General features: G+C 40.5%; 5 protein-coding genes and 1 long non-coding RNA gene across 27 annotated transcripts in view; 4 read left to right on the top strand and 2 right to left on the bottom strand.

The window, feature by feature from the left end:
* Positions 1 to 22,528: 22,528 nt before the first annotated feature.
* On the bottom strand, positions 22,529 to 28,975 carry THAP1 (THAP domain containing 1). 4 transcript variants are annotated; one of them, XM_060136758.1, is made up of 4 exons: positions 26,268 to 26,367; positions 24,935 to 25,253; positions 23,601 to 23,796; positions 22,529 to 23,059 (listed from the first exon to the last, which is right to left on the bottom strand). In XM_060136758.1, the coding sequence occupies exons 2-4, from the start codon at positions 24,958 to 24,960 to the stop codon at positions 22,685 to 22,687; spliced, it is 597 nt and encodes a 198-aa protein (XP_059992741.1). In that variant the 5' UTR covers positions 24,961 to 25,253; positions 26,268 to 26,367; the 3' UTR covers positions 22,529 to 22,684. The 4 variants fall into 4 exon arrangements, with proteins under 4 accessions (XP_059992741.1, XP_059992740.1, XP_059992739.1 ...); XM_060136757.1 differs by lacking the exons at positions 24,935 to 25,253; positions 26,268 to 26,367 and adding an exon at positions 27,143 to 28,975; XM_060136756.1 differs by lacking the exon at positions 24,935 to 25,253 and having other exon boundaries at positions 26,268 to 26,950.
* A 2,573-nt stretch (positions 28,976 to 31,548) lies between these two features.
* Positions 31,549 to 61,530, bottom strand: RNF170 (ring finger protein 170). 9 transcript variants are annotated; one of them, XM_060136760.1, is made up of 8 exons: positions 61,359 to 61,498; positions 58,021 to 58,150; positions 55,769 to 55,912; positions 46,632 to 46,710; positions 44,905 to 45,013; positions 41,280 to 41,353; positions 38,133 to 38,243; positions 31,549 to 34,367 (listed from the first exon to the last, which is right to left on the bottom strand). In XM_060136760.1, the coding sequence occupies exons 3-8, from the start codon at positions 55,903 to 55,905 to the stop codon at positions 34,098 to 34,100; spliced, it is 780 nt and encodes a 259-aa protein (XP_059992743.1). In that variant the 5' UTR covers positions 55,906 to 55,912; positions 58,021 to 58,150; positions 61,359 to 61,498; the 3' UTR covers positions 31,549 to 34,097. The 9 variants fall into 9 exon arrangements, with proteins under 9 accessions (XP_059992743.1, XP_059992744.1, XP_059992747.1 ...); XM_060136761.1 differs by having other exon boundaries at positions 46,632 to 46,707; XM_060136764.1 differs by having other exon boundaries at positions 55,843 to 55,912.
* LOC132512823 (uncharacterized) lies at positions 36,730 to 54,946 on the top strand. Its single transcript, XR_009538345.1, has 3 exons — positions 36,730 to 36,963; positions 44,449 to 44,648; positions 54,653 to 54,946. It is a non-coding gene; the product is annotated as an uncharacterized LOC132512823 (long non-coding RNA).
* Positions 61,531 to 61,733: 203 nt separating the features above from the next.
* HOOK3 (hook microtubule tethering protein 3) lies at positions 61,734 to 190,774 on the top strand. Of its 5 annotated transcripts, XM_060136288.1 has the most exons (25): positions 61,734 to 61,932; positions 70,528 to 70,613; positions 90,656 to 90,728; positions 93,622 to 93,672; positions 95,249 to 95,381; positions 98,671 to 98,738; positions 105,807 to 105,869; positions 107,140 to 107,223; positions 113,766 to 113,929; positions 118,203 to 118,343; positions 120,053 to 120,254; positions 124,571 to 124,681; positions 125,439 to 125,526; positions 131,759 to 131,828; positions 135,146 to 135,286; positions 139,640 to 139,727; positions 144,384 to 144,418; positions 148,635 to 148,717; positions 149,806 to 149,906; positions 151,153 to 151,257; positions 152,085 to 152,156; positions 154,773 to 154,909; positions 166,080 to 166,279; positions 188,614 to 188,906; positions 190,092 to 190,344. In XM_060136288.1, the coding sequence occupies exons 1-23, from the start codon at positions 61,876 to 61,878 to the stop codon at positions 166,138 to 166,140; spliced, it is 2,214 nt and encodes a 737-aa protein (XP_059992271.1). In that variant the 5' UTR covers positions 61,734 to 61,875; the 3' UTR covers positions 166,141 to 166,279; positions 188,614 to 188,906; positions 190,092 to 190,344. The 5 variants fall into 5 exon arrangements, with proteins under 5 accessions (XP_059992271.1, XP_059992270.1, XP_059992269.1 ...); XM_060136287.1 differs by lacking the exons at positions 166,080 to 166,279; positions 190,092 to 190,344 and adding an exon at positions 190,725 to 190,774; XM_060136286.1 differs by lacking the exon at positions 166,080 to 166,279.
* A 1,119-nt stretch (positions 190,775 to 191,893) lies between these two features.
* Positions 191,894 to 222,159, top strand: FNTA (farnesyltransferase, CAAX box, alpha). Of its 2 annotated transcripts, XM_060136244.1 has the most exons (9): positions 191,894 to 192,099; positions 194,085 to 194,170; positions 202,012 to 202,126; positions 211,834 to 211,938; positions 216,382 to 216,508; positions 218,120 to 218,268; positions 220,093 to 220,155; positions 221,071 to 221,242; positions 221,524 to 222,159. In XM_060136244.1, the coding sequence occupies exons 1-9, from the start codon at positions 191,924 to 191,926 to the stop codon at positions 221,644 to 221,646; spliced, it is 1,116 nt and encodes a 371-aa protein (XP_059992227.1). In that variant the 5' UTR covers positions 191,894 to 191,923; the 3' UTR covers positions 221,647 to 222,159. The 2 variants fall into 2 exon arrangements, with proteins under 2 accessions (XP_059992227.1, XP_059992229.1); XM_060136246.1 differs by lacking the exon at positions 211,834 to 211,938.
* Positions 222,160 to 228,370: 6,211 nt separating this feature from the next.
* Positions 228,371 to 233,403, top strand: part of POMK (protein O-mannose kinase) — an 18,665-nt gene continuing 13,632 nt past the window's right edge. The window contains exons 1-3 of one of the 6 annotated variants that reach the window (XM_060136480.1): positions 228,371 to 228,438; positions 230,530 to 230,623; positions 231,459 to 231,613. The gene's annotated coding sequence lies outside the window, so the exon portion shown is untranslated. Of the gene's footprint in view, positions 228,439 to 228,474; positions 228,610 to 228,920; positions 229,422 to 230,529; positions 230,624 to 230,706; positions 230,832 to 231,458; positions 231,614 to 233,403 lie in introns of those variants that run through there. The other 5 variants (XM_060136479.1, XM_060136478.1, XM_060136482.1 and 2 more) reach the window with 5 other exon arrangements.

Here is a 233,403-nt window from a genome sequence, read left to right as displayed (position 1 = left end):
GGGTGAGAGGCATTTTTCCAGCCCACAACATCTGACCAGAAGTCTGTCTCCTGTGACTCTCTAAGGAAAGACCCCCGCCGCCAGAAGACTTCCCCTTCATCTCAACGGTCAGAACCAAGTCATCCACCCAATCCTAAATCAATCACAGGCAAGGAGCATGGAACTGACTAGTGACTTAAAGCCTAACCATCGGGGTGGAGTGGGTGTTTGAGATCAACCACAGTGTTCACCCTCAGGAACCTTAATTAAGGCGTGGAAACGCCAACTCCAAACCACTTACCCGAACCAGAAGACAACCTCTTAAAGGCTGTGGTCATGTTTGATAGCTCCATCTTTAGCAGTGAGTCTGGGTGTTTATTTGACTGAGGGAATGATCTAGTACATAAATACAGCGTATGAAGATTATATTTGTGCACAAACCAGTGAGATAGTAAAGGCAAGATGATTATAAAGGTGATCCACCCAGACAAGACCTGGAATCACAGAGGGAGGAAAGCTTTAGAGCCTGTGCTTACACTGCCTGAATCCTGCTGGGCTAGCCAGTGACCCTTTCCTTCTGTGTAAAGAGGCATTTTAAATGTCAAGGAGCTACAGGACAGGCTTATGATAGCTCTCAAGCTGAATACTAAATCAAATTACTTCAAGGACTCCAATCCTAAGGTCATATATACATAACAGTGGCCAAAATAGACGAGATTGAAAAGTTTGAGCTATTTTGTTTACCATGGCATTCATACATTCATATATATATATGGCACTCATTTGAAAACCCCCAGTTCTATTTTGCAAGACATTTAGAGAACCTCTAACAAATTTAATCAAGTGAATTTTTTGTCTGAAATTAAAATTTGTCCTAAACATAAGCTTTTTTAATATGAAATTTTAAGAGAAAGTCCATTTATTAAACAGAGAATAGAAGGCATGGTCATATTGCCTTATAAAATAAACAAGCAAAAAACATGGAAGGGCAGAGTTTCTGAATTGCCTGCTACAAAAACCTCGTAGTTTAGGAAAGAATATAAGAGAATAAAGAGGCTCCTTTTTTTCATAAGAAAAGTGCACAATGGGTTACATTTAAATTGCACACAAATAAGTAGTGCAAACACTTTAGTACTTTTTTTCACACATGTCCTTTATCTTGATGCTAAGATGTACTTTCTTGCAACATCACAGTTTTTATGTGCAATGCACTTGTGAAAAAAATAATAAATTTCTAAATATGATGCCCATCTCCAGCAAACCCATGAGTTTATGACCTCCTCATGAAGGAACTGACTCAAAGTTTCACAGAAGAAAAGGATGTTGGAAATCTTCTAAGCTTTTGAAGTTAATGGGTGATCTGAGAAAAGAAGAAAACTATATTACTTGTCTCTCTGATTTAAAAAAAATATAATAAAGTTCTTTTAAAATAAATAAATAAATGTATTTATTTTTGGCTGCGTTGGGTCTTCGTTGCTGCGCATGGGCTTTCTCTAGCTGCGGTGAGGGGGGCTGCTCTTCGTTGCGGTGTGCGGGCTTCTCAATGTGGTGGCTTCTCATGTTGCGGAGCAGGGGCTTTAGGTGCGAGGGCTTCAGTAGTTGTGGCTCTTGGGCTCTAGAGTGCAGGCTCAGTAGTTGTGGCGCACGAGCTTAGTTGCTCGCGGCATGTGGGATCTTCCCAGACCACGGCTCGAACCCATGTCCCCTGCATTGGCAGGCAGATTCTTAACCACTGCGCCACCAGGGAAGTCTCAAGTTCTTTTTTTTTAAGGCAACAAAACTGGAGACGATTGAAAACCCTGGTCTGCTATTCTTCAGCTGTTCCTACTGTTGCTAATAGAGAGACAGGGAGATAGGGCAGCGTGTACAGAACCCAGCTTCCCACCACCTGCCGCATCCCACAGGGTTCGTGAGGGAAACGTAGGGCAGTAGGGAGAAAATATTTTAAAAAGCAAGCAAATATTTACTATTTTATTTTATTATTTTTTAATTTAATTTTTATTTTCTATTGGAGTATAGTTGATTTACAGTGTTGTGTTAGTTTCAGGTGTACAGCAAAGTGGTTCAGTTATACATATACATATATCCATTCTTTTTCAGATTCTTTTCCCATACAGGTTATTACAGAATATTGAGTAGAGTTCCCTGTGTGATACAGTAGGTCCTTGTTGATTATCTATTTTATATATAGTAGTGTGTATATGTTAATCCCAAACTCCTAATTTATCTCTCCCCCACCCCTCTTCCCCTTTGGTTACCGTAAATTTGTTTTCTATGTCTGCGAGTCTGTTTCTGTTTTGTAAATAATTTCATTTGTATCATTTTTTTTAGATTCCACATATAAGTGATATCATGTGATATTTGCCTTTCTCTGTCTGACTTATTTCACTTAGTAGGAACATCTCTAGGTCCATCCATGTGCTGCAAATGGCATTATTTCATTCTTGTTACGGCTGATTTAAAATATTTACTGTTTTAAAATATTCACTATTTTTAAAAGCAAGTAAAAATATTCACTATTTTTAAGCCTGTGGCTCTAGGCAAGGACTGCCACTCAAGCACCTTTAGAGCCAAATAAGTAACAGCCAAGACTAAAAGGGCGGGGGGACTTGACCTGTACTTGCCCCTCCAGGCTGCCCGATGCCCTGCTCAGCCCCTGCCCCTTGGGCCACATGGAATGATGTTGCCAGAATTTCTGATTTTTTAAGAGAAATGCAAAATTTCATTTCTACGGGATCACTCTCGATTTTTAATTTGGACAAAGCTATTTTGCTGGTGGCCTCACAAAATATACCTGCTGGCCAGAATCAGACCATAACCCTCATTTTTCTAACTCTGCTCTGGGGGAAAACGGTGTCTGCTAAGGAGAGGATTGCTGTGTCACTCAAGAAAACGCAGCTGGATCTTGTTGCTAAGCTAGGTTACACTGCCTAGTTGCTCTACGTAACAAATAAGATAAATGTTTGATTTCTGTGGAATTTCAGGGCCAAAAAACTTTTTAAAGACCGGAGAAAACTCTTGGGAGTGAGTAGGAAAGCAGATTTCAGCAATATGGCTGGTGGTCTGCACCTTAGGAGAGGAAGATGGTGAGAAACTCACAGTGATTTATTCTGCGTGAGTATGTATGGTGTGTGTATGTGGTGTGTGTCGTGTGTGTGTGTGGTGTGCAAGTGCTGCAATAACCCTCTGTTATCATGAACTTTCTGTGCAACTCCATTTCAGCAAAGCATTGCGGTAGTTACACTAGGGAAGTAAAAGCCAGAGTTGCCTCCTCGGAAAGTTAAATAAGTTTTGAAAGAAAGTGTTATTATTAGGGACGATAAATACCAGAATGCAAATGTATACAAAAAGGGAAAACAAAGGTTTCAGTTAATTCATTTTAATTTGGAGAGTGACATGTGATCACAGGCACTTAAAGGAGGCATTATTCCTCTTTCAGACGCTGCAAATACCAAGCTTTCCCTGCCACCTACTGGCTGTTGGATGCAATTTTTAAAAAAATCTGGGAACTTCCTTAGTGGTCCAGTGGGTAAGACTCCACACTCCCAATGCAGGGGGCCGTGTGCATGCCACAACTAAGAAGTCTTCGTGCCACAACTAAAAAAAAAGATCCCGCATGCTGCAACTAAAGATCCCGCATGCTGCAGTGAAGATCCCGAGTGCCGCAACTAAGACCTGGCACAGCCTAAATAAATATATTTTAAAACAACTTTGAATAAGATAAAGTATCAAGAACACCACCACAAACATTAATGTGCCAGCTTTAGCAGCAAAGTATTATCAATAAAGCGTGAGGGCTTCCCTGGTGGCGCAGTGGTTGAGAGTCCGCCTGCCGATGCAGGGGACACAGGTTCGTGCCCCGGTTCGGGAAGATCCCACATGTCGCGGAGCGGCTGGGCCTGTGAGCCATGGCCGCTGGGCCTGCGCGTCCAGAGCCTGTGCTCCGCAACGGGAGAGGCCACAGCAGTGAGACGGCTGCGTACAGCAAAAGAAAATGAATAAATAAATAAAGTGTGAAATCTCCTGACTGCATCTCCCTCCTCTTCAGAAATACCCATTATCTTGAATTATATTTGTATCATCCTAACACACTTCTTTATAATTTTCCTACGTATATATGTATCTCTAAGTAATGCTGGTGTTTTGCATATTTTTGAGGTGCGTATCTCTAAGTAATGCTGGTGTTTTGCATATTTTTGAGGTGCACATAAACGATATCATTCTGTATGGTATCTTGTATGAAATCCTCTGCAGTTTGCTTTTTAAACCTGCGTTACATTTATGAGATTCTTCCTCGTCAACCAGTGAAGTCATTTTCACAGCTATGCAGACTTCTATTTAATGGACATGTCATAATTTATTTGCCCATACTCCTTTTGGTGGGTCTTTAGATAGCTTCCAATTTTTTACTACGGCAAACATTCCTTCTCTGACCATTCTAGAATATGTCGCCATGTGTAAATGTTGAGTTTCTTAGATAAAGGTATTGTAATTGTCTTGCCATAATCCTTACACATCTTTTCTTTCTTGTCATTGCCAAATTGTTCCTCAGAACGATTCTATCAATGTATGCTCTGACCAGCAATGTATAATGGTTCCCACTGCTCCCCAACCTCATCCACACTTGACATTGTCAGATTTCTGAATGTTTGCAGTTATGATGGGTGTGCAGTGATACATCTAGAGGGCTTCATTTCATTCCCTTGATGGACTTTTGCATTGAATATATGAACCATCTTGGGGAGAACCCTTGCTATGGAATTTTTCTATTGGCAAATATGTTTTGTTTAGGTCATCTTGAATAGGGGTTTATAATCTTCTCCATAAAGATCTTGCATTTCTTTTATTAGATTCAAGATATTTCATATTTTTAGACTACTATAAATGTGTAGTTTTGAAGTGAGACTTCCTAACTCACCATTTTTGGTATTAGGATGGGTATATTAATGCAACTCATTTTTTATATTGATTTTATGTCCAGTAACTCTGTTAAATTATTTCATTAACGGCAAAGACTTTATTTGTAGATTCTTTTGAATTTTCTATAAAGGCAATTGTATTTTCTAAGAATTTCGATTTTTTTTTTTTTCCTCTCAAATTCTTATTCCTCTTAACAATTTTTCTGCTCCTACTACACTGTCCTGGGATGTAGCACAGCATTGAATGGGAATGGTGAAAACCACCACCTTTGTTACAGCCCTTGATCTTACCGGGAAGTACTCTTCAGTCCTCGTTTTCTAAGAGTTTGCTTTTTTTAAAAAAATCATGTGTGTTAAAATGTATCTTTTTGAGACTTCCCTGGTGGCACAGTAGTTAAGAATCCGCCTGCCAATTCAGAGGACACAGGTTCGAGCCCTGGTCCGGGAAGATCCCACATGCCGCAGAGAAACTAAGCCTGTGTGCCACAACTACTGAGCCTGTGCTCTAGAGCCTGCAGCCACAACTACTGAAGCCCACGCGCTTAGAGCCTGTGCTTTGCAACAAGAGAAGCCACCGCAATGAGAAGCCCGCGCACCACAATGAAGAGTAGCCCCCGCTCGCCACAACTAGAGAAAGCCCACGCACAGCAACGAAGACCCAACACAGCCAAAAATAAATAAATAAAATAAAATAAATAAATTTATTAAAAAATTTATCTTTTTTGGCCCTGCACATATTGATAATTCTATTTGGTTTGTCTCTTGTATTCTGTTAATCTAGTGAATTACATTAATAGATTTTTTTTCCCCCAGACTTCAACCATTCTTGCATTTGAGGGATAAACATAACTTGAATTTATTTCAGAGTGAGCTCAGCCTGTAATTTTCCTTCTTACACTCTTTTGTCTACTTCTGTTATAGTGGTCACATAAAATGAATTGGGGCATATTCTCATTATCTGTTCTCTGCCACAAAAACTAAAGATTTAGTAGGAATATTTGTTCCTGAATTCTGAGGGGGCAGTGAGAACATGTAAGTAATACTTCATTTCACTTTACAAATGTATAGTATACTAAATTAAATATTAGAGAAGCCTATGAAAAAAGAGAAAGGGCTTCCTTGTATGCCCATGAGGAAATAGAACATTAGGGAACCAGTCTGATTTGTCCAAGGATTAACACTGATTACATGAACCTGGTTTCTTATAGAAAATTGCTTCTGAGCTAGCAGTTTCCATGAGAAGGATTTTTCTTCAAAAGCTGTTAGGTTTAACATATTAGAAGTTTTGTTTCTTTACTTTCTGGGAATTCTGGAAGCACTATATTTATGAAAGTGCTTAATTAGTCTCTATAAACCAACCAGAATGGAGCTCCTGTTTTGACACTGTCATCTAATTTCTGCATGCCTTCCAGAGATAAGAAAATATTTCATACACATAAAGAAAAGCAAAGCCTTTTCTCAATTACAGCCACACAAACACCCGGAGAACTTACAGCTTCAATTTTACAGCATCAGTCCCTAATCAAAAGTGAACAACAACAAAACCCTCACCAGTTCAAATAAGAAGATAACCTCCTAATTAATTTGGACTCACAAATAGATTAAAAAAATAAACAAAAGCAGATTATCTGTTATCTCTCACCCAACAGAGCCTAGACCCCCACCATCTCAACAGAGATCACCAAATATGTGGACCGTAAAATCAGGTTCCCAAGCACTGCCAAACACAGTTCCCAAAATTACTGCCACCAGTGGGGAGCAATTTGCTGGCCACAAACAAACCATAGTCCCATATATTGGGTTGGCCAAAAAGTTCATTCAGGTTTTCCATGACACCAAACCCGAATGAACTTTTTGGCCAACCCAACACATAGGGTGTTCTCTCGCCACTCATCGATGCTGACTTAGCAGTCCATTACATGCCAGTCCTTGGACCCAGTAATGGAAAAAGAGCCCAAGCCAGGAAAGGAGTAACAGACGACCAAGAACCAGAAACAAAATCAAAAACACGGAATCAGAAGAAAAAAGAAAGAGAAAGAATCAGAAAGTCAATGAAAGGAAAGTTCTGTTTCCACTTGGGATTCATTCTGGTAGCCAAGAAAAGATGTGTCTGGGGTTAAACAGCCCATGAGGCCTATTTCTTGGGCAACACAGTTTAGGCTCAGACAGGTGGGTCCACGTGGACATCCTGGTGGGGCCTCCAAATTGTCAAAGTATAATTTTTTTTTAATTAAAAGCATGACATCACACAAATAGAAAGTGAGCATATGTCAAAGATTTATTTAACTCCACGAGGGAGCCGGCAGAGCCTGTGAAAGACTGATGTATAGGTACTGACTACAGATGCTGGAATACGGAGGCTGGATTGGATGCAAAACAGGCTTATGTTTGTACAGGCAATAAAACTGCAACCTTCGAGGTGATCTCTTCTACCAGACAGAAATCTCATTCAGCCCTACAGGTAAGAGTCTTAGCCCGAATTGTTACAGAAAGTGGACCCCAGCTGCTTGCCGCTCTAAAGCCAATACTGGAGAGGCAAAGTTGGTGGAAAGGAAAGTTTGCTTTTTTCAGGGGGCAGGCAACCAGGGGGGAGGGAGAACTTATGCCCAAAGGCCAACTCCCCCCCGGCCGATCAGAGGGCAAGAGCTTTGAAAGGGGAGTTTCAGGGATGTACAGGAGGAGGGAAGGGGCTACGTGTAGAAACAGCACAGTCAACTCTGACAGTCATCTTGAAATTGGTCCTGCACTGGTCTGATCAGCGTCATCTTGACTAAGTACAATTAATCTTCAGTTCCAGGGTCAGTTTATTCCCACTTCTTTGAGACCAGTTCTTGGAATTTTGCAAGATGGAGTAGCTTATGTCATGGCTACAGCCTGGTCATCGTGTCGTTAACTTCTTCCACCTACTGGAGGTTTCAGTATCTACAAAACAGCTCACAGGATACGGCTCAGAATATTCTGTATAGCTCTTGAAGAGGAACTAAAGGTCCTTGAATTTACTTAATGACTAAATTATTATTATTTTGTCAAGTTTGACCACTTTCCTTTGCTTCTGCATTTTCTCACTTCTCTGATTAAATGTATTCCTTTTTTTTTTTTTTTTTTTTTTGGCCGTGTGGCATGTGGGATCCCAGTTCCCAGACCAGAAATAGAACACTGGCCCCCTGCATTAGAAGCACAGAGTCTTAACAACTGGACCACCAGGGAAGTCCCTAAACTTATTCTTTGACTAAAACTTTTCTATAGACAAAAGGCAGGCGGAGGACATAGGAGAGAAGGTCCATAGGGTCCTGCTCCGTTTCACAATCAGTAGTAAATAGTAAATCAAACAAAGTTACAGTTCCTTAGAGAATTATATAGTCTTTGGTGGGCCTATTAGGTAACGCTCTATTAGGACACTGGAGGGACTTGCAGTCATTCTTTGCCTCATTTCCTTGTTTTGGATATTCTTTCTTTTCTTTAAAATTTTTTTTCCTTCCAGTTTTATTGACATAATAGGCATACTGCACTATGTAAGTTTAAGATGTACAGCACAATGGTTTGACTTACATACGTCATTAAATGATGATCACAGTAAGTTTAGTGAACACCCATCATCTTTTTTTTTTTTTTTGCGATACACAGGCCTCTCACTGTTGTGGCCTCTCCCGTTGCGGAGCACAGGCTCCGGACGCACAGGCTCAGCGGCCATGGCTCACGGGCCCAGCCACTCCGCGGCATGAGGGATCTTCCCGGACCGGGGCACGAACCTATGTCCCCTGCATCGGCAGGCGGACTCTCAACCACTGCGCCACCAGGGAAGCCCCATCATCTTATATAGATACAAAATAAAAGAAAAAGAAAAAAATATTTCTTCCTTGTGGTGAGAACACAACTGAATGCCTATTGTGTGCTGAAAACCTACCAGTGGACTGAGGGAAGGGAGTGGACCCTTGCTCTCAAGGACCATGCAGTCCAGCAGAGAGAGACAGCCATGGTAACAACTAAGTTCACTACTGTATTATAGGTACTATGGTAAAAGGTCTCCTGAGTAGCAGGGAGGGTGTAGTCAGGTCTACTGGAACCAGAGGCATTTATTTCCCAGGTGCTGGGGAGAATAGACCATTCCAGGGAGGAGGAGAGTCATCAAAAGCAAGAAGTTTTTAAAAGCCAGTCATTTGACTTGTCATAACCACTGATTATGGCCTTTAATTACATACCGTCCTGAACTGTCACTTAGCTGCTTTGTGCAATAGCGACATTTCATGCAATAGCAACATTTCATGCTTGGAGTGGGGAAATGCCAGGCAGAGAAAGTGTAAGACAAAAAAAAAAAAAAGTAAGAGGCGGGCTTCCCTGGTGGCGTAGTGGTTGAGAGTCCGCCTGCCGATGCAGGGGACACGGGTTCATGCCCCGGTCCGGGAAGATCCCACATGCGGTGGAGCGGCTGGGCCCGTGAGCCATGGCCGCTGAGCCTGCGTGTCTGGAGCCTGTGCGTAAGAGGCAGTGTGGGCAGTGATGGGATTTGTGAAAATCAGGAAAATTGACATTTGGGACCTGGTTTCCAATCCCAGTGCAACCACCTGTTGCTAGGAGACCTTGGGTAAGTTAATAATCCCCCTCTGTGATTCCTTTGTGCAAAACGGTCCAGAGTCCACCCATCACCAGCACCTGGAGGTTGCAGTGTTCCTTTGGAAGCTCACAGGCAGGAAGGCAGCAGAGTCCAAAGTTCCTGCATTTTTGTCATCCTGCAGGTCAGTGGCCGGTTGGGCTGAGACAGCTGGCAGCACTGTGGAAGCACCAATAGGCCTCCAGTCCCATAATTACTCTTCAGCTATGTGTGTGTGGGAGAAGGGGGGGTGGGTCAAAGGGGACACTGAGGTGAAGCCATAACTGTGGGAACTTCCTAGAGGAGGGAATGGCCTTTTGGAATGAGGGACCTCCAGAGGCCAACCTGTCAGACCTGTGTTCTAAAATTACCCCTGCGGGCTTTTTATTTTTTTTGCGGTACGCGGGCCTCTCACTTTTGTGGCCTCTCCCGTTGCAGAGCACAGGCTCCGGACGCGCAGGCCCAGTGGCCATGGCCCACGGGCCCAGCCGCTCCGCGGTACACGGGATCCTCCCGGACCGGGGCACGAACTCGCGCCACCTGCATCGGCAGGTGGATTCCCAACCACTGCGCCACCAGGGAAGCCCCCCCTGCAGGCTTTTAATTTATGACGGTGATCAAGCGCCAGGACAGAGGGTCAAAACCACTGAAAGAAGGATTCATTACATTTCCCAAGAGAACGGGACACCATGCCATGCAAGGCAACAGGGGGAAATCCGGGTCTGATCAGGTGGCAGCAGACAGGAGGAGGGTTAGGGTTAGGCTCAGGGTTAAGCAGAGGCCACAGCCTTTACTGGGATGTCCTTGAGAAAGGCAAGACAGGGCACAGTATTCACTTAGGATTGGCTAGCTTGAATTATTCCAGTGGCTTGGGCTACAGGGGTGGTCTCCAGTCATCCCGTTCCCGGCCCTGGGTGATTCAGGGCAGGGGAAATGTTCTCAGTGTGTATGAGAGCAGAGAAGGGGATGGGTAGGGTGGGCTTTGGATCTGCCAGTCTGTGCAGGAAAGACGTGTTCCAGGCCAGCTGTCCCCACCCCCAGGAATTAGCTGGCCCTGGTGCTGGTGGGAGGGTGTTCCTGGACTGTGCTTAGTCCTCTACGATACTGTAGCGTTAATATTAACCCATCTCACAAGGATACAGTGAGACTTAGGTGTAATAGCAGACACTTCATAAAATGACAGCTGTGTGACCTGTTTCACCAGCCTGGGCTTCAATAATCCACATCACTTTTTATGTTATTGTAGTAAAATACACATAACAAAATGTACCAACTTAACCATTTTTAAGTGTGCGGATCAGTGGTACCAAGTACATTCCCATAACCATCCATCACCAGAACTCTTTTTATCTTGTAAATCTGAAACTTTATACCTATTAAACAACTCCCCATGCTCCTGTCCCCACCAGCCCCTGCCAACCATCATTCTACTTTCTGTCTCTATGAATCTGACTACTCTAGTGAAATTGTACTGTATTTGTCTTTTTGTGACTGGTTTATTTCACTTACATAATGCTGTGAAGATTCATCCATGTTGTAGCATGTGTCAGAATTTCCTTCCTTTTTAAGGCTGAATAATATTCCATGGTATGTAGAGACCACATCTTGTTTATCCATTCATCCATTGATGGACACTTGGGTTGCTTCCACCTCTTGGCTATTGTGAATAATGCTGCTATAAACATGGGTGTACAAATATCTCTTCAGGACTCTGTTGTGAATTCTTTTGGTTGTATACCCAGAAGTGGAGTTGCTGGATCTTTTGGTAGTTGTATTTTTAATTGTTTGAGGAACCATCATACTGTTTTCCACAGCAGCTGCACCATTTGACATTCCCAACAGTGCACAAGGGTTGCAATTTCTCTACATCCTTGCCAACACTTGTTGTTTTCTGTTTTTTGATAATAGCCATCCTAATGGGTATCTCGTGGCTTTCGTATGCATTTCCCTAACAATTAGTGATGGTGCACACCTTCTCCTGTGCTTATTGGATCCTTGTATATCATCTTTGGAGAAAGGTCTATACAAGTCCTTCGACCATTTTTAAATCAGGTGGTTTCAGACTAAGACATTTTAAAAAAATATTTATTTATTTATTTGGCTGCACTGAGTCTTAGTTGCTGCACGTGGGGTCTTCGTTGTGGCATGCAGGATCTTTAGTTGTGGCATGTGGGATCTAGTTCCCTGACCAGGGATGGAACCAGGCCCCCTGCTTTGGGAGCGCAGAGTCTTAGCCACTGGACCACCAGGTGAGTCCCTTTTTAAAAAAAAAAAATATATGGTCGCTCCTTGGTATATTTTTTTAAGAATTTTTTTTGATGTGGACAATTTTTAAAGTCTTTTATTGAATTTGTTACAATATTGCTTCTGTTTTCACATTCTTTGGCTGAGAGGCATGTGAGATCTTAGCTCCCCGACTAGGGATTGAACCCACACCTCCTGCACTGGAAGGCGAAGTCTTAAACACTGGACCACCAGGGAAGTCCCTGAGATATTTTAATTAATAAGATGAAACATGAAATTTGGTAGGTAAAATTTTGTACTTGTATTTATAAATGGAAGGAAGGCTTTTTTTTTTTTTTAATGTTACCTAAGAAGAACAGAGCAAGATGGAAGACACAGGCTCAGAAGGTAGAATTTCTAAATATAGGGCACATTTCACATAGGACTTCAGAGACTGACACTAGAATCCAGTTTCCTGAGTCTTGATCTAGCACAATGGCCACTAAACTAGTTCTCAAACCAGTGTTTTCTCACGACGATGCTCTTTCTTTCAGTCAAGGTCTGACACACAAACAGACTAGTCCATGCTTATGTAAAATTTCCACATTTTCTAAGAATTTACTTTCATTTATTTTATTTTGGCTGCCCCGCATGGCATGTGAGATCTTACTTCCCCGACCAGGGATTGAACTCGAGCCCCTGCAGTGGAAGCGTGGAGTCTTAACCACTGGACTGCCAGGGAAGTCCTCATTTATTTTATTTTTAAGCAACCACAAACCACTTTTCTTTGGGAATAATGATTATAGAAAAGGAGTTGTGGTACAAAAATGTCTTTTTTTCTGCAAATGAATGAAATTCTTATAGGATATGCAAGAAATTATTTACAGTGATCTCGGGGAGTATAGAGAGTATGTCAAAAGGTATCATTTGAATTTTGTACCACCTGCACGTACTATTTATTGAAAAGATTTTAAATTTTCTTTTCAATTAAGATAAAAAAACAGAGACCAATATTTAAGCAACTTACAACTTAAGACAAAATTTTAAGGTAGCGTAGATGTTAAAATCTGACTTTGTCATCCATATACCTTGTGTTTTAGCCTCTAACGCATATTTATTGGTGAATGAAGATCATTGACATTTTCTAGAAATAATTTAAAAACTTTGACTAAATCTGGTGACATGGAAGATAGGGAAGGGCTATTCTTTGTCCCAGGTTTTGTGAGTGTTCATTTGATTAGGAATGAGGCAAACTCACTCTTCTTTCATAGCTGTCAGCCTGTTCCCCAGAGACATTACAAGCAAGTTCAACTGCCTACAACTTGCAGTGCAGACCTTGGGAGACTTCCCTGAGGAAACAGTATAGAAGAAAAAGTCCAGTTCTGTGTCCTCAGATGCATGATTCATTTGCTAGCAGTTTTTAGCTGAAAGGGCCTCGTCAGAAGCTCTGGTAGAAAATTACACCAAGAAATAATGAGTGTTTGGAGATGGGGTTCATAGATGTTACTTAATTTTGCTCAGATACTCATAAGCTTCCCACAGGTCCTGAAATTTGTGCAAGTAAGTACCTGAGGTCATCTCCAATGTGCTTCTAATATTTAAAATACTTCCTCATGGGAGGCTGGAATTCAGCATGTTCAAAATGTGTAACCATTTTGTTTTCTTAAGAATCTGGAACCCTAGTCAGGCCATGATTTTTCAAATTGTTCACTTTTGTAAAGAATATAGTAACCTGTTTAATAGGTCTGGTTTTCTTCACCATATTCTTCTATTATCTAGAGTTAGGACTAATTTTTTACTTCTTAGGGAGGCAGTGTAACATGATGGTTGAGGGTGCAGGTTTTGGGGTCAGGCTGCCAGAGTTCAAATCCTACGTCAGTGGTCCCAGCTACAACAGGAAGATAGTAATAGTAGCTCTCCGACTCATTGAGGTGTCCTGAGGATCAAATGGCATGAACTGTTTGGCAAGGTTTTAATGTACATTAACCACTAGTAAATCAGCTATTTGTTGTTATTTTTCTCCTTTTGTTTTTGGCACCTCGGGTGTACGACGTTAATCAGAATGCTTGGTTCACAACCCACTATCTTTATTGGCCTGTGTATGGTACTGTTTTCTTCATTTTATTTAATTTGCATTTATTTTTGTATATTAACTTTATTTAATACGATAGCAGACACACACTAACCCACTCAGTTTTAGAACTAGAATATTGCTAATAACTTGCATCTAGTTAAAGGCTCTTATCTTGTCCTATTCTTTAGCCTTCTCCCCTCCCAGAGATAACCACAATCTTGAAGCAATATTGTAACAAATTCAATAAAGACTTTTAAAACAATACATTAAAAAAAATAAGATTTGCACGTTATTTTGCTACAATGATTTATCCATGTTATTTCATGAGCTCTAAATCATTTATTTTCAATGTTGTATAATGGTCTATCATGTGACTAAACCACAATTTATCTATTCTATCAATGGGAATTGGGACTGTTTCCTTTTTTCTTTTTTTCTTTGACACTGTTTCTATGTACATGTCTCTGGTGCATTTGTGCAAGAATTTCTCTTGTGCATATAAATATAATGGATGTGCTAATTTATATACACCTGAATATTAAACTTTACAGGATAATACCAAAGTGTTTCCCAAAATGGGTGTACCAATTTACATTCTCACTAGCAATATATAAAATATCACATTGGTCTATATTCTCTCCAACACTTGGTATTGTCAGACTTCTTCATTTTTAATCATCAAATAGGTATGAAATTATATCTCATTATGGTTTCTGTTTCCATTTCTCTAATTATTGATGGCATTGAACATTTCCTTATATGTTTATTAGCTAACTGTGTTTCCACTTCTGTGAAATTCCTGTTCATATCTTTAGCAGGCAGCCAAACTGGCATTTAATTGTTGTTGATCAGTCTCCTAAAGTTTGTCCATTGTGTTGATTTTTTCATAGAACCAACTTTTGGCTTCTTTGATTTTCTTTATTGTTTTTCTATTCTCTCATTAATTTCCTCTTTAATGTTTATTATTTCCTTATTTCTGCATGTTTTAGGTTCATTTTGATCTTTTGTCTTCCCAGTGTCTTAAAGTTAGGTTACTGATTTGAGTGAGCTCTTTCTTCTTTTTTAAAATTCAGACTATAAATTTCCCTCTAAGCACTGTTTTAACTGCATCCCATAAGTTTTGGTATTTTGTGTGTTCATTTTTATCTATCTCAAAGTATTCTCTAATTTCTCTGGTGATTGCTCCTTTGATCCATTGGTTGTTTAAGAGTGTCTCATACTTTTCACATTCTTGTGAGTTTATCAAATTTATTTCCATTATTGATTTCTGATTTAATTCCACTGTGATCAGAGAAAACACACTGTACAATTTCAATACTTTAAAACCTCTTTAGACTTTTTAAAAGCCCAGCATATGATCTATCCCGGAAATGGTCTATGTGATTTAAAAAGAATATGTTTTCTACTGTAGTTGGGTACAGTGTTTTATAGATGTCTTCTAGGTCTAGTTAGTTTATATTGTTGTTAAAGTCTTCCATACTCTTGTTGATCTTTCTACTTAGTTCTATTAATTATTGAAGGTAGGATATTAAAGTCTTCAATTATTAGCATTGAATTGATATTTCTCCTTAATTTCTATTAGTTTTAACTTCATGTATTTTGGGGCTCTGTTGTTAGATGCATATATGTTTATAATGGTTATATCTTCCTGATGGATTGACCCTTTTATCCTTATGAAGTATTCCTCTATATTCAGTAATTTTTTTTTTCTTTTAAAGTCTATTTTGTCTGATGTCAGCAATGCCACTTCAGCTCTGTTTTGGTTACTCTTTGCCTGGTATGTCATTTCTACCCTTTTATTTTCAACCTTTTTTATATTTAATGTAAAGTGTGTCTCCTATAGACAGCATATAGCTGGAGCTTCTTTTTCTTTTTTTCTTTTTTTTTTTTTTGTGGTACACGGGCCTCTCACTGCTGTGGCCTCTCCCATTGAGGAGCACAGGCTCCGGACGCGCAGGCTCAGCGGCCATGGCTCACGGGCCCAGCCGCTCCATGGCATGTGGGATCTTTCCGGACTGGGGCATGAACCCGTGTCCCCTGCATCGGCAGGCGGACTCTCAACCACTGCGCCACCAGGGAAGCCCCCACTGTGCCACCAGGGAAGCCCTGGAGCTTATTTTTCTTATCCACTCTGATAATCTCTGCCTTTTGATTGGATTGTTTAATCCATTCACATTAAATGCTATTATTGATATAGCTGGATTTGTGTCTAGCATTTTGCTTTTTGTTTTCTACATGTCTCATGTCTTATTTCTCTCTTGTCTCCTTCTGGGGCTCCCACCATGCATGTGCTGCTGTATTAATTGTTGTTTCAAAGGTCTCTTAGCCTTGTTCACTTTTCTTTAATCATTTTTCTCTCTTCTTCGGACTTGATCATTTCAATTGTCCTAGCTTCATGTTTGCTGAATCTTTCTTTTGTCTGCTTAAATCTGCCTTTGAACCCCTCTAGTGAATTTTTCATTTCTCTTATTGTACTTTTCAGCTACAGAGTTTATATCTGGTTTCTTTAAATGTTTTCTACCTATTGATATTTCCATTTTGCTCATACATACTTTTCTTGATTTCTCCATATCTTCCTTTCTAGTTCTTAAGCATCTTTAAGACAGTTGTAAAGTCTTTGTCTAGTAGGTTTGGTTTCTTGTCTTTCTCAGGGACAGTTCCGTAGGTTTACTTTTTCCTTTGATTGGGCCATACTTGCCTATTTTTTGGAATGCTTTATGATTTTTTTGGACGTTTGGATCTAATGATGTGGTAACGAGATTCTACCTCCTCCTCAGGGTTTACTGGTTTTTCCTGGGTTTGGGGTTTTTCTGGTTTTGTTTTGTTTGCTTGTTATATTTTTATTGTTTTAGGCTGTCTCCTAAGGATCTGCCAAGGATCAACATGAAGTGTAAACTTAAGATCATCTCAGGCCTTTTCTGAGCCTGAGCCTTTCCCTGGGTATGCATGGCGACTTTCTGCTTTCCTTGTATGTGCAGTTGCTTTTGAGTGCCCTAGTCTTTAATGCCTGGTTCCGAAAATGGGAGAAAAAAATGAAGTGGGGAGGAGAAGGTGCCAGTTCTTTAAATCCTTTGAAGTCACTTTAGCCAGAGGCGGAGCAGCTTGCAGTAGTGAGGGGCATGTGCCGATGGCTGCCCACCTCTGTGTCTGTACCTTTGTGATCAGAAGGAGCAATCAGCAAACAGAACACAGACTTCTGATATTGGAGTAAAGGACCTGATTGCCCACCATGGCTCTCACAAGCTGTGTGCAAGGTCTCCTGCAACTCCTCCACTGCCTGCATGGGCTGGAGGTGTGAGATGGGTAGTTGTCACTAAGCTAAGAGCTGGAATTGACCAAAATTAACCACTGTTTACCATCCAAGCCTTCCCCTGGAAGTTACAGGCCTTTCATAGATTCCGGAGTTCCAATTACTCATATCAGATAGACTTTGCCAGTACTATTGTTGCTTTGGTTGGGAGACAGATTCTTGGTGCTTCCTACTCTACCAGCTTCCCAGAAACCTCTTTCTTCACTTTCATTTTTGAAAGATAGTTTTGTAACATTACATAGTTACATAATTACATTCTTGGTTAACAGGTTTTTTCTTCAGCACTTTGTCATCCCACTGCTTCCTGGCCTTTATTTTTTCTAATGAGAATTTAGCTGTTAATTGTATTGGTGTTCCTTTGTATATAAATAGTCACTTTTCTCTTGCTGCTTTCTAATTTTTCTCTTTATCTTTGCTTTTGATCATTTTTACTATGACGTGTATGGGTGTGGATCTCTGTGTTTATCCTATTTGGTAATTGTTGAGCTTCCTGTGTGAGTAGCGTTTTTCCTCAAATTTGGGAAGTTTTCAGCCATTATTTCTTCAAATATTTTTTTCTGTTCCTCTCTCTGTCTCTTTCTCTCCCTCCCTTCCCCACTCCTTCCCTCCCTCCTCAGCTTCTCTCTCTCCTCTTCTTCTTCTTCTGGGACCCCCATCATGCATATATTGGTGTGTCCAATGGTATACTATATTTCTCTGATGCTTTATTCATTTTTCTTCATTCTTTTTTCTCATTATTCAGCTTGCATCATCTCTACTTACCTTCAAGTTCACTGAGTTTCTTCTGCCAGTTCAAACCACTATCAAGTTTCTCTAGTGAATTTTTCATTTTGGTTATTGTACTTTACAATTCCAGAATATCCATTTGGTTCCTTTTTATTTGTATCTCTTTATCGATATTTTCTTTTCGATGAGATATTGTCATTATATCTTCCGTTACTTCTTTAAGTATGGTTTCCATTGGTTCCTTGAACAGATTTGCAATGGCTGTTTTGAAGTCTTTGTTAATTCTGACGCCTGGGCTCTCTCACAGACAGTTTCTATTGCCTACTCTGTCACTTGTGTATGAGTTATGTTTTCCTGTTTCTTTGCATGTCTCATAACATTTTGTTAAAAACTGGGCATTTTATATATTGTGGGATTTCTGAACACTGATTCCAATTACTCTCCACCCCCACCTCTGGCTTGCTGTGATTGTTTTCTTTTTTATTTAATCACTTGGCTGGACTAATTTAGTGAGGTTTATTTTCCCTTCAGTGTGATGTCTCTGGTTTCATTCCTTAGAAGGTGCAGCCTTGGGCATGCACTCAGTCACTTGGGGTGACAGGTTTTAACAGATCTTTCTTTCTTTTCTTACCTGCCTCTTTCCCTGGTTCTCTCTGGTAAGTTAGCTTGTTCTCTCTTGTACAATTTAGCTTGTTGCTCTTGTGGAGCTACCACCCTCCTCTTAATTGCTAACCACGTGGTTCTCCATTGTTCTTGAGAGCGCCTTAGGCGTGAACTTCCACTACACACTTGCAAATAAAATAATTTCCTTTGGGGAGAGCTTCAGAGTTCTCTGTCCTTATAGCCTGCCGCAGCCCCGAGGAAAAAACCTCAGACACCTTCTGGGGCTGGCAGTGGGGCCCATGGCCTGCTTCTCTAGCACTCATATGCCTGCATTATGAGCAGAGCTCAGCTTGTACTGTAGCCTCTGGTCCCCTTGACTTGCCCCTGCTGGCATGGAAACTTCACCCTTTGAGCATATTAGGGAGAAGGTGATCAGGGTCCCAGTATTCTTGGCCTGCTGCACCTGAGATAGAGCCTCCATCCTATAGTGGGAGCTGAGTGGAGGAAGGGAGTCCTGACCTCTTGGCTGCACTCACCTGGAGTTTAGCCTTTGCAACACAAAGGTGGGGGGCCTGAGAAATACTGGCAGCCTCCCCTCGCTGGGAGATACATACTATAGCCCATGGTTGGGAACTGGGAGGAGAAGAAACATATATGCCACACAGTCTTAACTTTCTTATGAGATTTAGATGTTCCTGAATGTTCATCTGCTGTATGCCCTTAGGACAACATGCACAGATTTTAAATGTTTTTTTCTTTTTTTTCACCACCTACAGTAGTTACGGTGTGGATGAGTTCAGAGCTTCTCGTGTAGTCATTCCAGAAGCTGTTTACCTACTTATTGTTAATCCTGTACAGTTTGTCTCACCAAAAATAGTTTAAAACAATGAAAGTTTATTCATATCCCTTATGACGTTTAAAAAATGAAACTTTTATAATCTCTAAACCCAAACTATGAATTTGGAAAGAATAAAAATTCTGAAGATTTTGAGTTTTAAAAAATATGTATCATTCAGAAAAAAAATCTCAGTAAAACCACATCCAAGGTAAAAAAAAAAAATGTATCCAGACATGGAATTGTAAGAGAATATTACTTCAAGCAAACTATTGTTATTTTAAGGCCAAATTTATAATTGCTTTTTTGCTTGTGTGTATATCAGTTTGCTTGGATATTTTTCTTTCACATCAAGGATTGCATTTTAATACACAACTATATAAAACCGTAATGTCCAGGAACACCGGTTACCATCAGCCAAGAGCAATGCTCTTCACTCACTGCTTATCCAATTCACAGGGTCCCCAATATCAGGAAGAGTAATAACCAAAGAAGCAAATCTGTTCTCTTTTTCCTTTAAATGCTACTCATAGTTGGCTGTCTTCTTAAAATTCTGGAGCACAGCTCCAGAATTTCTTTTTATAGATCACATGGACTTTTAGATATGTCACTTATGACTGACTTTATAAAAGCCATAGGTTGTGGGTATGTGTATGTGTGCATAATTTTTTAAATAACTAAAGATGATCAGAGAATATTACTTCAACCTAAAAACAAAAAACCCGCATCAAGTGAAACTTTCAACTGCCTTCACCATTATGGTTATACTTCTAAGAAAGGGATTACACAAATTATAGTTAAAAGAAAAAATCTCCTCATGTATTTGAATTTCCAAGCAAAAATTTTTGCTAATAACTTTAGACACCAATATTTCTTTACTGTAATGACAGAATTATTTTTAGTACACATAACAGGTACACAACTAATAAACATTAGATTATTTTACAAAATTTTGAAACTTCTTTAATTTGGAATTTGATAGTTCAAACTATGCAGTAGTTTAAAGCAAAGTTTATAGTTGCATTATAAACAAGTATTTTAAAAACTGGTAACAAATTCTACTCTATTCCAGAAACCCATTTTAAAGAATCTAAACAGAATTGCTTAAATGTAAATGGCATACAGAGAACAGATGTCCAGTTGTCAGGAGTATTTCACAAAGGGATTCTGCAGGGTTTGGAGGTTCAGCAAGTGTTCAGGTCCATTCTAATTCTAAAATTCTACAGTTTTCCTAGCAGTTCTATTAAGAAACAGTTATTTCTTCTATTATTGCCAAATTATATCATTCATAGATGGAAACTTTAGGATGTCACTATCGGTGCTTAGAATAAATGTCATCTTTTATACTATGGTGAAACTCACAAGGGTCTCCTCCCCACTTGTTCCAGACTGAGACCTTGTCCCTGCTGTTTCAGACTAAGTTTCACTATGATTGAAGAGGACCTATTTTAGCCTAAATGTTCTCCTTCTCTTGGCAATGTCATAAACGATACAATAGACAAAATGAATTTTAACAAAATGAATTTTTAAAACATTTCAACAAATGTTCCTTTCATATTCAGAAATAAACGCCTGTACCTCAAACTCCCTATGTTAAACATAATAAATGATTTAAATGCAAACAGTTGGTATACATGCTGCTTGCTCAGTTCTCTCCAAATAGGGATTTATGTCTCATGAAAAAAAAAGTAGCTTCAGGTTAAATCATAATGCTAAGACACTAAGTAATTATGATGATCTCTTTTACAATTCAATGTTGGATTCTTGGTTCTGAGGACATGGACGCACACACACACAGATTTTTTTTACGTAGATGACAATTTAGATTTAAGATATACACTTTGCAAAATATTTACCCACATATTCTCCAGGAATCGTTAAGAGAGATGAAATGTAAAAACAACTACTTAGAGATTTTGTGGCTTCTAAAAACAGTGATGAGACTCACGAATAACTAGAAAAAAATCCTGATTCCTTAGAGTTAGTTCTAAGTGTTATCAGATGATATAATTTCAAGTAATCATAATTTTCTATTTTTGAAATACTGGTTCATAAAAAATCGAATCTCCATGAATCAAAGTAGTGGCATGGCAGTGAATTACACTGAAAATCAGGTCTACAAAAGACACTCTTGGACATCATCACTGAGTATCTTTAATACAGCCTTCAAAGGTCTGTGCAGCACTTTGAAATATGAAATAATTACAGTTGGAGCAGTTACTCTAAATCTCAGTAGGTAATTCCTACAGCAGTACTTGTTTACTCAGAACTGTTTTCATTTCAAATATATGTAAACTTTCTCACAAAGTCAGAACACAACTCACAGTTTGAACAGAAACCTCAGTATTTGAGTCTCGGCATTAAGTAAAATAAACATTACCTAGCAGGATGCTTTCGAATGCAAATCACTCCTTAAGGTAAATGGGATGTAATTTCTAACTTGTGGTAAAAGTGAAGAAATCGTTTTTTTATGTGAAGGCTTGACCAAAATCAATTAGTCAAGTGCAAGATTTTCACCTTATGGAACAAGTCAAACTCTACCCACACAACACATCTGGCAGAGATCTGGATGCAGGTACACCTACAGTTGGGGACTGGATGTCCCTTAGCTCGGCGCAGTGAGAGAAAAAGGCAAGCCGTGGATCAGCCCCCATTGGTCATTGGTCATTACCTCACTGATAACAATGCCTACTTTGCTTACTGGAGAGTGTATCTTGCAGTGGAGACACACTTCTAATTCTAGAATGCCAGACAGTGGGGGGAAAAGAAGGGTCCACTTTTTAAAAATCCATTCTTTAAAGTCTTTTAGCCATTTTGATTAGGTATGGAATGACTCATTTTCTGCTCTAAAGACAACCAATCTTTTTTTTTTAAGTATTGACTTGCCAATTTATCTTTGATAAATGATTAAGAAAGATAAATGAATCTGCTGACTTTACAAATAAGAATATGTGAATAAGAATATATATATATATATATATATATTCTGAGAAGTTATTGTCCCATGCTTCTGATTTAAAATGTGACTAAGTTCTCTCTCTCTAAATGAATAAAGTGTTCATTTAAAATTTTAAACTTTAAACTTAAATCATCCTTACTGCACTGTTATCATTCTCTTTACTTTTTATTTTCATATCATTTCTATAAATACTCAAATTAAGAAACAAAAATCCCCAATCTTGAAACCAACTTACAATGAAGTTAGTTTATAACTTTTAAAATATTTTGTTAAAATGTAAAAACCCTGAAATTACAAACAAAACATTTACAATTTTACAGTATATATCTAATTTATTCTTTTAAAAAAATATTCTGAATTGTTTTTATACAAGTGACCAAGTGTAGTTTTTTTCAAATGAAACTCCTCTACAGGCTAGAAGAGGGTAGGTGGTATTGCCCCACTGAACACCAACACAAATTTCACTCTTCATGCTGGGACTTCAACTATTTCAAAATAGTCATTTGGTAGAATCACATAACCCCTCTCGGAGACGTCGTCTTTCTCCTTCTGGAAGTGCACGACCTCCTTTAGCTTCTCCAGCTGCCGCTCCTGTCTTCTGCACCGCTGCTGTGCGGTCTTGAGCTTCTTTCTGAGCTTCTCTACTTGCTGTTCGAGCTGGTGAATCCTCTTCCTCTGGTGCATGGTGTCCTCCACAGTGTAGTTGTGGTCACAGAAAACGGAGAGGTTATCAGGGGTCTGAAGAGGAGGCATGAGTAACCCGATAGCAGCATCAACCTGGGAAACCGGGGGTGTTGAAGGAGGTCGGGGAAGCTGTTCTTGGGGCTCTGGAAGATCTTCCTTCTAAAACAAAGATGCAGAGCACGTTTCAGTTTCATGACGAAACAGTTCACAAGAACTCATCTGTGGAATTTAAGAATACTAGACTCATTTCTGTCTCCTCGGTATAGAAACATTCTAAAATGAGAAAACAGTTCAAGTTTTAATTGTACTTTTCTTTCTGAAGTAGAAATGGGATGCAAGTAACACAGAATGATTATTAAGATTTAATTAAATATTAAGCACTTAAAACTGAGGGGAAAAATACTTTGAAACTGAACTATCACTGACAAAGAAAAATCAAACCTTATCAACATGTAAGTAGGACTACAGAGTGATCTCAAAGTAAGTTATGAAGCTAGACTGAGTTTCTTAGTGTGAGGATATTTAACTTTAATAAACTGCACTTTGTATTTTTTAAAAGTATTTCACTGTGAACAGTGGTTATTTACAAGTGATGGGTTCCAGGCAACATTTATTTTCTTAACACTACTCTGGATTTTCCACAGTGAACACATTAATTTTATAAACAGAAAACCACCCAGTATTTTAAAACACTTATTACCTTGTCATGTGGTTCAGTACAAAGAAATATTGTGGGGACAGCATCCTCTTTCAGTAACTTGTTGTTGCACTCCCTCTTAAAGCAGTCCGGAGTAAAGTGTTCTGAGCAAATGCTGCTGTACTTGGTGGGCTTAAAGTTTTTCCTTCTGACAGCTGCCTCCCATTTTTTACAAAGACTGGGTCGAGTAAGAGGAAACCTAAGAAGACGACATAATTCAGTTTTCCAACCTTATTCAAAAAAAAAAGGCACACCCAGACTTTCCTGCTTAGAAAAGAACTAGCTTACATCGGTGTTAACACACCAAGGAGGCATTTGATTAAAAAACCAGCCCTGCCAATCTTTTTTTTTTGACAGTGTTTAGTTGTGTCCTTATTACCTTAGTTTGTTGAGAATGTACTTGTTTTGACATAGAAAACAGACTTGTGGTTGCCAAGGGTGGGAGAGGGGGAGGTATGGAGTGGGAGTTGGGGATTAGCAGATTCGAACTATTACATATAGAGAATGCATAAGCAACAAGGGCCTACTGTATAGCACAGGGAACTATATTCAATATCCGGAGATAAACCATAATGGAAAAGAATACGAAGAAGAATGTATACATATGCATAACTGAATCACTTTGCTGAACAGCAGAAATTAACACATTATAAATCAACTAGACTTGAATCAAGTAAATTTTTTAAAAATGTACTTCTTTTAAAATCCTATAACTAAAGTGACCACCACTAATGTGGAATATAAGTCATCCCTCCCAGCATGGTATCTTTGTTCTTCTTAAAAAGCAATATTTCTTACAGGAATCTGATTGATCACATAACAGCTATAAGAATGTCAGATACAATGACATATACAATCTAAACAGGACAGGCTGATTAAGAATTTACATTATAAAAAATATTCTTATTAAAAGGTAGCCATGTGGATAGATGCACGCAGGTGGCAGAGTTAAGTGATGGGAGGCTGGGGTCGAGGCCCACATGCAGCGATATTGTAAATAACCTTCACTAACAGATACAGGGATTCCACACACATCTAAACACACAAGGGTAAATCGTATAGGTCCACTATCTGTTTATCTCAGTTTTTAATGCTTAACTTTTATACTGAAGACACTAAAAGTTTCAGGTAAAAATACAGGCTATAGAGTGAATTTGTATTAATTATTTTTTCACCAGTGATTTTCTGCATATTATAAAACAAAATTGCACATTTATAACTATGTACTGAGAAAAAGAAGCTTTTGATTCTCAGAATCAGTATGACAAATATGAATTAATCAAATTAGTTAAATCATAGTGAGAAAGAAATAGAGAAAAGTATTCATTTCGAATTACCTCTTAATCAACTGAAATATGTCCATTAGGCCCAGATAAAGGGAGCTAGGAAGAGCTTAAACTTATTGTGATTTTATTCTTCCAGGTCAAGGATTTAGTGAGCTGGGGGATTGGAAAGAAGCCAAAAAAGGGTGCTTTGCATCTGTGTTCGACAGTTCCTCTTCCAAGTGAGGTACGCCTGAGCCTGACTCTGCTGTGATCAGGAAGCTCTAACCCACCGTTGCGGCAGTCCCTTTTCTTTGCCCAGCATAGCTGTTCCCACTGCCATCAGGTAGAAAGTGAGAAAAGGACTCCTAGAAGGTTCCTGCTGGAAGTGCCTCTAGAAGTACAAACATGGTAGCAATCACTGATAAAACTCAGCACTCAGGGCCTCCAGACTCAAGGACTACAATGCAGGTTCTTTCTGAGGTCAAGATCTTTCCCATTTACTTCCCCAAACTGTTCTTTTAGATAAGGGCTTAGAGGCAGGTTAGCCCTTCTTTCGATTTAACAGCCAGCAGAAACTCAGTATTTCTGATGTGTGAATGTCATCCTTAACCAGTCTGCAGTGCCAGTGAAGGGTCTTCCCTATGTTTAGATTCCCTCTGCCATATCATTAGAAATGGGGAGGTGGGAACTGAATGCCTTTGATCACATCACCATCTCCAGACCTACTCCTTCACTTTGGAAGTCCTGGAGGTCAATTCATCAGCTTTCAGAAATTCTAATAAATCAAGAGGTAATAGAAGGACATACTGAACCGAATCCTGGAAGTGTTAAGTGTTCTATCCCCTTCTCGGAAGGGGAAACATCAATACTCAAGATCTCTTTAAAGGGACTTGCTTGGTGACACAGTGGATAAGAAGAATCCGCCTGCCAATGAGGGGGACACGGGCTAGAGCCCTGGTCCGGGAAGATCCCACATGCTGCGGAGCAACTAAGCCCGTGAGCCACAACTACTGAGCCCGTGTGCCACAACTACTGAGCCCCCGCGCCAGGCTCCGCAACAAGAAAAGCCACCGCAATGAGAAGTCCACGCATGGCAACGAAGAGCAGCACCCGCTTGCCGCAACTAGAGAAAGCCCGTGTGCAGCAACAAAGCCCCAACGCAGCCAAAAATAAAAAATTATTTTTTTAATTAAAATCTTAAAAAAAAAGTTCTCTCTATGCTCTAGACACTCTTATTTCTGTTCCTCTCATATTCTATCAAACCTATAAAATGCGCCCACATTCCCTGTTAAAAAGGTCCCCACCCCCAAACTGAATATTTGCTTTTGCTTTTGTAATTACTTAGCTATAAATAATTTGTATGATTTACCACTAACTCTCATTTCTTTAGCTATTATCCACTTACAGTCGTAAGTTACGGCCACATTTTCTTAACGTAGTAAAACTTGTGAACACTGAATTTGGCTGAATGAAAATGGCACCGTGCAGACATCGAACGATCACTATCATTCCGTTCTGCGGTTTTCTTCTCAAGAGAAGACCGTCCCTCCTCGGACTCCGGCCGCGGCACCTCCCGGATGAAGCAGCCCCGAGGGCGGTGGGCCGCGTTCCCTCCGAGAGTGCTCTTCCCCACGCACGATACCCTGCTACTGCCCACGCTGCCGCTGTGCGCGAAACACAGCTCTTCATCTTGGCAGTACCTGAACCCTTCTGGGAAACTCACTGGTCCTTGAACGTTGGGTCCTAGAAACTGGGTCCAAAACATCCTCCCGGACGCCTGGCCAAGTCAGTCCTAACGGCTGTGACGCTGGACCGCCCCACGCCCCCTCCAGCAGGCAGGGAAACGCGGGCCTTCTCCGTCGCTGCTGCTGCTTCAGCCTCCCTTCTAAAGACTCATTACCACCTGCCTACTCCGCGACCCGGGTGATGAAACCAGCTGCCTCCGGGTCTGGAGACCTCACGACCCGCCGGGTCTCCAGGCATCGCCCTTGGGCCCCGAACCTGCCACCCCGAGCGGCGCGCGAGCCTAAGCGCGAGGACAGGCCGGCGCGGCTACGCGCGCCGAGAACACCACCCGGGGCGGGGCGCCGGCGGCTACTCCGGGGACGAGCCCACCGCTCCTGGCCCGGAGCGCCGACGGCGCCCCGCCCCTAGCTCCGCCCCTCGCCCCGCCCCTCTCACAGGTCTCGCGCGGACACGCGCCTGGCTCCGCCCCCGAGCACGGCCGCGCGCCCCCGGCCCCACTAGGGGCCGAGCCCACGAGGCGCGCAGAGTACTTACTTGTGGAAAGAAACGGGCTTATCCTTGTCGTATCGGTTCTTGCAGCCGTAGGCGGAACAGGACTGCACCATCCTCCCGGTCCTCAGTTACTTAACTTCTGCCGCCCCAGCAGGCAGTTGAGGCTGCTATCGATGTAGCCGCGCTCGGCTTTGACACCTTCACTGCTTCTGTAGTTTTGGTCAGCAGTTAGAGTGATGAGAGCCTTATTCGGAGTGACTCATGTGCTCGTTTTGTTGTTTGCATTAGCAGAAGGACCACAGCCATCGCCCGTCTCCCATCTCCAAAATGGCGGAGGCAGCTTCAACCTCACCTCTCGCGATGAGTTCGTCCTACTGTCTCTGATTAGCCCTGAGGTCAGAGGTAACGTTCCCTGGGACGAAGGCCATTGGCTGAGGCCCGGCGTGTCGCGAGGCGAGCTCGGCCTTGCGCAAGTGGGCGGGGCCTCCGAGCTTCCGGAAGGAAGAAGGAACTGCCTGGGGGGAGGGGAGGGGGAGTGGGCGGGAGCCCAGGGCCGGTTCCGCCCCTACGGTGCTTCGCTGGGTTACTTATCCCGGACGGTGTAGGGTGGAGAGCTAGACGGTCTGTTGGGTCCGCTGGGCTAAAGTAGGGCAGGTGTAAACCTGAGGGCGTTGGGCAGTTGCGCTCTTTTCTCTGAAAGCGCGGCCACAGATGGCGTGATTCCTAGAACTAGGTGGACTCCTCCTCTCCCAGCCCGCTGGCCTCCATCGCCTTACCTGCCTCTTCAGGTATCGCGAGGCTCTGAGGAGCCCAGGCCCCGGCGCCTAGCAGCGAGGGCGGACGCCCGCACGCAGCCGGCGGGCCGAGGCTGTTGGCTGCTGTAGCGATCTCAGTTAGCCCGTCCCCAGGTGCTGCGTCGGGAATCGCCGACAGCTGACGCGCCTTTCAGTCGGAGGGAGGTTTTGCCTCTTCCGTGGGTGCCGGTAATCTCGTGGCTCGTGATGAAGTGAGCAAGACTAGTATAGCCCCCGTGTTCATAGCGCTTATGTTCTACTGAGGGGAAGGCGTACAATAAAAAATATAAAAGAATCGCACTGTGCGAAGATGCCCGAATACGTTAGAACGCTGGAAGGGTGAATGAGGGCGGAGGAGAGGTCACTGCCTACTGTCTGAGAAGGGGGCCGTTGAATCTGAGAACCAGAGGAAGGGAAAAACATGTAGCGGTGTAAAGAAGGAAGGTGGGCAGGCTGGGGAGAGCGTTCCTGGCCCAAGGAATGTGTGCTACGACCCTGAGGCAGGAAGGAGTTTTGTCTTTTCTGGGAGCTGAATGGAGGCTGTGTGGTCGAGCCCATGAGCCAGGGAAGGAGGGCATGAAGTGAGGCTGAAGAGCAGCAAGTTGTTGGTCTGGATGTTAGCGCAGTGGGAAGCCGCTCAGCCATTTAAGCATTTTGAAAAAGTCATTCTGGCTGTTCAAGGAAGAGTTTATCAGTGAGGGGCAACAGCGAAACTGAGCCGACCAACTAAGGGGCTGTTTCAGGCAAGCAAGAGGTTGGCAGCTTTGGACTGAGGTGGTGGCAGCAGAGACATGTGTAAGGGGCAGAAGCACCAGAGCTTGCTGATGGATGAAAACGAGAATGAGGAGGAAAAGGATCAAGATATCGGGGGTGACTTGAGCGTGAGTTTCTGGCTGGAGCAACTTAAGATAAATGGACGGTGGTGCCTTTTACTGAGATGCTGACGGCCTTAAAAAAAAAAAATTAAAAAAAAAAAACTATGTCCCCCAACAGGATAGAGGCCTGGGAGGGGAGGGAGTGATTCCGGAAGCTTTGGGGTTGTAGGACTGAGGAATGTCAGACGTGAAAGAAAGTATAAATAGTTCTGAGGTTGGGAATGCAGGCTACTAAAGAAGCGTGGAAGCTCCCCAGCCAGTCCAGGGTGCCCTTTTGAGGCTTGTGATCCAGTCATTTCAGTCGTTTGGTTGGATTTCCCTCAGCCAAGTTCTGTTCTCCCCTCCCCTTCTATCTTCTAGCTCTCCATAATTTGGAAATGAAATAAACATTTTTATTATGTGTTGACTATCATCCTAATGTTTCCTTACTTGAAAATGGTAAATTTACTGGTAAGGTGAATTGAATGTAATTAAAATACATATATTACTGAACTGAACTAAAGGTTGTATTTTTCTTTGTAAAAAAACAGTCCCCCGAACTAAATTTTCACAGTGTGGTCTGCAAATCAATTTATTTGCTTAATAGAAAAATAATTTTCAGTACCTCTAAACTAACCTGCACCCATCATTGGCTTCTCCTTTGCCCATTTCTTAACATTTCCTAAGGCTGGAATAACTGTTCCTTACTTGTCAAGGGGTGACTTCAAGGAAGCATTTTTACTTTTCAAAGATGATTGTCTGCTTTTTAAAAATGTTGATGGAAGCAACCCAAACGTCCATTAATAGTTGAGTAAGTTGTGGTACAGTCATACAGTGGAATACTATATAGCAATTAAAATAAAGCAGTCCCACAACCTGGATGATTCTTAACAAACATAATGTTGAAGAAGTCAGACACAAAAGAAATACACTATATGATTCTGTTTTTTGTAGAGTGAAAAAACAAAAGTAGGTAAAACTAAAGTCAGAAGAGGCTACTTTTGGGGAGAGAGGCAATGAAGGGGGGCTTATGGGATGGTGGTGGTAATGCATCTTTTGACCAAAGTGATGGTTAAACAGTGTGTTCACTTTATGATAATTCATCATCTGACCTCTATAAGATGTTTGGTATTTGTTCTACTTTAATAAAATAGCTTATTAAGCAAACAAGGGCCACACAAGATAGGCAAAACTGCCATTTTTTTTACAGAATGAGAGAGATGTTTATATACTCTTATGATCTCTTCATCTGACCACTTCAGTAAATATTGAAAGTGAATATATGCGTAGCTTTATATGACCATTTAAGGGAAAGGGAATAAATAGGGATGAACTGAAGGATAGTTAGAAGTTTGATGTTCTTCAGAGTCTTCAGAGGCTGGGAGCTAATTCATTTACTAATAGAACACTTTTTAGGGAAAAAGGAAAATTTAACCCTTGACCTTAAAAGGGTAGGTTTTGTCTCAGTTTTTCTAGCAGGGTACACTTTGTCTTCTTGCTTGATAAACTGAAGAAAAATACACCACTTTTTTGATGTTGGAGAAGACTAAGGCCTAAAGATGCCTTAAACTCACTGATCTCTAACAGTTTAGATTTTAGTTTCTATCCAACTATGCTGCTTTTTCTATAAACAGTTTTTATTTTAAAATACCCTCACATTCATTCTCTCTGGGCCTCATTATCTTCACCTGTAGAGTTAGGCTGTAGGACTGAGGAATTTCTAATTTGGAATCCATGAATGGTCAGCTCTTTGAATCCCCTGAAAATGAATCAAAACTATATGTATGTGTATATATGCATTTTTCTGGGGGAGCTATCCATAGGTTTTATCTGATTTTCACAGAGAAAACACAAAAACTAGTCAGTTTCTAAGGTCCCTTACAGCTGTTAACATTCTAGGATTCGTGAAACAAAGATTAATTTCCATGTAGATGTTAACTATAGGTTTCCTCTAAGACCGATTAGCAGGGTGAGTGTTTTGATCTGAATTATTAGATATTTTTGAGTAGTTATTTTTAAATTTTGTGTTTTAAAATTAATTAAAATCTAAACTGTTAGATGTAGTGAAGTTTAAAACATCTTTATTTAGCCCATAGCCCTCTCCTATGTCACATACTACATTCCCCTTAAAAGGCCACTAGTCTGGAAGAAAAAGGACAGTGTTCAGACATGCTCAGTGTTGTCTAACGGGTGTGTACTCCCCTCATGCCCCGTTCTGGACATGGGACAAGTCAGAGGAGGCAGTGGGTGGAGGGGACAGTGACTGATAACACCTGAGGTTTGCTTGCAGTCAGGAACTCGATGCTTCAAACAAATACTGATGCTGTGAAGATGGTCTGGTTCTGACTGAACAGCAAAAGCTCTACGATTGTCTTTATCTCTGTGACAGGATCGCCTCCTGTCAGCAGCCCTTAAAGCCTACCAACCTGGTCTTGGGAAACTCTTTAAGCCTTAGGGCCTTAAAACCTTGAGTGCCCTTTTCCTATCCCTCAAACTCAGAAAAGAACATTTCAGTTATCAACTATACAGTTTCAGTAAAATACACACTCAAAAGAAATAGGGGTGGGGAATCAGGGTGCAAGGGTACTGATTCCAATCTCACCCTTATTGTCCAGAATTAATATAGATTGCCCACATTAAATAATTTTTCTCAAAAACATTTCTACATTTAAAATTTTAAAATTAATTAGAAATGTGATGAGGTGAAAAAGAAAGCCACTGCAACCATTGTATTGAATGCTATTTCAGGAGTTTCGAATTTTAAAGCAGTGTCAAAGAAACCAGACAATAACAGCTACTCTTTAATTTTAGATATGTTGCTTTTATTCAAAAGAGTCACTGCTTGACAAACTCTTAAATCACAAGGTTTGAACCAAACTGTCAGTCCTCTGAAACAGCTCTGTGAGGTAGGTATCCGCACAGCCACAGGGACCAGCACAGTCCTTTCTTCCCGTGTTACTTTCAGTGCTGAGAACTATAGCAGCTGGAACCACTGTTCTAGTGGACAGTTAGAACAACTGTTTCTTCTGTCTCCCTCCCCACAGAGCTGCCCAAGTTATCATCTGCTCCTGGGGCTGGACCATCTGTTTTTTGAAAGTTACAATATTGTTGTTTACGAAAATCCAAACTGTTGCTTTGATTTATATGCTCTAACTCTGAATCACAGAAGTATTACTATGATGTTTAAAAATTTAAAACACTGATTGACTCTACTTGCTTTAAATACTCTCGGATCCCTTCTACATTTATTATCACTGATCAATAAAGATGACATAATAAACAGGTCTAAACTTCTGAGAAGACAGCATATTCCCTTTTCAACTTAGTAAGACTTCCTACAGTGTTTTTGTATGTTACAAAAGTTGGTACAATACGCCTCTACCAGGAAAGTCTTAGAAGGAATTCCAAATATTACAATAAAAGTACTGTAAGTGTGACACTTGAAGCAGAACACATGCACAGAAAATTAAAACCTTTCAAAAATGGCTTTGCTGTAGCCCCACACCAAATTTATAATTGGTAGGCAACGCGTTTCGAGACTGATAAAGGGTGGTGTAAAGAACTCCTACTCATTAGCTTCTCAAGTTAGTGACTGCAGCTGAAACGTTTTCCTATGAAGTGTGCCACTCTATGAGAAGTTTGATTTGGACATGGTGAATCAGGATTCGTGGAGTCTTGATATGTAATCTTTCTAAACCTTTGTTCTTAGGAGAACCCAAGCTGTTCTACTCCAGTATATTCCAAAAGTCTTCCAAAGGATCCCAGTTTCTCCCCATGTAGGAGTCCTAGGAGTCTAATACCAGTTCGGTCACTTATCTGTGCATGGCTTCAGACAAAAAAAAGCCCTTTCATCTACGTCAGGGATTTCATCTATGAAAAGGAAGGTAATGCCCTGTCTTCTTCACCTAACTCTCTTGAGGATTAAATGAACGGTATGCAAGAAATCGCTTTAATTACAATGTGCTATACTTAAGGATTTTGTTTTTCTCTGTGACAAGCAGCAGCTTTGTCTTAGGCCCAAATTACAAGACACTACTGATGTATCATTCAGCATCTCATCAGTTGATGGCCTCTGATTCACCTGGAAGACTGACAGTGAGGCTCACTGATACATGAGTGGACAGGATGACTAGCAGTGGCTGCCAGGCGCAGAGCTGACACTGCCTGAGCCCTGGGGATCAGTGACTACCCTGCTGTCCAGGTCACTCAAGGGCAGTGCCAGCTGAGGGAGTTAAGATTTCGTAATACTTGCGGTTTTGATTCTTCTCAAACAGAAAACTGCATAAAAGAGCGTTAAGTACTTATGCTGTAGTCATCCAAAAACCAAGATAACGTTCCTGCTGAATCATCTCATTCTGCACAAGGCCTGATGAATCTGGGCTATATTCTGTCATCTAGGGACAGTATTACAAAAGTGTTCTGACAAGAGAAAACTAACCAAATCTGTACATTCTGTTGCTATAGCTCACCAGTAATTTCTCTTGTCAAATTTAGTGTTCCTAGTACCCTCCTCAGGTCTTTGATGCTCACAGCTACAGAGAACCACCTTCCTCAGGAATGTACCAAACTGTTATGTGTCTGCAGTATCACCCAGGTTCCTGAAACAAAAATTCCCTTTACAAGTAACTTTTATATACTGTTCCTATAAAAGGACCAAACTCTTACTGAAATGCCATAACTGAGAATATCAAGAGTGCTGGCTGGAGTCCAATGTCTCACAACTTGTTAATTCTCCTGTCACTTAAGGAAGTGTTCTGTAAACCAGAATGTAAAATCAAATTAACAAAGTTCAAGTTTCTTCTTTCCCCTTCAGCTGGTAGCAAAGAATTATATCAGAATGGAAAAGCAGAACTGCTCCAAATGAACAAAACCTAGCTACTCAAAGAAACACTGATTTTTCCCCAATATTGTACAATATTTTATTGTAACCAAAATACTTAGGTGAGTCTCACAGCAATATATTATCATGTGGGTACTCACCGAGAAGGATGAATTGGATAAACTGTACATTTGACAACACCTTACTATACATCCAGTTAACCTGAATAGTTTGGTGGGGGAGAAGATATAGAAGCATCCCATTTTATATAATTCCATATTTTTCCACAACTTTATAGACAACACAGAATGAAGATACAGTTGTAAATCACTATAATTCTAACCTTACTATTGGGACCTGCAACATGTAAAAATTCCAGTCATATATTGCTAGGCATTTGCAAATGACAATCAAATGTTTGTCATACAGTGGTTTTAAACTTGTAAGATAATATTCAAATGCTTTAAACTGCCATGGTCCTTTTGTTTGATTTTACACATTGGCTCAAATATTTTAGTGCACTCATTATCTCATCTGTTGAGTCTCTGTGTTACTACTTCTCGGTACATAATAGAGATGTAGATGAGCAACAAAAATACGACAAAGAAATCATCGAGAAAGCCTAGAATTCCAAACAGGGCTTCAGGCACAAAATCTAGAGGCGATATAAGGTAGAAAAAAGCCCCCATTAAACAAAGTATTATCCTGATACGGAACATCCAGAAAAGGCCTCCGACCGAAAACACCTCCCTGAATGCATGCCTCAGTAAAGTGGGTAGGTCCATAATTCTTTCCATAATCTGGTAGGGGAAGAACAAATACTGTGATTTGGTATCTAGTGTGTTAGACTTAAAAATAATATAATTTTCTTACAATGTGCAGACAAACTCAGTTAACATGAATGAAGGAGTTTCATGTATTCACTGAACACCATACTTTCTAGTTACACATTTTATTTAAAAATAGTTCTTTGATTACTAGGTTCTTATAAAATAGGTCTTATTGCAGATAATTGAAAAGTAACTAAAATATCAACAAATTTGAAACACAGGATATAGTAATACAAAACTCAAGTTATTTCTAATCTGAGTTAGTAAAATAAACCAACAAAGAACCCAGTGTACTGAACTAGGCTGAGGCTTGAGCTCAAGTCTCAGCGTTAAAGTTGGACACACCAATTAGCCAAGTGATCTTGGGGAAAGTTGTTTAACCTACTAGAGATAAGTCAACAACTAACTGAGTATGTGCCACAAGGACTATTAAGAACTAGAAGAGATATTGTTATAAAAGACCTTGATAAATTGCCAGACAATATATAAGTATATACATATATAGAATATATAAGTATATACAGACACATCAACTTTGATGGCTTTGACCATCTAAGAATAGCAATGAAACTGATGTCCTTCTTAGGATGTTTATTCTGCTTAGCTTGAGTTTAAGTGAATTTTTTTTTTCCTTCGGTACGCAGGCCTCTCACCGCTGTGGCCTCTTCCGTTGCAGAGCACAGGCTCCGGATGCGCAGGCCCAGTGGCCATGGCCCACGGGCCCAGCTGCTCTGTGGCATGTGGGATCTTCCCGGACCGGGGCACGAACCCGTGTCCCCTGCATTGGCAGGCGGACTCTCAACCACTGCGCCACCAGGGAAGCCCTAAGTGAATTATTAATTGCCACAAAAATTTTTGAAATGCCAGGCCTTACCCTTTCTGGAAATGATTATGGTTTCTGAATATATACAGACTAATAATTAGATTATATTTACTTTGTAAATATACTAAAACCCACTGAATTGTATACTTTAAACAGGGGTACTATATGGTGTGTAAATTACATCTAAATAAAGTTTTTTTTTTTTAAAAAAAGACAGTACCAGTATCTATTTGTATGACCTTGAGCAAGTCAGTTTCGTCTCTGACTGGAAACTTCTCACTTCCTCTGCATAGCTCTTAGCTGACTGCATGACCATAAGGCCGCGTGTAGTAATGAGGCACCGTGACGACTCCTGAACCTAACTTCTTTGAGGTCTTACTTCTCAGGGGTTGGGAGATGCAAGAGAAACTGGCCAGAGGAAGTAAATCACTTCCTGTGGTCATTCCAGTGCCAGTTCAGCTGTTTTTAACAATCTGTATAAATATCACAAATCCAACTCTAAGTATGTATTTTGTCCAACAAATGCCGAATAAGTCGAGAGGGAGATGGAGACGAAAATGGGAAGAACTGAGCAAGCAATGAGAAAACGGTTTTAAAAACCCCACCAGACAAAGAAAATCTTGTAACTCCTTTTGGAAAACGGATCACAAAAGAACAAAAATGGTCTTTTTAGAATCACTCCTCATGCTGATTTTCTGTTCTCTGTGGAAGAAACTAATACTTAAAGCAAAACAGCTATACAGCTTTCACAAGGTCTATGGTAAATTACTTAAGATATTCTAATGACCAGCCAGTATGTCTTTTGAATACTGTTCTGTCCTTTATCAGGGCTATTTTGTTCAGTTCTCATATGGTGTTGTTTATACAAAATCTGTAGTGATTAGACAAGAAATATGGCATGGGTTATTAAGAAATGTTTGTGTACTAATCACAATCTGACTCTAACTCTGAGGTAGAATATCAAAGTAAAATCTAAATGTCTTTATTATATTGTAATTTCATCACATACCAAGCTTTCTTATTCATGAAGTATATATCTGACGCACACAAAATAACTGAGCAATGGTATGCTTCACACGTTAAAATACGAATGAACATCTTAAAATGATTTTTTTAAGTTCAGTGGTAGTTCTTGAATTTGAAACTGATTTTCAAAGAATCGTCCTAAGATGCCCCTGGAGGATACATAAGAAAACTGCCGGATCAGAAACAGCAGAAGAGGCTCCCAAAGAGCCACGGAGGGCAACAGGGACCAGGTCGAGCTTTTCTTGTCACTAAAAGTTTTGCCTGTCACCATCCACAGCAGGCGAGACTGTATGCCTTTAAATGTACCTGACGTCCCAGAATGAGGAACAGCATGTACGAGGGAGCACAAGTCTACGCAGTTGTGTAATACAGAAGCATTTTAACAGCTTATATTCTTGGCTGGGAGGAGGAGTATCATTTCTATCTTAAGGATAACCATAAATTCTACAAGCATTAAGGCCTACTGTATTCCAGACACTGAGACCATAGTAGTGACTAAATATACACGGTCCTTGCCCTCATGAAGCTTTCCGTCTCCTGAGAGAACGGTAATGAACAAGGTCGGAGGGCAATGAGAGAGACTGCCCTGGTTGATTGGGGACGGCCTCTCCGAGGGAGATATACTAGGGCCAACCTGAAGGATGAGGAAGTCAGCCAGGAGGCGAGCAGCGGGACAAGCATTCCCAGCAGAGGAAATGGCACGAGTGAGGCACGAAGGTGGGAAGGCCAGGAGCGCGTTCTGAGAGCCGCATCCCGAGGGAGGGGAGGGGGAACCAGGCCATGCAGGGCCTTGAAAGCCACAGCCAGGAGATGGGACATTAGTCCAGAAATTCAGAAGTTTCAAAACACAAGAGCATCGTGGTCTTACTTATGTTTTCAAAATATTACTTGGGCTGCTGTGCAGAGGAAAAGGTCCGAGTGAAGAGGCCACTGCAGTTGTCCTAAGCAAGAGATGGTGGTGGCCTGGCCTAGTCTGATGGCTACAGACACAGGACTTGTTATGAGGCAGAAATGACAGCATCCCCAGAAAGAGAGAAAAGACAAGTTAGGACTTCTTTACAGATCAGAGAAGGGGAATGAGGGAGAAGAGGACATCAGCACTGAGCTGAGTAAGGCTGAGGTAAGGAGGGATTGGGTCAGTGTTGTGCATGTTACATCTCGTGTCCGAGACGCCAGGAACGCGCCAGTGGGATGTATCCTGAGCAAGTGGACGTCAGAGCCTAGAGCGTGGAGCAGAGTCTGGGCTTCCAGTACGAATTTGTACTGAGTGTGTTCTGGGTTTTCAAGTACATATTTAGTCATACACTTCTAGAATTCTTTGTTAAATTTTGAGAAATTTTGAGAAAACTGGGATGAGTCAGTAAAGTGTGGGTTTTTAATCTATCAAATGCCTTTTTGGGGAGGAGGGGCAACTGTAGAATTAATGTGCTCTTTAAAAATAGAATGCTTTTGAATACCTGACATACAAAACCCCCAACACTTAGGGTTACTTAAGGGAACAAATTCAAATGGGGCCAGGGTAAAATAGAGTAAAACACAAGGTAAAACTCCCTCCAGAAGTTCTCAGTTGTAAGTTTCCTGGAAGACAAACCCTATTTTAGAATAACGTAGGAGTCAATAATTTTACCTTTCCCTCCAATGTTTTTCTATTGCTTTTTTTTGCTGGTATCACTTTCATAAAGAGTTTAATAATGCCATTTTTTAAAAGATAGAAAACTGTAGTCCTTGGGAAAGCTGTAACTCAGTGAATGACAGCAACAATGAAAAGTAAAGACTTCACGTAACACACACAGATTTTTCACATTGACTATTTGTTGGTAAATCTCACTTTACAAAAGCGAAGTATCATCACACTCTAACTTTGCACCCGCTACAACATTACTTACAGATCTGGGCTGCCCTGAGAATCTCCGGTTATAATCATTAATATCTTGATGCAATGATACAGCATCCTGAGACTGGTCATTTTCACCAAATACTGTTAGCAGTAAAGTTACCTGTAGATTTACAAAAAAAAAAGAATTGTTACACCTTTCTGCAGCATTAATTTTTTTTCATTTTGTGTTATTATTCAATAGAATGAGAAAAGCTTCTGAATTTAGATTTCGCTCGTTTCTTTTAACAAAGGCGACACAGGGGAGAAAAGTAAGCTACTGTTTCCTTACAATAAAATCCATTCAAAATGTTATTTGAACTCCTGTAAAATAAAATGGGCACTGGTTTAAGTACTTTTCAATCCACACCAGGGATCAAGTTAGTAGTTCGCTGTTTGGGCTAACAGACATTTGAGGATATAAGAATGATGAGAAAATATTCAGGAGCAAAGTGACATATCACTTTGAGAGAGGAAAATTAGGGCTTTCTTTTTTGATTAAAATCATGATTCCTTATCCTCTCTGGTATCTGAATGATCTTTGAATGCTACCAGCATCACACAGAGCTGAAGTTATTGCAGGAACCAGCTCTCAAGCACCCATCTCTACTACAATCAAAAAGGTAATTCTTGATACTGTTATATAACATAATACATTTAATCCTGATTCCTCCATGGCGGAGCTAAGGAGGATACACAAATGTTCCTGGACTATACTCGGGTAATCTGAAGATGACGGTACTTCGAAAAACAAGTATATTTAAAAATATAACACCTCCTATAGAAATGGCCACTGTACAAAGAGATAAATATGGGAAGGAGCCGTGATAGATTTGGGTTTAAATCATCTCACTGTTGTTTTGACCCTCAGCTCAGCTGTAAAACCAGGACCCCACTGTTCAGGTGCTTCCCAAACAGCCAAACACAGGAGTGCCTAAGAGCAGCAGGTGGTAGGAACAGCAGGTACAGCCATCTCTTCACAAATTTGTTAATAAAGATGAATTCTTTCACTAAATGTTAACTGACCACGAACATGGGCCAGGCACTGCGCTAAGTGCTAGACGTACAAAAAAAGGACAACGTGGCCTTGCGCCTTGGTGATCACAATCCCCAGGATAGAAGGGGAGGGAGACATGTTCAACAGCCCGTTATAAGGCACTGGGGTAGGCGTTATAGTGATGCTGGAGAGGAAGGACTTCCTCTGGGATGTCCAGAAAGCTTGACACTTGCACTCACCCTAGGGACGTGGTAGGACCGCTGGTGTGTCAGTGTGCGCGCCCAGGGGAGACGTGGTGACCATGTCCCAGCCACAGGCAGCAGCCTGCACACTGTTCCCAGTGAAGCAGGCGGTGGGGCAGGTAGATGAACTGCAGTGGGAACGCACTGCAGTTAGGGAACCCACAAGTTTATCTCCACCTTTCTCACCTCTAGCCAATTTATGTGTGGTCCAAAGGATACCACCTGCTAATGTGCATATGCCCTATGAAAAGCCACAGGTAGTGCCAGAAAGAGGGGCAGGTGGTGGAACTAATTGTTTATGGCAAGACCTTCGGCCTGGTCTCCGTGTTGCTGGCAGAGAGCTAAAGATGAGAGGTGGCACTGGCAAATAAGCTTCAGGGCCAACTGCCTTGTGTCACACATCAAATCAGCCGGAGAGGTGGTACCAAAAAATGATCTTCCTCCTAACCATGTGGTAAAAAGTGTGAAAGAGGCAGAATCTGGGGATGTATCGATAGAAGCAAGAAGGAAAGAAGAGAAAGCCTTGAACCTTCCTCTCTCCAACCAAAAAAGGCAGCAGTGGGGGAAGTGGATAAGCGAGAACAATGGCTGAAAGGTACACACACGTGTGTGCATTTCTGTGTATGTGTATATGTATTTAACAGTGCACACTATATGGTTTTATTTATATACAGTCCCCAAATTAGGCAAAACTGAACAGTAATCTTTAGAGGAGCATGCTAAAGTAATAAAACTGTAAAGAAAATCAAGGAAATGCTTATCCTAACAGTCAAATAGTAGCTACCTCTAGGAGAGGAAGGAAGGGGGGGAGATTTGGAAGGGGTCCCGAGGAGGCTTCTGGGGCTGTGGCCAGTTTCTGTTTCTTCATCTGAGTGGTGGCTACTCAGGTGTTGCTTTGTGACAAGTCAGCGAGCTGTACCTCTTTATTTTGTGTGCTTTCCTGTACGTCTGTTATATTTTACAAAGAATTTTTCAACAACTGTTGTGCCTTCTCTAATCTTATTTTACTTTGTGGTCCCTGTGGGTTTACGCCTTTCCTGTTTTGGTGGGGTTGCCAGAGGGAGCAAAAGTAAATGCGTGCACTCAATTCAGCATCCTGACTTGGAAGCTCTCCATCCTGGTCGGGACGTCCGTTTGCACTGGAAGACTTCCCAAGGAGAGGCTGTCTGTGTACCTGATCATGAGTCATTATCAGACAGGCATATATTTTAAATGAAAAGAATAATATAAAGGAAATTCTGAAAAGTGAATAGAACATCCCATTTGGCTATATTTATTAACTTAAAAACTACAAATATCAGTTTCTCAGATTTTTCAAACGAAACAAAATTTTGTTTCTCCAGTTTGTCGAAGAAATTGAGCCGTTTGATAGCGTACTGACACTTCAGTCTCCGACACGCGTGTGTAAAACCTCACTGCGTCCCTCGGAGGCAGCATCTGTACTGATGTAACAGGCTAATCTGCTCTGGGGGATGCGACGTGGCCACGGCTCCACAAGAGACATTTTTCAAAGGCATTGTTCGTCATTTAAAGCTGTCTGGACCCTCACCACAGATGGGCAGGTTAAAAAGAAAGTACAACTGAAAAATTATTTTTTTCAAAAGAAGTCTATGCAGAGCATATTTGCTTAAGCCTGATTGCCAGTTCAGTTGTTCCCTTGCTGGTGTTACAACAAAGACTTATTAGGATTTGGGGAAGGGTTCATGTACCAGCTGTTTTTCACTATGACTGAAGGGATATCAAAGGTATTTTTTGAGGTGTCTTAAAGACATTAAAAAAAATAATGGAGAAACATCAGAGAAGCTTTGGATAAATGAAGTTCTGCTAAAAACATAAAAATAATTCAAGAGTTAGATACAGAAACTATAAAAATTTACAAAATGAGCTAGTATAAATGATGTTTTCTGGGCACAAACATTACCGTTTGTCTACAGATTGGACAACTGATTGCCCCAAGCCATGAACCGTATCGCCAGTACGCCACAATGCAGGTACCTAATGGGAAGAAAACATTAATATTGATGTTGTTAAGTCCATATATCCTGGGAAAGTTTCATATATTTGAAATATTTTAACAGCATCACCTATTTTAAAATGTTTTTTACTTTATCCAACCAAGTCTTAAGGCAAATTCAAATCTAATAACAATTCCCAGCCACTGAGAAATATTTTAATTTAAACTACCTGTTAAGATACAAGCATTTTTACAATCAAAAGCAAGCATGCATTAACTGCTTCAATGCTATGAGGCTTAATAGAAAATACTGCATTTCCTATGTGAATAAATAAAACAGTAATTAATTGAACATTACTGTACATATGACAACCAACAAATCACACTATAAATTTTCTGTTGCAAATTTGATATATATGTTACAGAAACACAACTTCCATTTTTTTAAAAGTTTAGAAAACCAAGTCACTTAAGTGTCAATAATAGTAATCAGGTAGTATGCACAAAGGAGCCAAAGGATACAAAGATTTCACGCTTCCTGCCCTAACAAAGTTCATAATCCAGTTAAGTAACTGAATCAACTTTTGTACTGGATGGATTTGATTTTTCTTCTTGAAGGCATTGATGAGCAGTGAAACAGGTAAACACAGCCTAGAGAGAGGATTTACAGACCTGAAAAAGTGGTGGTAGGTGCACTAAGTGTATAGGCACTGAAGTTCAGACCAGTAACAAATGAAGAAGGAGTATTTTTAAATACTGGCTGATATTTAAGGAGCCAATTCAGTTTCTTCTCTGCAGGCCCCCATTTCTCGGATCATCCAGGTTCCACTGTGAATCTGAACTAACTGCTTCCTGGCTCCTTCAATCAAATTAAGGGGACCAAGGTAACATACTTATATGACTCAGAAGGTAGTTACATCTTGAAGTGTGTAATATTAAATTTCAGTACAAAAGGTGTACAGAATTTGAACCCAACTTTGTAGGGGTGGTAAGATTAGACAGGCAGAAGACAGGAGCGAGGACACTCTGGGTTTTGCGATGGCAGGAACAAATCCCAGAGGCAGAAATAATGGTACATGAGGCCACTGGTGAGCAGGCCACTGGCTGAAGCCAAGGCCGCCCAACCTGACCATTAGTGACTGTGGGGAAAAACTGGTTCGATGATTTAAAGACAAGTTTAAAAATCTAAACCATCTGTATCTGATATCTTTTCCTGCTCTCAGGGTGCTGTGTTAATTCGATAATATTTACTAAATACTTTGAGCGGTCTAATTTCATACAGAAACCATATGAAAGCCAAACTGATCATAAATATGTTAGTATTATTACCATCTGTAATGATGCCTTAGATTTAGCTACTACCTTTTCACCCAAAAGTCCACTGTGTTTTGACATATGTTAATTTATTTAATTCCATAACTTTTTCCACAGATTGGAGTATAGGTGTCCTTGGTTTGCAAATTATGTAGTGGCCACTTGCCTGCACTGGAAAACTATGGTCCAGCAAATCAAACACTTCAGTTCATACACATCTGCTGTGATGTGCCTGATGCTTTCCCTTAACCAGGATGGCGGGAGAGATGACTCAATGACTTGAATCCGGGGCACAATCTCTCTAGATCTGTCTATTTGTAAAATGAGAATAAGACCTCATAAGACTGCCGGGGAATTACATAAAGTAATGTGGGTTACAAATGCAAGTTAGGTGAAGTCTGTTGCTGCTGTTATTCTTGACTTGCTGTAAAGGAACAGAACTGTAGTTCCACACATGGAGCTAAGCTGAAATGCTCTTCATATACATGGTATCAGTATCCTTGAACTACTGTTCAAAGAAACACATTTCTATTTATTAAGAAGCTGAATAACTAGTTTTTTTTAACCTTTGAAGCTACAGACAGTAAATAAAAGTGTCCCGACAAGAAGAGCAGGATATCGGAAGGAATCTACCCTATTACCCCAGACCCAGAGGTAAAACCAAGAGCACAGCACAGCCATCTTTCAACTGACCAGGTTATCCACACAGTGCATCACCTAAGCCTGGGCTGGCAAATAGACTTCGCCCAGCCTGCCAGACCTCACTGATTCCCAACCCCTGCCTTGGGTGCTGTGCTAGGGGACGGCCGAGGCACAGCCAGACCCAGAGCAAGTCCACAATCGATAAGGAACGTCGGCCAGAGGTTTGAGGGGGAACGTCTGCTTTCTCTGATGGCCATTTAATCCCCTGCCCCAGCACCTGATCTTTCATTATTTGGCTGCTCACTAGCACTTCCAACAGATAATTAAGGATAGACACTGAAATAGTGCTTTGTAATTTGTTAGTTACTTAGACAAAAACCTGAGGGAAGAGGTTGAAATTCATGGATGAGGCAATGATGGGATTGGTCAGTACTGACTAAATGGGCACAAGGTATAGAAAACCCTGCATAGCATGGAATGGATTCCAGATACTTTATTTCACCCCCAACAGCATGAACAGTAACACTGTATACCTTGGAATTCTGACTCTTAGACAAAAGATACAAAGGGGAGAAAGCAAAGTACAAATCACTGTATGCTACATGTTAAATCAGTACAGTTTGGGAGCAATTAGCACCCTATCTTGCATACAGCTGTTTGAAGGGAAAGAAATACTACCAATAAAAAATAGGTCTAATGATGAGATAAACCTTAAGGAGAGAGTAGTTGTATAAACCACCATTCACATAGTATTGGGTTGGCCAAAAAATTCGTTTGGGTTTTTGGTAACATCTTATGGGAAACCCCGAACGAACTTTTTGGCCAGCCCAACAGAACTGCACACAGGCTGTGAAGTCAGACCCGGGTTTAAAACCTAGCTCTGTCCGTCTGCAGCTGGGCTGCCGTTTGTAAAATTTCTTAGCACTGCTGAGCCTCGGGGTTCCTCACCTGTGAGCTGGGATGAGATGGAGTATGTTGCGTCCAGCACACAGCAGGCCCTTAATAACCAACTCCTGCCAATCTCACGTGACCACAGCCAGCAGTGGCTATGCGGTATGTCCCATCACTCTCTGTGACTCTTCCTGGAAGGTCAGGAGATGCCCAGGGGTGGACAGCACCCCTTCCTGACACTAAGTTAGTGCGACATCAACGTCCCTTCTCGTCCCTCTACGTGTTCTAGGGTTCCCAAGCCTCTGGAAGTCCCGGAGGAAGAGAGGTAAGAACTTCTGCACCAACTCAGAGTGAAAAAGAGGTGGCAGAGCCAAGGGAAGGTCTCGGGCAAGGTCCTTGGGAGAAGAACCCTGCCGCCTTGGGAAGGAGGAGTAAAAAATGAAACCACCAGAAAGCGATGAAAATGAGGAATTCAGTGACTCCCTCATGGTACAGATATCCTTAACTCACTATTCAAAGAAACACATTTCTGTTTATTGGGGGGTTGAATAACTGGTCTTTTTAATCTTTGAACTACGGACACTAAATAAAAGTGGCTGACAGCAAGAGCAGGATCTCAGAAGCAATCTGCCCCACTCACAAAATACAAAACGTGACAGAGAGAAAATCAGGAATCCGGCTTGTGCACACACACGGGTCTTGGTCTAAATAGTCACTTTCACCAAGAACAGCATTGTTTGCTTACCACAAAAGAGATGTCCACAGTTTGTTTCAACAGGGAGGGAAGCTTGATGTAAACAGATCGGACAGTACATGTCAGTGTAGAACTGCTGTCGGGCAGCAGCAGGTGCATCCTGGTGAGAAGACAAGTGCATATTGAGCCACGACACACACAGTCTTTTCAAAATTCATCTTCATGCTAAAGATACTTGACAATACAGTCAGGACTGTGCAATCCTCAAATTTTAGATGTGCACTAGTTAAGGTCTTACAAGTTTGAGAAACTTATGAGGCTCCAGTGTTGTTCTGCCTAAACTGCATGGTCTCTACCTTCCTTCCTGAACACAGTCTAAAGATAAAGATAAAAAGATATATCTAAAGATAAAAAGCCGATTAACTCAGGAGTTACTCTATTAGAAAGAGTAAGTTATTCTGGGTAACACAGGCTGAGCTCATGCATTCATTAGCTGAACAATAAGAAATGTCAAACTACTCCCCAGGTGTTAGCTTTCTTCTATCTTTAACATCTGTTTCATTCATACATTCCTGATAGTCGTTACATGTCTGAAGATTATGAGATAGTTGTATGTGAAATCACTTTGTAAATTATAAAACATCAGGCCAGCATGAATTATTGATAACAAGAGCTCTGGAACACAGTACCACTAATATGCTTAAACCATTTTTGCATCAGTGAATTTAAGTTCTATGAAGCAAGAATTCTTGTCTGTTTAGTTCACAAATGAATTCTCAATGCCCAGAACAATGTCTGACATATGGTAGATGTTCAATAAATATTTGGTGAATGGATAAATCATAAAAACCCTCTTTGGAATTAAAATTTGACTGGTGGGTAGACAATCAATTTTTAATTTTTTTTTTGATATTAGGTATCTCAGCATGAAGGTATACAATGTCCTACTTAATCCAGCTTTCATAAAATATATTACATTTCTGGTTCTTAGGGAATCCATATGGTTAAAAGCAAAGAAGAGGCAGAGGAGAAAAGTTTTCTTCTTTGCCTAAGTAGTTTTAACAACTTTGATCACTGAAGAAAAAGAAAAGGAAAAAAAGCCATCCCTTATAGTCGTTTCTTTGAAGGTCTTAGGGGAATATACTTTATTTATTTATTTTTTTAAATCTATTTATTTATTTTTGGCTGCATTGGGTCTTCGTCGCTGCGCGTGGGCTTTCTTTAGTTGCTGCGAGCGGGGGCTACTCTTCATTGCGGTGCACGGGCTTCTCATTGTGGTGGCTTCTCTTGTTGCGGAGCACCGGCTCTAGGTGCGCGGGCTTCAGTAGTTGTGGCACATGGCTTAGTTGCTCCGCAGCATGTGGGATACTCCTAGACCAGGGCTCGAACCCGTGTCCCCCGTGTTGGCAGGCAGATTCCTAACCACTGCACCATCAGGGAAGCCCGGGAATATATTTTAGAAAGAGTAGTTTTTCCACTACATTTCATTAAAGCCAATTAGACAGTAATTATTTCCTCACAAGTAAATAATAGGAAAACTGTTGTCTTTTAAAGCAAGTTAAAACTAAATTCATGAAAACATCTTAATTAGATTAAGACTAGTCATTTGCTTAATCTGAAAATGTACAATCAATAGAATAATAAAGGTAACTCCAAGCAGGAAAGAAGCACATGCTTCCAAAAAGGAATTTATTGATACATCATCGCAATTTCTTATGCAAGGGGAGTGATAACATGTACTCCTCATACAAATGCACAGATTTATATCACAACAGTACCTGTTCTGTTTGAAGTTGTTCCCGAAGCACCCGTACTAGCTCTTGGTTTTCTGGGTGAATGTTTTGATGTGCATTTCTGCTGAATAAATTATAATACGGTTTTAATATAAAATATTGTTAGATGAATCCATTTTCCTTATGGGTCTAATTTTTGACCTAGACTACTAGCAACATAAGAAATGTAAATGATGGCCTACAACTGTACTCCAACTGTAGGACTGGACATTCTAGGCTATTCTGAGATCACTGATTATCGGCTCATTTCAGGTTTAACTGGCAAATGATGAAATCCAGAGGCCTAGTACCTTGGGGATTGAATGTAATTTCAGACTTACATATAATATAACACGTTTATTTCTTTTGTAAGATTTCTTGTATTATTATGTATTTGAACACTTTTCCATATCTAATTAGGTCCTTCTCCCAACTTTTCACCTATGAGGTGAGAGGGACAGAGAAAAACAAAACCTAAAATGTATAATGTAGAAAAGCCCAAACCTATGATACCACTAATCTCTTAACATTAACAATTAAAATGAAGAATCAAAGGCAGGAAGTTAGAGGTCCATATAAAAGGATGGGATGCCTGAAGTGAGGACTGAAAACTAGAAGCAGTGGTTAGGTTGGTAGGGTCAGGGGTGAAGATTTACATCTGAATCAGTTTAGTTTCATTTGGCTATAGAAGTTTTTTCTAAACCTAAATCTCTTTAACAGCAATATTTTAAGTCTACTCAGTGTCGGTGTTATTAATCTATAGAAGAGCCTTTACTCTCTAGCTGACCCAATATAGCACAGCAATAAGAATTCTAAATCAATATTCTAATGGGATAAGGAAAATTAAAGAAATCCATCCCAGGGTTATTTAATTTTTAGTAAAAAATTTAAATTTTAGAAAAGAAAGCCGAAAAAATATAACCATTAGTTCAGAGACGACATAAAAACAATTTAAAGTCAAATATCTAATCAGAAGCTCAACATAAATGTAATGAAACTACTCGAATTCTGTTTAAACACCTTAAATTTTGGTGGATTATTTATTTTAAAATGTTACATTCTTATGACTGAATAAATGAATCAGTGAAAGAAAGCTACTCTACGGGAAAAACAACCTATCAAGGAACAGCCCAGGAACCAGCCTATTTACACACCAGGAAACACCCAGCTAACTGGAAATTCTCAGCTCTTTGACAATGAAAAACCATTCCCTTTTCACTGGAAAAAAACAGTCATGGTTTTCTGAGGATTGATGTAAACCATGTGACTGGAAGGTCTTTCTTTTGGTCTCTTTCCATAAAAGAGAAGATATAAAATTCTTAAATCTGATAGTAGAATATTAGAAAAGTCAAAGTATAGCCAAAGAACAAGAACAAACAGCCCAAGATGCTAAACATGGCCTGTAGCTCAGGTAGCTAATTGTGACTGGCAACTTTGAGTACAGAACCAAAAATCTAGAAATCTAATCAAGATAGATTGAAAGCTAGATTAGAAGATCAGGAACATACTGTTATAGAGAAAACCTCAGGCCTCAAATGGCATCACCTGTGCTAAAGCCTATGCCACCAAACCGAGACTTCACACCTGGCCCAACTGCAGCTCCCACCTTCCCCAGGAATGGGATCTGAATTGGTCAATCTGGGGTTTCCTGGTCAGTACCAAGGAGGTAGCCTGCATGATAAGACCCCTGCCATTTCCTTCCCCCAGAAGAAGAAGCCTTCGCCTGAAATAATCCTAACTTTTCTTTTGCTAATAACTTCCTTGCCCCACCCTCCTTCTGCCTATAAAAACCTTCTATTTCATACAACTCCCGGAAATATCTCTCTACTTGCTGGATGGGGTGCTGCCTGATTCATGAATAGCTTAGTAAAGCCAATTAGATCTTCAAATTTACTTGGTTTAATTTTTGTTCTTTAACAATATGATCACCTTAGCTATGAGAAAATGATGGCATTTGACACTAAGCGGGTCTAAAGTGAGATGCCAAGGAAAACAGTGGCTCTGCTATGAAACAGAAGTACATGTGTTGTTAGTGTATTTATCAACGATTTATGGTCCTTCTAAGTTCTCTGAAAAGAGAAACCAAAACTGGTTCAAACCAGTTAAGTTATATGTAGCCCTGGAAAAGAGCCAGGAACCTCTGATATGAGGAAAGCAATAATACCCAAAGCGTGGGTCAGGAAAGGAAGTTTAAATCAAAGTTTACAAATATGCAAGCATGTGGTTCATAGGTTAACCTGCCTACCAGACCCTTTTGACTGGCTTCTGGTATGTCAACACATGGTAGCTATTATTAATGGCTTAAGAAGGAAGACCAAATAGAAAAGATTTAAAAAGAAATTAATTATAACTACAAAACATTGCTGAAAGATATTAAAGAAGACACAAATAAATGGAAAGACATCCCATGTTCATAGATTGGAAGACAACATAGTTAGGATGTCAATACTATCCAAAGTGATTATCTTCAGATTCAGTGCAACCCCTAGCAAAATCCCAACAGCATTCTTTGCAGAAATAGAAAAACCCATCCTAAAATTTATATGGTATCTCAAGGGACTCTAAATAGCCAAGATAATCTTGAAAGATAAGAACAAAGTTGTAAGACACTTCCTGATTTCAAAACTTGCCACAAAGTTATAGTATAAACAATGTGGTGCTGGTAATAAGGACAAACGTATAAAACCAATGGAACAGACCATAGAGACCAGAAATAAACTTTCACATATATGGTCAATTGTTTTTTTAAAAATATTTATTTACTTATTTATTTGGCTGCACCAGGTCTTGGTTGCGGCAGGCAGGGTCCTTAGTTATGGCATGCAAACTCCCAGTTGCGGCATGCATGTGGGATCTAGTTCCCTGACCAGGGAGCGAACCCAGGCCCCCTGCATCGGGAGCACAGAGTCCCAACCACTGCGCACCAGGGAAGTCCCTGGTCAATTGGTTTTTGACAAGGATGCCAAGACCCTTCCGTGGAGTAAGGACAGTCTTTTCAACAAATGGTGCGGGAAAAACTGGATATCCATATGCAAATATAATGAAGTCAGACCCTTACCTCATACCATATACAAAAATTAACTTAAAATGGATAGAAGACCTAAACTTAAGAGCTACAACTATAAAAATCTTAGAAAAAAACACAGAGGGAAATCTCTGTGACCTTGGATTTGGCAATGATTTCTTAACCATGACACCAAAACACAGGCAACAAATGAAAAAATAGATAAATTGGACTTCATCAAAATTTAAAAATTCTGTGCATCAAAGGACACTATCAAGAGTATAAAAAGACAACCAACAGAATGAAATAAAATATTTATAAATCATATATTTGATAGGTGATTAAGATAGAATATAGAAATAACTCAAACACAAAAAAGCAAACAACCTAATTCGAATATGCACGAAGGACTTGAATAGACATTTCTCTAAAGAAGTCATACAGATGGCCAATAAGCACATGAAATGATGTTCAACATCATTAGTCATCAGTGAAATGCAAATGAAAACCACAGTGTGATACCCCTTCACACCCAGTAGGATGACTATCAAAAAAACACAAAGTAGCAACTGTTGGCCAGGATGTAGAGAAATTAGAACCATTGTGCATTGCTGGTGGGAATGTAAAACAGAGCAGCTGCTGTGAAAAACAGACTGAAGGTTCCTCAAAAAGTTACACACAGAATTACCACATGATCATGCAATTCCAGTTGAAAGCAAGGACTCAGATTCTTGTACTCCAACGTTCACAGAGCACCATTCAAAATAGCCAAAAGGTGGGAACAACCTAAATATCCATCAACAGATGAATAAACAAAACGTGGTATATACATACAATGGAATATATATATATTTTTACATCTTTATTGGGGTATAATTGCTTTACAATGGTGTGTTAGTTTTTGCTTTATAACAAAGTGAATCAGTTATACATATACATATGTTCCCATATCTCTTCCCTCTTGCGTCTCCCTCCCTCCCACCCTCCCTATCCCACCCCTCCAGGAGGTCACAGAGCATGGAGCTGATCTCCCTGTGCTATGCGGCTGCTTCCCACTAGCTATCTACCTTACGTTTGGTAGTGTATATACGTCCATGCCACTCTCTCACTTTGTCACAGCTTACCCTTCCCCCTCTCCATATCCTCAAGTCCATTCTCTAGTAGGTCTGTGTCTTTATTCCTGTCTTACCCCTAGGTTCTTCATGACATTTTTTTTTCTTAAATTCCATATATATGTGTTAGCATACGGTATTTGTCTTTCTCTTTCTGACTTACTTCACTCTGTATGACAGACTCTAGGTCTATCCACCTCATTACAAATAGCTCAATTTCGTCATACAATGGAATATTATTCAGCCATAAAAAGGAATGAAATTCTGGTAGATGATACAGCATGGATGAACCTTGCATGCATTACTAAATGAAAATGCCAGAATGCTAAATGAAATAAGCCAGACACAAATGGACAAACACGGTCTAATTCCACTTTATGAGGTACCTAGAATAGCCTAATTTCTCGAGGCAGAAGGTGGAATAAAGGTTACCAGGAGCAGGGGGAGGAGAAATAAGGAGTTATTATTTAACTGGTAGAGTTTCTGTTTCGGATGATGAGAAAGTTCTGGAAATAAACAGTGGTGATGGTTACACAACATTGTGAGTGTTCTTAATGCCAATGAATTGTACACTTAAAGTGATAACTTTTATGTTATGGATATGTTACCACAATAGAAACAAAGGATGAATTATAATGACTACAGACATCAAGGAAATTACAGAAAAGAGACAAAAAGTTCCTTTGTTTGAATCTTCTAGTACGCATGTTACCCCTCCCCTAACTCATTAATTGAATACTTCAGCTAAAGTAGCAGGATGACAATTGCCAACTGAATTTGAATCTGAACAGCTGGACAGCAACTTAAACTGACCTCCCATCCAATCATATGACAGATTCAAGACAACATCCACGTAATGGGGAGCACCTTATATCATTTGAAAAGTTGTATCTTAGGTTAAGCCAAAATCTCATCATTTAGCTCCACCTATTGGCCCGGTATGAGATAATAGAAAATATATATTAATAGATATTGGTCTCTGCCCCTGGTTCCTGGCACAGAGCTCCAGAAACACTTGCAAATTCCTAAGTGATAAGAGTACTAGGAGCACCTTGTATTCTAAGATTTGGTCTTTGACCTGGCCCCTCACACAGAGTTCCTGAAGGCCTTGTAAATTCCTCGGTGACAGGAGTGTCTTTTGCTCTAATGAGGTGACTCTGGGTGGGCTCCTGGATGAGGGCTGCTCCCCGGAAGGACAAAGTCCTGATTAGAAGCTTGGAATGTTCAGCATCCGCCACCCCTGCCCCAATTCTCCAGAGAGAGGAGGGGCCAGAAACAGAGTGAATAATCGATGACGCCTACGTGAGGGAGCCTCCGTGAGATCCCAGCAGTGCGGTCCTGAGAGCTTCAGGTGGGTGAACACGTCCACACCAGGAAGGTGGCGCACCCCAACTCCACGGGGACAGAGGCTCCGGCGCTCAGGACCCCCCGGACCTCGCCCTATGCATCTCTTCATCTGGCTGTGCATCTGTATCCCTTATCACACCCTTTAATAAACTGGTAAACCTAACTGCTTCCCTGAGTTCTGTGACCTGCCCTAGCAAATTAATCAAACTTGAGGAGGGGGTCACGAGAACCTCCGATTTCTTGTGGGTAACCTGAGGACAGAAATCAGACAGAAGCTGGGGGTGACTTGGGGACCGACTTACTTGCCGTTGGCATATGAAGTGTGGTAGCGAGCAGGCTTGTGGGACTGAGCCCTTAACCTGTGGAGCTGACACCATCTCCAGGCAGACAGTATCAGAACTGAGTTAAATTGTGGGACACCCAGCTGCTGTCATGGAGAATTGCCTGGAGGGGAAAAGCCCACACACATTTGGTGACCAGAAGTGAAGAGTTCTGTGTAAATATAAAGGAGACACAGGAGAGAAACGGTAGGGAAGAACTGGGTCCTTCACTACATAAGAAGGAAAAATCTGTAGGTTTTGTCCTTTACACCCTAGTTCTCTCCATGAAGCTACACAGAATTAACCTAATTCTTCTTCAACAAAACAAGCTCTCATCGTATTTAAAGCTTTTGCATCCTACAGTCTTTTCCCCTAAGCTGGATAGCCCCAGTTCTTTCAGGCATTTTTATATGATTTGTTTCCATAGCTTTACCCATTTTGATAACCTCCCCTGAATGTTTTCCAATTTAAAATTCTTGACCCAAACTGAATATGATCTGTATGTGACCTTTATCTGATTATTCTGATTAATACACCTTGATGCTGTTAAGTTTTTGGCATCTACAACATACAATTGCCTTATTAATAGAAACTTCTATTTTGGGCTTCACATCACTACAGTCTGTGAGGAAAAATATTTTATTTACAAGTAATAATTATCCATAGTAGAGAAATTAGAAAAACAAGTAAAGGAAAAGAAAAATATTTTTAAATAAAATTAATTTTATAAAAATACTTTTTTTAAACAAAATGGGCTACTTGACCTATGGTTTTGTCATGTGCCTTTTACTTAATTCTCACTCAACAATTTATCATGGATACTTTCAAATGACAATAAATTCATATCTGCATCCCATTCTTAATAGGTAAAGAGCAGATTTTTTTTTTTTGGTATTTGCCTAGTCATGACCCATTTTTAAAACAGCTTGATTGAGGTGTAATTAATCACCACCGTCAATTTTAGAACATTTTCATCACCTCAAAAAGAACCCTGTACCCTTTAGCTATTGCCCCCATATCTCCAACTCCAGTTCTACACAACCACTAATCTACTTTCTATCTCTATGGATTTTCCGATTGTGGACATAAGAACAGACTCAAATATATGGCCTTTTGTGTCTGGCTTATTTCACTTAGCACAATGTTTTCAAGTTTCCTCCATAAGGTAGCATGTGTGCATCAGTATGTCATTCCTTTTTAAAGCTGAATAATATTCCATTGCATGGATATACCACCTTTTGTTTACCCATTCATCTATTGATGGAGCCATTCATCTGTTTCCACCTTTTGGCTATTATGAATAATCCTGCTGTAAACATTCCTGTACAAGTTCTTATGTGGAGATATGCTTTCATTTCTCATGGGTATATATACTTAGGAATAAAATTGCTAGCATATATGGTAACACTATGTTTACTCATTTGAGGAACCCATAGTTTTCCAAAGTGGCTGCACCATTTTAACTCCCCTACCAGTAGTGTATGAGGGTTCCAATTTCTCCATATCCTCAACAATTGTTATTATTTGACTTTTTGGACCTAGCCATCCCAGTGGGTATGAAGCTGTATCTCACTGTGGTTTTGATTTGCATTTCCCTGAATGACTAAGAATGTCAGGCATCTATTCACATACTTATGGGCCATTTGTATATCTCTGGAGGAATGTCTATTCTGGTCCTTCGCCCATTTTTTAATTGGGTTACTTATCTTTTTATTATTGAGTTTTGGGTTCTCTACATATTCAGATATAAGGGCCTGATCAGATATATGACTTGAAATGTTTTCTCCCATTCAGTGAAATGACTTTTCACTGTCTTGATGAAGTTCTTTGAAGCAAAAAAAGTTGTTACTTTTGATGAATTCCAATTTGTCTATTCTTTCTTTTGTTGATCATGCTTTTGGCATCATATCTAAGAATCTTCATGATTTACTCCTATGTTTTCTTATAAGAGTTTTATAATTTTGCCCTTACATTTAAATCTTTGATCCATTTTGAGTTAATTTTTGCATATGATGTAGTATGGGTCCAACTTTATTCTTTTGCATGTGGCTATCCAGTTGTCTCAACATCATTTGTTGAAATCTTTCCCCACTGAAAGGTCTTGGCACCATTGTCAAAAACCAGCTGACCACAGATGTACGGGATGACCCATTTTTAAATCTTGATTCTGTTGTACCAATACATTAGCCATCCATCCCAACTGACAATTTAACAAACATGCTTCTTTTGTCTTCTTCATCCCAGTTGCTAACAGAAATGAGAAGAACAGGCTCAGAAGCAGAGCCCTGCAACAATCCAGTGTCCTTCTTTTTTGGCTTACACTAAAACATTAGTCAGCACTCCTGGGAATGATCTGTCAACCAGTTATAAACTCACTTAAATCTGCTGTCATCTGGTCATCATTTCCCCACTATGTCCACAAGGGCATCACCAGGTACCATGTAAAATACTCTACTGAAATCAAGATAATGTCACCCTAATAAGAAACTAACCATGCAGAGGTAAAAGAGAATGCTCATATTCTGTTTAATAATACTTTCTATAATTTTTATAAGAAACTAACAGATCTGTACTTTTTGGAATTACTGTAATCCCTTTTCTACTTTATACTTTTGTCATTTCTGTTTTCAACACTATATACAAAATTTTATTTATCTCCATGTGTTAATACTTAAATTTCTACTTTATTACCCTATCTCTGTTTATTGGTACATAGACGTCTAAGACCTTTAAACAGTACTCCTGATTCTATAACAGTAATTCTATAACGGTAATTTATAGAATTCTATAACAGTAATTCTATAACAGTAATAACTCCTTTAATCCTCTCAACAACCCTATGTTCTAAGTGTTTCACATTTATTAATTCACTTAATCCTACATAACAGCAATTTTAATTCTAATCTTAATCCCTCCATACTGTCCAAGATTTTTTTGTCCCAGTTTTTTTCATTTAAACACTGAAAATATATTTGCACCTATTATATCACCTATAAGTTGATGAATTCAATTATGAAAATTACATTTTAAAACTGTGATACTCCAACAGAAAATATTAACATTTTATTCAAAATATGGGTGATAAATCTAAATTTTTTTGACTAGACAGTTGATGACGGGAAAAATACACAGTAGCATTCAGAGCCTAGTGGAAAATAAAATACCTTCGTAAATATATACAATCACTGAACTCATTACTTGCTTTTTTTTTTTTTTTGGTTAGTTTCTGCTTTATAACAAAGTGAATCAGCTTTATTACTTGCTTTTAATATTAAGTATTAAACATTACTAGAAGCAGTCAGAAAGTCAGTGGCCCTTGGAAATATGTATTATTTAAGTTCTTTTGTCCTTTAGTCTCACCTGAAAAGTGCATATACCAGGGTAGCAATCAAAGCGAAACTGACCACAACTGCCACAAGTACTTGGTCACTTACTCCTTCTATGACTGAATCATCATCCAGTTTCAAACTGTGAACTTCACCTTGATATTTGGCCATTCCAGGTCTAAAAGAAAAAGAGATAAGATGAAAATTAAAAACGACACAGTGAAAATGAAATATATTAATAAAAACGATATAAATGTAGCTGACTTCTGATATATGTATTTTTTTGTAGCACCCACTTGAGGTAGGTTGCATTAAGTACATCTCCAGTGGGGAATGCCCCATTAATGAGTTCTTTAAAATCATTAAAGAAGAAAAGACATTTCTCATGCCCAATTGCTCCTTTCTTATTCCTGAATACCAAATAAATTCTCCACATAGATCACATCCCTCTTCTCCCTCATGGCACTGAATGTGCGTCATGGAATGTACCATGTACGGATACGGAAGGAAATATATTGTCTTCTTCTGTAAATATTCCTGTATTACCTGGCATACTGCCCTGTACACAGAAGGACCTAATAAATACATGTTTAAATAGGAGTGACTTACCTTACCTATGGTGTTAGTAATTTGAAAAGTAAAAGACATGGAGGCTATAGAACATTTATAGCTATACTGAGACTACTTGAATTAATGAAAATTCTGTTGCTTGGAAAACGATTAGCCTCACTTGGAACTAAGCTCAGTTTATGGTTCAGAATTCTGGGAACTGCCTGGAATATGGAATCACCCTGAGGCTGCATTTCCTTATGAAGAGAAAAGGGAGGATATGAAACTCTCCCTCCCATACACTAAACTAGAGGAAAATGGTAATACCCAATTTCTATAGATATGAGGGGAGATGGTCCAACCACATCAGAGTCCAAATATCACAGGTTATTCCTACTTTTTTCTGATGGCAAACACTAAAGTTACTTAAAATCTTGTAAGACACCTAAAGGGAAATAAAGGCAATAAAATTCAATTAAATATACATGACTAATCATAATTAACCTGTATTTATGTAATGTCCTGCACTGAAAACAGTTTTATTCAATATCATCATTAATCAGGTGAGTTTCTGTTAAAAGGTAACTTTGAGTGTGAAAGTCTAACACCTTTGAAAAGAACCTGAACTGGCTGCTAGTAAGAAAATTGCCTCTCATGGAAGAAACTTAAGCAAACAAACAGATCAAAGGTGGCTTTCATCAGCTTTACACATGGTAATGGCCTGATGTATCAGGAACTTTCTAATGACAGGTTTCAAGTATCCTTCATGAAAGCACACACCAGAAACCCAGAGAAGGAGCTCTAACCTCAGTATCTTATTCAAAAGAAGAGTCAAATGAACTGCCAAATGAAACTGAAGAAAAAAGCCTCAAGTAATCTTGGGGTGGGCCATGTAGTCAATCTAGATCTTTATGTTGTCAGGTTTCCTCTTTTTAAATTGAAGATGCCGTGGCTGTCAGGAGTCCTGTCAGTGAGAACTACTTGCATCTGCTCAGAGATCAGCAAAATGTTATCCTGTGTGGAGAGTCCCAGCCTCCAATTACTGAATCCAGTTCGGAGGATCTTCTCCTAGCTGTACATTTAGGGAGTTCACTACTTTGTACTATTTCTTTTTTTAATGGGTTACATTTGTTTCACTACTTTGTACTATTTCTTTTTTTAATGGGTTACATTTGTTTCTATGTCCTTCCAAGTGTAATCAGTGATCATGTGACTAAATTCTACTCTATACATTTTATATATATATATATATATATATACTCATATCACTGAATCACTTTGCTGTACACCTGAAACACAATATTGTAAATCAACTATAGTTCAATAAAAAAATAAAATAATCAAAATTATATATATATATATTCTACTGTATAAAGACATACTTCTACCAATTACACCCTTCAGACGCTGCTTCATTCACATATCCAAGAACTCAGAGATCCAGGATACTTTAAGTATTGCAGGACCATGTAATGTTATTTGCATCATTTTATAGCAAAAGTTCCCAAAGTTGTTGAAATGAAGAGTTACTTTTTATTGCCACAAATTCTAGTGTCACTGAAGGACACTAGAATTGAAGGACACTGAAGAACTGAAGGACACTGAAGGCTGAGAGAGGGTAGGAAGGGAGGAGACTGCTGGTAAGTCTCAGAGAGGAACAGAAAGGTCAGCTGCACTTCCCTGCCACGTGGAAATCCCAGCCCTCACATGGATAACTACTAATGGTGTCTGACCAACCTGTCGGGGCTTCAGTAGTTAACTTCCGCCAGTAGTTTTTCTTATCACAGGAGTCCAAAAAGGAACTGCAGGTGCTGCTGGCTCAAAAATGAGGTATTATGCCACCACCTCAGTTTGGAAAGAAGCCAATCTAAGAATACAGGGGATAAACAATAAAAAGAAATAAAATTTTCTACTTGAGGAGTTGACCTTATACCCCAATCTTGAAAATGAATTCCAATGTCAACCTGAACTTCAGTCCTCCAACGTCTGCTCATCTGGAACAAATCAATGCTGCTGATTTGGACCAAGGGCACAGGCTCTCAGCACAAGCCCAAGCCCCGCTGCATGGCATGCAGGCCCCGGAGTTTACCTCCAATTCTGCTACCACAACTGGGACCCCGCTTAATCTCTTAGGACCCCTCATTTTCTGCAAAATATGAAAGCTGGATCTGAAGATTTCTTAAGTTCCCTCCACCACTACATTTCTCTGATTCAGAGCTTTCTGGAATTGAAAAAAAAAAAAAGGCAGGAAAGCTAAATAACCAAAGGTTAAAATGGTTACAAGTGGGGAGCAGGCCTGGGAGAGCCAGATCCTCACCTTTCCCAGGATACAGTTCTATAGTCTGAATTCTTTTCAAGAACGTATTACTTTAGCAATAAAAATAGAAGCCAGTGTCTGCTTCCTTCCTTCAGAGATGAAAATTAGACTTCAGTGCTCACATATTTAAGACGTCTCTCCCCAGTACCATTCTTGCAGAGCACCCTAGACCCTCCCAGTTTCCTGATGGTGCCCTCTGCAGACCTCAGTGACTGGCACAGGGAGGCGCCTGCGCTGGCTACCTCTTACCCCGCTGAGCAGCACAGGGGATTTTACATGTTGCAGGGGCCTTGCACTAAATGCTGCTCACTTGAAACCCCAAAGCAAGGTTATTGAATTTATAAAACATGGCATCTAATCTATTTCGTAGGGTCCTATCAAATGAAAACAAGTTAGTAGTACTCTGTTGTTAACTATTTGAGATTTACAGAAACAAAACACCATAGATCTTGGAAACGGTGTTGATAATTGATAGAAAAATTGATAATTGAGGGAAGGGGGAGTGATTTCCAGCACTGGCTTTGTATATGCTTAGCTGGCTAAGTCTTACTGAGTAGCTTAATACATTGAAGAAGCATAAGCTTTGCAGTCAGACAACTGTGTACTTGTGCAAAATCTGGGTCTCAGCTTCCTCATGTGTAAAATACATAAAATTAACTTGAACTATATCAAGCAACCACTTTTTTTGGCAAAAAACACACAAAAACACTCTAGTTTTGTGGAGTTCATGATAACAAAGGTAGAGCACTTACATATTGCTTGGTACATCATACAGGCTCTCAATTAACGGAAGCTATAATATTTTGATTACTATTATTAACAACCCTCAAGGAATCTGCAGAACCATGATAAGACGTGGCCATGCCTTCCTTACAGCTACACTAAGTAGCATCTCAAGCTGGCTTTGATCTAAGCTCTAAGTATGTATTCCCTGGGAAACTGGATAAACTTGGCACACTACGGTGAAGGACACTCCCCTGTTTACTTGAATGTGATAAACAGCTGTAGATGAGAATTAGCCTCCAACTAACTGGAGTAAGGAGACAGCTAAGACAAGTGCCACTCACCTCTCTTTGGTCTTTTCCAAAGCTTTCAGGAAAAATGAATCAAAACAACACAGACAAATAAGGGAAATATAGGAAATTCCGTAACTTCAAAGGAGAAACTCCATGTCTTTTTACCCAAACTCATGTAAAAACATGATGGCCACATGGCTTCTGCAGACACACACATTCAAGAAGTTTTTAATATAATTTCCTTCATGGAGGGTAACTGGAGCTACGGAATGAAATCTCAAGAACACTGCACATCATGCACAAATGCATTGTGGGTGAGCCATCAAACCTGAGAAGGGAGGCTGAGGTCAACTGTGTCAAAGTCCTAAAAACCAGAGCAGCTGGCGTGAAGGTGCTCACCCATTACAGGCCTTCCAACAAGGCTCCACATCCAAAGACAGGTTACACGGGCATCAGGCTGACTTGATGACTTTACATGCCTAACAAGGGTAATGTTCACTTAAAGTGCCAGGGATCCTTACAGAGATAACCTAGCTTGGAATGTAGAAACTCTGGTTTGACAAAGGTCCAGAGGCACCAAACGAAGGCAGGTGAGGTACATTTTATCACTTCTAAAGGTTTCTCTGCCCTTGGTGTAGGGAATAATGTTTAAAAGACCACTGAGAAGACTTCTGGTAAGATCTTCTACATTCACACAATGAAAAATCTGTTAACTGGGACTCTGAAAAGCATCATGAAAAACTCAATGCTGTCTTGGCAGTTCTGATAGCTCAATGACAAAACCTAGTCTTAACAGGGAAAGGGGGCTCCAGGAACTGCAAACCACAGAAAGGTGTGTCCCGGTAAGTTAACTTTGTTGCACCCCACATACAAGTTTGGCATCATCTGGTAAAGTGACGCACAACCTATAACTCAACAATCCCAGGACTCCAAGGCATATCGCTAAAGAAACTTACACGTTGATACTAGTCTCCAGGGGTATGAATCTTATAGCATTGTTCTTAGTTAGCTCCAAACTGGAACAGCAAAATGCCCATCAACAGTAGCATGGATATACTGTTATATTCATACAGTGGAGTCCTAGACAGCACTGAAAATTACCTATGGATCTACACAAACTTACTATGAATGCAAAGCTATAAAATAACAGTGATTCCACTGACTGAAGCTCAACAACAGCAAAGAAAAACTGTGTTGTTTAGGCATGCATACGTAGGTGGTAAAGAGATAAGGAAAAGCAAGAAAGTGAACATCATAAAAGTCAGTCTAGGGAGGGAACGATGCTCAGAAAGGAACATGAGGTGCTGGAGGAACTCCTGAGGTACGGGCAGTTCTCTTTGTTTTTACCTGCCTGTTTTATTCCTAATTACTCTCTAGGCATGTCCGTTGTGTGCACTTTTCTGCACATGCTGTATCGCCTAACGATTCATCGGTAACCCTGCAGAGGTTCACCCACTGGAACGGGGGCAGCTCGAGGCCGGTCCCCCTGGCCACTGCGGAAGGAAGGACAGGCCCGGGGAACCGTCGCGGTCCCCCGGGCTGGCTGGCGCCGCACACCCACCCCCGCCTCCCGGGGCTGCGAGGTCCGCGCGGCCCGAGCAGGAGCGGCGGGCTGCCCTCGGCGACCCGAGCCCGCCACGTCGGCCTCACAGCGCCGGCGCCCGGGGCCGCCCGGTTCCCCGCGGAAGGCGCCCCGCCGTCCCGCCCAGGCCGGGGCCCCGCCGGCGCTCGGCCGCGCGTACCTCTGCACCGTGGAGGACACCTCGCCAGCTCCCGGTGACCGAGGGCACAGATTGTTTCCGGGGCTGCCCGCCACCCTCACGGGCGACCACTGGCTGCCTCCTCCGGGCCGGGCGCGCGGGCACGGCGCACGCGCACTGCCGCGCTTCCGTGAGGGCGCGGCGGGGACCAGCCGGCGGGGAGCGCGCGGGGGCGACACGCAGCGGGCGGCGGGCGCGGCCGTGCGCAGTGCTGGGCTACTGCGGCTCGGGCCGGGCTGGGGTCTCGGCGGGAGCGGGGTTGCGGGGCTGCGGGGCTGCAGGTCCGCGGGCGGGGCGGGCGGACGGGCGCGCGCGCGGTGCCGCGCGGTCCCGACGGGCCGGAGGAGGAGGGGCGCCGGTGACGCTGCGGGTGCCGCTGCCAGCTCCGGACGGAGTCGGCGGCCGGGCGGAGGACGGGCAGGCCGACCCTCGGACGCAGCCCCGGGCCGAGCCGCGGGCTTCCTGGCGAGGCAGGGCGGCCGCGAGCCCGGGCGGGAAGATGTTCAACGTGGAGTCCCTGGAGCGGGTGGAGCTGTGCGAGAGCCTCCTCACTTGGGTAGGTGGCGACGCGGTCCGGAGGCCCCCTCCCCCAGGCCGCCGTCCTGGGATCTCCCCGCGCCCCGGGCGGGCGCCGAGGGCGCCGGTGCCGTCACATCCGGGGCCCGGGGCGGGGGCCGGGACGCCGGTGCGGGCTGAGTCCACGGCGGGAGGCCCGGCCGGGTCCGAGGGAAACTCGCGGGGCCCGCGGGGCCGGGCGGAGGCCGAGGACGGGTGCGGGCGGCGCTGTCACCAGGCGGCTCCCCGCGCCTCCGGGGGGCGGGGGGGGCACCCGAGACCCCGGCCCGACGCTGCCGCCTTTGTTGTCCCGCTCGCCGGGACAGCGCAGCCCTGGAGGGCGAGCGGCGCGGGGCGCGGGGGGGAGAGGGCTTGCCGGGAGGGCGGAGGGTAGGAGAAGGACCCGCAGCCCCGTCTCCGCGATAGGAGAGGAGAAAGTGAGCGGCGTGGAGGTGCCTAGGGAAGGTGTTCGAGGTGAAAATAAGTCTGGAAGGTGTAGTGGGACTCGACATTTGGGGGGCAACGTTATGCCATTCTAATTTTAAATTATCAAATGCTTACTAAGATTCTCACATGTGCACGTAAATATGTGTTCCGTTCTAATGCCAACAGTCGTGCCTTTAGCAGCCTCTTGTACAGGTGGACGTACATCCAAGCTTGTGTGTTTCCCTAAGTGCGGTGTCAGTTCCAGGGTTGTGCCTGTGTGTGTATCTATCTACAGGATAAACCTGGTGCTTCTTTGGGGAGCTTTCCTTTTACTCATTGCTAAAACGTTAAATACCACTTTTAGAATGCAGCATTAATCTATTTAGGGAGGTGACTACAGCATTTGTATTAATGTGCAAGGTAAGACACAGATGCCAAACAGATTCAGTTTAGCGGTGCCTTGGGCGATAAGCTTAGATCCCTGGAGTACAGACATCACTGCCCTGTGTGGGGACATTTGGGTGGAATGCTTAGAGGGCCAGTGTCCTAGGCTGGTTGGAACAAACATAATGAAAATAGTCTTGAGATTTTCACAATTTGGCTTATGACACAAATCAAATTATGTTTTCTGAAACGGAATATGTACAAGGGTAGATAGAGCTTGATCTATTCAGTAACTTTTGTATTAGGGCATTCTTGGCATTTCAAATCGTTTGCAATAATATATAGTTAACATACAGCTTACAACTGTAATGGGTTCCGACTTAAGTGGGGAAATGGGTTCCCCTGCTGCATTTTAGAGAAGAGAAGAAACAGATAAGCTGCATAATGTGGCCAAAGTTTGACTAGGTAGGGGAGAGATAAAGGAAAGAATTACCACATTCTTTGATACTGTGGAAGGAATGGATTTGGCAGAGGTTGTAAACAGAAGATTGAGGATCTGAAGATATGCATTTTTGAGTCTGTACCTCCTTCAGTGCTAGAAAAAAAAGGCAAGAGGGCAAAGATGAGGAAACATTGAATCTGAAGTAGGGTTACATTGTTTAAAGTCTAGAAAGACGAGTCACGGAAACAAAGAGGTGTGTTTGAAGGGCATCTGCCAGAAGTTGGTGGTCAGTGCAGTTATTTGGGTGAGAAATGCTAATAAAAATACAGAGGAAGAATCACAGAGAGAAGTTTGAAGGGGTACTAACAGAAGCACACTATGGCCACATCTATTTAAAATCTGGTAAAATGTTAAGAAAATAGAGATAATCCAGGTTATCAGCTATAGAGAGAGATCAAGGAGTCTGGTTTTGTAGAAAAAAAGGCTTTTTGAAATTTCACTGGAAGGCTCATCCAGGAAAATTTCTGGGGAAGAGATTATCAATGACAAAACTGGAGGGCAGAGTTCAAACAAAGGTATACAATTCTAAAATTTGGAAACATTTTAAAACGTTGTACATTGAAATGTTTCAAAATAAAGTTGAGGTTAAACGCTGGGTTTGTTCTTTTAGTTATAAAAAGCAGAATATCCCCTGTGCTCAGAACACAGGGGCGCCCCGCGAGGCCCCGGGTCCGCGAGGCCCCGGCTGGGTCCGCGAGGCCCCAGCCTGGCGCGCGCAGGACCTCGTGCCCAGAGGTTTCGACGCCCCATGCACCGTCCCACACCCCGATGCCAACAGTCGCCTCAGTGCCGTAAGCTTCGCGTCTACAGACTTCGGGGCCGCCCAGAAGCCAAAGCCCGTCGAAGGTCTGACCCCGCTGACCCGCGAGCATGGGCAGCAACCTGAGCATGTATCTGGGCACGGCCAAGGCCACGCAGCCAGCCCATGCCCGGAAGCGCCAGTCCCCATGGTTCCCATGGACCGGGCCTGCCCGCGGCACCTGCCTCCCGATGGGCCGGGCCGGGCGCCCAATCCTGTGCTACCGCCGCCGCCGCCAGGATCACGGGCTCTGGTTCCGCAGCAGGCGGCCGCTCCCCGCCGCCCTGCGCAACTGGAAGTACTACCCGGTCCGCGGGTCCTCGGTGCCCCAGGGCTGGAGGCGCCTTCCCAGCGGGCCGCCCCTCCGCACCTCCTCGGGGCTGGGGTTTTCCGGCCATGGCAACGGTTTCACGATGAGGTCCCAGTGGAACGCCCGCCTCTCCTGCCACACAGGAGACAGAGCCTGGTGGACATCCGTACCGCCCCTGTTGAAAGCCTAAGCAGCTTGTCCACGTGTCCGCCCAGCCAGGAGTCCCCGGACCCCTGTGCCAAGGAGGCCGCGCTGAGGCCCCTCAGCCGATGCGAGGAAGGACAAAGGCGGCTCGACGGGCCTCTCAGGTCTGAGAGCCCCGAGCCCAGGCTGTCGGCCTTCCGGCCCGTGATGAGGAATGGAGTGGTCCCTGTCTTTGTGCCCAGGCCGGGGCCTCTGAGAAGAAGCATCTGCTCCGGGTGCAAGCGCCTCCGAGAAGAGGACACTGAGCCCCGGCCTGACAGCAGCCCTGCCTGAGCCTTCCCTGCCTGCCGCCCACCCTGCTGTGAGGCCCCCCCACCCCGCACCCGCCCAGGGCACAGTCACAGAGCCTCGCTGGAGAGATGGGGGCGGATCAGCACTCCCGGGCCTGGGCCTCCTGTAGCCTGACGTCCCCCTTGAGTCCTGAGAGCCAAGGCCACCTCCTCCTGACACTCAAACCCACATTTCTTTTACCCAGCTGACCCCTGCCCTACCCCTGCCAGAGTCACTGGCACGGGCCGCCAGGCCAGCTCCCTGCACTCCAGCCAGGAGCTGCCAAGCCCCAGAGCCACCTCTCCTACCTGCAGAGCCCGCCCCGAGGAAGCACCGCTGACGTCCAGGCCTGCACTCTCTCCTGCCCACCCACCCTTGCTGCCTTTGCCCCTGAGAAGACCCTTCTCGGAGGACCCTTCTCAGGAAGGCGTGCTTCTCCCCTATTGCCCACTTCATACGGTTTAAAGGTTGTTCTTATTTTAAATAATACTAAAATATCTTCATTATCCTTAAAAAAAAAAAGTTTCTCAGAATACTACTTCCATCCAAATCACTGTTCAAGAATACATGTTTTTTAATACTTAAAAAAGAAAAGCAGAATAAATGTTCATGTGGAACGTGTCTGTGGTAGCTGAAAATGTGCATTCACTGTAGTAGCTCCCCTCATAGCTGAAGGCCAGATGAATGCTGAACACAATTCCAAAACCAAAAGTAAGGGGGGAAAATGTATCCTATACATTCCTAAGAAAGGACCCCCATTTAGAATAATTTGTTTTGCATAAAGTTCTAGCCAACTTGGTTGTGCAGTTACTTTGCACACAGCAAGTGAGAAGGTAACTGCCACATTCAGCAAAATGCAGGCAGCTGTCAGTGACAGAGAAGACCGGAGAGGTGAAGGTTTAGCCTGGGCAGTCTTTGAGCTGACAGCCTTGTATACATCAAGAGCCTCCACATTCAGTTACTGAAGATCATAATTATGATCCTGAATACCAAATAAAAGTTTATTTTCACTACACAGCATTTAGTTTGAGATCAGAGGTATATAGTACATATTAGAAGTTCTTCCACCAGAAATGGTTAAAATAACAACGCAGGCACTTAGAGGGATGCCTATTAGCCACCTATGCAGAATTCATTTCTGTGGAACATCTCAGTGTCCCAAATGCTGGATAACTTGCTATTGTATCAGAAAGGTTACTAGCCCAAGAACCAAATGTTCCCCATCTTTGTTGAAAGAGGAATGCTTGTTAAGAGACAAAGTATCATCCTACCAAGGGAAAATGGTTTAAGCTTAAATTCCGAATCAAAGTTTATGCAGTAAGAAAGTTCAGCAGGATGTGCTGGAAAGTTTCCACTCTTAACCTCTCTACCCACCCTCTGAGTCAAAATGTACTCTTACCTGTTAGGAAAAATCTGCCCTAGGGCTTCCCTGGTGGCGCAGTGGTTGAGAGTCAGCCTGCCGATGCAGGGGACACAGGTTTGTGCCCCGGTCCGGGAAGATCCCACATGCCGCAGAGCGGCTGGTCCCGTGAGCCATGGCCGCTGAGCCTCCGGACGCAAAAATCTGCCCTACCTATTACACCTGTCAAGCCTAATTTCTTGAATGGTACGTGGAAAGATTGCTCTTTCCTAGGTTTAAGAGACTGAAAAACCAGAAAGAATCTGGAATGCCACCAACTAATGGCAAGAAGCTAAGTGGAGCAAGAATCATGACCACACAGGTTCAGTACATTTCTTCTGGGAAACCCAGCAACATTAACATATCCTTGTAACTTTCATATTTAACAGCCTGTAAAATGGCATGTTGGCATTTACAATTAGGGAGAGTATAATTTTTGGGGTGGTATCTCCCCCATTCCATTCTCTCTGTCCTTCCTAACTCTTAGGTCCTCTAATGGAGGAATAAAGGAATCAGATATACAAAAGCATGTATATTTTTTAAAGCTTTAATTTTTTTTTCCAACTGAGGGCCAATATGACATGTTAGTTAAGAGTATAGGTTCTGAAATTTGACCACCTGGGTTCAAATCCTGACTTTGCTTCCTACTAACTGTGGGTAGCTTTGGACAAGAAACTTCACCTATGTTTTGATTGCATTCAATTTAACACTAAGAAATGTTTCCTATGCATTAGTATTGATCAGCATAATTGGAGGGCTTGTTAAAATGCTGACTGCTAGGCCCCAGTTCCTGAGTCTGTAATTCAGTAGGGCTGAGCTAGGGCCTGGTAGTCTTCATTTCCAACAGGTTTCCAGGTGGCGCTCTTAGTGGCCTGAGGCCTACACTTTGAGAACCACTGCTCCAGAGCAAGGTTTGTTAACCTTAGCATTACTGACATTCTGGGCTGGATCATTTTTGTTCTGGGCACTGCTCTGTCATCCTGGTCTCTACCTACTAGATGCCAATAGCACCCACTTAGTTGTTACAACTAAAAATGTCTCATAGGGAGCAAAATTGCCCCTGGTTGAGAATCACTACTCTAGAGGTAGTAATTCCAGATGATCTCATGCATTACCCTTCTCATGCTTTTGTGGGGGAAGGTGAGGTGGAAGTTGGATGGTGTTAATAGAGCTCCTTGGAATTAAAAGAGAGGTTATGACCCTTCCAGCAGCGTGTCACGCCCTAATGTGGTTAAGTGCAATTATCTTTAAATTTTACTCTACTTATTGGGCTTCCCTGGTGGCGCAGTGGTTGAGAATCTGCCTGCCAATGCAGGGGACACGGGTTCGAGCCCTGGTCCGGAAAGATCCCACATGCCGCGGAGCAGCTAAGCCCATGCGCCACACAACTCCTGAGCCCACACTCTAGAGCCTGTGAGCCACAACTACTGAGCCTGCACTCTGGAGCCCGCATGCTACAACTACTGAAGCCTGCACGCCTAGAGCCCGTGCTCTGCAACAAGAGAAGCCACCGCAATGAGAAGCCCGCGCACCGCAACAGAGTAGCCCCTGCGTGCAGCAACGAAGACCCAAACACAGCCAAAAATAAATAAATAAAATAAGTACATTAAAAAAATTTTTTTTTTTACTGCTGTCCTGAAACACCCTGTAGATTTTAACTCAGAATTTATGAGAACTGGTAGGTGAGAGATTTTTTTAAAAATTAAAATACACATACCATAAAGTTCTTTTAAAAGTGCACAATTCAGTGCTTTGTAGTATGATCGCAGGTTGTGCAACCATCACCACTGTCTAATTCCAAGAACATTTTTATCGCCTCAAAAGGAAACTCCACAGAGAGAGTTTCTCTGGGATCTGCTTTACCTTTATCTCAAAGCAGAGGTGGACATCCTCTAGCCTTCATGAGCGACTATTTACCTCAAGAGCCAATTCAGAGAAAATAATTGTTTGGAAGCCACATTTAAAACATCAAAATGAAAATAGTTTTAAGTCCCAAGAGAGAAACAGATGGAGTCTTGCAAGTAAATTACTTGCATTATTGAATTACCTGCTTTATTGAGCTTTTCCTTATGCTTGGCCAGAGGCAGTTTTCTGATCTTTCATCCTTTACATTTGGTAGTGGGTTTGGATCAGAACCCTTTGGATCAGAGGGTTCCAAATGCCAAACCAGTGCCCCGCCACATAGCATTATTTGATGAACTTGTTAAAAATAGACTCCCAGTCTTCTTCAACTTCCCACATGATTCGGGTGTACACCCAGGTCTGGGAACTGCTGCTTAAGACTTTTACAAATACATAATGTCCATTTATTTTCTCTTTAAGCAACACACCCCTCCATAAGGTATTTTTCCCAATTTCTAGATTGAAAAACTGACATGAAATGAGGTAAAGTGGCATATGCAAGGTCACACAGCCAGCAGATTAGGAGCAAAGCTGGGGATGGAGTTAGTTTACATGCAGAGTGTGTTCAGTGAGGGCTGTTCTGGGCCAGGTTGGTGATCAAGAGATGAGTGAGGTGTGGCCCTCACCTGTGGTCTTTTTCATTCTAAGCCTACAAGAAAGAGATGAATTCAGCAACTGTAAAATGAAAGTGGGTGCTTATTTCTTTTCAAACTACATTGTTATTGACGAGGCGACTGGAGAGAGTGTGGAGTGAAATTCAGTATCATTTCCTACAGATGATGTTTATCTGGTCCATTTATTCAGTTACTAACGATATATTGAACCTCTGCATGTATAAGGTTAGTGTCAGGGGGTAGCCTGCAAGGGCCCTCTTTTCATTACCTCTCCCAAGTAGACACCTAAGTAGAAACCACCTGCTATGTGATCTTTAAGACCATTTCCTTAGTTTCCGCCGCCATAACCATCTCAACCCACAAGACTGTCAAAAATATGAAGAAGCTGCTGACAGCACTTGTTAATAGTTCTTTTTTTAAAGATTTGATAGATGACACAGCACAGAGAAGTGGACGCTCACCAACTGTTAGTAAATTGCTACAGCACTTATTCAGGGCAGTTTGGCAATATTTATCAAAAACCTTAAAACGTTCATACACTTTGATCCAGCAAATTTACCTCTAGGAATATAACCCTGTAAGTAAAAATGTATTGAAGGCAGATGGTCCCCTGACCATTATTTGCCGGGTTTCCATTGTCATTACCTAGTTTGACCTCATGTGTTAACATACAAACCTATTAACATAGGTCTCCATGCCTATTCCCTGCAAGCCTTTCTTCATACTGCAGCTGCTGTGATCCTTATACGATGCAGATCTCATGGCCTCACCCTCCTGCTTAGAATCCTTTGCTTTCTCTCCTTGCTCTGAGGATGAAGTCCTAACGTGACTTGAGAGGTTTTGCACAACGATGCTTCTTTCTTTAACCCTGTCTTTCCCCGTTCTACTCTCTTCCCTGTTTTATCTCTTCTTCTGATTCCCATACTCCTCCATTTTACAACCTATAAACTGCAGAGCATGGCTTGCGTCTATCTATTCTCAGTGATTTATTGCCTTCTAAGTCCTGGTTGTGCTACTGAGTAGAATCATTGCTGGCTCAGCTGTATTATTATCTTGCTCAGAAATAATTTCTACTAATTCTCAGCTATGTTACGTTAGTTCTGATTCATAATACATTGAAAATCAAACTGAACTGAATATCTAACCTAACTGTGTGATTTCTACATCCGTATAAAGATATTTTGGTTCTGAGTAAAAGAAATCTCAGCTTGGCCAGGCACAAAGAAGAAATGTATCTCACATAATAGGAGGCCTCAAGATTTTTAGTTTAGTGGCTCACTTTTGACCTCAAGGACCCCGTTCTTTCTGTTCCTCTTCTCTGCCATCCACTGCATTGGCCTCATCCTAACGGTCAACAAGATGACTGCTCGTGGCAGTTGAAGCAACCAGCATGTTTATTCACACCAAGGGGAGGTTGGCTTTTCTTTCCCGGAAGCCCAAGTAAGCCTCTGTTTGCATCTGTTTGGTCCAAATTGTCTTTGCCTGTGCACCCATGAGCCAGTCACTGGCAGAGGCGATGATGGTACTGTGACTTTCTTAGATGATTATCTGTGAGGAGGGTGAATGCGGGGAAGCCGCCCAGTGTCCACCACCTTCTCTCTTTTACCACAAGGAAAAAGTTGCAATAGCAAGCTGCGGGAAACTTCCCGTGAGGGAACACATTTCACAGTGTTCTGCTTTTTAAAACGTATTCAACTCCCAAGATGAGGTAGAAGAAGTCTAAGAATTCTTCTATATGGTTAACCATGGAATCTTTTTTTCCTTTTTTTTAATTTCCTTTTTCCAGATCCAGACATTTAACGTGGATGCACCATGCCAGACCGTGGAAGATTTAACGAATGGGGTTGTGATGGCCCAGGTTCTCCAAAAGATGTAAGAATAAATTGCTTTATCTTTTTGTATCTTATTATACCTGGATATTTATTAGATTGAAAACATGGACAAAAAAATACAGTGCTCGCATGAAACACGTGTTGCGCGGAGACCGCGAACTGAGCAGCACAGGTGGTTCCGGCAGCCTGTGCTTGTTTAGGCACAGGTGGACCGGCTGCAGGGGTAGTTAGGGCTGCAATTGCTGCAGTACTCCGACGGTTTCAGCAGAATTCTTTCTTCCTGTGGTTTTCAGTGTAAGCTTGGCAGACATTTTCCTGTTAGCGTCCAGATTTTGCCATCATAGAAGGATCTGAGAGGTTTACTCTGTCTTTAGGGTTCTGCTCAGACGTTGTCTTACCAGCGGGGCCCTCCCTGCCCACCCCTAGAAAATAAGCGATAGCCATGCCCTGTGCTCGGTTTCCCTTTTAACCTTCCGTATGCTTCTCAGAAGTAGGTAACACCATATCGTATACCATGTATTTTGCTTGCTTGTTACCTGCTGCTTCCCCCCACACCCGTCTGCAGACAGACAGACAGACAGACAGACAGACAGACACACACACACACACACACACACACACACACAGTGTAAGCTCCACCTAGAGGCAGGGTGAAAACATAATAGTTGTAAAATTGATATTGTATGGCTGTCTTCAACTTTTGACCTAGGAATTTTTCAAACAGAGGATTACCTGTGAATTTAAGATGTCAGTAAGTTTGATGTGATTTGGGGGATACTTCTGTCTTTTGAAGCCCTGAGCCCTTGTCAGCCTGAGACACTAAAGAACTTACATGGGACTTGCTGAGATTTCCTGCAGCTCTTTCGAGAATCAGTATCATTGCTAAAGGATTCTTGCCGTTGCTCCCCTTGCAGTGAGCTGTGTAGAGCTGCCCATCTCGAAGCTTCTCAAATGCCTGCATTTCAGAGAATCTACCTGCCTTTCACACTGGCGGTTCATGCTTGAAAACTATAGCTTGCTGTACCTATCTTCTGCACCTTACATCTCTCCAGACATACAGGCATGCAGACTTTCTGAGAGCTCAAGAAGGCTAACTTGAAACTGACCATCCCGGGTTCTAGCACAGAGAAGAGCGGTCTTGTGATTTTCGTGGACACTTTTGAGTGGTGCCCTAATAACGTTTAGCTTTTGAATGGTCTAGAACAGCGGTCCCCAGCCGTTTTGGCACCAGGGACCAGTTTCATGGAAGACAATTTTACCATGGATGGTGGGGGAGTGGTGATTCAGGCGGTAACGCGAGCGATGTGGGGGATGGTTCAGGCGGTAATGCGAGTGATGGGGAGGTTGGTTCCGGCCGTAACGCGGGTGATGGGGAGGTTGGTTCCGGCCGTAACGTGAGCGATGGGGAGGTTGGTTCCGGCGGTAATGCGGGTGATGGGGAGGTTGGTTCAGGCGGTAATGCGGGTGATGGGGAGCGATGGGGAGCGGCAGATGCAGCTTCGCTCACTCGCTTGCCACTCACCTCCTGCTGGTAGTGGTCCACAGCCAGGGGGTTGGGGACCCCTGGTCTAGAGAGTTTCAGTGCAGTTCTTAATAAAAATTATTTGTGGGCAAGTGGGCCTAGCTACGTGAACTTTCCAGGTATGTGTCATTAAATGAATTTTTTGCTTGTTAGTTTGGGTAGGATTTCTATTGTAGAAACCAGAAGAAAGACTGTATGAATATATTATTTTACCAAATCAGGATCATAACATGCATTATGTTCTGCAGAGTGGTTACTCTCATTTACGAAAGTCTTGTGGGCATATTTCTCATCAATATTTAGTTTTTTACATTTTTTTCCCAAAACGCATTCCTTTTTTCATTTTGTTGTGGTATAATTTAGACCGAAAAGCATACTAAAAGAAGTGATTAATTTGTGTGTAGTATGTATATATTGTATGTATATGCACACATGTATACACACATCCATGTAACCACCACCCAGACTGAACTATATAACATTTTGAGCCCCCAAATGGTCCCCCTCATGCCCCTCCCTAATCAATACCCCTGCCTCAAAAATAGCCATGGTTCTGATTTCTACACCATCCTTCTTATAAGTGGAATCACCCAGTTTATACTCTTTTGTGTTTGACTTCTTTCACTCAACATAATGTCTGTGTGATTCATTCATGTTGTTTATATTGTCTATTTAAATAATTGTATAATAACAGCTTCACAGAAGCTTCCTCCTTTGTCAGTTTGATGTTTATTGAACGGCTACTCTGCATCCAGCACTGGTGATGCAAGGATGAGCCACAGTCCACAGGGTAATTGTGTTCAGAGAGTTTATAACCTGGGGAAAAGCAGATGTTAAATGACCAAGGAAACAAAACTGCTAGTATAACAAGCACTACAGAGAAATGGTGAAAATATCTAAGTTAGCAGTTGTCTCCCCAGGGCTAGCATTCAGAAGAGTCCAAACCAGAGATATCAATTTGGGTGTTTCTTAATTGAAGCCATGAGTGTGGATTAAATCACTCAGGGAAGAGTATAGGGTAAGAAGAAAACAGTGTGTAGCCTGAGCCTTGAAGAACTCTGACATTTAGTTGTTGGTTAGAACATCTACCAGCAGAGGGACCAGAGAGGCACAGGGAAAGCCAGTAGAGTGTGGGTGCTGAGAGAAATAGCAGATCTCTTCATTTAAGCCCATAAATGGGCTTACAGTATGTTTTATTTTTTGAGGGAGAGGGTGTGGCTTCTTTCATGCAACATAAAATTTTGAGATTTATTCATGTTGTTGCCTGTCTTAATATAGTCCATGCACATTCCATTGTATGGATATACCACAGTCCATCCATCCGTCGGCTGCTGAGGAACTCCTGGGTTATTGTAGTTTGGGGCTGTTACAGATAGAGCTGCTGTGAACATCAGTGTCTACATCTTTGTATGGACACATGCTGCCATTTCTCTGGGGTGAAGTTCCAACTCGGGGTGAAATGGCTGCAACATGTGGCAGGTGTAAGTTTAATATTTAAGAAACTACCAAACTGCTTCCAAAGCGGATGTACCATTTATGTTTTTACAAGCAGCGTGTCAGTGTTCCAATTGCACCATGGCCTCACCAGCACTTGCTGGGGTTGCTCTTTTTAATTATAACCATTCTAGTGGCCGTCTAGTGGTGCTCATTGTAGATTTTATTTGTATTTCTATAATGACTAGTGATGTCGGGAATCTTTTCTTGTATTTCTTGTATTTATATACATTTACTGTATATATATATGCATACATATATATATCTTCTTTGGTGAATTGTTTGCTGTAATCTTTTTTTGTCTGTTTTTAATTTCTGGGTGTGCAAGCCCAGTGCCCCACCATGACTCTGGGATCTGGGACATCCCTGGGACTATGGGGCCCTCTGAGGGGCGGCTGGCCAGACCGTGTCCACACGCTGGTGGCCACATGCTCACGTCCGCACACTTCCCCACCCACGGGCACTGGGTCAAGCCAATGAGGCACAGGTGGGGTTAGGAGTTTGTGGCCACACCTGCCTTTGAATCTTGGCTGTCCCTTAATAGATGCTTGACCTTGGGCCCATAACCTTCCTGTACCTCAGTTCTCTTATCTGTAAGTTGGGGAAACTACCTATATGTTTAGAGTACCTGGAGCGTAGTGAGCTTACAAGAAATTTTAGCTGTTGGTATTATTTCAGTTAGCTAAAGGCATCATTATACACTGTTATCAGTGTATTCTTTCATTTATCAATATAGGAATTTTGAAAATTTTTATGTTTACTTACATTTTATTGAAGTATACTTGATTTACAATGTGTTAATTTCTGCTGTACAGCAAAGTGATTCAGTTATACATATATATTCTTTTTCATATTCTTTTCCATTATGGTTTATCACAGGATATTGAATATCATTCCTTGTGCTATACAGTAGGCCCTTGTTGTTTATATACTTAGTAGTTTGTCTCTGCTAATATCAATCTCCTAATTTATCCCCCCCTCACCTCCTTTCCCCTTTGGTAACCATAAATTTGTTTTCTACATCTATGAGTCTGTTTCTTTTTTGTAAATAAGTTCATTTGTATCATATTTTAGATTCCACTTATAAGTGACGTCATATGGTATTTGTCTTTCTCTGACTTAATTCACTTAGTATGACAGTCTCTATGTCCATCCGTGTTACTGCAAATGACATTATTTCATTCTTTCTTACGGCTGAATAATATCCCATTGTATGTATGTACCACATCATCTTTATCCATTCATCTGTTGATGGACATTTAGGTTGCTTTCATGTCTTGGCTATTGTGAATAGTGCTGCTGTGAGCATTGGAGTGCATGTATCTTTTCCAATTAGAGTTTTCTACAGATACATGCCCAGGAGTAGGATTGCTGGATCATATGGTAGTTCTATTGATATTTTTAGAATACTGTTCTCTATGGTGGCTGCACCAGCTTATACCAACAGTGTAGGAGAGTTCCCTTTCTCCACAACCTCTCCTGTTTGCTGTAATCTTTTGCCTATTATTTATTTATTTTTATTAGAATATAGTTGCTTTACAATATTATGTTAGTTTATACTGTACAGCAAAGTAAATCAGCTATATGTATACATATATCCCCTCTTTTTTGGATTTCCTTCTCATTTAGGTCACCACAGAGCATTGAATAGAGTTCCCTGTGCTATACAGTAGGTTCTCATTAGTTATCTGTTTTATACATAGTATCAGTAGTGTATATATGTCAATCCCAGTCTACCAATTCATCCCACCGCCCCCCTTTCCCCCTTGGTATCCAAACATACATCTGTGTCTCTATTTCTGCTTTGTAAATAAGATCCTCTATACCAATTTTTTCAGATTCCACATATATGTTTTGATATATGATATTTGTTTTTCTCTTTCTGACTTACTTCACTCTGTATGACAGTCTCTAGGTCCACCCATGTCTCTATAAATGACCCAATTTTGTTCCTTTTTATGGCTGAGTAATATTCTATTATATTTATATATCACATCTTCTTTATCCATTCCTCTGTTGATGGACATTTAGGTTGTTTCCATGTCCTGGCTGTTGTAAACAGTGCTTCAGTGAACATTGAAGTACATGTGTCTTTTTGAATTATGGTTTTCTTTGGATATATGCCCAGTAGTGGGATTGCTGGGTCACATGGTAGTTCTATTCTTAGTTTTTTAAGGAATCTCCATACTGTTCTCCACAGTGGCTGTATCAATTTACATTCCCACCAACAATGCATGAGGGTTCCCTTTTCTCCACACCCTCTCCATCGTTTACTGTTTGTAGATTTTTTGATGATGGCCATTCTGAGGTGTGAGGTGATACCTCATTGTAGTTCTGATTTTGCATTTCTCTAATAATTAGTGATGTTGAGCAACTTCTCATGTATTTGTGGGCCATCTGTATGTCTTCTTTGGAGAAATGTCTGTTTAGGCTTTCCGCCCATTTTTTGATTGGGTTGTTTGTTTTTTTGATATTTAGCTGCATAAGCTGTTCGTATATTTTGGAGATTAATCCTTTGTCAGTTGCTTCAGATGCAAATATTTTCTCCCATTCTGAGTGTTGTCTTTTCGTCTTGTTTATGGTTTCCTTTGCTGGGCAAAACATTTTAAGTTTAATTAGGTCCCATTTGTTTATTTCTGTTTTTATTCTCATTACTCTAGGAGGTGGGTCAAAAAACATCTTGCTGTGATATGTGTCGAAGTGTTCTGCTTATGTTTTCCTCTAAGAGTTTTATAGTGTCTGGCCTTACATTTAGGTCTTTAATCCATTTTGAGTTTATTTTTGTGTATGGTGTTAGGGGGTGTTCTAATTTCATTCTTTTACATGTAGCTGTCCAGTTTTCCCAGCACCACTTATTGAAGAGGCTGTCTTTGCTCCATTGTATATTCTGGCCTCCTTTGTCATAGATTAGGTGACCATACGTGTGTGGGTTTTTCTCTGGGCTTTCTATCCTGTTCCATTGATCTATGTTTCTGTTTTTGTGCCAGTACCATACTATCTTGATTACTCTAGCTTTGTAGTATAGTCTGAAGTCAGGGAGCCAGATTCTTCCAGCTCCATTTTTGTTTCTCAAGATTGCTTTTGCTATTCGAGGTCTTTTGTGTTTCCATACAAACTGTAAAATTTTTTGTTCTAGTTCTGTGAAAAATGCCATTGGTAATTTGATAGGGATTGCATTGAATATGTAGATTGCTTTGGGTAGTATAGTCATTTTCACAATATTGATTCTTCCAATCCAAGAACATGGTATATCTCTCCATCCGTTTGTGTCATCTCTGATTTCTTTCATCAGTATCTTATAGTTTTCTGCGTACAGGTCTTTTGCCTCGTTAGATAGGTTTATTCGTAGGTCTTTTATTCTTTTTGTTGCAGTGGTAAATGGGATTGTTTCCTTAATTTCTTTTTCTCATCTTTCATTGTTAGTGTATAGGAATACAAGAGATTACCGTATATTAATTTTGTATCCTGCAACTTTACTAAATTCATTGATTAGTTCTAGTAGTTTTCTGGTGGCATCTTTAGGATTTTCTATGTATAGTATCATGTGATCCGCAAACAGTGACAGTTTTACTTCTTTGCCAATTTGGATTCCTTTTATTTCTTTTTCTTCTCTGATTGCCATGGCTAAGACTTCCAAAGCTATGTTAAATAATAGTGGCAAGCATGGGCACCCTTGTCTTGTTCCTGATCTTAGTGGAAATGGTTTCAGTTTTTCACCATTGAGGATGATATTGGCTGTGTGTTTGTTGTATATGGACTTTATTATATTGAGGTAGGTTCCCTCTATGTCCACTTTCTGGAGAGTTTTTATCATAAATGGGTGCTGAATTTTGTCGAAAGCTTTTTCTGCATGATTGTATGGTTTTTATTCTTCAACTTGTTAATATGGTGTATCACATTGACTGATTTGCGTATATTGAAGAATCCTTGCATTCCTGGGGTAAATCCCACTTGATCATGGTGTATGATCTTTTTAATGTGTTGTTGGATTCTGTTTGCTAGTATTTTGTTGAGGATTTTTGCGCCTATGTTCATCAGTGATATTGGCCTGTAATTTTCTTTTTTTGTGATATCTTTGTCTGGTTTTGGTATCAGGGTGATGGTGGCCTCGAAGTTTGGGAATGTTCCTCCCTTTGTAATTTTTTGGAAGAGTTTGAGAAGGATCTGTGTTAGGTGTTCTCTAAATATTTGATAGAATTCACCTGTGAAGCCATCTGGTCCTGGAATTTTGCTTGTTGGAAAATTTTTAATCACAGTTTCAATTTCATTACTTGTGGTTGGTCTGTTCATATTTTCTAATTCTTCCTGGTTCAGTCTTGGAAGCTTGTACTTTTCTAAGAGTTTGTCCATTTCTTCCAGGTTGTCCATTTTATTGGCATATAGTTGCTTGTAGTAGTCTCATGATCCTTTGTATTTCTGCAGTGTCAGTTATAACTTCTCCTTTTTCACTTCTAATTTTATTGATTTGAGTCCTCTACCTTTTTTTCTTGATGAGTCTGGCTAAAGGTTTATCAATTTTGTTTATCTTCTCAAAGAACAAGCTTTTAGTTTTATTGATCTTTGCTAGTGTTTTTTTGTTTCTCTTTCATTTATTGCTGCTCTGATCTTTATGATTTCTTTCCTTCTACTGACTTTGGGTTTTGTTTGTTCTTCTTTCTCTGGTTCCTTTAGGTGTAAGATTAGATTGTTTTTTTGAGATTTTTCTTGTTTCTTGAGGTGAGATTGAATTACTATAAACTTCCCTCTTAGAATTGCTTTTGCTGCATCCCATAGGTTTTGGGTCATTGTGTTTTCATTGTCATTTGTTTCTAGTTAGTTTCTTTTTTCTTCTTTGATTTCTTCAGTGATTTCTTGGTTATTTAGTAGCATATTGTTTAGCCTCCATGTGTTTGTGTTTTGTACAGTTTTTTTCCTGTAATTGATTTCTAATATCATAATGTTGTCGGAAAAAATGCTTGATACGATTTCAGTTTTCTTAAATTTACCAAGGCTTGGTTTGTGACCCAAGATGTGATTTATCCTGGAAAATGTTCTGTGTGCAGTTGAGGAGAAAGTGTATTCTGCTGGTTTCGGATGGAATGTCCTATAGATATTAATTAAGTCTATTGGTCTAATGTGTCATTTAAGGCTTGTGTTTCCTTATTAATTTTCTGTCTGGATGATCTATCTGTTGGTGTAAGTGGGGTGTTAAAGTCCCCCACTATTACGGTGTTACTGTCGATTTCCCCTTTTATGGCTATTAGCATTTGCCTTATGTATTGAGGTGCTCCTCTGTTGGGTGTATAAATGTTTACAATTGTTATATCTTCTTTTTGGATTGATCCCTTGATCATTATGTAGTGTCCTTCATTGTGTTTTGTGGGTTTTTCCTATTTTTTAATTGAATTGTTTTCATCTTATTAAATTTAGAGTTCTTTATATATTCTAAATACAAGTTCTTTCTCAGATGTATGTTTTAAAATATTTTCTCCCAGCCTGTGGCTTCCCTTTTTATTTTCTTAATAGTGTCTTTGCAGAGCAAATATTTTTAAAGTTTTAATTATTATATCCTTATTATTTAATATATTTTTTTAAGTTCACATGTTTGTTTTTTTTAAATTGTATTAAGAAACCTTTACCAAACTCAGGGTCTCTAAGATTTTCTCCTCTGTTTTCCTCCAGAAGTATTATAGTTTTAATGCTTATATTTAGGTCTATGACGCATTCTCAGTTACTACTTTTTGTGTATGATATAAGGGTCTCTTTTTTTTTGCACTGTTTATTGCAAAGGTTCCTTTCCCATATTTTCAGGATTTTGATTATGTTGAACTGTAATGACTGGACAGACAACATCCATGGATGATTAGATTCTTGTTCATTGAAGTAATTTTTAATAATAGATCAGGCACTGAAAACACTTAAGATGTAGTTTATCCTTTTACATCTATATATCAACAAATACAAAATGAAAACATTTTCTTGAGGGGGCCCTTAAGTTTTTAGGGAGCTGTGACTTAATATTATCAAAACTCAAATTTATAGAATTTTCTTTCCTATTTTCTACTTCTTGGTTTGAAGAAAATTAACATTAGCCTTTGTAAAGATTTTTACAAAGCAGCACCCACTTTGGAGAGCACAGCATGTTCTATGTGAGACAACAAGAACTTGAATTGGCTGTTTATGCTGTAAAACCTGTGATTCTTGGTGAACCTATGGTACATCTGCCAGAGAACAATCACTGCTTTGCACTGATCAATTTCGGGCCTGAAAGAATCCTCTTCTCCCGTAACAGCACTGCCTCTGCAGGCTTCTAAGTAAGGCTGTTTCTTCTTCATGTACCACTTGGCTCAGCATGGTGCCTCCTCAGTGCTGCTTCCAGACCGTTCCCCTCACATCTTCCCTAACATCCCCCAATTTTGAGTCTTATGACATCATCCCTCTCGTTTCTCAGCAGCTTTGGATCCAGGCATCCTGCTGCTCTTTCCAGTACCACCCTTGCTGAAATTCCTGGGGACTTGGATATGGTCCTTCAGACCGTTGCCTGTCAACTCCTTGACTCATCTACTTTGGTCTCATCCTCTACCCGGTTTCAGCCACTCAATCTCGAGGTCATACCACATGGCTTATCATCACCAGTAATCTGCGACCCTCTGTGGTCTCGGTTTGCTCTCTCCCGCTGTCTGACCACTGCCTCCTGTCTTTCCATCTCACTCTCTCTGGCCGCACATCTCCAGCCATCCTTCCGTTCTCGAGGGCAGGTGGGGTCTCAACACTGTCCTTCACCTTCCCCTCTTTCTTTCCTCTTATTCAGCTGAAATTCCGTGGTCAGTCATAATCACTCCCTGTGTACATTTTTAGCTTCTCTGCCCCTTTTTTATTTCTTTGTACATTTTTAGCTAAACCACAACTTGGTTAAATCTAATATCCCACCAGTTCTGCGTCTCACCTATGCGGCTGAACCGAGCTGGAAAAGACACAGACTTGCTGGTGCGTCTCATTTTACATTTCCCAGTGTGAACCCCTGGTCATCTGGTACTTCCCCAGCCCTCTCACTACCCCTCTTCCGGGTGACCGTCTCCCACTGTCCTTTCTGCAGACCTTCAGCACCACTTCCCCACTCTCTCCTCTGATTACCTTCCAAGGTAAGGGACCGCCTACTTCTGAGAAAGTTGAAACACATACAAGAGAATCTCTGTTGACTCCCCGACTGCGTTTGCCCCCACCGGCATCAGTGTGGCCACCTCGCTGCCCGTTACCGCCTTCGAGCTGTGCTGGGGGCAGTCCTGTCGTAAAGTCAGCGGCTGCATGTTGTCTGTTGGGTCCCTTTGCCTCTCACCTACTCAAGATCTTTGCTTTACCAGTTCTCCCCTCTTTGCTGCACCCACGGCTTCGCCTGCTCTGCAGGGTCATATCCACTAGCAGGGAAGCAGGCTTATTTGTCTTTAAACAGACTTCTCAGGATCCCACTCCTGTCAGCCACTGCTCCCGTTCTCCTGCCTGTGCAGCGTCTGTCTCAGAGTTCTCCTCCACCCCTGCCCCCCTTAAACCCACTTCCGTCACGGTTTCCCCACCATCATGTTAGAACTGCACTTGTTGCTGATGCTAATGCCCATTCTCAGTCCTTGTCTGGACTGGCAGCGGCGTTCAAAGGACAGATGCTCATCTGCTTATTACTTCCTTCTGACACTTAGTAAGATTTGACCTCCAGGATACTGTGACCTTCCAGGTTTCTCTCCTGTCTCATTGGATGATCTGCATTTCCTGTGCTGGTTTCGCTCTCCTGTGCTCCCTCCTAAGGACTCAGAGCTTAAGGACTCAGGCCTGGCCCCTCTTCTCTTTTGTTTGCGTTCACCCCCTCAGTGATTTCGCCTAGTCTCTTAGCCTTAAATAGCATCCCTATCCTAAGGACGCTCAGATTTTTATCTCCAGCATGAACCTCTCCTCTGACGTCCAGACTTGTCTGATTGTCTACTTAGCATCTCCATTTGGGTCTAAAAGACATCTCAGAGTCATCGTATCTAGAACTAAACCCTGTCTTCTGCTCAGACCCACTCAGTCAAAGTCTTCTCATTTCAGTTGTTGGCATTTCTGGCCTTGAGCTGCTCAGACCTTGAAACCTCTCTTTCTTTTTCTCCACATCCTGCATCCAACCCATCAGGAAACACTGAAGGCTACACTTTTAAAATATAGCTAAATCCAGCCTTTAGATCTAACTTCCAGATTACAGAGAAATACAGAGGACAGAGGAATAGGTTAAACTGAGTCACAAGGAAAGGATCAGGAAAATCCAGAAAGTGGGATATTTCACAGGACAGTTGACCTGGTCTCTTCAGCAAGTGAATGTCAAGAGAAGAAAGGAATGGGGTGGATTCTTCTAGATCACAGAGTCCAGAGAGAAAGACACTGACCAAACGCATCACGTGGTTCTTCTGGAAGACCTGCCGCGTGCAGAGCGTGGATGCCCCGGAGGACGTCATGCTACGTGAGAAAGCCAGTCCCAGGGGGCAGACTGCACCACTCCACTGCTGGGAGGTGTCTGAAGTGGTCAGACTCATGGAAGCAGAGTGAAGTGGTGGCTGCCAGGGGCTGGGATTTGGGGGAAATGGGAGTTGCTGTTCAACAGGTATAAAGTTTCAGTTGCATGAGATGCATAAGCCCTTAAGGCCTGCTGTGCAGCGCTGTGCTTGTGGTTAATAGCACTGTACACTGTACTGTGGTTAATAGCACTGTACTCCGTACAATGTCTCTTGAGAGGGCAGAGCTCATGTTAAGTGTTCTTACCACAGTTTCAAAAACAAAAACAAATGCAATGCATGAAGCTTGGATCTTGTGTGAACAAAGAAATTTCAAGGATGTAATGGAGGAAATTTGAATATAGATTGAGTATTAGGTGGTATTCTGGGAGTGTTTCTTTGTTATGTTAGGTATAGTATCAGAACCATGGTTAGTAAGGCACAGGAAAGTGCCTTACTTATTACAGATGTATAGTGGAATTTTTAGGAGTAAAAAAGTTTTATGATAAAAATTATTACCTTTACTGCTACCATATTGGTCTGGCTGCCGTCATCTCTTGCCCATATCATGTTGGTAACTTCCTGACTAGTGTCGGTGTTTCTGTAGTTGCCTGCCCCAGAGTCATGTGAACCCAGCAGCCACAGTGAGGTTTTCTGCTTAGAGCCCTGCACTGGTGCCCCATTTCACTCAGGGTAAAAGCCAAAGGACTCACAGTGATGTATCAGAGCCCAAGTGACCTGAGCCCTTGGTACCACTCAGACCGCATTCCATTTTTTTTTTAACATCTTTATTGGAGTATAATTGCTTTACAATGGTGTGTCAGTTTCTGCTTTGTAACAAAGTGAATCAGTTATACACATACGTATGTTCCCATATCTCTTCCCTCTTGAACTCTGACCTCATTTGCTGGCGTTCTTTCCCACAGCAGCGCCCTGCTCGTCCTCACACGCCTTCTGCTGGGGGCATCGTGCGTGGCCCGTCCCTCTGCCTCGGATGTTTATCAGTCAGATGTCCACATGCTGCCCTTCCTCACCAGCTGCCAGTCCCCACTGAGAGCTGTCTGCCTCTCCACCTAGCCCACCCTGACCACCTGTTCAGTATCGCCGCCGCCCTTACCTCCCAGAGCCCCTTGTCCTGCTCTAGAGTAGGTGTTCTGTAAATGCTAGCTAAATGAATGAATATGGAATTATGAACTTGGAAATGAAAAGAAAGCAACTTTTATCTTCTTTTATCCTTTATCTCCAAGAAGAGTTCACCACTCTGTCATTTTCCATCAACAGTTTCCCTGATGCCAACTCGATGTTCTGACACCAGCTTCCTGAGGTAGCTCAGACCCCACAAGTTAAGGTCACAGTCCTTTGATTCTGACACTCGGGGCAGACTCGGCAGTTAAGGCCCCAGTCCCACAAGACTGTCCCCGCTGCGACGCCAGGTAGATATGGATGGGGTCCTTGGGGCACCCACACTTCTGCCCAGTCAACTGCAAATGCAGGAGTTCCCATGAACCCCCTCAGGTTTGATATTTGCGAGAATGACACAAAACTCAGGGAAGCTCTATACTTATGATTACATTTTTATTGTACAGGATCCAACTCAGGAACAGCCAAATGAAGGACATGCACAGGCACGTGTGGGGTAGAGGCAGCGCAGAGCTCTGGGATCCCGCAAGCCCACTGCCTTCCCAGCACAGTGATGTGCTCACCCACCCCGAAGTTCTGAACCCTGTTGTTTAGCGTTTTATTGGGGGGTTTCACTAAAGAGACATGAGTGAAGTCGTTAGCCATGTATTTGAACTCCGCCACCAGTCCCTTCCTGGAGGTCAGGGGGTGGGGCTGAAAATTCCTCTGGGACCAGCCCTCGTCCTGAAGCTGTCTGCGGGTCACACAGTGAATCACCCTGTTAGCATAAGCTCCGGTGTGGCTGGAAAGAGCTCATGATGAGTTATAAAAGACACCCCATCACTCAGGAAATTCTCAGGGTTTTAGGAGCTCAGCGCCAGGGTCCAGGGACAGAGGGCAAATATATTTTTTATTCTGCCACAACTGCATATTGATTGAAAGAGCAAGATCAGAAGTAGTTGTGCCTCTAAGTGCCATTAAGTTTTATTTTCAGAGTTCAAGAAAGAGGGAAAAAGAAAGTAGATGAGACCAAAAGAGGTAAAATGAAGGCCAAGCTGCGGACAGCGGTGGAATGCCTCTTTTTATTTATGGGACCTGATTGCCTGCCCTTGGTTTAGAGCCTGTGCCTCTGCGCCTCTGTTGCTCTTTCTAACACTGCAGGGGCTAAAGCATAATTTGCTTTATTTTTGTTGTCATCAAGGATGCGAAATATAAATGTCATAGCCAACTCTTCAATATCCATTTAGTGGCAGGGGACCAAAATGATTGTTTTAGGTAATGAAAAGATGATTAGAAAATAGACCTAAGAGGGACTTCCCTGGCAGTCCGGTGGTTAAGACTCCGAGCTTCCGTTGCAGGGGGCACGGGTTTGATCCCTGGTCAGGGAACTAAGATCCTGCATGCTGCACAGCGCGGCCAAAAGAAAAAGGAAAATAGACCTAAGAATTAACGTATCTATTTTTAAAAATAGTAACATTTGCTAATAAAAATGTCATATTAAGAAATTGAGTCAAAATACAGTGTTTGTTTCGGACCCCATCTTAATTTGGGGGACTTCAATAAGAATATTATGGTACTTAAATAATTTAAGCAGTAGAAATAAAATTTAATTTTTTGGTTTCTGTGGAAGCAGTTGACTGCAGGATGACAGTGTATTCCTGGAATTATGTTACGGATTAAAATTAATGGGCTTTTCCTTTAGCTTAAGCTATGACTGGTGCATAAGTTACAGCCGAATACATGTGTTACTGGGAAAGTCGAGGAAATGGCTTCATATGTTTTGTGGCTGGTTTGTGTCATTTCCTTAACAGGAGTCAGGACATAGTAAGACGCTAAAGATGGTTTCTGGCTCATGAAGAACATTCCCAGTAAGATTATCCCTTGTCATTTACGTATCTGTGCAGAACTATAATCTGTTAATATGTTGGAGAAAATCACCTTTATGCTGTTTGATCCTAGCCTGAGAACGTTTATTAAGGGGTACTTAGAAAACATTGCTGAAATTGTAAACTACTTAGCGAAAGAGAGTTATGGCTAGATGCCTGCATATTTGAGTCAAGTTCATGACTAGGAAAAGTATTGAATGGAAGAATGCTGTGGACTACTATTCTTTTTTTTTTTAATTGAAGTATAGTTGATTTACAGTGTTGTGTTAATTACTGCTGTACAGCAAAGTGATCCAGTTATACATATATATATACTTTCTTTAAAATATTCTTTTCCATTATGGTTCATTAGGTGATATTGAATATAGTTCACTATGCTATACAGTAGCACCTTGTTGTCGATCCATTCTATGTATAAAAGCTTACATCTGCTAATCCCAACCTCCCACTCCATCCCTCCCCTAACCCCCTCCCCCTTGGCAACCACCAGTCAGTTCTCTATGTCTGTGGGTCTGTTCTGTTTCATAGATAGGTTAATTTGTGTCATAGTTTAGATTTGTGGACTACTATTCTTGCTGTGTTCCACCCAAGTAGCAGATTGGAAACTTATTAAATAAAAGTGCCATCACCTTCCAAATGTATTTCAGTGCACAGGTATCAATGAGAACTGCTGTGCGTCAGACGTGAAGTGCTGGGCAGACAGTGGTGAATGAGACAGACACCTGCCCCTGTTGACCATAGAACATCTTGAACGATGTGGGTCTTTGTTCTCTGTGACTAGACGGCTGAGCAGGAAGGAGAGAATTAGCCACAGGACCTTGGTGGTGTTTGCTAGGACCAGTTTCGTGTTGAACTCTGCTGATCTCTTGTAACAAAAGCGACAGTACCATCAACTCTGCCACTTAACGGTGTGATTGAACTTGGGGAAATTACTTAACTTCTGAGTCTGATATTGCTCAGCGTACCATGGGGACAGCGATACCTTCCTGGCAGTGTCACTGTGAATGCAGAGTGCCTGGCTCCATGGTTGGCAGGTTACTGGTGCTGAGTACCTGGTGGTAATGGCTGTCTTTTGTCGTCTTCCCGTCCAGCTCAGGCACATTCTGAGGCTTTGATGTGGTCATCTTTTAGGCAAGAAGCAAACTGTATCATAGTGATTGGTTTGAAATACTTTATTCAGATTTTTCTGAGTTCTTTGATTCATAAGAAGTGTTGCTCTAAGTTGTAAATGAAGTATCCCATAATCTTGGAGTTCTCAGAGTATATAATTTTAGACATTTTAATTTTTTTTAAATAAATTTATTATTTTATTTTTGGCTGCATTGGGTCTTCGTTGCTGCGCGCAGGCTTTCTCTAGTTGCGGCGAGCGGGGGACTACTCTTCATTGCGGTGCACGGGCTTCTCATTGCGGTGGCTTCTCTTACTGCGGAGCACAGGCTGTAGGCGTGCAGGCTTCAGTAGTTGTGGCATGTGGGCTCAGTAGTTGTAGCTCGCGGGTTGTAGAGCACAGGCTCAGTAGTTGTGACGCACAGGGTTGCTTATTTGCTCCGCGGCATGTGGAATCTTCCCGGACCAGGGCTTGAACCCATGTCCCCTGCATTGGCAGGCAGATTCTTAACCACTGCGCCACCAGGGAAGCCCTCTTAGACATTTTAAAGCATTCTTTTTTATAAGTTAAGGGGTTTCCTGTTGAAATATAAGTATCTTTTAGCTGTGTGGCCCTGAATTTCCACTTAGCTAGTAAGTTCAGTGCCTTTGGCTTTGGGTAATCATCACCCATTTAGCACCAGACTCACAGATTGCCCTACTTATGATTGTCATTTTTGATTGGAAAGACTATTACTTGATTGGCAATGATTATGATTTTTAGATTACAGTTTTTTTGATTATTAAAAATATGGAATATTTTTTACTTTCTGAGCTATTTTTATAACAATTCTTTAATATCTCAGTAGAATTCACTTAAGTTGTTTTTCTTTGCATTATCTATTTTCACAAGAGGTTTTAAGCAAAGAGGACACTTTTGGGGGGTTCTCTGCCCAGTTTACAGGAGTCCCTTTCTCTGAAACCTGAAGTTGTGGGTGTCCTACTTGTGGCTCTCCATCCTTTTGGTCACATACAATCGGACTAGGGATGAAAAACAGCCTCTAGCTGTATTATTTGGAGTTTCCTGGGAATTTAGAATTGGGATTGAGTGATGGCTGGTCTTCAAAACTATCTTCTTGAACTGGCATGGTGAAGACTTGGAGTGTGTGTGTGGCTCTCTTCAGCGTTGTGTGGAGAAACAGAAAAAGTTGGTCTTCAGAGAGAAAACAAATAGATGGGCAGAAGCAAAGGTGAAAGTCAGAAGGGGAGTACTGTCTGGATTCTTAACAGCTTTCCAGATCCTTATTTCACTACTCAAGGAGGCCCAGCTATCTTTATGTACCATAACATACATCAGTGGTCTTCCAGTAAGTTCCCTTTTTTTGCACAATTTTGCTCAAATTAGTTTCTCTGACTTAACAACAAAAGAACCTTGACTAAAGAAGCTAGATGAAGCTTAAAACAAAAATAGATGGGTATGAGTATCTACATGCAGAAGGAGGAAGTTAGACCCTTTACGTACACTATGCACATGGATCATAACTTCGATTTAAAACTAAAGCTGTGAGAATCTTAGAAGAAAACATAGAAGTAAATCTTCCTGACCTTGGATTAGGCAAAACGTTCTTAGATATAATACCAACAGCAAAAGATAGATAAATTGAACGTTATCAAAAATTAAAAACCATTGTGCTGCAAATTATGCCATCAAGAAAGTGAAAAGAAAACTCACAGAATGTGCGAAATTATTTACACATCTTATATCTGATAAGGGGCTTTTACCCTGAATACTAAAAACAAAAAAAAAACAAACCAAAAAAAAAAACACCTCTCACAACTCAATAATAAAAAGACAATTCAGTTGTTTAACAGGAAAGACTCTGAATAGACTTGTCCATAGAGGATATACAGGTGGCCAATAAGCACATGAAAAGATGCTCAACGTTGTTAGTCATTAAGGAAGTGCAAATCAAAACACAGTGAGAGGGACTTCCCTGGTGGCACAGTGGTTAAGAATCTGCCTGCCAACACAAGGGACACGGGTTCAAGCCCTGGTCTGGGAAGATCCCACATGCCACGGAGCAACTAAGCCCGTGCACCACAACTGCTGAGCCCGTGCGCCACAACTACTGAAGCCCGCATGCCTAGAGCCCGTGCTCCGCAACAAGAGCAGCCACTGCAATGAGAGGCCCACTCGCTGCAACTAGAGAAAGCCCGCACGCAGCAACGAAGACCCAACACAGCCAAAAATTAAAAAAATAATAAAAATAAATGAATTATAAAATTTTTTTTTTAAAAAACACAGTGAGATAATATAATACTTCACACCCACTAGGATGAGCATAACTTTTTAGAGAGATAATAACAAATGTTGACAGGCTGTGGAAAAATTGGAACTAACGTGTTGCTAGCAGGAATGTAAAATGGTACAGCTGCTTTGGAAAACAGTTTGGTCACACTTCAGATGTTAAACAGAGTTATTATGGGACCGAGCAATTCCACTCCTAGGAACATACCCACATGAAGCATGTATATCAGCTGATGAATAGATAAACAAAATGTAGTGTATCCATAAATGGAATGTTTTTGAGCCATAAAAAGGAATGAAGTGGTGACACGTCCTACAACATGGATGAACCTTAAAAGTGTGCTGAGTGAAAGAAGCCAGACACAAAAGACCCCACACAGTGTATAATTTCATTTATATGAAATGTACAAAATAGGCAAGCCCATGAAAACAGAAAGTAGATTAGTAATTTCTAGGGGCTGGAGAGAGGGAAATAGGAGTGACAGCCAGTGGATACAGGATTTCTTTGGGGAAGGTGGAAAGGTTCTAAAATTAGATTGTGGTGATGTGAATGTACTAAAATCCATTGCATTGTGTATTTCAAATGGGTGAGTTGTATGGTATGTGAATTATATCTCAATTTTTAAAAATTTAAGAGTAGAGAAATAGACAATAAAGTTAACATGTTAACTTGGATACAGGCTTCAAAAATAATCCTAATAGATTTCTACAGAGAAAACTTAGCTGTAACTTTTTTCGTAAATACTTATGCCTTGGGACTTCCCTGTTGGCGCAGTGGTTAAGAATCCACCAGCCAATGCAGGGGACACGGGTTCAATCCCTGGCCCGGGAGGATCCCACATGCCACAGAGCAACTAAGCCTGTGCACCATAATCACTGAGCCTGTGCTCTAAAACCCGCAAGCCACAACTACTGAGCCCGCAAGCCACAACTACTGAAGCCTACACACCTAGATCCCGTGCTCTGCAACAAGAGAAGACACTGCAGTGAGAAGCCTGTGCACTGCAACGAAGATTAGCCCCTCTCGCTGCAACTAGAGAAAGCCTGCGCGCAGCAACGAGGACCCAACACAGCCATTAATTAATTAATCAATCAAGCAATTAATTTAAAAAATTCTACCAAAAAATTCTTACGCCTAAATATGTATATTTTTCTTAATAATAAATTTTTTAAATTCTACATAGCAGGTTACTTTATTTAAAGATAATTTGACCAAAATTTAGTAGCGGTTGTATTTATCAGTCTGAGTGACAGTGTAAGTTGAAATGTAGATTTTTTTTCCCCTAACATATTTCCCTTGTTGCCATTATGTTTTCTGAGTGAACGGAGGTTGTCGTGTAATGAAAAGATCTTTGGATTTGGCACTTGCTGGAGCAGGACAGAGGTGTTCAGTCTGTGGTCTTGAACAAATAATTTAATTTTTTAGAGCATCGATTTCAGGAACTTTAAAGCGACTATCATACCAGGATAAAACCTTTTTTTTTTTTCTTTCTCATGTTTATAGAAGTTTTGGAGGTTTTCCTAAGAAAAATAAGCATAAGTATATTCAGCGTCTATCCTTGTTTCAGTTTCTTTGTCCACACCAGTGTTATCTTAGATTTAGGGCTTCTGCAAACAGAAATGGTATCCAACTTTGTCTAATGTCTAGTATTACATAAACAGGTTCTCTGTTTATATTATTTAAAGAAACTGAAATTTTAATAACATTATTGGTGACCTTTGAAGTAGTAGGTGATGGAAGTCATTGAAATATTAACTGAAAAGCTTATTTTAACCTTCTTCCTAATATACGTCTTTTGCCTTTATAAAACAATTGTCATTGATTTTGACTGTTTTTAGATATTAGCATGGTATCTACTAATTATGTTAATTCCAGATTAGTGTATAATTTGAAAAACATGTATTACTTGTATGTTATCACTTTTCACCTTTTAGCTTGCTTTTGATAAAATTATGCTTTTTAATGAGTGATAACAGTTGATTTTAGAGATTTCTACTGTAATTGCATTCGATCTCATGTACATGTATTATTTTGTGGCTCATGTGTGTCAAATACCTTTTTTTGTTGCAGTTAAGTGATAATACAGGATGGGTTTCAATTGTGTGTGTGTGTTTGGTTTTGTTTTAGCTTAAAAGCTACATGATATTAACATGCTAGCTTTTTCTTATTTGCAGAGATCCTGCATATTTTGATGAAAATTGGCTAAACAGAATTAAAACTGAAGTAGGAGATAATTGGAGGCTAAAGGTATTTTCTTTTTATTTTCCTATTTGTTAATTAACCTTTTACTTGGATGTATATAATACTTGTTGACTTTTGCTCTGATGTGTCTAGTGAGCTTTAGAAACTTAGATAGCCTTTGGTGAAATAATCTAGAATTGAAGATTGGGGTAACCTGGAATTGCTCACCAAGATATAGTCTGAGCTGGTAAAGCATAGTGACTGAGGGCTCGGGCTTCAGAGCCAGACTGCCTGTGTCCACATCCCAGCCCAGCTGCTCACAGCCGCTGAGAAAGTCTTTAACCTTTCAGTGCCTGAGTTTTCCCGTTTGTAAAATGGGGATTGTGATAGGATCTACCTCACAGAGATAAATGAATTAATACATATAATGTACTTAGGACAGTAATGTTAGTTGCTAGTGGTGTTATTAATAATGAGAAAATACTGATCATTATCAACTGTGTCCAGAACACTCAGAGAATGGATTATTTTTATTTCCTTCCTAGTAGCCTTATTTTTCAGTATTCCTCAAGCATCTTTGATGGAAACCCACAGTGAGAAACAGTTTACACTGCAGCCTCCCACCCGCCTAACTGCATGTTCCTGAATAGTTGAATACGTTTTTAACCTTACTTAATGCAGTAATGTTTTTAGTTTAGTTTTTGAAATATAGATTGCAACCCGTCTGTAAATTATTTTTTTAACTTTATATTTTGAAACAATTATAGATTCACAGGGGTTGGGAAAAGAAATGTACAGAGAAGTTCCACATACCTTTACCCTAGTTTCTCCAGGGCTAACATCTTGTGTGACTGTAATGCAGTAGCAAACCTGGGGAACCGACGTGGATACGATCCACAGCGTGTTCACAGTTCAGTCGTTCTGCACACACTCTTCTGTGTGTGTGCGCCGCTCTGCGTGGCCCTGTCAGCGTGTAGACTCACATAATGGCGATGCAGGCTGCCCCATCCCTGCCAGGTGTCCGGTGGGGCCTCTATCCCATCAACCACACCACCCTCACCCGAACCCCTGGCCACCGCTGACTTGTTCTCCATCTCTGTAGTTTCCTTACACCACCTTGATCTGTGGTCATGACTGGCAGCTTGGAAAACTCTGGAGCCATTTATTTTTAACACACATTGGTAGGGACTCCGAAGTGCAAGTGAGTGAGCGTGTGAAACCCCTGGACTTAAGATGAGCTAAGCGTGGTTTGTCTTTATATTTCCCCATAAAACACATGTTTGAGGAAAATATTTATTCACTGACTAGATATTGGGTCTGCCAAAATCTAATTCCTCCTTTTCACTAAGCTAGAGTGAATGGATGCTATTTAATTTCTCAATAACCTTTCAAGAACAGGCAATTAAAGTGATGGCTTTTTAACGTTATAACCTGTTTAAAGTCTTGCTGCTAAATCAGCTTATGTTTGCTGCTGCTTCACAAGAGGGAGTTGCGTGTCCCACGCCCGTGCACACAGTGTGCGCGTAAATCCACACGGTCTTCAGTGTCACCAGGGTGGCAAAGGCAGTAACAGAGAGAAAGCGAAATGTTTATTGTACTCTTAATATTCTGAACTGAAAGTAACCATTCCGATTTGCATTCCTATTCTCTATATTTTATCCTATATTATGTTTCTTCAATTATATTTCTTCAATTTTAAGATTGATTTTAAGATACCATTGATTAATTATAAGATTTGTAGCTTTTTTCAGTGGAGAATAAACTACCATTTTAAGTGAAAACATTGATTTTTAAGACTTTCTAATTTAAAATGTTATAATACGAAAAATTGAACACCCTAGAACCAGAGAAAGTATATTATATATTTTCCGTGTCTCCAAATTTTTAGGCATACAAAACATGTTAGTTTTATTTATGAGATTCTTTTTTTTTTAATATGAAGTTTTCAGTTTATTTTCTCCCTTAAAAATAAGTGTGTCTTTGATTAACCACTGGATCCCCCTGCTGTGGAATCTTTTATTTGATAGCTATCACTCCTACAGGCTTCTGTCCTAGGACATCTTCAACTATGAGCATCTACCTGGGGACAGCCAGGTAGATGATCAACAGCATCATATCATGTGTGCATATGACTTAACGCAAATTCAGCCAGATGAGTTGGGTCAAAAAAAAAAAGGGAAGAAAATAAGTTTACAGTAAATAGTGCAGGTAATTCTGCCCGTGATTTCACCCAGGTAACATGACCAGGAGCCTGCGCTCTGGAGTTGAGTGAGTGTTGGCCCCTCATCCTGTCTTGTTACTGGGATGCTTTTTATAGCACAAGTATCTTGGCAATGCTGAGCGTTATACTAACATTTAAAGATGTAGTAGTATTTTTTTAACCTTATGGCTTCTAAATATTTACTTGGTCTCAGCTGAAGGAAAACACTTTTCTGACCATGGAGGAATTTGGAGACATTCCTTCATAGGTGACTACCTGATTTGTAGGTTGTGTTAGGAGATATCCAAGGGTAATTTTGACTGTGATTTTTGTTTAATGCTCTAAATTTAGAACTTACCCTCTATGTAACATGCAACTCTACTTTTCTGGGTAAAACAGCACTGAGCTCAAGTCTTCACTAAGGATGATACATTTTTTTTTCCATGCAGAAGATCTACATAATTTAATCTTACTGTTAGGTCTTATTCAGTTACCTTCGAATTTTTGTCAGTGTGGTTAGAACATTGAAAATTTAACATAATTGGATACTTAATTTGCTTTATAAATCTCTTAGATCAAATAAATTAAGCCACTGATAGTCTTTTTATGATAGTAATTCAAATGTACTGTTGAATTTTATTTTTTATGTTTACTTTATGATTAACAAGAATGATTAGTTGGTTCAGAAATTTTTTAGGTTAAACTATATTTTCATCTGTGATTGCCTTTTACCCAGTTGTTTTCTCTCTCTTTAAACAGATAAGCAATTTAAAGAAAATTTTGAAAGGAATCCTGGATTACAATCATGAGGTAAGGAGTTTTTATCATTCTGCTTGGAAGTATTACTGTAGGATAGTTTAATCTTACAATATTTTACAGTAGTTTCAAGTAAAGGAAATATTACCTTAATATTAATAATCAGCTTTATCTTCCATTGTATGGTCTCTAAGATGTTGGTTCAAAAAGCTGGTTCACCAGCTATTAGATGTTTACTAGATAATCTTTTTCACTATAATATGGATAGTTTGTGAGTGGTTACTCATTTATGTTAAACTTTCCCTTCTGCTGTCCATTAACTCTCTCCTTTCTTCCCTTACTCGTGAAGGTGGTTTAGAGTCCATGCATAGTTACTAACAAGTCCTGTGCCTACTTCCATTTTATTCCTTGGCAAACCCCTACCCCTAGATTAACTCAGTTTATCCTCTGAGTCTGCATCAGAACGGTCAGGATATCGCTGGGGAAAAAAATCAGGCAGTGGAACTAGTTTTACTTTAAATTTCATGATCACAGATACCAAGTGGACACAACATAGCCTAGAAACACCTGTGTTATTTCCTTACTGTTTTTTCCCGACAAGCTTACATGCATTTAAACCTACATCTGTACTTACGTTATCTGTCTTCACCTCAGTATGTGACTCTGCCGTCCGCCCTACTATTCAAGTCCAGAGCCTACAGATCATCCTGCAGTCCTTCCTTCATTTGATATCATCAGCAAGACCTATAGTTAAATCTCCAAAATACAGTTTTCTCTGTTTCTGCTGCCACCACCCTGTACCGAGCCATCACCAGCTTTTGCTTAGATAACTCGCGGAGTGTGCCCTGATTTCACTTCTGCCCCGCTACAGTCTATTCTCCACTCTCAAGCTAGGATGAGTTTTTAAAAAGGAGAATTTATGTCACTCTCATCCTCCAAGTCATCTTCCATGGTTTCCTGTCGCATCGAGAATCAGATCCATACTTCTTATCAGGAGCCACCGGATGCCACATGACCCTTCTCACCTCCTCTTTCCCTGCTCTTTCCTTACCCATCACACTACAGCCACATTCATCCTGCTTCTGTGCTTTTAGGATCTTCTTTTTTCACTGTAGGGTTATCAGACAGAAACCTACCCATTTGTCTAAATGTGTCATTTCATTTGGGGCCAGTTTCCCCATGAAGGAAGCCTCCATTCTCTTTCCTTATGTGGGTGTCTTGTTATCAGTATTTTAGAGTCAAATGGAGTGAAGGTGGCCAGGGGAGTCTTCCTGTTGTGGGCATGAACCTATATTTAACTTCTGCTCTTTCTGGTGCCCCCTGGTTCAGAAGCTCTCAGGCTCTACTTCTCTGGAGAGTGCACATCCAGTCTTTCTGGGGGAGGTGGAGGGGTCAGTAGTACTCAGTTTCTTTGCTCAGCGTGCATACCACATACCAGATACACAGACTAAGTTGTTGTGACTCAGGATAGTTATAATTTATGTATGGGAGGTATAAGTAGAAATTGGGAGTGAGATTGGCTTAACTGCTCTGCTCTTAACAGTGAGTTTCTGACAAACTAATCTCTATCAAGTATTTTATTTGGTCATATAGATGTAAATGCAATTCTCATGTTTTTATCTCTGTCCAGATTTTAGGGCAGCAAATTAATGACTTTACTCTCCCTGATGTGAACCTCATTGGGGAGCATTCTGATGCCGCAGAGCTGGGAAGGATGCTCCAACTCATTTTAGGCTGTGCTGTGAACTGTGAACAGAAGCAAGGTAATTTATTTGATGTTAGTGTATGCATGTAAAATAGTTAAGTAAAGTAATACACATTGTATATTTTATATATAAATCCCATGTACAAACAACAACATCTTAAGGCCACCCACAAAGTATGCCATTTTCTGTGATTTTGCTAGTAATCTGTTTTCAAGCTGAAAAGAGTTTTACAGGTTAGAATAAATTTGATTATGATGATGTTCTTCCCCTTTCTGCAAGACTGCATAATGCTTTGAGTAGATTATTTTTAACTACACTGAATGTAATGAAATTTACTGTTAATTGGACAAGGTCCAGCCAAATTAATTAATAATTAATTAATAATAGTCAATTCAGCTATAGGAGTGTAAAGTTCGATATTTTAGATTGCAAGTGCAAAGGGTTTACTTCATAAACATTTACTGAATTCATGCATCATGCCGGGGCTTGGAACACAGTGTCAGACAAAACCAATATAGTACCTGCCCTCACGGAACTTGCAGTTGAGTGGGGTGGGCATTTCTAAGTAGAACCCTTGACTTTAAAAGGCAGATGAAAAATTATTTAATGTAGTTCATTGAATTCAGATAAGAATTTCTTATGTATTTATTCTGTTAGGAGATTCATCAGCTCTTGGAGATGTATAGCTGTTAAGAGTTGGCTCATTATTTATTACAGGGTGTGAATAGGAGAAGGCAAGGATGTTACCTATATCCGTCGTTCTATGGGAAGACGATCAAAATATTTGTTGAGCTTCTCACACAGACCAAGTGTTCTCTGTAACACCTGGCTTGAGGTTTTCCCTAAAAATTACATAAATGATGAAAAATTTGAACAGGATTTTAACCTCTCACTGTCCAGAGGGCATGCTCTGGTCTCAGGAACACAGCAGAGGGCTTGGATCAAATGCACTTCTGAGTTGCCGAGTGTTACCTGTCACTGCCCTGGGGGCCCGGCCTGTTTCCTCGTCTGCAGAGGGAGGGCACGACAGCTGGTCGTCGTGAGGAGTCGGTGAAACGGTGTGTGTGTTTGCTTTGCAACCCGTAGCGCACCGCAGACACAAGGGCTCTGTGTTCAGAGGCTGTTTCTCAGTTCCTAGAAGTGAGGCGTTGGCTCAGCGTGCATTTCTCTTGGCTATCAGACTTGTCAAATTGGGGCACATAAGTGGTGGTGTATTTGAAAAAGCAGAGATTAGCAGTAAAAACGCACTAAAAATAATATTTACCGAGTTCTCCCTCCTGCCTGGTTAACAGAACAAACAGCACTTTTTACAAATTGGGAAACTGAGACTCCTTAGTATTGCTTGACTTGCCCAAGATCTCTTGCTCGTGAGAGGCTAGCGAGGACAAAAACACGTGTCTCCCACATTAGAACTAAATGCTCTTTGTACTGAGCTGAGCTGTAGGCTTTGGACCTAGACACTCATTTTGCAGAACAGACTCCCTGGCGTAGCCTAGCTCATTCTCCACTGCCTCCTGGATCTGCCAGTAATCATACGTATTTGGATTTTGGACTTTTAAGATTTAACTTTTTTTTTTTAACTTTTCAAAACTAGTACATTAACGTGGTTCTCATCATCGTTTTATCATCCAGCATTTTACGGTGTTCGCGGGGAAGGGCCTTGACGTGGCAACACCGCTTCTTAACTAACGCTTCCCCTCTCACACCTGACTAACCTCCACCCCCTGTCCCCTGTCACACCCTTCACACCCACAGGGCTGTCGTCCGTCTTCCTCCCGTGACTGGGCCACTGCCTCTCCCCACCATGTTCACAGTCTTTCATTCCGATCCCGGCTGTGCCAGCTGCTCTGTAGCCTGGGAATTCTGTGCTTGGTGCCTTGTACCCAACGCTCGTAGGACGCTCCTCACTAACAAACCAAACAAACAAAAAGTTCAGCTCAGACTAAAGGGATTCTTTTTTTTTTTTAAACCGGAAAGTGGTTAAGTTATCATGCACAGTATTCCCACTTTGGGCCTAAGAACGATGCCTGTGGTTTAAGTGTGTCGTGTATACTTGCATATACATCATTGATTGGGTACAAGCATCCTTACGACAGTACTTCCTTAAAAACATGCTTTGTTTAACTAAAAGCTTTGGCATTAACAACCAGAATGTCGTAATTTAATAGTGCTGTCAAAATTCTTTTTTTTTTTTTAAACAAGTTACCTGTCAAGCAAAGGACTACAGTTTGGCATTCCAAATCCATGAGTTTCTTGCCAGTAGGTCACTGTAACGATTGCACAGTAAGACTCTTTCATATAATATTAGAGTGCTGAGACAATTTTTTTTGGTGTTTTTTTGGGTATAGAGTGGAGAGAGGCAGGTTGAGGCTATAATTTCCTAATGACTTTATGTTTTAAAATGTTTCTTATTGGGTGGGGACGGGGGAGTGATGAATTGGGAGATTGGAATTGACATGTATACACTAATGTGTATAAAATGGATGACTAATAAGAACCTGCTGTATAAAAAAAATTCAAAAAAAATGTTTCTTGTTAAAATATATTTACGTATTTGTTGAAATCCAGCTGGCCTATTGATTTTTTATGCTTAATACCTGTTTTTTCATCTATTATTGGATTTGAAAATAATGAAAACTACTTCCAGGGCTTTATTTAGAAGGCAGAATTTTTTTTTTTTCAACTTTGGCACTCTGAACGGCTAAGGGAGCCTTCTCTTTTTCGGCATTGGTGAGGGTAAGGTTGATGAAAGTGATGCTTTAGCTTATTAGAAATTTGGGTCACTATTTTAAAGCCCAGGGTTACACAGTGTTTAACTATAGCGTCAGTCTCTATCTTAAATTCACCTTAATTCTTTGTCCTGAGCAGGTCTCAGTATCCCTAAGTTTTTTTTTTTAATTGTAGAAAATATTAAGGTAGAAATTATACACAATGCAATACTTTGATGTCACATAAGAATAAAACACAGACATCAAAGTTTTATAACATGTAGCAAAGAATAATGTGAAAGATTTTTAGATTTTAGGAACAGTAATACAGAGTCCTTTCCATTCTGGCCTTAGGCTGTACCGTTTCATTGTTTTACATTCCCGAGATCCTCCATTCCTGTGACCTTTAGCTGTAGCCTCAACTTTATGGGGGGGGCAGTTATTTTTAAGGACGGATAAATAATGTGATTTTCAGCCTTTACTTTACCTATGACACATGTATTTAACCATATACGAGGAATTCCGAGGAAGAATCAAAACACAGGAAACTTCTTTTCAGAATTCATGAAGTGTTAGCCTTTACTCCCTTGATTGTCTATAACTTGAACACTGACATTCCAGGTTGTTCTTACTTTCAGAGTACATCCAAGCCATCATGATGATGGAGGAATCTGTGCAACACGTTGTCATGACAGCCATCCAGGAGGTATGTTGGACCTTTGTGCTTACAGTTTGTGAGAAGTTAAAGGAGCAAACGTGAGTTTAAGTAATTGAAGTAGAAATTTTAAAAAGAGATTCTCCTACTCATTTTTTGAGAATTTTTTTCTTCGCACTTATGCTATAGCTTGTCTCATTTTTATTTAAACGTTAAATGTTTATCTTGGAATTATAGATATTCCGTAACAATTCCTAATTTTTTTTAATGCTCTAATGAATTAGGAATAGTAGACTAATTCCTAAAGCCATTATGAATAATATCTATCTTAAACCAGCAGTCTGCCTCACACTTAAGTATTGGTTTCTTATTTGGAAGGAAATGGGTCTTCAACTCCAGCCAGACTCAAGGCAATTTCTAGATGAATATTTATTTGAAACTGTAGGAGGGGAAAAATGTTTTTTTCCTCTACCCTTTCAAGTTTTTAGCTGGAGCCTCTGTTAAAAACAAACAAAAAACAGATTAACAATAGAAGAGCATACAAATGTATTTCAGTTTTACACAACACAGGAGGCTTCATAAAGAAATGAAGATCAAAGAAGTGTTTCTTTTTTTTTTAAATTATTTTATTTATTTATTTTTGGCCGTGTTGGGTCGTTGTTGCTGCGCGTGGGCTTTCTCTAGTTGCGGCGAGCGGGAGCTACTCTTCCTTGTAGTGCGCGGGCTTCTTATTGCGGTGGCTTCTCTTGTTGCGGAGCATGGGGTCTAGGTGCGTGGGCTTCAGTAGTTGCGGCACGTGGGCTCAGTAGTTGTGGCTCGCGGCTCTAGAGTGCAGGGTCAGTAGTTGTGGCGCATGGGCTTAGTTGTTCCACGGCATGTGGGATCTTCCTGGACCAGGGATCAAACCCGTGTCCCCTGCATTGGCAGGCAGATTCTCAACCACTGCGCCACCAGGGAAGCCCAAAGAGGTGTTTCAACCTGAGTGTTTTGGTGCTGGATTTGGTGAAGAGTGGAAAATCTCGTGGAAAAATGTGATAGGGCGAAAAACAGCAAGTCCTGTTTGTTCGGATTCCTTCTGCATCCCTCTGACTTTGGAGATACGGATACTCCTTTCCTCTGAGCATAGGGAGGGCGCCTCTCATGTGAGGGACTTAAGACCTGCTTCAGAGGAAGGTCAGAAAATTTTTCCTGTCCCTGCTGTTTCTCAAATTCCTTCAGCTTGAAACATTCAACATGCCAAGCTGCCATATTTGGGGGTAGCATGTCCTGAACTCCATCAGGTGTCAGACATAGAACTATAAGAGTGAAAGTGATCTTAAGATGGGAGAATTTTTTAATCATAGAAGTAATGGAAGAAACCTTTAAGGGAACTAAAATAGTATAGAATGTAAGTAACTAACAGAAAAGAATGCAACAGACAAACATGAAAAATGCTAAATGCAAATTAAGATAAAGTGTTTCCTTTTTTATTTTACTTTTTTTTTTTGTGGTACGGGGGCCTCTTACTGTTGTGGCCTCTCCTGTTGCGTAGCACAGGCTCCGGACGCGCAGGCTCAGTGGCCATGGCTCACAGGTCCAGCCGCTCTGCGACATGTGGGATCTTCCCGGACCGGGGCACAAACTTGCGTCCCCTGCATCAGCAGGCGGGCTCTCAACCACTGCACCACCAGGGAAGCCCTATTTTACTTTTTTTATTTTTTATTTAAAAAAATTTTTTAAACATCTTTATTGGAATATAGTTGCTTTACATTGCTGTGTTAGTTTCTGCTGTATAACAAAGTGCATCAGCTCTATGTATCCCCATATCTCCTCCCTCTTGTGTCTCCCTCCCACCCCCGCTTCCTGTCCCCCCGGCAGGTGGTCACAAAGCACCGAGCTGATCTCCCTGTGCTATGAAGCATTTCCTTTTAAATCCGACCAACTGACTATGAATCCAGCAGTTCCCACTACCTCCTCAGATTTGATTATTTGCTGGAATGACTCATAGAACTCAGTAACAATGACGGTTTATTACAGCAAAAGGATACGAATCAGAACCAACCCCCCACCCCCCGAAATGGAGGTCTGGGAGGGTCCCGAACTCAGTCTCTGTTGTCCCCTCCCCGTGGAATCCAGACATGTCACCCTCCCAGCACATTACTGTATGACAACACACAGAGAGAGCTGCCAACCGGGGAACTCACCCGAGCTTTCATGTCCAGCATTTTGTTGGGGTTTCATTTTATAGGTGTGATTGGTTGGATCATTGGCCACAAGGTTGAACTAAATTTCCAGCCCCTGTCTCCTCCCCAGAGGCCAGGCTGGTATCAAGTGGCTCAAAGCCCCAACCCTCCCATATGCGGTTGGTTTTCTTGGCGTCACCAGCCCCCAACCAGAGTCATCTCCTAGCTTAAACTATCTAGGGACCCACCACGAATAACAAAGACACTCAGCAGAGAAATCCCAGAGATTCAGTGGCTGCCTCCCAGTCACTGGGGGCAAAGGAGCAGCCAAATTCTCTATCATACAGGACATTTCAACAAAGCAGAGCTTTTAGGAGAGGATCCGTTTGTCAGTCAGTGCTGATGGTAGCAGGGTAAACTAACAAAATGATGGTCAGCCAAGCAAGATATGAGTTTAATTTGCTCTCAAGTGGTCATGGGTTGGCTCCGTAGGCATCAGGGACGCAGCTTTCTTGCATCTTGTTGTCTGCCATCCCTAATGTGTGAGTCCCACCCCGTGGTCAGCCGTGGCTGTTTGGCTTCCAGCCCTCACATTCACATTCCGGCCAGCAGGCAGGGCTGAAGGAAGGTTCTCCACTTCCTCTTAGTAAACTTCCAGGAATTCTCACTCCTGTTATCCAGCTGTTACTCACATTATCACACAGGGAAGCTGGGGAATGTGGTCTTTTTTCCCGGTGGTCATGGACCCAGCCAAAATTTGAGGATTCTATTACTAAGCAAAGACAGGAAAAACAATAAGGGGGCCACTAACTGTTCTGCCTTACTGTCATTGATCCTGTAATTTCACTTTTAGGAATTTATTCTGAGGAAATCTGAAATAGAGAGATAGATGGTGATAATCGTACTGGCAAGCGTTTATCTACACCTACTCTGTGCTGATGGTGCCGGTACTCACTAACGCAGTACATTTTACGTGCATATTCATTTTGTTTATTTAGTAAATACTTATCGAGCACCTGGAATGCAGTGGGAGCTATAGGAGGGCCTTCAGGATACAACTATGGAAAAGATAGACATGGCCTCTTGTCTCACAAAGTGTGATCTAAAGGGAAGAATGGCCAAACGAGCAATTCGAATACATCCAAAGCATTCAGAATGAAAAGTGCCGTGATGGGGAAAAGATAATAGGACCTCGAAAGAGTGTGTCCCTCAGCGTGGGGATGTTGGGGAAGGGTTCTCAGAGAATGCGGCGTCTCGTCTAAGCACTGGAGGAGAAGAGGTCAGGAAGGGCACACACTTGCGGTCCAGGAGGCAGCCACGTGGCGCGGGGAGGTGTCGGAAGAAGCCTCAGCAGGCGTGGGAGGTGTGGGTGCTGGAGGCAAGGCAAGAGCGGTAAGGCCAGTAGGATGCCGAGCAGCTTTGTGGAAAGATTTTTGGAAACCAGTGAATTGCTTTTTAAGGAGGAAATACACTGAAGTCTGTATTTGAGAAAATCCAGGCAGTGAGAAGAATGGATTGGAGGAAAACAAGGCTAGAAAAAGGGAGAGCAGTTGAGACCTTAGTAATTATCTGGTGAGGAACGATGGAAGCCTGAACTAGGTTATGGCGGCTGGGTGGAGAGAAGTGGACAGATTTGAACTTTGTCAGAGCTTTATTTAACAGGTTTGGTGACTGATTGGGCCGTGGAGGAGGATGGGGTGGCTGGATAGAGTTATGGAATTGAAGAAGGGCTTTTGTAAGATGATTGTCTGTATGTCTTTATTCAGGTGCAGCTGACTTTGATTTTTTTTTCTGTTGTGGTGAAATACACATAACATAAAATTTACCATTTTCAAGATTATTTTGTAGCATGTATCAATATTTAGTTCCTTTTCGTGGCTGAGTGATATTCCATGGCGTGGGTGTGCCACATTTTGTTTATCCATTCATCATTTGATGGACGTTTGAGTTGTTTCCACCTTTTCGGTATTGCGAGTAGTGCTGCTGTGAACCTGAGTGTACGGGGTTGTTTTGAACACCTGTTTTTATTTTATTTTTTTAATAAATTTATTTATTTGTTTATTTATATATTTTTGGCTGTGTTGGGTCTTCGTTGCTGCACGTGGGCTTTCTCTAGTTGCGGTGAGCAGGGGTTACTCTTCGTTGTGGTGCTCCAGCTTCTCATTGAGGTGGCTTCTCTTGTTGCGGAGCACAGGCTCTAGGTGAGCGGCTTCCGTAGTTGTGGCACGTGGGCTCAGTAGTTGTGGCACATGGGTTTAGTTGCTCTGCAGCATGTGGAATCTTCCCGGACCAGGGCTCGAACCCGTGTCCCCTGCATTGGCAGGTGGATTCTTAACCACTGCACCACCAGGGAAGTCCGAGCACCTGTTTTTAATTCTTTTGGGTATATACCCAGAAATTGAATTTCTGGGTCACATGGTAATTCTGTGTTTAACTCTTTGAGGCGGTACCAGCACAGGTGTGTTTTCCACCGGTGCTGCGCCATTTTACATTCCCACCAGCAGTGTGCTAAGAATTCTGATTTCTCTCCCTCATTGTCAACCCTTGTTATTGTCCATCTTCTTGATATTAGCCATGCTAGTGGATGTGAAGTGTTTTCTAATTGTGGCTTATTTGTATTTCCCTAAAGACTAATGATGTTGAGCATCTTTTCATATGTTTGTTGGGCATTTGTATATTATCTTCTTTGGAGAAATGTGATTGGTAATCAAGTAAATGATAGTCTTTTAATTTTTTAAATGCTAATAGGAAGAAGCCACAGGAAAGAGCAAGATAGAGGTTGAGATAACAAGAGAGAGGATGATAACTAGTACAGGGTCTCTGAGAACCTGGGAAGAGACAGGGTTGAGAGTGTATTACAACAAGATTGAAGAAGGAAAGGATGGGTATGAATGCTGCCAATTTTGTAGGTTAAGGTACAGGAAATTGGGGAATTTCTTACCTGGAGGCAAGGTTTTCTGATAAGAGTAGTGGGGAGTTGGTGAGGTTTGAGAAGTAGGAAAGGTTTGGAATAATCTCTAAAGGGAACAAAGAGACTGCTGATTGGGGAAGCATAGCTGCACTTTGGGGGCAACTTTGAAGGCCCAGCTGAGACTGGAAACTATATATTATGTTTTATGGTTTAAAAAGTATTTATTCTCTCAGTACTTAGCAGTCAGGATATATGGCCAGAAGAGATAGGCAGCTGGATTGGTCTTGGATTGAGATTTTGCCCGGGAGAAGGTATTAAGGTAAGGGAATTGATTATATTGACAAAGTCATCACAATAATAGACCATGAAGTCTAGGCCAGAAAGAGAAGGTAACTGATTAAACAGATGATGAACTGCGTAACTTAAAGTACGGAGTGGGGAAATTTCCAAAAATAAGATGACAATGTTGGCAGAAGAAAGAGGAGTAGGCTTTACGCAGGCAGAACAGTAATGTTCACCGTGGAGTTTAAGCAAAGTGAAGAAGAATGAACGTAAGATGATGGGCAGTCAGTGAAAACCAGGGAGGAAGTCGGGACGTATAGGACCTGGAAACCTCGTCAGGTGGACATCCTAGCTGGGATTGGCTGGGAGGAGGCTGTGTTCAGGGGGTTTTATCCACAGGTGCTGCTGTGTTATGATAAGAACTAACATGTAACAATGGGAACTGGAAGAAAATACTTCTACTCCCTTCTACCCCGCCCCCCCCCGCACCCCCCGAATTAGATCCTTCCTCTCTGAGTGTCTGTCACAGCCCTCATCACATGACACTGTATTTGTCTTTCTTACTTGAGCTGTGTGAAACCCATGGCACAGGTAGCTTCCTGAATAGTTCAAAATTATAGACGTGGTTATTTCTGGATGGTAGAATAATGGGTGTTTTCTCTTTGTACTTTTTCTGAATTTTATCTTCTCTACCTTGGGTGTTATTTTTTTAATTGGAAGAAAAATCTTTTGAACATCTTTTTATTAACATTCTTACAATAAAAGCATAAAAATTGAAGCCAGTATTCTTTTACTCTTTCTGAGATTTTTTTCCCTCCTAATAATGCTAAGGGACCTTCACTCTTCTCATGACATTAATATAGAGCAGTGGTTCTCAAACTTCAGTGTGTGGTGCTGGGCCCTAACCCCAGAGTCTCTGATTCAGTAAATCTGGGCAGAGACCCAAGAATTTGCATTTCTGACAAGTTCCTAGGCAATGCTGGTGTTGTTGGTTTGGGGACTTCTCAATCAGTGTTGAGAACCACAGATGCAGAGAAGAAGGTACAGCTGAGCATAACATTTCAGTTCTTTAGAGAGTGGGATGAAGGCTGAAATTACAAGATCTCTCAATAGTCTGTCCCCACGTTTCTAATTGTCCCTCTCTTTTGTCCTTCAGACAGAGCATAAGAAGGAAACAGGAGAAAATTGGGACATTTGAGTCTGCCCCTGACATTTGTCACAGTCAGAATTTTATCCCTTCTCCCCAAACCCTCACACACCCTCTGGATCTTCTCTGTGTGCAACACAAGGGTGAGAGAGGCTGAGACCTAGATTCGTGTGTATGTGCGTGTCATCACTGAACATTAGCGGTTAATTTGGGCTGATACTGATGTGACCCACGTTTATTCTTCAGAAATAGTTACTTAGTGTTACTATTTTTCTTACTGAAAAGTCAATATTTTAAATATTTAGCCACATTTTAACTTAAAGACTTGTCTTTTTAGTGGTAAGAATAAGTAATACTTGACTCTCGTGACTGGCCCTGCTGTGAAAATGCATACCAGAATTACACGTGTGATTTTAAGTGAAGGCTAATCCTGCAGCAAAACAAAGCTCCAGGCTGAAGAGCTTCGATGTATAGGAAAATGTTCCTTTTACATTTGTGATTTCATTGTAATTTTTATAATTCTATGGCAGCTGGGTGTTCATGTTTGTTGTTGTAAGTGTATTATATAGAATGTCACTTTTTTCTCGTGGTTGTAATCATTTAAATCTTAATTTCAGCTGATGAGTAAAGAGTCTCCTGTCTCTGCTGGGAATGATGCCTATGTTGACCTTGATCGCCAGGTACCTGATCTTGCATTGTTTTTATCCATGAAGAGATTAAAGGGTGAACTTTAGATATTAATGAAAAGGATGTTTCAGTTGAAATTGCTTATGAAATATATTGGTATAATTCTTTATTTTTTACCTAAAATTCAAGAACGTAAGCCACTTTACTAATGGATATTACACACTTGTAATTAAATTTGTAATTTGTAATTAACATATTGTACAACCCACTTTAAAATAAATTAACCTCTTTAATTTACTATAATTCATGTTTTAATGAATGGTTAAAATAAATTAACATCTTTAATTTACTATAATTCATGTTTTCTAGTCATGTTTTCTTTTTCCATTAGTGATATCTTTCTGTATGCCACGTTTAACACAATAGATGCCGTCCTGGAAAATGGCATGCATTTAATCCTGTGATTTATTTATAATACAAAAGATATCTTACCTTTTATTTCATTTATTCTTCAATTGAAGAAGTCTCCTCTACCCTTCATCTTTGTGAAGAAGTGAACTGTCTGGTTTTCACTGACAGCCCATCATCTTACGTTCGTTCTTCCTCACCTTGCTGACTCTACAGTGAACATTACTGTTCTGCCTGCCTAAAGCCTACTCCTCTTTCTTCTGCCAACATCGTCATCTTATTTTTGGAAATCTCCCCACTTCATACTTTAGCTTAAGCAGTTCATCATCTGTTTAATCAGTTACCTTCTCTTTCTGGCCTAGACTTCATGGTCTATTATTGTGATGATTTTGTCAATATAATCGATTCTCTTACCTTAATACCTTCTCCCGGGCAAAATCTCAATCCAAGACCAATCCAGCTGCCTATCTCTCTGGCCATATATCCTGACTGCTAAGTACTGAGAGAATAAATATTTTTTAAACCATACAACAATTGTGTTGAAATACATTAGCTATTTATTTTACCAATTGAACCCCTGTTCCTCTAGCACATATATATTTTACCAAGGTGAGATTTCTTAGTTATTACAGAATCAACATTACCAAGAACCAAGTAGCCCTAGGAGATGTATAAGAAAACTTGATATGAGGAAAGAACCAATTTCCAAGTACAGAAAAGACAAGACTCAGGACTAAAAGATGTCTGCATTTGGAAGAAACCCTTCTTTTGACTCGTGCAGAAGGGTTCTTGATTTCTCCCTGCCCCACAGAAAGAACAGGGGGAAGCGTTTTAGTTTTGTATTGTACATGTGCGATCATTAGTTGTTGCTACGTCATATTGCGATGTTCACTGTAGCTCTTTGCTTCTACCCAGCTGAAGAAAACTTCAGAGGAACTGAATGAAGCTTTGTCGGCCAAGGAAGAAATTGCTCAAAGGTGCCATGAGTTGGATCTGCAGGTAAGAGATCTGGTTTTACACCACCTGTTTGCAGCACGGCTCTGCGTCCCACCATGTGCCCTGGGTCCCACGTGCGGTACAGTTTGGCTGTAACACAGCCCTAGTTTGAGAAGAAAAACGAAACAGAGCCTGGAAAAAGAGTGCAGACTGAACAAAGGTCAGAGTTTTCCTTCCTTCTCACAGCCCCATCAAATTCATAATAAATGAATTTAAAATGGGATAAGCCCACAAGAAAAGAAGAGAAAGAGGAGAGAGATCGGCTCTCAGGAGGACTGGGGGAGATTTTTAAAAGCCCTGATTTGTAGCGTTTTCCAATTTCCACAGTATAAACACTGTCACAGCGACCAATTCCAGGTTGTTAATGGTTTAACAGTCGGCTCACCAGACTCCCGAATATTTAGCAAGCGGCTTGGTTATAGCCAGCAACAGCACACCACTGCTCATCATCAACCTCAGAAGGCCGAAAGGCAGTTGGATAAAGTGCCAAACGGCCTAAAAGCAGTAAAGAATGCAGCGCCAAAAACACCTATAAAGGGGGAGGGAGCTGCTGTAGCTGAACCCCAGAGAAGCCCCCATGCTCGGTGGAAGGCTGCAGCGAGGTGTAATGGGGTCTTTTGTAGGAGAGCTCAGCCCCATTGCCCGTCACCCACTGCAGATACCCTGACCTGTAGCTGGTTTCCCAATCGGAGGGTTCTCTTCTAAAGAAGTTAAGCAAACAGAAGTACAGGAGGTTAGACCGAGTATTAGTATTGCAGGGTAAGGCCCTTTTCATTTTGACCTTTCTGGATTCCCTAATTTACAGAAAACCGATTCTTACATGTGAGGAAGATCTGCGTAACAAAAAAGAGAAGAGTCAAGATAAACAGGAAACTAGCCCTAGAGGAAGTGGAGAAATTGGGGTAGTAGAAGAGATTTTTCTTTTTATTTTGTTTTTGGGGTTTTTTTTGCGGTACGCGGGCCTCTCACCGTTGTGGCCTCTCCCATTGCGGAGTACAGGCTCCGGACGCGCAGGCTCAGCAGCCATGGCTCACGGGCCCAGCCGCTCCACGGCATGTGGGATCCTCCCGGACCGGGGCACTGAGCCTGCACGTCCAGAGCCTGTGCTCCGCAACGGGAGAGGACGCAGCGGTGAGGGGCCCTTATACCGCAAAAAAAAAAAAAAAAGGACAAGATGCTATTTTAAAAAGAAAAAATCAGAGATCAAGAAACACTAAAAATAGAATTGTCAAAATAAAAAAATTCAATAGAATAGTTAAAAATAAAGTTGAAGAAATCTCTCCTAAATTAAAAGACAGAAAATTAAGAAATAAAATTGTTTGTCTGGGATTTACCTCAAAATCAGGGAGGAGGGGGGAGTGGATGGAAATCCAGATAGATGCATAATTGTCCATGTTTTGATACTTGTTAAAGCTGTGTAGTAGGTACACAGGGTTCGTGATATTTTATACTAGAAGCATTTTACCTTGAAAGGCATAAGAGTTGGTCATTGCTTTGGATGCAGATAGGAAGAAATGTGATCAGAGCACACTTTCTGGGTTATGTAGTAAATAACATTTACCTAGTCATAAGGTTAAGTGCTGTTAATTGCTTTTCAGATTCTAAAATTCAGCTATACACAAATGCAGTATTTTACAGTAATGATAAATAAGAGTTGGTTGTTTTTATGAGCAGGATATAAATAGTCTCTGACGGTGTAACATTCAAGTCGTACACTGGGATTGGCAGACTGCAGCCGCCCTCTGTCTCGTGAGTAAAGTGGTAGCGCAGGCCGGCTTGTTCCTTGATGTGCTGTCTCTGGTGCTTTCACGCTGCAAAGACAGGGTTGAGGACTCGCCACGAGACCTGTGGCTCTGAAAGGCTCAGCTGTTCACTGCCCTATTCCTTACAGAAGAGTTTACCAGTCCCTGGTGTGAACAGATCGCAGAGCGAGTGGCGGGGCTGCAGAGAGGTTATGAGGAGATTGGTGGCAGCGCCGTGACACACTCAGCCCTGCAGAAAGCAGTCGTAACACAGGCGTGCTGATGTGACCTCTGAGGTAGCGATGTGAACGTCACTGGTCTTCAGCATCTAGCCCTGCCTGTGGAGAAGCAGTGTTATGAAAGTAAAGATGCGGGTGCTGGAGGTGAGCAGGAGAAGCAGGGCAAGGCAGGGCGGTGAGGGCCCGGTGGGGCCCCCCGTGTTCTCGTCTCACCACGAGGGAGCACCGGCAGTACACGGCCGGCCGCTTCTCGCCATCCAGTCTCAGCTCCAAATCACATGGTTTATCTGTCATGAAATATTCACTGGGCACTTAGGTGTGCCCAGTACTAACCTCAGCCTCCCTGGGAAGTTCCTCGGTCACCAGCCTACAGTCGTCCTCCAGCCTCTCCTCTTAGTCTTTTTTTAAAATAAATTTATTTATTTATTTATTTTTAGCTGTGTTGGGTCTTCATTTCTGTGTGAGGGCTTTCTCCAGTTGCAGCGAGCGGGGGCCACTCTTCATCGTGGTGCACGGGCCTCTCACTGTCGCGGCCTCTCCCGTTGCAGAGCGCAGGCTCAGTAGTTGTGGCTCACGGGCTTAGTTGCTCCGCGGCATGTGGGATCTTCCCAGACCAGGGCTCGAACCCGTGTACCCTGCATTGGCAGGCGGATTCCCAACCACTGTGCCACCAGGGAAGCCCCTCCTCTTAGTCTTGCTTTAACCCTCTGCAGAGCACTTTCACTCTAGGTCTTGCATGTATTTATTAGTTTACTTTCTTGCTTAATATGATTTGTCCTTGTTTATATATTTACTATGATGATTTGTTTAGAATATGTAACACATAAGAATAAGAACTGTCTCTGCGTTTTTCATCGTGGTATCCCTTGCACCTGGACAATTGCAGCAGTGCCTAGCACATGGTAGACCCACGATGAGTATCTGAGTGAGCTAATGAGTGGGCACGTGATGGAGTGAAACAAGTCAATGAGTAGTTGTTCAAAATTGCAGAGGTGGCCAGTGAAAGGAGCAGGAATAGTGCCATAACTATTTGTGGAAACGGGGGATGCCACAAGTGGCTCTAATTTCACGTGTCAGAGGAGACAAGTCACTAGATAATGTGTAAAGTTGATAAATCAAGAAATAGTGGGTATAACATGTTATTGAGAGATGTCAAGTCACAGCCAAAAACAATAAAATTAGGAACATTAAAACTAGTTGTCAGGCTTCCCTGGTGGCGCAGTGGTTGAGAGTCCACCTGCCGATGCAGGGGACACGGGTTCGTGCCCCGATCCGGGAAGATCCCACATGCCACGGAGCGGCTGGGCCCTTGAGCCATGGCCACTGAGCCTACGCGTCTGGAGCCTGTGCTCTGCAACGGGAGAGGCCACAGCAGTGAGAGGCCCGTGTACCACAAAAAAAAAAAACAAAACCTAGTTGTCTCTTGGAAGTAGAAAAACTCAATGGGAAACTGTAGCTTTCCATTATAAGCCCCTTTGCTTTATTTGCTTTTTTTTCCTTAAATTGTGTTTATGTATTATTTTTAATTATTCTCCTTGTTGACTAAAAAAAATGCACAACGTGAGAGTTGTGAGTTAAGGTTTCTTTGGGGCAAAATGAGGACAATAGCCCAGGAGACAGCATCTCAGCTCTGAGGAACTGCTCCAAAGTGGTGGGATTGAGGTCAGTATGTATGTGATTTAGGTGAAGAGGGTGCGTGCAGTGAAGCACACGTTCTGGTAGAAGGTGGCTGCCAGTCACGAGGAGCAGTTGTCACCGTTGATGATTTTAGTGCTTTTCTAGATATGAGGAGATGCAAGAATTGGGCTCATAAAATCTTCTCCTGAAAATATCTAACTATCTGAAGGCCTGTTCTGCCAGTTTTCCCAGAGCACGGGGGCCCTCGTTCCTGATCTCTTCCTGAACTCCTTTCAGGGGGCGTTACAGGTCAGCGGCTGCAGCAGCTCATGATTTAATCCTTGTCGAGGCAGATGGCAAGTACCAATTTGTAGTTGACACCTTTTTCTGTGTATGTGAAAAGGATTTCTGCCAAATATATTGAATTAAAGTACTTTAGCAACATTTGCTAGTCTGATGAGTCTGGTATTAAGGTGTTGCATTATGCACTCAGCCTTCATATAAATTGACCACATACCAGGCTATAAAGCAATTCCCAATGAAATTCAAAGAATCTGTGTCTTTAGATCATGCTTTCTGACCAAAGTGCAATTTAAGATAGAAATTATTAACAAAGAAATGAGCTTTTAAATTTTAAAGCCTTAAATATTTATTTTAAAAAGAATGAAAGAGCAGAAATGAATGAAATAGACCAGTGGCACGGAATTGAGCTACTACTCTACTCTGAGAAAAGACTCGTGCGTTTATGGAAATCTGACAAGTTAGAGAGCTGGCATTTCAGCCTCATTCATTTATTCAGCAAACATTGAGCACCCACTCCAGACCATCCACTGTTCTAGCTGCTGTCAATACAGTGAAGATAGGGGAAAACACAGAAATGGGTAAAACATCCCTGCCTCCAAGGTGCTTGCATGCGATAAAGAGGACAGACAGTGAACAGGATAAGAATACGGTCTGTTGTGTGCTGCTGATAAGTATTCTAGAGAAAGGGGGACTCGGGGGGGCGGGGGCACGGGGTGGGAGGAACTAGTTCTGACTGGGTTGTCAGCAAAGGCCGCCGGGGAGGCAGCAAGTTAGTAAATCCTAGAGGGTGGATAAGCGGCCTCCCAGGCTTCCTGCAAGGCTCATCCAGGCTCAGCGCACAGGCCTGACGTGGGGCAGCTGGTGTCTCCGGGAGCACGAAGGTGAGGGCAGCAGGAGTGAAGCCTGGGGAGAGGAGTCCGTCTGCAGAGGCCTGACAGGCCTTGGTACAGGCTGCGTAAATAAATGGGAAGCCGTCGGAGGCTTGTGAGCAAAGACGTCCTGTGATCCGAGTTTTATTTTAGTGGATTATGGTGGCTGCTGGGTGGTGAGGGCCAACTCAAGGAGACCAATTCAGAGGCCTTCGCAATAATCAGGCAAAAAATTAGGTTGGCTTAAATCAGAATTGAGGGGCGGTTAGAAGTGGTTGAAATCCGTCTGAAGGCAGAGCCGCTGATGTTTGCTGAAAGAGTGAGCGTGGGTGTGAGGACGAGATGGGACAGATCCTGCCAGAGCAAGTGGAAGGACAGAGTTAGCATCGCTGAGATGGGGAAGACAGTGGGAGGGCAGGGCGGGGTGTGGGGGAATGAGAGTCCCACCTGGACAGGTTAAATTCAGATGCCTGGTGGACCTCCAGTTGGACGTGATACCCAGTGCGGGGTTCCAGGCTGGAAATAGAAACATGCGAGCTGTCAGTGGATAAATTATGTTGACAGCCCAGAAGCTGGAAGCCATCAATGTATTTAGAAAGGAAAAGCCATGCGTGGGCCAGAGGCAGGGAGGTGAAGAGGGCTTGACTGGAGTAAAGAGGAGGCACACAGACCAGGAGAGGGAGGTGTCCTGGGAGCCACAGAAGCCAAGGTCGGCTGATCCTGAGGATGGTGGGGCAATAGCCCAACTGGAACAAGTTCCAGAGAAAATGGGGGTGGAGAGGGAGAATCAGAAATGGCAGGCGACTTCTGTTTTTACAGTTTTTTGAGATGAAGTTGACATACAACAAACTGCTCATCTTTGAAGTGTACAGTTCTGATGCATGTTGACATGTATAAACGTGCGAAACCATCACCACAATCAGGATAGTAGGTTCTCATGACTCTAATCCTCGTCCAGTCCCGGCTCTGCTTTCTGTCACTGTAGATTAGCGTGTGTCTTCTAGAATTGCATATGAAAGGAGTCATACACAGGGTACTCTTTTTCTGCCTGGCTTCTTTCATTATTTTGAGATTCATTCATGTAATCGGTATTAATAGTTAATTCTTTTGTTTGTCAGATAGTATTCTGTTGTATGGATGCGCTGCAATTTATTTATCCATTCACCTACTGGTCAACGTTTGTTTTTCTGTATTACAAATGAAGCTGCTGTAAACATTCTACGTCTCTGTGTGGACATATGCTTTTAGTTCTCTTTGGTAAATAAATACCTAAGTGTAAAAGTCTGGGTTATGTGGTAGTTGCATGTTTAATTTTTTAGGAAAATGCGAACCGGTTTCTCACAGCCTGTGGAACATTTCACGTGCTGAACAGGTGTGTGAAGCTCCCATCTGTTTTCATCTTTACCAACACTTGGTACAGCCAGTCTCTCTGATTTTCGGCATTCTAGTGGGAGTAAGTGTATGGATATAACATTGTGGTTTCAATTTGCATTTCCTTAATGACTAATCATGAGTATCTTTTTGTGTGCTTAGTTGCCATTACATATCTTCTTTGGTGAATTACCTTTTCAAATGTAAAGTAAAGAATGAATTCTTGCTTACTCTTACGTATTGCTCTGCCTGTGCAATATTCCAAAATAATGTCAGTGTTTTAAGTGGAGGTTGCTTGTACTTCTTTAAAAACAGGCTTTAATTCGTAATGGTAATTCACACGTGATTATGCGGATTCCAGTGTAATTGGAGAAAATAACCACTGTCTTCCTATATTCTAACAGGTTGCAGCATTGCAAGAGGAGAAAAGTAGTCTGTTGGCAGAGAATCAGGTATTAATGGAAAGGCTGAATCAGTCTGATTCTATAGAAGATCCTAATAGTCCAGCAGGAAGAAGGCATCTGCAGCTCCAGACTCAGTTAGAACAGCTCCAAGAAGAAACATTCCGGTAAGGGACAACTCACTCAGATCTCATTTTTTTAGATTTGGTAATATCTTTTTTTTATATATAAATTTATTTTATTTATTTTTGGCTGGGTTGGGCCTTCGTTGCTGCGTGCAGGCTTTCTCTAGTTGCAGCGAGCGGGGGCTACTCTTTGTTGAGGTGCACAGGGTAATGTCTTTTAAAGTTAAGAATATAGTGTTAGGACTTTTGGGTAACTGCAGACCAGGGAGGCTGTGCAATTAGCCACTTCCCAAAAGTCTTCCCACACGACATGAAATAACTGCTCATTTAGGAAAATCTATGAATGCTCACCCTCAGTATGACTTGCAGACAGAACGCCCCAACTGAACAATAACTGTGAGTGAAAGGAAGGAAGCAAATACCAGCCCACCTCCATCCTGCCAGGCACTCTGAGGCAAGTAAAGGCAGACAGAGAAAAAACTCAGAGACAGAGGAAGAACTAGCGAAGGGGCCTGAGGGTGAGTTGGAGCGGTCGCTGCAAAGATTAAATTCACTCAAAATCGGAAATTACTTTAAAACAAAAGAGGAAATTAGATCACAAACTGCAGGGATAGGAATTCAAAGTAAGTGTATCTTCTTAAAGGACCAAATGCCAAAATAATAAACAGGCACGGAATTTAGAGATTGTTGCCCTTTCCAGAGCACAGTTTAAAGAAACGCAAAATAAAGGCCAGGTGCGTGGGTTATAGAGACAAGCCTATTTAAAGGGCGAGCTGATGTAAAGGGGCAGTCTTCCAGACACATCTTCTGGGAGAGGAAAAGGCCAAAAAGAAGGAAGAGGGCCCGTTGGCGATTGGATGGTGAAAGGGAAAAGAAGAAAAGGAAAAATTTGGTGTCCTGCAAGACAAAATAGAACCCCAAAGTTGAAGGACTTGGCAGTATGATAAAATATTGTGTTGTGATTTACTAGAAAACATATCCTGGCCTGTTTCTTACCCAACCATAGATTTTCAGTGTCAAAACTGGGAGAAATTAAATATCAATTAGGTTTTTTTTACTTGTGCAGTGACTCAGTCCTTTGTTTCCCCATGAAATGTTTCTGCATTTTTTTTTTTTGGCCTTGACAGGAAAAAATAAACAAATTTTCTTAGTCTTCTCAGAAACCTTAGACAAACAATCCATCCCCTATGGTCTATACCTGTGGTTCAGAGTGTGATCCGAGGACCCTCTCAGAGAGTCTGCAGGGCCCTCTCTTTTCCAACTGCATTTCTGTGCTTGGCTGGATCTCCTTCATATACCGCAGCCAAAAAAACCATCACAGCAGACCAGTGTAGAAACACCTATGGGAACCCAGCTGTCTTCTACTAAACCAGATGATTTGAGTCACAGAATATAAAAAATATTGCCACTCTCCTCACCATTTTTTGGTTTTAGAAAATACAGTTATTTTTCATAAACAGTATGTTGTCTATATTAACATAATGGGTTTATTACTATTATTTTCAAATGACTGACATCTCATTTATGAGTATTCTTTAAATAATTCCTGAATGAAATAGTAGCAAATTCAATCCAGTACTAAAGTAAGCTTTATCCCAGGATTGTTAACCTGTTGAGTATTATTAAATCTATTACAGTAACTATTAAATGTATTATAACTCCTCCAATCCATAAGGTAAAGGAGAAAGAAAAATATAAAATAAGCTTGGTACATGAAATTCTCAGTAAAGTTAAGGATGAAATGAGGATGAGTATTAATCTATTATTTGATATTTTCCTAGACATTCTAAAAATCCTGGCTTTGCCACTTACTATCTGTGTAACCTTGGGCATGCCTCCATTTTCTCTACTATAAGATGGTATAATAGTATTATCTACCTTCTAGAATTTTTGTGAGCATTAAATGAGTTAATATATATAAAGTATTTTTTTTTATATAAAGTATTTTGAGACTATTGCCTGGCACATAGATGCTGTATAAGATTTCGCTGTTATTACTTTTCTAGAAAATGAAATAAGAAAAAGAAATGAGATTAAAATATTCGGAAGACAAAAAGTATCAATAAACGATGATTATTTGTAGATAATATGTGTGTCCACCCAGAAAATATAAGAGAATTAACTCAGAAGTTCTTAGAACCAATAAACATTTAACAGGGAGAGGGTAATGTAAGACTGCTGCATAGGTCATAAGTTTTTTTACCAATAACTAGTTAGTATCATCAGGAAAAACTTCCATTTATAAGTATTTAAGTGAAGAATAAAAAAAAAAAATTAAGTACAGGCTTCCCTGGTGGCACAGTGGTTGAGAGTCCGCCTGCCGATGCAGGGGACACGGGTTCGTGCCCCGGTCCGGGAAGATCCCACATGCCGCGGAGCGCCTGGGCCCGTGAGCCATGGCCGCTGAGCCTGCGCGTCCGGAGCCTGTGCTCCGCAACGGGAGAGGCCACGACAGTGAGAGGCCCGCATACCACAAAAAAAAAAAAAAAAAAAAAATTTAAGTAATATGAAGGAGTTAGATGACAAAAACTTCTAAGTTATACATAAAACATAATACTGTGTGGAGAGAGAGAACATATTTTTAGGTGTTTTTAATGGAACATTGTAAGAATGCCATTTTTTCTTAACTTATATAATTTGAACTTGATTCCAATTCAAATTTTATGTTCATCTAGAAGTATTAATGAACAAGAGATTCCCAAAACGTTTTGAGAACAAAGTATAATGAGGGAATACTGGCCACACCCAAGTACTAATATACTAATGAAAATAGCTTGGTACCAGTGCAGCAAAATAGACACCAATGACACAAATGAAGATCCAGAAACCAGTCCAAGTATATATAAAAATACGTAATGTGATAAAGATGGCATTTTCTAATCAATAGGGAAAGGTTAAATTATTTGTTAAACAGTTTTGGAATGGTTGGTAGATATTTTGGCAGGAAAAGTTAGATTCCTGTACTACATCATATACCCAAATGAATTCCAGGGAAATTGAAAACGTTAATGTTAAAAATGAAACTGTATAAATACTAACAGAAAACAAAGAATTAGAAGGAAAAAAAAGTTCTAATTGCACATTAGAAGTAGAAACTATACTTATATGGGGAATCTAAAAAGAAATGATACAAATGAACTCATTTACAAACCAGAAACAGACTCAAAGACTTAGAGAACTTATGGTTACCAGGGGGAAAGGGTGGGGGGAAGGGATAGTTAGGGAGTTTGGATCAACATGTACACACACTGTCATATTCAAAATGGATAACCAACAAGGACCTACTTTAGAGCACAGGGAACTCTGCTCAATGTTGTGTAGCAGCCTGGATGAGAGGGCAGTTTGGGGGAGAACGAATACCTGTATATGTATGGCTGAGTCATTTGCTCGGCACGTGGAACCATCACAACATTGATAACTGGCTATACCCCAACATAAAATAAAAAGTTAAAAAAAATTAAAAGAAGTAGAAACTATGAAGTGTAAGATTCATCAATTGAATTACATAAAATGTAAGAATTTCTTTACATTAAATACTTACATAAATAAAATTAAAAGTAAATAGGGCTTCCCTGGTGGCGCAGTGGTTGAGAGTCCGCCTGCCAATGCAGGGGACACGAGTTCGTGCCCCGGTCCAGGAAGATCCTACATGCCACGGAGCGGCTGGGCCCGTGAGCCATGGCCGCTGAGCCTGCGTGTCCGGAGCCTGTGCTCCGCAACGGGAGAGGCCACAACAATGAGAGGCCTGCGTACCGCAAAAAAAAAAAGTAAATAATCAATGATAAATATTTGTGACATGAGAAAGACTCTTTTAAATCCAAAGGAAGGATGTATGTTAAACAAAACAAATTAATATAAATTAGGAACAATATTATCCATATTTTGGGGGGAAGAGATCTATGAATAGAAATCAGACTGGAGGTTATACTCCAAAAATGTTGACAGTAGGTATCTGTCTAGAGCAATGCATAATTTTTATCTTCTTTGCTTTTCTGCATCTTGTGAATTTTCAAAAGGAATATGTGTTAATTTCATCATTGAAAATAAAACTTTAAATAAATTATAGCTGCTATATTTTGGCGTCTAACTTTCTGAGTAGAGGAATGGCGATCCGTTGTTACCTTTCTGCAAGTCTTGGAGCAGTAGAATCCGTTTCCAGGATAGTTAAAACTTGGAAATACAGTGTATGGTCACAAAAGTAGGAGACAAATCCAAGAAGAATTTATTTTCATGTTTTTTACTTACTTTTCCTGTTCTAAGGAGAATTATTAGACAGTAAATAGTGCTTTCTTGGTCTGTTTTGTTTCGGTTACAGACTTGAAGCAGCCAAAGATGACTATCGAATACGCTGTGAAGAGTTACAAAAGGAGATGTCTGAACTTCGGCAGCAGAACGATGAACTGACCGCTTTGGCAGATGACGCTCAGTCTCTAAAAGATGAAATAGACGTTCTTAGGTAGACAACCTTCCCATCTTTGTAGAATCTCACACCTGTGATCCCCCAGAACAGTTCTGCCACCGATTTTACAAACTCTAGGGTCTTTGAGCACAGGAAGATGGGTTCAGATCCCAGTGCTGCCGTTTAGTCAACCTCTATGGAACCATTTTCTCATCTGTAAGATGGAAATAACACACATACCTACCTCAGACTGACATGTGGAATTAAGTGAGGTGATATTTGTAAGCACTTGGAACAGTATTTGGCAAATAAGTGCTGTATATAAATGTTTGTTAAATAGAAATTAACCTCTGGCCACCACTTCATACGTGCGTAGCTCTGAGCTTTTCTCATTACTACTCCTGTTCTTTAATTTTGCGTCCTTCAGTCACTTGGTCTTCCTCTTTCTCGGATACCATCACACCCACACACATGGCTCATTTCCTTGCTGGACTCAACTGTTCTCTCACTGGGCACCTCACTCCCTGCCACCTCGTTTCTGCACCATTCTGCTTGTGTAATCTATCCTCTGTTGGATCATTCCAACCATCTATGTTTTATGCGTTTGCTCTTTGAATGCTGAGAACAAACAGGGAAAATCACAGTGAGGTAGTTTTGTCCTACTGCAGACTAGTGATCTTACTCTCCACTGGTCCCCTCCCACTGGTCCACCGCTCTACTGCCCATCTGTGTGGGCTCCTCCCACTGGTCCACCACTCTACTGCCCATCTGTGTGGGCCCCTCCCACTGGTCCACCGCTCTACTGCCCATCCGTATGGACCCCTCCCACTGGTCCACCACTCTACTGCCCATCCGTGTGGGCTCCTCCCACTGGTCCACTGCTCTACTGCCCATCCGTGTGGGCTCCTAGCACGGGTCCACTGTTCTACTGCTCATCCGTAGATTGCTCTGTCTCCCGTTTCTCTCATAGCTGCTATGTATTTTCATAACTCTTCTCACCTGACTGACCCCACCACACCTCTCCTGTGCTTCAGTCTCAGTAGATGACATCGTCTCCTGCATTGAGGAGCGAGGCCATGACCTATGGACCCTCCATGTGCTGTGTCTCCTGCATTCGCGCCCATCTTTTCTCTTTTGCTTCTAGAGTGCAGACCTGTTACTCGTCCTCCTGTCCAGTGCTATCCTTCAATGCTCTGGGTCTCAACCCTTCTTGCTTCTGCAGGGACTGTGCTACATCAGTTATCATTTCCCTTCACATTTGAATCTGCCTCCTTAGCATACATTTATATGTTTCTGTCCCTCTTATCTTAGAAAAAGTGAGAGACCTATTATTCTCTCCTTCCCTCCAGAACAAATTTAGATTACACAAGGTAAAGTTTACATTCTTTCCTTAACCCACTAAAATTCACCACTGCCTGCCCCACTGCTCCACCAAAACAGCTGTTCCTCTGGTCACTAATAACAGCCTAATTGCCAAATTATTTGGACAGTGTACAATTCATTTTGCTTTTGTGCTACATGTGACTCTGTTGGCTACCCCCTCCTACTTGCATTCCTTAAATTTTATAATGTTGTCTATTATAAATTTTGCTGTAATTTTGGTCATACTTTTGAACCTGCACAAAAAACTAAGCTGGACTCACCTTTGGTCTTATAATTTCATTAGAACGTGTTACTTCCTGGCAATCCGCTTGGTTTAGCACTGCCTACAGCAGCTTTACCATTGCGGATGTGTGTGTGATTTCTGGTTTCCCATCTCATTCTAGACATTCTTCTGATAAAGTGTCTAAACTAGAAGGCCAAGTGGAATCATATAAAAAGAAGCTAGAAGATCTTGGTGATTTGAGGCGTCAGGTTAAACTCTTAGAAGAGAAGAATACTATGTATATGCAGAACACAGTTAGCCTAGAGGAGGAGCTGAGAAAAGCCAACGCGGCTCGAAGTCAACTCGAGACGTATAAGAGACAGGTAAGGAGAGCAGCACAATTTCTTAACGCCGTTTCCAGCTGAGCTCTCCAGTGTAACGCTGGCTTATCAGAGTCCACTGACTTGTTTTCATGGTATTCGGTTTTTCACCTATGAAACTTAGTTCTTATCCAGGGCTTATTGGTTGGTCTCTATAGCAGATCCTTTTATTATTTATTATTTTTAATTTATTGTGTAATACTTGAGAAATACACAAAAGTAAAAAAATAATACAATAAGTATCCATGCTTAATAAACAAAACACTCTCCCCCTCCTCATTGCAGTAACCACTAGCCTATTTTGTGGGTTTTGTGCCTACGCATCTCTTTATTCTTCCCTGTACATACACACACACATACATATATGTGTGTGTGTATCCCTAAAAACTTACAACACTTTTGACATTTCAAAACTTTATATAATGATATAGTGAAAGTTCTCTTCTGCGATTTGCTTTTGCTCAGTGGTATTTGTGAGATTTGTTTTGTTGATAGTTGTAGCTTTATCCCATTCACTTGTACCAATCTGTAGTATCCTGTTGAGTGACAATACCACATTTATCCATTTTTCTGGAGAAGGACATATAGGATGTTTTGTCTTTTTCTTTAATATTGCAAGAAAGGCCACTGTGAATAGTACTAAACATGTCCTCTTCGATACATGTGTGGAAGTTTTACAACTATGTGGAATATCTTCCTTAGAGAGTCTTCATTTAATTAGATATTGCCAAATGTCCTCCACTGTGATTTTATTACCAGCAGGCAGTTTGTATGAATTCTTGTTGCTCCACATCATCACCAACACATAGTATTATCAGACTTGAAATTTTGCCAGTTGAAGGATGGATTTGAAATGATGTCTCCTTATGATTATACTTTGCGTTACCCTAATTGCAAATATATTTACTGATCACATTTCTTTTGTGAACTGCCTATTTTTATCTTTTATTCATTTTTAAAGTTGGATTACTTCTTTTATTGATTCTAAAAGTTCTTTATTTGTTCCTGGTATTAATCTTTTGTCACATGTTGCCTTTATTTCCTAGCAGTCTGTGACCTGTCCTTTTACTTTTTTTGAGATTGATAATTTTAACATGATGAACTTTAAATACCTTTTTCTTTATGATTTGTGCGTTTTATTAAAAAATTTTATTGGAGTATAGTTGATTTACAGTGTTTTGTTAGTTTCAGGTGTATGATTTGTGCTTTTTATGTCTCAGTTAAGAAGTCATTTCCTATATAAAGATGTAACACTAATCTCTGTTTTCTTTACAGAGATTTAAAGTTTGTTTTGTACATTTAGGTCTTTAATCCACAAGAAATTGATTTTCATATAGGGTGTGAGGTAGGGATCCATTTGATATTTTTCGTCTTTGTGGACAACCAGTCAACCTAGCAGCTTTTATTTAATAATCAGTCTCTTCTGCAGTGCCCTACAATTCTATCTTATCATATATCTAAAGTTACCATGTTATATGTGGGTTTGTTTATGGCGATCTCTTCTGTTTCATTGGTCTGTTTGTCTACTCTAACACCAAAACACTCTCTTATCATCTATAGATCTTTAGTAACTTTGATATTTGGGTAGTACAGATACCCGCACCCTGTTCTTTTTCAAAATTGTTTGTCTATTCTTGGACCTTTCCGTTCCCTTTAAACCCCAAATCTTTGGAAATTGGAATTACATTGAATCTGTTGATCAGTTTAGGGAGAATTGACATCTTTATGACAGTAAATGTTCCTATCAATGAATATAGTATCTTTCCATTTATTTAGATCTTCAGTGTCTTTCAATTAAGTTTTATAATTTTCTTATAAATATCATGCACATATTATATTATAGTTACTCTTAGTACTTTATGTATTTGGTTGCTTTTGTAAATGCAGTTAGAAAAAGAAAAGATACCATTTTCAATGTGTTGCTCATTTATGTGATTAAATTGGTTTTTATATGTTGGTTTTACAATCTTGCCAAATTCCCATATTATTTCTAATAATGTCTATTAGTTCTTTTGGCAGAAGTCATATTTTGTACAAATAAAAGCCATTTTGTTTCTTTCTATGGCATACCCTTTTTTTCTTCTTAATCAACATGTCTGACCTTTAGTACAGCCTTTAATAGAAGCAATAATAATAGGCAACGATTTTTTGTTGATTTCATACACAGTGCTTTAAATGTTTTACCAGTATATTGTAAGGATTGCTATAGGTTTTGTAGCCACCTTTCATTAGGATAACAAAATTTCATTGTATTCCTAATTTGCACAGGTGTTTATCTTAAATGAATGTTGAATTTAATCAGCTACACCTATTGAGAGACTCCTATGCTGCTTCTTCTTTCTATTAATCTGATGAATTATATTAATGGATTTCTATGTTTAAACCATCCTTGCATTCCTGAGATAAACTTAGTTTAGTCATAGCAGATTTATTTGTGGTTTCACATAGTTAAATTTGCTTTGTTCATTTTACTTGGAATATTTTGCCTCTATGATTTGTCTACTTAAAGTTTTCTATCTCGTGCTTTCCTTGTCTTCTGATTTTGGCATCAAAATTGTACTAGCTTACGGGCTTCCCTGGTGGCGCAGTGGTTGAGAGTCCACCTGCCGATGCAGGGGACACGGGTTCGTGCCCTGGTCCGGGAAGAGCCCACATGCCACAGAGCAGCTAGGCCCGTGAGCCATGGCCACTGAGCCTGCGCGTCCAGAGCCTGTGCTTCGCAATGGGAGAGGCCACAACAGTGAGAGGCCCGCGTACCGCAAAAAAAAAAAAAAAAATTGTACTAGCTTAATATAATAAATTAGAGAAGTTTTAGTAGAGCAACCCTGTACACCATGAATGTCTGGCAAGTTTTTTTTGGTGAATACATTTTTCCCCAACATTTCATTATGAAAATTTTCAACATATAACAAAGTTGGACTGAGAAATTACCAAAAATAAATGTAGCCCAAAGAAACTATAAATGTGATTAAAGGGTATAAAATTAAAATAAGAAATGATTTAATTAGAGTTTCAGAGGAAAGAATGGAAAGAATTGTAGGACATTATTTGAAGGAAAGAATGGCTGAATATTTTTCAGAATTGATGAAGGACATCAGATTTAGTATTAACAGTGAATTACAAACAGAATAAATAAAAAAGAAATCTGCACTTACAATTATTGTAGTGTAATACAGTAATTCTCTATCTGTTTCTGATCTGGAGCTTAATATATTTTATTTTTCAGTATAATATTTTTCTTTCTGCAGTTTCTCTTTGGGTGCTCTTTCAAACCTGCTTGATCATATTTGGTGGTCTTTTATTCCTTTTATAATTTAGATTTCTTTATTTAAAAGTATTAAACCTAGGATTTTATGTCTGGTAACTCCAATTTGAAATCCTTAGAGGTCTTATTCTACTATTTTATTGTTGTTAGTGCTGTTAATGTTTTTCTGCTGACTGTTGTTCATAGTGTATTATTTCTTTAAGACTTTTGTAATTTTAGATTTTGCTCTGTCATTTGGCTCATCTTTACCTTTGGGAATACTGGGGACCTGGTTGAGGTTGTGTTCCTCCAGACAATGTATGTTTTTCTTATGCCAGATTTTCCACGGCATTACCAATCAGGACGACTTTAAATTAATTGCTTGCCTTAGGATTTGCCAGTCAAGGCATGTGGTAAAAATTCAAGCATAAATCCATGCATTTGCAGGCTGTGGTTACACATTTTCAAGTTACACTTTTTAAAGCCCAGAACACTCACTTTAAGATGGGCAAGTTTCCTTATTGATTTTGCCAGCTGATGGATTTTTTTTTCCTAACCTACCTGTTTACAGACTCACCACCTTTTATTAGAGTCCAAGGTAGTTTAACAGCAGCCTGCCTCCCGATAGTTTTAAAGGCCTGGGTTCCTGGTATTGCCAGGTGGCATCTCACACTGCCCATAGCATCCTCACAAACTTCCTGCTCCACTTTTAACCCCTGAGGATTTCCCTTACTTTGTTATAAGCCTGGCGAGGCAGTTGTATTCTTTCCCCCTAGCATTTCTTTTGCTTCATGCTAAAAGGGTTCCCAGACTGCAGTTTCCTGTGTTACAGGAAGTGGAAGTCCTGTAGGTTTTCACAGTTTTGAACATTTGTTCCTCTGGATGATCTGGTTTTAGAACCCATAGTATCTGGGCAGATTTTTGTACCTGGTTCTCTCCATTGGGTTAGGCTCCCGTATCATGTGTATTTTTTTGAGTATTTTTTGGGGAGAGACTTTTCATAGATCTGTAGAAGAAAATAATAATGATTTCTAATGTTTCAAATTATAAAAATTAATGGTACCTTTCTATACAGGTAGTAGAACTGCAAAATAGATTATCTGAAGAATCGAAGAAAGCAGATAAATTAGATTTTGAATATAAGCGGCTAAAAGAAAAGGTTGACAGTCTTCAAAAAGAAAAGGATGTGAGTATATATATTAGGTATTTTGGTTTTGAGCAGTGCTGAGGTTAAGAAAATGATATTTAATTCATGTTTTGCCTACATTAATTTCTGCTTCTATTTATAAATTTGAAAATTTGAGATCTTTTTTTTAATTATAAAAGATTTACATTTGTGTTTCAGAAATAGATCTAAAATAAAAGATTGCTATTCTAATTTCTTTTTAATATATTTAACTTTTCTACCACTGTTGCTTCTTTTCCTTCGTCTTGTGAATTTCTAGAAATTTATGTAGCTTTTCTGTTTTCTATATGAAGACACAATTCTTTTTGTTGTTCAGGATATTTTGAAGCTTTTTAAAATATTTTTACTTTGTCGTGATTTATGAATATACATGATTTATGAATATTTCAGCATATTTTGAAGCTTTTTTTAAAAATACTTTTACTTTGTCATGACTTGTGCTGTTTTATCTTTTATGTTTCATGAAAAGAAAGTTATTTACATAATAAGGTACTCATTGTTAACGATGGAGTAGGTGGTTTTGTTTCTTATGATTAACTGATAGGATCCTGCCTTGCACGTAGTAGATACTCAATATTGTCAAACGGGAAAAAAATCGTGTAATCGTTTCCTTCTGTGATCTTTCTGTAGAAGGTCAAAAGGTGTAACATGTCCATGTTCACCACTGTTTATCATTCTATTAGGTAAGGCAAAGACCACTGATGAGTAAACTCGTAAAGCTTGAAGCTAACTTTCCTCATTCTTAATGTCCCTCCAGAGGTTAAGAACAGAAAGGGATTCTCTGAAGGAAACCATCGAAGAGCTTCGTTGTGTTCAGGCTCAAGAAGGGCAACTCACAACTCAAGGTAGCAACATTTCAGTAGCCCAAGCAAGGTTACTTATTTCTGATAGTATCAGGAAAAATATTAGATTCATTTTAAGATGATTGCGCCAAAGACGAGAACTTGAATTTGGTAAAGAGGCCATGAGAGTGATACAGATTTTGAACTGTTACCCGATTTTATGACTGTAGTTATGGGACTGGATTTACTTGCCTACTTTTTAATTTTAATTAAATTTAAATGTTTGGGTTTTATTAAATCAAAAGCATAAACATTTGTTAAATCATCTCTGTTAATAATACACCTGAAAAGTTTTTAGTGACCTCTTTAGAAGTGTATCAGACTTTATACATCAGTGATTCTTCTCGGCTGAGATGTGAGGTGGGTATCAATTCACTAAGGGACTTATCATCCAAAGTAGAAACCTTCTCCTTCTCACAGGAAAGGAGCAGCACTTAGCTGAGGGTTTACCTTCTACCACTCGAGGGATGCAGGACCTGGTTGCTGACTTACAGAGCTTCACCCTCTGTTCACTCCCACTCCAACTACCAACCCTTGGCTTTTCAGTTACCTGAGACTAGAATTTTTCTTTTCCTCTGACTACAGCCTCCTTTTCCCCTCCTCACTCCTTCTACCAAACCTGCTCATTTGCTCCATCCACCTTCAGCCCCCTCTGTAGTCTCTGCTGATCGTCTACTGATCACCACCTTTTCCAGCTCACCCAGCCTGCATACCAGCCATTTCAACTGTGTTCTCATCACCACTGTCTTTCCTTATCCTCTTGACTTATTTCAAGCCCTAATTAGTTTTATTCTGTACTCCAGATTACCAAGGCCAGCTAAAAAAAAATTATGTATCTTTCTGGTTTTTTCCTTTTCTTTTTTGTTTACTGAGGTATAATTGACATATAATATTATACTCTTAGTTTCACATGTACAATATGATTCGATATTTGTATGTATTGCAAAATGGTCACTATAGTAAGTCTAGTTAGCTAACATCTGTCCCCATACATAGTTGAAAAACATTTTTTTCTTGTGATAACTTTTAAGATCTACTCTCTTAGTGACTTTCAAATATACAATACTGTATTATTATGTACACCATGCTATACATTACATCCACGTGACTTATTTTATACCTGGAAGTTCGGACCTTTTGACCCCCTTCACCCATTTAGCCCACCCCCACCCCCCAGCTCTCTTCTCCATAGCGGCTGCACCGATTTACGTTCTCATCAGCTGGGCGCAAGGGCTCCCTTTTCTCCACATACTCACCAACACTTGTTATTTCTGGTCTCTTTAATAATAGCTGTTCTAACAAGTGTGAGGTGATAGCTCATTGTGGTTTTGATTTGTATTTCCCTGGTGATTAGTGATATTGAGCCTTTTTCATGTACCTGTTGGCTATTTGTATGTCTTCTTTGGGAAAATGTCTATTCAGATCCTTTGCCCATTTTTAATTGGATTGTTTGGGTTTTTTTGCTATTGAGATATATGAGTTCTTTATATATTTTGGATATTAACCCCTGATCAGATAACTGACTTGCAAATATTTTCTTCCATTTTGTAAGTTGCCTTTTCATTTTTTTCACGGTTTCCTGTGCTGTGCAGAAGCTTTTTAGTTTGAGGTAGTTCCACTTGTTTATTTTTGCTTTTGAGAAAATTATACATCTTTCTTGACTGTCCTCACCAAAAGACAAATTATTTCTGATCATAATTGGATCCTTGTTGCTGCTTGGTAGTTCTTTCATGTATCTCTAGTCAATTCTACATGAGTTTTCCCAAAATTTTGAGACTCTAGCCTTGAACCTTAATGCTTTAATTCTTAGGTCCTGTATCATCAAGAAAAGGGAGGCCATCTTATGTAAGCTTTCACGTGTTTCTTTATTACCTTTAAACCTTATTCGTGTATATATCCTTTTTTTCTTTTAATATTTATTTATTTGGTTGCACCAGGTCTTAGTGGCAGCAGGCAGGCTCCTTAATTGTGGCATGCAAACTCTTAGTTGTGGCATGCATGTGGGATCTAGTTCCTTGGCCAGGGATCAAACCCGGGCCCCCTGCATTGGGAGCACAGAGTCTTAACCACTGTGCCACCAGGGGAGTCCCTCATGTATATATCCTTGAGCTAGCATTTTTGCTCTGAAAATTTACCCTATGAACTAAAACATCATTTATAATAGTGAAATTTAGAACCAACATAAAAGTTCAGCAGTACAGGAATGGCATTCTCATTCAACTGTATACTTTAGAGCCATTAAAAAGAATGAAGTATATCTTATATATGCCTGCCGTGGAGGGCTGGGTATGTTGTATCATTAAGTTGAAAAAGTAGGTGGCACCATTCATGATAAACATTCTTTTTTCAAAAATTTTTTTTAATTGAAGTATGGTTAATTTACAATGTTGTGTTAGTTTCTGGTGGACAGCAAAGTGATTCATTTATACATTTATGTACATTCTCTTTTGTATTCTTTTCCATTATGGTTTATTACAAGATATTGAATGTACTTCCCTGTGCTATACAGCAGGACCTTGTTGTTTATCTGTTTTATACACAGTAGCTTGCATCTGCCAATCCCAAACTCCTAATTTATCACTGCCCCCCACTCTCCCCTTTGTTAACCATAAGTTCGTTCTCTAAGTCTGTGAGTCTGTTTCTGTTTTGTAAATGTCATGATAAACACTCTTAGCAATCTAGGAATAGAAGGAAACTTCTACAGCCTAGTAAAGGATGTCTCTGAAAACCCTACAGCTGACCTCATACTTAATGATGAAAGACTAAATGCTTTTCCCTAAGATCAGGAACAAGGCAAGGCTGTTCAGTCTTGCCGCTTCTATTCAACATGGAGGTTCTAGCCAGTGCAGTCAGGCAAGAAAAAGAAATAAAGGGCATCCAGAAAGGAAAAGAGGATGTAAAAAATCATAGATCTGATAAATGAGTTCAGCAAGGTCTCAATATACAAGGTCAGTATACAAATACCAATTATATTTCTATGTAGTACTAGTATACAATCTGAAAATGAAATTATAATAGTATGATAAAGAATAAACTGCTTAGAGATAGGTTTAACAAAGAAATGCAAGATTTCTACACTGAAAACTATGAATCATTACTAAGATAAATTAAAGATCTAAATAAATGTAAAGACATTCCACATTCAGATGTTGGAAAAAGCACTGTAGTTAAGACTACAGTTCTCTTCATATTGGTCTAAAGATTCAATGCAATCCCAATCAAATTCTCAGCAGACTTTTTTGTAGAAATTGACAAGCTGATTCTACAATTTATATAAAAAAACGAAGGAGCCACTATATAACCAAAACAATAATCTTAAAAAATAAAAAGTTGGAGAACTTATACATTCTGATTTCAAAAGTTACTATAAAACTACTGTAATTGAACAGCATGAAACTCACATATGGAAAGACATAGAGATCAGTGTAGTATGTACCACATTAATAGAATGAAGGGGAAAAAAACCACATGATCATCTCAACTGATGCAGAAAAGGCAACTGACAAAATCCAACACCCTTTCATCATAAAAAACTCAATAAACTAGGAGGAGAACTAGAAAGGAAACTTCTACAACTTGATAAAGGCCATATGAAAAACCCACAGCTAACTTCATACACAGTGGTGAAAGACCGAAAGCTTTTCCTCTAAGATCAGGAATAAGACAATGATGCCTGCAACCAGCCCTTCTATACTTCTGTTCAATGTAGTATAGGATCTTCTAGCCAGAGCAATTAGACAAAGAAAAAAATATCTAAATTGGAAAGGAAGTACTAAAATCATCTCTGTTTGCAGATGACGTGATCTTATATGTTGAAACCCTTTAAAAATTACACACACACACACAAAAACTCTGAGAACTAATAAAATGAATTCAGCAAATTTACAGGATATAAAATCAACCCACAAAAATGAGTTACGTTTCTATACGCTAACAATGAACAATATGAAAAGTAAATTAAGAAAACAATCGAATTTACAATAGGATTAAAAAGAATAAAATACTTGGGAATAAATCTAACCAGGGAGACACTTGTACCTTGAAAACTACAAAGCACTGCTGAAAGAAATTAAAGAAAACCTAAATGGGAAGATATCGCATGTTCATTTAAGGCTTAATATTGTTAAGATGACAGTACTACCAAAAACAATCTACAGGCGGCTTCCCTGGTGGCACAGTGGTTAAGAATCCGCCTGCCAATGCAGGGGACACGGGTTCGAGCCCTGGTCTGGGAAGATCCCATGTTCCGCGGAGCAAGTAAGCCCGTGAGCCACAACTACTGAGCCCACGCTCTAGAGCCTGTGAGCCACAACTACTGAAGCCTGTGCGTCTAGAGCCCATACTCTGCAACAAGAAAAGCTACCGAAATGAGAAGCCCGCGCACCGCAACCAAGAGTAGCCCCCGCTCACTGCAACTAGAGAAAGCCTGAGCGCGGCAATGAAGACCCAACGCAGCCAAAAATAAATAACATAAATAAATTTATATTAAGACAACCCTACAGATTCAGTGCAGTCCTTATCAAAATACCAACAGCATTTTTTGCAGAAATAGAAAAACCCAGACTAAAATTTATATGGAATCTCAAGGGATCCCGAATAGCCAAAACAATCTTGAAAAAGAAAAAAAAAATAGCTTGAGCACTCATACTTCCTGATTTCAAAACTTAGTATAAAGTTAGAGTAATCAAAACAGTATGTGTAGGTATAAGGACAGATATATAGGCCAATGGAGTAGAATAGAGAGCCTAGCAATAAACCCTCCCATATGCAATAAATTGATTTTCAACGAGAGTGTCAAGACCACTTAGTGGGGGAAAGGAAAGTCTTTCAAACAGATTGTGCTGGGAAAGCTGTGTGTCCACATCCAAAAGCATGAAGTTGGACCCTTACACCATATACAAAAAAGGAACTCAAAATGGATTAGAGACCTAAATGTAAGAGCTAAAGCTATAAAATTTTTAAAAAACATAGAGGAAAATCATCATGATGTTGGATTTGGCAGTGATTCCTTGGAATTGATACCAAAAGCACAGGCAACAAAAATAATGGGTAAATTGGACTTCAACAAAATTAAAAACTTTTGTGTTTCAAAGAACACTTATCAACATAGTGAAAAGGCAACCCACAAGATGGGAGAAAATATCTGCAAATCATTTATCTGATAGATGATTGATGTCAAGAGTGTATAAAGAACTTCTACAATTCAACAACAAAAAGAAACTGCAAAAGTCCTTTGCAGTTCACGGACAAGCAAAGGACTTGAATAGACATTTCTCCAAAGAAGATATACAAATGTCCAGTAAGCACATGAAACAGTGCTCAACATCATTAGTCAGTAGAGAAATGCAAAGCAAAACCACAGTGAGATACCACTTCACACCCATTAGGATGGCTACTATCAAAAAAGAAGAAAGAAAGGAAAGTGACAAGTGTTGGTGAGGGTGTGGAGAAGTCGGAGCCCTCCTGCCTTGCTGGTGGGAACGTAAAATGGGTCAGCCACTGCGGAAGAGTTTGGTGGTTCTTTAAAAAGTTACCATATGATCCAGAAATTCCATTCCTAAGTGTATATACAAAAGAATCAAAGCAAGGACTCAACCACATCCTGGTATACCAATGTTCATAGCAGCATTATTCACAATAGCCAAGAGGTGGGAACAACCCATGTGTCCATAGACAGATACATGGATAAAGAAAATGTGATATGTATGTATAATGGGATATTATTTGGCCATATAAAGAGATGAAGTTGTGATAAATGGTGCAACATAGATGAATATTGAAAACATTATGTTAGGTGAAGTGAGCCGGACACAAAAGGACAAATACTGGTGTGAGGCGTCTAGAATGGGCAAATTCATTTAGACAGACAGAAGTTGGGATTAAAGTTACGAGGAGCTGAGGGAGAAAGTAATGGGGAGTTACTGCTTAATGGTTCCAGAATTTACGTTTTGAGTGATGAAGGAGTTTGGGAATAGATAGTAGTGATGGTTCCACAACATAGTGCCTTAGCGCCAACATGGGACTTAGTGCCACTCAGTTGTACCCTTAAAAAGTGTTAAAATGATATAATAATAATGTTGTAAGGCAATCATGTAAGGCAAGTGTGACATGGTTTTTTACTTGAATTAAAGATTTTAGCTGTTAAAATTAATGCTCAAAGTAGGAGTTCATATAGGAACTAAAGGAGGTAGCTGTGCCCTCTCTTAACCTTGCACCCATGATTGTTTGTTTACAGGGTTAATGCCTCTGGGAAGTCAGGAATCTTCAGATAGTCTGGCAGCAGAGATCGTCACACCTGAAATCAGGTAAGGAGATGGTGAAGGTCACAGCCACACTGCACAATATTCTTGGAGAAAACGTACTACTCTGTAGTATAGAGGACCAGTTCCTTTTCTTTATCGCTAACACTTTCAACACGAACTCAAGGTTAGATGTCCATGATTTAGGATGTTAGGGGCTTTCTTCAGCTGTCCCCACAGAGACTTGATTTCTCTCTTTGGGAGGACAGTGTCTCACATATACTCAGTAAACTAATATATCTGTGCTTGGGCATCCTCAGCAGACATTTAGCAGTGAAACCACGTGGCCCAAAGACAAAGGTTATGCTTAGCCATCAGCCTGCAAAATAATTAGTCCCGGGCTTCCCTGGTGGCGCAGTGGTTGAGAGTCCGCCTGCCGATGCAGGGGACACGGGTTCGTGCCCTGGTCCGGGAGGATCCCACATGCCGTGGAGCGGCTGGGCCCATGAGCCATGGCCACTGAGCCTGTGCATCCAGAGCCACAACAGTGAGAGGCCCGCATACAGAAAAAAAAAAAAATTAGTCTCTAAGATTTATTACTCAAGTACAGGGAATGGTCTGGGAAAGACAGAATGTACAGACAGGAGGAAGCATCTCCTCATCTCTACTACTCTTCCCTCAATAGTAACTTACATTTGTATTTAGTCATAGCATTTTAAATATTCCATTTATTTCAATATATGCCTGGCTTTATGTTTAAGAATGAAAAATTGATAGGGAGGCACCAGCTGTCCATCAGAAGGTGAATGAGTAATCCTGAATATTGCTTTTACCTTGTTGGGGCTAATTTGCCCCCTTTTTAAATTGACACTAGCCTTGATCCTTCATAACATCGTTGGAGGTATTAACTAAAATAATGGTTGTGTAAAAGTTTTATAAACTGTGAAAGTTGCAATAGGCATTGAAATAATTATTGAATAAATGAAGACAAAGGTTTTTGTTGTCGGCATTTGTTTAAGAAGGACAGACAAAAGGTGTATAATGGAACACCAATTCTGGAAGCATCTTGTATACCTTTTACTTTTCTGCCATCTGACATGGTACTTTATTATTGGACCAATAAAATTTGTTGAATGAATAAATACACTTATTTTTATGAATATTTATAAATAAATGGTTATGTCCAAAAAACAAATTTTGAGGAAGCTTATAGGTAATGCAGTTAGATTTTTAAGTTCTGAGACAAAAGAACAATGATAAAAATTCAACAAATAAAATGGTTTTTATTGAGTATTACGCAATACAAATTAAAATATTCTCCGTGGGGCTTCCCTGGTGGCGCAGTGGTTGAGAGTCCGCCTGCCGATGCAGGGGAGACGGGTTCGTGCCCCGGTCCGGGAAGATCCCACATGCCGTGGAGCGGCTGGGCCCATGAGCCATGGCCACTGAGCCTGCGCATCCGGAGCCTGTGCTCCGCAACGGGAGAGGCCACAACAATGAGAGGCCCGCGTACCGCAAAAAAAAAAAAAAAAAAAAAAAAAATTCTCTGTGTCTAGAATATGTCTAGAAGAGCTATCAAGAAAATGAAATAGTACAAAGGATGAAATTTCTCAATGTATTATCATAGACAATGGGTCAGTATTCTTGATGCATAATGAAGTTTGCTCTTCCAGTTTGCAAAAATCTGTTAAAAGTGATGATTTTCACTGATGTTAAGGGTGTGGAGAAATTGGAAACCTCTTAAACTAGGAGTAAAAGATTAAAGTGATACAATCTTTTTCAAGTGAGATATAATTGACATATAACTGTGTAACAACTTTAGGTATACAACATAATGATTTGCTATGTGTGTATGTTGTGAAATGATTACCGTATTAAGTCTAGTTAATATACATCACCACACATAATTACCAAAAATTTTTTTTTCTTGTGGTTGTACAACTTTTCTTTTGAGCAGTTTGGCAGAATGTGTATGTTGTCTAAAAAATGTGCCTATCTTTTGACAGAAAAATTACTTGTCTGAGAATTAATTCTGAGGAAATACCCAAGGATATACACAAAAGGATATTTATAAAGCTGATCATTAATAACATGTTAAAGTTCAAAATTGGTAATAATCTAAATGCCCAATAATTGGGCATGAATTAAATAATGATCATCTATATACTTTAACATGTCATTTAAAATATTAAAGTATAAAATTTAATGCTATGAAAAGATTGTGAAAAGTTAAGTGTAAATAGCAGATACCAGTGTAACAGGTACTGTGAGATTCATTTTTACGTGTTTGCATGTTTGTACGTATGCATAAAGTTAGAAGGCTGTATTTCAACAGTAATTATTTTGCACTGCAGGGTTATGGAGGGTTTGTATTTTCTTCTCATTTATCTTTTTTTCACCCTACAATGAGCTTGTTTTACTTTGTAATTGACAAATATGTTGAAGTCTTTTTTTTCAATTTACAAAATATATCAAGTTCTGTGTAACTGCTTGAGTTGGGTTACAGATTTGACTCTCATCTTTTCAATAGAAAAAGTTAAAGTACTTTATAAGGTTTACAGTGTTTACAAAATAAGAGCAGAATGTTTTTTTTTGTGTTTGATATTTCGCTTTTGTTTTTTCTTTTTCCATGAGAAGCACAGTTTTTCATAGCATCTGGTATGGATAGTAATATCTTCTTCATGCGGCCCTCTAGAGATGACCCTCTCTAACATAAAGGACGAATTCTATCTTCAAGACGTATATCTTCAATGATATCGTCATGTGAATTAATGTTCAATTACATCATCCCTGCAGTATTCACAGTGGCAATTTTTGTGTGGCTCTTGCTTTTAGCAGTCCTCAGTGTAAGCATCTGGCATCACGCAAAGAGCCCCAAACAATGCAGTCTAGTAACCTGGCTCTGATAATCTGTCTTGTTACAAGACTACAGGTTTACCGTATCTACAGGAATGGATGGACTGCATGTCTTGAAGGCATTCTTCGTTGAATGTTACATCTTGCCACCAAATTATTGGTAATGTAAGAGCATAGCATTAGAGATGATGTTTTGTTGACGAGAACCAAAGAACAAATACCATAGGTGCATTCACAGCTTAAGTGCTTAAATCATTCACAGCTTAAATGCTTAAATCAGAAAGGAAAGAGGATTTTGAAACCTCATTCATTACAAGTCATGCTATATGGGGATTCTGTTATCTTCAGATTGTCCATTCTAAAAAGAAAGTGCTTAAGACCTGAAATGTAATGTCTCAGCCAGTTATAACAGGAGCTAAATTTTTTCCAGGTACTTTGTTTTTCATTTCTGTTCTATGTATTAAATCTATAACAGTGCATAGCTGGATTTTGATAACTACGTTAATCTGTTTTTCTTCTGCTCTCAGGGAGAAACTTATTCGTCTTCAGCATGAGAATAAGATGTTAAAAATTAACCAAGAGGGTTCAGACAATGAAAAAATCGCCTTATTGCAGAGCCTTCTAGATGATGCCAGCCTACGCAAGAATGAACTGGAGACAGAGAACAGGTAGGAGGCACGTGGCAGCAGCTTAGACACCGGTTTTCTCTATTTACCTTGATTTTGATTCCCTTAAACAAAGGTTTGAGTTGTGGTTTGAAAAGTGAAAGTGTGTTATTCCATTTCATTTCAAGAGTACTTTTTTCCACTTTTCCACTTACGGGCAAATTTGCCCAAAAGTATAGTCTCTCTGTAATAGCATTCCCGTCTTTAGCTCTTCTCTTCTGGCAAAATGATACCAAAGTCCTACCATTTTCCCTTTTTAATCACTAATTAAAACTAGAGGATTAAAAAAAGTCACGATTTATTCACAGCCTTTCGAGACAATTTTACTTCATAGTCATGCTTATATTAGTAGAGTTTACCCTGTTTTTACAAGCTAATGTTTCAAAGAATTGACTGGTATGAGGAAAACAGTAGGATCCATCATGATTCAATTGATAGGGCTTTTTTTTTTAATCTGTTATTTCTTGTGACTCTGATAGGAAGTCATCCATTTTATGAACAATTCAATTATTTTGAGAGTTTAGAATCTGCAAATTTAACAAAACATCACTTTTCTGCTTGTAAGTTTTAAGAGTGTTGCAGGAGGCAGTTTGTCCAAACTACTTTTAAACCAGTAGCTTGCACTGGCAAGGGCTACTTTTATATTTTATTGTGACAATCCTCTCATTCTTTTCCTTTTTGGAAATGTTTCTTAAATACCAGACATATGATGTCTTTTCTTTTTCTTAGAGCTGTGATATTCTGTCATTTGTGAGGGATTTGACAATTTTATAAATAGTTTCACAGTTTATGTGATATTACAGATTCTTTGCTTATTCTGCCTGATTGATTTGGCATTTCCCAGGTGTGAGTCAGTCTTGAGAGTCAAAATTGTTACGATAGTTTTACATATCCTACCCTTCTTCCCGTAACTTTAATTTTTAAAGCTGCTGAGGGAGATCAGCACACTGTAAATACCAGGGTGATTATTAGAGCATAATTAAGCATAAACGTAAGGAGACATTTTTATATCATTTCTTAGGAGCATAGATAATGAATACTTTTTTAAAATACTTAGAAAAAGTGGAAAAAGAGAAGGAGGAGGAATGGGAATTGTAGAAAACAGCAGGCAGTCATGCAGAGCCCATGGTGAGGGTACCTTGAGTTACCCCCTTCATCCTTGGCCTCCACTGTCTTTTAGCATCTTAGTGGGGAGAGCCTTCTCCCAACACTAATTTCTTATCAGTGAATCAATACCTACAACGTTTTCTGTAACACTTTGCCTTGTTTGTCACAGACCTTACAGCTATTACTCTTTCTCCTTCAAAATAGAACAGCTAGCTATCATTCGTAGAGGACTTGTGCATGTAGATGACTGGTTACCTCCTAAATCCCTGTTATTCACAGCTGTGTTTGTTTATTAAATTACAACACTGATGATAACTTACCTTTAGATTATAGCCATCTGTGGGTATTATGATCTGTAACAGTAATACTAGTAATACGAGCAGCTAACATTTATTAAACTGCTGTTCCAAACATGTTCCAGCGTTGTTCCAAACATTGTGCTAAGTGTTTTAAACATGCGGTCTTACTTTATTAAAGTTTTACACATGTAGGAATTTGGGCTGAGACCCAGGCTACCAGACTCCAAAGCCTCTACTTAACCTCTTTCTTGCCAGTGTATCTTCTGCCACATTTATAAAACGTTTTTTTCCCTGTCTTCTCCTCACAGGATGCTTTACTCTTAAGTGAGTTATCATAAGTTTGTTCTTACTGAGTTTAGTAAGTGTTTACATTACCTGGTCTGTACCTTAACCTCTTACTCTTTGACAGCACTGGGTTAGCACCAAGAAAGCAGAGTTTCAGTTCTACTTAGTCTCATAACTGTACGACCTTAAATACTATTTGCTCACCACCATATGTCACCTTAGAAGGAGAGGTTTGTAGTAAACCTCCAAAATCCTTTCCAGTTAGTTTTCCCAACAAGTTGGTATTTGTTAAAATCTGTAACACCTGTTGAACTCAAGCAATGTAAGGAGAGGCATGAAGGGTCGAGAGAGGAGCCGTACTGGAACGGCTTGGGGAGCTCTCTGGAAGCACGTGTGATCTCCTTCCCTTCCCTCTCAGAGTAGGTTGTGATCTCAAGCTCACCCTCTCCCTACACCCCCTTGACAACTATATGTAATTAGACTTGGATTAAAATGTTGATTAACTAAACCCTTGAAGGGGGAGAAAGAAAGTAGAGGCATTTATAGAGTACCTGCTATGTGCACTCCCTTTATATATTATCTTACTTAGTTTTCTAAACAACCCCATGAGGTCAGCATTATAATCCTCATTTATTTTGTAGTTGAAATATTTTCGTATATATTTAGATATATTTTTATAGGTTCATACATGTGTGTGTACATGTATGCTCCATGCCTTAATCGATATGTTAGACTATGTTTTATGACATTTATGATGGCCTCCACCTAGTAACAATATTTTTTGACTGATTAATTTCAAAAATGTCTAAGATGGATAGTTGAAATAGCCTTATAGTTTGATATATTTTTCATATTGCTTCCTGAGAAGATTAAACAAAGTTACAGTCAGCAACGTACTTATGTACCTCTGTTCCATATTGAATATGAGTTTTCAGATAATTCTTTCACTGAGTGAAAAAACAGATTCCTTTGTGTGAAAAACATCAGTTATTATTATAGATTTATTGCCTTTTTACTGTGATTCTCACTAAATTATAGAACCTAGAGGTTTACAGTAAGAATTTCTTGTCACTTGTTGAGTAAAAAAAATTTCTTGCTGAACTTCTTGGCTATTTGGATTCTAAATATTCATTGCCCTGTTTTGTCCTTAACTGGGAGCAATCTGGCTTTTACTCAAGTACTCACTAGCCAGTCCAGTGGGAGCAGTTAGGACTTTATCTCTCCTCGCCTCTTTACTGTTTTCATTGTGGATCGTTTCCCCTTCCGCAGACTTGTTCTCAGTTTCAGGAACAGCCCTCGCTTGTGTCTCTCCCAGTCCTTGGATTGCTGTCCAGGGCGAGGCTCCTCTTTCAGCCCTTTGCTTGGTGGTCTGCCGTGGCCCCTCTTGTTCCTCCTCCGAGCTGGTTCACATTCTTTCTGGCCACTGTTACTCATGCTCGTGGCTTCAGTCATCGCCGAACGGCTCTTGGGTCTGGAGGGTCGGCTTAGCCCTCCCGCTGGGCTTCAGGTGCAGGTGTCCAGCTGTTCGACAGGCATCTCTCATCACTTCATTTTCGACAAATACCACATGAAGTCCTTTGTGCTCCCTTCTCAGCCTGATCCTCCTGTATTCCCTTTCTCAGTAAATGGTCCTTGGTAGCTCAGACCGGACTGCTAAGTTACTTTTTGCTCCTTGTATTCCTTTGCATTTTCCGTGCACCCCGCCTCTGCCCCCTTTGTTTTAGGGGGAGGCGTGATCACTGTGCCGGCCCCGGTGGGGCTTCCCAGACGGTCTCCTCCACTTTCACACCAGCGGGATCTTTCTGAAACACTATCTGATCCTTCCACATCGTCCAAGACCTACTGGTCCCCTGAATGTTGCATCCTAATGATCTAGAGAATTTATGGGGATTGAGCTCCAGAATCAGCATTTTTAAAGGCTGGCTGGGCTATTCCCATCCCAACAAAATGTTAGGCCCGATTATAGGATAAATAAAAATACATTTGCATTTCTCAGAGGGGTGTCCCAGCCTCTCCTTTTCTCCTCTGGTTTCATCTCCAGCCTTCCTTCGCCTCATAACTTGGTCTTCAGCCATACAGTTCCTGAACTCTTCGTACCCGCTCCCTTTCTGTGTGCTTTGGACATGCTGAATTCTCGGTCTTGAATCCCCTTTCCACCCTTAACCACATAAGCGTTTTACTTACTGTCTGGTCTCCATTCAAGTGAAGCCCAGCTCCTCCACGCAGTTAGGTGCAGTCCTAGCTTCTCTGAGCAGCCGTCGCTCCTGTGTGTACCTCTGTGTGCTGTGTTGAAGTATTTAGCTCGTATTTTATTTCTTTACATTTTGTCTCCCCACTAAATTCGAGTGCAAGGGTCTGCTAGCACTATGCTGAGTGTGGTGCCTGACACTCAGTTTGAACAAACCTATAGTGAAGTGAATTTCAGATAAATATATGTGTATAAATATACCAGCTCAACAAAATGTGTCCACCAAAACACTGCATTGGATATCATTATAGACATTTTAAGCAATACAAAAAACAACCAGAAAAGTGAGCTACTACGACTATAACATGAGACTTTGTTTTTCTCATTATACTGTTTCTCGAACCAATGTGAAAACCTAAGGCAAAAGGCATTAAGTTTAGTCAGAACTTGGAAAATTAATGTACCTTTGATTTCTAGGCTGGTGAATCAAAGACTTCTAGAAGTACAGTCACAAGTCGAAGAATTGCAAAAATCTTTACAGGATCAAGGCTCAAAGGCAGAAGATGTAAGTCTTAATATGTACCAGTGATGGTCCAACAGTTTCATAAAGTTAAGAAAAGCTATAACTTTTATTTGATGGTCTAAATCAAAATAATTGTAATTATAGTGGTTATAGAAAAGAAACAGTGTTTTCCTTTTACTAACATTCCTTATAAAAAGGACCAGACAGTACTTTATTGTCTCTTTCAGATTCATCCTGCTGGGAATTAGAAGTTCACTTGTAGTTATCAGCTGAAGAATTAATTGGGGTTTTATGTTTTACATGTGCTCACCTCAGTATTAAGAGTATAGGTTTTTCCCTCTGGTCAAAAAAAAAAAAAAATGCTGATAGAAACTTAGCATGTTCAAGTAGCAATGTTTGTTGTAAAATTGATTTTAAGAAAATAATGCCGGGCTTCCCTGGTGGCGCAGTGGTTGAGAGTCCGCCTGCCGATGCAGGGGACACAGGTTTGTGCCCCAGTCCGGGAAGATCCCACATGCCGCGGAGCGGCTGGGCCTGTGAGCCATGGCCACTGAGTCTGCGCGTCCGGAGCCTGTGCTCTGCAACAGGAGAGCCCACAACAGTGAGAGGCCCGCGTACCGCAAAAAAAAAAAGAAAATAATGCCATTTCTAAAATGCTACCATCTCTAGGTTTATGAATCCCGCTTTCTCGCCCTGCCCCTCCCGCCACACAGATACACGCACACACTCACACGCACATTGTCACACACACACACACACACACACACACACTCCCCTGCCCCCGCTTGTGCGCACGCGCTCTCTCTCTCTCTCTCTCTCTCTCAAATATAAGCTCACTGCCCTATTTTAATATTCCCTTAGCACTCTGCCCCTCTGCCCTAGCCCTGCGTGCTTGGCGGGCACTCACCTAGAAAAGAGTAAGTGTGCCGAGACGGCAACAGGGTCCTCCCCACCTCGCCATGCTCACCGCCCCACACAGTGAGCTGGGGCAGCTCATAGTAGTCAGGCTCTGATGCAGGCGTAAATCAATCGTGTTTTGCAAATCCCTTACATTTAATGAGCGGTATACACTAGAGCTGCTCCTGTAAAAGGGCTCAAAACCAGTGTGAAGAGGGGATAACAACTGAAGTTTAACCTTTGCTTCAGTCAGTTGATAACTTTTTTCCTTTTGCCAGAGTAACTCTGGCTTTTGAGTATAAACCTATTTGGTTGTTTTCATTGTTAGAGTCATTTGGGGCACTCAGCGTCAAAACTGTAGATACATCTAGTTCCATCCAGCCTTAGTAACGTAAGAGGGTGTAAAAACAAAACAGCATATTACTTAAAACCTGAGAGTGTGAGGTATAAAAAGCTCACTGGTGACCTAATTTTATGAGTTTCTTATGCACCCATCTGGCTTATGTTGGCAGCGTGCTCTCTGAGATGATGGGCTGTAATTTATCCTCTGATGTGGTGGTAGTTCTTCTTAGATCCCCACATTGATTCCCAGTTCCTAAAATTCTCACCAACATTTAAACCACATCATCCCCTTATTAAAATGGAACTAGTTTGAAATACCATGGTTTACTTTCAAGCATGCCTTTATCCAGAATGCTAAATCACAAGCAAAACCACCATTCGTGTATGAAAATACTAGTAAAACTAAGAGGGTCTTAGCAGTGAACCAAAGCGGGTAACATTTCTTAGTTCAGTGAAATCACTAGGTCCCTTAAACTGAGGTAAATGTAGACTTTGTTTTGGTCTCGAAAACTTTGAGGAGACTTTCTGTTGATTTGTTATGGTAGAGAGGGGAAGGGTGTGCAGATCCTAGGAAGTAAAAATGGCGAAACATCAGTATCCACTCAACCTTAGTGTTAGACTCTAATAACCATTATACTTGCTGTTCTTATATTTAAACATACAGAAAGGTATTTATTCTGTAAAACATTTTTTTACATAACCTGATTAGATATCACTGTGGCTATCAAATCTAATTAAATATGCTGTGTGTCATTGCTTTAAGAGGCCATATTTCAGAAATGAGTTCCCAGGCCTAAAAGTGCTATTTGCATAAATTAGTCAATTTATTTGACTGCTCAGATGCTGAGATGTGTTGCTCTAAATTCTTGAAAATTCTCTCAGAGCTGTTTTCTCTATAAAGATTCAGATAGAAACTTGCCTCATTCTGAAGGCGGGCTCAGCATAATGTGGAGAAAAGTGTGAACCACGACGTGTGGTTCTTCCCACGGCAGGTGTTCAATGTTGTTGTCGCCTCTCTTTTCACCCAACCTACAGTGTTGCTTCTCAGGAATATGTAATGCACAGAGCAGCCTGCCAAATGGAATTGATCCTCTCTAAAGAACAACGTAATTTCTGCCCATTTCTGTTATCAAAAGCACAGTCCTTTCATGTGACCTTAAGTCAGAGTAGCGTGATTTGCACATTTTTATTATTATTTTTATGTCATTTATTTTTAGCATGGAAGCAGAAAAGCATTGTTATATCCAGGCATATGGATAATTTGAGCTAGCCACAGTGTATAAAACTCCAGAGAACAAGACAGGATGAGGAGACCATAGAAGAAAGAAAAATGTACATTTTTGAAAAAAAATGCGTGTCTTTTACTTCTGTTCATGAATTACTAAATCGTTCCTTCTATTGGCTGCTGTGTTTGCTTCATACTAATATGTCCTCTCTGTCTCTTGGCATGGTTTCTGCTCAAGGCTATTGTAAGTATGGCTTCTATTCATTTCTATATATTGAAGAGTTTTTTGATTTATACATTATCTGCCATCATAGTTGATGTGGTTGAAATTTTAAATTAACAGGAGTTTTATGCAAAAGGAATATACCAACATTACTTATAGGTTTATGCTCTTTACAATTAAGATACTTAAAGGATATCAAAAACCTAACCGGTCAGGCTAAAAGGAACTCTGCTCCTTTTTTTTCCCATCCCGCTCCTACCCCCATTGTTATAACTAGTTTGTTTTTATCAAGTATTTTGAAGCTAGCTTGCTGTCACAGTCTGGCCTCCTGATGCCACATTTTATGAGTAACAGTCTTCCACTGGAGAGGCTTCACTGGAGGTGAAGACTGTGCATAGACTCCGGGGTCTGGCAGGCCTGGGTTTTAATTTGGGATCTGCCTCTGGAGAGCCCCTGAATGTCTCCCCAGCCTCACCTCCCTCAGCCATGAGATGGGGCTGGTATCACTCACGGTTGTGAGGTTGACATGAGACAGTGCACATGATAAACTTGAGTGAGTGCCTGGCATATTAACTGCTCATTACATAATCATTTTATTATATATTATCTCAGATTTAAAAATTAATTTTGCTTAGAGCCTAATCAAGACAGAAATGCACAATTAAAGCTAAGGTGTTTTTTAAAGTATTTTCATTTTACCCTCTGTACTGGAGAAGGAATGAGCAGTAATCAGAATTCAACAGGGTTGAGACTTGCCTGGTGGCACAGTGGTTGAGAGTCCACCTGCCAATGCAGGGGACACGGGTTCAAGCCCTGGTCCGGGAAGATCCCACAGGCCGCGGAGCAACTAAGCCCGTGTGCCACAGCTACTGAGCCTGCGCTCTAGAGCCCGCGAGCCACAGCTACTGAAGCCCACACACCTAGAGCCCATGCTCCGCAACAAGAGAAACCACCGCAGTGAGAAGCCCGCATGCAGCAACGAAGACCCAATGCAGCCAAAAATAAATAAATTTATTAAAAAATAAAAAGTCAACAGGGTCATCATCTTTCTCTATGTTTGGGGGAAGCAGTGGTAGAGGACATTGTGGTCCACTAACCTAGCTGTAGTTGACATACTCAGCAAAAAAGTGCATTTGAATATTCCAGAGCTGTGTCAGAATGGGCTCGAATAAGCGATGACAGTAATCACTATCAAGTCAGGGGACTGAAAATGGAAGAGCCCGGTGTGACGGGTATGTTCCCCTCCGTGCTGCTCTTGACTGATGGGACAGTTTGTTTCCTAAGTCTGTATTATTTGGGTTTGGCTGACTTAATTATGTAACTATTTATCTCATCGTGAACTGTTTCACAGAATTCATTAGTAATGTGTACCCTACAAGCGTTGAGTTTAATTATGAAACCTGGTGGTCCTGTATGGAATGCCGTTATTCTTTGTTCATTTTAGGTCAGTTCTGATCTCCTGCTTCTCAGGAGACTCTTTTTTTAAATACCCAGTCAAAGCTGCATTCTCCAACATATTAAATGCTGTGCATATCCCATCTTTCACGTTCCTATCCTGTCACATAAACTATTTGCAACCTGTGCATATCAGAAACTTCTGATTAATTCAGTAAGTGTTTACGGAAGTTGATCCCATGATGCAAGGAAAATATAGCAGATAAAAAGTGTCTTAGGGACCGTCTATTATTATTAGAGTTCTACTTGCCTATTGCATCCAGGAATATTAGGTCTGTACATAAGTGGCTTTTTTATTCATTTCCCTGACTATAAATAGAGAATTCAGACATACAGTTTATGGGTATTTTATACTGATCGTTTTTATCACTTATAGACTGCTGTCTCCCTTATCAAAGAGAAATAAACTTGGGTACATTGTGTATTTTCAGCTCTTTGACCAGAGAACTTACTGAGGGCTCACTCAGTTATTTACTACTGTATTCTTAATTTTTTTAAATTAGCTTATTAATTAAAATGTTAAGTAATAAACTATTTTTTTATTTTCCATTTTCAGTCAGTTCTTCTAAAAAAGAAGCTTGAAGAACATCTGTAAGTATAAAAGCTTATTGAGGCTCATTGTTACATTGTCCAGTGAAACATCAGTGTTTTGTGTTGGTGGTTACAGAGTATCTAGGCAGTGGCATGGGTGGCCCTGAAGGTATAGAAGATTATAGGAGACATTAATAGTATCTAAAGGGTCATCTTCACCCCAGGTCCTCAAATCAAAACAATTACTGTGTTAGAACTGTTTTCTCAAAAGTGAGATTCCAGGGTTTTATGTCTTCACGATAGTATTTAATGATCCCAGTTAGGAGTTTGGGACCCTCTGGATGAGCAGTCAGAAACGTTTTCTATAAGGAACAGAGAGTAGTTGCTTTAGGCTTTGCAGACAGTGGTCTGTGTCACAACCACTTAGCTCTGAGGTTCGAGAGCGGCCACAGGCAGTATGTAAACCAGAGCTGTGACTGTCCCAACCAAGCTTTCTATGCAGGAACGGGCCGCGGGCTGAATTTTCCAGCTCTAGAGTCTGGCCAGCTGAAGCTTCCTTTTTATGTAAATGTTTTAAAGTATTATTAAGCTTATCAGTAGCAGCTTTTCAAACATTTCCTTGAATTGCAGACATACCTGAACATGACTTTTTGATCTAAAAGATTAAATTTTTAAATATTACAGTTGTTTTCTCATGAAGAAGAAACCTTCTTCCATATCTGAGGTTGACAATGTTAGGAGTGTTTTGTAATTTTTCTTGCACCCAGTAACTGCTGTAACCCTTCCTATCACTTCCTGGAAAAACTCTGTCCTTGCAGACATTGAGTGTGGGTGCCCATGGATTGCCAGCCTGGTGGAGCGTTACAGGGTTAGACTGTGGTAAACAGTCATCCTGGGTACCATAGTGGCCACAGTCTGGCAGTTTGCTGCGTGCTATCCTAATTTCTTTCTTTCTCTTTCCTCATTTCTTTCTTTCTTTCTTTCCTTTCTTATATGGGAAAGTGAGACGCTCCTAGGGCAAGTCTATCACTGGGCAGGTTCTTAAAATACTAGAACAGCACCTGTCACCTTCCAGCCACTGTGAGGTTACCTGCAGTGAGAATTTAGTGTTGAATTCTGTCCTTTTTTCATTTCCCATCCCTTAATTGCAGATAATAGAATACCTGTGGTTTCATAAAACTACTGTCTGACCATTGTTCTGTGTTCATTTACATGGTAAAAATCTTCATCAAAAAGAATTTATTAGTGAAGATGAGGCCTGTATTAGTTTCCTGTGGTTGCCATAACAAATTACCACAAACTGCAAGGCTAAAAACAACAAATTTATTCTCTAACAGTTCTTGAGGCTAGAAGTCTGAAATCAGGGTATCAGCAGGATTGGTTCTTTCTAGAAGTTCTAATGGAGAATCTGTTCCATGTACCCCTCTACTAGCTTCTGGTGGCTGCCAGCAACCCTGGTGTTCCTTGGTGTATAGATGCAACCTCTCTCTCCATCTTCACGTGGCCTTCTTATAAGGACACCAGTAATTGGATTAGGGCCCACCCTGATCCAGTATGACCTCATCTTAACTAAGTACATCTGCAAAGACCTTATTTCCAGATAGTGTCACATTCACAGGTTCTGGGGTTTAGGACCTCACCATATCTTTTTCAGAGACACAGTTCAGCCTACCACAGAGCCCACAGACATCTCAAAAGATGAATGACCGTGCAGATTTAACACTACAACAAGACTATTTTACACACAACAAATTGGTAAAATTTAAGAATCAGACATACTAAGTATTGCCAGAGATGTTGAGTGCTGGTAACTGTCATCCACTGCTGGTAGGGATATACATCAGTTTATTCAGTAAACTGCAACATGCATATATTCTGTGACCCATTGATTCTACGTTTCTGTGTATACCCTAGATTCCCAGAGACGCTGTGGTCCATGTTTACCAGGAGACATTCAGAAGAAAGTGTGAAAGAACATTGGGGTTTTGGGTTTTTTTTTGTCAGTTTCAAACATTTATTTTTAAAAAGTGACTATAAGGTAGTTTATTTAGTTATTATTCATTTCCCTCTGATGACTTTTTGTTGTTGTTGTAGGCGGTGGTTGTGTGCATTGTAGGATATTTAGCAGTATCTCTTTCCTCTCCCCACTAGAAGCCAGTAACACCCTCCTAAGTTGTGACAATCAAAATTATCTCTAGACAGCCCCAAGAGGGCAAAATTGTCCCCAGTTGAAAAGCTCTGTACTTTGAGGTCCCTACCAAATGTCTCAGTTTCAGTGAGAACACAACTCTGACTAGTTGGAACTCAAATGTGTGGACTTTTGGGATTTTTCCCTCTCAGAGCCCCAGTAATTTTTCATTCTTCTGTAGTTGTCCCTTGACAAACCTCGTGGTGTCCATTCCTAGAAACATGCAATTTAGTATTAATCCAAACACTTACGCGCACCCATATGCCAATTTATGGTGATCTTTTCTTACATAGCTCTTTCATCTCTTACTCTGTGCTCCAAAAATTCTAGCCGCATCTGCCTCCCCACGTTCTAACCTCTTTGTCCTCATCTCAGGGGGATGGGCACACCCTTCCTGTGATCTCCTCCTGACTGCAGACAGAAAGCCAGAGAGATCATAGGGGTTCCCACTCTGGTTTTCTTTCTCTGAGGATCAGAATCTTGTACTGCTTACTGTCCATCTTCTGAAACAGTTGTTTTACATAGTTTGCCCAGCTTCCTACTTGTTATTAGCAGGAGAGCAAGTCCAGTAACAGTTATCCATACCTTCATGGCCAGAAGTAGAAACAACATAGGAGCTCAAGAGCACTGGGTAATGTCTGGACACACTTCTTTCCTCACAAGTTGTGTGTTTAACAAGAAAGAACATTGTTTTTAATCACAGAAAAGCAGAAACAATACAAATATCACCAACTGTAAAATGATAAATAGATTGGGATATATTCAAACAATAGAACACTGTACAGCAATAAAAAGGTATAAACCAGGGCTAACACATGAGCATAAATGAATCTCAAGAACAGCATGTTAAGTAAAAAATGGAGGTCACAGAACAGTACATACAGTATAATTAATGTGTAAAGTAAAAATAGGGCAAAATTAAGCAATGTGTAGTGTTCAGGAATATACACAGAGGCCCATCACAAAAATCATGAGAATGGTTAAAATTCTTGATTTTGGTTACCACTGGGAAAGAGATAGGAACACATGGCATTTTTAAGGTTCTGGGATAATTTTTATTTCTTAACCTTTTTCTTCACTGGGCTTAGTTTTTCTTATTTAAACTGTATATATTTATTTTGTGTAACATATGTCTGCATGTGTGTGTGTGTGTGTATACCCTCAACAAAGATTTATTAAAGTATTATGCATAGAAAAGACCAGAAATAGATATAACAAAGTACTCTATTTTTTCTTCGTGTTTTTCTGTATTTTCCAATTTTTGCAGCCTTTTTTCCCTCTCATATTACAGAGTGCCGCACTAAATAGTATAGAGAATTACACATTATGTAAATACTAGGAAAAAACTTCTGTTCATTCATTCTTTTACTTTTATATTGGAATATACCTTACAATAAAGTATACAAATCCTGAGTTCCTAGGTCTACAGCTTGATGAGTGTTTTCCTACATAGGCAGGTAGCCCAGATCAATAGCATGTTTCCAGCAACACCCCAGGATTCTTTGTTCTCTCTTTTAATTAATTGATTACATCCCCAGACTAGCCACTGCTGATCTCTTATCACCCTTTGTTAGTTTTGCCACTTTCTGAACTTCATATAAAAAAAATCATATAGTATTATCCTTTTGTGTCTGACTTTATTCAACATTATTCTATGATATCTCTCCACGTGGGTGCATGTACCATTAATTTATTCGTTTTTATTGGAGTGTACTGTTCTTTCTATTCTTATTTTAGGAGCTTCAATTTTTTTGCAAGAGTTTTGCATTATAAAACCTCAGCAAAGTTTTAAATTTAATGTTTACGATATCCTTATTCCTAGAAACAATAAAGATCATTAAGTTATTTCTAACCTCTTGTGCAGGTTTATATAAAAGAATGACTACTATTTCAAACTCTGAGATTTTTGTCTCTATTTTTTAGTCATTTAGAAAATAACGTTTATGTTGGATTAGTTTTTTCATCTTTGTTTCATAGCACTTGTGTGCTATGCTAGTGTATCCCATAAAGAAAGAATTTATATCTTTCATTTCAAGTGAAAAAATGCAGAACAGTGGTAGGTAAGAGTGTTAACATCTTTTGTTACAGAGAGAAGCTGCATGAGGCCAATAATGAGCTGCAGAAGAAGAGAGCCATCATCGAGGACCTTGAGCCGAGATTCAACAACAGCTGTGAGTTTTCCCAATTAGCGTAGTTTTCAGTTGGTTAGCGCTAGTGATGAGTTTAAATAAAATTTGGTTTTTTTAGAAATAGGCCCTATTATATTTTCTAGCAATTAAGGAATTTGCCCTGTTCACAGAAAGAGTATACACACACACACACACACACATAATCATCTTTACAGTACTTCTTAAATTTCTAATTTAGTTGTGAGTTTTTCCTTAACGATGGATGCTAATGCATATTTTATGAAATTTTTTTCACAGTGTCATTAAGTCAGCCAGACTTTTCCTTTGGTTGATATTTACACCCGTTTGTAGCTTGACTTTATCAATTCTTCTCTGTGGATGTGGGAGAAGGACACAGACTTTTACTTTTTTAGTATTGTAGTGAAATATACATAACATAAAAATGACCATTTTAACCATTTTTAAGTATTGGGTTGGCCAAAAAGTTCGTTCGGGTTTTTCCGTGAGTTGCGATGAAAATCCCGAACGAATTTTTTGGCCAGTCCATTGTATATAGTTCAGTGACATGTTAAGTACTTTCACACTGTTGTACAGCCATTGTCCATCTCCCGAACGTTTTCATCTTCCCAAACTGAAACTCTCTACCTGTTAACCACTTCCCTCCTCCCCTCTTCCCAGCCCCTGGTAGCCCTCTGTTCTGCTTTCTGTCCCTATGCACTTGACTCTTCTAGGTAATTCATATAAGTGGAATCATACAATATTTGTCCTTTTGTGTCCGGCTTCTTTCACTTCACATAATGGCTTTCATTTTCACTTAGTATAATGTCTCCATATTGTAACGTGTATCAGAATGGAGGCTGAATAATCAACTATTTGTGTAAATAGACCACATTTTGTTTATCCCTTCAGCCATCCATGAATACTTTTTAATTTGTGCACTTCCATAGTGTAGTTTTTGTTTATTTCTAAGAAAAGCTTTTTGTTTAAAAAAATTGTGAATTTAAAAAAATAAAATTATATATAAGTATAGACAAAACAGTCTCTCAAAGCTGTTTACTATTTTGTCAGTTGAAATATTTTCAAGTTGTTAGGTCTAAAAAATTTTTAATTTTTTACTGTCTCACCGATAGCCCTAAAAATTGAAGAATTACAAGAAGCTTTACGGAAGAAAGAAGAGGAAATGAAGCAAATGGAAGAAAGATATAAAAAATACTTAGAGAAAGCCAAAAGTGTAAGTGTGAGTCTGTGGGCCTCTCACTGCACTTTCTCATTGTGTTTCGCTGATGTTTCAAAATACAGTGCCTGAACGGTGACCTCTCACACAGAAGGACACGAGGAGTCTTTCGACAAAAAGAGCAAGAGGCCGTGATCAAAACAGGTCGCCCCAGCCCCAGGTTACTTACTCGTTACCAAGAGGGAATCACCCTTCTATGTAGGAAATGAGTGGCAGCCCCACCTTGCCTAATTATCAAAATCGGCTGTGCCTGGCGGGAGGGCCCGCCGCTGTCTCCAAATGAGCCTTGCTGTTGGCAGTGCTCAGGGCTTCTGGCCTAGCTCCAGTTCCCAGGGAAAAGGAGGTTACTGGAGCAAGTTAAGTAACACCTTCAGGAAGGCATCAGATAAATCCAGACTTTGGGATGAGAATCCACATTATGAAAGCAGAAATAGGCACTGGAGCATCATGGAACACCAGAAGCTGTTCTCCTGTAAAGGAGCCCAAAGGGACCTCCCTGCCAAATGCAGCGATCCTGGATTGGGGACACCTGTGGAAATGTGGATTTGGGCTGAATCGTGATGACTTATAGAGAGGTTCACTTTCTTACAGATGTTGTGGGAGGATGTCCTTAGTCTAAGGAGATGCGTGTTGAAGTGCTTGAGGGTCATGTGTCATGAGACAAAGGTGGCAGTGCTGCAGTTGGTCAATCCGGGTTAAAGGAAATGGGTTTTTATTGTTCTGCTCTTTCAAGTTTTCTATGGGGTTGATCATTTTTGATAGTAAAACTGCTGAGCCAAAAAGCAAAGACCCTTCCCAGAAGCCCTCTGGTGGGCCAGCTAGAATTGTGTCACCAGGCTGTGTGTAAACCCAGCGTCTGGCAAAGGAGAAGGACCACAGAGACAGGCTTGTGGACCACTGGGACCCGCTCCATCCTCGCACATCTGGTCAGAGGCAGAGGCCCCTGAACCAAGTCAGAGGAACGGAAAAGGGAAGATTGCTGTCAGTAGTGTCTGCTGTAGTGTGATTAATTTCAAGCCAGAATTACTTCTTATCACTGACTCTTTCACATAATTTTAAATTTTTATATAATTAAGAATTGTAACAACTGGATATCATTTTATACATTCAGATTTTAAAGTGTCCACGTAAGATAACTTTTGAGTCTCATAAGGTTTATCTTTTTTTTTAATGACTGCTTCCTTAGATATTACACTCCTTGGGTTTGAGACTTTTAAAGTTTTTCTTTTATTACTTTTTGCAGGTTATCCGTACTTTAGATCCTAAACAAAATCAAGGAGCAGCACCAGAAATACAAGCTCTTAAAAATCAGCTCCACGAACGGGATCGGCAATTCTATTCATTGGAGGTAGTTTACTGTAATATGATAAGACATTTGATTTTTAAATTTTCGATTCTAGAAGCCTTGCTGTGCACAGTGGTCCCTCAACATCCACGAGTCACAGTTACCAAAATCCATGGATGCGCAAGTCCCTCGTAGAAAGTAGTGAATGTGGTTATTTGCATAAAATCTAAGCCCATCATCCATGTGCTTTAAACCATCTCTAGATTACTTATAATACCTAATGCAATGTAAATGCTATGTAAATAGTTGCCTATGGGGACTTCCCTGGTGGCGCAGTGGTTAAGAATCCGCCTGCCAATGCAGGGGACACGGTTCGAGCCCTGGTCCGGGAAGATTCCCACATGCTGCAGAGCAACTAAGCCTGTGCACCACAACTACTGAACCTGCGCTCTAGAGCCCGCACGCCTAGACCCCGTACTCCACAACAAGAGAAGCCACCGCAATGAGAAGCCAACGCTCTGCAATGAAGAGTAGCCCTGGCTCGCCGCAACTAGAGAAAGCCCACGCATAGCAACGAAGACCCAACGCAGCCAAAAATAATTAATTAATTTTAAAAAAAGATATCCATACTTTAAAAAAAAATAGTTGTCTATGCGTGGCAAATTCAAGTTTTGGTTTTTGGAACTTCCTGGTTGTTTGTTTGTTTGGTTGTTTTTTTTTTTTTTTACCATTTTCGATCTGGGGTTGGTTGAATCCGTGGATGTGGAACCCATGGATATAGAGAGCTGACTGTAGAGTTGTGCCCGTGAACTTAGATAGTTTATTGTGAGTATTTTATTTATGTTGAATTGTTTTTCATCTTAACATGCTTACATGTGCTTGCTTTTTAGAAAGAATATGAGAAAACAAAGAGTCAAAGAGAGATGGAGGAGAAATATATTGTTAGTGCCTGGTACAATATGGTAAGAAAATAACACATCAAAACATATTACGAAATTCAGTGAATATGTATCATTTATTATGCTCCCTTTACTGTAGAATTAATTCTACCAAATGAATCTGAAAGTAATTACTGTCCTAACACACACTAACAAAACCCTAATGCTCATCTTAGGGCCAAACAACAGATACAGGAACCACCGTAAACGGGGCTAGAACATTGTGGACACATCATTATCCCTGTCCTAGAGGATAGAAAGATTTCTGTCTCTCAGGACCATTTTATTCTCGGGTGGTAGGGACTTTAATAATATCTAAACACAGATACGGTAGCTTTTGTTTTGTGGTACTATTTCAGTGCCTTTGCAGGAGCGGTACTTGTAATGAAAATAGTTTAACTGTCTCTCAGGTTTTGGTAAATGTTCACAGTCTTAGACCCTGAACAGCTGAAGGTTTTGAAATTGAATTTTACAACAAAAAATCTTAAACGTATTGCAGGGGAAAATAAATGCTTATCAGCATTTTGGGCTTCAGGAAGACTTTTCTGGATATGAAGAGCTATGGATTTTGAAGAATGCTGTACTTTTTCAATATTTTTTTTCTTAGACCTTTTCTTCTTTTTCTGCTTTGTTCTTCTTCCCAATAAGACCACTCCGCCTTTTCAAAGCGTTAGCTGCCTGAGATAGGAAGTTGGACCAGATTCCTTTCATCATACCCCTCTGACCCTGTAGTTGTGTTACTGGCACAGTACCGTTTTACAATTACAATTGTAAATTATACCATTTACCGTTATAATTGATGCTGTGTCTGAAAGGTTCATGTCCCAGGTCTCCTAATAATGTGATTTGAACTTTGTCAAAATTTCATACAGTTTTATGACATGTCCACATTTATATTTGCCTTGGTACTACATATTTAAGATTTTTATCACAATTTTAAAAAACAAAAAAGGAAATCATACTGGGTTTACATTACCATTACTGTTAACAAATATAGATTAATTGAAAATTAAAATGTAAAAAATAAGAAAAACCTGTGTTTAAGGAAGGTCTCTGGGAACTAGTCCTGACTTCACCCACATTGTTTTCTCTTCGTCCTCCTTCAAGGTTAATGTTAGCAATCTGGGAGCTCTGCCCCTCAGTCCGTATTATTGATTTCATATACCTGATTGATTTTTATGACTTCACATATTGTGTTTCTTATGGAACAAAACTGATTTATTCTGTGACGTGGTATGAAAGAAGAATCCTAGTTTTCAGCTCTGCGGAGAGTGAAGGAATAACTCCCAGTAGGATCACACAAGTTATGTTCAGATAGGGTAGCCGGTAACAGCTTCATACATACATTCAGAAAGTTCTGCATCCCAGACAACCGAACTGGAAGTGAGGATGGTGAGTGCTGGGAAAAGGTATTAAGTGTCTCAGGGAATGGCCTCATGATGGATCCTGAGATCTTGAAGGGGAGTCTAGAATTTGAATAAGTTGTTTAGAATATGAAAGTTAGAAAGGTATATTTTAAATAAAATATAATTGTTAATTTATGTAGCCAAATTAACAGATTTGTCCATTTTATTCAGATCCTTAAATGCTTTAATTCCAAACTGAGTAAAAAGCACATCCTGGGTTTTCTCGTGGGGAGAGTGGAGAATGTTGTGCATTGGGGTCTGTTTGAAACGCAGAGCCATGACCCCAGTTTCCTTGGAGCTGACGGGAGTTGGGAGGTTTGTCTTGCCTTCTGCCTTCTGTGCGGGTTTGCCCAGCGCCTCTGGCGCCTGCTCCGCCTCTCTCCCGGCTCTGTTTCTCCTCCTTCCCTGTTGCCGGCGTCCGCTTCCTCCCGTCATCTCGCTTCCAATCACCGGTGAGACAAAGCTGCCGCTCCCAGTTCTTCCTGCTTCTCTGGCCAGGGTTCTTCGCTAGCTTATTAAATGAGAACCGAAACCCTTTTTACCGGATCTACTCGGGGTCCTCACTGTTTACTCCTCCGCGTTTAGAGAGCGCCACAGGTTCTCCCTCCCGTTCAGGTGCCCTGGGCCCGGCAGGTGGGCTCGTCCCCCTTCTAAGCGGGTAGGCCTCCTTCTCCAGTCCTCGGGAAGGACCCCTGCGCTCCTTGGGCCCGCTGTGTGGGCCAGCCGTCAGGAACTTCCCTTAACAAGTGTGCCTGTGAAGAAAAGCAGCGTGGTGGTATGTATTATACCTGGTGTGACTTTCCACCCTAAGAAAGAACAAGTGCTTTTGTGGTTTTCTATTCTAACTAAACCCTCTGATTTCCATATCCCCACGTGAATCAACTGCTACCAATCAATTGCCCTTTTTTTCTTGGAAAATCACTTTATGCATTTGATTCGAAAGGGAAGTATGTATGATTGAGTATGGACGATGCATTCCAAAGATCCATCTCTATTATAATCTATTGTTTGGGTTATTGTAAATTCAGAAAATTCAGCCTTAATTTTTCCAAAAGATTTGTACCTAATTGTTGGAACTTAAATGTCTCTAAGATTTTAATCTATCATGAGCAGAGTGAACGTTCCTAATTGTGCCTTATGTCGTCAGGTAACAAATTCTGCGCGATGAAATTTTCTTTTGTGAGGGTGTGTTCCATTATTTTTTCACTGATTACTTTTTTTCCGTGTTACGTAGGGAATGACTCTGCATAAAAAGGCGGCAGAAGACAGACTTGCTAGTACAGGTTCGGGGCAGTCATTCCTGGCGAGGCAGAGACAAGCCACCAGCACGAGAAGGTCTTACCCGGGCCACGTCCAGCCAGCCACAGCAAGGTAGACAAGTCCTGCCATTAGAATAAAAAACACCCCGCATTCAAAGCATACTTCTGTTACATATAACATTTCAGGAAATTCAGCCAGCTTATATTTTGTCTGTATTTCATGTATTTAGTTGTTTTCCATTTGAGGACTTTCTCTCTTCTGTATCTATAATGTTTTAGTTTCTTGGTCCTTTATTTTGTAGTCCTTTTGGTTCCTTTTAATGTGCCAAAAAATTTTTAAATGCCCAATTAAAAGTGTTGTATATTAGTGTAGTACTTTTCTTTGTATGAAAATGTCCTTTCCCCAATGGTGTAGGCTTTGTAATGAATTAGATTTTCTGCCAATAATTGATATACAATTTATATTCTTTATTGTGTCTCTGTGTTACCATGCTTTCTAAGAATGTCTTTGTTTAAAGGGAATTAATCTTTTTATGATGTATTAATCTGTGTTTTCAATTGTTTTCCAAATGCACTTCAAATAACTTGCATACTTACTATGTAAAATGGTTGGCAAGTGCACTTTTTGCAAAGACATAAATACATTGGCAGAGGTGCTAATCAGATCTTACCTAAGGCACCTGATAGAACTATTTAGAGGGAAAAACTGAGTTTTCACATTGTTTTATAGGAAATTAAATCTGTCCAAAGATTTGGAAACTATTTTTAAAACATAAATAGAATTTCATTATTTCCTACTATCTTATTTGCTGGCAGAAGTGAATGCACTGGTTAGGTTATTTGGGGAGAAGTTACAGAAGAAAAAAAATCAGGCAGTGTGTTCATTTTTCTTCTTTTTTTGGAATATCACAGTAACTGAGGATCAGATTCTAGCAATGGGCTGACATTTCGTTGCAACTGCCCTCCACATATAAAAGTATATAAAAGATGTATTTTTTATATACTTATGAGTCATAGGTGGCCTTACCTTTGGGGTAATTTCCTTGTTGACTTGCACCTCATTTGTCTTACTTATTCCTTAACATAAAACCTGCTATTTCTCAATAATTCCTAATACTTAACATCTTAGTATCAGTCGTTAGGATCAATAAGTGACTTCTTGTGTCTGATGTTATGACAGGTGGCTGTCGTATTTTTTCTTAATTCTATGTACTAGTCTAAGAGTTTGCTACTGAGTAGATTCTCTTGGGTATTTGGTTGCCCCAAAGTGCTTACATTTGTTGACAGATTATAAACTATGTTTATTTACATTGATGAATGGCTGTCAAGTAATAATGATTGTAAAGCACTTTGACTATATAAGGTGCTATATAAATGCAAAATGTCATTCATTTAATCATGAAATGTCTCTGCCTAACTTTCCATATTGGCCCCAAATTATATTTCAGTTCCCCTCCAGCCTTTTTCTTGCACCATAGCCCAGAGCCCAGTAAAGCAAAAATTTACTGCAACTAGGTCGATTATTTGTTTTCGGTTTTGGATAGGTCACCTATTAAGAAGATTTTATTTCATATACTTGCTATTTAGAAGTTCAGGTTTCATTTAGTTTTGTGTATTAAATACAAATGAGTAACTTTAAATCAAGCTAAACATAATCAAGAATTTTCAGAAACTATATTCCAGTGTTTGATTTTAAATCCTTATTTCCTTTTTTTTATAAGAAATTGACCTAAACACTATTTTAGGTGTTTTCATTTGTCCTCAGAAACTGTACTTGAAGAAAGGTATTAGAATATACACAGAAATGACCCCATGCATTGTGCTAATTTTTTACATTAAGTACAGAAGTCTGAGCTCAGTGTGAGTGCTTCTGCCTGGTCAGAAGAAAAGCAGGAAGACTTAGTAGTAATGGAGAGAACCAGCGAGTGGAATGCATCGTGGGGTTTCAGGAGGGCAAGCAGACCTAATCAACATAGAAAGTTTTGACAATGAAAGATTAAAAATGATTTAAGATGGGTAACCCTCCCCCACCTCCACCCCTCCCTGTCCCTTTATTTCACAAATCAGAGTAAGGATCCAACAGTTTTAAAACAGGGCATGAACACTCACCTTGGTAAAATTAAAATTATTGGGAAGTATAGCTGCAAAATAAGATAGATGAAAATCAGAGTCCATGAGCTGTTTGTTAAATGGATTATATCCCATGAGAGGAGAGGTTTTAATTTTAGTTCTCTATTTACTGTCCCAGTCCTGATCTCCTACCCACCCCTCTGCTCAGATATGTTTCTCTAAATGGGAGAGGAAAGTGCCAAGCTTTTAGAAGGAAGTTTTCCGTCTTATTTTTGTTCAGCATGCCATTATTTTGGTGCTTACGTTCGTAAGTTTCACTCACCTTTACAGTATGTTTAAATTTTAGTATATTGCTTTCATTCCATAGCAGAAACTTTATTTCTAAACATTCTGTGATGTTTTCTTAAAAGTCAGGAATAGAACTTTGCTGTCCCAGTGAGGACCCCGTTTCCTTTGCTCAGCTTTGGACAGGATTTTTACATTTCTCTTTCTCTGGCGATGACGCTGGGCACACTGTGGAGTCAGCACAGAGTTAGTGCGCTAAGCTTGGGGTTGAGCCATCACCCCCTGTCTGAGTTCTTGTGAACAAAAAGCTTATTTTCTGTTTTCCCTCTAACCAGGGTGAGAAAATACAGAGTTAATAACTAAAGACTACAAAAGCATGAAATTTATATTCTGCAGTGTGTATTTAAGAAGTTTGTAAAGGGGAAAAAAAATCCAGCAAATATTATGCTTACCGCATCTTAAAAAGAGAGTACATAATACAGCTGTACGTATCTTTAAAAAACTTGCAAAAACCCGATCATACCTTTTTTAGTATTTGTCTGATTATTTAATAATAACCAAGAAAAAGAAGTACCAAAACAAAGGCTCCATTTTCTAAAATTGATCAGCATTGAATTATTTCTGTTTGATGGCCCAGCCTGGTAAAATTGGCTAATGAGATGATTCATTATAATAAGGATAATACTGTCTGCTGTTATTTTGCTACGGTCTTACTGCTTTGTCTGTATGATAAAAGCTCAGTTGTACAAACTTGAGCTAAATGTTTCCAGTCAGAAACATCAGCCCATATATATCAGCAGTCTTCAGCAAGGCATGAAAACCGGTGCTGTGCAAACAAACCAACAGTAAGTGATTGTGAGGGGAAGGGGGATTTAGGTTGAAGAAAAGGTACATTTTATTTTTGAGCTATTTTACTCACACTTCCTTTTCAACTGCAGTTTTATTTATTCATATCTAATGATATGAAATATTTTGTAGTGTCTCTTGCGCTCCGACAAGCATTCATCTTTTAAAGATAACACTGTGTTGAAAACTTGAAAATCTTTATTCTGATATAAGAATTTACTTGAAATAAAATTCTAAATTTTTGAATTTATCCCAGCTCCCTGCATTTAATCTCCAGTGATCCAGATCTCAGACTCCAGGAGTGTTACACTTTTCCCCAGTTGGAACACATGAGGTTTATCTGAAAAAGCATCCACAACCCACAGATAGTGTAAACCTAGTTAGTTTACAGCTACTGGGATAAGAACCTGTGATCCTAAAGGGAGAGGAAGGTGCTTGGCATCTTGCTTTTTGCTAGGGGCAGAATAACAACATGCTTCTTGTTGTCTGTTCATTCAACTATGGGAGCATGTTTTGACTTTTTATCCTTATATTACAAAGTGACTCTTTGCCTAGAAATGGCTGTTGAACTGATGCAGGATTGTACTCCTTAACAGTGAGCAGGAGTCCTACCCTTACAGGGTAGGAAGGACTGAACAGAACAAAATAAGATGGGATCTCAGAATCTTTGAAAATTACTTTAGCATGTTTTAAAATTTTTCCCTTTTTATATGTTAAAAGGGCTTTTCCGTTCAATAATGATAATCTCTTTTCCTATAGTCCCAACTGTCAAAATGGCAGCTTATTTTAGTAGATGTGCAACCCAGTTTCACTACATTTAGAAAGCAATTTCAGAGTTAATTCTTTGTAACTATAATGATTCGAATATTTTGTATCATGAAGTTTTTATATGAGGGAGGCCATTCTCAATGTATCTGTCATCCAGTTTTTTACTTTGTATAAAGCATATTTAAATAATAATTGGTATATGTTTATTTTATGGAAAAATTTGAAAATATTTTAGTGTCCAATTTAAGCAAGATAATTTTATTGTTCTAAAGTTGTGCAATAAATACTGTTTCTTTCTCAGAAGCCTAAAAAACATAAAATAATTTGCTACCGACACAGCTAATTTCTGCCCCTCCCCATCCCCCTAAATCACGGAAGTATCAATATTTATCTCCCTTTTTATAAAATGAAGGACAGCACAAATATGATGACATCCATCTCTTTTAAATCACTGATTATGTTCTTGGAAAATACGTACTCATAATTTTGTTTTTAAACAGCCTTTTATCAGTCCAATTCCCATGTATTTATAAATATAAAAACTTTAAAACTTATATTTAATGTTATCTTGAAGTATGCTTGAATTCTTCACACTGCACTTAAAATGATAGAGAAAGGGACATTAGTTTATTTGAGAAATAAGAGACCCGAAGCTAATTATGGCAAGTATATGAGTTTTAGCAGTTGTGGTCTATGGATGTTTCCTAACAATTCTATTTCAGCAATTACGTCTCTCTTCAGTATTTTTCTGCTTTCTAACATTTTCCAATAATATTCTGTGAGATAGGTTTGTATGCTGTATATAAGTGAACTTAGAAATCGGAAAGTAACCGAAGGCTGTCAAGGCAGATCCATTCTTAGTGAGTAGAATCGATTATCGGAAAAAGAAGAGGCCTAATTTTGAACAAATATCCAGGCAGATAGAAGTGCTAACACTATTAAACCTATACTTGTCTTAACAAATGTTCCTAAGGTAATAGTTCACATAAAATCTCCTGATTTTATTACATGATCATTCAATAAAAAAGAGCAGACAAAAAATAATTTATATTCTAATTGTCCTTCCCTTCAGTGGACATTAACTGGGCACACAGTATTAACTGTACATGTTTATGAGTGGAGGGGAAAGCATCTATTTTCATTTTGAAACTGTTAACCCATTACTAAATCTAAGATAGTGATTTAAAGCCATGAGGATAGGATGATCTGATGAGATGGGAAGAAATCTGTGGTGGCTGAAACTCACTACCAACTTCCTAGCAGTTATCTAGGTCCGCTGCTGTGTCTGGTTTGCAAACCATGTCTCCCTTAATTATACGTAGTAGCCCCACAGAAAATTTTGTTTAAAATGAAGACAAGGGCTTCCCTGGTGGCGCAGTGGTTGAGAATCTGCCTGCTAATGCAGGGGACACGGGTTCGAGCCCTGGTCTGGGAGGATCCCACATGCCACGGAGCACCTGGGCCCGTGAGCCACAACTACTGAGCCTGCGCGTCTGGAGCCTGTGCTCCGCAACAAGAGAGGCCGCGATAGGCCCGTGCACCGCGATGAAGAGTGGCCCCCGCTTGCCACAACTAGAGATAGCCCTCGCACAGAAACGAAGACCCAACACAGCAAAAATAAATAAATTAATTAATAAACTCCTACCCCCAACATCTTCTTTAAAAAAATGAAGACAAGAGTAGACTTAATATGTGTGTGTGTGTGTGTGTGTGTGTATTCAAGGAGAGCCTTTATATACCTAATACATCACTGTGTGTGTGTGTGTGTGTGTGTGTGTGTATTCAAGGAGAGCCTTTATATACCTAATACATCACTGCCAGGCTCTGAATTAGATGTTTAGGGTCTGCAGATGAAATCATCAGAGAAGGTGTCCGTACCCTCAAAATTTAAGGACAATGGGGCTATCAAATATCCTAAATTATATTGACTCAGAGCTTAAAAGAATAATTAAATATCACGAGAAGAGCCATCTCAAAGTGAGAAAAAGAAAATTAGCAAAGCATGCTGAGGCTTTAATGTGTGTGGGAGACTTCTGCGCAGGCACCGTTGCCTTAGAGATCTCTAAATTGACAAAGGAAAATAATTTGATTAGCATTGATATTGTAAAAGTTATAAAAGGAACTCATGTTTATTCTCGGTGTATTTGTCAACCTATGGACAGTGATTACTGTATATACAACCTATAGGGTGTTTATTTTATAGATGTCACTATTAGAGATGAATGTCTTAATATTATTTACTACTTCTAGTCACTTATGTATTATTTATACTTTACTGCAAGATTCACAGCACTTTACTAATATTAGATAATTATTTTCCTTCTACCTTTCTGTGGCATTTTCTACTTACATCTTTTCCACTGGGGATCTTCTCCTTATTTTGGAACACTCACTAAGAAAAATGTAAAAGATTGCCCAAATAAATAGGCTATGTACTGTTCCTGAAATGTTTAAAGTCAGATCTGAAGTTCTAAGTCTAGAACTCTCTTTGAAGCTGGGTTAGGGCTACTAGGCATGAATTACATTTTATATTTCACATTAATAAGACTCATAAGTTAGTACTCGTGAAGCCAAGTTCTCTCAAATGCAGACACACTTAAAACTTTTTGTTGAAAACAAAAGTTGCATTAATACAAAGTAAACAGTCTTCTGGTTAATCAGAAGATGCTCTTACCTGCCATTTACCTGTCTCCTAAAATACAAATCTGCAAACTGTCCTTCACTTTCATAGTTTCTTCAACATTGCATGTACTCAAACACAGGAGAAACAAAGCCAGGTTCCAGGAGCTGTGAAGTCCAAGAATCTGGAAAATGGTGGGGGTGAGGTGATGGGAAAAGGCAGACACTAACAAGGGCAGGATGCTACAAAAATAGTCTGAGTTCTACTATAACGTATGCTTTATGAACTTGGCCGTTTTCTTAAGTTCAAATATAGCAGAGTTTTCAGCTGATTCTTTTAAGAGATGCTTTGAGGAGTCAGGACTCCTCCGCTTGTACTTGAGTATATCTGTATTCCAACCCTAGTCAAAAGAGAGTGAGATATTTGTTGTTACATAAACACTGACACAGATGATTGCTGCCAAAGAATAGGGAGATTTGCTCATAAGAACTTTCTCTTAAAGTTTTTTATTTTGCGTTTCTGGATGAGAGAAATGCTTTTATGGTGTGAAAAGTTTCTGTAGTGCTTTCTTCTGCGTTACCCTCTGCTCTGCTGGTATGCTTGGCGTGGGCAGGTCACCTAGAAGAGAGAAGCACAAATAGAGAAGGCTAGACTCTGACCTTTGAGGGAAGAGCCACTTTCATCCTCCCCGAGTAAAAAAATAAAAATGAAACACACCTGTACACACACACACACACACACACACACACACACACACACAGTCACACTCACACACAAGGACGAAATGGTAAGTGGGTAAGTCACCTTCTAAATGTCTTTAACATCCGTTGGCTGCTTGTTAATCTAGTTAAGAGTAGATTCTAGACCTGCGTTGTCCAATTCACTTGCCAGTTCACAGCCACATGTGCTAATTTAAATTAAGTAAAGTGAAGAATTCAGTTCCCCAATCCGCCAGCCACATTTCAAGTGCTCAGAAGCCACCCGTGGAAAGTGTGTTACCATTTTGGACAGCACAGATATAGAACATTTCCATCTTTGCAGAAAATGCTTTTGACAGTGCTGTGGTGCCCAAAGAGAGAATAAGGACAAAATAAAGATATTCAGTTGACTTATGATACTCTTGGATTTTACCGGCATCGTTAAAGAAAGCTATTTTTCTTATAAAAATTAATACCAGCCCTTTTTAAAGACCCTGGAAAAATCAAAACCCCATTCTTTGAAACTAGTTTTCAATGTATTTTTTAAACAGATTCTTAGCACTTTACTTTTTAAGTGATATTATTAAATAACTTCATAGATCATAACTTAGTATCTTCAGGTTTTCTCCTTTTTTAAGTAGTCTTTTAAAATTGATGATACATAGTTTCTAACATTTATCCAGCAGAAACTGATGAATGCTTAACTTACTTACAAGTAAAAGTTGATAAACATCATATTCCTCTGTTTTGTTACCTTTAAATCTTTCTATTCTGTTACTTTTTTTTTTTTTGCGGTACGCGGGCCTCTCACTGTTGTGGCCTCTCCTATTGCGGAGCACAGGCTCCGGACGCACAGGCTCAGCGGCCATGGCTCACGGGCCCAGCCTCTCCGCGGCATGTGGGAATCTTCCCAGAACGGGGCACGAACCCGTGTCCCCTGCATCGGCAGGTGGACTCTCAACCACTGCGCCACCAGGGAAGCCCTATTCTCTTACTTTTAAATCTGTATAGATCTAAGGAGAGTTGCCAACAGTTTTTTTTGTTTCTGCCCCTAAAATCACATTTGATCATCTTCTACCTTAAAGGTTTATCAAGATCCAAAGTTTCTTTGATTTTCTTCATAGTTTCTTGCTCTTAATTACTTAGATTATGAATCAAATTAAGTTTAATGTATGAAGCAAATATTTTATTCCAGCAACTTAATGAAACATTTTTTTAAGATTTATTAATTGACTTGGCCTATTACTAAAGTGCTTAACATAACTAAAAGGATCTACACAAATGCATCTTTGAATCTTTTAATGAATGTAAGAGACTAATCATAACTCTTTGGAGTCAGCTTGGTACTTAGTGAAAACTATCCCGTTAGGAAGTCAGATGCTTTCCTCTTCGTTTTTAAATTTTTTAATCAAGCAGCAGACTTGATCCAGTAGTGTCAAATTCCAAGCAAATATAATGAAATTCTTATTGTTATTCAAGTACAGATGAGTAAATGGTGTGATTTGAGTTTGTTTTATTATTTTCATGGTGGTCTAATGTGTGTTCTACAGAGACTCATTTTACTAGTTAAGGGAGATTTTCAATGTGCTTGAAATAAGAAAGAACATGCTAGTATAAATACAGGAAATGACTGTACACAAATGCCAATCAATCATTTGGGGGCTTTTAAATTTTTTAATAGTAGGCTTTTGGTTTTTTTAATAGCCTTAGTTATTTAAAATTCAGATGCACTGAAATGCCATTGCTGTCACTAGCTGTTTACAGATTATGTGTAATTCATAAAGCTTTGTACTCAGAAGAATAATTTCCAGGTTTACTCTTGTTTTGCAGTTTTCATGTTTTGACAATTGCCCCACCATTTATAACACTCAATTTCTGGTTGTGTAATGAATGGTAAAATTCAAACATATCTAATTTAATAATTTGCCTTATTTTGATTAACAAATTCTATCAAAGATTTGGGGATAGAAAGAGGCTTCTTTTTCCTATAGTATTTTTTAAACTTTTCAGATGAGCTGGAAAACACCTTAGTACATTGGAGTTGGAGTTGTACTGGTTACAATCCCAGCTCTAAAGCCTTATACTCATGTCTTAAGTATTACTGATTGTTCTGTGAATTGTTAGTTTGATATTTGACATTGTAGTTATCCACCTTGCAGTTTAGCCTTTGTAAAAAGGATATTGCTAGGTATGTTCTTATTTCTGGTTGACTATTGAATTCGTAATTTCATGATTTCATTTTTAGTCATAATCCAAAAAGGAAATCCACATGGAACTCTAAATTTCTCTCTCACCTCACAAATGGAATCAATACAGTTTTAACAACATTGTACATAAATGGCATCCAAGCAGTTTTCCATCTGTTTACCAAGTTTACCAATCATTTACTCTGTGTTCGACTTGTGGGTTTTCTCACTATTTTTCTGAGGTAAATGACTTGTGAGAAATTCTCACCAAAATCGCAAAAACGTAAAGTCCAAGAAATCACCAGAAGACAGATTTTTAATTTTTTGAAATCTTATATTGTATTTCCTTTTGATATCACTTACTCATTTTAATTTTATGACTGCCAACTTGTTATGGTATTAATTATATGTATATGTTTATATGTATGCATATAGTATATGTATATGAAGAATAAAGTTAAGATTTGGTCAAACTATATTTTCCCATTCAAGTACAAAAATGTTTTCAAGGCTGCAGAAAGTGTACAGTTGTCATACAAGTTGTAAATAAAGACTTGTATAAAAATTCAGCTTAGATTTTTTCTGCTCTTAGGCCGTACAAACGCATGTTTAATAATTGTCTAATAGTATCCATCCGCTTGCCATACTGTCCTGTCAATTTAGATATTATGCCGCTGACTGGCTGTAAATCAGGAATAGTCTTTGAGTTTCTTCCCAGTACCTAGGATAAGTTTTGTTTTGATTTAGGCTGGTTCACAATGTGTGTAAGCTGACTGTCCAAAGTTCTGAGGGATAAAAGGTAAACATGGCTTCTCCCCTCTTACCACAGACAGTCCAGCAAGAACCAATGGTAGGTACTTACATTCTTTCACAATATAAGGCATTATTGTTGAAGCACCCTGTTTAAGCCATAGATGCCCCTTTTCCTGCCTGTCGACCCTTAAAATTCACCCTTTTCCCCCACCTCCACCCTAGACATGATTGAAATATGGCATCTTCAGTGTCACGTAAAGTGGCAGCAGCAGTGGAGAAATCGATTATACTCACATTAAAATAATTCCAGAGTGAAGTTAGCACCAATATTTAAAAACAAATAAACCTAGTATGCACGTAACCAAAATAGTGCCCACTTTAATTTGCATTTAATATGACATTTTAATGTCAGAAAGAGAAATGTAAGTGTTCTTCACTCATTAGTATGGAGGTAACCGTATTAAGTTTAGCCTTTATTGAGTGTCTGCCCTGGGTATTGAATGTTGAAGCAAAGGAGAAGGGGATGAGAAGGTAGGTAAATAACAAAAATTAAAGCAGCTGCCTTGAAATAGCTGTGTGATCAAATGGGGCACAACACAGGAAAGTTCCCACCTAGAGTGTGTCCCAGCCAGAAGCCCCCGGTCGGCCTCGAGCGCCATTCCGGTCATTCCTGCAGTGCAGACTACTGCACAGTGTCGTGGGTTTAACGATGATGTGCTCTCCCGGGGCTGGGCACAGCCCCAGCTGCTCTCTGTCGGGCCTCTCATTCGCTCCCAGCTAGGTGATGGCTGAGACTAGAGTCATCCGAAGACTGTTCTCACATGTGGTACCCAGACTGGGGTGGACAGAGTGCCCAAGAGTGATCAGGCCGCTCCCCACACAACCTCCCAACGTGGCCAGCTGGACACACACAGTGGAGTCACGGGGGAGAGGGACTTCCTAGATGCAGCTGGCTTCCCCCAAGCAGGAGTGCTGAGAAACCCTGCGGAAATCTCCAAATCTCGTCAGCACCCAGCCTCGGAAACTGCACAGCATCAGTTCTCTTTTATTTGTCAGGGTTGTCACAGATAAGACCAGATCCAAGGGGCTGACCCTCCACCTCCCAGTGGAGGAATGACCCACTTACCACAGCTGCATTGTCTGAATTCAGAGAGAAGTAACACTTCTGCCATGAAGATCATACTCCTGAAATCAGGATATTTCCCCGTTTTCTAATCCCTGTGCCAAGCACACCCACAGGGGTACAGAACCACCAGGTACGTAACTACACTGTGAACAAAAGCTAAAAGTTTGAAGCCACAAAAACACGCACTTCTTTTAACAGGTATCTAATTGTATTGTAACATGAGCTCTAAAATGTTTCTACTCCCTACTTTGGCAGTTAATTTCTGAGACTGTATTTTAAGGGAATTGTCCAAAATATGAGCGTCTCTGTGTAGTGAGATGAACTCTCCGTGTTCCTAGCCAAAGCCCCCCATTTGTACGATGGCTTCTCCTAAAGGACTTGTTTCCAGAGATTTCCCCCACTTCCCGGTCTGGCATTTTCAGGTTTTTCTGCTCTACTGAATCATTCCTATTAACATACAAACATGCTGTTATTTCTCATATCTTCGACCTGTCTTTATTAATGAATTATTGTTAATTTTTAAACTGCATATCCTTTTAAAATTTATTTATTTTTGGCTGCATTGGGTCTTTGTTGCTGCACGTGGACTTTTCTAGTTGTGGCGAGCAGGGGCTACTCTTCATTGTGGTACGCGGGCTTCTCATTGCGGTGGCTTCTCTTGGTGCAGAGCACAGGCTCTAAGCACACGGGCTTCAGTAGTTGTGGCACGCGGGCTCAGTAATTGTGGCGCATGGGTTTAGTTGCTCTGCGGCATGTGGGATCTTCCCAGACCAGGGCTCGAACATGTGTCCCCTGCATTGGCAGGCGGATTCTTAACCACTGCACCACCAGGGAGGGCCTAAACTGCATACTTTTAAGCGTGCAGTTTAATAATTTTTGAGATGTATATACTCATGATGAACCCATCACGACGATCAAAATAATGTGCATATCCATCACCCCAGAAAGTTCTCTCAGGCCCCCTGGTAATTGCCCCAGGCCCTCCCAGTTCCTCTACGCCCACCCATATCCCTGGACAACCACATCTGCTTTCTGAGGCTGTAGACTACTTTGTGTAGTTAGGGTACAATTTTGTGTAAATGGAATCCTGCAGTATGTACTCATTTTTGTCTGGCTACTTTTACTCAGCATTATTTAAGGTTTATCCATATTATGTGTATCCATAGTTCATTCCTTTTTATTGCCGAGTGGTATTTCACTGTGTGGATATGCCACGGCTTGTTTATTCATTTGCCTGCTCATTAGCATTTGAGTGCTTCCAGTTTGGGGCTGTCACAAATGAAGCTTTGTATGGGCATGTGCTTGGGTGAACACCTGGAGTGGAATGGCTGGGTCCCATGGTAGGTTTAGATACTGTTCAATACATTTATGCTTATTACCGATTTTGGCTTAATTTTTGTATATGGTGCAGTGCAAGGTATGGATTGTAGGGTTTTTTTGTTTATTGGGGTAGGCATATAGAATGATCCAGCACCATTTGTTGAAATTATCTTTTCTGCACTGAAATGCATTTTACAACTTCGTTGAAAATCAGTTCTCTTTATGAGTCTTATTTCTGGATGTCGGCTGTTACACTGATCTGTATCTTGACACCAGTAATACCCCATCTTGATTATTGCAGCTTTAAAGAAGTGTTGAAGCCACATAATGTAAACCCTCCATCTTTTTTCTATTTCAAAGTTGTTTTAACTGTTTAGATCCTTTGCATTACCTACCATATGAATTTTAGAAGCAGCTCATCAATTTCTACAAAACAAAACCTGCTGGGATTTTGACTGGGATTGCATTAAATCTATAGATCAACTGAGAGAATTAATAACTTAATATTGAGTTTTCCATCCATTTATTTAGGTTTTCTTTAATTTCTCTCATCAGTGTCTTATAGTTTTCAGTGTACATGTTTTTCATATCTATTGTCAGATTTATCCTAAGTATTTCTTTATTTTTGATGCTGTTGTAAATGGTATTTTTTAAATTTTAATTTCCAGTTTCATGCTAGCACATAGAGATACATTTGAACTATCTTTTGGTTTACTTAATTTTCCCTGTTTTTTTTTTGTTTGTTTTGATTTCTATTTCAATTGTATCCATTCTGATCTTTATTATTTCCTTTCTTCAACTTACTTTAGTTTTCATTTGCTCTTTTTCTAGTTTCTCAAGGTAAAAACTGAGATTATTAGTTTAAAACCTTTCTTATTTTCTACTATAGGCCTTTAGTGCTAAAAATTTCCTTCTCATTACTACCTTAGCTGCATTGTACAGATTTTTATATGCTATGTTTCTCTTCTCATCCAGTTCAGAATACTTTCTGATTTTCATTTTCACTTCATCTTTGACTCATGGGTTATTTAAAAGTGTGTTATTTACTTTTTAAGATTTGAGGATTTTCCGAGAATTTTTCTGTTAGTGATTTCTAATTTAATTCCATCATAGTTAGAGAACATTTTTTGTATGGCAGGAATCCTTTTGAATTTATTGAGATTTGTTTTATGGCCTAGGATAATGTCTATCTTGGTAAATATTTTGTGTGAACTTGAAAAGAACTTTCAAGAATTCTGCCAATGTTAGCTGGAGTGTTCTATAAATGTTGATTAGATGAAGTTAGTTGAGAGTGCGCTTTAAGTCTTCTAGAACATTACTGATTTTTCTATCTACTTTTCCTATCAGTTATTGAGAGAGAGATGTTGAAATCTGACTATAATTATGGACCTGTCTATTTCTGCTTGTAGTTTTTGCTTTATCCATTTTGAAACTATTATTAGGTGCATAAATTTTTATACTCAATATGTCTTTTTGATGAATTGATTCACCCTTTGTCATGAAATGATCCTCTTTATCTCTGCTAATTTTCTCTAATCTAAAATCTACTTTGTTATTGTTATAGACACTTCACCTTTCTCTTAATTAATATTAATATGTCTTTTTACATCTTTGTACTTTCTCTTTCATCTTATTTTTAACTTACTTGTGTCTTTAAAGTGGATTTCTTGTAGGGAGCACATATTGGGTCTTTCTTTTTATCCAACCTGACAATCTCTGCCTTTTAATTCTGTCTTTAAGCCATTTACATTTAGTATAATTATTGATCTGATTAGGTTTAAAATTTACCTTCTTGCTATTTATTTTCTATTTGTCCTCTCTATTCTTCATTCCTTTTTTTTTTCTGCCTTCTTTTGGAACAATTGGGTATTTTTTATGATTCCATTTTATCTCCTTTGTTGACTTATTTGTTATAACTCATTTGTGTTATGTTAGTTGTTGCTTTAGGGTTTATAGTATACTTCTTTAATTTATCACACTTTAATTTCAAGTGATATTATACTCCTTCAAGTATAATAGCATAAGAACCTTCAGTAGTGTACTTCCATTTCATCCTTCTAGACTTTATGCTAGTACAATTTAATTCTACATTTGCTATAAGCCCACAATACATTCTTGTTTTTACTTTAAGCAGTGAATTATCTTTTAAAGAGAATTGTATAATAAGAAAAAAATGGCCTTTTGTAGTTTCCATTACAGTTATCATTTATGGTGCCTTTTTTCTTTTGTGTAGATCCAGAATTCTATTTTTATAATTTCCTTCTGGATGCCCTTCAATATTTCTTGTACTGAAAATCTACTGATGATGAATTCTTTCAACTTTTATATATCTGAAAATGTCTACTTTGCCACCATTTTTGAAAGAAATTTTCACTGGGTGTTTTCTTTCAGTTGTTTAAAAGGTTGTTCCACTTTCCTTTACCTTATATTTTTCTATATTAGTTGTTTATAGCTACATAACAATTAACCCAAAGTTGGCTGCATAGAAAAACAGTTTCTTTTAAGAATGCAGGTGCAGCCTAGCTGGTGCTTCTGGCTAAGGTCTCTCACAAGGCTTCAGTCCAGGTGCCTGCCAGGGCTGTAGTTATCTTGAAGCTGCACTGGGGGAGGATATACTTCCAAGTTTACTCACATAGCTGTTAGAAGGCTTCAGGTCCTTACTGGTGGCCAGAGACATCAGTCCCTTGCCATGTGGACCTCTCTATAGCACAGCTCACAACATGGCAGTTTGCTTCCCTCAGAGTGGGGACTCTGAGAGACATAAAGGTGGGGGGAGGGGGGAAACATGTTGGAAGTCACAGCCTTGTAATCTGACATGACATCCCATCCTTTTGCTGCTTCTCATGATACATTCTGGGTTCACTCTGGCTTATGGCATCAGAAGACATGTACTAGAAGGCTGAGAGCACACACTTCAGAGCCAGACCACCTGGTTCAGATTCTAACTGCAACATTTTACTGACTCTGTAACCTTGGACAAGTTATTTAACCTCTCATTATCTCTGTCTCCTCCTGTGTAAAATGAGGATGATAGTAGTAACCACTTTATAGGGTGAGAGAGTTATACACGTGAAATAAGAGAACAGTGGCTGACTCATAGTAAGCACTGTGTGTGATAGCTATCACAATTCACAGCATTTTTTGGAAGAACAAACTATTGGAAACCAGCTATATATTCATGTTTTGGAGAATAGATAAATGTGTCATTGTCATACAATTGTATGCTATATAACCAATAAGAGGATCTAGATCTGTTATAATAGAAACAGATCGCAGAAATAATTGTTGAGTGAAAAAAAGGCACGTAAGTTTTAGACACTTTGAGTATGACAGTATATTAAATTTGTAATTTTTAATTAATAGACTTTTAATATCAAAAAAATCTAATGAATATAAAATTCTATTTATATAATCCCAAATTTATTTATAACCCTGTCAAATTACATAGCCCTATATACATGTCCTTCCATGCCTGTGTATACACATCTCTGTCATTCTTGTTTCACTTTTCCATACAGTGGGCTTGGCATAATTTTCATGTCAATGCTATTTTTTTGCAGAACAGATTTCTATAAGTGGGACTAGGATACTCAGTTTTAGGACTAACCATTATCTGAGCCTTCAGCGAGTCATAACCTTTTTGCTGGTAGAGGGTCTTGCCTGGATGTTGATGGCTGCTGACTGATCTGGGTGGTGGTTACTGAAGTTGGGGTGTCGGTGGCAATTTCTTAAAATAAAACAACAGTGAAGTTTGCCACATCCCTTGACTCTTCCTTTCGTGAACAATTTCTCTGTAGCATGCATTGCTGCTTGATAGGATTTTTACCCACAGTAGAAAGTCTATCAAAATTGGAGTCATTCCTCTCAAACCTGCTGCTGCTTTATCAACTCAGTTGATGTCATATTCTGAATTCTTTGTTGTCATTTCACCAATCATCACAGCATCTTCACCAGGAGTAGATTCCATCTCAGGAAACCAGGATCTGTGGTTGGCTGAACCCACAGATGCAGAACCAGGGATGCCGAGAGTTGACTCTAAGATTATATGCGGGTTTTCTACTGCACGGGAGTCGGCACCCCAACCCTTGGGTTGTTCAAGGGTCAAATGTAATTATTTTTTCCTTTGGGCTTTTGGTTTTAGTCTTGTGTTTTTCACCATTTTACTCCAATTCTGTTTTCCACCTTAAAGTATTTTTTATTGTAAAATATAATACAAAAACAGGAAAGTACATAGTATGAACATGTAGTCTTACAAGTTGTCATATAGTGAACAACAACGTAATCACATCCCGGCAGGATTAAACATTGCAAGTGCCTGAGAATCTCCACACATTTCCCTTCTCAAGCTCCTCCTTCCCCAGAGGTAACTACTAGCCTGACTGCTATGGTAATGATTCCATTTTTTGTTTAGGGTTTTACCATTAAGTAAAAACAACATGGTATGACGTTGCCTGTTCCTAAACTTTGTGTAAATAGAATTATATAGTCTGGCTTCCTTTGCGCAGCATTTTGTTTATACAGTCATCCTTATTATCATGTGAGCTCCAGTTAATTTATTTCATTTTTGCATAGAATTCTATTATATGACAATATACATTGTACCCTTGATGAGTATTTTGGTTGTTTCCAGTTTGTGGCTATTCCAGACAATGTTGCCAACATTGTTCATATATTCTGATGCATCAGAGTATGCGTTTCTTTGGGGACGTACCTAAGAATAGAATTACTGCATCATTAGGATAGGTATCTTCAACTTTCCTACATAATGCCAAACTCTTCCCAAAGCAGAGTAGTCATTTCGAACTGTCAAGCTTTTTCATTTTTGCCAATGTAATGGGTGGGTAGTGGTATATAAAAATGTCTTTAATTTGCATTTTCCTGATTACTGAGATTGGTCACTTTGTCATGTATTTATTGGCCATTTGGGTTTCTTCCTTTGTGCAGAATATGTTCCAACCAATCTTCTATTTTAGGTTATCTGTATTTTTATTTCTAGGAATCTAGTACATATTTTGGATTTAAGCCCTCTGTGGTTTGCCTTCAACTCTTGGTGTATTCTGATGGATAGAAAGTTCTTAATTTTAACGTAATCAGATTTATCATTTTTTCTTGTATTACTTATTTTCTGTCTTGTTTAAGAAATTTTTTCTAACTCTAAAGGCTGGAGATTTCCTCCTATATTATCATCTAAGATATTTATCTTTTGCATCTCATATTTCAGTACATAGTGTGAGGTAAGGATGCAATTTTGTTCTTTTTATTAAATTTTTTTCCGGTATTGATGCCTAATTGTCCCAGCACCATTATTCAGAACACTAGATTTTTCTCACTTCTCTGCAGTGAAGGTTTTCTCAAGTCTCAAGCATCCATATATATTCATAGATATGTTTGTGAGTTCTCCACTGTGTTCTGTTACTTGCTTTGTCTATTTCTGTGCCAATATCACACTCTCTTAAATCATTACAGCTAAAGTATTAGAATTAATAGAAGTTAGGACTTCCCAGGTGGCACGGTGGTTAAGGATCCACCTGCCAGTGCAGGGGACACGGGATCGATCCCTCGTCCAGGAAGATCCCACACGCTGAGGAGCACCTAAGCCCATGCACCACAGCTACTGAAGCCTGTGTACCCTAGAGCCCACTCACCGCAACTACTGAGCCCACGTGCTGCAACTACTGAAGCCCGCGCACCTAGAGCCTGTGCTCTGCAACAAGAGAAGCCGCCGCAATGAGAAGCCCACACACCGCAATGAAGAGTAGCCCGTGCTCGCTGCAACTAGAGAAAGCCCGCACACAGCAACGAAGACCCAACACAGCCAAGAAAAATTAATAGAAATTAGGAAAGTGGCTAGATATAAAAATCAATTTTAACAGCATACCTAGAAGATATAAAACCTCATAAGAGACAATAAAAAGCTAAATAAACAGAGATATGCCATGTTCATGGATTGGAAGATTTAATATAGTAGAGTTGTCAGTTACCCCAACATTGATCTACAGCTTTATTACAATCCCAGTCAACCTCAATGAGATGGTGGTTTGTTGGTTTGTTGTTTTGAATTTTATTTTACTTATTTTTAAAACAGCAGGTTCTTATTAGTTATCCATTTTATACATATTAGTGTATACATGTCAATCCCAATCTCCCAATTCATCCCACCACCACCCCCCACCCCCCGCTGCTTTCCCCCCTTGGTGTCCATATGTTTGTTCTCTACATCTGTGTCTCTATTTCTGCCTTGCAAGCCACTTCATCTGTACCATTTTTCTAGGTTCCACATATATGCGTTATTACACGGTATTTGTTTTTCTCTTTCTGACTTACTTCACTCTGTATGACAGGCTATAGATCCATCCACATCTCTACAAATGACCCAATTTCATTCCTTTTTATGGCTGAGTAATATTCCATTGTATATATGTACCACATCTTCTTTATCCATTCATCTGTCAATGGGCATTTTAGGTTGCTTCCATGACCTGGCTATTGTAAATAGTGCTGCAATGAACACTGAGGTGCATGTGTCTTTTTGAATAATGGTTTTCTCTAGGTATATGCCCAGTAGTGGGATTGCTGGGTCATATGGTAATTCTATTTTTAGTTTTTTAAGGAACCTCCATACTGTTCTCCATAGTGGCTGTATCAATTTGCATTGCCACCACCAGTGCAAGAGGGTTCCCTTATCTCCACACCCTCTCCAACATTTGTTGTTTGTAGATTTTCTGATGATGCCCATTCTAACTGATGTGAGGTGATACCACATTGTAGTGTTTTTTTTGTTTTGTTTTGTTTTAACATCTTTATTGGAGTATAACTGCTTTACAATGGTGTGTTAGTTTCTGCTTTACAACAAAATGAATCAGTTATATATAGACATATGTTCCCATATCTCTTCCCCCTTGCATCTCCCTCCCTCCCACCCTCCCTATCCCACCCCTCCAGGCAGTCACAAAGCACCGAGCTAATCTCCCTGTGCTATGCAGCTGCTTCCCACTAGCTATCTACCTTACGTTTGGTAGCGTATATACGTCCATACCTCTCTCTCACTTTGTCACAGCTTACCCTTCCCCCTCCCCATATCCACAAGTCCATTCTCTAGTAGGTCTGTGTCTTTATTCCTGTTTTACCCCTAGGTTCTTCATGACATTTTTTTTTTAGAGTCCATATATATGTGTTAGCATACGGTGTTTGTCTCTCTCTTTCTGACTTACTTCACTCTGTATGACAGACTCTAGGTCTATCCACCTCATTACAAATAGCTCAATTTTGTTTCTTTTTATGGCTGAGTAATATTCCATTGTATATATGTGCCACATCTTCTTTATCCATTCATCTGGGGATGGACACTTAGGTTGTTTCCATCTCTGGGCTATTGTAAATAGAGCTTCAATGAACATTTTAGTACAAGACTCTTTTTGAATTATGGTTTTCTCAGGGTATATGCCCAGTAGTGGGATTGCTGGGTCATATGGTAGTTCTATTTGTAGTTTTTTAAGGAACCTCCATACTCTTCTCCACAGTGGCTGTATCAATTTACATTCCTACCAACAGTGCAAGAGGGTTCCCTTTTCTCCACACCCTCTCCAGCATTTATTGTTTCTAGATTTTTTGATGATGGCCATTCTGACTGGTGTGAGATGATATCTCATTGTAGTTTTGATTAGCATTTCTCTAATGATTAGTGATGTTGAGCATTCTTTCATGTGTTTGTTGGCAGTCTGTATATCTTCTTTGGAGAAATGTCTATTTAGGTCTTCTGCCCATTTTTGGTTTGGGTTGTTTGTTTTTTTGTTATTGAGCTGCTTGTAAATTTTGGAAATTAATCCTTTGTCAGTTGCTTCATTTGCAAATATTTTCTCCCATTCTGGGGGTTTCTTTTGGTCTTGTTTATGGTTTCCTTTGCTGGGCAAAAGCTTTGAAGTTTCATTAGGTCCCGTTTATTTTTGTTTTTGTTTCCCTTTCTCTAGGGGGTGGGTCAAAAAGGATGTTGCTGTGATTTATGTCGTAGAGTGTTCTGCCTATGTTTTCCTCTAAGAGTTTGATAGTTTCTGGCCTTACATTTAGGTCTTTAATCCATTTTGAGCTTATTTTTGTGTATCACGTTAGGGAGTGATCTAAACTCATACTTTTACATGTACCTGTCCAGTTTTCCCAGCACCACTTATCGAAGAGGCTGTCCTTTCTCCACTGTACATTCCTGCCTCCTTTATCAAAGATAAGGTGACCATATGTGTGTGGGTTTATCTCTGGGCTTTCTATCCTATTCCATTGATCTATCTTTCTGTTTTTGTGTCAGTAACATACTGTCTTGATTACTGTAGCTTTGTAGTATAGTCTGAAGTCAGGGAGCCTAATTCCTCCAGCTCCATTTTTCGTTCTCAAGATTGCTTTGGCTATTCGGGGTCTTTTGTGTTTCCATACAAATTGTGAAAATTTTTGTTCTAGTTCTGTGAAAAATGCCAGTGGTAGTTTGATAGGGATTGCATTGAATCTGTAGATTGCTTTGGGTAGTAGAGTCATTTTCACAATGTTGATTCTTCCAATCCAAGAACATGGTTTATCTCTCCATCTATTTGTATCATCTTTAATTTCTTTCATCAGTGTCTTATAATTTTCTGCATAGAGGTCTTTTGTCTCCTTAGGTAGGTTTATTCCTAGATACTTTATTCTTTTGGTTGCAGTGGTAAATGGGAGTGTTTTCTTGATTTCACTTTCAGATTTTTCATCATCAGTGTATAGGAATGCCAGAGATTTCTGTGCATTAATTTTGTATCCTGCTACTTTACCAAATTCATTGATTAGCTCTAGTAGTTTTCTGGTAGCATCTTTAGGATTCTCTATGTATAGTTTTATGTCATCTGCAAATAGTGACAGCTTTACTTCTTCTTTTCCAATTTGGATTCTTTTTATTTCCTTTTCTTCTCTGATTGCTGTGGCTAAAACTTCCAAAACTATGTTGAATAAGAGTGGTGAGAGTGGGAACCTTGTCTTGTTCCTGATCTTAGTGGAAATACTTTCATTTTTCACCACTGAGGACGATGTTGGCTGTGGGTTTGTCATATATGGCCTTTATTATGTTGAGCAAAGTTCCCTCTATGCCTACTTTCTGCAGGGTATTTATCATAAATGGATGTTGAATTTTGTCAAAAGCTTTCTCTGCATCATTGAGATGATCATATGGTTTTTCTCCTTCAATTTGTTAATATGGTATATCACATTGACTGATTTGCGTATATTGAAGATTCCTTGCATCCTGGAATAAACCACACTTGATCATGGTGTATGATCCATTTAATGTGCTGTTGGATTCTGTTTGCTAGTATTTTGTTGAGGATTTTTGCATCTATGTTCATCAGTGATATGATATTGGCCTGTAGTTTTCTTTCTTTGTGACATCCTTGTCTGGTTTTGGTATCGGGGTGATGGTGGCCTTGTAGAATGAGTTTGGGAGTGTTCCTCCTTCTGCTATATTTTGGAAGAGTTTGAGAAGGATAGGTGTTAGCTCTGCTCTAAATGTTTGATAGAATTCGCCTGTGAAGCCCTCTGGTCCTGGGCTTTTGTTTGTTGGAAGATTTTTAATCACAGTTTCAATTTCAGTGCTTGTGATTGGTCTGTTCATAGTTTCTATTTCTTCCTGATTCAGTCTTGGCAGGTTGTGCATTTCTAAGAATTTGTCCATTTCTTCCAGGTTGTCCATTTTATTGGCATAGAGTTGCTTGTAGTAATCTCTCATGATCTTTTGTATTTCTGCAGTGTCAGTTGTTACTTCTCCTTTTTCATTTCTAATTCTATTGATTTGAGTCTTCTCCCTTTTTTTCTTGATGAGTCTGGCTAATGGTTTATCAATTTTGTTTATCTTCTCAAAGAACCAGCTTTTAGTTTTATTGATCTTTGCTATCGTTTCCTTCATTTCTTTTTCATTTATTTCTGATCTGATTTTTATGATTTCTTTCCTTCTGCTAACTTTGGGGGTTTTTTGTTCTTCTTTCTCTAATTGCTTTAGGTGCAAGGTTAGGTTGTTTATTTGAGATGTTTCCTGTTTCTTAAGGTAGGATTGTATTGCTCTAAAATTCCCTCTTAGAACTGCTTTTGCTGCATCCCATAGGTTTTGGGTCGTCGTGGCTCCACTGTCATTTGTTTCTAGGTATTTTTTAATTTCCTCTTTGATTTCTTCAGTGATCACTTCGTTATGAAGTAGTGTATTGTTTAGCCTCCATGTGTTTGTATTTTTTACAGATCTTTTCCTGTAATTGATATCTAGTCTCATAGCGTTGTGGTCGGAAAAGATACTTGATACAATTTCAATTTTCTTAAATTTACCAAGGCTTGATTTGTGATCCAAGATATGATCTATCCTGGAGAATGTTCCATGAGCACTAGAGAAAAATGTGTATTGTGTTGTTTTTGGATGGAATGTCCTATAAATATCAATTAAGTCCATCTTGTTTAATGTATCATTTAAAGCTTGTGTTTCCTTATTTTTTTCATTTTGGATAATCTGTCCATTGGTGAAAGTGGGGTGTTAAAGTCACCTACCATGAATGTGTTAGTATCGATTTCCCCTTTTATGGCTGTTAGTATTTGCCTTATGTATTGAGGTGCTCCTATGTTGGGTGCATAAATATTTACAATTGTTCTATCTTCTTCTTGGATTGATCCCTTGATCATTATGTAGTGTCCTTCTTTGTCTCTTCTAATAGTCTTTATTTTAAAGTCTATTTTGTCTGATATGAGAATTGCTACTCCAGCTTTCTTTTGGTTTCCATTTGCATGGCATATCTTTTTCCATCCCCTCACTTTCAGTCTGTATGTGTCTCTAGGTCTGAAATGGGTCTCTTGTAGACAGCATATATAAGGGTCTTGTTTTTGTATCCATTCAGCCAATCTGTGTCTTTTGGTGGGAGCATTTAGTCCATTTACATTTAAGGTAATTATTGATATGTATGTTCCTATTCCCATTTTCTTAATTGTTTTGGGTTCGTTATTGCAGGTCTTTTCCTTCTCTTGTGTTTCTTGCTAGAGAAGTTCCTTTAGCATTTGTTGTAAAGCTGGTTTGGTGGTGCTGAACTCTCTCAGTTTTGCTTGCTGTAAAGGTTTTAATTTCTTCATCAAATCTGAATGAGATCCTTGCTGGGTAGAGTAATCTTGGTTGCAGGTTTTTCTCCTTCATCACTTTAAATATGTCCTGCCAGTCCCTTCTGGCTTGCAGATTTTCTGCTGAGAGATCAGCTGTTAACCTTATGGGGATTCCCTTGTGTGTTATTTGTTGTTTTTCCCTTGCTGCTTTTAATATGTTTCTTTGTATTTAATTTTTGACAGTTTGATTAGTATGTGTCTTGGCATATTTCTCCTTGGATTTATCCTGTATGGGACTCTCTGTGCTTCCTGGACTTGATTAACTATTTCCTTTCCCATATTAGGGAAGTTTTCAACTATAATCTCTTCAAATATTTTCTCAGTCCGTTTCTTTTTCTCTTCTTCTTCTGGAACCCCTATAATTCGAATGTTGGTGCGTTTAATTTTGTCCCAGAGGTCTCTGAGACTGTCCTCAGTTCTTTTCATTCTTTTCTCTTTATTCTGCTCTGCAGTAGTTATTTCCAGTATTTTATCTTCCAGGTCACTTATCCGTTCTTCTGCCTCAGTTATTCTGCTATTGATCCCATCTAGAGTATTTTTAATTTCATTTATTGTGCTGTTCATTGTTGCTTATTTCATCTTTAGTTCTTCTAGGTCCTTGTTAGATGTTTCTTGCATTTTGTCTATTCTATTTCCAAGATTTTGGATCATCTTTACTATCATTATTCTGAATTCCTTTTCAGGTAGACTGCCTATTTCCTCTTCATTTGTTAGGTCTGGTGGGTTTTTATCTTGCTCCTTCATCTGCTGTGTGTTTTTCTGTCTTCTCATTTTGCTTATCTTACTTTGTTTGGGGTCTCCTTCTTGCAGGCTGCAGGTTCATAGTTCCCGTTGTTTTTGGTGTCTGTCCCCAGTGGCTAAGGTTGGTTCAGTGGGTTGTGTAGACTTCCTGGTGGAGGGGACTAGTGCCTCTGTTCTGGTGGATGAGGCTGGATCTTGTCTTTCTGGTGGGCAGGTCCACGTCTGGTGGTGTGTTTTGTGGTGTCTGTGGACTTATTATGATTTTAGGCAGCCTCTCTGCTAATGGGTGGGGTTGTGTTCCTGTCTTGCTAGTTGTTTGGCATAGGATGTCCAGCACTGTAGCTGGCTGGTCGTTGAGTGAAGCTGGGTGCTGGTGTTGAGATAGAGATCTCTGGGAGATTTTCGCCATTTGATATTATGTGGAGCTGGGAGGTCTCTTGTGGACCAGTGTCCTGAAGTTGGCTCTCCCACCTCAGAGGCACAGCTCTAACTCCTGGCTGCAGCACCAAGAGCCTTTCATCCACATGGCTCAGAATAAAAGGGAGAAAAAGTAGAGAGAAAGAATTAGTAGAAGTAGGAAGAAAGAAAGAAAGAAAGAAAGAAAGAAAAGAAAGAAGGGAGGGAGGGAGGAAGGAAGGAAGGAGAAAAAGAAAGCAAGAAGATAAAGTAAAATAAAGTAAGATAAAATATAATAAAGTTATTAAAATAAAAAAATAATTATTAAGAGAAAAAAAAATGGACGGATAGAACCCTGGGACAAATGGTGGAAGCAAAGCTATACAGACAAAATCTCACACAGAAGCATACACATACACACTCACAAAAAGAGGAAAAGGGGAAAAAATCATAAATCTTGCTCTCAAAGTCCACCTCCTTAATTTGGGATGATTGGTTGTCTATTCATGTATTCCACAGAAGCAGGGTACATCAAGTTGATTGTGGAGCTTTAATCCGCTGCTTCTGAGGCTGCTGGGAGAGATTTCCCTTTCTCTTCTTTGCGCTCACATTTCCCAGGGGCTCAGCTTTGGATTTGGCCCCGCCTCTGCGTGTAGGTCGCTGGAGGGCGTCTCTTCTTCGCTCAGACAGGACGGGGTTAAAGGAGCCGCTGATTCGGGGGCTCTGGCTCACTCAGGCCGGGGGTAGGGAGGGGCACGGAGTGCGGGTCTAGCATGTGGCGGCAGAGGCCGGCATGACGTTGCACCAGCCTGAGGCGTGCCGTGCGTTCTCCCCGGGGGAGTTGTCCCTGGATCATGGGACCCTGGCAGTGGCGGGCTGCACAGGCTCCCCGGAAGGGAGGTGTAGAGAGTGACCTGTGCTCGCACACAGGCTTTTTGGTGGCGGCAGCAGCAGCCTTAGCGTCTTATGCCCGTCTCTGGGGTCCACGCTTTTAGCCGCGGCTCCTGCCGTCTCTGGAGCTCCTTTAAGCAGCGGTCTTAATCTCCTCTCCTCGCGCACCAGGAAACAAAGAAGGAAGAAAAAGTCTCTTGCCTCTTCAGCAGGTCCAGACTTTTCCCTAGACTCCCTCCCGGTCAGCCGTGGGGCACTAACCCGCTGCAGGCTGTGTTCACGCCGCCAACCCCAGTCCTCTCCCTGCACTCCGACCGAAGCCCGAGCCTCAACTCCCAGCCCCGCCCGCCCCAGTGGGTGAGCAGGCAAGCCTCTCGGGATGGTGAGTGCCGGTCGGCACAGATCCTCTGTGCGGGAATCTCCCCGCTTTGCCCTCCGCACCCCTGTTGCTGTGTTCTCCTCCGCGGCTCCGAAGCTTCCCGCCTCCCGCCACCCGCAGTCTCCGCCCGCAAAGGGGCTTCTAGTGTGTGGTAACCTTTCCTCCTTCACAGCTCCCTCCCACACGTGCAGGTCCCGACCCTATCCTTTTGTCTCTGTTTATTCTTTTTTCTTTTCCCCTACCCAAGTACGTGGGGGGTTTCTTGCCTTTTGGGAGGTCTGAGGTCTTCTGCCAGCGTTCAGTAGGTGTTCTGTAGGAGCTGTTCCACGTGTAGATGTATTTCTGGTCTATCTGTGGGGAGGAAGGTCATCTCCGCATTTTACTCTTCTGCCATCTTCCCGGAAGTCCTCACATTGTAGTTTTGATTTGCTTTCTCTAATAATTAGTGATGTTGAGCAGCTTTTCATGTGCCTCTTGGCCATGTGTATGTCTTCTTTGGGGAAATGTTTATTTAGGTCTTCTGCCTAAATTTTTGGATTGGGTTGTTTGTGTTTTTAATATTGAGCTCCATGAGCTGATTATATATTTTGGAGATTAATCCTTTGTCCGTTGATTCATTTGCAAGTATTTTCTACCATTCTGAGGGTTGTCTTTTCATCTTGTTTGTAGTTTCTTTTGCTTTGCAAAAGCTTTTAAGTTTCATTAGGTCCTATTTGTTTATTTTTGTTTTTATTTCCATTACTCTAGGAGGTGGATCAAAAAAAATCTTACTGTAATTTTTGTCAGAGTGTTCTTCCTATGTTTTCCTCTAAGAGTTTTAGAGTGTCTGGTCTTACATTTAGGTCTCTAATCCATTTTGAGTTTATTTTTGTGTATGGTGTTAGGGAGTGTTCTAATTTCATTCTTTTACATGTAGCTGTCCAGTTTTCCTAGCACCACTTATTGAAGAGACTGTCTTTTCTCCATTGTATATCCTTGCCTCCTTTGTCATAGATTAGTTGACCGTAGGTGCATGGGTTTTTCTCTGGGCTTTCTATCCTGTTCCATTGATCTATATTTCTGTTTTTGTGCTAGTACCATACTGTCTTGATTACTGTAGCTTTGTAGTACAGTCTGAAGTCAGGGGTCTGATTCCTCCAGCTCCGTTTTTTTCCCTTAAGATTGCTTTGGCTATTTGGGGTCTTTTGTGTCTCCATACAAATTTTAAGATTTTTTTGTTTTAGTTCTGTAAAAAATACCACTGGTAATTTGATGGGGATTGCATTGAATCTGTGATTGCTTTGGGTAGTATAGTCATTTTCACAATGTTGATTCTTCCAATCTAAGAACATGGTATATCTATCCAACTCTCGTGTCATCTTTGATATCTTTAATCAGTATCTTATAGTTTTCTGAGTACAGGTCTTTTACCTCCTAAGGTAGGTTTTCCTAGGTATTTTATTCTTTTTGTTGCAGTGATGAATGGAATTGTTTCCTTAATTTCTCTTTCTGATCTTTCGATGTTAGTGTATAGGAATACAGGAGATTTCTGTGCATTAATTTTGTATCCTGCAGCTTTACCAAATTCATTGATTAGCTCTAGTAGTTTTCTGGTAGCATCTTTAGGATTCTCAATGTATAGTATCATGTCATCTGCAAACAGTGTGAGTTTTACTACTTCTTTTCCAATTTGGATTCCTTTTATTTCTTTTTCTTCTCTGATTGCCGTGGCTAGGACTTCCAAAACTATGTTGAATAATAGTGGCGACAGTGGACATCCTTGTCTTGTTCCAGATCTTACAGGAAATGCTTTCAGTTTTTCACCATTGAGAATGATTTTTGCTGTGGGTTTGTCGTATATAATCTTTATTATGTTAAGGTAGGTTCCCTCTATGCCCACTTTCTGGAGAGTTTTTATCATAAACGGGTGTTGAATTTTGTGAGGAGCTTTTTCTGCATCTATTGAGATGATTATATGGTTTTCCTTCTTCAATTTGTTTTATGGTGTATCACATTGATTGATTTGCATATATTGAAGAATCCTTGCATCCCTGGGATAAATTCCACTTGATCATGGTGTATGATCCTTTTAATGTGTTGTTGGATTATGTTTGCTAGTATTTTGTTGAGGATATTTACATCTATATTCATCAGTGATATTGGTCTGTGATTTTCTTTTTTTGTAGTATCTTTGTCTGGTTTTGGTATCATGGTGATGGTGGCCTCATAGAATGAGTTTGGGAGTGTTCCTCCCTCTGCAATTTTTTGGAAGAGTTTGAGAAGGATAGGTGTTAGCTGTTCTCTAAATGTTCGATAGAATTCACCTGTGAAGCCATCTGGTCCTGGACTTTTGCTTGTTGAAAGATTTTTAATCACAGTTTCAATTTCATTATTTGTGATTGGTCTGTTCATATTTTCTGTTTCTTCCTGGTTCACTCTTGGAAGGTTATACCTTTCTAAGAATCTGTCCATTTCTTCCAGGTTGTCCATTTTATTGGCATGGAGCTGCTTGTATTAGTCTCTTAGGATGCTTTGTATTTCTGCATTGTCTGTTGTAACTTCTCCTTTTTCATTTCTAATTTTATTGATTTGAGTCCTCTCCCTCTTTTTTTGATGAGTCTGGCTAAAGGTTTATCAATTTTATTTATTTTCTCAAAGAGGCAGCTTTTAGTTTTATTGATCTTTGCTATTGTTTTCTTTGTTTCTATTTCATTTATTTCTGCTCTGATCTTTATGATTTCTTTTCTTCTACTGACTTTGGGTTTTGTCTGTTCTTCTTTCTCTGGTTCCTTTAGGTGTAACGTGAGATTGTTTATTTGAGATTTTTTCATGTTTCTTGAGGTAGGCTTGTATAGCTATAAACTTCACCCTTAGAACTGCTTTTGCTGCATCCCCTAGGTTTTGGATCGTTGTGTTTTCTTTGTAATTTGTCTCTAGGTATTTTTTGATTTCCTCTTTGATTTCTTCAGTGATCACTTGGTTATTTTGTAACATACTCTTTAGCCTCCATGTGTTTGTGTTCTTTACGTTTTTTTCCAATAGCGTTGTGGTCGGAAAAGATACTTGATATGATTTCAATTTTCTTAAATTTACCAAGCTTGGTTTGTGACCCAAGAAGTGATCTATCCTGGAGAATGTTCTATGTGCACTTGAGAAGAAAGTGTAATCTCCTGTTTTTGGATGGAATGCCCTATAAATATCAATTAAATCTATGTGGTGTATTGTGTCATTTAAAGCTTGTGTTTCCTTATTAATTTTCTGTCTGGATGATTTGCCTCTTGGTGTGAGGTGCTACAGTCCCCCACTATTATTGTGTTACTGTCAATTTCCTCTTTTATAGCTGTTAGCAGTTGCCTTATGTATTGAGGTCCTCCTTTGTTGGGTGCATATATATTTATAATTGTTCTATCTTCTTCTTGGATTGATCCCTTGATCATTATGTAGTGTCCTTCCTTGTCTCTTGTAACATTCCTTAAAGTCTATTTTATCTGATATGAGTATTGCTAGTCCAGTTTTCTTTTGATTTCCATCTGCATGGAATAGCTTTTTCCATTCCCTCACTTTCAGTCTGTATGTGTCCCTAGGTCAGAAGTGAGTCTCCTGTAGACAGCATATATATGGGTCTTGTTTTTTTAACCATTCAGTGAGCCTGTGTATTTTGGTTGGAGCATTTAATCCATTCATGTTTAAAGTAATTATCTATATGTATGTTCTTATTACCATTTCCTTTAGCATTTGTTGTAGAGCTGGTTTGGTGGTGCTGAATTCCCTTAGCTTTTGCTTGTCTGTAAAGCTTTAGATTTCTCCATTGAATCTGAATGAGATCCTTGCCAGGTAGAGTAATCTTGGTTGTAGGTTCTTTCCTTTCATCACTTTAAATATATCATGCCACTCCCTTCTGGTTTGTAGAGTTTCTGCTGAGAAATTAGCTATTAACCTTATGGGAGTTCCCTTGTATGTTATTTGTCATTTTCCCTTATTGCTTTCAATAATTTTTCTTTGTCTTTAATTTTTGTCAATTTGATTACTATGTGTCTCGGTGTGTTTCTCCTTGTGTTTATCCTGGCTGGGACTCTCTGCAATTCCTGGACTTGGGTGGCTATTTCCTTTCCCATGTTAGGGAAGTTTTCAACTATAATCTCTTCAAATATTTTCTTGGGTCCTTTCTCTCTTCTCCTTCTGGGACCCCTATAATGTGAATGTTGCTGCGTTTAATGTCGTCCCAGTTGTCTCTTAGGCTGTCTTCATTTCTTTTCATTCTTTTTTCTTTATTGTGTTCCACGGCAGTGAATTCCTCCATTCTGTCCTCCAGGTCAGTTATCCGTTCTTCTACCTCAGTTATTCTGCTTGTGATTCCTTCTAGTGTATTTTTCATTTCAGTTATTGTATTGTTCATCTCTGTTCATTTGTTCTTTGATTCTTCTAGGTCTTTGTTAAACATTTCTTGCATCTTCTCAATCTTTGCCTCCATGCTTTTTCCGAGGTCCTGGACCATCTTCACTATCATTATTCTGAATTCGTTTTCTGGAAGGTTGCCTATCTCCACTTCATTTAGTTGTTTTTCTGGGGTTTTATCTTGTTCCTTCATCTGGTACATAGCCCTCTGCCTTTTCATCTTGTCTATATTTCTGTGAATGTGGGTTTTTTTCCACAGGCTGTAGGATTGTAGTTCTTGCTTCTGCTGTCTGCCCTCTGGTGGATGTGGCTATCTAAGAGGCTAGTGCAAGTTTCCTGATGGGAGGGACTGGTGGTGGGTAGAGCCGGGTGTTGCTGTGATGGGAAGAGCTCAGTAAAACTTTAATCCACTGTGATGGGTGGGGCTGGGTTCCCTCCTGTTGGTTGTTTGGCCTGAGGCGACCCAGCACTGGAGGCTACCCAGCTCTTTGGTGGGGCTAATGTCAGACTCTGGGAGGGCTCACTCCAAGGAGTACTTCCCAGAATTTCTCCTGTCAGTGTCCTTGTCCTCATGGTGAGACACAGCCACCACCCCACCCCACCCGCCTCTGCAGGAGACCCTCCAACACCAGCAGGTAGGTCTGGTTCAGTCTCCTATGGGGTCACTGCTCCTTCCCCTGGGTCTTGATGTTCACACTACTTTGTGTGTGCCCTCCAAGAGTGGAGTCTCTCTTTCTCCCAGTCCTGTCAAAGTCCTCTAGTCAAATCCCACTAGCCTTCAAATTCTGACTCTCTAGGAATTCCTCTTCCTGTTGCTGGACGCCGAGGTTTGGAAGTCTGACGAGAGGCTCAGAACCTTCACGCCAGTGGGTGGACTTCTGTGGTATAAGTGTGCTCCAGTTTGTGAGTCACCCACCCAGCAGTTATGGGATTTGATTTTATTGTGATTGCACCCCACCTACCATCTCATTGTGGCTTCTCCTTTGTCTTTGGATGTGGGGTATCTTTTTTGGTGAGTTCTAGTGTCTTCCTGTCGATGATTGTTCACCAGTTAGTTGTGATTCTGGTGCTCTCGCAGGAGGGAGTAAGCGCACATCTTTCTACTCCGCCATCTTGAACCGATCACTCCACTGCCTTGTGCCTCTGTCTTACTTATGACTGGGCTCCACTCAGCCACTGCTTTACTGTCTGTTATGACTGTCCTGACTCAGCTGGGCATAGCCTCAGGTGCTTCGTGGTGGTGGAGCCAAAAGACAATCACAGGCTCCTGGTTCTGGTTCTCGATTAACCAATCTTCATGTGCTTTCTCCCTTCCTGCCCTCCCCTCCTGTTTTCTCCCTCTCTGTCTAGCTCACACGTTTCTAGTACTAGCTCCTGGAGTGCAACCAGGGCTCTGAAAGTACCAACCTCCCTGATTGTAGCCAAGAGAGAAAATGTTGAAGCTTAAAGAGCATTGGGGGAAGTTGAAAGCTCAAGCGTTTAACACAATTCCCAGGCACCTAATCATTATCAAACTTATGGGTAAACTCTGGAAGAGTGCAGTCAAACTGAGAGCATCATGTAGCTAGTGACAGCCCTACCAATGAAAAGCTCATATCAATAATTCCCAAGAAGTCAAAAACAGATGATGAATGGTACACATGAATGAGATAAATTTTGTGATAGGTAAAATATACCTCAATAAAAAACTGATGAACAATTTGCACTACAACTTATATCACTTGTTAAGTAGTTTTATTTACACACACATTGTGATGTAGTTTATTTGTATAATAAATGGTAATTTTAAAAAAATTGTTCATTGATTGGTTGATTTCTGTATTTAGCACAACATACTGATTGCTGATCAACCCTGCCTACACTCTCCCACTAGCACTGTGGCATCTTAACTTTCCCCAGAAACCCTGATGACATAGCAGCAGTCTGTACTCTGGACTCATTGAGCCGTCGTTTTCAACCTGGGCTGCACCTTAGAATTATGGGGGGAGCTTTTAAAGTATGCTGATGCCAAGCCCTCACCCTCAGCCAATGAAATTAGAATCCCTGAGGCTGGGGCTCAGTCACTGGAGTTTCATTAAAACTGTCCACGTGATTCTAAGATGCAGCCAGGGTTAAGAAATACTGGACAGAGGAAGGCACCCTTTGAAACTGGGGAGGCAGGCATGGGTTTCATGAGTGTCCATTTCCTAACTGTCACCCTTCTCCATGTTCTGTAACAAGTGCGTCAGGCCTGGCTCAGGTTCTCACTTGTAAAGTGGAGAATCAACAATTGCCCTGCTTCTCCATAGGGTTTTTTTGGTCTCAAATGAGACAGCATTTGTGTGTCCTTATGGATATTCGTCCAGATCCCATCTGTCCCTCGTCTGGGGTGATGACTTTCTTCTACCCTGTCTTACAGTTTCCCTTCTCTGGCTTTCATTTTTCTGATCGTATTTTCACCAAGCGTCTGTAGACTGCTTCTGATATCCTCAGGGATTGGTAAGAAGGCAGGAGTGTTGGTGCACAATTCAAAGCACATCGCAAGGATCTAGAAGACAATGACAGGTTTAGAACATCCATGTGCTGACAGGTATCCAGCTGTTTTGAAAGAGGATCAGCCAGTCTTTTTTTTACTCAGATTTTATTCTTATTTGTACTGGTTTGATGGGAGAGCTAATGGTGTAGGGTACCTATCTTGAAATAGTGGCAGCAGTCATTGATTTTCCTTTCCTATAACTGACAACTTTAAAGAATACGTTCTGGGACTTCCCTGGTGGTGCAGTGGTTAAGAATCCGCCCACCAATGCAGGGGACACGGGTTCGAGCCCTGGTCCAGGAGGTCCCACATGCCACAGAGCAACCAAGCCTGTGTGCCACAACTTCTGAGCCTGCACACTAGAGCCCGCAAGCCACAACTACTGAGCCCACGTGCCATAACTACTGAAGCCCGTGTGCCTAGAGCCCGTGTTCCCTAACAAGCCACCGCAATGAGAGGCCCGCGCACTGCAACAAAGTCCCAACGCAGCCAGAAATAAATAATAAATAAGTAAATTTATTTTTTAAAAAAGAATATGTTCTGTGATTTATTAGAGTTTGGAGGAGTTATTAGGTTATTGCGGTTTGGAGAGATACATATCAAAGGATCAGGAAGGACAGAGAAGCTGTATTGTAGCCCAGAAAGATCTATATCCATTCAATACTAAAATTTGCCAAATAAATATGACTCTGTTTTTTTTTTTCTTTTAAAGCCACCAGAAATATATGCATGGATGTAAATCCATAGGGAAAGAACACAGTGAACAACTGAACTAAATCAGGATTGGATGGTCAAAGGGAGTTTTGTCTACTCTGATCAAAAGGAACTGTCACCTTGGAGTCATTCTTAACTATTTTTGGGTCTTGCATCCTCCATCCAGTTAAGCTGTCAGCAAATCCTATCAGATTAACCTTCAAAGAACATCCAGAATCCATACACTGCTCATCACCTCCAACTGAACTGATACAGTCCATTGTTTTCTAAAATTGTTGACCACGACCTACGGTAAGAAATACATTTTACAACATGACCCATTACACCTGAACATATATAAGTTTAAAAAAACTTCACCAGGGTTTCCCTGGTGGCGCAGTGGTTGAGAGTCTGCCTGCCGATGCAGGGGACACGGGTTCGTGCCCCGGTCTGGAAAGATCCCACATGCCGCAGAGTGGCTGGGCCCGTGAGCCGTGGCCGCTGAGCCTGCATGTCCGGAGCCTGTGCTCCGCAACGGGAGAGGCCACAACAGTGAGAGGCCCGCGTACTGCAAAAAAAAAAAAAAAAAAACTTCACCAAAAATTACTTTCTTCTTCTAAATGCACTGTGCACTATTTTCTATTCCACTGTATTTCAGTTTTTGAAATACTCATTAAACACGCCAAAAAATGCTGGTCATGGAATCAGATACTAAGATGGAACTTGGGACCAACACCCGTGTGGTCAAACTGCAAGGCCTGTGAGGTCTCAGCCTCCCAGGTGGAAGCCGTGTGGCACCTGTCAGTGATCCCCGTCAGGCTGCGATGGCTGGGCCCTCATACCTAAGAGGCCCTCTGTCTCTTAGCAGTCCATTGTGGGCTGTCCTCAGGCCACGCAGGAGGCTGGCTGCTGACTGCACTCCCCAAAGCTGGGCAGCAAGTTCCTCCTTGGAGGAGGACTGGTGGGTCACCTTGTCCACCATAGGACCCACTAAAATGACTTTATGATCGATCAGTGAATTGTGAAGCATAATTTAAACACTTTGACCTTTTGCCCGGACTGCTACAATAGCTTTACACTCATCTGTTTCCATTCTTGCCTTTCTACTTTGTGTATTTCACACATGGTAGCCAAAATAATCCTTTAAAAATGTAAATCACATGTCCCTCCTTTACTCAAAACCTTCCACTAATTTCCACTTAAAATCAAATCCCACAAATGTTAATTAGCACATTAAAAGATGCTCAACATCACTAATCATTAGGGAAATGCAAAGTGAAGATACCAGTTCACATTCATTCAGATGGTTATCAAAACAAAACCAGGAAACAAGCATTGGTGAGTATGGGAAGAAACTGGAACCCTTGCACAGATGCTGTGGAAAATAGTTCCCAAAAACCTAAACATAGAATTACCGTATGTCAAGCAATCCCACACTGGGTAAATACCCAAAAGTGAAAGCGGGGTCTCTAACAGGTATTTCATTATTCTCAACAGCCAAAAGGTGAAAGCAACCCAAATGTTCATTATCAAATGATTGGATAAACAAAATGTGGCCTATACATACAATGGAATATTATTCAGCCTTTAAAAAGGAAATTCTGACACGTGTTACAACGTGGATGAACCTGGAGGACATTATGCAAACTGAAATAAGCCAGACACCAAAGGACAAATACTGTATGATTCTACTTCCATGAGGACCTAGAATAGTCATACTCACGGAGACAGAATGTAGAATAGTGGTTACAAGGGGCCGGGGCGGGATTGGGTGGGGAATGGGGAGTGTTTTATGTGGACAGAGTTTCAGTTGGGAAGATGATAAAGGTCTGGAGATGGATGGTGGCCATGGCTGCACATCAATGTGAATGTACTTAACATCACCAAACTATATACTTAAAAATGATTAAAAAGATAAGTTTCATGTTATGACTATTTTTTACCACAATAAAAATAATAATAAAAATCCAAATCCTTACCATGATCCTTGGCTGCTTCTTCAATCTTATCACCCTCCAGTTCCTTCCCTTCACTCACAGGCCTTCAGCCCTGCTGGCATCCTTGCCGAACCAAGATCGCACCAAGCACGCACTTCCTGTTCTCTGACTGGTATGCTTTTTCCTCTCACAGGTCTCTGCTCAAACAGCCCCTGAAAAGCCTTCCTGAAAATCTACTGCTGAAGGTGAAAAATAATTTTCCTTCCACCCTTCTGAGTTCTTGGTTGAAACCCCAGTAATAAAAGACAGATTAACAAGAGAAAAACAAAAAGAGGTTTATTAACATGTATACGTCGTGTATACCTAGAGAAAATAGAAAAATACGTAGAGATACCCAGAGAAAAATTAGCAACTCCCTGAGATGGCTTAGAACTCAGGCTTAAATACCACCTTAATAAGGAAAGGGGATGGGAGATGAAGGCCTCTTGGGGGAGAGTAAAAGGTTTTTAGGAACGATGAACGGGCCCTTAGAAGAACAGGTTGGGGATGTGACAATTTGACAAAACTTGTCAGGGTGTGGCATCCACTTCCACTCTTGAAACTCCCAGGGAGGGAACTTAACGGCAATTGAGTTCCTTTTGGAGGGTCTGTCTTTAGAAATGTAAGGGAGTTCGGAGAAGCTTCTCCCCACATTTACTGTTTTTCAAGTGCCAACAGCTCAAAATAACCAAAACACCAAAGCAGCATCTGTGGAGTGGCATGTCCTGTACTCCTACATACATATTTTGGGGCGTATTCTGCTATCCTCCCCTAGAATGCAAAGCCCGTGACTGCAGAGCTTATTTTGTGCCATGAGCAAGCCCGGCATATACTAGGTAGTCAGTGTTAAATGTTTACCTTTCCTATAATGTATACCCATATTCCTTGCATAATTAGAACTTTAATTTCAAAAGACTAAAATCCTGGATTACTGAAATTCTGCGGTATAAACTCAGCATCCAAAAGAAAAAAAAAAAAAATGTGTGCAAGGAGCGTAAATGCCCTTGGATGGCTAACGCGGAGCACGGGCGCGAGCTGCTTATCCAGGGCTCCCAAGCTTCTCCCGCCGACACTAACAACTAACAACACTAGTACGTTCCGAAGCACCAGCTACAAGCGTTCGGACAGGCCTGCGGACAGGACGAGTGGGAAATCTGGTGCCCCAGGTGGCGTGATGCAGCCCGAAGTGCAGAACCGCGCCCAACAGGGACGGCCAGGCCAGGGTGCAGGCGCGGGCGCTGGGCACTCCGGCCCGCGTCTCTATGGTAGGAGCGGAAAAACCGGAAGTAGCCGTGAGAGGGGCGGGGCAGGGGCGGGGCCTCCGGCACCTCCTCCGCTGGGAGCCGAGGAGAGATGGCGGCCGCCGACGGCGTTGGGGAGGCTGCGCAGGGCGGGGAGCCAGGTCAGCCGGAGCCGCCGCCGCCCCAGCCGCATCCCCCTCCGCCCCAGCTGCCGCAAGAAGAGGCGGCGGCGTCCCCTATGGACGACGGGTTCCTGAGCCTGGACTCGCCCACCTATGTCCTGTACAGGTAACGCCCACGGCATGGTCGCGGGGCGGGAGGCCCTCCCCCGCGCGCGGCGCTGCACGGGGCGCGGCTGCGGCAGAAGCTAGCGCGTCCTCGCCGTCCGGCGGCCGGGAGCGGCGGGGTGGGGCCCGCGCTGTCACCGTTCTGGGCGGTGGAGGTTCCGGAACCCACAGCGCTGGCCTGCTGTAGTCCGAATGCCAAAGGGCTTGGGTGCAGTCGGACCGCAAAGAAGGTCCAGATTGGCTCGCTTTAGAAACGGGGCTTCCCGTGGTTTGTTCTGCGGAAACGGAGAGAGCTAGCGTAAGATCTTTAGGGACCGGGACGTTTTCATTCAGTGTTTCTAGCGCCCAGCGTCAGCCAGGCACCGAGTTAGGCTGTAAGGATGAGACTATGAGAATTCAACTCCGTTACGCATCTCCTCGTCGCCTCGTGCTTAGTGCAAGCCATGTGCAGTGTCGGGTACTGCTGTAACTTTCTCACCTTTCCTCTCCATCTTTGCCACCACCCAGTCCCGTCCCCGTTAGTTCTTTGCTTTCTATTGGTCATGCTGGTTCCCCGGCTGCATTTTGAACCTGCAGAGACGACTGAGAAGTCCTTACTTTTCTCATGTCTTATTTTTTCTTCTGTAGTTCTAGGTAAACCCATTAGATGACTGATTTGCGTAGGTTGTTTATGAATTGAGTGAAAGCCACTATGCACATTTCGTTCTTGGAGTTTACAGTGTTAGTGATTTCAGTTGGTTGAGGTGGCCCCATAGCCCTCAGACCTCCTCTCTGAACTGTGAAATACTCGGGTTCTTCCCTTGACTGTGTCCTATTTCCCTGTGCCTAAAGGACAGCGGTACCATTCTCATGCCACTCCCCATATAGGTCTCACACCTCGGGTAATTGTTTCCCCTGGATTTCTCCTTGTATAATGGGCACAATTTTAGGATTTGTCTAGATACCACAGAATTTTTGCTGTCAATAGCTGATGAGTACAGAGAACTGAAAAATGGGTAATAGGAAAAGAATGTAAGTAAAAGAGTGGTTAACGAAAATTTGGTCACACTGAGCAGTTTACACAGCAGTGTCTATAGGCACCCAGTGTTGCCACTGTAACTTATTTTAGCATCGATAATGAGAAGTAGTATTCATTGAATACTTACTATATGCATTTATTATATGCTACATTTATAACATATAGCATATATATTTAAGCATACAGTAATACTATATAGTACATTTAGTGTATTTCCTGTATAATATTGTGTATGCTAACTGTGTGTGTTAGGGTATATATAGTATAATAGTGTATATATAGTATAATACTATGTATTATATGTTTACTATTATGCATATTTTAAGAGCTTAACATATTATCTCACTTAAACCTCCAAGTAGCCTTCTAAGGTTGGTTGGTAATAGTATCATCTCCATTTTATAAATGAAGAAATTGAGGCCCAGAGAGGTTAAGTAACTTCCTCAGGGTCACACAGCTAGTTAAGTGGTAGAGCCAGTGGTCCACAGATTCCAGACTCTACTGACACCTGGACCACCTCTCAGTGTACAAAAATGATAGTGATTACTTTTACTTTTAAATATCACTTTCTAGTTATTCAGAGTATTCAAATAAAAAACTGTTATTCGAATTTTTTTAAACTGTTGACTGATTCCAAAGAGCCTTATTAGACCAATGAATTAGATTGATTTCTAATTTAAAACTATTGTGTACTTGCTACAAAAACCTGCTTTTGCATTTATGTAAAAACTTTAAATTTGAAAACTATTGACTTATTAACTTTAATTGGAAAATTATTCATTTTATTTTTCTTTTACTTAAAAGTTTAATATGTAAAACAAAGTGGCAACACTTGGTCTTGAAGAATCCAACCATGGTTACATTATTTGTAAGTTAAAGTGTAATTGTTGCCTTTTTAAAAAAACATCAGATTTCTTCTTTTCCTTACACGCTTGAATATAATCACTGAAAAATATATGTATTTTCAGGGACAGAGCAGAATGGGCTGATATAGATCCAGTGCCGCAGAATGATGGCCCCAATCCAGTGGTCCAGATCATTTATAGTGAAAAATGTAAGTTTATTTTTTATTAGGGAAAGGTCTGTAAGTCAAACTTAGTAGCAAAGTTGAAATTCACAACTATGTGACTAGATAGATGACAGATTTTTGTCTAATAAAGATCTAAGTGACTTAAGCTAATCTTGTGGGGTTTTGTAATTTATTTTCATGATTAAAAGTTTTATTTTGTCCAAAGAGTGGACATGTTTTAAGTTTAAATAATGAATGTTACATTATAATACATAGTAACCACTGTGTGATTGTGCTTTTCATTTAGTGTTTAATCTGCACATGAGATACAACAGAAATGATTTACTGTTCTATTAGAATAAACTTTGGTTGTTGAAACATGAGCATTTTGAAATATATTTTAGCTGTGAAATGTTAGGCTCAGCTGGAATATATTACTGATAGTGAGTGGATTATTTTCTTTGACAAAGTATTCTTTCATAATGAATGTGAAATGCTTTGTAAATTGAAGGCCATGCAAATGTTAATTGTTAGTTGTTCTTCTAGGAAAGGGTAAACAAAATGGAATGCAAGTTTTGTAGTTTTATGTATATATTTCTTTCAGTTAAGGCTCTGTTATCCAAGATCATTCCTCTTTTACAAAAAGCGATTATTATTTTTTCTGATTATGAGATAATGTCAAGAATGTAAAGAAAGAATAATGGTGTGAGGGTTTGCCTTATCAAATAGGAAAGTGTACTATTAAATTTAATAATTAACATGTGGAACTGGTGCAGAAATAAATAGATTAATAAAGAAACTAAAAATAGGTCATCAGTATAGGTGGGACCTCAATATTTGATAAAAAGGACATTACATATCTGTATGAAAAAGATGGATTAATCACGTAATGGTTTTGTAACAGTTGTCTGTGGATTTGAATATAAACAGAATTGTATCCCTATCTCATATCTTACATGAAAATAAATTACAGATGAATTAAAGTCCTAAAGCAAAACTGTAAACATACTAAAGCAAATAGAATAATCTTTCATTCTTAGGGTAAAGAAGGAATTATTAGGCAAGATGTAAAACTCCGAATTGATTGAGGAAAAGATCAGAAGGTATAACTGCATGAACCTGCAAAACTTCCAAACTGGTGAGAGATATTATATATGAAGAGATAATTCACTAGAAGAAATAGAAATATCTATGAAGAGATGTTAACCTCACTAGTGATCTGAGAAATGAAAACCACAACTTTTCCAGATTCATAAGGTACCTTTTGAAAACTGACACAGTCATTCATTTCTCTTTCAGTTAAAAATAATAAAACCTTTTTTTTCAGGGTAAAAAAAAAAAAATCAACATTTTTAATTCTTAAATATATCATTAGGGGCTTCCCTGGTGGCGCAGTGGTTGGGAGTCTGCCTGCCGATGCAGGGGACACGGGTTCTTGCCCCGGTCCGGGAAGATCCCACATGTTGCGGAGCGGCTGGGCCGGTGAGCCGTGGCTGCTGAGCCTGCGCATCCGGAGCCTGTGCTCCGCAACAGGAGAGGCTGCAACACTGAGAGGCCCGCGTACTAAATAAATAGATAAATAGATAAATAGATAAATAAATAGATAAATAAATAAATCCAACCACAAAGGAAAAGAGAGAAATAATGACCCATTGATCAAATATTGATAAATGATTATATCAGAATTTTAAATTTGTGCAATAGAAGACACCATGAATAAGTTAAAAAGCAAACAGCAGTGTAGGAGAAGATATATAAACAGGATCGATATTCAGAACCTTATAAGGAATTCCTACGAAAGGTTAAAGAAACAGGGAAACTAATCAAAAAATAGACAAAGGGTATGAACTTGTAGTTCATAGAAGAAGAAATTTCGTTAGCCATTAAATGGGACAATCCATTATCATTAGGAATGAAAGATAATTTTAAACTGTTTTATGATATCAGATATTGAGACATATGAACAGATCCATGCTTTTCAGATGGTAGTTTTCATATGTTTAGCCATTTTAGAAAGCACTATTGCGTGTATATTTAGTAAAACTAGAAAATGCTCATATCTTACAACCTTGAAATGCTGCTTCGCATGATACATTCTGGGTTCACTCTGGCTTATGGCATCAGAAGACATGTACTAGGAGGCTGAGAGCACAGACTTCAGAGCCAGACCACCTAGTTCAGATTCTAACTGCACCACTTTACTGACTCTGCAACCTTGGACAAGTTATTTAACCTCTCATTATCTCTGTCTTCTTCTGTGTAAAATGAGGACGATAGTAGTAACTACTTTATAGAGTGAGTGAGGTATACACATGAAATAAGAGAACAGTGGCTGACTCATAGTAAGCACTGTGTGTGATAGCTGTTACAATTCACAGCATTTTTTGGAAGAACAAAATATTGGAAACCAGCTATATATCTGTGTTTTGGAGAATAGATAAATGTATCGTTGTCATACAGCTGTGTGCTACATAACCAATAAGAGGATCTAGAGCTGTTATAATAGGGACAGATCGCAGAAACAGTGTTGAGTGAAAAAAGGCACATAAGTTTTAGACACTTTGAGTATGACAGTATATTAAATTTGTAATTTTTAATTAACAGACTTTTAATATCAAAAAAATCTAATGAATATAAAATTCTATTTATATAATCCCAAATTTATTTATGACCCTAAATTATATAGGGTCATATAGCCCTAAGACTGAGTATCCTAGTCCCACTTATAGAAATCTGTTCTGCAAAAAAATAGCATTGACATGTAAATTAGGCCAGGCCCACTGTATGGAAAAGTGAAACAAGAATGATGTAGATGTGTATACACAGGCATGGAAGAACATATCACTGAGGGGGAAATGCCAAAATGAAAAGCAGAATGAAAGTGTTATGCCAACTTCATTAAAAAACAAGAGCAAGATTACATTTATTTGCTTAGAAAAATGTCTGGAGAGACATATCAACTGGTAACAGCCATTACCAGTGATACAGATCCAGTGCACTGGGGAGTAGCACTGGATATGGGAGACTTCATGTACTTTTATATTGTTTGCAGTGTTTACAAAGAACATTTATTTCTTTCTTTTCTTTCTTTTCTTTTTTGAATACTCAAAATAGTTTTATATTAAACATTTACCAAATTTAAGTTGTGCTAACTTCTGATACATAGACATATGTATCTACGTAACTGTATATACATGTATACATAAATACATACATAATTCACATCTATGGTAATATTTTGAGCTTTACCTATGAAATTAATTTCAATTTGGGTCAAATATTTCATCTTTTGGAAGAAACCTAACTTGTTCATGAAAATCTTGAATCCATCTGAGGTAAGGAATAGAATTCCGGGTAGGACTGGGATATGGGAGTGGGGTGGTCAGACATGCCACTAGCCCATACAGGGTGCGTTGGCGAAAATTTGAAAAAGGAGCCACATCGTCTGGGCAGACACGGCCATGCACCAATAAACTCGGCTTGGTGAATGGGGTAGGATTTCAGCTCCCATTCCCTGCCTTAGCTGGATGCCTTGCACTGGGTGCAACCTGCATGTAGGTGGCAGTCCTAGAGGGATGGCTCAGTGGCGGTGCAAGCAGAAGATGGTCATCTGGCCAATGATCTGTACAGCTCCATTCCTCGCTGGACTGATTTAATTTGTCTGGAGGAGTTTGGTCGGGTAGGGATCTTTTCTTCTCACCACTTCTGATGATTTAGCTGAAGGACGAGATCTCCCCGATGAAAAAAGTCCATTTTTCAGGTTCAAGTGTGCAGATGGCTGTGCAGCCTCCAAGTGGGCTTTCATGGTTTAATCTTAGGAAATAGCCCAGTGTTGATTCTTGAGTCCTAAAAAAAATATGCTGTCGATCTGGTTGTAGATGAGCTTTGCAATTTCCCTTTTCTCTCAGCACCTCAGCTTGGCCGCCTCACGCCAGGGATCGTACGGAGGGGCTGCGTGAGGAGAGAGGAGCGGGCAGGGAGCCACTGGGCTGCGCCCCAGTCCCAGGCAGGCTGGCTGGGGGACCAGGGCCGTGCACGTCCCCACCCGGATGGCGCGGCCAAGCGGGCGCATGGTGTTCCGCGCCCTCCAGGCTGACTGCCGGAACATGTATTTCTTTTTAATTAAAAATATTTTGGAGGACTTCCCTGGTGGCGCAGTGGTTAAGAATCCACCTTGCTGGGCTTCCCTGGTGGCGCAGTGGTTGAGAGTCTGCCTGCTGATGCAGGGGACGGGGGTTCGTGCCCCGGTCCGGGAGGATCCCACATGCCGCGGAGCGGCTAGGCCCGTGAGCCATGGCCGCTGGGCCTGCGCGTCCGGAGTCTGTGCTCTGCAACGGGAGAGGACGCAACAGTGAGAGGCCTGCGTACCGCAAAAAAAAGAAAAAAAAAAAAAAGAATCCACCTTGCCAATGCAGGGGACATGGGTTCAAGCCCTGGTCTGGGAAGATCCCACATGCCACAGAGCAACTAAGCCCATGTGCCACAACTACTGAAGCCCACGCGCCTAGAGCCCGTGCTCCGCAACAGGAGAAGCCACCGCAGTGAGAAGTCTGCGCACCACAACGAAGAGTAGGCCCTGCTCGCCTCAACTAGAGAAAGCCCACACACCACAGCGGAGACCCAGTGCAGCCAAAAAAAAATATTTTTTAAAGTAACACATGCTCATTGAAGAAAAATTTGAAGATGTTAACATCAAAAGAAGAGTATAATCATCCAGAACTAACCACTGTTAACATTTGGTGTATAGCCTTCCACTCCTCGGAAAATATGTTTCCACAGAGTTAGGTTTATACTATGTATGTGTACACGTGTGAATATAAAATAATGTGTTTATACATTGTATATAGAGTTAACATGTTATAAGCATTTTGTTACACATTTTAAAGTATTTGGGAGCTTGGTTCTTAATGACCACATAATATTCCATAGTTATTTACCATTTATATTGTTTCTAAATTTTACTCCGGTATAAATTAAATTCAGCATTTTAAAGATAGTATTTAGGAGTAGATGACCTTTGTATGTTCAGAAAGAGCTATAATTATTCATGCTCTCCTCTGATAATTTCTTTTTTGGGGTTGTAGTCTAATGAAACTGTATACATACCCATGTGTGCTTGCATGCACACACATAAATACATGTGTGTATTGTATATTTAATTTTAAAAATTTTTTAATGAAAGGTCATTGGATGCTTAAAGTAGTGATTTTTATAAAACAAAATTGAAAACAACCAGTAGTAGCAGAATGGTTAGGCAAATCAGGATATATTGACATTGTATTCATGCATATTGACCTCCTAAAAGTTTGTGAACCCTGTCAGTAACTGGAAAATTATATGCTATAAGAAAAATGGCAGGACTTTCCTGGTGGTCCAGTGGTTAAGAATCTACCTTCCGATGCAGGGGATGCAGGTTCGATCCCTGGTCAGGGAACATACCCACGTGCCGTGGGGCAACTAAGCCCATGCGCCACAGCTACTGAGCCCGTGCTCCACAACTACCAAGCCCTTGCACTCTGGAGCCCACACGCCACAACTACTGAGCCCGCATGTTCTGGAGCCTGTGCGCCACAACTAGAGAGCCTGCGCACTGCAACTACTGAGCCCATGCGCTCTGGAGACCACACACCACAATTAGAGAAAGGCCCACGCACCACAATGAAGAGCCCGTGCACTGCAACAAAAGATCCCGCATGCCGCAATGAAATCCCACATGCTGCAACTAAGACCTGACGCAGCCAAATAAATAATAAATAAAAATTAAAAAAAAAAGCATAGCATGTCCACATAAATTTTTAATTGTGGAAAAACAAGTATTGAGGAGTATTTAACACCTGGGTTTCTTTAGTAGTCTGTTTAGGGCCTTAGTCTGTTCTCTATGTTAATCTGTGCTGTGATGTGAAGGCATTTCAGCTGCAGTGAAATGAGCATTGTGATTAGCAGTGTGTGCTTTGGTGTCAGACTAGATTGGGGTTTAACTTCTGTCTCCAAAGTACACTGGGCCATGTGAACTTGTTAATCTCTCTTAAGCCTGTTTCTCTTGTGGAAATGAGAGTCAAATAGGTTAATATTTGTAAAGGTCTAAGTTCCTTCAGTTAAGAGATTGGCAAAGATCAGAAGTTTTGATACTCTGTCAGTGAGGATGTGGAAAAAAATCGGTGTATTCATACATTCTTGGAGGGACTATATATTGAACAGACCTTTTTTGAGAGGTTAATTTGGCACTGTCTGTCAGCATCAACAGTGCACGTAACCTTGATCCAGTAATTCCACTTGTAGGAATTCATCCTACAGATGTACTGAATTTGCACGTGTGTGCAGAAACATACCATGATAGGACAGTGAAAGAATAAAAACAATTTAAACATTCATTTATAGGGGACGAGTTAGGTATAGAGTGCCCATACAACGAAATGCTGTGCAACTGTTTGAAAAATGTAGTAAACTTTGTAATGGGGAATGTGGTTGAAAATTATGTCATCTCATCTTGTTCCTCAAACTCGTATGTTCATAAATAAGCATATATTTTTAACTAAACGAATAGCTGCTGCTCTGCACCTTATGTTTTTCACTCAACAACCTGTCTTAGCAGTTGTTCCATTTCAGTACATAACAGACCAGCCTCGTTACTAATAGCTGCATAGGATTTTGTTGTATGGGTGTACCGTGATGGACTTAACCCATTCTTTACTCATGGAAATTTCAGTTGTTTCCAGTCTTCATTTCTTTATTTCTTATGTAAATTTCCTTGGATGCTTTGGGCACATACAGGAGTATATTTGTAAGAAAACTTACTGGAACTGGAATTGTTAGGTCAATGAGTAGTCAGTTTTTATTTATTTATTTATTTTTTAGAGAAACACTTTATTTTTGGCTGTGTTGGGTCTTTGTTGCTGTGCACGGGCTTTCTCTAGTTGTGGCGAGCGCGGGCTACTCTTCGTTGCGGTGCATGGGCTTCTCATTGCGGTGGCTTCTCTTGTTGTGGAGCACGGTCTCGAGGCCTGTGGGCTTCAGTAAGTTGTGGCTCATGGGCTCAGTAGTTGTGGCTTGCAGGCTCTAGGCATGCAGGCTTCAGTAGTTGTGACGCGCGGACTCTTGAGCTCAGGCTCAGTAGTTGTGGCACACGTGCTCAGTTGCTCTGCAGCATGTGGGATCTTCCCAGACCAGGGCTCGAACCCGTGTCCCGTGCATTGGCAGGCGGATTCTTAACCACTGCACCACCAGAGAAGTCCCCAGTTTTTAATTTTTAATAGATATTACCAAGTGGTTTTCCATAGAGATATTTACTAGTTTATACGACCTTGAATAATGTATGAGTGAAAAAAGCAAGGCCCAGGACATTAGAATGGGATGTGATCTCATTTGTATTAAAAAAAAAAAAAATGAGAAGATGGAATTAGAACATGTACTTTTGTGTGCATAGGATATATTTGGAAGGATACATTAGAATCACTCCACAGTTGCTTCTGGGGAGAAGAACTGGGAATTTAGTGGAATGGAAACTTAGCATGAACCTTTTTGTACTGTTTGAGTTTTCTATCATTGTGTATATTACTTTTTCAGTTAAAAAAAACTGATCAAAATAAAATGTGAGAAAAACAGCTAAGTGAATATATTTGGATATATGCACTCTTAATTTTTCTTTAATGCATAAGGTCTCTGGGGGATCTGGAGTCAGGCATCAACCCCCGTACGTGCATCCTGGCTGTGACACAAGTTATCAGGGTGGCAGTCATAGTCATGGATTTTCTTTCTTTTGCGTATTGTTATAAATCGTATACATACGATAAAGTATCTTCCTCATAGAGTAAAACAACATTTTGTACTATAGTGGTTGTTTTAAACAAGAAAGACCATCCTAATGCAGTTGTGTGCTCTGTTTCTAGTTCAGGATGTTTATGATTATTTCCGGGCTGTCCTGCAGCGTGACGAGAGAAGTGAACGAGCTTTTAAACTAACCAGAGATGCTATCGAGTTAAATGCAGCCAATTACACAGTGTGGTAAGTAAGACACCTCGTTAATATTCCCTGTCTGAATGTCGCAGGTTTTAGTTTGGATGACTTTTTTCTTAATGATAATTTTTATCAAAATAACAATTCACATATGAGTTTAAAAGTCAGAGACTGAATGAAAAATAGCAATCTCTGCTCTATTCCTTCTCATTACAGAGTCCCACTCCCCGGAGGCAACAATTCCTAGGTGTTTTTTCTTAAAATCACCTCTATATTCTAAATCATATGCTTGATTATTTTTAATTTTTTCACTTTACACATTACTCCTGCTATGGAAGATACAGAGTTCAGTCTCCTATACTGTCTCCATCACAGTAATCAGTTCATGGTTCATGCAGACCCATATTTCATCATATATTTATATTTCCTTTAACAGATTGGCTTTTTTATTTAGTTTTGTTTTCTTTTTACCAGCAAGTTATCTGTCTCCCCGACTCTCTGCTCATGTAGAATGTCACGTTACTGTTGAGCACAGCAGGTAACCCTTCAGTTCCTTCCTTTCTTCTCCAAGGACTTGGGCACCGTGTGTCTGGTCCATAGCTCTTTCCTGTGTCGGGTCCCTGTTTCCTAGATCCCACATCTTTCTCTTTCCTGCTTTACTCTCATTTTATAGACCAGATCCTTGAATAGAAGAAAACTCTTAGAAGGCTGTGATGGAAATTGTTACTGAGGTTTCGTAAATTTAAAAGTGTCTTCAGTCTCTTCGAGCTTTAGTGATAGAATTCTAGATTGGAAATCATTCTCCGTTAGATTTTTAAAACTGTCTTTCTGTTTCTTTCAGCCTCTATTGAGAAGATTCCCATTCCTTCGTTTTAACCTTTTCTTTAGCTTTGGGAAATTTTTTTTTTTATATGTTCTTTTGATAATGTCTTCTCTCTTTCCTCTGTTGGCTCTCTCTTTTAGGCTCATGCCTTTTAGTTGCATGTTGTACTTCTGAGGTTGTCTTTTCTTACTTTTATCTGTTTTTATTTACTTTTGAGATTTTTTTCAGCTTTATCTTCTAACCTATCTGCACTCATTTTTAATTTACAAGAGCTCTTTTTATCTTCTCTGAGTATTCCTATTTAATAGCATCTTGTTTATTTCATGGGTGGGATATGTTTTCATTTTTCTGTTTATTTGTTTTGGTCTCTTTAATGTAAACATTTTTCTCAAATGAATGGTAAGTTCTTGGCTCTCCTTTCATACTTACAGTGGAAGCAGGAAAATGATTTGGCATCCCTGCGTGTTGCAGGACTTGTCACCGAGAGGGGTTTACCATGAAGTTAGTGTGGAGGCATGGCTGCTTTGTTTGACGTCTTCATATGTCAGTATTTCTGGGTCTTTTCTCTTGACTACTTTGTTTCTCTGAAGAAGAGCTGTCTGAAGAATGTACATTTGGCTGCCACAGTTCTGGGGGTCAGTTCTGGCAGGGGAAGACAGGGGTGGGGGGCATCTCAGCTATTCAGTGTATCAGCGTTAAATTTCCTTGTTTCCAGCCTTTACCTCACCCTGCCTTCTGCTATGTCTGGTATTTCTTTCTGCTTTGGATTTTTCCAGAAAATAAAGCCACTTGTCTGCTGCCCAGGCTTTTTAAGAAAACCCTAGTCCTCCTTCTCCTATGTGTTTTCTTTACTTCCACAAAACACTTCACTTCTGGCGCTTCTAGTCACTGAATGTGTGTGGGATTTTTCCCCTACCAGGCAGTGCCCTGTGACACCACCTGGGTGTCCTACAGTTTAACTCAATTCTAACACTGTCTACCTGGAGGTAACGTCAGATCCCACAGGTTAAGGGCTCGGTCCCACAAGCCTGCCCCACCCCAATGCCAGTCGCACATCCTGTGCTTCTGACTGGTGGGCCATAAATCAGAGGTTCCACAGTTCCCTCCTTGGGTTCAACTGATTTGCTAGAGCAGCTCACAGAACTCAGTGAAACACTTACTTATGTTTACCAGTTTATTAAATGATATGATAAAACACAGAGATGCACAGCCAGATGAAAAGGTGCATAGGGTGACATCTGGGAGGGTCCCGAGCACAGGAGCTTCTGTTCCTGTGGGGTTGAGGTGCATCACCCTCCTGGTACATGGATGTGTTCACCCACCTGGAAGCTCTCTAAATCCCCTACTGTTGGGATTTAATGGTGGCTTCCTCACGTGGACACGATCGATTATTAACTCCATTTCCAGCCCTTCTCTCCTGTCTGGAAGATGGGAGGTGGGGCTGAACATTCCAAGTTTCTAATCAAGGCTTGGTCTTTCTGGTGACCAGGAGCCATCCAGGAGCCCGACCAGAATCACCTCAGTAGAAGGGATGCCCGAGTGCTCTTATCACTCAGGAATTTACAAGGGTTTTAGGAGCTCTGTGTGAGGAAGAAAAAGACAGACAGACAGACACACACACCCAGGTTGGGAGATGTTGTCACCTCTCTGCTCAGGGTTGGAGGAAGGATCTTGGCTGCTGAGGACTCTGTCTACATTTTAAAATGTTTTCAGCCCCACCCTTGACTTCCAGTTTTGGAAATACCTGATACATCTGATTTCTGAACCTTTCTTCCTCAGTTGACAGGTTTTTAGCACTTTCTGGTTTTCTAAGTCAGTCAAAACTTATCAGCTTACCATTTTCCATCGTTTTGTTGACCTCTTCCAATTGCTGTGGTATCCCCTCATCCTTGTGGATTTATACCCTTTTTATTTCTTTACTGTCATTTTAGTAGGATTATCTAGAGCTGTTAGGGTGCTTGTCCATCACTTTATGTCTCTAATATGCACATTTTTAGCTTGTAAGAAATTCCTGACTGTACACAGCTCAGAGCAACTTAGAATGCATTTAAAATTTCCTAAGTTTATTTGCTGTTTTCTTAAAAACAGTATACCTGAAATTACCCATATGAACCAGGCTGCCTGTATGTGTATGTGCTCTGTGAAGCCTTATTTTCTTTAAACTAATTATAATAGAGGAATACTGTCATTTCCTCTATTTAGCATTTCATTTTAAGAGATAACTTTTAAAGTAGTTTTTTGGGGGGTTGGAGTCAAGATGGCAGTATGGGAAGACACAGAGTTGGCATCTCCCCACAACTAGGGCACTTGCCAGACACTGGTGGGGGACCTCGAAGCCCAAGGAGATGGGAGGAACCCCCAAGTGAACCGGTAGGACGTGGGGGGACTGAGCAGGGAGGAGAAGTGGAGGCCAGACAGGACCAGCGCCCCTGAGGGGTGGCTGAGAGGGGAGGGGTTCCTATGCCTGGAGGGACCCTCGGGGGCTCAGATTGGAGCGGGCAGAGTGCCCAGCATTTGCCCTACTCACTTGAGCCTGGGAAGCCTGCTGGGCTCCCAGGCCAGGTCTCCCGCCCTCCAAAGCCCCCTCCAGGATGCGTGGGTCCTGGAGGCATAGGAGGGAGGCCGGGGGAGAGGAGGAGAGGCAGCAGGAGGGGCCCTCCAGGACGGCAGGAGCAGGAGAGGAGCAGAGGGCGTTTGCCCCGCCCACTTGGGCCCAGGAAGCCAGCTGGGCTCCCAGGCCGGGTCCCCCGTCCTCTGAGACCAGAGGCAGGCCTGGGCCCCTTCTGTTCCATTGAGCCTAAGCCCCACCCCCCCCCACACCGCCCCAGGGCCTTTTCCAGCTGTGTGAGTCCTAAGCATAGGCCCCACCCACTGCCCAAACCTCACCCTTGCTTAGGCCCCACCCTCCACAGCCAAGGCCTTTTCTACCTTTTTTTTTGTTCCTTCTGCTCTTGTTTTTTTTTTCCCTTCTGCTCTTGTTTACTATTGTGATTCTGTTTTACCTTACGGTTGTTTCATCTATATTTTTATTTTTATACTCTTTCTAACATACTTGTTAGTTTCCTAGTCTAATTTTATTTTTTACTCTTTCTTCTTCTTCTTATTTATTTATTTATTTTTTTGCTGCTCTGCGCAGTTTTCAAAATCTTGGTGCTTGAGCCAGGGGTAGGACTGAAGCTCCTGTGGTAGGAGTTCCGAGTCTGAACCACTGGACTAACAGAGCACCTCAGACCCCAGGGAATATTCATTGCGGTGAGGTCTCCCAGAGGTCCTCATCTCGGCACCAAGACCCAGCCCTACCCAACAGCCAACAAACTCCAGTGTTGGACGCCTCAGGCCAAAGAACAAGTAAGACAGGAGCACAATCCCACCATCAAAAAAAAAAAATGAGACTGCTAAATATATATCACAGGTGAAGGAGCAAGTTAAAAACATAAGACCAAATAAATGAAGAGGAAATAGGCAATCTACCTGAAAAAAAATTCACAGTAATGATAGTAAAGATGATTCAGAATCTCAGAAATAAAATGGAGGCACTGATTGAGAAAATACAAGAAATGTTTAACAAAGATCTAGAAGAACTAAAGAACAGAGAAACAGAGATGAACAACACAATTGAAATGAAAAATACACTAGAAGGAATCAATAACAGAATAACTGAGGCAGAAGAACGAATAAGTGAGCTGGAAGATAAAATGGTGGAAATAACTGCCGAGGAACAGAATAAAGAAAAAAGAATGAAAAGAATTGAAGACAATCTCAGATAGCTCTGGGACAACACTAAACGCACCAACATTCAAATTATAGGGGTCCCAGAAGAAGAAGAGTAAAAGAAGTGGTCTGAGAAAATATTTGAAGAGATTATAGTGGAAAACTTCCCTAATGTGGGAAAGGAAATAGTCACCTAAGTCCAGGAAACACAGAGAATCCCATACAGGATAAACCCTAGGAGAAACACCAAGACATACTAAAACTAACAAAAATTAAATACAAAGAAAAAATATTAAAAGCAGCAAGGGAAAAACAAAAATAACATACAATGGAATCCCCAAAAGGTTAACAGCTGATTTTTCAGCACAAACTCTGCAAACCAGAAGGGAGTGGCAAGGTATACTTGAAGTGATGAAAGACAAAAACCTACAACCAAGACTGCTCTGTCCAGCAATGATCTTATTCAGATTTGATGGAGAAATTAAAAGCTTTTCAGACAAGCAAAAGCTAAGAGAATTCAGTACCACAAAACCAGCTTTACAACAAATGCTAAAGAAACTTCTCTAGGCGGGAAACACAAGAGAAGAAAAAGACCTACAAAAACAAACCCAAAACAATTAAGAAAATGGTACTAGGAATATACATATCGATAATAACCTTGAATGTAAATGGATTAAATGCCCCAACCAAGAGACACAGACTGGCTGAATAGATACAAAAACAAGATCCATATATATGCTGTCTACAAGAGACGCACTTCAGATGTAGGGACACGTACAGGTGGAAAGTGAGGGGATGGAAAAACATATTGCATGCAAATGGAAATCAAAAGAAAGCTGCAGTAGCAATACTCATATCAGATAAAATAGACTTGAAAATAAAGACTGTTACAAGACATAAGGAAGGACACTACATAATGATCAAGGGATTAATCCAAGAAGAAGATATAACAATTATAAATGTTTATGCACCCAACATAGGAGCACCTCAATACATAAGGCAAATGCTAACAACCAGGAAAGGAGAAATCGACAGTAACACAATAATAATAGGGGACTTTAACAACCCACTTACCAATGGACAGATCATCCAAACAGAAAATAAAGAAACACAAGCGTTAAATGACACAATAGACCAGATAGATTTAATTGATATTTATAGAACATTGCACCCAAAAGTGGCAGAATACACTTTTTTTTCAGGTGCACACAGAACATTCTCCAGGATAGATCACATCATGGGTCACAAATCAAGCCTCGGAAAATTTAAGAAAATTGAAAGCATATCAAGCATCTTTTCTGACCACAATGCTATGAGATTGGAAATCAGTTATAGGAAAAAGACTGTAAAAAACACAAATACATGGAGGCTAAACAGTGCACTACTAAATAACCAAGAGATCACTGAAGAAATCAAAGAAGAAATAAAAAATACATAGAAACAAATGACAACAGAAACACAACCAAAAACCTATGGGACGCAGCAAAAGCAGTTCTAAGAGGGAAGTTTATAGCAATTCGATCTCACCTCAAGAAACAAGAAAAGTCTCAAACAATCTAACCCTACACCTAAAGGAAGTAGAGAAAGAAGAACAAAGAAAACCCAAAGTCAGTAGAAAGAAAGAAATCATAAATATCAGAGCAGAAATAAATGAAATAGGAATGAAGAAAACTATAGCAAAGATCAGTAAAACTAAAAGCTAGTTCTTTGAGAAGATAAACAAAATTGATAAACCCTTAGCCAGACTCACCAAGAAAAAAAGGGAGGGGATGCAAATCAATAAAATTAGAAACGAAAAAGAAGAAATCACAACGGACACCACAGAAATACAAAGGATTATAAGGGACTACTACAAACAACTATATGCCAGAAAAATGGACAACCATGAAGAAATGGACAAATTCTTGGAAAGGTACAATTTTCCAAGAAAGAACTAGGAAGAATTAGAAAATATAAACAGACCTACTGCAAGTAATGAAATTGAAACTGTAATTAAAAATCTTCCAACAAACAAAAGTCCAGGGCCAGATGGCTTCACAGGTGAATTGTATCAAACATTTAGAGAAGAGCTAACACCCATCCTTCTCAAACTCTTCCAAAATATTATAGAGGGAGGAACACTCGCAAATTCATTCTACGAAGCCACCATCACTCTGATACCAAAACCAGAAAAAGATATCACAAAAAAAGTAAATTATGGACCAATATCACTGACGAACACAGCCACAAAAATCCTCAACAAAATACTAAAAAACAGGATCCAACAACGTATTAAAAGGATCATACACCATGAGCTAGTGGGATTTATCCCAGGGATGCAAGGTTTCTTCAGTATACGCAGATCAATCAATGTGACACACCATATTAACAAATTAAAGAATAAAAAAGTGTATGATCATCTCAATCGATGCAGAAAAAGAAAAAGCTTTTGACAAAATTCAACACCCATTTACAAAAACTCTCCAGAAAATGGGCAAACCCATTTCTGGAAACAATCCCATTTACCATTGCAACAAAAAGAATAAAATACCTAGGAATAAACCTACCTAAGGGGGCAAAATACTTCTACTCAGAAAACTATAAAGCACTGATGAAAGAAATCAAAGATGATGTGAACAGATGGAGAAATATACCATGTTCTTGGATTGGAAGAATCAATATTGTGAAAATGACTATACTACCCAAAGCAATCTACAGATTCAGTGCAATCCCTATCAAACTATCAATGGCATTCTTTACAGAATTAGTGCAAAAAATTTTACTATTTGTATGGAAACACAAAAGACCCCGAATAGCCAAAGCAATCTTGAGAAAGAAAAACGGAGCTGTAAGAATCAAGCTCCCTGACTTCAAACTATACTACAAAGCTAGAGTAATCAAGACAGTGTGGTACTGGCACAAAAACAGAAATATAGATCAATGGAACAGGATATAAAGGCCAGAGATAAACCCATGCACATATAGTCACCTAATCTATGACAAAGGAGGCAAGAACATAGAGTGGAGAAAAGACAGCCTCTTCAATAAGTGGTGCTGTGAAAACTGGACAGCTACATGTAAAAGAATGAAATCAGAACACTCCTTAACACCATACACAAAAATAAACTCAAAATGGATTAAAGACCTAAATGTAAGACCAGACACTCTAAAACTCTTAGAGGAAAACATAGGAAAAACACTCTTTGACATAAAATACAGCAAGATCTTTTTTGTCCCACCTCCTAAGAGTAATGAAGATAAAAACAAAAATAAACAAATGGGACCTAATTAAAGTTAAAAGCTTTTGCACAGCAAAGGAAACCTAATCAAGACGAAAAGACAGCCCTCAGAATGGAAGAAAATATTTGCAAATTAAACAATGGACAAAGGATTAATCTCCAAAATATACAAACAGCTCATGGAGCTCAATATCGAAAAACAAACAACCCAATTAAAAAATGCGTGGAAGGGCTTCCCTGGTGGCACAGTGGTCGAGGGTCCACCTGCCAATGCAGGGGACACGGGTTCGTGCCCCGGTCTGGGAAGATCCCACATGCCGCGGAGCGCCTGGGCCCGTGAGCCATGGCCGCTGAGCCTGCGCGTCCGGAGCCTGTGCTCCACAATGGGAGAGGCCACAACAGTGACAGGCCCGCGTACCGCAAAAAAAAAAAAAAAAAAAAAAAATGCGTGGAAGACTTAAATAGACATTTCCCCAAAGAAGATGTACAGATGGCCAAGAGGCACATGAAAAGATGCTCAGCATCACTAATTATTAGCAAAGTACAAATCAAAACTACAGTGAGGTATCACTTCACACCAGTCAGAATGGCCATTATCAAAAAATCTAGAAATAGTAAATGCTGGAAAGGGTGTGGTGAAAGGGAACCCTCCTGCACTGTTAGTGGGAAGGTAAATTGATAAAACCACTATGGAGAACAGTATAGAGGTTCCTTAAAAAACTAAAAATAGAACTACCGTGTGATCCAACAATCCCACTATTGGACATATACCCTGAGAAAACCATAATTCAAAAAGAGACATGTACCACAATGTTCATTGCAGCACTATTTAGAATAGCCACGACATGGAAGCAACCTAAATGTTCCTCGACAGATGAATGGATAAAGAAGATGTGGCACATATATACAATGCAATATTACTCAGCCATAAAAAGAAACGAAATTGAGTTATTTTTAGTGAGGTGGACAGACCTAGAGTCTGTCATACAAAGTGAAGTAAGTCAGAAAGAGAAAAACAAATACCGTATGCTAATACATATATATGGAATCAAAAAAAAATGGTACTGCTGAACCTAGTGGCAGGGCAGGAATAAAATCGTAAACATAGAAATGGACTTGAGGACACGGGGTGGTCGGGAAACTGGGGCAAAGTGAGAGTAACATCGACATGTACACTACCAAATGTAAAATAGATAGCTAGTGGGAAGCAGCAGCATAGCACAGGGAGATCAGCTTGGTGCTTTGAGACCACCTAGAGGGGTGGGATGGGGAGGGTGGAGGGAGGCTCACGAAGGAGGGGATATGAGGATATATGTATACATATGGCTGATTCGCTTTGTTATACAGCAGAAACGAACATAGTATTGTGAAGCAATTATGCTCCGATAAAGATGTATTAAAAAAAAGAAAATAAAAAAATAAAGTAGTTTTTGTCTCATTATATATTGAGTTGGAATATTTTGAAATTTTGAAGTGAAAATAGACTAGAACTAATCATGTCTTTAGGGAAAAGGTTTTTTTAATGGTTTGACTTCACCTGTGAAAAAATTAAAGAGAAACTTGTTTCATTTATAAGTAACATTTTTAGGGTGGTTCTAAAAATAAAATATATGATAATGTTTGTAATGAAATTAATTTATTATATGAGTAATGTATCTAAATGAACAGCTTATACCATATGGGGAAAGAGATGTTTTTGATTCTTGTGTAATAGAACACTAGTAACCAGAGTATTACCTGGAAATAATCATTTGTTGGTTGTCTTTTCTTCTGTCTCACATTTGCTGCCTTTCACTATTTTGCTTCAAAATGCCTTATTCTTCTGTTCATCAGATAGTTGTATGAGTTTGGACAACGACAAGCAGTTAAGTTGCTAAATTACTGGTTATATAGAATACCTACCAAAAATGTGTCTATGTTGTTGTCTTGTGACTTCATTTGATACTGTGGCTGGGCAATTTATGTGGAGTAATGAGACTTTGGATGCTTGATGTTTGCTGTAGGCATTTTCGGAGAGTTCTCTTAAAGTCACTTCAAAAGGATCTACATGAGGAAATGAACTACATCACGGCAATAATTGAGGAACAGCCCAAAAACTATCAAGTTTGGTAAGATGAAAATAGGAAGGAAATAAGTCACTATGCTAATAGTACCTGCCAGTGGGTGACGAAACCGTAGGGAATTGTTTTTTTCTTTATGATTACAGTGCTTGCATCGGAGCTAATGTCACCAGGCTTAACGGTGTTGTTGGGAGTACCTGAGATAACTTTATGTTTAGTGCTTGAAGTGGTGCTTGACCCATAGTTAACACTCAAATGTTTGCTGCCGTAATTATTTCAGACTTCGACATTAGCACGTAATAGTACTAGAGTCAGGAAAAAAATTGAGTGAAAAATCTGAAAAAATGTTTCTATTCAGTGTGTTATAAAATGACTCTCTGGTATTTCATCTTTTATTCATTTGCTTATTAAAAATTTCTTATTGATGTTGGGGGTACAAAAATGAATGCGACACCATTTAAAAGGGAAAGCAAATAATAAAACCAGTTATTTTACAGAGCAGTGTGAAAAATATAATGTTAGGGTTTTTTACAGTGTGTATTTGTTATAAAAATTAAGCCCCTAACTTAGCTTAGACAAGAGGATGGGGGAGCAGGACACAGTGGGGGAAAAGAGAAGTTAGGGAACAGGAGGACCGAGAACAAATAGGAAAGAAAGAGTCCGGACAGTACCCAGCATTTAGTGAGCCCCCCATGAATGGTAGCGACTGTGGTGATGGAGGTGGCGGTCGAGGAAGAGGAGGTGGAGGAGGTGGCGTTGCCGTGGTCATGGTGAAGGAGAAGCAGCAGCATGGTGACCGTCAAGAGCTGTCTCCACTTCTGTGCCACTGACTGCCTGCTCTTCATGCAGGGCTTTCCTCCACTGGATGTTTTTCCCGGGTAATGACTAGCACACACACCCTGTCTTTATGCCTGAGATTTAAGGATGATTTCTGAGAAGAAAGACTGCTGAGGCAAAGAGAATATTCCGGGGAGAAGAGGCATGAAAGAGCTTGGTGCACTCTGGGAACTGCATGTAATTCCATGTGATTAGAGTACATTTGGGGGCCCTAGGACGAGATCATAAAGGGCCTTATGAACGTTGGTAAGGGTTTGGGGATTGATCTTAGCTGCAGTGGAGACCTCCTGACAAATTTTAATTAAGGAAGTAGTATGATTAGATTTGTGTCTCAGGAGCTTTACCCTGACAGCAGGGTGGAGGATAGCGGAACAGGCTCACAGTTCTGGTGGGCCACTGGCAGTGTGGGAGCCAGGGGGGAGTGTGGTAGGATATGGGAGAGAGAAGGGTAGATGTGAGAGAGGTTTTGGAGGCAGAAGCAACAGGCTTTGAAGTTAAACTTATCAGGGGAGTGACAGAGAAGAATGATGTCTATATTTTTGGCTTGACCATTGGGTGAATGGTGGTGCTGACCACTTGGGGAATTTTGGGAAACAAAGCAGCACATTTTTGCGAAAGGAGGATGGATTCAGTACTAGAAAAGTAGAACTTGATGTGCTTATGGAAAACCTGTGTAAAGTTGTCCAGTTGTCCAGTAAGTGACTGAAAAATGCTTCTCTGGAGTGGCAGTCACAGCTCTGGATGAGGATGCTCAAGGAGAATTAGAGAAGGTTGGGGACAGAACACTGGTGAGCATCAGTGTCATGCAGAGAGGTGGTCCAGGACGACTGAGGAAGGAAACCAGAAGCTAGTGTCCTCACAGAAACCAAGAGAAGGGAGAGTTTCAAGAAGAAAGGGGTGGATGACAGTATCAGCTGCTGCTGAGAGGTCGAGGAGAGCAAGGGCTAGAGATGACCCGTGGGATTTTTAAGTTAGGCAGTTGCCAGTGACTGGTCTTGGCACGAGCAGTCCTCCCACCAGGGGTGGGGCAGGGCAGGGGTGGGAAGAGGAAATGAGCCACGGAGCAGTGCTTGAATCGCTGATGAGAGAGAAGACGGAGCAAGCAGCTAGTCAGGGCTGTGTCTTTGGGTTTTGTTTTTCCAAAGTGGCAAAGACTTCATGGTGTGGGGAGAGTTACTAGAAAGAGAGAAGGTGAGAATTCTGGAGAAAAGGGGGATAGAGCAAGGGCTTGCTTGGAGTTGGGAAGAGATCCAACACATAGGTTAGCCTTAGGAGAAGGAACAGCTCCCCAGCTGTGGACACATGCGGAGAGTGAACTGCTCTCTGGGCCAGTTGGCTAATAATAATCTGCATGATCAAATACGGTCGTTAAGGAGTACAAACCATAAGTAGATACTTAATTTTCAAAGAATTAGAACGTAATAGATCTGACAGTGAGTAACTGAACATTTGGCAAAGCATGGAAGTGCTAGCTGTTGTGGATTTCCATTTGTAGAATTTTAAACAACTTTACCTGTGTAGCTTCTTTCTTTGTAAGTGCATGATGGTTGCATTCCTGAGAAATTGCCTTATGAAAGAGCTGTTTTATTGACAAAAGTGATTAGCTAGAGAGTTTCAGTCCCTCATTTAAAAGGCATTGACTCTTCGGAATTAAGGTGCTTTTATATAAATATTTGGAGGTTATAGCTCCAGAAGGGAGTTCCCTGGTGGTCTAGTGGTTAGGATTCAGCGCTTCCACTGCCGTGGCCCAGGTTCAGTACCTGGTCGGGGAACTGAGATCCCACAAGCTGTGTGTTGTGGCCAAAAGAAAATCCAGAAAAGTACTTGAAGAGATATATAAACTATGTACCATTTTATCTTAAAAGAAAAAAAAAAATCCAGACATCACAAGCATTCTCAGCATTTGATTACATCTAGTTTTTGCTGAAGAGAAGTAGCTTCTTTTTCTGGACGCTGCAGATACTGTCATTAACACGTTGTCACCTATCGTTATGAAAAACAAAATACAAGACACCCAGAGTGGGCTTCCCTGGTGGCTCAGTGGATAAGAATCCACCTGCCAATACGGAAGACACAGGTTCGAGTCCTGGTCCGGGAAGATCCCACATGCCACGGAGCAGCTAAGCCCGTGCACCACAGCAGCTGAGCCTGCGCTCTAGAGCCTGTATGCCACAACTACTGAGCCCACGTGCTGCAACTACTGAAGCCCACATGCCTAGAGCCCGTGCTCCGCAACAAGAGAAGCCACTGCAATGAGAAGCCCACGCACTGGAACGAAGAGTAGACCCCGCTCGCCGCACCTAGAGAAAGCCCGTGTGCAGCAATGAAGACCCAACACAACCAAAAATAAATAAAATTTTAAAAATTTAAAAAGAAAAAAAGAAACCCAGAGCAGTTGCTGTTGGAAACCTAGCAGTTTTTAATTACGGTACATTTTAAATTGCCCACTCCGCTAGTTGCTATCATAACTAGTATAGTACAAGTAATGCAAATCCTGTATGCCACGTCACTTTTTATTAAATTCACTATGAAAACTTATGCTGTAAGATCAAATCCCTGTATTTAATTAATACTCTTTAAATCATAGAACATCAGAGAGAGCTTCTTAGTATTTTTTTCTGAGAAGTCATTTTGACACACTGGAGGACCTAATTCTTAAGTTTTTCCTGAATTATAGAATTTACCAGTAACCTGGAAAAATAAATTATTACTGTGCTCACTGACTTGGAAGACTTCTTAAATTATTTGGAAACCGTTCCCTCTAGGATCTTCCTCTTGGTAGTTTCTTGCCTTAATATTCTCTAAGATGAATTTTTAAATTTTCCATGCATGTAGAATAGGTCACCCATTAAGCATTAAATCTTTCCCCTTTCCCCCATCATCCCTGCGCACTTTTAGTATAATGAGTACTAATGGGTTTTTTTAAAAAACAGCTTCACTGAGATATAATTCACATATCATACTATTTACCCATTTAAGGGGTATATATATGCAGCCATCACCACAGTGAATTTTAGAACATTTTCACTAATAGATTTTTATAAATATTTCAGCTAAAGAAAATTATAAAAATAGAACCCAGTAGAGAACTCTTAGAAGTATTTTCCTGGTACAGAAACTCCTCTTTCGACAGACTTGCAACTTGTCATAGCTACTTGCCAGAGAAGAAGTGAATTCCATTCTGCCCACAAACTGGTGGAATAAGAAGTTGCTTGAATGGTGGCACTTAGGACTTAAGGAAAACTGACAGCATGTTGATAACCAGAGGGGCTTCCATACTTGATAAAATAGTATCACATTTCCCATAATCTCACTGTGACATCTGGGCATGTTGAAAAATTCTTTCACACGGTATTGTGGTTGTCAAGAGATTACTGTACTTTCAGATTTAGCTTGAGATAAACCTTCTTTAAGCTCTTATTATCTGGTTTCATTTTACGTGCAAATCACTGTTTTATGTTTCTCAGCTGTTACTTAGTGTTCTGAAATTTTTTCTCATAGTGTTTATTCTGTAGTACCTTTTCTTTCTAGTACAGTCTTGAGAATTAGAGATAAATTGCTGTTTCTTGAGTGTCCCTCCACATCACCTAACACATGCAGCGGATACTTTCGTTTTGGGGTAAATTAACACAAAACTTCTTCTCTTGACTTTAGGCATCATAGGCGAGTGCTAGTGGAATGGCTGAGAGACCCATCTCAGGAGCTTGAGTTTATTGCTGATATTCTTAATCAGGATGCAAAGAATTATCACGCCTGGCAACATCGACAATGGGTTATTCAGGTATTGCCTTTCTTGTGTTTTACAGATTTTTATTTTTTTAACTAAATTAAATAATTTAATTACTATTAAATTGTAGTATACTTAAACACACATGTAGATCATTACAAGCAATATATAATTATTAAGAATTATTAGATACTTAATTAAACCTGACATCCTTCATGTTGGTTAACCTTTATAATCTCTTTGGATATGTTGGTGAGTAACTTCACATTAAAGAATAATAATAGTGACTTTTTAAATACTTTTTGGATTGAACTTGAGTCATGTATTTGCTAGCAAATTGAATAGAAAAAGTAGTTGTAAATTTTTTATACAGCTATGTTATTTTAATTAACAAGGACATATTACATATTAAGGTTTTGCATGCTTAAAGTTTGAAATATGATTTTACAGTTAACTGTTGTATATTTTATTTCTGCCCACTTGTTAAAATCTTATGCTAAGTCCTGAATAGAAGAAAACAGTTATGGGACTTCCCTGGCGGTCCACTGGTTAAGATTTTGCCTTACAATGCAGGGGGTGCAAGTTCGATCCTGTTCAGGGAGCTAAGATCCCCCATACCTTGGGGCCAAAAAACAAAACATAAAACAGAAGCAATATTGTAACAAATTCAATGACGACTTTTAAAAATTGGTCCACATCAAAAAAATCTTTAAAAAAAAAAGAAAAAATAGTTATAACTCCCACTCTGGGCATTTTTATTTATTCCAGCAAACAATTGTAGTGTTGTGTCCAGTGAATTTTTTCCAGGGATTGCTACTTTCTGCACTGTTCATTATACCAAGAGTATTTCACCAAAAAATTTATTGCTTAAAAATTTAAACTTTTCCTAATTTGATTAAAGGAATACATTTTCTAAAGACATTTAGTATTTTTTTTATGAAATTCTAGTTTTTTGCTAGTATCAAATAAGCAATGTATCTCCGTTAGCTTTTTCATAGTTAACATCCCCAACTTTTGTGGCATTTGTACGTTTTGACCTTTTACTCCTTTTTCAAATTGTCTTTGTTCTCTCCATAATTTTTTAAATTAAAACAGCTTTGTAATGTAAAAATTTATATCTAAATCCAATTGTATATTTATCTACATGTATTTTAGCATTTTTGAATACTTCCCTTTTACTTAATATATGTAATAATGTCAAATCACATCAAATTAATATACAGTAGTACAGTTAATCATTGTCTTATCACTGAGTTTGGTTTTTTTCTTCCACATTTTTACTGTAAACAATGCATAAGCATTTAGTTAGATATGCTTTTTTTTTTTTTCTTTTGATTTAATTCTTTAGAGTAGTTCTTGGGTCAAAGTTAAAACATGCTGCTTGGTATCTAAATTGTTTTCCACAAGATGCTCCTGAATGACAGCCACTCTGGGTGTTCACTCTCACTTCCTCATTTTTCCTTCCTCATCGCCATTCCTCTGTCTTTGATGACTTTTCTTGCCCCGCCATTTCCTTGACCTTCAGCATCACTCTCCAAATATGTGATGAGTCCATGTCTTCATTTCTACCTGCTTAGCTTTGCTGAAGTTTTATTTATTTATTTTTGTTGTTAATAGATGATAGGACATTTCTAATTGAATGTTTTATTTTGTATTTTCTTTTAGGAATTTAAACTTTGGGATAATGAGCTGCATTATGTAGACCAACTTCTCAAAGAGGATGTGAGAAATAACTCTGTCTGGAACCAAAGATACTTCGTAATTTCTAACACCATGGGCTACAATGATCGTGCTGTATTAGAGAGAGAAGTCCAGTTAGTAATCTTCGCTTGTTCACTCATTAAAAGAATATTTGTGTGCCTACCATGTCTCATGTTACTACTGAGATACAGGGCATAAAGGCGTTGGGATACAGCAAAGATCAAGATTGCCCCAATCCTACCCTCATGGAAGTAATAGGACAGAATACTTAGGTGAAACCTATAATGATAAATTTACGAATAATATAGTGTATAGCAGCGGTCCCCAAGCTTTTTGGCACCAGGGACTGGTTTCGTGGAAGACAGTTCTTTCACGGACCGGGGATGGGGTGGGGCTGTGGCGGGAATGGTTTGGGTGGTAATGTGAGCGATGGGGAGTGGTCCACGGCCTGGGGGTTGGGGGCCCCTGGTGTATAGTAAACCTTTACTTTGTAGTGGCTTAAGTTTCTTAAAATATTGTTGCTACTGTAGAGGCTTAAGTTTCTTAAAATATTGTTGCTACTGTAGATAGAGAAGAACTCAGATTTCATGGTGTCTAGGAAGCTTTATTTTAAAACTATCTCATTAAATTTTAGATAACAGTCCCCAGATGCCATGTTACTCTCGTGCAGGGTTTGGGCCAATGAGTCTTTGTTGTCCTGTGCATTACAGCATGTGTGGCTCCATTCTCAGCCTTTATGCCCTATATCTCAGTAGTAGACCCCACCCCAGCCCAAATCACCCCCAGTTGAAAACTGCTGTAGCATACAAAATGCTGTTATAAGATCTAGAAATTTCTGAATTGGCATGAATTTCTATATTCTATCCATAAACCTCTTTTCTGACTTTGTCTAATTTGTCTCAGTGTCTTGTTTGAAATTTGAATATGTTTATTATCTTTATAGCCTGATGAGATCATAGTCATATTTTAATTATAAAAGTTGTTTCAACAGCTCCTAGGAAGAGCTGATTTCATGGTACATCTGCCTTTCATCTCCCTTGCCCTTACTTCTGCTTGGATCAGGGCAGTTGGCTCTAATTTTATCTGTTCTATATATAGGGTTCTGGTGATTTAAATTTTTAAAAAGCACGCACACACAGTCTCCAATCTAGTGTCCTATCTTAACTCTCTTCTCCAGGCTTCTTTCTTTATAATATTCATAATTTTCATAATGCTGAATGAGTTTATTATTACTTTCTGTGAAAAAAATGCTGTTAAAACAGCACTGCAACAAAACTAAGATTACTAAACTTTAGTCAGTCACTAATTTGAGCAAGTGTATAGTGAAGCAAAGTTCTGTAACTCCCTTGGAATTTTTTGTAACTGGATCTAAATTACAATTAATAATCTGGTTAAGGGGAAGAGAAAAGTAGGGAGCGTCCATTTGGAATGGAATAACATCATAGTTTGCAGGTACTCTTGTTTTGGAATATAAGAAATATGCTGTTGTTGGTTTCTTATTTTTATTCTTTGTCTATATAATCTCCATGCTTGTCTCTTTTTTATTATAGCTTCCAGGATTATTTAGTTCTCCTTTTTCAATGAGTAATGATTTTTCTGGCATAAGTAGATCTTAGACATTTTCCCCAAGATTGCTTCAGCGAAAAAAGGACAGTCTCCTTGTTGTAGCTGACATTTCCTTCAGAGGGCAGTCTCCAACGTTAACTTCTTTTCCATTTGTGAACTGAGCCTTCGTATTACTTTGTAAATAAGAATTGACCATTGCAGCCACGAGGGAGTCTCTAACTCAGATATAACCTAGGGAGGTACCAAGTCCACCAGCAGATATAAGTGAAAGCTCATGTCCAGGCTCTGCCACCACCATAGGAAGACTGTTTCTCATTATTGCACTGCTCTTGCAGAGTTATACACGTTTATTTGTGGTCTTTTTCTTACAGGTACACTCTGGAAATGATCAAACTAGTACCACATAATGAAAGTGCTTGGAACTATTTGAAAGGGTAAGAGGTTGTTTTTGCTTTTTTTTTTTAACCTGCTAACATGAGTCATCTTGGAATATGTTCCATAATCAGATTCCAAAAGGACACTAAAGAATTTTCCATTTTTCTGGATCTAAGAGCAGAAGTGTAATAGCGTTATGATAACACCTAAGAACAGTACCTTCTACCCTTTCCTTAACCTCCCAGGCACATACCAGCACAGTTTTTAGAATAGTCCATGAGTAGACAGTGACACAATTTTAACTGCATTTATGAATCCTGGGGTCTTTATGTCACAGAACGGAACACACACACCAGTTTCTGTTCAGCTCAGGATCACGGGAAGACAAGACAAATCACTTAGAAACAGATTGCACAGACACATAGCCACCCTTTCTGTTGTCATTTCCGGAGATCTCCTGTTACAAGTCTCACTCCTTAAATCAGCAAGGTTTCTCTTGCCACTGACATCACCCGGCTCCTTGTCAAACTTAAGGGTCTCCAAGGAAACAGGCCCAAAATGCACAAAGCATGGAGCTCAGTCACATTTGGAGATCTGTCAGAGGTTGGGGCCTATAATATCTGGAGAGCTAAAGGGATGAATAACCATCTCAAGACACAGAAATGTCTCTCCTGTTTTTTTCCTTCACTTTTAATTTTAAGAAAATGGAGTTTTTTTCCTTTAATTTTGTATGTTGCAGTTTGACTTACAATTGATTATTTTTAAACTTCATTATTCTTTTTAGCTAATTTTACCCAGCTCTTAATTATGTATGATAAAGCTCACATTTAATTTAAAAATTTCATTTCATTTCAACCTCATTCAAAATGTTTCCTTTTCTTGCTTATATTACAGGGGTCATTTTCTCTTGATCTTTCTACTATTTTTGTTCTTCCCTCTAAAAATTGGGAATAATCTTTTTTTTTTTTTTTTAGGATTTTGCAGGATCGTGGTCTTTCCAAGTATCCCAACCTGTTAAATCAATTACTTGATTTACAACCAAGTCACAGTTCCCCCTACCAAATTGCCTTTCTCGTGGACATCTATGAAGACATGCTAGAAAACCAATGTGACAACAAGGAGGACATTCTTAATAAAGCATTAGAGGTAAGCTGGCAGGACTCAGCGATTTCTTCTTGGAGTCTCAAAGCTGGGTCTGCCCAGCGACACGAGTATTCATGCCCCTTTCAACACAGCCACTCAGAATTCCGTGCAGGGCTATTCTGCTGTTTAGGGTGACACCCATATCACTAGTGCACATAGTATGTGACTCTAGTGGTGTATCTCATTTGATCACGACCTGAATGAAACTGTACTAGTCCAAATGCATTTGCCCTAGGGATTGAATTACACATTTCCTTTAATGAATTTTTGTTGTTCATTTTCAGTTATGTGAAATCCTAGCTAAAGAAAAGGACACTATAAGAAAGGAATATTGGAGATATATTGGAAGATCCCTTCAAAGCAAACACAGCACAGAAAGTGACCCACCTACAAATGTACAGCAATAACACCATCTAGAAGAACTTGATGGGATGCTTTTATTTTTCTAAGAGACTCTAACGCAGGAGTTAAAAACCAGAGCGATCATCCCCTTTGCCTGTGGTGTGAAACGTACATTACACGGGCACTGCTTTTTAACATGAACCCAGTGTGATGCTCCTGGGGTGCTAATGCTGTTCAGACTGGTTCTGAGTGATTTGATTCTTGTTAAGCAGAGTGATTCAGGGGAGGGAGGAGAAACAGGAAGTCCCCAGAGGAACTTGGTAGCCTTTCAGCATTCACTGTAACCCCTTAGCAGCAACTGCCCTAAACGGTGTATGTGTCAGGATTTGCAGCGTTAATGTTTGCAGGCAACGCGTATGTGAAGGATGTGAGTCACTTACATTTCAGTTCAGAAAGCAGGGAGTGCAGTTGTTACATTAGAGCTGCTCTGCCACACTCACAGTATCTTGCTATCACTGTAACCAACTAATGCCAAAAGAATGGTTTTGTAATAAAATTATAGCTGTATCCTAAAACAATTGCCATAGTGGTTTGACTTTTTTTTTTTTTTTTTTTTTTTGCGGTACATGGGCCTCTCACTGCTGTGGCCTCTCCCGTTGCGGACCACAGGCTCCAGACGCGCAGGCTTAGTGGCCATGGCTCACGGGCCCAGCCGCTCCGCGGCATGTGGGATCTTCCCGGACCGGGGCATGAACCCGTGTCCCCTGCATTGGCAGGCGGACTCCCAACCACTGCACCACCAGGGAAGCCCCTGACTTTTTAAATAGCATTTAACTATATACAGGGGACATTGTCTCGGCTTAGAAAAGCAATTGAGGAAGGATATATTGCTATAAAACTGAAGAAACCAGAAACATGACTATGTTAAAGGAAATGTAATTAAAATGTGAAGTGGTCAGTTCTTGACTACAAGCAACAGAATTCACTCAAGGTGGTTTAAAACTCACAGGGTTTATTGAGGTATATAGGTAGCTCACAGAATAATTACCCGATCTTCCGAAATATGTCCCAAAACCTCACTGCAGAACTGGAGCATCACATTGCTGTTGCCTGTGCTGGGATCAGGAACTGCTGAGTGAGGCTGCCAGCTCCATGTCCACCTCCACCACCTTCCACGCAGGCTCACCTGCTTCCCTTCCCACAGGACGTGGCTCCAAAGTAAAGGCTCGCTTTAGTGCATCTGATTGGAAAGAACCTAAAGGACATCGAACACCCTTAACTGCAAAAAGGAATCTGGGAAATGTAGTTTATAGCTTTCCAGCCTCTACGCTTCAGGAAGACTTGCTAGAAAGGAGTTGAAGGTTGAACAAGCGAGTTTCTGTGTACCTGCACGTAATTAAATCTCACCTTATCAATAAAGAATTTTTGTTCACTGTTCAAAGCACCAGACTATAACTAAAGAAATTATATAGAGTAGAACAGGGAATTCCCTGTCGGTCCAGTTGTTAGGACTCAGCCCTTTCACTCAGGGGCCTGGGTTCAATCCCTGATCAGGGAAGTAAGATCCTACAAGCTGCGTGGTGCAGCAAAAAAACCAAAAAAAAAAAAAAAAAAAGTTATCTCAAGAATTCAGAAAATAACGATATATTTTTTAAAATATTTATTTATTTATTTGGCTGCACTGCGTCCTAATTGCAGCATGTGGGACCTTTAGTTGCAGCGTGTGGGATCCTCAGCTGCAGTACGCGAACTCTTAGTCATGGCATGCGGGATATAGTTTCCTGACCAGGGATCGAACACGGGCCTTCTGAATTAGGAGCACAGAGTCTTAGCCACTGGACCACCAGGGAATTCCCACAATATTTTTTTTAAACAAACTTTTTTTTTTCTGGCCATGCTGTGCAGTTTGTGGGAACTCCCAATAACAGTATTTTAATAATTCCTGGAGAAACTACCATATGACCCAGCAATCCCACTCCTAGGCATATATCCAGAGAAAATCATAATTCAGAAAGACACATGCACCCCAGTGTTCACTGCAGCACTATTTACAATAGCCAAGACATGGAAGCAACCTAAATGTCCACCAACAGAGGAATGGATAAAGATGTGGCACATATATACAATGGAATATTACTCAGCCATAAAAGAACGAAATAGTGCCATTTGCAGAGATGTGGATGGACCTAGAGACTGTCATACAGAGTGAAGTAAGTCAGAAAGAGAAAAATATCGTATAATATCGCTTATATGTGGAATCTAGAAAAATGGTACAGATGAACTTATTTGCAACGCAGAAATAGACACACAGATGTAGAGAACAAACATGGATACCAAGGGGGAATGGGTGGGGTGGGATGAATTGGGAGTTGGGATTGACATATATACACTACTATGTATAAAATAGGTAACTAATGAGAACCTGCTATATAGCACAGGGAACTACTCAGTGCTCTGTGGTGACCTAAAAGGGAAGGAAATCTAAAAAGGAGGGGATATATGTAAGAGGGGATATATGTATATGTATAACTGATTCACTCTGCTGTACAGCAGAAACTAACACAATATTGTAAAGCAACTGTACTCCAATAAATTTAAAAAAACACTAATTAAAAGGAAGGCCGGTCTGATTAAAAACAAACAAAAAAACCCAAAATAACTAGGATAAAATTCCTGGAGAAAATATACTTTGTGGGTATTTAACATTTTACATGTCAGTTTTTGTTTTTAGACTCCAAAAATCTCTGAATTTATATTTGAAATTTTCATAAAGTGTCATCCCTATGTAGACAATTTCAAAGGTGTCATAAAAAAAATTGTACAGAAAAGTTTTCATAAGATGGCATTTACTCTCAGAAACTACCTTGTCAGTGTACCCAAATTGATTAGATTCAGGGCTGCTGACTCAACAAAGCTCGTAAGAGACTTTAATAAAAAGCATAATGGCAGTTTACTAATTTACACTGAGAAATGTAACAGGCGGACCAAGCAATTGCACCAGCCTAGCCACTTAGCATTTTCTGCCTGAAGTTTAACTAGGTGGCAATTCATTTATCACAAGGTTGCTTAGTGAGTATGGAATCAGGTGAGGAGGCCCCATGATTCAAGTGTATAATGACTTACTTTGATGATCCTAATGAGGGTCATCTGATGGGCAGCTGAATACAGAGACCTGGCAGTGCACTTTTTTCATTGGACTAACAATTAAAATGTGGTCTGTGGAGGGGCTGTTAGCTCAAAATTATTTATCCAATAATACTTTCACTGTGTTGCTATCTGCACTGCTGGCGCATAAACAGTGGGTCAAACTGCTGGTGCCTTAGCACAAATCAAGGCAGTGGTACTGAGTACTCATTGTTTTCTTCACTGCCATGCATTCACTGAACAATGTACTTGATGAATCAGTAATTATATATTTTATTCACAGTACTCATGGTCTTTTCAGTATTTTGTGTGACTGAATGGAAGTATGCCTAAACTTCTTGGTTGTCTTGAAGAAAAGCATTTGTGCAATTGTGTAAGTTGTGGCCCAAACAGGCCACTCTTCTTGGAATGCCATTGTACTTGAACAACTGAGTGTTTATTGCCAATCATAAAATTTGAGTTTTTGAGGGAAAATTTTAATCTACCACAGTCAGCTTGACAGCTTCCCGCTACCTTCTGATGAAATCAAAGTGATGATATTAATGAATTATTAATTCATTATTAATTATTGAATCAATAATGAATAGTTAAATGTATCCACAATTGGTGGATCCGTATAGTTCAATGGAACAATATTTTCCAAATGACCCATCTATGATATTATCATGAATGCATAAACAATCCATTCACATTACCAGATGTAACAGAACACAAAAAGTACATTGATAAGAGTTGCAGATTCCACAGTGCAACTAACCTTTGAGAAACCACCACTTGTCGAATTTTGGTGTAGTATTGGAGAATATCCACAACTTCTTAAAAGACTCCTAAAATACTCCCTTTCTGACTATATATCTGTGTGTATGAGTGGATTTTCTTCATGTACTTCAACCAAAAACACCATATTCCAACAGATTGAATATAGAAGCAGATAGGAGAATCTGGAAATCTTCTATTAAGTCAGACGAAAGAGATTTGCAAAAATGTAAAACTGCCATTTTCCTGGTTGGTTTTTTGGAAAATGTAAGTTTCATAAAATGTTATTTTTGTTAACATGTAATGGGTTTATTGCTTTATTAATGAATTAAAATTTTAAAATCTCAAATATAGCAAATAGCACTAGCTTGGACCCACATAAAGGAAATCTGGAGCTAGAGGAGAGAGTAAGATCTCTGCCCTCAGGGATCCCAATTTTGAGAGAGACCAACAGTATGCTACACCCCTCAGTACCCTGAAAATGTTTATTAGCTTGTTGAAGAAGTACTATTTGGGAACACAGAAGCAGGAGGGATTATCTTCCTGATGGAGTCAGGAAGGGTTCACAAAGGAGAACAAATTTCGTTAATTACATCCTTTAGTGAGGCCTTCAACTCAATTTTTTAATTGGTTATATCCCAGATATTAACTTATAAATTAGTAAGAGAGTCCAGAAGTTTTCCCTCTGGAAGTTATGTTATAAAAAGCAATGTTTTTCAAAAAAAAAAAAAAGGCAATGTTTTTCAAATTGGGTTGTAACCCATTAATGGGCAAGTCAGTGTGTATCGACAAGCTTTAAAAACAAAAAAGTATATATAATAGAACTTTCAACTTCACTGAATTCTCTCACATTTTATTTCTTTCCTTCTACTTGACTTGGTCCACTCTAGCTTTTTTGCCTAGCAATTATTGTGATATAATCGACAAGTAACACTGTGTAAGCTTAAGACATACAGTATGATGATTTGATACATATTGTGAAATGACTACCACGTTAAGATTAGTGACCAGATCCTTCACCTCACACTTGTGTGTGTGTGTGATCTCTCTTAGCAAATTTCTAGTGTATAGTACATGCTCTAATTTTTTAAGGTGGAAGCTTAGATTGATCCAAGCTTAGATGATGATTTTTCCCCAATATAAGCATTTAATGCTATACATTCTATTTTTATTCAGCTCAAAATATTTTCTAATTTCCCTTCTTGAGACATCCTCTTTCAGTCAGGGATTATTTAGAAGTGTATCATTTAATTGCCAAGTGATCAGAGATTTTCCTGTTATTCCCTATTATTATTATTTAGTGGTTACTCTAGGAATTATATAATACGTATTCAACTTTTTACAGCCTACTTATATCAATATTTTATCACTTCAATTGGCATGTAGAAACCTTACCACGGTATAGGTCTCCTCACCCCCACCATTTATGCTATAGCTGTCTTATATATTACCTATACTTACATTGAAAACCCCATCAGACAATTTTTTTGCATTCAACCACCAAACATATTTTAAAGAACTCAAGAATAGTAGTCTATTACATTTACCAAGAGATTTACTATTTTTGTTACTTTTCTTTCATTCCTGATGTTCCAAGTTTCCTTCTGGTATAATTTTCCTTTTGCCTGAAGAAATTTCTTTCAGCAGTTCTTTTAGATTAGTTCTGCTGGTTGCAAATTCTGTTTAGTTTTCCTCAGCTGAGAAGGTCTTTATTTCATCTTCATTCCTGAAAGATGTTTTCGCTGGATACAGAATTCTGAGTTTACAGTTCTTTCAGCACTTGAGAAATGTCACTTCCTGTCATTAGAATGGTCGTTCACCTACATGTCATCTCTCTCTGGCTGCTTGCAAAATTTTTGTCTTTAGTAATTTGATTTTGATGTGTCTGGCCATGGATGTCTTTGGATTTACCCTATTTGCTCAGCTTCTTGAATCTGTAGGTGTCACCAAACTTGGGATATCTTCAGCCATTACTTCTTCAAACATTTTTTCAGCCCTTTCTCTTCTGTGGGATTCTCAGTGCAAGAATGTTAGACCTTTTGTTATTGTCCCGAAGGTGCCTTTTGTTCTTTTTTCTTTTTCCTTTTTTTTCCCTCTGTTGGTCAGATTAGATCATTTCTATTAATCTGTCTTCAAATTCACTGACTTTTTCTCTTGTCATCTCCATTCTACTATTGAACCAATCCAATGAGTTTTTTGTTTTGGTTATTATATTTCTCAGTTCTAGACATGGGCATTGGAAGGGCTGCAGCCTGTGAATTATTGTGAAGCGATGGGGAGTTACCCGAAACCCACTGGTAAGTTGAAACACCAGATGTGGATGGCTGTGGCTCACGACAGGAACTGAAGACACTGAGAGATGCTGAGGTGCGTGCGTGTGTTTTGTGCGTTCCTACGCAGCGCGGCTCAGCTGGGTGCATTTTTCCGCATTCACCTATTGTTTTTCCAGGATGAAGTTACGCATAAACAAACGTGGACGTCTAGCGCGGGCACCCCCGGGGGCCTGTAAAAGCACAGAGCGCTGGCCCCAGCCCCGTCTGGGATGGAGCCCAGAATTCGCACTCCTGACAAGTTCCCTGGAGCCGTGAAGCGTCGGCACCTGGTCTGAGAACCGCCCTTTGGAAGCACGGCCTTGCGCTGAGCGGGAGCTTTCTGCTGCGTCTAGATCGTACAAGTCCTCTCCGCACCGGCACCCGCGCCCGGCTGCGCGTCCAGACTAAACACGTCACCGCCCTTACGCGCTGGCAGAGAAGCAGCCGCCACAGGAGCCGGCCGGGGGCGCCGGCGCTGCTTCCGGGTGCGCTCCGACACTGGCTTTGCGTTCCGGCGACCGACCTCCGGGTGCGCGGCGGCGGGAGGACAACACTAGGGCGCACCCTCGCGCTGGTCCTGCTGGGCGCGCTTCCGGCCGCGCAGGCGCAGGAGGCCGCGAGCCAGACCGGGAACCGGGACTGCAGGTAGGGGCGGCGGGCCGGGGGAGGGGTCGGCAGGTAGGGGCGGCGGGCGGGCGCGGGGATAGCTGGGCTGCGTCTTGCCCGGCGCCCGAGCTGGACTTGAGCCGACGGACACGCCGCCGGGACAGGCTTCAGCTCCTGCCTGTGTTGGTGCCGCGCTGCCACCGCCTCCAGGTCTGGAATCGTCTGCTGCCCCTTTTTAAAAAGCAGGGTTAAGCCGTGTTCTTTGGTGGTCTTGTCTTCTCCACCCTTGCTTGACCTTTACTAAAGAACCTTAAGGCTAAGCAGGCATCCGGAATATTTAAAATAATTAATGTACCTGTGCTTTGTTGGCAAAATGGGATTCTAACCAAAATTGTATGGGCGGGAGGGGGCACTAATTCATCATTTCTTCTCTGGTTGGTTGTGTAAATTATTCTGTAGCTGGTAAAAACCAATTTTGTTCCATTGCTTTTCTTTTTTTTTAAATTAAGCTGTGAGTGTATAGCAGTGGGAACCACTTTTTTCCTGTTGCCAGTTTTTTCTTATTGTCAGAAATCCTTTGTGTCTAAACAGTGCCTGAATTTCTCCTACCCACCTGGACCTTTAATCGTTATTTCTTAATTTGTAGAAGCTTTCAGTGTCGTTTTGCTTATTTCTGGGCGAGAACATTTCCTCAGCCTTACAGCCTCTTCCCTAACTCTGGGCAACATACTACAGAAATATGCCTTTAAAAGAAAAAGGAGGGGACTTCCCTGGTGGTCCAGTAGTAGAGAATCCTCCTTACAATGCAGGGGATGCGGGTTCGATACCTGGTCAGGGAACTAAGATCCCACATGCCGCGGGGCAAGTAAGCCCGCACACCACAGCTGGAGAGCCTTCTTGCCGCAAAGTGCAAAGCCCACACGCCCTGGAGCCTGGGCACCACAACTAGAAAGACGCCCGCGGCCGCAATGAAAGATCCTGCATGCCACAACTAAGACCCGATGCAGCCAAAAACAAATTAAGTAAATAATAAATCTTTTAAAAAAAGACCATAAGGTGATAGAGTGGGTGAATGACTTCTTTAAGAAGTGGGTGGGACTTCCCTGATGGCACAGTGGTTAAGAATCTGCCAGCCAACGCAGGGGACACGGGTTCGAGCCCTGGTCCGGGAAGATCCCACATGCCGCAGAGTAACTAAGCCCACATGCCACAACTACTGAGCCCCTGCTCCGCAACAAGGGAAGCCACCACAATGAGAAGCCCGGGCATTGCAACAAAGAGTAGCCCCTGCTTGCCGCAACTAGATGAAGCCCGTGCGCAGCAATGAAAACCCAACGCAGCCAAAAATAAATAAAATGATTTTTTAAAAAAGACCCTGTGTAAACCTTCCACATGTACACAGGAAGTGTGTGCAAACCTGAATCACCAGCTGCGGTATAGCCAATCCAAAAGAGTGAAGTAGAGCGTCATGTATCTGCTTCGATAAACCTCAAAAACATAATGCTGGGCTTTTAAAAATGCAAGTCATAAGAGGACTTTGTGTCCTGCATCCCCGATACAGAGGGATTCTACGCCATTTTAGATGAGGGACTTGAGCATCCGCAGATGTTGGTTTTCGCACGGGGTCCTGGAACCAATCCCCTGCGGTTACTGAGGGATGAACAGTACAACACTGCTTGTATTAATATAAAGTTTGAAAACATACGTGTATTATGTGTTGTTATTTATGGGTACATACTCATGTGGTGAGAATAAAAAGCACGCATGGAAATTATTAAAGTTCAGCTTGCACCCCCACGTCACGTGTGTTAACACAGATGTCTGGGCTCCACCTCAGAGTTTCTGGTGCAGTAGGTGTGGGGCAAGGACTTAAGAACCTGCATTTCTCAGAAGTTCCAGGTGGTGCTGCGGCAGGTACAGGGACCACAGTTTGAGAACTACTGACATACCAACTTGAGGATGGGGACTATTTCTTGGGATGGAGCAGAATAGGACTGCGAGGGGCCCCTGGCTTCAACCATGTTTGTAATAGGTTATTTCTTTAACAAGGGGATGCAGTATTACTTGACAAAGCTGGATGGGTGCTCATGATCTTACGTTTTAACTTTCTTTATGCTTGAAACATTTCAGGAAAGAAAAAAGATCCTAGTCGGTGAGGAAAATGGATTGGAAAAGAGAAAGCAGTGGGAGAGTGCGTAGGAAAGCGTTGCAGAAGCCCAGGAAGGTGATGCTTAGACCAGGGCGGGGGAACGGGGGCGGGGGGATCGGGTGTGAGCAGATTTGGGAGCTTTGCAGAGACAAGTGACTGTCGGTGGTGACTGGTTGGTCTAGTGGCTACGGGGAGGGAAGAATCAAGTCACCTGGTTGTGTGCCCGTCACAGAGGGGAACCCTGTGGAGTGGGCATGCTGGCGACCGGAGAGACAGAATTCAGGTATGGATGTTGCAGACCTTGAGAGGCCAACTGAGCGAAGTGTAGGAGAAAGAGCCAGGCCACAGAAGAGACCTGAAACAATCGGCGTGTACACAGCCGCCAGAGCCACATGCGGGGACGAGACCGCGTGGAAGGCGTGGAATGGAAGGGGGGCCCACGACATCCAGAGGGATGCCGTCACCTAAGCTGGGCTGGCTGGCTGCTCCCCGCCACCCATTCTTGTACAGCCTGTGAGCTGAGGATGCGTTTCACTTTTTTAAATGTTGGGGGGAAAATCAAAAGAACATGTGGCATGTGAAATTCGAATCTCAGCTTCCATGAACACAGTTTTGTTGGGGCACAGTCATGCTCGCTCACTTGTGTAGCATGGCCTGGCTGCTGCTGACAACGAGATGAAATAACTCTGACAGTTACCTGGTCGCTCGGCACCACTGCTTCTCACCCCGCTCATCACGGTGCCGTGGCCACTCGATTCCCGCTTCTGGCCCCTAAACCTGAACATTTGCTGTCTGATCCTTTGCAGAAAATAGTTCTCTGCTCCCTGACCTCAGGTCTAAGTTGACACACTCTTGGTCACTTTAAATGCTACAGAGGAGAGATGGCCGTGGTTTTGCCCATTTCTTTAAGGTCACCTTCTAAGAATCAGGCATCGGTGGAAGAAGCTCAAGAGACCGTGAGGCCTGAGTGGTGAACGTCGTCATCATGTCCACAGGAGTCCTGGAAGATGCCTGGAGGGAGAGAGGTGGAGAGAAAGATGTGGGCCCGGAATCTCGGTGAGGAAGGTGAGCAGACAACTCCCTGCAGCATTGCTGGACGTTGCTGACAGGACTCAGGTGGCGGGTGAGCATGTGGCATCGTCTCGAGAAAGGAGCTGTTAAATGAGGCTGGAGCAGTCGAGTAGAGCCAGGGTCTCTCGAGCACCTCGTCATGACGGCAGGGATGAGCAAAGCAGCGTGTTCTCTTCTCATTAGGAAGAGTACACTGACCCGTAGAAGGGTCCATTACTTCTAAAATTCCCTGCTCAGCAGAAGAGTGTCACTCCTGACCCTTCACCTGCAGCCTTGTCACTGGAAGAATACAGTTGTCACTCACTGAGATTGTGAACACTGAAAACAGCAGATTTGAGGGGAAGAGTTGAGTTTGGGAAGTTGTTTTTTTTTTTTAAAGGTTTCCCTTTTCTGTTTTTTTTTTAAAGGTTTCCCTTTTCTTTTTTTTTTTTTAGATTTGGGGGTAGGAGTTTATTAATTAATTTATTTATTTTTGCTGTGTTGGGTCTTGGTTTCTGTGCAAGGGCTTTCTCTAGTTGTGGCAAGCAGGGGCCACTCTTCATCGCGGTGTGCGGGCCTCTCACTATCGCAGCCTCTCTTGTTGTGGAGCACAGGCTCCAGACGCGCAGGCTCAGTAATTGTGGCACACGGGCTTAGTTGCTCCGCGGCATGTGGGATCCTCCCAGACCAGGGCTCGAACCTGTGTCCCCTGCATTGGCAGGCAGATTCTCAACCACTGCGCCACCAGGGAAGCCCAGGAAGTATTTTTATATTTTAATGTTGAGATTTTATATATACATAAAAATACATACCACGTCTTCTTTATCCATTCCTCTGTCGATCGACATTTAGGTTGCTTCCATGTCTATTTATATGGTAAATAGAACTGCAGTCAGCATTGGGGTGCATGTAACTTTTCGAATTAGTGGGTTTTTTTTTTTTGCTGAATATATACCCACAAGTGGGATTGCTGGATTATATGGTAGTTCTAATTTTAGTTTTTTGAGGGACCTTCACACTGTTCTCCATAGTGGCTGCACCAATTTACATTCCCACCAACAGTGCAGGAGGGTTCCCTTTTCTCCACACCCTCTCCAGCATTTATTGTCTCTTGTCTTTTTGATGATGGCCATTCTGACAGGTGTGAGGTGATATCTCATTATGGTTTTAATTTGCATTTCTGATGATTAACAATGCTGAGCATCTTTTCATATGTTGGCCGTTCATATTGTCTTTGGAAAAATGTCTATTCAGGTTTTCTGATCACTCAGCCATAAGAAAGAATGAAATTCTGCTATTTGTAACAACATGGATGGACCTAGAGAGTATTATGCTTAGTGAAATAAGTCAGAGAAAGACTAATACCGTATGATGTCACTTATATGTGGAATCTAAAAATAAAACCAACAAATGTATATAGCAAAACAGAAACAGATATAGAGAACAAACCAGTGGTTACCAGTGGGGAGAGGGAAGAGAGGGGGCAAGGTAGAGGTATGGGATTAAGGGTTACAAACTCCTATGTATAGAATAGGTAAGCAACAAGGATAATTGTACGACACAGGGAATACAGCCATTGTTTTGTAATACAGTAAGTCCCCTACACATGAACCTTCAAGTTGCGAGCTTTCAAAGATGCGATCGTGTGTTCCGTTCCATCATCGTCAGGCGTGAGTGAAACGGCAGCTTGCGCTCCGTCTCCTGTTGCTGACGACCCTTCAGCTCTGCCATCTCCCGCCTGCTCTCCCTCCTCCTGTGAGTCGCTCTCCTTGCCTGTCCCTCGATGCCAGCCCCTGCATGCCAGC

Source organism: Lagenorhynchus albirostris, chromosome 21 (genome assembly GCF_949774975.1).
Source record: "Lagenorhynchus albirostris chromosome 21, mLagAlb1.1, whole genome shotgun sequence".
Lineage (NCBI taxonomy): Eukaryota > Metazoa > Chordata > Mammalia > Artiodactyla > Delphinidae > Lagenorhynchus > Lagenorhynchus albirostris.
Note: the sequence above shows the minus strand (reverse complement) of the source record. Positions and strands in the feature narration are given on the sequence as shown.

What these genes read in the sequence shown, in the direction of transcription:
- RNF170 (XM_060136768.1), bottom strand. Translation starts at nt 55,905, where the DNA reads ATGGCCAAATATCAAGGTGAAGTTCACAGTTTGAAACTGGATGATGAT. An exon ending in AACAACTTCAAACAGAACAG is followed by an intron (nt 45,014 to 46,631) that starts GTACTGTTGTGA and finishes TCTTCTCACCAG; the next exon opens with GATGCACCTGCTGCTGCCCG. An exon ending in CTGTGGACATCTCTTTTGTG is followed by an intron (nt 41,354 to 44,904) that starts GTAAGCAAACAA and finishes TCTTCCCATTAG; the next exon opens with GTACCTGCATTGTGGCGTAC.
- HOOK3 (XM_060136287.1), top strand. Translation starts at nt 61,876, where the DNA reads ATGTTCAACGTGGAGTCCCTGGAGCGGGTGGAGCTGTGCGAGAGCCTC. An exon ending in GAACTGTGAACAGAAGCAAG is followed by an intron (nt 95,382 to 98,670) that starts GTAATTTATTTG and finishes TCTTACTTTCAG; the next exon opens with AGTACATCCAAGCCATCATG. An exon ending in GATGAAATAGACGTTCTTAG is followed by an intron (nt 118,344 to 120,052) that starts GTAGACAACCTT and finishes ATCTCATTCTAG; the next exon opens with ACATTCTTCTGATAAAGTGT.
- THAP1 (XM_060136756.1), bottom strand. Translation starts at nt 26,551, where the DNA reads ATGAAGAGCTGTGTTTCGCGCACAGCGGCAGCGTGGGCAGTAGCAGGG. An exon ending in TGTGGCCGTAACTTACGACT is followed by an intron (nt 23,797 to 26,267) that starts GTAAGTGGATAA and finishes TCGTCTTCTTAG; the next exon opens with GTTTCCTCTTACTCGACCCA. An exon ending in GTACTGAACCACATGACAAG is followed by an intron (nt 23,060 to 23,600) that starts GTAATAAGTGTT and finishes TCTTTGTTTTAG; the next exon opens with AAGGAAGATCTTCCAGAGCC.
- FNTA (XM_060136244.1), top strand. Translation starts at nt 191,924, where the DNA reads ATGGCGGCCGCCGACGGCGTTGGGGAGGCTGCGCAGGGCGGGGAGCCA. An exon ending in CCCACCTATGTCCTGTACAG is followed by an intron (nt 192,100 to 194,084) that starts GTAACGCCCACG and finishes ATGTATTTTCAG; the next exon opens with GGACAGAGCAGAATGGGCTG. An exon ending in TTCTTAATAAAGCATTAGAG is followed by an intron (nt 221,243 to 221,523) that starts GTAAGCTGGCAG and finishes GTTCATTTTCAG; the next exon opens with TTATGTGAAATCCTAGCTAA.